This window comes from Caretta caretta, chromosome 20 (genome assembly GCF_965140235.1).
Source record: "Caretta caretta isolate rCarCar2 chromosome 20, rCarCar1.hap1, whole genome shotgun sequence".
Lineage (NCBI taxonomy): Eukaryota > Metazoa > Chordata > Testudines > Cheloniidae > Caretta > Caretta caretta.
Window position 1 is genome coordinate 19,790,302 of NC_134225.1, and position 230,808 is coordinate 20,021,109.

Sequence of the window (230,808 nt, forward strand, 5' to 3'; positions counted from 1 at the left end):
TGGTGAAACACTGGAATGCGTTACCTAGGGAGGTGGTAGAATCTCCTTCCTTGGAGGTTTTTAAGGTCAGGCTTGACAAAGCCCTGGCTGGGATGATTTAACTGGGATTTGGTCCTGCTTCGAGCAGGGGGTTGGACTAGATGACCTTCTGGGGTCCCTTCCAACCCTTATATTCTATGATTCTATGATTCTATGATCTGTGCTGTATAATGTAACCTGCCGTGTGGGTCTAGAGCCCCCTCTCGTGGCCGGTTCTTGTAAGAGGTTTAGGAGTCTGCTAGGGTGTCCAGCCCGGTAGCTCAAGTGTTCCTGGTTCACCTGTTTTGCGGTGAAGGTGCTGGGTTCAAATTCTGCTGTTGGCCTGAGGCACATAGATAGAAGCATCACCACAAAGATCAGGGAGTTAATGGCCTCTGTACGGCTCGAGGGAGATCTAGCGCACAGGAGCTTGATTCTTGGGGTGGGTTTGTCTGTTAGCTTGCTTGCATGCTTGAAGATTATAGTGTGGTCTGTTCTGAGGGCTCTGTGCTGAGTCAACCAGCAGGCTAGGCTAGGCTGAGAGCTTCCTAACGAGGCTCTAGCCTGATGCTATCCCTTGGTCCATGACCCCATTCGGAACCCTTGACAAGGAGGTGGGGCTAACTCTGGGAGAACAGGAGTTTAAAAAGCCAGCTCCTAAGCAAACAAGGGAGTTTTGAGTGGGAGTATGAGAGGCCTTCCTTCCGGGTCCGGTTTTTGAGCAGCGAGCGCCTCGTGACGGGGAGCAAGATGGAGTGAGCTACCCAGGTAAGGAGAGTTTAGCAATGGGGCGGGAGGCCGACAGACTATAAGCTAACTACTAGAAGGGTGCTAGCAAAGCTTCCTCAAAAAGAAATGGGGGTGGGAGTAAGGAGAGAGAGAGAAACCCAACCCACCTAACAAACATATGCTAAACTTCAGCCAATAATGTTCTCCCCTAAAAAACCCACAACCCTGGCAAGAGTAAAAATAATGCAGCCAGAAGTCCAGCCACAAAGCAGTTTATTGCACGGAATACAGCATGGGCCGGTGATGTGTGTGTGCACACGGGACAAGCAGCTCATGGCCCGCAGAGACCCAGTACGGGCTCTTGAGATCTATGTGGCTGAACTGGAGGAGCAAAGGGAGACAGAGAGATACCCAGAGGACACTTTCAGGGGCACAATAGAGTGGTCCCACCCCCAATCTGACAGCTTCTGTTCTGTTATGGAGAATGAAAGTCTCAGGGAAGGAGAACATCAAGCTGGAGCAGAGGGAAACAATTCCATAGTGGGGACCCTCTTCCAGATGAAGTTGTGGTATCCCCTTGCATCAAGGATACCCCTCTGGGGGAAGGGACCCCAGTTACTAGGAAGATCCAGGTAATCGTAATGGGGGATTTGGTAGATAGTTGAGTTTGTGATGGCCAGGAGAACCACGTGGTAAATTGCCTGCTCGGTGCAAAGGTTGCTGACCACATGAGACATCAGTGCTGGTGAAGGTGGTACCAATGACATAGGGAACGGTAGGACAGAGGTCCTGGAGGCCAGATTTAGGCTGCTAGATAAAAGATTAAAGTCAAGGACTTCCCTGGTGCCATTCTCTGAAGTGCTTCTAGGGTTTATTTAGTGGCATTATATTTTCTGTCTTATTATCCATCTCCTTCCGAATGGTTCCTAACGTTGTTAGCTTTTTTGACTAAGATGGGTGAACTAGAGTGCCCGGCATTAAATGAGGATATTGATATAATAGGCATCATGGAAACTTAGTGGAATAGGGTTAATCAATGTGTCCTGGTAAGACCAGGGTACAAAATACACAGGAATGACAGAGTAGGTCATGCCAGTGGGAGAGTGGCACTATATGTGAAAGAAAGCATAGAGTCAAAGAAAGTGGAAATCTTGAATCAACGAAGCTGTACCACAGAATCTCTATAGATAGAAACTCCCTCCTTGAGCAGTAAGAGTATAACAGTAGGGCTATATACTACCCACCACCTGACCAGGATGTTGATGGTGATTGTGAAATGCTCAGGTTGATTAGAGGGGCTGCAAAGGCAGAAAACACAATAACAGTGGGGGATTTCCTCATGTGATTGGCATATGTCACCCCGAAGGCATGAATCCAGATCTTGTACCACCCTGAGTCTTCCCTGCGCCCAGCAGTTTTTCAGCACCGCACCGTTTAGCTGTGCCTCAGTTTCCCTGCTGTCAGTGGTGGTGTGGCCCACAGCTTTCCTAGCTGTGCCAGAATCTCACCACACTCTGCAGTCTTCCCTGCTTTCAGCAAAGGACTGGGCCACAGCTGTGTTAGTGGCTCACCGCTCCCATCAGATTTTGGCCCACAGCATCTCTTAGCTGCGCCACAGACACACTCTGCACTGACTCAGTTTCCCCAGTGAGCGTTCACCCCCTTGAGCACTGAGTCTGGCCATGGCAGGCTTGTACCTGAGCACCCTTGAGATCAACTCTGTTATATCAGTACAGAAAATAACAAACACCAAAAAAAAAACCCACTTCCCAATTTCCGAATCCCAGAACAACCTTTAGGGCCCACAATGATCCAGGCTACAGGCAAAGAGATGGGGTCCAGCATTCCAACATCTGGTTGCTGGCTAGCCCCTGATCCAGCACATCACTAGGCCTTCCTCCTCCTGGGTCCCATGGGCCTGCTTTGACCCTCTTCTGCTGTTCGTGCTGCCTGCATTTGTCCTGATCAACAAGTTTCTATTGTTCCAGGTCAGCCTCCTCACTCTGACACATGGCCTTGCGTTCTAGCCATCTCTCCTCCCCTAGCAGCCTCTGGCTAAACAAGACCTCTGCATTCTCCAGCTTCATTAGCCAGAGGTTCCATCTTCCATAGATACAAAGTTCTGGCTTCTTCGTTCTCCCAGCCGATGGATCCCAGAATGGCTCTTTGCTTCTGTTCAAGTTTCCCAAAACTCACGGTTTTATCCCCAGAGTCAGGATGACCTTCCTGTTGCCTTCCCATCTCCCTGATGCTTTGATGGTGTGACCACTGTTGTGATTCCACAATGCTTAATTTACATTGGAGACAGGTAGGTAGCTGCCTTTCCTCCTGTCCGGGAGAAAACCTGTGTATCTCTATGTTTGGGCACAGACTTGAAAGCCTAATATCCATATGTATCCATAATTTGTCACATGAGAGTTAATACAGACATTTCACTGTCATATTAATCACCAGCATATCACCAGCTTTCATAAAAGACTGCCCTCGATACACTTTTATAGTACAATAATAGTGTATCTGACTCAATTGCTTATTATTCAGGGTTCAGACCCCCAATTGTCCCCCTGGGGTGTTTGGACTTTGATTGTCACAAAGGTCCTTCAGCAAAGACTCTTAAGCAAACTAAGCAGTCACGGGATAAGAGGGAAGATCCTCTCACGGATCAGTGACTGGTTAAAAGATGGGAAACAAAGGGAAGGAATAAATGGTCACTTTTCACAGTGGAGAGAGGGAAATAGTGGGCCAGGGCGCAGTACTGGGACCTGTGGTCTTCAGCATATTCATAAATGATCTGGAAAAAGGGGGTGAACAGTGAGGTGGCAAAATTTGCAGATGGCACAAAATTACTCAAGCTAGGTAAGCCCAAAGCTGATTGTGAAGTGTTACAAAGGGATCTCATTGACTGGGCAAGAAAATGGCAGATTAAATTCAGCCTTGATAAGTTAAAAGTGATGCATGTTGGAAAATGAAATCCCAACTATATATAAAATGATGGGGTCTAAATTAGCTGTTACCGTTTAAGAACGAGATCTTGGTATCATCAGGGATAGTTGACTGAAAAAATCTGAAATCTGCTTTATGTGTAGCCTCACTCAAAAAAGCAAACAGACTGTTAGGGACCATGAGGAAAGGGATAGAAAATGTCATAAAGCCACAATACAAATGATAGAGATTTCTAAAATCATTACTGGTGTGGAGAGAGTGAATAGGGAAGTGGCATTCACCCCACCACATAACACAAGAACTAAGGCTCAGCTGATGGAATTATTAGGCAGAAGGTTTAAACCAAAACAAGGAAGTACTCCTTCACACCACACACGGGCAGCCTGTGGAACTTGTTGCCAGGGGATGTTGTGAAGGCCAAAAGTCTAAATGGGTTCAGAAAAGAATGAGATACGTTTGTGGAGGACAGGTCCATCACTGGCTATTAGCCAAGATGGTCAGGGATTGAGCCCCATGCTCTGGGTGTCCCTAAACCTCCGACTGCCAGAAGCTGGGGCTGGATGACAGGAGATGGATCACTCCTAAATGCCCTGTTTCTGTTCATTCCCTCTGAAGCATCTGGCACTGGCCACTGTTGGAAGACAGGATTCTGGGCTAGATGGACCATTGGGCTGACCCAGTATAGCCATTCTTATATCATTATGATCCCCCTACCCTTTTGATCCTAAACATAATTCAATGGGCTTATTTATGGGAAGGGTTAAAGAGGGAGAGGAGTTTTTTTAGATGGTGTGACAGAGTTAAATTAAACCTTAACTAGGTCTCTTGTCAACTGTCTGTAATGGGCCACTCTCTTACCACTTCAGAAGTTATTTTTCCTCCCTTGGTATCCTGCTGTTAATTGATTTCACTCGTTAGACTGACCTCACACTTGGTAAAGCAGCCCCACATCCTTTCATGTATTTATACCTGCTCCTGTATTTTCACTGCATGCATCTGATGAAGTGGGTTTTAGCTCACAAAAGCTTATGCCCAAATACATTTGTTAGCCTCTAAAGTGCTACAAGGACTCCTCGTCGGTTTTGCTGATACAGACTAACACTCTGAAAGTGTACAGTGCTCACTTTATATTTATTTTTGATTACAACTATTTGCACTGTAAAAGAACAACAGAAATAGTATTTTTCAATTCACCTAATACAAGTACTGTCGTGCAATCTGTTTACCATGAAAGTTGAATTTACAAATGTAGAATTATGTAGAAAAAAACTGCATTCAAAAATAAAAACCATGTAAAATTTTAGAGCCTGCAAGTCCTACTTCTTGTTATGCCAATCACTCAGACAAACAAGTTTGTTTACATTTGCAGGAGATAAAACTACCCAGTTCTTGCTTACAATGTCACCTGACAGTGAGAACAGGCGTTCTCATGGCACAGTTGTAGCTGGAATCGCAAGATATTTATGTGCCAGATGCACTAATGATTCATATGTCCTTTCATGCTTCAACTACCATTCCAGGGGACATGCGTCCATGTTGATGATGGGTTCTGCTTGATAAGATTCCAAAGCAGAGCGGACCGACACATGGTCATTTTCATAATCTGAGTCAGATGCCACCAGCAGAAGGTTGATTTTCTTTTTTGGTGGTTCGGGTTCTGTAGTTTCTGCACTGGAGTGTTGCTCTTTTAAGACTTCTGAAAGCATGCTCCACACCTCGTCCCTCTCAGATTTTGGAAGGCACTTCAGATTCTTAAACGTTGGGTGGAGTGCTGCAGCTATCTTTAGAAATCTCACATAGAATCATAGAATATCAGGGATGGAAGGGACCTCAGGAAGTCATCTGGTCCAACCCCCTGCTCAAAGCAGGACCAATCCCCAAGTTTTGCCCCAGATCCTAAATGGCCCCCTCAAGGATTGAACTCACAACCCTGGGTTTAGCAGGCCAATACTCAAACCACTGAGCTATCCCTCTCCCCAATTGGTACATTGGTACCTTCTTTGCGTTTTGTGAAATCTGCAGTGAAAGTGTTCTTAAAATGAACAACATGTGCTGGGGATATCACCCGAGACTGCTATAACATGAATGATATGGCAGAATGCGGGTAAAACAGAGCAGGAGGCGTACAATTCTCACCCAAGGAGTTCCGTCACAAATGTATTTAACGCATTATTTTTTTAACGAGCGTCATCAGCATGAAAGCATGTCCTCTGGAATGATGGCCAAAGCAGGGTGGGGTGGGGCCTATAAATAGGGGCATAAGCAGCATGGGGTGGGGTCTTGGGGGAAGGGGTGGAGTGGGGGCGGAGCCAGAGGGAACACCCTCCGGCAGATTAAAAACTCAGCGTCTATAACATTTCCACATTTTCAAAACGAAAGTTTATTTTTTTTTAGTTCCAAGCAACGTCTCATTTTGAAATGTTCATGAATTCATGAGAGAAAATGTAAAATTTATTTTTAAAAGGTCAACATTGGAACGAAACGCTCCTAAATTATCAAAGCAAACTGTTCTGATTGACTCAATGGCTCAATATTTTTCAGCTTATCCCAAGAATCTTCGAGATTTTGACTTTTCAACTTGATTCAAGATCGAGATGTGGAAAAGATTTCAAAATCTCAAACCCTTGCAGGACAGTTTCCCACCCAGCTCTAGCTCTGATCCCACTGGCTTTCAGCTCAGCACTGCTTTATTTCCATAACAAACGAGAGGAGTGTTGTCAAAGTGAGAAAGCTAAGATACTAGTCTTCATTTTAACCCCTTTCCTATCCCCACCCTACCTATCATCTCTTATATGTATCAACATATCACATCCACACCAAGTCCCTCCTCTTTCCAGAAATGATGGCAAAGTCTTAAATGTTCATTTAAACTTTTCCCCCCACAAGCATCTTTGAGCATTCTCCAAGCATTTTCTCCTTCCAAGCCTTCCTTAAAATGCTTCTCTGCTGGGACACTCATAAAAAGCTTGATGGGGTAAGGCTACAGATTTGAGATTTTCACTGTTTTTCATGCTAATCAGTATCATTTTATTGTTTCCTTGTGTTCCCCTCACTAGACAGCTGTTTATTTTATCACCTGCTGTCTTTTGTCTTGGTCTGTAAGCTCTTTGGAGCAGGGACTCTCTCCTTGTTATATGTTTGTACAGCACCAGCAAAATGTTGGGGGCCTCCCAATGCTATTGCAAGACACCTAATAATCATGAAATAATTAAACGGGGTTAGGCAGAGGTGTTGGGCTGTAGTAGGAGGTGCCCTCTCCTATGACTCAGCTGGAAGTCAAGGCTCCAGTGTGGCGTGAGGAGGGTGTGGTGAAGATGCAGCTTTGAGACATAAAATTGCAGCGCCGAGCAACTGTGGTTATGAAAAAGCCCCTGCTATTTTCGCAAGTTGTGATGAAGTATTCATGTTCACAGTTCAGCTGGCTCCAGCAGCGTCTATCCCAGGGCCTCAAAAGTTCTTTACTGGCATGTCTGGACTGAGCCTCAGAACCCCACCAGAAAGCCCCACCCCTCCCTTGGGAAATCTAATGGGAATACAACCCGGGGGTCCTGATTCCCAGCTTGCCACTGCTCTAACCACTAGACCAAACCTCCTCCTAGAACCAGGATAGAACCCAGGGGTCCTGGCTCCCAGCTCTAACTGCTAGACCACCCGAATCCATCCCAGAGCTGGACCTAGAACCCAGGCGTCCTAGCTCCCAGGTCCACCCCTTTCCATTGTCTTAGAATTCAGGGGTTCTCAAACTTCATTGCACTGCGACCCCCTTCGGACAACAAAAATTACTACATGACCCCTAGGGCGGGGGTGGGGGGGAGCCAAAGCCTGAGCCCCACCACCCCAGGCAGGCGCAGGGGGGCTCAAACAGAATCCCCAGGGCTTCAGCCCCAGGCAGGGGGGGCCTGTAACCGGAGCCCCGCCACCCCGGGCTGGGGCTGAGGCTTCGGCCCCAAGCGGTGGGGCTCAGGCTGCAGCAAATCTAAGCCAGCCCCGGCCCCCCATTAGAACAGGGTCACGCCCCACAGCCTCTCTGCCCCCTGTTGCTGCCACACCCCACCCCAGAGGGGCCCACAAGGTAAAGGCCCCAGAGCATCCTGGGAATTGTAGTTCCAGACAATGAGCTCCAGGAAGGGGAAGCCCTCTCTGGCTAGGCATCATGGGAAATATAGGGTTTCCCCCCTCGGGCTGATGGGAAATGTAGTTTCTAGCGCTAGGCATCATAGGAAATGGAGTTCCAGCCCAAGGCAGCATGGGAAACGCTGCCATTGGTGCGTTTCCCTGTCAGCCTCAAGGCCTGAGGGCGGGGATAACGGACGTCGCGCTTGTATTGGTTGACCTTCCCGGCAGGGGGCGGGTGCAAGTGACGAGCTGGGCGATGATTAGCGGCGAGGCGGGGTCGCGGCGCGCCGATTGGCGGACCCGGAGGCAGGCGGGGGGCGGAGTCTGAGCGGACGGGACGGGACGGGACGAGGCGGGGCGGCCAGCCGGTGCCCAGGGATGTTCGGCCGGAGGCGGCGGGGGCCCGGGGCCTCGCGGGGGCTGGGGCGGCTCCTCCCGCTGCTGCTGCTGCTGCTGCTCCTGCTCGGGGGCGCCGCGGGCCGGATCCACCGCCTGGTGCTGACGGTGAGCGCGGCCGGGGGAGACCGGACCCGACCCTCCCCCTCCCCGCCCAGGGATCAGACCGGACCGGACCGGACCGGACCCGACCCCCTCCCAGGGATCAGACCGAACCCTCCCCTCCCCTCCCCAGGGATCAGACCAGACCCGACCCTCCCCCTCCCCCTCCCCGCCCAGGGATCAGACCGGACCGGACCGGACCCGACCCCCTCCCAGGGATCAGACCGGACCGGACCCGACCCCCTCCCAGGGATCAGACCCGACCCTCCCCTTCCCCCTCCCCCTCCCCTCCCAGGGATCAGACCGGACCCGACCCTCCCCCTCCCCGCCCAGGGATCAGACCGGACCCGACCCTCCCCTTCCCCCTCCCCCTCCCCTCCCAGGGATCAGACCGGACCCGACCCTCCCCCTCCCCGCCCAGGGATCAGACCGGACCGGACCGGACCCGACCCCCTCCCAGGGATCAGACCGGACCCTCCCCTCCCCCCCCCCCCAGGGATCAGACCCGACCCGACCCCCTCCCCCTCCCAGGGATCAGACCCGACCCGACCCGACCCCCTCCCCCTCCCAGGGATCAGACCGGACCGGACCCGACCCCCTCCCAGGGATCAGACCGGACCCTCCCCTCCCCTCTCCTCCCCCCCCCCAGGGATCGGACCGGACCCTCCCCTTCCCCCTCCCCCTCCCCGCCCAGGGATCAGACCGGACCGGACCGGACCCGACCCCCTCCCAGGGATCAGACCGGACCCTCCCCTCCCCTCCCCCCCCACAGGGATCAGACCCGACCCCCTCCCAGGGATCAGACCGGACCCTCCCCTCCCCCTCCCCCTCCCAGGGATCAGACCGGACCCTCCCCTCCCCCTCCCCCTCCCCCTCCCAGGGATCAGACCGGACCCTCCCCTCCCCCTCCCCCTCCCAGGGATCAGACCGGACCGGACCGGACCCTCCCCCCCCCTCCCAGGGATCAGACCGGACCCTCCCCCCCCCTCCCAGGGATCAGACCCGACCCGACCCCCCCCCCCCTCCCAGGGATCAGACCCGACCCGACCCTCCCCCCTCCCCCGTGCCGGGGACCGGACCCGTCCCGACCCCCCCCCGGATTGAACCGACCCGGACCCTCCCCCTAGGTACCGGCACCGTCTTCTCCCACCCCTTGGGAAAGGACCGGCCTGAAATCCCTGGGACTGGACTGGGCTGACACCCCCCTCCCCCACGGATTGGTCCCACCCCCCCACCCGGGATGAGACCAGCCCCTGAGCTGGGAACCCCTTCCCCTGGGACGGGACAGGACTGGACCCCCCCTCGGATGGGGATCATAATCCCAGGATGGGACTTCCTGACCCTCAGGACTTGACCAACCCTATCCAATCCTGGGAAGGGACCGGCCTACCTTGGCTTTGGGGACTGCCCACAACCCACACCTGGCATGGGACTGACACCCCCCCCCTCAGGCTTTGAGCTGCCAGCTTCCCTTCTCCCCTCCCCCCCACTCTGAGGCCTCCCCTGCATGATTTCCCCCCCCCCCCCCCCCCCCCCCCCCCCGCTTGCTGGGACTTGAATTACCCTTGGGAACACCCCCGGGAATCTCCCTGAGTCCTTCCTCTCTCCCTGACTTCCCTCACCTTCTCCCCAGCACCTCATGATCCCCCCCCAGCCTCCATCTCTCCCCTCCCTGTCTCAGTTACACCTTCCCCATCGTCCACCTCGGCCCTTCCACAAACCCTCTCCCCTCCGCCACTCCTCCCCATGGCGCCTGGCCCTGACCAACTTCCCAGACCACCTCCTCCCTTGGTGACCCCTCACGCAGCAGCCCCTGGACTTCCAGGTGGAAATGCTCTGAGAACGCAGTGGTGGGGGAGTGGGGGTCTGGGTAACTGGGGGGGGCCTGATGTGGACAAGGTCATTGGTGTTTGGGGGATCCCCAGATGGGGTCTGGGGGGAGTCTGGAGCGGATCTGAGTTTGCAAGGTGTTGAGACAATGTCACATGGATACATGGGCTGCGGTTTGGGCAGCCCAATGTTTCCGGGGTGTGGAAGCCCAGAGGAGGAACAGGGGGGTTGGACCCTCAGGCATGGGCGGCTGAGAAGGGTGTCAGCCAGACTTCCAAGCTTTCTGTTTTATTTCAGTACGTTTATTTAGCAACTGAAATGCAAATAACACCGGGACACTAGATAACACAATTAAATGATCAGATGAACTCGTTGGCTACATGGGGGGTTGCTTTGTTTCCACATGTTCTGCTGGATGAAGACAGCGCCCTGCTCTCACCTTGTGTCCCACCCCTGGTCACCCTCCCTCATTCTACTCACCCAACACCTTATCCCCCCCCCCCGCCCATTTCCCCCAACCTGTTCTTCTCCCTCCTCTCCTCTAACACATCCCAGTCTGATCTCCTTGGGGCAGGAGATCTATTATTTTAATTACAAACGGGCCAGAGCTCCGGTCTAATGTTTGTGTGCGCTTGGAGGGGGTGCTGACGTCTGGGATTTGCTTTGCCTGCTTAACAGAGATTGGAGCTGGCTATGGATTCAGGTGTGAGCTTCCCTACGGGCTGGGAGGAGCGCTCAGTTCTCAGGCTTTGATTTAGGTGGCATCACAGCTGACTCCCTTCTCCGGGAGAAAAACATGGCTCAGATCCTGGGCTCAGTACCGCTCTGAGCCTGTCTGGTGCTGAGCAATGAACTCATCTTCTTTAAGCAGCTGTGTCTACGGGAGCAGCCCGTCGCTGTAGTATGTGGGCTGGGTTAGATTTGGTGCAGTCCCGTCCCTATGGGTCACCCTATTGCCACATCCCAGGTGACTCCGTGTGACGAAATGGCGCTTGGCTGATGCAGACACGTGATCTGGATCCAAAACCCTCTAATCTCGCTCCTGCTCCAGCCTCTACCCCCCTGCGCCTCCGAAGTCACTTCCTCTTTTGAAGGGGAAGCAATTCTGATGCCTCTGCAGCTCTGGCAGTGAGATTAATCTAGCTCGCCAAGGGTGGAAGAGGCGTTCTGGGCCCCACCTCTCTGGCTGGCTGCACCAGAGTGACTTTAAAGGGCACCTTGAGGTGCTGCCCTCTGGCTGGAGGCTGCTGCGTGGGGCTGTCCCTTGTTTCCCATCCCTGACCCCTGGAGCCTTGGGAGTGGCGTGGAGCCCTGCCTTGTGTTCTGTTGCTGTTGTAAGCCAGTCTAATGGGCATGGTGGTGTGATGGCTTCCTGCCTCGTCTATTTCAGGGCGAGAAGAGGGCTGACATCCATTTGAACACCTTTGGCTTCTACGCGAATGGCTCCCTGGAGGTGAACGTGAGCCGGCTGCATCTTGGCCTTGGCAGCGCCAAGCAGGAGAAGCCATGGGTAAGCGCAGCGGCTCTTCCCAGGAGGATTGCAGTCACATAATAGTTCATGGTGCATGCCAGGAAGCGAACCCCCCCTCTCCCCGCCCGTGATTCCCAAGGGGACAGCAGGTGTGGGTGTGAATGGCGCTGCCCCAGGGCGGTTCACACCTGTGGGGCGCTCCTGCAATGAATCTAGCATTCTCTCCGCTGGGAGCAGAGATGGCTGGGTTGAGCTAAACTTTAGGTCTGAGACACCTGCTGTCCTGGGTTCAAATCAGGCAGAGGAAGAATGGCCCAGGTCCCTGGCCTACAACTGGGAGATCAGTTCTGTGCTCTGCCACCAACTTCCTATGTGACCTTGGGCAAGTCACTTAGATGGAGAATAGAGGCCCATTGAGATACTTTAAAAAAAAAAAAAAAGATGTTAACAGCACTTGGAAGGTTAAATACATGAAATATTGTGGGGTTGTGTGTGTGTGTGTGTAGGTCATTTAAGTACCTAAGATGGATCAGATTCCTGGCGCTAGCCTATACCCTCAGCCAGGCCAGCTGGGGGAGTGTTTTGTATGGGGGGGGATAGAGACAACCACCTGAATAAGAGCCCGAGTTACCTCTGCGACTGCGGTGAAGACATACCCTAGAAGCAGCCAGCAGGGCTCCCCCTCCAAAGGGCTGTCCATAAAATTCATAATGCATTAGGGGCTGGGTGGGTCCTTAATTTGGCGGGTTTCAGTGTTCCAAGGGGTGGGTGGGTCTGAACACATTTTTTGAGGATGGTCAAGTAACTTATGGACTTCCCCCAACACTCAGTCCATCTGGTAAGAAATCCAAGTAGCCGGATACCTTCGGGCCTCCTGGAGTTGATCAGTGAGCTGGTCTGGAGGGCCGTAACTGTGTATCATGGGGCATCTTGATGCCCTGTATGGGAGACATCATGGCTGGCTGCCTCTTGGCAGAGTTTCTGTGCCCTGCCCCACCCGAGCCTTCCCCATCTGCGAAAGGCTTAGGGATTTGCCCCTTGCTAATGCAGAGAAGGGCTTGGTTATAACAGATGAATCCTTTCTCTTTCCAGGTCGGCTTCAGCTTGTCCAGGACGAGGATTCGCGAGGCCCTTTCCTACCCAGTGAGTTGCCATTCTCTGTGTGTGCATGCAGACTCTTCTGAGTTTGTTTGGGAAACGCTGGTGTTTCTGGAGGGGGAGTCCTGCTCAATGGGTGATGTGTTGTTCTTGAGTGACCCCTTCTGGCTGATCCCCTGAGCAGCGGTAGCTGGCTTCACCGCATGGAACCCAGATGGGTTCTCCAGGGCTAGGCTGTTGCAAAGGAATCCGGAAGGGGGAATGTCCGGAATCTGCCATCAGTTACCTCTGGGAGCCACTGGAAAGACTGGCTGTAGGGGAAGTGAATGTGAATCAGTCCCTTGGAGAGGCAGCAGGGTCTAGTGGGTAGAGCTCTGGACTGGAAGTTGATAGGACCTCAGTTCTATTCCCAGCTGTGCCACTGACCTGTTGAGTGTCACATCCCCTCCCTCCCTCCCTGTCTTTTGGCTATTTAGATTGTAAACACTCTGAGGCAGGGACTGTCTCTTACTACGTACAGCATCTTACACAGCAGGGCCCTGATTTGGGGCCTACTGTAAATCCAGATGGTGGTAATTAGTTAGCTTGTACATGTTTTTTTTTTTTTTGTCTGATCTGATGCGGGGCAGTTTTCCTCTCTGCAGGGGAAGGAATCTCATAACTGCACCTTGGAACAAAATGGAGCGGAGTCACGAATCCTCTTCCTCATCGACGTCAACCAGAAAAGGCAAGTGAAATTCTGTCTGCGCTTATGTATATTTCATTGGATTCCTCATCCGGCCTCCCGCTAAATCGACTGGAGCCGTTAACGGCAAGTTAGCCTAGTTCCTAGACTCTTCCGGGTCCAGGGATCAGAGCAGCCCCTAGCAAATATGCAGACAGCTCATGTCACCATCGCTGCCTGCAACCACCCCTGATATCAGGTGGTGTGTGAAAGAGGACTAGGATTAGACAGGGAATAAATAAGGAGATGTGATGGTGGTGTATAAATTAATGAGTGAATGGTAGACAGAAGATCAGTCAGGTGCTCCTACGTATCCTCTTGTTACAGGAGGTTACACAGTGAAATGGAAAAGGCAGCAGAAAAATTAAACTGCTACTTTTACTCTGAGCACTAGACCCTCCCAGCTGGGAGTAGAACCCAGGAGTCCTAGCTCCCAGTTATAACCACACTAGACCCCACGTCCCTCTCCCAGTGCTAGGAACAGAACCCAGGTGTCCTGGCTCCCAGTGACCTGAAACAGGAGGCATCCTTTAGTAGGGTGTGTTGGGAGAGCGACCCTTTGCATTACTGATCCCGCCCCCTCTCTCCACGTCCCTTCCGACTCTGGGGGGGTGAACCCATCTCCATTGTGTCACGCCCCCTGTACTGACGCTTGGTTCTGTCCTTTCAGGGTCCAAGTGCGGAAGCTGGGAGAGCAGAAGAAGCTGCAGATTTATTCCGGTCTGATCCCCGAGGTGCAGAATGAGGGCTCAGATCCGAAACCAGCCAACGATAGCAAGGCCCAGGCTGCTGCCAGTAAAGGTGAGGGAGATTGGAGGCGGCCTAGACACCCAGGTCTTGCTGTCTCCTGCTTGCTCGGCGTGAAGCAGCCTTCTCCATGCTGCTCAAGAAGGGGCTAGTTTTCTCCCTAATGAGAGCGCTGCAGTTAATTGCTTAACATGGCAGGTGCATCTGATCCCGCTAGCATTGCCCCATGCACTCAATATGTAACTCTGTGTGCTTCGGGGGTACCTTTGTTCCAAGGATCTCAAAGCACTTGGGGGAACATGGCCAGATTACAGATGTAGCGGGACCCCAGTGCTTGAAATGCAGCCATCTTTGGGGTGGAATGTGGCAGCTATGTAATAGACACCCAGCACTAGTACTTGTGTTTAGGATAGGAAGTTGAGGCTACTACGGCAGCTAATGCCAAGGAGGCAGGTCATCGTTGTCGGAGTTGGCCCAACGGACGGCTGGAGTTAATGTCAAGTATCCCGTAGTATGTACTGTATAATCATATTAGTCCTGTCCCAGCCACAGCTGCGATTGAGGCCCTATTGTGTTGGGTGCTGCATAGATACATAGTAAGAGACGGTCCCTGTCTTGGAGAGCTCCGTCTAAACAGACATGGGAAGGCTTTTCCCCAGGGTATAGATGGGGAAACTGAGGCACAGAGCTGGAGTGACTTGCCCAAGGTTGTGCAGAGCCAGCGATTGAACCCAGATCTCCTCCGTCACGGTGCAGTGCCGTAACCACAGCCGATCCCTCCTGTCTGGCGCTGGCTTGGAAGGGAGTGTGCCATCCGCTTGTTCGTTGGAGGTCTCTCCTCCGCGTAGTAACCCATCCTGACTCTGCTGAGCTTGTGGGATTGAACAGCTGCACAGCAAATGGGGCAAGCCAGCAAGGAGTCTGCCTGGTGCAGGGTGGCTTTTTGGGGAGCAGCTGATGCAAGGGCCTGAGAGGAGGTGGGGGGCAGGAGTGGCTCCCAGCCTGAGCCACGCCAGCAGGAGCTGGCGTTAACGCCATCTAGTTCTTGACAAAGGGGCGTGTTCGTTCTTCCAGGCACAGAAACACAGCAGGAAGTGCCTGGTAAAGGGCCCAATGCGGGAAGCCCCCAGAAGAAGACAGAGGGCGAAGCCAAGCAGGTACATGCCCTTCAGAGACTGAGCCTAGGGAGGTTCCCAGGCAGTTGTGCCAGGTCACCAGACTTCTGCTGGCACCTGCTGCCTCCCGATTCCAGCGCCATTCTCTCAGCAGAGCCCAGGGTGCCAACTGCCCGTTGTGGGACAGAGAGGCTGGGGAGAGGGGCAGGCTTTGGGGAATCGGGCTGGATGGGAAGCGGGGAGCGATAGAGTCCTGGTCGTTGCTTGCAGCAGTATGACAAGCAGCCCTCGCCCACGGACCAGCAGCTGGGAACTGTAGCACGGCTGAGCCGCCGGCGTGGTGGTAAGCCAGGCTCCAGGCGATCCCTAGGCAGAGTAAGCCCCACTCTTTCCTCCTCTCCCACGGGCGGCAGGGGACTCTCCAGCTCTGTGCACGTTGCTCCTTACTGGCCTTTCTTGTGCAGCAGGATTCCAGCCACAGAGTGGAAGATCTGGTCCTGGCTCTAGGGAACGTGAACGACTCCTACAACTTCAGCGTAAGTGTCGCCCAGCTGGATGGAGGAAGGGCCCTCCTGGAACAAGCCAACAATTTGTGTTCTTCCCCTGTGTTTTTCCCCCCCACCCCCAAGCTCAGACCTGTGGGCCCATCCGGCCTGGCATCTCCCCACCCTCACTTCCAAGGCAGGTCAGCCTGGCCCAACTATCCTGGTATCTGCTTCCCTGTAGCCTGTTCCCCTCTCCTCCCTGACACATCAGATCAAATAAGTGGCCTGGTCCAATGGCATCCCACCTCCTGCTGTGTGGGATGAGCCCCTTTGGTCAGTCTAGTCTGGTATCCCTGATCATTGCTGAATGGGGCTGGACCCAGCTGTCTCGCTACAAGGCCTGTCCTGGCCAGTGAGGGCTGCACACTGCTCCTTAGAACTGCTGCTGGGTTGACTTGCTCCCCGCCCTTCCTGGGCCAGAACGGGCTGCAGCCCAGGGAGGGAGGGGCAGAGCCCCTGGAGTCTTGACGTGTCTGTAATGGGAACTCCACTGAGCAGGGGGGATCCTCGGCCTGTCTCCTGCAACGAGTCAGGCTGGATACTTCCGATCAGAGCCCTGACCGGTAACTCGGGTCTCTCCCCCTCTGTCTTTGCAGTTCCACGTAGTGATCGGCTCGGAGGCGGAAGGTCTGTACAACCTTAACTTTCACAACTGCCACAACAGAGCCCCGGCAAACCAGATGCCTTACGACATCACCGTGAGTGTGCATTCGGGGGATGGTAGCCCCTGCCCCCCCCCTCCGTGGAGGCACTCGAGTTCTGATCCTCTGCTACAGACTTCCCCTCTCTGCCTCCGGGCGGATTAGAAAGCAGAGTAAAGCTCTGGGACTGGGACTCAGGAGACCTGGGTCCTATTCCCTGAGTGAGCCACTCCCCCCCCCCCCCCCGTGCCTCAGTTTCCCCATCTGTAAAATGGGGATAATGACACTGACCTCTGCGAAGTGCTTTGAGATCTGTGGCTAGAAAGTGCTATATGAGCTAGATATTTGTATTGCTGTAGTGGCTAGGAGCCCCAGTCCCGGCCCAGGACCCTCCTGTGCTCGGCAATGTACAGACACAGAACGCAAAGCCAGTCCCTGCCCCAAAGACCTGACCACCTAAGTAGAAGCCCAGGCTGCTCAGATTCCCTACACTGAGCCCCAAACGCTTTTCCTGCTGCCATCAACAGGATGAATGGGCCATGAGGGGTCCTTACTGGGCTGTGGAGTACAAGTGCCTGGGATTTGAACCCAGGTCTTCAGTGTTCCAATTCAGGGCTTTATCCGCCAGGCACGGCAAGTCTAGAGCAAACTGCGGGCACGCCACGCATTTCCAAAGCCACAGCACGCGGCGGGGTTTGTCATACATCCTTGGTCTGTGTTTGTTGCTCCCAGTCCCATCTAGCCTCCCGTTGCGCCCCTGCTATGGGAGATCAGACCAGCTAGCCCCTCTGGTCTGGTATCTCCCCCTGCATGTTGGATCAGATCAGTAGTCCATCACTGGGTTTCCCCCCACCACTCCAGAGTGGTTTCCCCCACCACTCCAGACCAAAGCAAGGGGCCCCTCTCGCCTGGTGCTCCCCTGCCACCCTGGATCAGACCTCCTGGCGGTGGCATCTCCCCCAGCCATAGCTCCCACTCTGCACCGACTCCGTCTCTGCTTTGCAGGTGATGATCCGAGAGAAGAACCCGGACGGATACCTGTCGGCTGCCGAGATCCCCCTCATCAAACTCTACCTGGTCATGTCCGCCTGCTTCCTGGCCGCGGCCACCGTGTGGGTCTACTTCCTCTGCCAGCACAAGTGAGCCCCGCCCCTCTGGTCGACTGTGTCCACACTGCTTTCCCCGGGCAGGCAGCCTTCCTCTCTGTTGTACCCCACCCTGCCCTGCCACGGAGCCGCCATGGGCACCCACCTGATTGTGTCTCTCTACCTGCAGGTTCAGCGTGTTCAAAATCCACTGGCTTATGGCCGCCTTAGCGTATACCAAGGCCCTTTCTCTCCTCTTTCACAGTGTAAGTAGACAGCTACGCCAATGCAGGTGGGCCCAGGGACAAAGGGCTTGAGAGACCTGGGCGCGAGCCATTGGCCTGCTGGCTGATTTCAGGCAAGCTGCTCCTCTGTGCCTCAGTTTCCCCATCTATGAAATAGGAATGATGCTGCCAACCCTCCTTTGTAAAGTGCTTTGAGACCCATAGATGAAAAGCAATCTGTGAGCTAGGTGTTTGTAGTATGGTTGCTCTTACGAACCCCAGTCATGGACCACGACCCCATTGTGCTAGGTATGGGACACCACAGAAAGCCGGTAGAGCCTGGTGTTATTGGACAGCAGCCATACCTGGGTTCACTGCAGTCGGGCTCCCGCTGACCCCCATGAGCCTCGGCCTCAGCCTAGTTGGGGTGTCTCTATCTAAGAGGTGACATGTGCCCAGGGCCTGCTGGCTCAGGGGATTGGGTAGAGGAAGACGCTAGCCTGTAAGGTGTTAGCCTGAATCCAGCACCCCTCAAAAAGCTTCGGGGCAAACTGAACATGATGGCCTGCCTGGTCCCAGGGTCCTCTCTGCTCTCAGCGCGCTGGCCGGGACAGTGTCCCCCTCCCTCCCTCTAAGCCTGTGTCACCCCTGCTAAGAATCTCTGACCCTTCTCAGGGAAGGGCTGGTCTATCCCCAAGAAGACAATGGTGTCTCTCTGGCATGCGGGGCTGAGACCCGTTGGACTCCTCTTGTGCACTGGCTGCCCGACAGCTGTCTCGCGATGGCTGTTACCCGGCCGGGACACGGAGGTGAATGGCTCTGAGTCCCCTCAGCTTTGCCACCAGCTCCCTAACAAGCAGATGGCCTTTGGGTGGCTGTGGTGGGTGCTCTCCCAGCCTGTCTAGCCTGAATCGGGAGGCTCCAACTGAGACCCCGTTCTCTGTCCTCTCTCTCAGATCAACTACTATTTCATTAACACCGAGGGTCACCCGATCGAGAGCTTAGCCGTCATGTACTTCGTGACCCACCTGTAAGTTCAGAGCGTCCGGTTACGGGGCCTACGCAGAGGGGACATCGATAGCCCAGCATCACGGCTGGCTCCAGGGGTGGGGGCCCTGGGGGAGCCACTGGATAATGGGGGAGCTTGCAAGTATTGTAGTCCCAGTTTCTCCCACCAGGGGGCACTGGCTGGGGGTGGTGCTTGCCACCACTGGGAGGGTTGCTGGGGAGGTCTCGCTACCACAGTCTGCCCAGCATGAGGGGCCCTGGAGGGTGTCGTAGGACACTGACTGCGTGGAGCTGATAATTGCAGGGGATGGTGTAGGAGGGCTGGCTGTGGGCAGAGCTTTTAGCCACTCCAATCCCAGCCTCTCCCAGTAGGGGGCGCTGTATACAGCAGGGCAGGAGCGCTGCCTGTGGGGGAAGCTCCTGGATACTGCAGTTCCAGCCTCTTCCAGCAGGGGGCGCTGTGAGGAGCAGGGGCAGTTGCGCGGGGGAGGGGGGCGTGTCCCGGTTTCTTCAGTCCCACAGCCCCTCTGTGGCTCGCCCTGGGCCCGCCCTGCCTCCCAGAACAGGGCGCCCGCCTGAGTTGCCTCTGGGTCCCTTGCAGGCTGAAGGGCGCCCTGCTCTTCATCACCATCGCGCTGATTGGGACAGGCTGGGCCTTCATCAAGTACATCCTGTCGGACAAAGAGAAGAAGCTCTTTGTGATCGTCATCCCCTTGCAGGTGAGGGGCGCGACGGCTGGGGGGGAGGGAGCTGCCACTTCTGTGGGCGGCTGCCTCCTCGCCATTCCACCTTAAAAGCCAGAGCTGTGCTGGGTGGGGACATGGGGCTGGAGTCGGGGTGGGGTCGCTTACGTCCACCCTGAGGTGCCCTCTCTCCACCTCCTAGGGACACCATAGCCGGATCTGTCCGGGCTCATTTTGGACTCCCGGTGCTGAAAGCGAACGATTTGGGGAAGCGATTCCCTCGGTGAAGCCCCGTTGGCTCATGGACAGAGCCCTGGGATGGACCTTGGGGGACGTGGGGTCTGCTCCCCGCTCTGCCCCTTGTCAGCTGGGTGACTTCAGCCAAGTTGCCTCCCCACCCCCCCTTTGTGCCTCAGTTTCCCCATGTGCGAGATAGGGATGATGGTACTGCCCTTCCTTGTGGAAGCGCTTGGAGATCTTCAGATGAAAAGGGCTAAATAAGAGCCAGGTGGTAGCACCCTGCGCTGCCCTGGCGTTTTGGCAAGCGGGGGGAAGATACAGGGCCCACGCTGGGGTGGCAGGTGTTTGGGCAGCGACGGCTAGTGCCCGCCTGCAGGATGCCCGTCTGGGGCTGCGAAGTCCCTTCACCACCCGCCTTTCCCATTGCGCAGGTGCTGGCAAATGTCGCTTACATTATCATCGAGTCCTCGGAGGAGGGCAGCAGTGACTACGCCTCCTGGAAGCAGATCCTCTTCCTGGTGGACCTGCTCTGCTGCGGGGCCATCCTCTTCCCCGTGGTGTGGTAAGAGCCGGGGGGGGGGGGGGTTCTGCCCCGGAGCCCATCTCAGCAGGGCTACTGCCTTGGGTTGGGAACCTGCCAGGTCTCGCAAGCTAAGCTGGGTCAATGCTTGGACGGGAAATGGAGGAAAACTGCAGGGTGGGGGGTCTGTAGGGGGCTCTCTCCCAAGTCAGCTGTGACCCTGATGCTGCTGTACTGCAGGATGAGGGGGTTAGTAGGGGGTGATCTCCCCTTGGAGTCAGTGCTGACCCCACGGTGCTATGGGGGACTGTCATGGGAGGTATTGTCATGTCCGTCTCTCTGGGGTCATGGTGGTGCCAATCACTCTCCACCCCCCATACGTCCCCATGGGAAGTGTCCGGTGCAGAGGGGCATCCCGGCTTTGTGCACTAACCTGGGCGCCCGACACAGAGCTGGGGGACCATTGAAGGCTTCGTGGGGTGGGGTGAAGGGTGCAAATCTTCCCACAATCCCATGGGAGTCATTGCTTTGGCTTGGCCACGTCCCCACGGAGGTGATCTCTGCATCCTGCCCCTGTGAGCCATGGGCCCAGCAGGCTCGTCTGCTCCAGGCCGGTGGAGTTGCCCCTGGGAAAGGCAACTCCAGAGCCGAGGGCGGGAACCGCTGAGCATCTGTTGGTCCATCCACAGGTCCATCCGCCACCTCCAGGAGGCCTCCAGCACAGATGGCAAAGGTGAGTCCATCTCGGCTTCCTCCGGAGAAACCCAGCTGCTCCCTCTACCCCCTCGCTCTGGGGGGGACTCTGTCCCCCTCCGTCCCCCCGATGTGGAACCTGCTTCCAGTGCCGTTTGACAAACTCCCCTTGTTTTATTTCCAGCTGCCACAAACCTGGCGAAACTGAAGCTTTTCAGACATTACTACGTCATGGTAGGTGCCCACAGCCCTGGCTCCTCTCTCAGGGACACTGGCAGCATGAGCACTGTGTGCATGACGGGACCGGGACCCTGCCGTGGCCTCAGTCGCTCTCTCTCTCCCCCTCTTCCAGGTCGTGTGTTACATTTACTTCTCCCGCGTCATTGCCATCCTGCTCAAATTCACCGTCCCCTTCCAGTGGCAGTGGCTCTATGAGGTGAGGCTGAGGAGGGGGGGTGGGGTGGGAGGCAGGATTCCTGGGTTCTATTCCTAGCAGTGTCACTGATCCATTCTAAGATCCTTATTGGCAAGACGGGGGACATCTCCCGCCCTCCCAGCTGGGCTCTGGATGTGAGTGGTGGCGAAGTGCTTTGAGATCCATTGGTGAGGTGCTGTATTGTAAAGACGTGTATTATAGGCCGAGTTTTCTTGCCTCTGGACTGAAAGCGGCGACTGGGGATCTGCAATGCAGGTGCCTCTGACTGGTCCCCAGCCTTTGCTTACCCTGCAACCCACCCAGCTGGGACTGTGAGCTGGTGCTAAGTAGACGTCTGCTGGGCCAGTAGTTGGCTAGGAGACCACCAAGGAGAGCCCAGCTGCTTCGGGAGATGCTGTGAGCTGCAGCACTCTTCCCACTGGCTACTGCAGCCGGCTGGTGCTAGGGGGCGCTATGCTGCACTCGCTCAGATTTCATGTAAATCCAAGGGTCTGAGATAGCTGCAGACGTTTCAACAGCCCCCCTTTCCCAGGTCAGTTTTCTTCCCAAATTCCAGGGTGGGCAATACACATTCAGGCCTCGTTGTTGTTTTTTCCCTATCACTCATTGTGTGATTCTTCCCTTCCCGTCCTAAACTGTTGCTGTGTGCTGTTGTGTCCCACCCCAGAGCCAGCTGCATCAACAGCAGCTGCACTGATCTTGGACTCCAATCGCTAGGCCTAAGGACCCTTCTTTCCTTCCTTGCAGCTCCTGGTCGAAGTATCCACCTTGGTTTTCTTCATCCTAACGGGATACAAGTTCCGCCCGGCTTCGAACAACCCTTATCTACAGCTGCCCCAAGAGGACGAGGAAGAGGGGGAGGAACTGCAGATGAATCAGGTGTAAGCAGCTGGATCTCTGGGTGGGGTGGGGAAGTCGGGCTCATTCCCAGTGCTACTGGGGCTGGTGTAGACTGTGAGCAGGGAAACTCACCCATCTTGTCTCTCTAACATCCTGGGACCAACAGGGCCACACCCAGTTTGCATACATGGAATAGCTATTTGGGCCTGAGTTATGCTCATTCAGTTTCCCACCTGTGTGTGAACCTGATGAGTAGGCTTGGCAGAATTCGGTGTTTATGGTTTTTTATCATTTTGATGGATAATATCAATATTTATTTTAAAATATTCCCCCCCTCATTTTTATCATTTTTCAATTTTCACAAGGAAACTAGAAGAGGATCCGGATAGGGGGCAGACAATAATTAGCTAATGACAGTGGCCATTGAAATTGTCCGTTAAAGTTTTAAACACCAATTGGCAGTGTTCCATGGCAAAATGTACCAAGTAAATAGCCTTCGATCAAACACTGAGGTCTCAAGTTGCATTTTTCTTACTTTGCCTCTCAGTTATCAATGGAAATATTTGTGTGTGTGTGTGGATGTTGGGTGAGATCCACCTTCCACATTTACCAGTAAAAATCAAATCTTTCCAAGCTCACTGGTGGAGGTCAGACTGGATCAGTGGTTTTCAACTCTTTTTCTGGCAACCCATTTGAAGAAAATTGTTGTTGCCCGTGACGCAACAGAGCTGGGAATGAGGTGTTCAGGGTGTGGGAGGGGGCTCTGGGCTGGGGCAGGGAGTTGGGGTGCAGGAGAGGGTCAGGGCTGTGGGGGCAGGCTCTGGTGCGGGGCTGGGGATGAAGGGTTTGGGGTGCCAAAGGGGCTCCGGGTTTCGTGGGAGGCTCAGGGCTGGGGCAGGGGATTGGGGCATGGGCTTACTTCCGGTGGCTCCCAGTCCGTGGCACAGCTTGGGTGCAGAGGCAGGCTTCCCGTGCTGCACCCCAGAAGTGGCCAGCAGGTCCGGCTCCTAGGCGGAGGTACGCAAGTGGCGCTGCATGGCTCTCGCCGACAGGCACCACCCCCCCATACTCCCATTGGCCGGGAACTGGCCAATGGGTCCGTTCCCGGCCAATGGGAGTGCGGAGCCGGTGCTTGGGGCAGGGACAGCGCACGGAGCCCTGTGGTCCCCCTCCCTACAAGCCGGACCTGCTGCTGGCCGCTTCTGGGGCGCAGCGTGGTGTCAGAACAGGTAGGGACTACTGGCTTTTACTGGCCGGCTGCCAGGGTCCCTGGGAGCTGAGCAAGGTGACCCAGTGCCTTGCATTCCGCAACCCAAACTTTGAAAACCACTGGACTAGATCTCGAGGGTCCCGTCTGACCTTCAAGTCTGAGTCCTCTTGCTCCTGCTCCACAGCACCCTCTGTTGCTTGTCCGGGGAAGTTCCAGGTGTTAGGTGTAGCGGGTGTTACTGCTTTCCATAAGGGAGGGAACTTATCCCTGCAGTTCCAGGAGCTGCAGGACCCTTGCTAGGGCTGTAGAGGAAGCACCCAGATCTGATCCATCCCATCTGAGTCTGGGGTCGTCTGTCTCGCTTTCTCTCTGCAGGGTCACAGAAGCCGGCGTCCATGAGGGTCTCTCCAAGCTGAAGAAGAGCAGGGTTGCCCGTGAGGCAGTGTGAGGCCTATCCACGCAGACTGTTGCTAGCGCTCGGACCCTGGGGAGGCCGCCGGGTCCCACCCTGTGGCCTGGCCGAAGACTCCCAAGCGGGACAGAGAAATCTGGGGGTTTGTGTTGAATTCCTGCCTCTCTGCTCCCCTGCCCCACCTTGTGGCAGTGCTGAGAACTGCATGGTCCCGTGCAATTCCAGCCGCTGTTCCCAGAACCAGGCCTGTTCTCCAGACTGCAAGAAGATCAGACGAACTCTGGATGGCTGGGGGCTGCTGTCTCTTGTACGGGGCTGGGGGGGGGACTTTGGCCAAGCTCTGCTCTTCTCCTGCAAGAGCGGTTTCCAGACCCGCTTCCTGATCCGTGCATCCCTGCTGCTGGCTTAGATGCATCCTCCACCAGCAGCCCCCACCCTCACCAGCTCTCCCACCCCCTTCTCCTTCACTCCTTTGACTAGCTGGGGCCAAGCAGCAAAGGTGGAGCTGGCCTTAAGCACCAACATCTGGCTGGGGTCAAAGAGGTCCTGTACCACTGGGGTGAGGCGATAGATGGTTCCAGGGCGGAGGAGAAGTAGTGGCTATCTTCAGCTGTGGCCAAGAGCTCCCCAGCCCCACTGCATGCTGGTGATGCTGAGCAATAGGCCAGGATCTAGACAACAACTGAGCAGTGACTTACGCTTGTCGGGATCTTGGCTTACGCTCGTCGGGATCTCCGTGTGGTACCCGGTTAGCTGTGGGCCATGGTTTTCACTCGAGCATTGGTGGTCCCTCCTTCCTGGGAGAAGCAGGTTTTCAGGGGCATGCTGCTCCTGGCTTCTTGCTAGATCCTGTCGGGTGGTAGGTTCAGGTGTGATTCTCGCACCAGCTGGGCCTGCAGGGCTTGCGTCTTGGTCGCCTCTCTGTGACTCCAGCGTGCTCGCCTGCCGCATCTGTCTGCTCTGCCCGTCTCCCCGGGAGCTGAGATTGGAGCTGGCTTCCTTCCTGCTCAGACCCCAGCGCTAGATCCTGCCCTTGGTTACCTGTGCAGCTAGGTGGAAACGGGGGTTCCACCCTTAAAGGGAATGAGCAGGGGAGAACCCAGCTTCATTTAGCTCCCAGCCTGCCCCTGTGAGCTGGGGCAACCAACCTCCTCCTCCCGTGGAACAAACCTCTTTATCCCCAGACACAGAGTAGGTGGGACCCGCTCATGCACAAGGCCTGTACCCCTGCTGGGATTGGCCCAGCACCCCTGAAACAGCAGGCCCTTAGCTGCTGTGCACCAGGCCAAAGGCAGGAGCAGGAGCTAACAGTGTGAGGCCACGGAGGAGTTTGGGACCCGGCCCCTGCTTGTGACACTACTGGAGTTCAGGCCAGGGTAGAACAGCCAGCGTCCTGATCCTCAACGCAGGCTCTGTCTGCATTTATGCAACCTGCTCGGTGGCTGCAATGGGGGGGGGAGGGGGCCTCCCCACAAGGGAGATCCTACTGCCAGGGTGCCACCGCCCTCTCTCTGGCTGCCTCTGTTCTCTACCGAATAACTCTGCCCTTGGCTGTGATGCCCTTGTAAGTGCGGGCTCAACACCTCTCCTCCCCCCCCCCCCCCCGATTTAAATTCCTCATTATTTCTGGGAACTGTGATTATCACACTCCTAATCCCTGGGTGGATCCCCATTGTCTCAGCAGGGTTGGGTCAATATGCCCACGTGGTAAGGAGTTCCTTGGCTTAATTGTAACTTTCTGCACAGCCTGGCGCGGGAGGTCTCTGGCTTTGTCTTAGGGGAGTGGGCTCTGTGTATAGAGGGCAAAGCCCTGCATTCCATGCTGGTGTATAAATGGCCGTTTCCGTATCTTGGCTCTGGCTTATTCATTTGGGTAAAACAGCTGCTCTAAGATTGAGGCTTTTCGAGCATGGCGCGCGTGACGGTGGGGGCCTGCCCGGTGCGAAGTGTCATGACTTGATCCTAAAGCAGTGTTCATCCCAACGCACGTGGTATCCAGTTCTGAGCTGGGCTCTAGGGCGGAAGGACCTGATCCTGATCCATCAGCCCTGGGGCCTGCGGGGGCATGAGGGCTGAAGGCTCAGCCCCTGCCTCTATTGCAGAGGCATGGATCAGCGTTCACGTCACGCTCCCCGTCAGTACCCGGCTCCGGCCGGAGCAGCTCCTGATCCAACCAGCGGATCAACTTCGGTGAAGAATCCTGGGCATGCGGCATGTTGCGTCTGTGCTAGGAAGAAGATTGCCCTGCTAACGCTGGAAGCTATTTGACTGACATGGGCAGGCCTTAGGTCGGGCGGGCAAACGTTTTGGCCTGAGGGCCACATCGGGTTTCCAAAATTGTATGGAGGGCCGGTTAGGGGAGGCTGTGCCTCCCCAAACAGCCAGGCACGGCTTGGCCCCCAGCCCCTATCCATCCCCACCCCCTGCTTCTCACCCTGATGGGCCCCCAGGACTTCTGCCCCATCCAACCTGCCCTGTTCCCTGACTGCCCCACCCCCGATCCCCCACCTGCTTGCCTCCTGCTGCCCCCTCCAACCCCCCCCTCCCTCCTGACTACCCCCCCTGGCCTCTGACCGCCCCGACCGCTATCCACACCCCCAGCCCTGACCACCCTGCAAACTCCCCTGCGCTCTATCCGACCCCCCCTGCCCCCTTACTGCGTTGCCTGGAGCACCGGTGGCTGGTGATGCTACCGTCACTCGCCGTGCAGCACGGAGCACCAGGTCAGACCAGGGCTCGCAGCCTGCCCGCCCCGAGCACTAAGCCGGTGGTGCAGTGAGCTGAGGCTGCGGAGGAGGGGCCGGGGGCTAGCATACTGGGACAGGAGCTCAGGGGCCGGGCAGGAGGGTCCCACAGGCAGGATGTGGCCCCCCCCCTCTGCCTTAGGTGATGCTTGTTTGGATGCAGTGGTGCTGGACCAGAGAACACAAGGCTGCCGCTGGGGTGCAATGGAAGCAATTGATTATACAGGGGGCCTGTAGCCCTGCAGGATCAGCACGGTCTAGGACGTCCAGCGTCCACCCCAGCACAGCCCCCATTGCGGGTTACGGCCCTGAGGCCTCCAATCCTGGAGCTGGGTTAGTGCTCAGGCTCTCAGCTCTGCCCCCTCCCCTTGATCTAGGCCAGGGGGCTTCCACCAGGTTCCACGTTTGCCGTGTCAATTCCATCGGCTAAGATGGAGTTCCTGGCTTCGTGGCTGTTGCTCCAGGCAAGGAGCCAGGTTCAATGCGGGGAGTGGAGGGTGGCTGTTGGGGGCAGGGATCGTGCTCTCCTCATGGGGGTAGAGCCCCAAGCACAAGAGGGCTTCTCCAGGCAACCATGATATTGCAGGGGTTTGGGCACAGCTGCCCTGATCCTGCCTCTGCCACAGCCTTCCTGCATGACCATAGGCACCTCACTTAGCCCTTCTGTGCCACTTAACCCCTACTGCCCCAAGCGGGGGGGGGGGGGGGAGACTAAATACACTTGCAGTTGTGAGGGGCTCAGCTACTACTGTAATGGGGGCTGTAAGTACCATGGATGGGGGGGGATAACTTATGGGGCAGCTGTAGGGCCCCAGCTGTCCTGCCTCTGCCCTTCCCTCTGCGGACTAAGAAGTGAGAGTTCCCATGCCCCTGCCGGGCAGCTGCCATTTTCCAACGACTTAAAAATTGACCCCAGCCACCAGGCTCCAGCACCTCTGTTTATTGAGGGACTCCCGCACCCCGGCAGGTTGATCGGATGGGCTGCCCGGGCCCTGAACAGCTGCTGGGGGAGTCATTGCACGCCCTACAAGTCATGCTCCCAGCACTACTGCAGGTGCTGGGCAGGGGGCAGCGGCCCACCCCCAGCAGGAGATTGAGGAGAGGGGGAGATCAGGAAACTGGCCTTTGGAGGGTGCAGGGCCGTGAGGAAGAGGCTGCAGACTAAACGCTCACCCCCTCTTGGGAGCTGTTGCGGCCCCCAGGGCGTGCCTAAGAGATGCCAGCTAAATTGCTTTGCTGCCCCCAGCCGGGCCACTCAACCCACTTGAACCCAGGGCCAGGAGCTGCATCGAACCCTCGTTGAGAGTCTGCCAAGTCTGGTTGCGCTAGTTCCCTCCCAGCCTGCCGGCAAACACGGTGCCCCTAACTCCAGCCAGTGCCGTAGTCATCCCCTCCCTGGATGAGCCACCCCGGCCATCTTCCTGCAGGCCTCCCCGGTAGTGTCAGGGGGACACAGCCTGATGCCCCATGGCTCCCTTCACCCAGGGCTACAAGCCGTGGCACACACCTGCTGGGCTACCTCCTCGTGGAGGATGTCTATCACCCCCCCCCCGGTGGAAGCACAGCTGGGTCCACCCTCACAAGCGGGGGGGGGGGGGGGGTGTGTGTGTGACAACTTAATACATCCAGGGATCTAGCCCCAGCTGTGGAAGGGGAGTGGTGCCTAGTGGTTAGAGCATTGGGACAGGCACCCGGACTCCTGGGTTCAATCCCTGACTCTGGAAACGCCTGGGTTCTGTCCCCAGCTCTGGGAAGAGGTTGGGATGGGACTCCTGGGTCCTATCCCCAGCTGTGGGAAGGGGATGGGACTCCTGGGTCCTATCCCCAGCCCTGGGAGGGGAGTGGGGGCCGGAACTCCTGGGTCCTAGGCCCAGCAAGGCCTCCTTCCTCTACTTTCTGAAAGTTTTTTTTTTTTTAAATCCTTTTAACACCCCAAATTTACTTTAAAAAAAAAAAAAAGATACAAAAGAATCAGCTGGCTAAAAAGAGGGCAAAGCGGGGGGTGTTGCTAGCCCCCTCCTGGATTCATGCTCCTAAACGTCCTGCCCCTCCCCCCGGCTCCCCCCATCACCCACCGTGCTGACGCCTCCCCCTCGGTCCAAGGGTTTGTGCTTGTACAGTGGCTGTCCACACTGGAAGCTACAGAGCATGGGAGCGGGGTGGGATCTATAGCTGGAGCTGTCTGTGTTGTCCAGGGAGGAGGAGGAAGGGGACTGGTGCCTTCGTCTCAAGGAGACTTGTTATAGGACACGTCCCTCCTCTTCCTCCACTGCAGCATCTTGAGGAGGCTGAGGCTGGCTTTGAAGAGCCGGTCATGCTGGAAGATCATCTGGTGGAAGGTGTTCAGAGGCAGGTTCCCGGTGGGGTCGGCGTGTTTCAGGGTGGTCATGGGCGTGTAGAGGCTGTTGGTCTGATAGCGAAAAGGCGGCTTCTCTGCCATGATCACCTTGGCCGTATGCTGGGGAGAGCGGAGGAAGGGCCTGCCCGTTAGACGCTCGACCGAACACGCCCTGGGCTTAACCTGCACGGGGCAGATCCCCAGTTGGTATGAAAATCAGCCACAGCTCCACTGGGGTCAATGGGCCACGTCCCCAGCTGGTATTTGTACAGCACCTAACACAGTGGGGTCCTGGGCCACGGCTGGGGCACCCTAGGCTCTACCGTAATACACCTAATAACGTACAGCACCTAACACAGTGGGGTCCTGGGCCACGGCTGGGGCGCCCTAGGCTCTACCGTAATACACCTAATAACGTACAGCACCTAACACAGTGGGGTCCTGGGCCACGGCTGGGGCGCCCTAGGCTCTACCGTAATACACCTAATAACGTACAGCACCTAACACAGTGGGGTCCTGGGCCACGGCTGGGGCGCCCTAGGCTCTACCGTAACACACCTAATACAATGGGGACCTGGGCCAGGGCTGGGGCTCCCAGGCACAACGATAATATAAATAATCATGGCTCCATTGGACTCAATGGGCCAGATCTGGGGTAAATCAGCACCACTCTGATTAGCACTTATCGTTGGTCTTGGTAGCACCTTCGAGCCCCACTACACTGGCTACTGTATGTTATTTCTTCGGTGTATTATGGTACTGCCTAGGTGATTAGAGTGGGGGGGCTGGGAGCCAGGACTCCTGGGTTCTGTTCCCAGCTTGGGGAGGAGAGTGGGGCCTGATGGTTAGAGCAGGGGAGGCTGTGAGTCAGCACTCCTGGGTTCTATCCCTGGCTCTGGGAGGGGAGTGGGGCCTGGTGGTTAGAGCAGGGGGGGCTGGGAGCCAGGACTCCTGGGTTCAATCCCAGCTCTGCAAGTCCCTTCCCTTTTCCATGCCTCAGTTTCCCCCCTCTGTAAAACAGGGATAGCTGTGCCGAGCTCAACAAAAATGCTTTTTATCTATTGATCTCAAAGAGCTGAGCAGTAACATACTTGCTTCACCACTGGTCGCCCTGCCCTTACACAGACTCACACCCCACCCCACCCCACCCCACGTGGCAGATGGCTGGGACAGAGGCTGAGTAGCAACTGAAGGTTTAGCCCAGAGCTGATCTGACGGCCCCGGCTGTTCCCGGTGCCACCACTAGATTTGGGGGTGCTGAGAACCTCTGGCAAGCAGGCCCCTAGGATCTAACTCCCCACCTGTCCTCCCTGGGTCCCCAGTGCCAGTGTGGTTACAGCCGAGTACTATAGGGCTAGGAAGGGGGTAGCGGGTCAGCGTGGGAGGGTGGGGAGATGGCTCCCTACCTCAGCCACCTCGTCTGGCGACTGCCCCAGCACTGTGAAGACTTCCTTGGAATAGGCCATGTAGAAGCCTTGGAATATGTCCAGTGTCTCCTGGTCAACGGCGGACAGGTCCATGCAGGCGGCTTCTTCGTAGAGTTTCCTTTCGAACTCGGTCACCACCGGCCCGGGTTCGATCAGGCTGATGCTGGGGAGGAGCAGGAGACAGTAACACATCACAGCTCATGTACCCAGCCAGGGCCTGGCTCCGGGCCCGTTAGGGCACACGCAGATAGGAGCTGGCATGCAGGGGCAGAGCACTGGGTTGTACAGGTTGGTGCAGCACCTCCTTAGGCCAGTGGGCCCTCTAGTCCAGCACCCCACCTGCTGCCCTTCCCATATCAGACCACCCACCCCTCCCTCCTTCCAGCCCTTTCTCCCTCTACCCACCCACTGCTCCACCCAACCATCCATCCTCCACCCACTGCTCCATCCATCCCTCCTTCCTCCCTCTACCCACCCACTGCTCCATCCATCCCTCCTTCCTCCCTTTACCCACCCACTGCTCCATCCATCCCTCCTTCCAGCCCTTCCTCCCTCTACCCACCCACTGCTCCACCCAACCATCCATCCTCCACCCACTGCTCCATCCATCCCTCCTTCCTCCCTCTACCCACCCACTGCTCCATCCATCCCTTTCTCCCTCTACCCACCCACTGCTCCATCCAACCATCCATCCTCCACCCTCCCACCTTCCCCTCTATACTCACCCACTGCTCCCTGCCTCCCGCCACCCGCTTACCTCCATCCCTTCCTCCCACCAACTCTGGAGTCCCACCTCCCGGCATTGCCATCTCAGATGGCTGGGCCATATAATCCAATATCCTTATTCCTGGTGCACCCAGCCTAAGATCCCAGCACTGCAGTCGATACCTCCCCTTCCGTGCACACATGATGCACTAAGCCAGTGGTCTCCAACCTTTTTATGTCCAAGATCACTTTTTGAATTTAAGGGCAACCCAGGATCTACCCCGCCCCTCCCACAAGGCCCCGCCCCTTCCCCAAAGCCCCCCCCCTCCCCCCCCATCACTTGCTCTCCCCCACCCTCACTCACTTTCACCAGGCTGGGGTAGGGGTTTGGGAGGGGGTGCGGGTTCTGGGCTGGAGCCGAGGGGTTCGCAGTGTGGGAGCGGGCTCTGGGCTGAGCCTAGGGGTGCAGGAGGGGGCTCCAGGCTGGGGCAGAGTGTTGGGATTCGGGGGGGGGGGTCAGGGCTGGGGCAGAGTGTTGGGGTGCAGGCTCTGGGAGCGGGGGTCAGGGCTAGGGTTCATGGCTGGTTCGGGGTACTGGCTCCAGTAGGGGGCTGAGGTCTGGGGCTTAGGGGGCAGGAGGGAATTCAGGGTGCAGGAGGGGGTTCGGGGTGCTGGCTCCAGAAGCACTTACCTCTGGCGGCTTCTGGTCGGCGGTGCAGCTGCTCCCAGAAGGGGCCAAAGCACTCCTGTGGCCCCGGGGAGGGGGAGCGTGGAAGGCACATGGCTACGCACTGCCCCCCTCTGCAAGCATCAGCCCCGCAGCTCCCACTGGCCGCGGCTCCCCGTTCCCAGCCAACGGGAGCTGCGGGGGCGATGCTTGCAGGCAGGAGCAGCGCGCGGAGGGAGACCCCCGCCCCCGGGGCCGCTTCCAGGAGCAGCGTGGGGCCAGGGCAGGCAGGGAGCCTGTCTTAGCAGCAGCCCCACTGTGCCACCGGAGATTGCGATTGACCGGTTGGTGACCGCTGCACTAAGCCAACAGTGCTAGGATGCCCATGGGGCAGAGGGGAGGGAGAGGCCTTCTGGACCCCACCCCTCACAACCTTGGAGGGTCCATCCCCCTTTTCTGAGCACCAGCAAAGTCAGCCCTGGTGGGGGCTGCCCAGTCGGCCTAATCAATGGAGCGACCAGGATCAATGGAGCGACCAGGCACCTCCCGTCCGCTCCCTGCAGCCACCTGCCTGCAACCCCTCTGAGCTTCGGACGGGGGGGACGGCTGGGAATGTCCACTGCCCCCCTGTAGCACTGGGGCTCATCTCCCCTACACAGCCCTGCCCCCCCAGACTTACTTCACACCAAACTTCAGTGCCTGCAGGGCCAAGCTCTCACAGAAACCCTCCACAGCGAACTTGGAGGCGCAGTAGATGTCATTGAAGAGGAGGCCTGGCGAGCAAAGGCGAGAGCGAGTCAGGTCAAGCAGAGAGAGGGGAGTGAGCTGGGCCGGCAAAGGGTGAGGCTCTGCTGTGCCGGGAGGGCCTGCCCAGAACTTGACGAGGGGTCGGCCGCCAGGGAGCGGAGACACCTGCCCGTGGTACTGACCAGAATTGTCCCACCAGCTCCTGGGGCTCCCGCATCCGTCTCCTGTCTTATATCTCGATTGTAAGGTCTTGGAGGCAGAGACCAGCTGCTTGCTCTGCGTTTGTACAGCGCCTAGCGCAGTGGGGCCCTGGGCCATGGCTGGGGCTCCTAGGGGCTACCGTAATACACCTGTGATGCATGGCTAGAAAGGGTTAAACATCCTGCAAAATAAATAACCCTCAAAAGACCTGTGGGGAGATAATGTTTGTGTTTTTGTGTATTTACAGATGTGTGAGTAGGGTGGACAATGTAATCAACAGTCCCTGTCTACGCTGTATTCTGATCATTCAGAGGTCAAAAGAAGATCCTAGCATTTAAATGAATTGTAAACACGGGATATCTCGGTATTCATCTCTCTTTGAACTGTACTGTGAATGGCCTTATGCTAATTCATATAGCTAAGAACCGGTGATGGACCTCCTTCAAAGTCATCGTAATTACCTTTTGTTCCCCAAGGAAATCCCAACTTGTCAAAGAGGACATGACATTGCATAAAAGAGCCTTGGGTCCTGATTCTGTGATCTCAGATCTGCTTAGACTTCATCAGGGGAAGTTTGAGTCACAAGACTGAGGTCCCAGTTATGCTGGTACACCCGGAATATGAGATTTGGACATTGGACTATCGCCTATGAACTCTTTGCCACTACAAAGCTCACCGTCTCTGCTGTGAATCTGCACCTCAATGGCTTGAACTCATGTCTGTCTGTATATTGATCTTTTAACCAGACTCTCTCTCTCTCGTGTCTTAATAAATTTTAGTTTAGTTAATAAGAATCGGCTGAAGCGGGTGTTTGGGTAAGATCAGAAACATGCGTTCACCTGGGAGGTCATGTGTCCGATTCTTCGGGATTGGGAGAACCTTTTCTTTTATAGGATGAAATAAGATTTACAGAAATTTTCATCATATTTGACGTGGGTACCTGGATGGAGGCCGAGGCTGGATCACTTTAAGGGAACTGTGTTCTTTGGACTTCTGAGCAGCCAGTGAGGTAATAAAGAAGCTATTTTAAGCTGGCTTGGTAAGTATTGGAATATCCACCAGCTTTTGGGGGTTTGGCTGCCCCATTCTTCCCAGCTCACCCTAATTGAGTGACCACAGCTGGCTCCCCATTAGGACCCCAGTCACAACACCTAATAAATAACACACAGCACCCAGCACACTGGGGTCGGTGTCTCATGGGGGCGGGAGAGCCCAGGGCTCCGGGTCCCAGCAGGAGAGTGGGGAGGCGGGGTCCCGTGGGGAGGAAGCCCGGGGCTCACTGAGGGGTCCCAGAAGGGGAAAGGGGGGAGGTCAGTGTCCCATGGGGGGGCAGGCTGCGGCTCTGGGTGGTTTCCACACAGCAGGGGCCCCGTCACCTCCAACAGGAGCCTGGACCTGTCCCCCTCCCCCACACCAAATCAGCAAGGTGCAGCCGGTCCCCAGGGGCCACAGCCCTCCCTGCCCCGTCCCCCGGCCTCACCTTGCAGCCCCAGCACGCTGCTCATCACCACGATGTGGCCCCGGCGTTGGCGCTTCATGTCGGGGAAGACTTCGCGCACCAGTCGCACCAGCCCGAAGAAGTTGGTGTCAAAGAGGCTCTTCATGGCAGCGACGCTCTGGCTCTCCACCGGCCCAATCATGCCCAGCCCCGCGTTGTTCACTGCAACGGGGGGAGGACATGCGAGCCCCAGGAACCCCCCAGGGTATGGCAGCTACTGGGGCGAGGGTGAGCGCAGACTGGAAGTGGGGAGCCCCACGGAGACAGGGGGCAGCCGGGATCCTCTTTTCCCCCCGGCTCCGATCACCAAAGGCAGAAGCACAAACGGCCCATCCGGCTCTCTGGCGGGCCCACACCATGGGGCTCCCTATCCTTTCCTTCGGGCGGGGCGACCCCACAGGCCTCATGGCCTGACATCCTAGATGGGCCCATCCAAGGTAGGAAGGCATGGGGGCTGGGGGACGCCAGGCTAGATGGGCCCATGGGTCTGATCTCATATGGCATTTTCTATGCTCTCCCTGAGCAGGGGCTCAGCTCTGCTGGGGAAGGCATCAAGATCCCCACTTTACAGAGCGTCCCCTTCCCTGTTCGGCCGAACCCTCCGCTGGGTCACCACCCAGCAAGGCCAGCCGGGCGCACGTGCGTGAGATCCGGTGTCAACCGCCCCCTTGCCCCACACAGCAACCTTAGTGCCGAAGAGCCCTCGCATTTGTGGCCGGATTTTTAGCGGGGGCAAATGAGCAGGGCGAAGCCACCCAGCTCCTCCAGTTACACCAGCCTCCCCTCCGAGCCTCACACCCCTTTACCAACGCGTGTGCGTGCACAAGGTTTGCCACTGATGCACCCAGGAGTTAGGAGTAGAGACTCAGGGGAGCAAATGCAGCCGCTACCTGTAAGGGGCTGTGTAAGTTACAGGCGAGAAAAACGGGAGTGTCTAAGTGGGCGGGGTCCAAGGCACCCAAGACAAGAAATTCCTTAGACTCCCTCCGCTGGAGGAACCCCCAGCTGCTCCGGCCCCCATTCCCACGGTGGGTCTGTGGGGCCAGGGAGCCACACTGCCTGCAGGGAAGAGCGCAGCGGTCCCCCAACCTCCCCCCACCGGGTGTGTTCCAAGGCAGGCGGCCCACGCAGCCCCGTGCGGCCGGGCCGGCTGTCCTACCCAGCACGTCCACTCTCCGCTGGGGAATGCCCTCCACGCAGCGCCGGATGGATTCCTCGCTGGTCACATCCATCTGGCGGATTTCCAGGGTCTTGTCCAAAGCCGGCCCCGCTTGCTTCTCCAAGGCCTCGCGCTTGTCCAGATTCCTCATGGTGGCGATGACTAGGCAGAGAGATGGGGGGTGGCCAGGAGGGTTCAAACCAGCCAGGAAGCTCAGGGCCCCACTCCTGTGCTAAGCAGGCTCGGGCCTGGCCGGTGCTTGGATGGGAGACTTCCAGGGCAAAGATGGGTGCTGCAGGGTGAGGGGCTCAGTAGGGGGCACAGGAGGGTTGGGGGAGGCTGTCTGTGCAGACTCTGATGCACTAGGGGGAACTGTGCTGCAGAACCAGGGTGGGGGCTCAGTAGGGGGTGCTCTCCCCTCGCAGGCTATGCCAGTGTGGCACCAGTGGGTGCTGTGAGGCAGAATGGTGCCATTTAATGGGGCAGGACCAGAGGTGGCTGCATCTCCGCAGTGGCTGAGCAATCTCTGTATTAACAGCTGCTGTGCCCCACCCCAGAGGCAGCTGCATCTCAGCAGTGGGTGAGCATAAACTGTTACCACACCCCATCCCAACAGTGGCTGCATTTCAAAACTGGCTGAACAATCTCTGTATTAACAGCAGCCACATCCCACCCCAGAGGTGGCTGCATCTCAGTGGTGGGAGAAGTGATTCGGCACATAGGGCTATAAAGCCCCTGGGGATAAAAGGCCATAGAAGTAGTAAGATCATTATCATTTCCCTGCCCTATGCCCCATGTTCCTCTTCTTCTCCAGCTCTTTATAATCCCCATCCCGACCTTCTCACCTCGGAATCTCTTCAGCTCATCTTTAGCCAGCCGGACGGCCAGAGCCAGCCCTATCCCGGAGGAGCAGCCAGTCAGCAGCACGGTCCTGCAGGACATCCCTCTGTCTGTCTGTCTGTTACAAACAGGCAAGAGAAGTCAGGTTCAAAGAGGGTTGAGGGAGTGGAGTCTAGTGGCTAGAGTGGGAAGGTTGCAAGTCAGGACCCCTGGGTTCTAGCTGCAGCTCTGGGAAGGGAGCAGAGCACCTAGAGGGGAGGGCGGCATCAAGACTCCTGGGTTCTAACCCCAGCTCTGGCGGGGAGAGTGGGGCTTAATGGGGGCTGGGGGTGTTAGGCATGAGGCACAGAATCATAGAATATCAGGGTTGGAAGAGACCTCAGGAGGTCATCTAGTCCAACCCCCTGCCCAAAGCAGGGCCAATCCCCAATTTTTCCCAGATCCCTAAAGGGCCCCCTCAAGGATTGAGCTCGCAACCCTGGGTTTAACAGGCCAACGCTCAAACCACTGAGCTCTCCCTCCCCCCACTGATCTACTCGGTTGGGCCAGTCCCATCTCCTGCTTCACTGATCTGGTTGCCCTCTGCATGACACCCCCCGATCCCGGTCTCTTTCTAGGAGAGGATTTCCACCAGGTGAAGTAGCACCAGCCTCAGCCCATCCCCCTCCCGCGGGAGCACATGTGGTTCTATTCTGGAACCACCTCAGCCTCTTATCCCCGGGGCCGGCTCCGCCCGTCAAACGGAGGCCGACGTGAGCGACCGGGCGCAGGGCAGCAAAGAGCCCAACCCCCGCGCGCCGTAACCAACCACCCTCACCCCTGGTGTAGACGCAGCCAGGCGGGACGCCCCCGTCGTCCGGGGCCGGGGCCGTTCTCATGCTGCCAGGAACCCGCTGCTGCCCGGAGGCTGCGTCTACACTCCAGGGCCCCGGCACCCGCGCCGTGCGGCCGCGTCAGCACGCTTGGGAACGGGGGCGGGGGGGGAATCAGGGCTTGCTGGTGACCCAGCTCTGCCAGGAATCCACAGCACGGGGGGCAGACGAGGGCAGTGGTTCTATTTCCCGGCTCGGCCTCTGGGCGAGCTTGGGCAAGGCACAGCTGCTCTGTGCCTCTTTTCCCCCTCCCCTCCTTGGTCTATTTAGGCTGGGAGCTCATTGGAGCACGGGACTGGCTCTCACCCGGCACGACGGGCCCCCCGTCCCGATCGCAGATGGGGTCTCCAGGGGATACCACAACACCCCCAATAACTCGATAAGTTGGCAAACATCAGGTTTCGTCAGCGGAGCCGTTTGACGGGCCAGACACGACAGAGGGCCCCGAGCCAAGGCAGTCGGCAATTAATAATGACCAGGCAACAGCTCCTCATGGCAACTCCTGCCCTGGATCTCAGTTATTCAAGCCGGACCCGGGCCTTGGGTCTCTCCCCTGACCCAGTTCAGACTCAGCAAGGCTGCTCTCCGGTCGGCCGCAGCACCGGGTGGGGAATTATAACCAAACAAAGGACGGAAGCTGGGCTATTATTGATCTAAGCTTTGATTTCTTTGTGGACGAAAGGCCCATCCTGCTGATCTCACCCGGCTGAGACTTCCGTCACAATTGGGTAGCACAGGGAAGCACCCAAGCGGGCAAAGGGGCCAGGGGACGATTAACGAGGGGGTTGTGCCTGGAAGGAGGAGATCCTTCTCCAGATTTATTCTTGTTCAATTACGCTCTGTTATAAACTGCATTTATATTGACTGAGGATATAAAAGCTCTTTAAAAGGGAGCCCGAAGTCCACAGCCGACTGCTGAGCAGGTGGGATATGCACAAAACAAGCCCAGTCGCTCATAGAATGAAAGGCCCTTTAAATGCAACACTTCTAGGACTGTAATTTTGTACTTTGGGGCACCTACAAGCCAGAGCTGAGATTGGGGTCCCCCGTCACACCAGGCGCTGCACAGATTAAGAGACGGTCCCTGCCCCAAAAAATCTAAAGTGACAGGCCGACAAAGGAGAACTGGGCTCAGTTTCCAGCTCTGCCCCTCGCAGCCCTGAGGCAAGTTACGGCCTCAGTTTCCCGGCCTGCAAAATGGGGACAATAATAATTCCTTATACCCAGCCTTCCTCTGTGTATACTGTAAAATCTCCAGGGCTGGGACTGTCTCTCACTATATGTCTGTGCAGCATCTGGCATGATGGGGGTCTGTGTAGTGCCCGGCACGATGGGGTGGGCCCTGATCATGGCTGGGGCTCTGTGCAAGGCCACGACCTACGTGTTTCTGTAATATCAACACTGATGAAATGCAGAGGGCCGTGTCAGTGTTTCACCCAGGCCTGCGGGTCAGAGAAGACACAGAACCCAGGTGGGTCACCCCAGAACCCAGCGAGTACCAAGGGTCGGTACAAACTTTAACTGACCACAGGTACGGTCCAGAATTATGGGCCATGTGAGTCGGGGGGACCCCGGGGCTGTGGGAGTCTGATCCAGGAGGGAGAAAGGAGGGGAGATGGTCAGCGCTCCCTGGAAATTCGCGGTTACTGCTCAAAATGGCACCAGCCTCAGAGCTCTGTGTCCGTCCCTGGCTCTCTGGGAAAGCAGCAGACACAGAGGCTGTAGCCAGCCTGACTAATCTTGGCTTATTCTGGTGCTAGACCCTGCAGGATCAGGCTATATATAGAAGATGGGGCTCCGCTCTCCACAGGAAGATCTCCGCCGGGCTCCCCACCCTGGAAGGTGGTTCTCAGGCAGCTCCCCAGAGAGCCACTCTGGACTGTACTTCCGATGGACACCCCCAAAACACCTTGTCACTGCTGCAGGCCCAGTTCCCAACATCCCCGTTGCACTTTGCACCCGACTGCCAGCCCCACCCACTGCACCCGCCTCCCAGGGGTCCTTAGTTCCCAGATCTTGCTCCCCAGTGCACCCCTGCTCTCAGAACCACATGGCACCCCGATCTTTCCTGCCCCCCACCCAGCTTTTCCCCTTCATCAATGCACCCCCGCTCCCCTTAGCTCTCAGCTCTTCCCCGTGCACCCCTGGGTCCGCCTGGGCTCCGATCCGCATTGCACCCCTACCTTTCTTACCCCCCCCCCCATGCACCCCAATCTCCCAGCCCCACAGGATCAGGGGAAGGCTGAGCACAAGGCGAAGCCCCGCTTTATCCCCCTCCCGCCCGAGACGGGGGCGGGGGGAGCCCCTTGCTGCAGGATTCAGCTGCCCTTGGAGCCGCGAGCTGGGCGCCCAGCCCCCCGCCTACCTGCACCGCTGCGCGCCGGATCGATCCCCGGCTCAGCCAGTCCCCGCCTTGCAGCGGCTCCAGCTACGGCTCCTTCACCCGACCAGCCGAGGGAAACGCCCCGCCAGCCCGCAGCACGCCGGGGCTTGTAGTCCCTGCAGGCCGGCCTCCCCCAGCCCTGCCCAGCGCCCCCCATGCCCCGCCCTTCCGCCTGTCGCGCCCCGGCGGCACCCTCCGGTATCCCCGCCCCCCTCCAAGGTAACTCGGGGTGCAGGGGGGCTTTGTTATTGTGGGGCTGGAGCGTGCAGGGGGGCTTGTTATGGGGGGCTGGAGCGTGCAGGGGGGCTTTGTTATTGTGGGGCTGGAGCGTGCAGTGGGGCTTTGTGATTGTGGGGCTGGAGCGTGCAGTGGGGCTTGTTATTGTGGGGCTGGAGCGTGCAGTGGGGCTTGTGATTGGGGGCTGGAGCGTGCAGTGGGGCTTGTTATGGGGGGCTGGAGTGTGCAGTGGGGCTTTGTTATTGTGGGGCTGGAGCGTGCAGGGGGGCTTGTGATTGGGGGCTGGAGCGTGCACTGGGGCTTTGTTATTGTGGGGCTGGAGCGTGCAGGGGGGCTTGTGATTGGGGGCTGGAGCGTGCAGTGGGGCTTGTGATTGTGGGGCTGGAGTGTGCAGTGGGGCTTTGTTATTGTGGGGCTGGAGCGTGCAGGGGGGCTTGTGATTGGGGGCTGGAGCGTGCACTGGGGCTTTGTTATTGTGGGGCTGGAGCGTGCAGGGGGGCTTGTGATTGGGGGCTGGAGCGTGCAGGGGGGCTTTGTGATTGGGGGCTGGAGCGTGCAGTGGGGCTTTGTGATTGTACTGTGGCTCACGACAGCCGAGTTGCTGCTGTCCTTGATTTCTTTTTATATGCGCACTTTATTTTGAAGTCGCCAAACTTTGAAGCATGTGGCTAAGGTGTTTTTTGAGGTTTGGGCCATTTTGTTGTGCACTTCCAAACAACTGTACCCTAGGGCTGAGCCGCCGTCAGTTTATGCCTCTTGAATAAATTGCACAGCGTTAGCATGCCAACGTGCTCCCGTACTGGCCATGCCCAGCTCAGATATTTCCAAACACAACTTGCTGGGTCTCACTGTGTCGTGTGAGCCCCTCCCCGCCCTCCGTGTTCTGACCCCGAAAATGCTTTTGAGATTCAAAGTTCAATGATAAATTCTTTAAAATGATAAAGGGGGACCCTGCAGAACTACTCACTGCAGTATGTCACCAACACTTAAATCAGCTTCTGGACCACATGACTGGAGGATAGCGAAGGTGATGCCAATTTTTAAAAAAGGCTCCAGAGGCGATCCTGGCAATTACAAGCTGGTAAACCTGACTTCAGTACCAGCAAATTGACTGAAACTAAGGTAAAGTACAGAATTGTCGGACACACAGATGAACACGATTTGTTGGGGAAAAGTCAACACGGCTTCTGTAAAGGGAAATCATGCCTCACCAATCTACTAGAATTCTTTGGGGGCTCAATAAACATGTGGACAAGAGTGATCCAGTGGATATACTGTATGTAGACTTTCAGAAAGACTTTGACAAGGTCCCTTGTCACAGGCTCTTAAGCGAAGTAAGCCGTCATGGGATAAAAGGGAAAGTGCTCCCACGAACTGGTTAGAAGATAGGAAACAAAGGGTCGGAATAACTGGTCTTTTTCAGAATGGGGAGAGATAAATAGTGATGTTTCCCAGGGATCTGTACTGGTGCCTGAGCTGTTCAACGTATTAATAAATGATCTGGGGAAAGCTGTAAATAGCAAGGTGGCAAAGTCTGCAGATGATAACTACCTTGAGCAATTTTGTAAACCCAAAACTGACTGCGAAGAGTTACAAAGGGATCTCACTAAACTAGGTGACTGGGCAAGAAAATGGCAGATGAAATTCAGTGTTGATAAATGCAAAGTAATGCACATTGGAAAATATAATCCCAGCTGTCCATACAAAACGGTGGGATCCAAATTACCTGTCACCACTCAGGAAAGAGATCTTGGAGTCATTGTGGAGAGTTCTCTGAAAAGATCCGTTCAATGTGCAGCGGCCGTCAAAAAAGTGAACAGCCTGGTAGGAACCATTAGGAAAGGGATAGATAATAAGGCAGAATGATCACAATGCCACTATATAAATCCATGGTACGCCCACATCACGAATACTGTGTGCAGTTCTGGTCGCCCCAACTCAAAAAAGATGTATTTGAAATGGAAAAGGTGCAGAGAAGGGCAACACAAATGATTAGGGGTGTGGAGCAGCGTCCATAGGAGGAGAGATTAAAAAATCTGGGACTGCTCAGTTTAAAAAAAGAGATAACTAAGGGGGGGATAAACTGGAGGTTTCTAAAATCCGGACTGATGCGGAGTAAGTGACTTAGGAAGAGTTATTTACCCCTTCACCTAACACAAGAACTAGGGCTCACCCAATGATATTACTAGGCCTCAGGCTTAAAACAAACAAAAGGAAGTATTTCTTCGCACAGCACACAGTCAACCTCTGGAACTTGTTGCCAGGGGCAGTTACAAAGGCCAAAACTATATCTGGGTTCAAAAACGAATTAGATACGTTCATGGAGGTTAGGTCCATCAATGGCTATTGACCAAGACAGTCAGGGACCAAGATGCTCTGGATGTCCCTAAACCTCTGACTGCCAGATGCTGGAACTGGGCAACAGAGGATGGATCACCTGATGATTGGAAGCATCTGGCATTGGCCACTGTCAGAAGACAGGACACTGGGCTAGGTGGACCATTGGTCTGACCCAGTATGGCCGTTCTTATGGTCTTAGTAACAATTTCCCTGCTCACTGCAGTTCTGGGATTTGGCTGGAGCAAGGCCCAGAAGCAGCCCAGTGAGAAGCTGCCCACATGGGGGCTTTGTACCCCACAATTGCTGGAAACCCTGGGCTGGGCCCCTGATTCCCTGCTCTGGCTGAGATCCATTCACCACTGGCATCAGGGACAGGGGCAGAGGTGGGTTTACACCATTTTTGCCCCTTCCTGCTTAGCTGCCTTGAGGCAACTCTAACCTACACACTGAACAGCCACCGGGGCTTCCTGCAGTGATGTGGAGCACAAGTGCGGCCAGAGCCAAGGGGGCATGGCTAGCGCACCACTAACTAATCTGGACCGCTGTTTGGCTAGTTTTTCATGCTGGCCATGCCCACTCCAGCTTGACCACATCCCCTGTGTCAGGAGCTTCAAGGGGTTAGCAGCTCAAGCAATGCCCTGTGCTAGGAGAGATCTCTCAGCTCTGTGGTCCCTTTACTTTGCAACAGCAGCATCAAAGGGGCTGTAGGGCAAGTGAGAATCAAGCCCCTGGATCATGGAAGGCTTTAAACAAACCCGCCACTTGCTGAGATGTGCCAGTTCCGAGCAAAAGCCAACCCGAATGCTCAGCAAAACAGCACGGGAGGGTCCTTTGCCTTTTACCCTAGAGATTGCTTGGGGTTGTTTGATTGCAGGTGGAGCCCAGATGTGCCGAGGCTGGGTCCGTGCTCAGGAATCTTAGCCAAAATGTTCCCCCTTCGTCTTCCTGCTGCGTAAGAAGGGGTGGGCACAGGGGGAAGCTTGGTAATGAAATAATGCCGATTTCTGATATGGTGCTTTTCATCACTGGAACTCAAACACTTCACACTCTTTAATGGGTTTATCCTCGACCCCCTGTGAGGCAGTGCTGTTATCCCTGTTGTTCAGTGGGGGAACTGAGGCACGGAGAGGCCATGTGACTTGCCCAGGGTCAGAAGAGGACAGAGTAGGGAATTAAACCCAAGGCTCCCACATCCTAGGTCAATGCTTTAACCGCTAGACCATCATCCTTCCTTGTTTATACATAGACACTGACTGGAGTAGCTCCTCCTGGATACTCAATTCCAGACCAGAAATCACTTTATTCTGCAAGTATTAGGGTGCTTCTAATGCAGAGTCATTCTGGAATAAAGTCACCTTTATTCCAGGCTATTTTAAATTATTTGTTTGATCACAGCACCCAGGACCGCACCGTGCCAGGCGCTGTACAACCACAGAATGAAAAGACAGCTCCTGCCCCAAAGATCTTACCATCTAGAGCATCCACATGGCGCATTAAGTTTCCCTAGGGTTATAGAGGGCTTGGAGTCAATCTAAAGCAGCCCATGAAATAAATCTCCCCTTATGGGTGCTGACAGCTGTTTCCCTGCTGCCGCAAAACTTTATTCACATTCGTGGGATAAAACAGGTACAAACCCAGACAGATGCCTCAGGATAGCTCCCTGAGGAGGCACAAAGTTTCTGGATTGAGGATTCAGAGGGGGTGGGCATTGTAACAGGTGCTGTACAAAGGAGTATTCAGTTCAGTTCAGGGACGGTTGAAGTGTGCCACGGTGTAAAGAAATGACAGAGGCCTTGGGTATCTCAGAGGTGGGAACGACCCACACAAGCTACGGTTCCGTGCTCTGTCCTCTGTGTCCAGAGAGCTTGGATCAGTAGAAATCGCAGAGCAGGGGGTATTACAAGGATAATAGAGGGTTATGGAAAACAGCAGTGTCATGAGTTGTGTGTACGTCCGCTGCTGCCCTCTACTGGATGGAATTTGAACTGCATAACTGTGTGTCATAAGCCCATGCTACGAGCAGCTGTAGGAGATTCTCCTGCAGATCCAGAGGCAGGGGACTGCATGCAGGAGGATGTGAGTCCTACCCCTGCTGCTGTGAAATGTATAGAGGTTCTGCCATGACTCCAATTAACATTATAGATGGGGGCATGGGGGACAAGGGAGACCTCCCCACAGAAAGGGTGACAGCTAGTGACGTTCCTGGGTCCTCCTCTTCTCGGCCTATGAAGGGCAGCCGTTTGTCATCATGTGCTGGGCAAACTCCTCCAGCCCCTTGCAGAGGGCACGGAAATGTCCCTGTTGGCATTCCATGGGGTTTGGCCACAGCTCAACCCAGGAACCGCTCCCGAGCAAGTAAGCCATCCTGGGAAAGAGAGCAGGAGGAAACATTACCACAGCCCTTCGCGGGTGAGGGGGTGACCCCGCATGTCCAGCGTACAGCCTGGCAGAGATCACAGGGCATTAAGGGGAACCACCTCCCATTGTTAGTATGGGAGCACTTGGCTCAGGGCCCCGCTGTTGCTGGGAGCGGGACAGAGCAGGAACTGAGGCACAGAGATGAAGTGACTTACCCAAGATCACATGGGGTCAGTGGCAGAGCTGGGAATTGAACCCACTTCTCTTGAGTCCCAGCCTAGTGCATTAACCACCAGCCCACTCTTCCCCCCCTTCCTCATAATCCTCCTGCCTCTCCAGGAGCCTGCTGGAGACTCACTCAGTCTTCAGATCCCACAGGTCACTGCTGAGGCCCCAGATCAAGTAGCTCCTGTTCTCCAGCAGGTTCAGGGTCGCCTTGCAAGCCACTGGGCTGATAAATCGACGGGTCTTCCCCTGGATGCCTTGCTCTGTCCCTTTAAAAAAAAAAAGCCAGCGATGGCCTATGAGCGTGGGGAGCAGAATGATCGCTGATGGCAGATCAGCGAACAGGAGCCAGACCCACTGCAGAAGAGTCTGATCTCAGTTAAACAGGTACCAATCCAGAGTGACTCTCGATTTCAAAGGGGTCTCTTTTAGTTTGACATGTGCTCAGAATCTGTCTCCCTGGGGTCGCTCTGGATTGACATTTGGAGGATAGGTCCATCCATGACTGTTAGCCAAGATGGTCAGGGATGCAACCCCATGCACTGGGTGTCTCAAGCCTCTGACTGCCAGAAGCTGGGAGTGGACAACAGGGGATGGATCACTCAATGATTCATTCCCTCTGAAGCACCTGGCATTGGCCACCGTCAGAAGATAGGATATTGGGCTAGATGGACCATTGGTCTGACCCAGTATGGCCCAGTTCTTAGGACATCGGGGCAGGTGAGTTCAAAATCCCTGTCAATAGAGTCACTCCTGATTTTTGCTGGTGTAAATGAGATCAGAATCTGGATTCCTCTGTCTTGTTGGAAAAGGGCTCCCATGGTCACAAAACATGGAATCACAGTCCTTTAAATAGGGGGCGTTTATTAAAGGAAACAATCAGAGACTCTAACAAACTGGCTTCCACAGAGCTTGACACGCAACTTTGTATCTCATGTTTACCAGGGACCACATGCTGTCTGGGCCTCTTCATTGCGCAGCGACAGTGAGTGACTGAAATATATACTGCAAGTAAACATGTGGCGGGTTTGATATTTAGGCTGGGCTTCTCAAAGGAGTTAAAGGGATTTAGGAGTCCAAATCACACTGACTTGAGTGTCTATCTCCTCCAGTCATCTTTGAAAACATGCAGCTGAATGGGATGAAAGCAGCAGCCAGTTCAGGGCCGGCATCACAAAGGGGCCTGGCTGCCTCTCAAGCAGGGGTAATGCTAATCAATGTTTTTTTAACAGGACAATTTTCCATTGCAAAATACCAGTTTGTTGAAATCAGGAAGAACGTGTCGATTCGGACAAAACTTTGTTTAAAAAAACGTTGAAAGGAGTGTGCTGATTCAGCCAAAATCCTCCACTTTGGGACTGGAATACTGAGGGTTTTTTTGGTTCGAAAATTATTTTATTTTCTACTAGAACCGTCGGGAAAGTCGAGATCAGAACGGAAGCGTTTGGTTTGATCGCAAAGGAGCGTTGCTGCTGACCCGAATCAAAATTTGGTTGAGCAGGAAGTTTCGGTTTTTGGCTGTGTTCTGATCTAGAACGAAGACAACGTTTGGAAGTGTCGGCCTCTCCCGCGGAGCCCCTGGCAGGCTCAGGGAGCGGTTAGGAGACTACCAAGGTCGAAGCTGACAGCTAAAAGCCACCGGGAGGGATGCGGGGGCAGCTGGAGCATTGATCAGTCTGGAGCGTTTTCTAGCTGCGCACCTCAGTGTGACGGGCTCTCGGGGACGGGCAAGGCCGTTTTTCACAACGTCTCTGATGACACCAATGGGCATGGGCAGAGCTGGGGGGGGGGAAACACAGGGCTGGAATAGCAGGCGGGCTGTGGGGTAGGATTAAGGCGCATCAGCAGAGCTAGGGAGAGGGAAGCCCAGGTGTGGCATGGCCGGTACCGGGTTTACAATGATGCTGTGGCGTTGGGCTCACGCTCAGAGGGGGCCCTGGCCCCGGACCATGGCCCCGCCCCCTGTGGCTCCACCCATGGCTTGCGCCTCTCCTCCCCCTCCCCCCAGTGCAAGTGGTGGGCGGGGCCTTGGAAGGAAGAGACTGAGCAGGGGCAGGGCCTCAGGGCAGAGCATGGGAGGGGTCTCGGTGGGAAGGGGCTGAGCAGGGGCGGAGCGGGGGACAGGGCCAAGGTCTGGGTGCCGGGGCCCACAAAAGATTAATCCAGCCCTGGGCATAGCAGGGGGTCTAAGGGACATGACTGAAGGTGAAAGGGGAGCCCCGGGGGCTGTGGGTCAGGATGGAGTGGCACCGGCAGAGCTGGGGGGGGAAGGGGGAAGCCCAGGGCTGGGCCAGCAGGGGGCTGTGGGTCGCTGTGGGTCAGGATGGAGGGGCACTGGCAGACCTGGAAGGGGGGAACCCCAGGGCTGGGCTAGCAGGGGGCTGTGGGTCAGGATGGAGGGGCACCGGCAGAGCTGGGGGGGGGGAAGGGGGAAGCCCAGGGCTGAGCCAGCAGGGGGCTGTGGGTCGCTGTGGGTCAGGATGGAGGGGCACTGGCAGAGCTGGGAGGGGGGAAGCCCAGGACTGGGTCAGCAGGGGGCTGTGGGTCGGGACTGTGGGGCATCAGCTGCGTGGACTGACTTCATGAGCCCTCCTGAACTGTGCGGTTCTCAGCTGGTGCCATGTACTCCATCGTTTTCAAGGAGCACTAAATTCACCTCCCCAGATGTAGAGAAATAAAACGCAGGTTAAAAGCTCCTGAGCGGGGGACGGCGGATGAGAGAGGAGCAGCATTGCACCCTGTGATGAGGACAGCCAGCACGCAGGGTGAGACGCGGACAGACATTCACCGCAAGGGCCGTTACCTTCCTTAACGACCTGCACGATCCTCATAGTGAAGTAATTGTACATCCCGTTCTGCTCCACCTTCACCAGCTGAGCTTTATAGACTGGGGGAGAAGATGGCAGTCAGAGATCTGTTAAAGCCCGAAGGCACCATCGTGACCGTCTAGGTGGATCTACAGAATACAGGCCAGATACCACGGTGATGGGGGTGTCTGCAGGGGACTGGACTTGATGACCCAGAGGGTCCCTTCCAGATCTGTGTCTTATGGGACAAGAACCTGTACAGAATAGAATCAAATCCCACCCACTGGGGCAAAGGGGCAACACCAGTTGTCATCTAGAATCCCACTTGCTCAGCGCTTGGCTGCTTCCTTGATCAGTGAGGGCATGGGATGTAGGGTCCTAAATCAATGGGTCTCAGGCACTAAAGGGGAACCTGCAGGTGGGGGTGGGAATGGGCTTGATCCAGGTTGTCTTGCTGTGTAAAAGGCCTGGGGGAAGATACATGATGAATTCAGACTCTTCCCCACCCCCCCACCAGAGGGCTCTGTGTTTGCCCAGAGAGCGGATCTCCCAGGCATGGCTGTCCTCAGTCTAACTGGGAACGGGGAGTGGGTTTTATTCAGACTGTTTAAAACTTGGTGGGTTTTAAATATTTAACTCAAATGGCTGAGCAACAGGTGGGGAAAAAACACTTGTTAAAAAAGTTCAGCCATTCATTTCAGATAAATCATTGTACCTAGGTCTTATCATCATTAGATCTCAAATTAGGTCAGTATCATTATCCCCATTTTATAGTTGGGAAAACTGAGGCACTGAAGGGATATGACCTGCCCAAGGTCACCCAGCAGGCCAGAGGCAGGAACAGATCCCAGCTCTGCTGAGTCCCAGCCCAGAGCCCCCATCTCTGTATCAGCCAAGGAATGTGGTGGAGTCCACATGTACCCTGTTACATGGCCTGCTGCCACTACGCTCATTGCAATTATCTCTGCCCAGATCAGGAGTTCATTGCCTCTGGGATCACTGGTAGATCTCGCCCCACCACCCCCCAGCTTTGGCCCTCCCTTGGACAACAGCTGATCAGGAGAAATAGGGCCAGAACACAGGGCCTGTCTTACCATAATCCACCCCAGCCTCACACGCGGCTTCGATGCGGACAGAGATGTCAGCAGGGGGTTGTTTAAATTTCTTGATCAGGCTGCATTTCTCTGGGGACAGAAGCAGACGATCCTAGTGAAGTAGCAGGTTTACAGCCCCTTTCACACCAGGCTTTCGCTGCCCTTTACGGACATGAATGAATTCAGCTTCAGAGCCCCTTTGGGTGATGGGTGGGCGTCACCCTCATTGCACAGACAAGGAAGCTGTGGCATAAACAGGGCAATGAGTTTGCCCTAGGTCACATGATGAATCAATGGCAGAGGTGGGAATAGAATCCAGGAGTCCTGACGCCCAGCCCTCCACTGCTCTGACCACTAGTCCCCGCTCGCTTCCCAGAGCGGGGAATAGAACCCCGGAATCCTGACGCCCAGGCCTGTGCCCCCTCCCTGTGGGAAGGTCCCAGAGGCAGCCGGAGATCAGGGCCTGGCCAAGGGGAAGAGGTCACTTTGCATGTTATCTGTACGAAGGTGGGAGCTGGAAGCGTCCACAGATTCTCCCCACCAGAGAATCAGGGAGGGAGAGTTCTAGGAGCGCAATCTGGACCCAGAACCATTAAATCCCCCAAGCTCGCCCCACGCTGAGGGCTGCTGATCCCAGAGCTGCCACGGGCCAGCACCCGGCAGGATAGTGCATTGGTGCTGCATCCCCCGTGCTCTCACTGGCCCAAGCCCACTAGGTCAGTTGTGGTTCCAACCTGTAGCATAGAAGCCAGTGAAGGGACAGGGCAGAGAAATTTCCCCCTCCCTTTGGTCTCCCTTTACCTTCCATGCAACGGCAGGCGTCTTCCTCACACAGCACCTTCAGCAAGCCGCTGTCTTGGGTTGGATGGTAAAATTTTGTGCAGCGGTTTTCTGAGAGAGAGAGAAAAGGTTTGTTACTAAGTGTATAATGGTAACACCTAGAGTTTGAGTTCACACCATGCACAGATGCACAATGGGAGACAGACCCCCGTGCTGGGACACGGACACTCACACAGTGAGAGCAGGGCTGCCTCGTGCCAGATGCTGTACCAACAGCGAGAGACGGTCCCTGCCCCGAAGCACTACGGGTAAAGGACGGGTTATTCTGTCCAGAAAATCTGGCTTTGATTCCCTGGGGAATCTCTTTGTGTACTTGAGGATTTTATCCAGCTGCCCATCACTGTAGTATCTGGGCATCTTCCATGTAAAATCACTAGCGAAGTCCTTTGTGAACTTAATGGAGACTCTGGCTTGTCTCCCTTTTTAGAGCTAAAACTCAGCTGGGGAAGGGGTTTGATTTTATTTTTGAGATTTTATTTCTGTTGCCCATCCTGTACTGCCCCCTCCTGGCCTAGTGTGGCACTGCAAGCACCTTCTGCTTCAGTTTCCCTTTAGAACTCCACACAAAATGTACACGTCCAAATTCCCCTGCCGGGGTTCTTCTCTATGAAACACAAATAAAATTGAATTCAAGGCTTTTCCCTTAGGGTCAGGGGGGTTGCACAGCCACCTGCCTTTATGGGGCCTCTGTTTCTCCTGGCACTCCTCACCTTTAGGAGGGCTTCTCTCTATCAGTACCCCCTACTAATGATGGGCTTTTATCATGCCCAGGTGCTCGTTAGTCAATTAACTACCCAGGTGGGCTCATTCCCCTTAAATTAGCTCCTCAGAGGTCTGGATGCTCTGGTTTAAAGAGGCCAGCAAACTGGTGATCATTTCCTTTGGGGGGGGCAGAAGGGGACGGAAGTGTTATTCTTATGGTAGAAAGGCTGTTTCCAGAAAGGAAACTGAGTCATAGAGTGACAAGGTCAAAAGCAGAGCTGGGGAATCAAATCCAGATTTCCTGCCTCACAGGCTAGTGCCCCAGGCACTGCCCTGGTTTGCCTCCCTGAAGAGCTAGTGGGGTGATAAGGCTCAAGCCTGTCCTGACTGGGTGGCACACTGCACCAGGGTTCTGTCTGACTGTTCGCTGGGGCCAGCGTGCTTTGCTGGGCGCTAACGAGATGAGCGAGTGATGAATGCTCTAACCCAGGGAGTAGTACTCGTACACCATCACGGCGGCCGGCTGGATCAGACCCACTTCGAAGTGCTGGTGAGCTTTAAATTTCAGACAGTCTGTCTCTTTGCTGGACACCTAGCGAGGAAGAGAAAGGCCCTTAGGAGCTGCAATGGCATGGTCATTGCAGGCAGGAGAGAGTGCCAATAGCGTGGCAAAGGGCCCGATTCCCAGTTACTCCACTCTGCACTTGGGACAGGGGGCACAAGGGGGTGGCAGGGGCTTTAAACCCCATCCCCCTTTGTGCTCCCCATATTGCGTGACTGTGCAGGGCCCCAGTGTAAATTAGAGCCGCTTCAGGGCTGCTCTACAGTGTGTTCTGGCCAGGTGCCTGATCTGCCCCTTACACTGGGAACTGGGAGCAGGGTGGATGCTGGATCCTTATGCAGTTTGGGGAGATCCCCTTCCCCAAATTAGAAAACATTAGTGGGAACATTGCCCCCCATCTCCAATCAGGGACTTCTGGGAGCCACCCAAATAGAAATATTGGTCACACTTTGGAATCGAACCTTACTCTGAAGGGCTAATGCATGATGAATGGAGGCTATCCCCATGTCAGCCAGAAGCAGGATGTGCCACAGACGACTATCAGCGGAAGGAGTTATAGGCCATGTCTACACAGCAGTTGGGAGGTGTCATCCCCAGCTTGGCAGACGCACACGTGAGCTCGTGCCTGAAAACAGAAGCATGGCTGCAGCCTCACGAGTCACAGCAGCTCAGGCTGGTTGCCCAACTCTAGTCTGGTCTGAGAGCTCGGCTGGCTAGCTGCTGCAGCCATGCCACTATCTTTAGTGCACGAGCCTGAGCTGGGAATCACACCTTCTGCTCCAGTGTAGACGTACCCAGAGATGGGTTAAGCAACCTACTGATCTGCTGGGCTCCAGAACAATTGATTGGCCATTTATTAGTAGCTCTGAAGCATTTATTAATCCATTATCAGTGGGACCTTAATATTAAGTGTGACAAAGAGAGAGAGAGAGAGAAGGTGGGGAAAGAAAGAAAGAGAAAGAAGGGGGGGGATGGCCAAGCCGTACCTTGTCTAGATAGAGGATGAGGGAACCTCTCTCAGACAGATCCGTGTCCAGTTCAAACTTGGAGATGTATTTGTCCACACGGTTCGTGAGCTGGGCATGGAAATCAAACTGATCAGCCAGTAGAATCCACAAGCTGGACGGTGCCCACTTGGGCCCCCAACTCTTCCAAAGCTTTGGGGGTGCCCAGCTTTGCCCCTCCTGACTTCACACCCCCTTCTCCACCCCCTACTGTCTGCCTCTTGCTCTCCGCTCTGATCCCATGAACAAGGCTTGGCCCACTGACATTCCCAGGGTCTCAGTCCTCTTGTGACACCTGGACAGGGCATCGACCGTGTGAGTTCCGCGCTCCTCACCCTCTCCGGATGTGGTTTAGCCCTGCCTGGGAGGGACCCCGCATTAGGAATGAGAGGGGAGCACCATCTCCATGGCCCATCTGACACAGGGGCTGCCAACGAGGGGGCTGGTTCGTGCCAATGACACAGTGATTTTCCTGTCCCACTAGGAACTGGGCTGAGAACCCACCACACAGCCACCAGCTGAGAACACCTACCGCTGCCCCAGTCTGTGACCGAGAATGACCAAGAGGTGAAAGGCACCAAGCCCCTGAGTCATGACCCAACAAGCATCAGGAGGTTGTGATGCCCTCCCCAGATTGCTAAATTTGTGTGTGTGTGATCCTGGCATGGAAGAGGTTAAAACCCCTGCCCGAACCACCACTCTTAGGTTGGTCCCAGGGGAGCAGCCAACTCCCCACGCGTTGAGGGGGTGGGGCTCACCTTATCCAAGTCGTCCATGTCTGGGGAGAAGCCGGTGGGCATGGAGACGTCTAGGATGGTCATGGTGGAGTCCACCGTTCCCAGGAACCTGGAGGATGCAGAGAGGATTTGGCTAGGAAAACACCCGCCAGGCAACAAAGCGGATCCTCTCTGGAGGCCACCGGCACTGACCAGTGGACGCTGGCTGGACGAAGCCACTGGGGAGGCTGCTAGCCCAGCCAACTGCCTCCACGGCCCTTCCTGGTTGCAGCGGGAGAGGGGACACGTGGATCCCAAGTAGCACCAATTCAGGTATCAATGGCTGCCGGACAGACCTCGGTGGGGAAAGCAGATCCTGGAGGCCACCCCCTCAAAAAATAACCCCTTGGGGGGCTGTGGAGGGGTGTACTAGCCCTTTAGGGGGCAGTCTGGAGCTTGTACCCAAAACAGCCGGGGTGCAGCCAAGGAGATCTGCCAGCCTTGGGGTGGGCACTATAGCCAGGAAAAGAAAGCCGAACGGGGTGGGGGGAAAGGATGGGACTGGAAATCATGCATGTTGTAGGCCCCAGATTCCAGATCCTCCAAGGTATTTAGGTGCCTAATTCCTATTGGTTATTATTGTTACAGGGACAGTAACCACTAGACCAGAGGTTCTCAAACTTCATTGCATTGCGACTGCCTTCTGACAAGAAAAATTACTACACGACCCCAGGAGGGGGGACTGAAGCCTGAGTCTGCCTGAGCCCCACCGCCCAGCATAGGGGGCCAAAGCCTGAACCCCACCACCCAGGGCAGGGGTCCAAAGCAGACGCCTGAGGGCTTCAGCCCCAGGCAGGGGGCCTGTAAACTAAGCCCCATCACCCAGCATGGAGGGTCAAAGCCTGAGCCCCACTGCTCAGGGCTTTAGCCCCAGGCCTCAGCACGTCTAATGCCAGCCCTGGCAACCCCATTAAAATGCGGTCGTGACCCACCGTTTGAGAGCCGCTGCACTAAATGGAGACATGGACACACACCTCAAGCCAGGATCTGACACACTCTCCACCATTCTAGGGTGGGGGGCGGCTGTGGGGGGGGGTGATGGCTGCCGGGGATGACTCACCGCATGCAGATCTGGATGAACACAGAGGCCAGGGCTCCTTCTGGCTTCTTGGCTGCAAAGACCCATCAACACAGCAGGGAGGTCACATTCCTGTCTCATCAGTGGTGCCCCCCCACACCACCAGACCCATTTAAAAATGGTTCCGGAGAGGAAACGCACCAGGATCATCCCAAATTTATTCCCAGGGGAGGACTCCCCCCTCCTCAGGGATTCCCCCACCCCACTTACAGACACAGTCACACAAGATGGGCACCAAACTATCCCAGCCTGTTGTACACTGGTCCTTATCCTGCTCCCATCACCCAGTCGCTCATCTAAGCGACATGATTCTCATCTGTCCTGTGTGGTTACTTGTCTCTCTTTCAGTGCCTCTTTGTCCTCGTGTCTCCTTTGGGAAGTGCTTGGGACCTGACAGTTAAAGGTACATTGGTGTTTACCTCTCAGTGGTTTCAATAGGAGCTAGGTGCCTAAAGACCTTTAAATATCTGTCCCTTTGAGATCCACTGATGAAAAGCGCTAGATCAGAGCTCCGGGCTATTGCTCTTTCCGCACAGGACTTCTCCTCTCTCTCCAAAGTATTTCTCTGGGCCCCATCGCCATACTATCTGAGCACCTCACAGTCTGCCCTCGTTGTGGGGGAGGGAAGTCCCATTTTCCCCCCATTTCCAGATAGGGAAACTGAGGCACAGAGAGACTAAATGACCGGCCCAAGGTCAGACAGGAATCTGTGGCAGAGCAGAATTGAACACAGGTCCTTGACTAGGCTCCTTCCTTTGTATGCAGCTCTATCACATCCTCTCAGTTCCTCCCTTCTCATAAACCGCCCTAATCTTTTCAATCTCTGATACAGTTTTCCAGGGAAGTGTCAATTGTGACTAGTTTGTCTGCCAAGTGCAAGTTGCTTCCGTCATGGGAAGAAAAAGGATCTTGTGGTTACTGGTATGCAAATCAGGAGCCCTAGGTTTTAGTCCCAGCTCTGGCAGAGGGGTGCGGTCTAATGGTTAGAGCAGGGGGACTAGGAATCAGAACTCCTAGGTTCTATCCTTGGAGGGGAATGGGGGTCTAGTGGCCCAGGTGGAGAATAGGAGCCAGGGTTCTATACCCAACAGTGCTGCTGAGTGACCTGTGCCTTAGTTTCCCCATCTCTAAGCGGCTAACACGTTCCCCACCACACTGGGACCTAATTAGGTTCTGAGATCAAAGCCTGTTGAAGAAGCAATTTTTCTTTTAGTGGGGAAATTCATCCACACCCCAACCTCAATGCTTTTTTTGCCTCTGTTTTCACTAACAAGGTCAGCTCCCAGACTGCTACGCTGGGCATCACAAAATGGGGAAGAGATGGCCAGCCCTCTGTGGAGATAGAGGTGGTTAGGGACTATTTAGAAAAGCTGGACGTGCACAAGTCCATGGGGCCGGACGAGTTGCATCCGAGAGTGCTGAAGGAATTGGCGGCTGTGATTGCAGAGCCATTGGCCATTATCTTTGAAAACTCGTGGCGAACCGGGGAAGTCCCGGATGACTGGAAAAAGGCTAATGTAGTGCCAATCTTTAAAAAAGGGAAGAAGGAGGATCCTGGGAACTACAGGCCAGTCAGCCTCACTTCAGTCCCTGGAAAAATCATGGAGCAGGTCCTCAAAGAATCAATCCTGAAGCACTTGCATGAGAGGAAAGTGATCAGGAACAGCCAGCATGGATTCACCAAGGGAAGGTCATGTCTGACTAATCTAATTGCCTTCTATGATGAGATTACTGGTTCTGTGGATGAAGGGAAAGCAGTGGATGTATTGTTTCTTGACTTTAGCAAAGCTTTTGACACGGTCTCCCACAGTATTCTTGTCAGCAAGTTAAGGAAGTATGGGCTGGATGAATGCACTACAAGGTGGGTAAAAAGCTGGCTAGATTGTCGGGCTCAACGGGTAGTGATCAATGGCTCCATATCTAGTTGGCAGCCGGTATCAAGTGGAGTACCCCAAGGGTCGGTCCTGGGGCCGGTTTTGTTCAATATCTTCATAAATGATCTGGAGGATGGTGTGGATTGCACTCTCAGCAAATTTGCGGATGATACTAAACTGGGAGGAGTGGTAGATACGCTGGAGGGGAGGGATAGGATACAGAAAGACCTAGACAAATTGGAGGATTGGGCCAAAAGAAATCTGATGAGGTTCAATAAGGATAAGTGCAGGGTCCTGCACTTAGGACGGAAGAACCCAATGCTCAGCTACAGACTAGGGACCGAATGGCTAGGCAGCAGTTCTGCGGAAAAGGACCTAGGGGTGACAGTGGACGAGAAGCTGGATATGAGTCAGCAGTGTGCCCTTGTTGCCAAGAAGGCCAATGGCATTTTGGGATGTATAAGTAGGGGCATAGCGAGCAGATCGAGGGACGTGATCGTTCCCCTCTATTCGACATTGGTGAGGCCTCATCTGGAGTACTGTGTCCAGTTTTGGGCCCCACACTTCAAGAAGGATGTGGATAAATTGGAGAGAGTCCAGCGAAGGGCAACAAAAATGATTAGGGGACTGGAACACATGAGTTATGAGGAGAGGCTGAGGGAGCTGGGATTGTTTAGCCTGCAGAAGAGAAGAATGAGGGGGGATTTGATAGCTGCTTTCAACTACCTGAAAGGGGGTTCCAAAGAGGATGGCTCTAGACTGTTCTCAATGGTAGCAGATGACAGAACGAGGAGTAATGGTCTCAAGTTGCAGTGGGGGAGGTTTAGATTGGATATTAGGAAAAACTTTTTCACTAAGAGGGTGGTGAAACACTGGAATGCGTTACCTAGGGAGGTGGTGGAATCTCTTTCCTTAGGTTTCAGAGGAACAGCCGTGTTAGTCTGTATTCGCAAAAAGAAAAGGAGTACTTGTGGCACCTTAGAAGTGCCTTCACCTTCACCTGATGAAGTGAGCTGTAGCTCACTTCATGCTCAAATAAATTGATTAGTCTCTAAGGTGCCACAAGTACTCCTTTTCTTTCTCCTTCCTTAGAGGTTTTTAAGGTCAGGCTTGACAAAGCCCTGGCTGGGATGATGTAACTGGGAATTGGTCCTGCTTTGAGCAGGGGGTTGGACTAGATGACCTTCAGGGGTCCCTTCCAACCCTGATATTCTATGATTCTATGAGCCACGGGAGCAGTTGCTGGGAGAACCCCTTGCTCAAATGCTGACCGTGCACCCCTGCTCCAAGCAAGCCCCAAGCAAGCAGCTGGAGCCCGGTTCTGAAACAGCCTGAGCCCCAAATAAAGCCCAGATCTTCCCCCGCAGTGACTCTGAAGATGGAGACAGAAGCAAATCAACAAGGTCTTTCCCTACAGGGGAGCTTGTGATGCAGTCTGATTGAACCGATGAACGATAATGCCATGGTTACACAATTGCAACAAGTCTTGTACAAAGCGTGTCATATGAGGTGTCAATGGAAAAGTGATGCTTTGCTAAGTAGGACTGTCCTGTTCATATGCATGTATCATCTGTGTACCTAAAGTTACGACTATTGGCCAGGGACTTCTATTTTACACATGTGCTGTATTCCTGGGTAACACCCACCAGATAAGATTTACATCAAGGCTAGACAGCTGTGTGGTGATGGCCCATTAAGGACACTTCACCCTAACAATGGGCCACAGGCAATGGCTGCCCCTGTGAATTATCGAACTTCCCAAGGAGGGGTGATCATTGTCCATGTGACCCAGACTCCATCTCAGGCCAGTCACTTTGCACAAACAGGTTTCAGAGTAGCAGCCGTGTTAGTCTGTATTTTCCACTGAATGCATCCGATGAAGTGAGCTGCAGCTCATGAAAGCTTATGCTCAAATAAATTGGTTAGTCTCTAAGGTGCCACAAGTCCTCCTGTTCTTTTTGCACAAACAGAGACAACATGTCCCTAGGCACATGGCAGAGGAGATAGAAGACCCCTGAGACAGCTTCATTTTGCCACTTTCCTTCCCTGATTCTCTGGCCTGTGGATTTACAGTTAGAAGGAGCATTTTGAGCTATATGGATTACGGACCTTCGAATCTTTTGGAAGTTCCCAGAGAGACTTTACAAGCCAGCCATCTATTGCATCGTTGCTACAGGACTTTGCAATTATTTGTATGTATATTATCTTTTCTTCTTTTCTTTTCTTATTAAACCTTTAGTTTTAGTTACTACAGGATTGGCATCAAGATGATTATTGGGTAAAATCTGAGTTACAGATTGACCTGGCTAAGTGGCTGATTTCTTGGGATTAGAAGGACCCTACAGTTTGATTAAATTGGTTTTCAGTAACCACTCATCATAAAGTTGAGTGGCTTTTCTTACTGGCTTGCTATAATCTTGTGACAGAATAACCACCAGTGGGGGGTGAGTCTGCTCTAGTTTTTCACCAGTTTATCCTGAGTTTGGCATTCTCAGCTGTGACCCACTGAGGCCTGGTGACAGGGCTCTGTTCCTCAGCCAGCTTAGAAAAGGGGTAAGCTGCATGGAGGTTAACCCTTTCTCACCAGGGTATAGATAGCCATCTTGCGGCCTTGCACCCCTCAAACCAGTCCCCTCTCCCCTGATCAGGAATCCCAGGTCTTTACCATCAGGTGCCCTTTGCACAGAGACGCTAAAGTCAAACTTCTTGCAGGCTGCTGCCCCCTCCGTCAGGGGAGCGTAATAAACCGTCATCACCTGGGAAAGAAAGCGGCGATGAAGGGACGGATATTGACCAGGCTGCTCCGGCCCAGGGGTCTATGGGGAGGAGTCTCGGGCAAATCCAGGCTGTCGCAGGATTCCTAGGGCCAGATAGAAATGGCCAGACCGGAGAGAAGCTCGGGTTGGCGGAGAGAGAGACGGAACAAGGGATGCGGCCTCCCCAAAGCATGTCATTGCCCGGCAGCCCTGCTCAGATCCATCCAGCAGGGGGCAGCACTGAGATTGGGGGGCAGTTGCTGCCCCCTCAGATCCAGGAGGATCCCCGCCAGCTGGCGAAATGGGCTTTCAGAGCCACACGCTGTACATCCAGGAGCCCCCTAGGCCGACGGGCGGGTTCTCAGCAGCCCATACGTACCGACAGTGTCCCTTTGCCGTGTCCCTTGGCAGAGACAGTGAAGCCGTCGGTCAGCTTGGTCTGTGGGGATGGGAGCGGGTAGGTTAGCGACCATGTTGTCCGAGACACAAGTGGTTTGTTCCCCGAGTAAGGCTGGGTTTCCCCAGTTTCTGCAGGGGGAAGGCACTGCCCCCTGCCCATGGCACCCCCTCACCCTAGGGCCACCCCCCAGCCCTGCCTCCTCACACGTGGCCAATTTCCCACCCTCCGCGTGGTCTCTCTCCACAGTGACCGTGCCATCCCCTTGCCGTTCCACCGACCCCTCATGCCTGCTCCTCCCTGCTCGGCAACAGGAACTCCTGCTGCCATTCACCCTCATCCCACCCTCACCCATGCGGGGCGTTCAGCCCGGTCCCCCCTCTCCAAGCCCCTGGGACTTACCCGCTCCGTCCTGGCCACCATGGCATTGTCCCGGTTGATCCTCCAGAGCAGGGGCCTGCTCCGACCCGGCAGGTTAATGGAAACGTCCAGGGCCGTGTCCTTGGTTTCCGACACATCCATCTGGTACTGGGCCAGAGCCTGGAAGACCATGATCGTGGCCTGTCGCGAGGAAGGGGCAAATGGGTTAATGCACAAGGACCCAGAGGGACGCCCAGCAAACCCCGCAGCAAGACCCCTGCGGATGGGGTGCAGGGTGGCTGGAAATGCAGTGGCGGCTCTAGGGAGACCAGTGGAAGCTATGGCTTTGGGGAGGTGGGGCCCCGAGGAGGCGGATGGGGGTGGCGGTGATTTGCGCTAAAAAAGGGCTCATCAGTAAAAGAGAGAACATTTTACGCCACGGCCACGAAGGAGAACTGTGCTACTCCTTGGAGCGGCGACCAAGAGCAGGGAGGGGAGTTTTCCTCTGCGTGCGAAACGCTGCAACGCCGGGGGCGCTGGAATGTGGGGGGCAGGGGGCCATGGCCCCATCATTTTTCAGGCAAGCCACAGTGCGGAGGGGGCAGAGAGGAGTGAGCGGGGTGCGGGGTCTTTGGGGTGAAGAGACAGCGCAGGGGCGGGGCATCAGGGTAAGGGGCAGCATGGGGGTGGGGCATCGGGGGAAGGGGCGGCGCAGGGGGGAGGCTGCGCCTAGTTCTGGTGTGTGCAACAAAGGACGTGGGAATATTGGAACGGGTAGAAAAGAGCCATGAACATGATTCGAGGGGCTGGAGAAAATGCCTTTAGTGAGACACAGAAGGAGCTGAATCAGCTTCTCAGAGAGATCAAGAGGTGACTTGATGACAGTGTGTAAAGCACCTTTGTGGGGTGGGGGAGCCCCGGGTTCTAAAGGGTGCTTTGATCTAGTGGAGGAACGCAGAACAAGAACGAACAATAAGGCCAGACAGGACCATTAGACCATCTAGTCTGACCTGCTGGATTTCACAGGCCAGGGAACGTCACCCAGTTATCCTGGCATTGAGCCCTACCACTTTGTTAGGCTGAAGAAGGCCTTCCTAGAAGATGCTTTAGTCATTCTCTGTGCTCTGCGACATGTTCCGTGGACTGCCTGCTTTTGTCAGTGGGCTGCCATCATTAGGGACCAGAGTGAACACATACTTCTGGTGAGCCACAGCAAAAAAGGAGCAAATAATACTCCATCACCAGCATTAGCTCCTGAGGGTTCAAACACCCCAGTGGGATAGCCAGGGGTCAGCTCCTTTCTGCCACAGCCATGTCAGGCAGTCTGCAGACTCAGGCAGGCAGTGCACGCTTGGCTGGTAGCTTCCACAAAAGGCTAGAAGCTGAGATTCCGTGGCACAATTCTGTGGCCCCGGGGCAGATTCTGGGGCTTCATGGGATCTGCTGGGCCCTGCTTGCGCATTGTGGGGTGAGGCCTGACCCAAGATGCAGGTGGTTCAGACGCAGCCCATCTCGATCTCACCGGACCAACCCACGTGTTCACTGAGCTGCTGCCAAGTTTTTAACAAGAGGCTGCCCCTCAGTCTGTGATTAACCCAGGGCGGCTGGGCTGCACTTCCCCCTTGGAACAAAGAACCGTCTGTCTCCCATGCAGAACACAGGGCTGATAGCAACCTGCCTTGGCAAGGGAGTGTGGGAGAGGCCTTCCTGGGAACTGGGAGGGATACAGATAGTGCTGGAGGCTGGCAAGGAATGGGGGTGGGAGACGAAGGCTTTGGAAAGGGGATAATCCTGTGGCGGGGCATAACCCCTCCTTGAGGAAGGCAAGGCTCTGGAAGGGGCAATATTGGGGGGCATATTCCCCTTGGGGGGCAAAGGCTCTGGAAGGGGGTAATTCTGGGGTAACATATCTCCTCGTGGGGACTGGGGGTGGGGGGATCCCAAAGGAGATGTATTCCCTCCTAGGAGCAGCGGTGGCAAAGAGTCTGAGGGGCGTAATCCTGGGGGGCGGGGGACAGGAGGAGGGGGTGTATCCTACTCCTGGGAGCTGGCAGGGGGAAAGAGGGGGAAGGCCTAAGCCCCAGCAGCAGAGCAATGGCCCACACCTCACGGCCATCTGGCCATGGGGTTTTAGCAAGAAGCTCCCCAGAGCCCCTTCCCATCACCTGTGACATTGGCAGCTTGCCTAGAGCCAGAGGGACACACTGAGCACCCACAGGCTGGGCTTTGGGGAGGGAAATGCTTTACAAAGGCGGGGGGGGGGGAAGGGGGGATCACTGTGCTTTTCCGAGGGGGAAAGTGAGGCCCAGAGAAGGAAAGGGGCGTATCCAAGGTTGCAGAGTAACACAGTGGAAGAGCTGGGAAAGATCCCAGGCCCCCTGCTCTAACAATAGAGCCCACTCCCCTCCCAGAGCTGGGAAGGGAACCCAGGAATCCTGGCTCCCAGTCCTATGCCCTATCTGCAGGGCCAGGTCACCCCACTACATAAGCCTCCCTAGGGTGTGGCATAGTCTCCCATGGGACAAATAGAAGCCCCATGCCAGGAGACGTCCCCAGAGATGGGATGATGCCCTGGACCCGGCAATATGCTGCAGTCAGCGGCTGGGCTAATTCAGCAGAGCCAGCTGCCAGATGGATCCTCACCTGCCATTTCTCATGTCACACGTGGGCCCGCCTCGGGTCTGGGTCAGGGATCCGCAGTGGTGATATTTACCTGGGTTGAGCCGTAGCCTCCTCCATAATACCGCTGCTCCGTCAGCCACCGGACAATGGGACCTGTCAGCTCCAACCTCTTCTGCTTCAGCAAGGCCAGCAGGGCGTAAGAGGTGGATTCGATGGAGTAGAGACGGGACTGGGGGTCGGCCCAGTGCGTTCCTCCTGCGGAGCAGCGAGGGACCCGCCCCGTCACATACACAGCTGGCAGCTAGCACAGAATAGCCTGGTGCGTCTGGGAGCGGGAAGGGGTATCGGGCTGGGTGGGCCCGTTGGCCTGATTTTGGGGGCAGGGAGGCAGGATACCAGGTTGGATGGGCCCATTGGTGTGATCATAGAATCACAGAATATCAGGGTTTGGAAGGGACCGCAGGAGGTCATCTAGTCCAACCCCCTGCTCAAAGCAGGATCAATCCCAAACTAAATCATCCCGGTGGTGTAGTTATGGGGGGGGAGACACAAGGCAAGGTGGGGCTATTGGTCTCATCTGAGGTGAATAGGCACCGACTCCGTGGGTGCTCCAGGGCTTTTCCATGGGAAAAAGAAGTGGGTGCTCAGCCTTCACCAGCCACAGCTGTTCGGCGGCACCCCCGATCAGCTGATCGGAAGCGCTGCCAAACAGCTGTTTGGTGGCTGAGGGAGGGCAGCAAGCAGCAAGCAGCAGGTGGGCGGGTGCCTTGGGGAGGGGGCAGAGCATGGGTTGGAAGTGGGAGAGTGAGGGTGGGGCCTCGGGGGAAGGGTAGGGTGGGGGCAGGGCCATGGGGCAGAGCGGGGGTGGAGCACCCTGGGGAAAAAAAATACTCAGCGCCTAGGCTGAGATAGCAGGAGATACCAGGGTAGCCGGGCCCATAGCTCTGACCCAATGCAGTGCTAGGGGAGATCTCAGCCCAGCTGGGCCTGTGGGTCTGATCTACACAGCAAAGGAGAGGTGGGATACGAGGCTAGTCAGCCCAATGGCTTGCCTGTCTCAGCGTCTCTCCTGCTGCCCGCCTGAGACGCAGACGTGGATTCTGGAGCCAGAGACTCACTCACCCGTGGAAAGCGCCATGAGCCTGTCTCCTGCTCCAGCGTGGCCCAGCAGCGCCAGTGCGTAGGACGTGATGGCCACGGAGTAGGGTTTCTTCAGGTCTTTCATGCGCCTCGCCAAGTAATCTCCAGCCTTCGTGATGCTTCTGCCCAAGCTCTGAAAAGGCACCGAGACCCCAGAGCCCGCATTACAGCCCAGAAGGGAGAGAGCGTCGACTAGGGAAACCGAGGCACGGAGAGGGGAAGGCATATTTTCCAAGGTTAAAAGGCGAATCAGCAGAAGAACCAGGAATAGAACCCAGGAGTCCTAGCTCCCAGCCCCCCGTTCTGACAACTAGACCCCCACTCTCCTCCCAGATCATGGGATAGAACCAGGGGTCTTGACTCACAGACCCCCTACTCCAACTACCAGGCCCCACAGATCCTGACTCCCAGCCCCTTGTCCTGACTACTAGACCCCCACTCTCCTCCCAGAACATCCTGGGATAGAACCCAGGAGTCCTGTTGCCCCATCTCTTCCCACCCCAGAGCTGGGAATAGAACCCAGGAGTCCTGACACCCAGTCCCCTAGTCGCTAGCCCCCACTCCTACATTCTTGTCCCTAGATGAAAAAACACCACGTGCTAAACTCGGTGGCCTCGCATGCTGCCTGCATGACTCACCTCCACATACGGCTTACAGGCGTCTCTGGCCTCCACCATCGCAATGACAACGAAGGCCGTCAGAGAAGCATCCGGCTCCGAACCCTGGTACCCTCCCTAGCGAGAGAAGAGCCAGAGGAAAGGCTGGGTTTCTGGAAGGCTCCGCATCCCGCGCCCTGTGTGCCCCGTTCCCAGGCGCTGCCCGAACTCGGAACCCGGATCCCGATCTCCCAAGCCGCTGCTCCATCATGGAGCAAAGCGACACCAGCTCCAGATCCAGCCCCCCCAGGGTGAGCAGCTCACCACCATCTCCCCGTGGATCACGGGGGCATCCTCCTGGAACGCCCCGTCAGGCTTCTGCGTCTGCAGGATCAGCCACTTCACAGCCCCGCACAGCACCTCGGGGTTGATAGCGATCAGTTCGTCGGCCAAGGCAAAGACCTTCACCACGTAGGCTGTCAGCCTGCCGGGGAGGAAAGGCTTGGGGTGAGCAGGGGAGGAGCAGCCAGCCGCCCCGACCCCATATTAATGTGGGTCACACTTTAAATAAAGGGTACCTTCGTAACGGGTTAATACGCCACGGAGATGAGTTGCATGCCATGTCGATTGCTATCAGCCGTGTATAAAAGCCGGAGACTCTAATCATCTCTCAACCAGTTATTGCAACAGTTCTTAACCGTTTGTTAATCAGTTAAACAGTGTCCATAAGCTGTCTTATGGTTGAACCTAGAGGTCCCCATCTGAGATCACACCCTACCCCCACCTCACTGTCATGCTGGGCACTGCCCGGGATCCCAACCAAGACGGGTCCCTCCCACCCACATCATAATGGGCACACTGCACAACCCCCCAACTGAGATGGGGTGCGCCATTGTGCCAGGCACTGCACAGACCCCGACCGAGATAGGGGTCTGCGTTGTTTCAGGTGGTGCCCAGACACTGACTGAGATCAGGGTCCCGTTGCGCCAGGCGCTGCACAGACCCAGAGCCAGAGGCAGTCCCTGCTCCAAAGGGCTCACAATCGAAAGGAAAGGCCATTAACCCCATTTTACTGACGGGGAACCTGCGGGCCAGATCGACAAAGGGCCATGCCCAAGGTCCCACATGGAGTTGTCAACAGAAGAGGAAGAATTGAACCCAGGTCTTCTGGGTCCCATGCCAGGGAGACTTTAGTGGAGAGTCTCTGAAGTCAGATGTGTGTTAGGACAACAGCTCAGCCCCAGTTCCCACCACGTTTCTGCCCCCCGCGCCCCATGCTTTACCAGGTGCTCGCTGGTCTGTTTGTGAAGGCTGCATAGGAGTTATCTGCTTTCCGATAAGCCAGCTGCTGGGTGTACCCTGAAATCAAGCGATCAGAGATGGGGCCTGAGCTGCAGAAGTTAAAATCTGGATTCCCAGTTTGAGGTGCTCAGCCCAGCTGTAACACGCTCTGCTCCCGCAGCTGGGAATGGAACCCAGGAGTTCTGAGGCCCACCCCTAGTCCCCATTTCGACTCCCGGTCCCCACTGATACCACTAGACCTCTCTGTAGCTCTTCCATCTCATGAGTTCCCGGGACTCCTTGCTAGCCAACGAAAGTACAGATTGCCACAGCATCTCCACCCCCCCAGGCATGAGGACCTAGCCACAAGTACCCACATTCCCATCCCCTTTGGGTTAGATTCTGCGTCGCAGTCTCCCTGACACTGAGCAATGCTGCTACAAGGCGACTGATGCTGGTGCAGTGCATGACGTAAGCAGCACAGGCCAGGATGAGCCTGTTGCCTCAGTGCTTCCCAGATACTGCCGGCTGCCTATTTGCTTCGGGGCAGACTTTACAGAACTGGGGCTTGATTTCCACTTACCTGTGGGCCCCCTCTAGCAGCATGACGAGGTCATAACAGGGAGTGTAACAGACCCCTGAGACTCCCCTTGTGAAGGGGTGATCCCAGCTGGAGTGCAGGGTCTTGCTCCCAGCTGGTTCCCAGCCTCCCGGTGGAGGGGGCAGATTGTTGGCGTGGCCAGAGCATGCTGCAATATAGTTCATCCCTGATTCCCATACCAGAGTAAATCAGAGCAGCCCCAAGGCTGCTGTTGCTCACACCAGGGGCCAGGAAAGGCCCTGTACAGTCCTAGAATAGGGAGAGCACCAAAGGGGCTTAAAGCCCTGCCCACTCGGTCCCTGCCCCAAGCATGGGAATTGGGAATCAGGTCCCTGCTTTTAATCCACCAGGTTCCTCAAGGGACTGGGACCCAGCTCCTTTACAGACCCCGGGCTCCTAGCCAGCTCCGCTCTACTCAGACAATTCAGCCAGGGTGGCTCAGTGCCTGGGGGCAGGACAGGGCATTCAGAGCAGCAGGAGCCCCGAGCTATTGCTCTTTGCCCGGCCCAACTCCTCCCCCCGACCCAGAGAGAGATTCACCCCGAGTGATGAACTTGATGGCCTCCGCCCTGCGTTCCACGCCGAGCCTCTCCCATTGCTGGCTGCTGTCCAGGTAGTGGGTGGCGATGACAGCGGGGGTCATGCCGATCATGTTCTGTTCCCCGCAGCCTGCCGGGACCTGGATCAGGTGCTTCAAGTTGGCACCGTCAATGGAGTTCTCCACCGTGTCGCCCACGATGTCCCCTGGGCAGGCCGGTCGGAGAGGGTGAGAGGTGGGCAGAGCCCCCCCCACTCCCTGCTACCCAGTCCTCACCCACCCAGCCCAGCCCCTTCCCTCCTTTGCCCTGGTGGGCATCAAGCCCCACACCCACCCCTCAAAGCCAGCCCCCTTCTCAGCCGCTTCCCCCCTATGCCCCTAGTCCTGCCCACTCCTCCCATTACCCCCCAACACCAAGCCCAGGTCCCTCCCCACCTTGTTGGGCACTGTCCCCTCCAACCAGGGGTGCCAGATCAGGGGGTGCCATGGCCCCACCACTTTTTACCCGCCGTAAGGGTGAGCGATGGGGAGGGGACAGAGAGGAGAGAGTGGGGAGTGGGGTCTTGGGGAAGGGGCAGGGCCTCAGGGAAGGAGCAGCATGGGAGGCGGGCCCATGGTTCAGATGCCAGTGCCCCTCACACTTTTAGGGAGCCTCTTAGGGTTGCCAACTTTCTAATCACACAAAACTGAATACCCTAGCCCCGCCCCTTCCCAGAGGCCCCGCCCCTTCTTGAGGCCCTGCCCCCGTTCAACTACATTCCCCCTCCCTTGGTGGCTCGCTCTCCCCCACCCTCACTCACTTTCACTGGGTTGGGGCAGGGGGTTGGGGTGCAGGAGGGGGTGAGGGCTCTAAGTGAGGGTGCGGGCTCCAGGGTGGGGCTAGTAATGAGGGTTCAGGGTGCGGGGGGGAGCTCTGGGTTGGGGCAGGGAGTTGGGGTGTAGTAGGGGGTGAGGGCTCCTGCTGGGGGTGCGGGCTCTGGGGTGGGTTTGGGGTGCAGGAGGAGGCTCCAGGCTGGGGGTGGGGCCAAGGGACTTGGAATGTAGGAGGGGGCTGTGGGTTGAGGCAGGGGGTTGGAGTGTGGGAGGGGGTATGGGCTCTGGGCTGGAGCTGCGGTCTCTGGTGTGGGGCCGGGGATGAGGGGCTTGGGGTGCCGGAGGGGGCTCCAGGTTTGGGGGGGCTCAGGGCTGGGGCAGGGGGGTTGAAGCTTGGGGTTGGGGGGTGGGCTTACCTCGGGCGGCTCCCAGTCAGCGGCACAGCAGGGCTAAGGCAGGCTCCCTGCCTGTCCTGACACCACGCTGCACACGCCCTGGAAACAGCCAGCCGGTCCGGCACATAGATGGGAGGTCAGGAGGCTCCACCCGTGGTTCCTGGCCAATGGGAGTGTGCAGCCGGTGCTCAGGGTGGGGGCAGCGTGCAGAGCCCCATGGCCATCCCCCACCTAGGAGCCGGACCTGCTGGCCACTTCCAGGGTGCAATGCGGAGCCAGGACTGGTAGGGACTAGCCTGCCTTAGGCCCGCAGCACTGCTGACCGGACTTTTAACGGTCCCATCGGCAGTGCCGACCGGAGCCACCAGGGACCCTTTTCGACTGGGCGTTCCGGTCGAAAACCAGACACCTGGTCACTCTAGAGCATCTGCCAGTGCTCCCTCCAACCGCTCCTGGACTAATGAAACTGTCTGGCCTTGTAAAATGCCTGATGAAAGCTAGGGACTGTTCTCTCTCTAGCCATGCAGTGGGGGATTCGAGGGTTGATCAGAAACAGCTTAAGTGCCCACTGCCGGGCGAAAAAGCCCTCGATCCTGGTGCTAACGGGTTAAAACGTGGTGGATGGGGACCTCTTGCTGCCATCTTCCCTCCCCACTAGCAGCTCTCTCCCATTCCCATCTCTGCCTACTTCCCCTCCACCCCCAGGCCTTACCCTTCACGCTGATGAAGGTCACCGGCTCGGTGTTGGGGACCACATTACTCATGTCCACAGGCGCGATTGTCTCCAGCTGCTCCCCAGAGGCTGCAAGAAACACATGGGTCACAGAGGGAAGCACCCCCGGAACATAACAGTGCTGGCGTGGTGAGCGATTTTGACCAGAGCTCTTCTGGTCAGTTACCCAGAGCCCTGCAGTGTCCAAAGAAGGCCCCCAATTTAGGGCATTTTAGGAACAGAGGTTTATCTTCCAGTGTGCAATTTTGGGGCCTCCCACATTGCCATGAAACATACATGCTGCTGGGGCTGGGGGTGGCAGGGGACTGGTTATGGGGGGAACCTTCAGAAACATTTCACCTCCTTAAACTGCTCTCATTTGATTTGTTCTTTGCCCCTACCACCCCTCATGCTAGCTGGGCTAGATCCCCAGAGGCACACTTGAGCTAAAGGATTAACTCCATTAGCTGGCTGCAATGGTAGGCTGTTATCAGCTGCAGCCCAGCCACTAACAGCAGTCATATCCCACTCAGCACAGCACGGTGCCTTGTGACTCTGGGGAGTAGGTGGAACCATAAAGCCACCAGCTCCTCCTGACACATTTGATAAGCAACCAAAGCTCCGGAGGGGGAGATTTCAAAGCAGAGCCTCAGAGGCAACGCCCCAGCAGGCCCTACCTGAGCCGCGGGCAGCCGGATCCAGCAGGACACTCTTGATGTTCTTAAAGATTTTCATGCCCTCAGGCTGCAGGAGAGAAAAGCCAGACAGGGGCCAAACTGCTCATTGAGGGGGAGCACACGGGGCGAGGTCTCTGCCTCACCCACCCCCTGATTATCCTTATACCAACCCCCAGCACTGGGAACTACAGACCAATCGCAGAGAACTGACGCTGCAGGCTGGTGGGCATCTCCTAGCCACTCTCCCACACTGGCATCAGCTAGTAGGACCCCCAAGTTGATCCCCTACTGAGCCGCAGGAGCACAATACCCCTCCTCCCCCTAGTACCAGGGACAATTCCAAGGGGCAAGCACCCCCAGCTGAGCCAGCCACATTGTTCATTACAGTGCAACTGCCCCAGCACCATCCCCTACTGAGTTACCCCCACTTCTTCCTTGGAGGTCTCTCAGCTAAATTCTGAACAGGCCCATCCATGCTTAGCTTAAAAACAGCAGCACTAGCCAGTCAGATGATGCCGTGACTTGTAGCCATCTGTCTCTGACACTTACCACCACCCTGAGCTTCTTCTTCACGCCATCTGCAATGGGGAGCCCATGGATGGCCGCTGTCACCTCGATCTCCACCTCCCCCAGCTCAAGGGGGATGATCACGTAGGAGATGGCTCGAGAGGCTCCGGCTTGGATCACCAGCTCCTGCCGGAACTGGCTGTCGCGCCTGCTGGAGCTGCAGATCTTCTCGTTGTACATCAGTGCCACCCGGATCTGCGAGCCACAAGCCAAGCAACCTCGTCAGCAGCCACGCTGGGGGAAGCATCCTGTGGGTCCAGCTGGCACCGCTCCAGGAACCACCTAAGCCCTCAAAGTAAGGCTAAGCGCCTAGGCCTTGTGAGAACCAGAATCCAAAAACCCAGATCCAAATACCTCCACGTTCTAGGGAAGTTCTGATCCAGATCCAAACTGCATGTCTGGCTCCGGTCTCCATTATAGGTCAGAACCAGAAGCCTGGATCCAAATACTCCACAAGCTATGGAAAAGTTCTGATCCAGATTAAAACGATGTGTCTGGCTCCAATCTCCACTGTGGATCAGAACCAGGACACTCCAGAACTGTGGTAGGTAGAGGAGCGTTCTGATCCACACTGCCAACTTGGTGGCTGGGGTCTCACCTCTAAGTGTCTTACGCTCCAGGCCCCCATTGTGTTCTTCACCCCAGTCTACCCCGCCACCCTCTGGTGCACCTGGCATTGGCCACTGTTGGAAAACAGGACACTGGGCGAGACAGACCTTTGATCGGACCTACTGTGGCCGTTCTTATGTTCACCTCAGTATGTCACTGATCACCTCAGTCCAGGCAGTGATATTCTCCACAACAAATCTCCTTTTCATCCATAGCCAATTAACCATTCACCCTCCTCATGTAAAAACCTTGACTCGCTTCACAAGTGTATGTTAATTAACCCTCCCTCCCGGAGGTGAGTAAATATAATTAGCCCCGTTTTATAGAGAGGGAAACTGAGTCAGAGAGAGAAAAAGCAAGCTATTCACAGTGAGAACCTAGCTGCCCTAATTCCCAGCACCAACCACTAGATCACACTCCATCCCACCTTTAGCAACAGAACCCAGAAGTCCTGGGTTCCTCTTTGCTAATGGCTACACTGCTCTCACTTCTTCAAGGTAGGAATAGATCCCAGGAGTCCTGACTCCCATCCTTCCCTGCTCTAACCACTAGACACCACTCCCATTGCCTTCCTTTACCAACAGGCATCTTCCACCCATCCACCAGGGCAGGGCTGATCTCTACTCGCCTGGAGAGCCCGGGGTGCGTAGTTGTACAGCACGGCCCGGATGGCCACCTGCTCGTTCCGCACCACGGAGTAGGGCAGCCGGAGATCAACGAAGAACTGCTTCATCACCGTTATTTCATAAGGCTCGGCCACGCAGATCCCTGCAATGGGAAGGGAGTCCAGTCAAAGCCCACCCCTCCTTGGATCAGATCACTCGGCAGCGGGCACCTTCCACAGCCTCCTCTACACGTATCCGTGTACGCAGCCTCCGGTACGAAACTGCAGAAAAACCTGAGTGTCTCTGGATTAAGTTTAGAAGTGTGTGCAACAAGAGTGATGTAGTGGTGGGAGTCTGCTATAGACCACCGGACCAGGGGGATGAGGTAGATGAGGCTTTCTTCCGGCAGCTCACGGAAGCTACCAGATCGCATGCCCTGATTCTCATGGGTGACTTTAATTTTCCTGATATCTGCTGGGAGAGCAATACAGCGGTGCATAGACAATCCAGGAAGTTTTTGGAAAGCGTAGGGGACAATTTCCTGGCGCAAGTGCTAGAGGAGCCAACTAGGGGGGGCGCTTTTCTTGACCTGCTGCTCACAAACCGGGTAGAATTAGTGGGGGAAGCAAAAGTGGATGGGAATCTGGGAGGCAGTGACCATGAGTTGGTTGAGTTCAGGATCCTGACACAGGGAAGAAAGGTAAGCAGTACGATACGGACCCTGGACTTCAGGAAAGCAGACTTCGACTCCCTCAGGGAACGGATGGCCAGGATCCCCTGGGGGACTAACTTGAAGGGGAAAGGAGTCCAGGAGAGCTGGCTGTATTTCAAGGAATCCCTGTTGAGGTTACAGGGACAAACCATCCCGATGAGTCGAAAGAATAGTAAATATGGCAGGCGACCAGCTTGGCTTAATGGTGAAATCTTAGCGGATCTTAAACATAAAAAAGAAGCTTACAAGAAGTGGAAGGTTGGACATATGACCAGGGAAGAGTATAAAAATATTGCTCGGGCATGTAGGAATGTTATCAGGAGGGCCAAATCGCACCTGGAGCTGCAGCTAGCCAGAGATGTCAAGAGTAACAAGAAGGGTTTCTTCAGGTATGTTGGCAACAAGAAGAAAGCCAAGGAATGTGTGGGCCCCTTACTGAATGAGGGAGGCAAACTAGTGACAGAGGATGTGGAAAAAGCTAATGTACTCAATGCTTTTTTTGCCTCTGTTTTCACGAACAAGGTCAGCTCCCAGACTGCTGCGCTGGGCATCACAAAATGGGGAAGAGATGGTCAGCCCTCTGTGGAGATAGAGGTGGTTAGGGACTATTTAGAAAAGCTGGACGTGCACAAGTCCATGGGGCCGGACGAGTTGCATCCGAGAGTGCTGAAGGAATTGGCGGCTGTGATTGCAGAGCTATTGGCCATTATCTTTGAAAACTCGTGGCGAACGGGGGAAGTCCCGGATGACTGGAAAAAGGCTAATGTAGTGCCAATCTTTAAAAAAGGGAAGAAGGAGGATCCTGGGAACTACAGGCCAGTCAGCCTCACTTCAGTCCCTGGAAAAATCATGGAGCAGGTCCTCAAAGAATCAATCCTGAAGCACTTGCATGAGGGGAAAGTGATCAGGAACAGCCAGCATGGATTCACCAAGGGAAGGTCATGCCTGACTAATCTAATCGCCTTTTATGATGAGATTACTGGTTCTGTGGATGAAGGGAAAGCAGTGGATGTATTGTTTCTTGACTTTAGCAAAGCTTTTGACACGGTCTCCCACAGTATTCTTGTCAGCAAGTTAAGGAAGTATGGGCTGGATGAATGCACTACAAGGTGGGTAGAAAGCTGGCTAGATTGTCGGGCTCAACGGGTAGTGATCAATGGCTCCATATCGAGTTGGCAGCCGGTATCAAGTGGAGTACCCCAAGGGTCGGTCCTGGGGCCGGTTTTGTTCAATATCTTCATAAATGATCTGGAGGATGGTGTGGATTGCACTCTCAGCAAATTTGCGGATGATACTAAACTGGGAGGAGTGGTAGATACGCTGGAGGGGAGGGATAGGATACAGAAAGACCTAGACAAATTGGAGGATTGGGCCAAAAGAAATCTGATGAGGTTCAATAAGGATAAGTGCAGGGTCCTGCACTTAGGACGGAAGAACCCAATGCTCAGCTACAGACTAGGGACCGAATGGCTAGGCAGCAGTTCTGCGGAAAAGGACCTAGGGGTGACAGTGGACGAGAAACTGGATATGAGTCAGCAGTGTACCCTTGTTGCCAAGAAGGCCAATGGCATTTTGGGATGTATAAGTAGGGGCATAGCGAGCAGATCGAGGGACGTGATCGTTCCCCTCTATTCGACATTGGTGAGGCCTCATCTGGAGTACTGTGTCCAGTTTTGGGCCCCACACTTCAAGATGGATGTGGATAAATTGGAGAGAGTCCAGCGAAGGGCAACAAAAATGATTAGGGGTCTGGAACACATGAGTTATGAGGAGAGGCTGAGGGAGCTGGGATTGTTTAGTCTGCAGAAGAGAAGAATGAGGGGGGATTTGATAGCTGCTTTCAACTACCTGAAAGGGGGTTCCAAAGAGGATGGCTCTGTGACGAAGTGGGACTGTTCTTAATGTTTCCTCTGAATAGTGTGGGGGTGCCTCAGTTTCCCCTAGGCAGTTCTTAAGTATCTAGGTGGTGGGGTAAGGGTGTATGATCATTGCAGTGCCCTAGAGGGCATGTGTGTGCAGGAGTCTGGACACAGAGAATGGCCGACACCCTGTTTCCTGGCAACTGATGGCCTGGGCCCTTCCCCCCTGCAAGGTGAGAGCTGAAGGGTTGGAGAACAAAGGAATCAGGTGACCTCCTGGCCCGGGAAAGGAACAAAGCCCAGAGGAGGAGGGGCTGGAGGGGTTTTTCAGTTTGGGGCTGGCTGGGACATGGAGTGAAGTGCAGACGTGGTTGTCTGGCTCACTGCCCCCCAGAATGGACCCAGCTGAGGGGTCCCGTTCTCTGCACCTGCAAGCTCTGTTTTAGACCATGTTCCTGTCGTCTAATAAACCTTCTGTTTTACTGGCTGGCTGAGAGTCACGTCTGACTGCGAAGTTGGGGTGCAGGACCCTCTGGCTTCCCCAGGAGCACCGCCTGAGCGGACTCGCTGTGGGAAGCGCACGGAGAGGCAGAGGATGCTGAATGCTCCGAGATCAGATCCAGGAAGGTGGAAGCTGTGTGAGCTGTGTGTCCTGAAGACAGGCTGCTCACAGAAAGGCGACTACCCCAGAGTCCTGACTGACTTCATGGGGAGCAGTTCCAGAGCATCGCCCAGGAACTCCGTGACAGGCTCTAGACTGTTCTCAATGGTAGCAGATGACAGAACGAGGAGTAATGGTCTCAAGTTGCAGTGGGGGAGGTTTAGGTTGGATATTAGGAAAAACTTTTTCACTAAGAGGGTGGTGAAACACTGGAATGCGTTACCTAGGGAGGTGGTAGAATCTCCTTCCTTAGAGGTTTTTAAGGTCAGGCTTGACAAAGCCCTGGCTGGGATGATTTAACTGGGAATTGGTCCTGCTTTGAGCAGGGGGTTGGACTAGATGACCTTCTGGGGTCCCTTCCAACCCTGATATTCTATGATTCTATGATTCTATCACCCGCAGCGAGGGTCCGGGAGTGCTGCGTATATGAGGATCACACCACGGAAGTGCACCCACCTCTGGGGTGGAATAGGGCTGCCCTCCCCCCTCTGGGGGTGTGCATAACATTGCCATCTAGTGGGTAGGTCCAAAGAGGAGATGCTACTGGTTTGAGCCCTGCAAGTGTTGGGTCCAGGTCGGCTTAGGTTGGAAAACATCCTGACCCTCCCAGGGTGGGCTCGGGTCGGCTCCCCTCCACGCCCCACGCGAGCCAGCCACCCCCGCCCTCCCTGGGCTGGACGCACACACACAGTGCAGCAGGGCACGGCGGCCGGCAGGAACAGCTCATAGCTGCCGCCACACCAACCCCCTGGGCAGGAGGCAATGGTGCTGAGTGGGGCTTGGGCTGGAAAACCACTCAACCCGCTCGGGTTGCATGGGATTGGCTCCCTTCGGGTCTGGGTTGGGCCTAAAATTTAGGCCTGACCAGCCCGCAGCTTCTCCTACCAAGAAAGGGAATTTCTGTTTGCTCCCGGGGCAGCATCCTGTCTTTGCAGTGGCAAGTTCTAGTCCCGGCTCCCCAACCATCTGGCCTCATAGGAAAGGGAATCAGGGTGTTATAAATCACAAGATGCTCCAAAAATCTTAACTTGGTTAATCCACAGGATTAACTCTGTTTCAGAGAGAGGGAAACTGAGGCACAGAACAAGGTAGTTGTGATGTGCAGGAGGCGGATGGCATGTCAGTGTCGGAGCTGGGAATAAAAGCCAGGAGTCATAGAATATCAGGGTTGGCAGGGACGTCAGGAGGTCATCTAGTCCAACCCCCTGCTCAAAGTAGGACCAATCCCCAATTTTTGCCCCAGATCCCTAAATGGCCCCCTCAAGGATTGAACTCACAACCCTGGGTTTAGCAGGCCAATAGCTCAAACCACTGAGCTAGCCCTCCCCCCTGAGGCCTGAGGCCCAGTCTGCTGTAACCACTAGCCCTCACTCCCCTCCCAGAGCTGGGGACAGGATCCCGCTGTCTTGGCTCCCAACCCGCTCTAGCCACTACTCCCTCCCAAAGCCAGGAGACCTGACTCCCAGTCCCGTGCTTTAACCACACGCCTGTCCTTCTCCGCTTGGCTAAGGTGGACACACGGCTCCCAGTCTTACCCCTTGTCCTGGAGAGGCTCACGGCCAGCACCTCCCAGGTGGTGATGGAGTCCTCCAGGTACACCGGCACGGTTCTGGAAGCCAGCCTAGAGGAGACGGGAGCAGAACTGATCAGGTTGGGGGACCCTTCTGGCTGCAGAGACAAGACCGCCCCTCCCGGGTCTGAGTGCGAGTGGAGGCAGGGCATGGGGAAGGCCAAGCAGGGAGGGACTAGACTGGGAGAGGAAAGGGGCGTGGCCAGACTGGGAGAGGAAAGGGGCGGGGCCAGAGAACACCCATGCTCTGGGTATCGGGTGCCCCTGCAAAGCCCCGGAGGGGGCAACATGGAATATGGGAAGCCCAGCCTGCACCAGGATGAATCTGCCCCTCAGTGTTTCTCCTTCGCCCTCGAGCGGTGTGACCCGTACCCGTCCGACTCGGCCTCCTGCGGCAGCAGCTCCATTTGCCAGAGCCAGCTCTCGGCAAACTGGCTCCTGGAGACGATGTCCTCGTCCGCCAGGTACTCCCCATCCTCTGCGACTTCAGCCACAGGCTCCTGGCTCCTCCTGGGGGCCATCACAGGAACGGATGCCGCTGAGGGGGAGCGAAACAGGGAGTCAGCCCAGCCCTGAGCCAGAGCGAGCCCAGTGATGGGTGGGAATTCCTGGGTTTCCCTGGAAGCTACGGGGCCCGCATGCCTGGTGTGTTACAGCCAGGCTAACGTAATAGGCCCGACTGGGGGTTTGAACCCTGGACCAGCGGTGCTAAAAATGTGAGCTTTTACCCCTGGCGCTAATATACTGTGGCAAGGAGTCCCTTAGGCTGCTGTTTGAGCCCATTAGCTGGCGGACACAACAGACTCAAACTTCTTACGAGATCCCAGCTCTCCTAGTGCAGGCGACACTAATCACTGTTGCAACCCATATCCCCTAGTGCAGACGGAGTCTTACCTAACACGTGCTTTGAGAACAGGAACTTCCTGTGGACCTGGAGGGGCCTGTTGAAGATGTGCTTGCAGCAGTCGAGAAAGGCTTGGATGCACTCGCCGCCCTCCAGGATGTACTTGGCTCGTCGGTCGCAAGAGTAGCCCATGGGGTTCTCTTGCATGCCGTCCTGGCAGCACTTCCGCAGGCGCTGGCTTGGATACTGCCTCGCTGCGGGAAAGCAGGGCCCCCTCAGCGCGCGGCCTGGGCGCGAGAGAGGGAGAGGGTGCGTGCGAGAGCAGCAGCGTGAAGGGGGCACATGCAAAGGGCGTGCAAGGGCGTGCAAGCAGAGGGCACGAGAGTGCCTGCAAGCAGAGGGCGTGCGAGTCCGTGCAAGCTGAGGGCACGAGAGTGCATGCCCGGGCGAGGCCGTGCAGAGGGGCACCTACCTTTGGCAGCTTTTCTCCCTGAGATCAGGGGCGAGCGCCGAAGCCGAGCGGGCTGGGAGCAGCGGGACTCTGGCAAGAGAGAGTAACACACGTCAGTGTCGTGGGGATGTGGCATTAGTCCGGCTCAGGGGAGAAACGCTGTGGCTCTTTCCTGGTCTTGGTTTCACGGTTCTCCCACCTCTGGTAGCACAGTGCTGGGGCATTGGGGTCAGCGCTGATTCAGAGGGAAGAGCGCCTCCTACTGATACTCCACCCTGCTCCCTGCAACCCAGCACCCCCTAGAGAGGGGTTCTCGACCTTTTCCTTCCTGAGCCCCTCCCGACACGCTATAAAAACTCCACGGCCCCCCTGTGCCACAAGAACTGGTTTTCTGCATATAAAAGCCAGGGCTGGCGTTAGGGGGTAGGAAGCAGGGCAGTTGCCCAGGGCCCCATGCCACAGGGGCCCCCACGAAACTACATTGCTTAGGCTTCAGCTTCAGCCCCGGGTGGCGGGACTTGGGGCCCCGGGCTTCAGTCCCATGCAGTGAGGCGTTGGCTTTCTGTCCTGGACCCCAGCAAGTCTAACTCTGGCCCTACTTGGCGGCCCCCCTGAAACCTTGTTGAGAACCACTGCCCTAAAAGACCAGGCTGGGTTGTACCGCCGGGGGAAAGGGGGGACTTAATAAAGGGACTTCTGGGGCTGTATTCGCTCTGTTCCCACGCGGTATGAGCAGCGGGCTCGATCCCATGCTGCCCTGCACTGGAGAGCCCTGTGGCACGACCGGGTCACCTGCCCGCTGGGGCGTCTCAATGCCAACGTTGGTCTGAAGCAGCAGCCCAGCGTCCGCAAACACCCCGACGTGGTCCTTGCCGCTGCCGGGCGTGCAGCCGATGTCACTCTTCTCCACTGCGTCCCAGATCTGGAGAGACAAGAGGGGACACGATGCCATTCCCTGCTCTGCCCCAGACTCCCTGGGTGACCTTGGGTAAGTCACTTAGCCTCTCTGGGCCTCAGTTTCCCCATCTGTACCATGGGGATAACAGATTATGAGACGCTCAGGTCCTACAGTAATTATGGCCCTGTAAGTGTAAGGGGTTGTCCCCTTACTAACATTCAGTGGAGGTGTTTTGGTTGGTTAGCTCCCACTACCAAAAAGGGAGAGGCCAATGCTCCAGGTCAGCCTGATTGACAGGGCAGGCAGGATAATCAGGGAGTCAGGAGGCCAGGGTGGGTTCCCTCCTCCATGTGAGCTGGAATTGTCTGGGTCAGTCAGAGTGGGGCCGAGCTAAGGAGAAAGCAGGGGCCCAAGCTGAGCTGGGGAGCAGAGCTGGGCCAGATCCAGAGCGATCCAGAGCAGGGCTGCAGCCCCAGAGCCAGAGACACAGGCCAGGGAGAGCAGACCCTGGGAGCAGAGCTGCACCAACCAGAGCCAGACGGGCCAGAGAAGCAGCCCAGGGAGCTGGAGGCAGAGCAGAAGCAGCAGCCCAGCAGAGACTGAGTGGTGGGGCTGGAGCTGGAGCAGTCCGGAGCTGGGTGCGGTGAGCAGCTGGGGGGAGTGAGGGGGACCCTGGGCAGCAGGCCCAGTGCAGGGAGATGTCCCCAGCCAAGGGGCCCTGCAGGGCAGACGTGGAGGGGGATCGTAACCCCGACGGGGCAGGGGCGACGCTGGGAAGAAGAGTCCTGCCACTTAGAGCCTGAGAGCGTGTGGCCACCGCCAGAGCAAGTGTCCAACCCACAGCATCCCTGCAGCACAGCCAGGGCCTGAGAAGGGGCCTGGGACCTACAAGGAGCAGACTGTGAACTGCCCTGACATCCCAGAGACCCTGTTTGTAACGTTCCCTGCCACAGAGCAGGGTGATGAGTTTTCCTTTAACCGTTTCCATTTTTCCTTATTCCTTTTTAAACTAATTGCTGACTAAATAAATTGTATTTGCTTTAAATTGTATGCAGTGATCAGTGAAGTGTCCAGCACAGAGAGAGCACCCCGGAGTGGGGACACCCTAGCCCCTGTCCTGGATGACCACAGCAAGGTTGGGGGTCGAGCCCCCCCAGGAATCCTGGGCCCAGCCTTGTTGGGGTGACGAGGACTCTGCCAGACAGGAGAGTGGAAGGGGAGTCCTTGAGGGCAGGGAGACCTCTGGATAAAGGAAGTGGGAGCGAGGACTCAGATCTTTCCGCGAGCCCATTTCACTGGGGTAGTGTAGAAGCCAGAAAAGTTCCTCACAATAGCGGGACCATTCCCCTCCGCTTTCATAAGTACCTAGGGTAGATTCATAGAGGTTCAGATCAGAAGGGACGAGCCAGAAGAGTACCCAAAAGTTACCTACTACAGGACAGGCCCAACAAAGAAAATAACAGAACGCCACTAGCCATCACCTTCAGCCTCCAGCTAAAACCTCTCCAACGCATCATCAAGGATCTACAACCTATCCTGAAGGATGACCCATCACTCTCACAGATCTTGGGAGATAGGCCAGTCCTTGCCTACAGACAGCCCCCCAACCTGAAGCAAATACTCACCAGCAACCACACACCACACAACAGAACCACTAACCCAGGAACCTATCCTTGCAACAAAGCTCGTTGCCAATTGTGTCCACATATCTATTCAGGGGACGCCATCATAGGACCTAATCACATCAGCCACACTATCAGAGGCTCGTTCACCTGCGCATCTACCAATGTGATCTATGCCATCAACTGCCAGCAATGCCCCTCTGCCATGTACATTGGCCAAACCAGACAGTCTCTACGCAAAAGAATAAATGGACACAAATCAGACGTCAAGAATTGTAACAGTCAAAAACCAGTCGGAGAACACTTCAATCTCTCTGGTCACTCGATTACAGACCTAAAAGTGGCAATTCTTCAACAAAAAGCCTTCAAAAACAGACTCCAACGAGAGACTGCGGAATTGGAATTAATTTGCAAACTGGATACAATTAACTGAGGCTTGAACAGAGCCTGAGAGTGGATGCGTCATTACACAAAGTAAAACTATTTCCCCTTGTTTATTTCCCCTCCGACTGTTCTTGTCAACTGCTGGAAATGGCCCACCTTGATTATCACTTCCAAAGGCTCCCCCCACCCCCACCCCCCCTGCTGGTCATAGCTCACCTTTCCTGATCACTCTTGATACAGGCTGTATGGTAACACCCATTGTTTCATGTTCTCCGTGTATATAAAATCTCCCCACTGTATTTTCCTCTGTATGCATCTGATGAAGTGAGCTGTAGCCCACGAAAGCTTATGCACTAATAAATTGGTTAGTCTCTAAGGTGCCACAAGTCCTCCTTTTCTTTTTGCGGATACAGACTAACACGGCTGCTACTCTGAAACTAGTCAGACCTTGAACCCCACAAGCAGACTGGCAGCAGTAAGATTCAACCCCTCCCAAAGAAACCAGCGCTTTAATGCAGCACCGGAGCCCACCAGGCCTGGGCATGCCTGTAGGTCGAGAACACATGGTGGAGCAGCTCCAAGTCCAGACAGCAGGGGGCAGCAATGCTCACGCGCACACACACAAAGCCAGCTCACAACCTTCCTTTAGGCCTCCCCCCAGTCCGTTCAATTTGATCCTCCCGTGGATGAAACCGGGCAGTCGTCCTCCCTCAGACCCATCATGGGGGTAGTGGGGAATCGAGCTTCACAGGTCATGCCAGCCCTAAAATCCTCCTGCAGTCAACACCCTCTCCCTGATGGGCATCCGTGTCAGAGCTGGGAATGGAACCCAGGACTCCTACCTCCCAGCCCAGCCCCCAATCTTGCCCCGCTCTAACCACTAGGCACCACTTCCCACCCAGAGCCAGGAATAGAACCCCCCAGTCCCCTAAAACCACTAAACCCCATTCCCCTCTATGAGCTTGGGAAAGACCCCAAGGGTCCTGACTCCTAGCCTCCACAGCTCTCACCCACCAGGCCCCACTCCCTTCCCAGAGCCAGGAACAGAACCCAGGAGTCCTGACTCCCAGGCCCTCTGCTCTAACCACTAGACCCCACTCCCCTCCATCACCAGAGGTATAGAGACCTCAGCCTCTCATATAGCCCATCCCCCACTGCAGGCAGTACTCTGGCCTCCTCCAGGGGTGGACACACAGGTCCCCGGTTCGGTCCCCATGCCCAACCACCCCCTGCTGGTACGCTCACCTTGGCTTGGGAGAATTTATATTTCCTGTTTAACACATAAACAGCTTTATCCACAGCCACGAGCCCGACCCTGGCGCCGGGATCTCCCTTCACTCGGAGATTCATCTTCCCACCCGGCGCCTGGACATCGTTGTCTTGCTCCGTCGCACCTGTTACCTTCAGCTTTCATGGAGACGAGAGGAAAGAATGAATCAGCCACGTGAGGGTGACTGCTGAATGGGGAGACCTCCCCATGGCCATGGGGCTCCCAGGGTATGGAATCCCCACACTGCCCCTGGGATTTGAACCCCACTCCTTGGGCTGTAGAAACACAGGCATCACCCACTGGAGCTAAAGAAGCGCTACCCTAGCAGTTAGAAGTGGAGGAGACTTGAGCCAATCCCTTTCTCAGGCAGCATTGAATGGGAACTTTTCAATGAAATGGTTTTCCATCAAAAAACAATCCTAATCTGTCAAAGGCAAACCATCTCTTGGGCAAGGGGCGCGTCCTTTCTGCGGAGAAAGATTCTCAGGTAGCGTGTAATTTCTGCTCAAAATGAGACAGCGAGAGAGAGAGAGAGACCCCAAAAGAGCTAATAAAGTTCAAATCACTGCTCTGCCCAAGTTGGCGGAGGGGCTTGAAATGGGTCTCCCATATACCAGGGGAGTGCCCTAACCATTGGGTAGACATCTTTTGCTCTCCTCCAGTGAAGATTTAGTTATCTACATGAAATGGAACAGAGCTGAGACCAGCCCAGTGGGATATGGGACCCTCAGGTTCACATCCCTCTTTCAGAGCAGAGACTTGGACCCATGCCCCCCCCCCCCCCCAGCCCAGGTGAGCGCCCTGGATACCAGGGTGGGGGTGGTCTTGCTCTGATCTTTTTTGTGAAAGACTGCAAGATCTCTGGTTTGTTCCTGAGCAGAACGGGAACCTTTTTGACAGTTCTGCTCCTGTCACCAGGGAGAGCTGTGCCTGAGGAAACACAGAGGGCCTGATTCTCCTTTTGCCTCCATGGGGTGTAAATCAGGAGTCACTCCACTGAAGCCAGTAGAGTTATACCCTGGTGTAAGCGTGAGGCGAGAATGTCCCTATCTATCTTATGTTTAATCAGCGAGTAAGGACTGAGTCAGATCTACCCTGGGAATAGCTCACCATTTCTCCCGCTGGGAACCTGCTCTCCTCTCTCAACCAGAATCCAGCAGGTTATTTAAATATATTGACGTAAGTACCAGAGAGAAGATCAACCCACCGTTCCCATACAGGAGTCCTGGATGTCCAACCAGATCGAGTCTGCCACGATCTCCTTCTGCCCTACGTGGTAGTAAGCCACGATTCGGAAAGAAGGGATGAGGTCTGGGGTGATGGGCAGGAACATGGTCACCAGAGTTTGTCCCGCTTGCCTGGCCTGCCTTCCAGCCTGGATGATCTTCCCTTTGTTCAGGATCTGATGGGGAAGCAGAAGGCATTCACTGTCACTGGATGAGTCTCCATGATACCGTTAGCACAAAATCACATACAGCCAGGAAGGAAACCCCGGAGTCCTAGACTCCACTCCCCGCCCAGTCCTGGGACTAGACCCCAGGAGTCCAGACTGCCAGCCCCCTGTCACCTCCTCCTCCCCTGCTGCGCACACAGAGATGCTGCCTCTTACCAGGTAGGTGAAATAGTGGATCTGCCCCTGAATGCCAGCGTCACTGTTCCGCAAGCTGAAGCTCACAGGCAGGGCGTTCCCCGGCTGGAGCTGAGTGGCCGGTACCGAAATGTGCAGGTAGTTCCTCGAGCCCCCTTGCGACCTGTAGGCTACCATGGCCCAGACTGCCGAGCTCTGATGCTCCTGCCGGAGGTTGGCAACCACAGTTTCCACCTGCGGGACAATGGGGGACGGTCAACAGACTTTCTTCGTCAGAGACAGCTAAGGACCAGGTCTAAAAGGGGCCAGCTCCTGACACGGCTGGAGTCAATGGCAGAATTCCCACTGACTTACATGGGGCCAGCACTAGATAGTTGGGATCTTGCCGGCCCGATGTGGATTTAAGCCATCTTTGTGGTCCCTGCATCTTGGGCCCGGACCCCAGTTTCAGTTTAGAGCAGCCTTAGGCCTGCTTTGACCTACCCTCTGCTCCCAACAACCCCTATGGGCCACCACAAGCAGAGACTAGCCAGAGCGCAGCAGCCGTGGCATCTCCCTTCTCCAGCGTGCCCCTGGCACTGGGGTCTAGAGGGGAGAAGGCAGGGCTATGTCAGTCAGGAAGGCCCATTGCTCTGCGGGTGGGTCTTAGGTGGGATGAGCAATAGAGAATCAGACCCAGTTGCCTCCTTCCTTTGACATTGGCCGGAGCCCAGGACCTGTAGGGGCCTAGATCAGACCTCTCCCCAATCTGGTCCACTTCCATCATCAACAGAACGGGTAGGGAACCAGCACCAGGACCCAAGGAGCATCCTGCCCCAAGTGACCTGACATGCACCTTCACTGAGAATTGAGATGCATCTGCTGGAGTGTTGATCGCCAGCTGCACTGTCCCGTCAGCCTGTGTCAAACCGCTGGCACCTGTCCCGCTGCGCACGGGGACCTGGGAGGCGGGGGACCCGTCTGCGTTCACCACGGAGACCTGGGCAGCAGATGACAGGAGAGAGGATGGATGTGAACTTAGTGACGGTTGACGGTGCCCGGTAGGTCTCGTTGGAGCCTGATGTTCTCCACATACTCCCAGCCCAGGCATGTAACCTGCAGGTCAGCATCCTCCCCTGTGCTGGATCTGGTCAGTTACAAAGCCTGGCTCTCGGCAGGCCCCTGATGCTGGGAGCAAGACGGTTGTTTGTCCTGGTTGTACCTATGACAACAACGCTGCTCAAATAACCCTGCACACCCTCCACTTAAGGGGAGCTCAGTCAATCCTGGGCCTCTATGCTGAGCCATGCCCAGTGGGGCCAGCCTGCACTAGTGGTGGTTGCAATGCAGACACCAGTCTCTTTTTGCCTGCTCCAATGACCACTTCCAGGTAGGATTTCTTGTGAACCACTAAAGAGAGGCTCTCACACTGTACACCCTTAGAAAGCGAATCATCCCTGCTCTCCAATGGCATGCAGATCTGTGTGCTAGCCATATCAGGCTGTAAGATAACACTATGAAGGTTATATGTCGGCAATGCCACAGGCTGGACGTACCACCAGGTTAAAGGGCAGCCCGGGTTTGAAGTACGTAGCAGATCTGGAGAAGAGGATTTTGTAGGGAGAGGTCACAATGTGGATCCCGGATTTCTCAGCCTCCACCATGTCACTCCCTTGGGGATTAAAAAAAAAAAAGAAGAAGAAGTGTGGTCTTGAGATGATGGCTGGACTGGGACTCAGGGGATCTGGGTTCAAGGCCTGGCTTTGTCACCAACTCCTGTGTGTGACCTTGAGCAAGTTATTCATCGCTCTGGGTCTCAGCTCACCATACATCAAATGGGGATAGTGATCGTTCCTCTGTCTGTTTAGACTGTGAGCTATCCAGGGCGGGAACTGTGTGTCTGGGCAGCGACCGGCACCAGGGGCCTGATCTCAGCAGGGGCAGAGACTGTCTCTCCCTGTGTGTCTGGGCAGCGACCGGCACCGGGGACCCTGATCTCAGCAGGGGCAGAGACTGTCTCTCCCTGTGTGTCCGGGCAGCGACCGGCACCGGGGGCCTGATCTCAGCGGGGGCAGAGACTGTCTCTCCCTGTGTGTCTGGGCAGCGACCGGCACCGGGGGCCTGATCTCAGCGGGGGCAGAGACTGTCTCTCCCTGTGTGTCTGGGCAGCGACCGGCACTAGGGACCCTGATCTCAGCTGGGGCAGAGACTGTCTCTCCCTGTGTGTCTGGGCAGCGACCGGCACCAGGGACCCTGATCTCAGCTGGGGCAGAGACCGCCTCTCCCTGTGTGTCCGGGCAGCGACCGGCACCGGGGGCCTGATCTCAGCGGGGGCAGAGACTGTCTCTCCCTGTGTGTCCGGGCAGCGACCGGCACCGGGGGCCTGATCTCAGCTGGGGCAGAGACTGTCTCTCCCTGTGTGTCTGGGCAGCGACCGGCACCGGGGGCCTGATCTCAGCTGGGGTTCTGCTGTAATACAGAGAACAGGAACTCTGAGGTTTGAAACACAACAGCGATGAAGATGAGCCCATGTTTTGCTGCTTTTAGGATACAAAGCAAAACCCAGCCCTGTGCTTCCCCTATCCCCAGTAACAGAGGCACTGGAAAGATCAGAAGGCCACAGCCGTGTGCCAAGCCTGCTGGGGTTAGCCATGCATCACTTAAGCTCTGCTCTGGTCTGAAAACCCAGCAACCAGCCAAGGGAACCACTCCGTTACCTGTGTCCGTCAGCACTGTCACTGTCACATAGATTGAGTGACCGAGAAGCTCGCTGGGTCTGGGGAACCTGCTACGCAACATTTCTTTGGTTAGCTTAGCACAGCCTTTGCCATCCTTGATCTGAAATTGACAGGAAAATAACGTTTCCATCACCTGGCCCTTTTCTTTCCTTCTTTCAGTTTTACCATCTCCATCTAGTTATGGGCTGTACCACTGCTAGGATATTTTTGTTCTTAATATACTTTAAAATACTCCTTATTGTTCTTAGCTCTGCCAGCCATGGATTTTTCCCAGCTGTCTTTAGCTTCCCTTATCAATTTTCTATCCTTCAAAACTTCTAATTTATATTAATTGCTACCTATTTCCCCTTTTCCCCCATTTGCTATACGTTGCCGGAGACAGGATATTTGCTGTATTTGGATATGGATCGAAACTCTACCTTTGGCTCCTGCTCTTATCTCGGACTCTGAAAGCAGAGCAGATATCCCCAAAAGCACCCTGCTCCACTACAGCCCCATCAGTGTATCGTAGCCAGAAAGCTACGTTCAGGGGCAGGGTTCTCACCGGGACTTTGTTGAGTGAGTTCACGATGCTCTTTTTCTCATTATCCACCATCACTCCAAAGAGCGCATAGGCTTGGCCTTGAACTGGCTTCCCATATAGGAACCTGCGTGGAAAACAGACCGTGGCAGGAAGAGAAAATACTCAGCATTACTCCTATTTAATGGATAGAAGAAATTGAGGCACAGAGGGGCTGGTGAGCATCAGGACACAAAGCCTGAACCATTTGAGTGAAAGAAGTAAATCCACTCGCTGGTAGCGATAGTAGGCTGTTATCCACTTATGTGGAGTAGCCCCCAGGGAGAGACACAGCAGGTAACCAACGGACTCCAGCACTGAGGCCATTAACAGGAGAAATAAGTGGACTACAAAGGAGCAGCAGGTGTCTGGAGACTAGGGTGACCAGATGTCCCGATTTATAGGGACAGTCTCGATTTTGGGATCTTTTTCTTATATAGGCTCCTATTACCCCCCACCCCATCCCGATTTTTCACATTTGCTGTCTGGTCACCCTACTGGAGACACAGATGAGTGCAGATTAGAATAGGTCAGGATGTGAGCCGACCGTTAGCCCAGGAGATTATATACTTCATGCGCAAGCCCCAGAAGTCTGCCCCGCAGCTCTGAATCACAGCAGAAACGCCAGAGAGAAAGAGGGGGACCCACTTGGCTGTAATGTCGATGCTAAGCTCATTCTGGTCAACAAGGAAGAACTTCTGGGAAGGCTCCAGGGTCACTTCGAAACTAGGCAGCACTGCAAAAGATCGGAGACACCAAAACAGTCACCCGAGGGCCCGGGGCCATCTGGCTGGAGGTCACAACCCCCACGGGGTCCTAGGTGTCCAAGATACACAGTGGGAGAGGGAGAGACTCTCCCAGGAAGCAGCTGATGGCCATAAGCTATGGAGAGATGGATCAACGAAGGGAATCGGAAGGTTGGGATTGATTCGGACACCTCAGGTGCTGGGTCTCTCGGGATGCTCTCCCCATAGGTAGCTGACCCTCAGAAAGGCACCACTAAGAGGTGCTTCCTCTAGGACTGTGGTCCTCTGCTGCTACGTCAGGCTTTTTCCCAGCATGCTCTTCTCTTTCAGTGAGAGGCGAGCCTGACAGGGGGGCTAATTTAACCTCTAGCTGCTGCAGCTGGTCTGCAGCTCCTGGCATGTCCCTATTCTCTCTCTTATTCCTGAAGAGGTGGCTGATGGGGCTTAAAAACCACCTAGAAGGTGTGAAGGATTGAGGCCTTACACAGCCTGCAGCTCACCCCAAAACTCAGGCAATCTTCGGGCTCCTGTCCCTGCTCACCCTGTAGGACTGGACCACAACACCCCCTCTGCTCAGTGCCCTAAGAGGTTCCACTGTCACACGGACCCTCATCGAAAAGGGCCTCCCCAAAGTTCTTCCCACTGTGCCCGGGAGGTGGGAGTGGAAGGGATAGAAATTCTTCCTGGATCCCGAAACCAGCCAGCCATTCAGCTGCGATAAGGAAACACCCTCCTGTTAGGGGCAGGGCAGGTACCGTATTCCTTGACTTCAAACTCGGCGGTGAAGGCCTCCTGAGAGGCATGCTCGTACTTGGAGACAATCTTCCACACTCCGCTGCTGCAAGACACAAGCCCAGACCATGCGGTGGGGAGCAGGATCTATCTAGCTCAGTCAGGCTGGTGTGGTATGCTAGTGGAGCTAAAGCACTGGGCTGGGACTCAGGAGATTGGCATTCTGTTTTCTATTCTGGGAGGGGAATGGGGTACAGTGGTGAGAGCAGGGGGCTGGGAGTCAGGGCTCCTTCATTATGTTTTCAGCTCTGGCAGAGGAGTGTGGTTGAGTGGGTTAGAGCAGGGGGGCTGGGAGCTAGGATGCCTGGGTTCTATCCCGGTTTGGGGAGGGGAGTGGGGTCTAGTGGTTAGAGAGGTGGGGGCTGGAAATCAGTACAGCTGGGTTCTAGTCCCAGCTCTGGGAGAGGAGTGGGGTCCAGGGTGTTAGAGCAGTGGGGGCTTTGGGTCCCACACCCAGCCCTGCCACAGACACCATGTGTGACCTTGGACAAGTTCCCGAGGGACAGATTTTCCAGCAGAGCTCAAGCTCAGCTCCCATTTAGGCACAACTTGTCCTGGGCTCTTTTGATACAAATCTGGCCATACTAGGAGCAGATGAGTACTAAGCGCTTGAAAAATCTGAACCTTAAATCTCTCTGAGCCTCAGTTTTCCCATCTGCAAAATGGGAATACTAATATTTTGACACCTCCCTGGGGTGTTGTGAGACTATCATAATGCAGTCAGGTATCCTAGGGATGGGGGAAGCTGACAAGTAAATAGATAGAGGCATGCTTTCATTAACTGGAACCTGCAACATTAAAAAAAACAAACCCTTTGGAAACAGAAGTAAAAAATGGGTGATTATTGTACAGAAAATATGGTGGCAAAGTGCAACAAAAACACATTGGAACGCGGATGTGCGGAAGCCACTCCCACTTAGTGTCTAAGCCACGCCCACTCTGTGTGGTACTCTGTCCCCTTCTAGTGGTGGTGAGGGCTCATGCAGAGATTGAGGTGCCTGCTACAGCCTTGGCTAAGAAAGCTGGTCCTTGTAGCTCAGGAAGTATACGAAGATCCTATTATAACCACCTTCCCCCGACTGTTACAGCTTACTTCACGATATCAGGGATCTTGTAGCTCCTGGAGATGATGCCACCTTGGTCCATCGAGGACACCATGTTCTTCTCTACAATAATCCCATCCGGATTCTGAAACCAAGCACCAGAAAGAATCAGTCTGAAACCACCGTGCAAGGCGCTGTACATTATTTATTAGGTGTATTACTGTAGTGCCTAGGAGCCCCAGTCACGGACCAGGCCAACTCACCAGCCAGCTACATCCAGGAAGCTCCCTCCAGCCCGGGTATTTCGGTCCCTTTTCCCAGGGACACATTTACGTTTCATCCACAGTTCAATGCCAACCAGAACAGGTACCTGTCCTCTCCCACTGCTCCTACAGCAGCTACCCTCAGCCTGGTTTTTCACCTCACTGGGATGCAGCGAGCCCGGTTCTGGGTCCCTTCTCTGATCCAGGGTCTCCTGTTGCAGCCCAGAGTCCTCCCTCTCAACTGAGCTACTTGCTGGCTTCTATTGGACCAGAAGACCGACAAGCTATCACCAGATCCAGAGCCTCAGGGGCTGGGCATCAGCTGGGAGACAGCTGGTTAGTCACAGGCAGGACTGGATCTAACGCCCCTTAAAGGGCCTGCCACCCGTGACAAGCAGTTAGCGCAACCTCCTGGCCTCTAGGCTTGCTAGTCCATGAAAGGAAGTGAAGCAGAGAGATCCGCAGAGGAGGAAAGCTGGGTAAATAGAAAACATCTTACCATGAGCTCCACAGATACCACCTTGAAGATGGGGTCCAACATGTGACCCACAGTGAAAAGCCGGTACCTCACTACCGAAAGAGAAAGATGGGGCAGTCAGTCGGCACAGGCAGGGGCAATTGGGGCAATAATGGGACCTAGCCCAGGAACTAGCATCGACATCTATTCGATGTTAAGGCTAGAAGGGACCAACTGTCATTGCCTAGTCCAGAGTTTCACAACACGACCCCCACCCCATTACATTTACCATTGCTCAGTTGTGACGAAGTGGGACTGTTCTTAATGTTTCCTCTGAATAGTGTGGGGGTGCCTCAGTTTCCCTTATGCAGTTCTTAAGTATCTAGGGGGTAGGGTAAGGGTGTATGATCACTGCAGAGCCCTAGAGGGCAGCGGTGTGCAGGGGTCTGGACACAGAGAATGGCCGACACCCTGTTTCCTGGCCACGGATGGCCTGGCCCTTCCCCCCTGCAAGGTGAGAGCTAAAGGGTTGGAGAACAAAGGGATCAGGTGACCTCCTGGCCCAGTTAAGGGACAAAGCGCAGAAGAGGAGGGGCTGGATGGAGTTTCAGTTTGGGGCTGGCTGGAGACATGGAGTGAAGGGCAGACGTGGTTGTCTGGCTCACTGCCCCCCAAAATGGACCCAGCTGAGGGGTCCGGTTCTCTGCACTTACAGGCTCTGTTTAGACCATGTTCCTGGCATCTAATAAACCTTTGTTTTACTGGCTGGCTGAGAGTCCCGTCTGATTGCGGAGTTGGGGGGCAGGACCCTCTGGCTTCCCCAGGACCCCGCCTGAGCGGACTCGCTGGGGGAAGCGCACGGGGGGGCAGAGGATGCTGAATGCTCCGAGGTCAGACCCAGGAAGGTGGAAGCTGTGTGAGCTTTGTGCCCTGAAGACAGGCTGCTCACAGGAAGGCGACTGCCCCAGAGTCCTGACCAGCTTCGTAGGGAGCAGTTCCAGAGCATCGACATCTATTCGATGTTAAGGCTAGAAGGGACCCCTGTCATTGCCTAGTCCAGAGTTTCACAACACGACCCCCACCCCTTCACATTTACCATTGCTCAGTGCTAACGCTGCGGAGCCCGTGCAACTGGGTGTTTTTCGAGAGGTTGACAGAGAACACTTGACCTGGACAGGGAAGGGGGCGCGGGGACTGGAGGACCCGGAGTCCCTCGGCTCCAGATTGTTAGAACCTTTTCAGCACCAGCAGCTGCTGGCCGGGCGCCCAGCTACGAAGGCAGCACCAGAAGCAGCACAGAAGTAAGGGTGGCCTGGTACGGTATCGCCCCACTTACTTCTGTGCCACCTTCAGGGGTGGGCAGCCGGAGAGCGACGGCTGCAATATTCCCCTCCCCCTCCAGCTCGCTCTTCCCCCCGGCAGTGTCCTGCGTTTGGGAACTTGCAGTATGGTAATCCGATCTGAGGACATCAAGAGATGGAGAATCTACCACTTCCAATGGTTAAAAAACGTGGGTGCCTTAGTCTGACAAAACCATCTTAAACGCGTTGATTTGGCGCTACAATTCTAAGGGCCGATTTCTGTCTTCGTTCACATGCTACGTGCTGTTACGGGAGTCCTCTCTAAATGAGAGATGTCTGTATATATGAATATGGTTAGTTCATAGACAAGACGACTCTCCAGAATATGTAGCATAGTTCCTCTGGCTTCTTGTTGTGCATTGAAAGTGGCTTTTTGTGCTACATTCTTCACCCACGCCGCCTCACTGAATTCAGCCCCACTAAAAAGGAGGCCCTTGCGGAGGGATTTGGGGAGGAGTAGTAACCCAGTAAAGGGAGGTGCTCAGAATTAGCAGCCACTTCTGAAAATGTTAACCCATGTGTTTAGACGCTGACACAAAAGGTAGAAGCAAAGCCCCAGCCAGGGACTGACCTGTAGACCCAGGTGTGTAGATGGTCTTATCTGTCTGGATGAAGATGTAGCCGCTGTGGAGTGAAAGCAGAACCACCTTCTCTAAGGTGAACAGGCTGCTCTTGGCTTCGATGTAGACATATTGCTTCTTCTGGGCATCCTTTGGCAGTAGCTGAGCAGGAACCTGGAGCATCGTTATATCATGGGAGAAGATCTTTCATTACGACCCTAACTCTCAGATTTTAAAGCCATTGGTAGAACTGGGAAGTCACTGCTGTACTCAATGACTTATACCAGTGCCCTTACAGAGACTCCATCTCTCCGCACCTGGGTTGCCTTTGGCTTGGACTACCTTGAGCAGTCTGAGCCATGAGCCAATCTGTCCTTCCCCTCACCTAAGTCACTTAGGTGCTTTGGAAAAGGTTCCCCCCAGTATTAAGGGGGAAAGGCTTGGTATGCCATGACCTGTCCCTCAAACCATCCAGTTCTCTTCTGATTTACCATCTTATAAGACAGAGGTCAGGGTTTCCCGCCCAGATAAGCATAGCCTCCCACTAGCCCCACCTTTATTTTGGCAGAATTCATCATGCCGTTCCCAGGGTTCAGGCTGACTGTGGTCGAAACCAAGGCACTCTTCCTCTGTGGGAAGTCATACACGGTGATCCTCGCCTCGATCGGGCTACTGTGGCCATGAGCTTCCACAATGACCATCTCTTCGCTGTCCACGCGCAGGACACTTGGAGTGATCAGCGTGCATCTGGTAAGGGAAGAGATGAGATGGTAGAGCAGAGTCAGCCAAACTCCAGCACCTTGCACCTGGCTTGGGCTACCTTGAGCAGTGATCTTTGCCGCCATCAGAAGGTAAGCAGCTGGAGCCTGGTGGTTGGGGAGCAGCCAAGACCCTGACCCCAGACCCTGCCAGGTGGGTAAACTGAGGCACAAAATGCTCATGTGACTCACCCACAACAGGGTAGTAATAGAATTAGGAGTGGTAGAGCCCAGGAGTCTTGACTCCTGGTCTTTGTGCTCTAAATTCTGGAAAATATTCCCTCGCTGTTCTGAGAATTGGGCTAGGAGCTAGGACTTCTGGGTTCTCTGCTCTAAACGCTGGACAATATTCCCTCCCTGTTCTGAGAATAGAACTCAGGAGTCCTGACCCCTAGTTCCCTGTTTCAACCAATAAACATCACACATATATGGACATAGCTTCCCACACGCAGAAGCAGAACAGAGAAGACCTTTGTCTCCTGCCTTGATTATGCAAATAAATCAGACAACTTGCACCTCTTGTGTTTTTATAATTTTTTTTGGCCTATATGTTTTGCTTTTCTTTCTCATTCTTTGTGTCTCTATTTTTATGTCTAGCCTGTTTTTCAGAGCTTCTTTTAATTATATTCACAGGCAAGAAAGGGGCTGCAATGTATCTTCTTTCTTTTTTTCCAGTGGGAGAAGCCCTCGTCACAGTGGAGCAATCTGCAAGTTCAGATTATTTAATAGGTATATTACAGTGGTACATAGGAGCTGCCTCCCTTCATTGTGCTAGGTGCTGTATGAACAAAAAACAAAAAGTCCCTGCCCCAAAGATCGTACAGTCTGATTATTTATTGTGTGTATCACAGGAGCACCTAGAGGCCCTGATCAAAAATGGAAGGTATCAGGTTGTAGGTTCTGTACACCTGTACGACAAAGAGACAGTCCCTGCCCCGGAGAGCAATCTGAGCCTGGGAGAGGGACGGGTCAGAGTTGGAAAGTTAAGCACATGAGTGTTTGCAGGATCAGGAACTGAGTATTAGGGATGTTTACCTTGGCTTCAGCTTTGACTTTGAATTTCTTGTCAATTTCAGGGGTAAATTTGGGGCAGCTGGTGCCCTAACCCAGCCCGGTGACTCAAAACTCTGGCCACCTTCTTTCCCCCTTGCAAACATTCAGTGCTTAGAACTGTCCCATTGCAACAGCCCTGTTGTGGGGCGGCCTCCTCCCACGCATCCCCTCATGGCCTCAAGCCAGTCCAGCAGGCAGCCCCCTGCCTCAGTTTCCCGCTTTCGAGGGGCTTCTGCAAAAACTCACAAGCCCTTTCACAGCCCATTCCAGGTTTGGGTTTATTCAATGAACAAATATTTCAAAATAAAGTTTGCCAGTCCTTCCTCAAGTGCATCCATGCGCACCTCTTTATCAGGTCACCCCCAGACTTTTCCTGCCTGTTGTCCCACTCTCCACGTCCCAGCTGGCTGCACTGGAGTCTAGTCACCCTACAGCCTCTGTGCTAGTCTCTGCAGTCAATGATTTTAGTTTAGTATCCATTTATTGTGTGATGTTATCATTAATCAATGTGTTATATTACATATATTCATTGTATGTTCACCGGAGTTGATTTGTAGGATTATAAAAGTATAAGATTGATCAGTATTTAGGGGAACGAAGTAGTAGACATGAGTAAGACAAGCTGAAACTCAAGAACCTGTAGACTGAGGCCTGCAAAACTTTAGCTTAGCTATTTTAGACATTGGAGACAAGAAATGATGGCGCAAGACCATGACCGAGAAATAACGCGAAAACTTACGGGAAAGAGGTACCAACTGGTAATATTCCAAAAGTATAAGGTCTTAAATTTAAATAATAAAATGCTGTAACAACAGATAGTGTCTCTAACACGTGCCTTAACCGCAAGATAAAGATGGTACGCCAACGTTAATGAGAACCTACATGGCCTATAGAATTCGGGGTCCCTTGTGTTTCCAGGAGACACAGATAAATAAGAAAGAGTGGGTTGGGGGTGCCCAGAGCAGGAAAATTGAGCTTCCTGTGGGAAACTCCCACAGGAACCAATCCTGTATCGATCAACCCATGAGCGGGCCAACAGACTAACACCATCTAGGAGCATGTGGGTATGTCGGTAGGTATAAGTGGTCCATGGTACTTATCTCTAGGAATTGTATATGCTGTGACATTTATCACTTTGCTGGTGATTTTAATAAAACTACTAAAAGGCAGCACTCTGCTGCAGTTTCCACGGTATGCATCCGATGAAGTGAGCTGTAGCTCACGAAAGCTCATGCTCAAATAAATTGGTTAGTCTCGAAGGTGCCACAAGTCCTCCTTTTCTTTTTGCGAATACAGACTAACACGGCTGTTACTCTGAAACCTACTAAAAGGCAGACGCTCTTGTAATTGTCGGTGTTTCATGTGTTCCTATGAACTCTAGATCCAGAACAAACAGAGATAACTCTCTGTTGAACTTTTTTCAGAGTAACAGCCGTGTTAGTCTGTATTTGCAAAAAGAAAAGGAGGACTTGTGGCGCCTTAGAAACTAACCAATTTATTTGAGCATGAGCTTTCGTGAGCTACAGCTCACTTCATCGGATATGAAGTGAGCTGTAGCTCATGAAAGCTTAGGCTCAAATAAATTGGTTAGTCTCTAAGGTGCCACAAGTCCTCCTTTTCTCTATTGAACTTGAGACTGTAGCTGACAGAGCTGATCCCACTGAAATAGGATTAACATTACATAGAATAAAAGGCCCCATTTCCCTAGAAATTTCCCGCTCTGCACATTCCTGCTGCTCTCAGCTCTTTAGAGGGAAATCAGCTGACCCCTGCTCAGCTGAGCCACCTTAGCAATTAGGGTTGGTTGGCCCCAGGCCTGTAGCCCTTCACAGGCCAGCCACCCACAAGCCTGATACCACATGCAGAGTCAAAACTGAGAGCATGTGGCCAGTGTTGCCAACTCTCATGAGTTTACTGCAAGTCTCGCAAGATTTGGTGTTTGCCTTGAAGCTCCAGCTTCCCGGAGGGCTGCGACTGTGTGAGGATCTCGGTTTTCGTTGACATCAAATGCAAGTTTCTAGCACTGCTGATCGGGGACGAAAGCTTGAAAACATGGCCTGAGCATGACTCTAAAAGGCTCAGAAACCCAAAGATAAATAAGAACCCCCAGTTTGTTGTTTTTATAAAAATCTTGCGAGTGTCCAGCCAATCCCAGGATTTTGGGGGCCTGACTTGTCTTTTGAAGGCTTTTTAGCAGCGACTAGTCATTTGGGGCCCTTGAGTTTTCAGCACCTTTATAAGGGATCTTGGGATTTAGAGCACCCACCCTTCTGAAAATCAGGCCTCCAAAGCGCATCAAGTTGGGCGCTTAAAAACTGCAGCCCACCCCAACTCCCTATTGCGAATCTTGGCCAGGGTCTCTTCAGGGAAATGCCCCATTCCCACACATACACTTTGATCTCCACTGATCGTTGCTTTAGAATCCCGGGGTTACTTACAGCGGCTGGCTGTGAGACACGGCTGATAAGCTGAATGCAAACACAGCCAGCAGGTAGACAGCAGATCCTCCCATGGCACCAGAAGACGCCACTTCTCCCAGAAACATCTGCTTTTTGTTCGGATGCCTCTTCTGTTGCGAGCTAACCCCTGGGCAGTGGTCAATATATAATTGCAGAAGCTCCCGGATCCCCAGCACTGACTTGATCTCAATACAGGGGGGTTAGCGTCCCTGCCGCTCAGTCAGGAAGCAGAAGAGGCTACTTTAAGAGGATGATCTTAGTGAATTTCATGCTGGGGGAAGGTAATAGACCAATGGATTGATGGTCTCTATTTATAGCCGGGGTACAGGACGTCTCTTGGCAAAGTGCCTCCATCCCTAATCTAGGAGGTAAGGCCCTCTATTGGCAGGATGGGCAATTTCAGCTCTGTGGTCTATTCCGCTGCCTACTTGTGCCTGTGGTTTGGTAACGTGTGCGCGTTTTATCTAGGTATTGCACAGAGAACTCTCCCCCCCCCCCCAACATTTCAGGTGGCTAAAGCAGGACGCCGCGCCACTCGGGTTTTTGGCCCACTCGCCCTCTTTGGACGGAGGCGGATGGGCCAAATGTGAGTGGTGTTGCAGCCTAGCACCGGGGCTCACAATGCCACTCACGTTTGGCTCGCCCGCCCCTCCGTAGGTGGCGTCGTGGGGCGGGCAGGCCAAACCTGAGCAGCACTGCAAACCCATGCACCAGGTCGCCGTGCCACAGAGTTTGGGGCCCCCCTCAAACTGGGGGCCCAAGGCAAATGGCCCCTTTAGACCCTCCCCTCTGGGCAACCAAGAATGCAGGAAATGTTCACTCCACCAGGAGAGGGGGTTTGGGGGGGTGTCAAAGTAGGACCGTCCCATGAACCGGAGCGCTGCTGGGAGATCTGGAACACCCGCCCCCCCCCCCCACTTCCGGAATGACTTTCAGACACGTGGAGGGGAAATTAACCTTTTTAACGATATTCAGCCGAACAACAACTCCCTGAACAACCTGCACATGCTGCCAGTTCCCTGGCAATGCAGTGAAGGGGAGGGAGCAGAGTCAAGGCTTAGAGACGCTGGGACAGAGGCAGGGTGGGATGATTGTGCTCACTGTACAATCCACAGAGAACATACCTGCCAAGATAAACCCATCTGTGCCCAGGGGGCAGAGTGGGATTAAGTGGGTAGAACTGGCCTGTGGTCTATTGCTAGCTGAGGGAGGGTAGGGTTATCTAATGGTTAGAGAAGGGAACTGGGGGTCAGGACTCCTGGGTTCTACTTCTAGCTTAAAGAGGGGGCTGTGATCTATGGGTTTAAGAAGAGGATTGAGTGGTCAGGGCTCTGGGTTCTACTCCTCGCTATGGGAGTATGGTTTAATGGTTAGAGAAGAAGGGGGTGGGGCAGGGCACCTGGTTCTGCTCCTGCCATGGGCTTGCTGTGTGATATTAGCCAAGATGCTCAGAACCAAAATAGGAAAAGCAGCCTTTAATTCTGAATGCCTCTGTTTTTGGGGGTGCCCAGTGTGAGCTATGAAGGCCTGGGTTTCACAGGGGCTCAGGATCCACAGAGCCCATTCTCAGCACGGCCTGGGACACAGCGATCCTACCGGGGAACCTGAGAAACAGCCAACCCTGGGGAAAGGAAGCTGGCCTCGGATGCCTGGTATCTGGTTATTAGTTTGCTAATAAAGTCAACTTCCAGGAAGAGAGTGAAATTGGCTGTGTATAATGTGTTTGGAACAGGCTGGGGGTGCCATCTGCTCATAGGTTCCCAGAATCCTCCTCACCAAAGTGCTGAACCTCAGATTTGGAGAAATCTCTGAATACATTTGAGAGTAAAAATTCCTCTATTTCCCATCAATCCTGGGTAAACAGTGAAGAAATCAAGGATTGTGAGGCTTTGACAGGAACTGGCAATGCCAGAACTGACGTGGATTCAGGAATGGGAGGGTATCTGGGGGAGAGTGGGGGAAGTGCCTTGTACCTTCCAGTGTAGCAACATGTTGGAATTTCCTTGTAATCTCTGTAGATGTGAGGTGTGGGGCGTGCCAGCCTCTTAGGAAACCCCAGGAAAAGAAAACTCAGCAGTTGCTCGTCAAAGAGCAACAAAACAAAGACTCTCCTGTATCTTAAATGGGTAGGGGGTGGGGTAGGTTAGAGCAAAAAGGCAGCGCACCAGGACTCCTGGGTTCTGTTCCAGCTCTGGCAAGGGAGTTCGGTCTAGTGATTAGCGCGGTGTGTATACTGGTATTCAGGACTCCAGAGTTCAACGCCAGCACAGGGAGGAGAGTGGGGTCTAGTGTTTAGCGTGGTGTGTATACTGGTACTCAGGACTCCTGGGTTCTTGTCCTAGCTTGGGGAGGAAAGTGGGGTTTAGTGGCTAGAATAGTGAAATGAGAGTCAGGACTCCTGGGTTCTAATCCTGGCTCTTGATTTGGAGTGTTTCCTCATTTACTTTTCACTCACATAGCAAGGAAGACACTTTGCATGTTCAGTGCCCTTTACAAACACTGTCACTGCCCTGGGAGGAAGACAGGGGAGTAAGCAGGCTCCAACGTTCCTACCAATAGGTATTAAGCCACTAGCCACACAAAGACAGGATCAGGGGAACTCCTGGCTGTCAATTCCCTTCTCAATCCATTGCACTCTTTCAAATAAGGATGTAATACACTGGCATTGCGGGTGTGGTCATGTCACTCTAAGGTGGCTGACCCTCAGAACCAGGACAATCGCTTGCTCATTACTCATTGCTAAGGTTAGACCAAGTAGCAGGAGATGTTGTGTTTGGCTCTCAGGCCCCCTGCTGTAATCCCACCAGGTGGAGGGCGCTCTCTACCTTACAGGGCTGGATCCAAACCATGGAGGCTAAATACAGTGCAGGGAGAATCTTGCAACATTACTTCCCTGAAGCACTCTCAAGACACGCACAAGAATGTGTGTGTTTCCTAGCTGATGCAGCTAAGACAGCAGGTAAACTGTAAGGCCGTCCAGCTGCTAGCAAACTGGCACGCAAATAATCTGATCTGAAAATAATGGGGCATGCCATTAAACACAGTGGTATGGCATGCCAATAAACCACTATGAAAAAAAATTAGTATGCAAATCAGCAGCATGCAGCGATGCTAATGGGGTTCTTCCAGCTTTCCTGTGAGCACAGTAATAGCAGCTTCTAGCCCCTGGTACTAAGGCACTGCCTTTCACTGAAAATCCCCATAGGTTTCCCCGTCTCATGTTCCCCCTTGTTTGCAAATTGCATCAGGAACCTGTTGCCCAATAAATCCTTCCTCGGTCGAGTGTTGAACCCAGCTCTTTAGCCAGCCGAGATCACAGTCCACCCATGTGTTTGTTCAATAACATGCGCAGGTTGTCTGTAGACTGGAGGGTCAGGGCCATGTTCATCTGAATCTATCTAATATGAAATGATTCAGTGTGAAAGGTGGAATTTTCCAGAAGCCTGTGTCTGAAATTCAGCAAGTGTGCCTAGAAGCATGCGGTCCCTGGATATTTCCCACAGCAGCGCCAAGGTGGCTCGTTAATCCTGCAAATCGCACATCTTGGACACACTGCATTTCTTTCACGTTCTTTCTGTAGCAACTTGTGGCAAATTTGGGTGACCAGATGTCCCGATAAAATTGGGACTGTCCCGTTATTTATTTGTTTGTCCCGCGTCCTGACCGATGTACGGTCGGGACGCCATTTGTTCTGATATTTTGCTTCAGTGGCACGCCGGCTTTTTTATTTTTTTTTTCCTTGGGGCAGCAAAAAACCGAGAGCCGGCCCTGGTGAGCCTGTGGCTGCCCCCCCGCATGTGTCCTCATATTTTCTTCTTGTCATTTGATCACCCTATGGCAAATGGTATAAAGTGCAGATCTTAAACTGCAATTCGTGGGGGCCGCCTCAGGCTAAAGTTACTGTTCTGATGTTTATTTCTGTTTTCCACGTCGCGCTGTTTGGCTTTCGTGTTTTCACGTTTCACTTTTCATCATCGCGCCGATCTCACTGAGAGCATTGTTTTGATGTGTTGTAGAGCAGCGATTTAGTACGCACTTGAGTGCAGGCTTTACGAAATGGGGCCCAGAAATAGCTTTTGGGAAATGACTGGACTCCTCCTCCTACCTAATCCCCTGACTTCCAATTACATTTTTCAGGAGTTCCCTTCCTGAACTTTCAGAAGTATGCGCTGAAGTGAACCAAATACTTTATTTCATAAGTTGAAATACACCCCTTGAATTCTGCTTGCAGCTCTGGTCGCCCCATCTCAAAACAGGTGTATTAGAAGTGGAATAGGTACAGAGAAGGGCAACAAAAATGATGAAGGGATTAAGCTTCCATATGAGAAGAGATTAAAAAGCCCGGGGCTCTTCATCTTGGGAAAGAGATGACTAAGGAGGGATATGACAGAGGTGTATAGAATCAGGACTGGCGCGGAGAAAGTGACTAAGGAAGTGTTATTGACCCCTTCACGTAACACAAGAACCAGGGGGTCACCCCATGAAATTAATGGGCAGCAGGTGTAAAACAACTAAAAGGAAGTCCTGCACACATCATGCAGTCAACCTGTGGAACTCATTGGCAGGGGATGTTGTGAAGGCCAAAACTATAACGGGGTTCAAAAAGAGAACTAGATAAGTTCATGGAGGATAGATCCATCAATGGCTATTAGCCAAGATGGTCAGGGATGCAACCCCATGCTGTGGGGGTCCTTAAGCCTCTGACTGCCAGATGCTGGGACTGGCCGACAGGGGATGGATTATGTGATAATTGCCCTGTTTTGTTCATTCCCTTTGAAACACCTGGCGTTGGCCACTGTCGGAAGACAGGATACTGGGCTAGGACCATTGGTCTGACCCAGTATGGCCGTTCTTATGTTCTTATCTTAATAATCCTCTTTCCACTGCTGGGAAGTCATCGTTAGGACAGAAAGGGCAAGATGAACCCTTTCATTGCAGGGCCACTGATCCCCCACCAGTCCTAGAATAGTCAGAGAATTATTGTATAGTACAGCCTGGCAGAGTGGATACGGTCCAGCCTTTGTCTGTCTTCCTTATTCAGATTGTAAACAGTCTCTCATCATGAATCTGTGCAGCACCTGGTACAATGGGGCCCTGATCTCAGCTGGGGCAGGGGCTGTCCCTCACTAAGTTTCTGTGCAACGCCTGGCACAACGGAGCACTGATCTCAGCTGGGGCATCTAGGCACTGCTGTGATACAAATAATAACAAATATTCATTCATGACGGCACAAAATCTACTTGCCCATTGATAGTGGGACAACTAATGACATTTTACCCACCTGTTAAAATAAATTTGCAAGGCTGGTGTGTGGATTATGGATTAGATATTGTATACTCACCCCCAAATCAAGACCGGATACCTTTCTCGAAGGTATATGCTTTAGTCAGTCACCGGTTATTGGGCTCAGTACAGGGGTAACTGTGTGAAATACAATAGCCTGTGCTTTGCAGGAGGTCAGTCTCGATGATCAAATGGTCTCTTGAAAATCTGTGCGTTTTGGACTAGATTTTGCCTCTGTCAGTGTCATTCCACTGACGGGAGTCGGGGTAAATGGCTTGACATCAGCTGAGGATCTGTTCCCATTCAGTACTCAATACTCATTCAATACAGTAACTCCACCGAGACCAGCCTGTGATCTGACCCTGAGTGTATAAATTAACCCTTTGTGGAAGACACTGCATCTTGCTGAGTGTAGGTACAGCGCCTAGGACAGTGGGCCCCTGATCTCAGCTGGAGTTACCATAATACCAGGCCACGAACACAACTTGCTCCCCTGTCAGCCTGATGGAAAAATTAAAATCTTGCTTGTAAAAAAAGGGTGAGGCTGATTATTACAGCAGATTCAAGTCTTACGCATTGGGCTCACACCCGGATTTGGGGCCAGGGCCTCGGCTGCTGCAAACCAGCATTGCTCTAACGAAGTCAATAGAAGTAGGGTTGTTTACACCAGCTGAGGATGTGGCCGTCTGGCTTTAAATGTAGCTAATAATGGCAGCATCTGCCCAGCTCTGTATTTATTATTCATATAGCATTAGCACTTCGAGGGCCCAGCATGCTAGGCGCTGGTCATACATAGCAAGGGGCAGTGGCTCTGTTCCAGAGGTTCATCATCCAGAGGCAATGCGAGAGGTCACACCGCAGGTCAGGGGCAAAGCCTGGAAGAGAATTCAGATCTCCTGGGTCCCAGGCGACTGCCTTAGCCATGACACCATGTTGCTTTTACTTTCACCGCTCCCATTCCACTGAGCCCTCCTTGGTCCCGCTAGCCATATGGCATTGTTACCGCTCAGACTTGTGACACCCGTTGTTAGGTAAGCCCAGTCGGCTGCTTAGCCGTAAGTACATATGTTGCAACTGGATGTCTTTGGATATTGTCCAGACTGAAGCCCTGTCCAAATACCACTGCCAGGAAAAGAAACCTGTTACTGGAAGCCAGCTGATAAGGTGCCTTCCCCCATTAACCCTTCCCTGGTTTGCAGTGCTTTGCTTTTACCCAGAGGAAGGGAAAAACAGACTCTGAGATGAGTGATCTCAGTGGGGCTAGGCGGGTTCATACCAGTGGAGGATCCGGCCCAGAGATCTGAAGGTCTGGTTCATCAAGGAGGTTAACCTCTAAAAGGCCAGGTACTGGATTACAGGGTTATTGCAGGCGAAAAGCAATAGGTTAACCCGGTGCCTGTGCAAATTGCTGTTTCGAGCTTCAAAGCAACCAAAGGGATTTTGATACCCATCCGCCATTAAAATGTGTCTGAATCCTCTCCATGGCTTTGAAGATGCTAACCAGGATGTATTTTTCAGGGGCACAGGAAATGCCACACCAGATCAGATCATAGGGTCATCGCCAAGCATGGCTATTACCAGACATTTCAGAGCCAGGTGCAAGAAACTCTACTGTGGACAATTATAGCCTGCCCAGGGGGACATTACCTCTCATGTGGCAATGAGTTCTGGAGGCTAATTCCACATTATTATTTCCTTTGATCAGTTTTATGTTACCTGGCAGTAGCACCCAAAGGCCTTCTTTGTGCTACGTGCTGTGCAAACATACAAAGCAGGTGTAGATGATGGGTGGTTGAACATGCTGGTGCCCTCTCTTTATTAGCACTCCCACCATTGCTATCAGCAGCGTAGATTCCCTAATAGAGTGTAGAGGAGTCCTCGCCTAAGAGACAGTTTCTGCCCCAAAGGTTTTACAATCCAAGTGAGTGGGATAGACAGAGAGATCCACCCTTCTGGGGCTCCCTTGAGGACTGGGACCGCTTTCCCTACTGAAACATCCCAGGACTTGCCCAAGGTAAAAGAGGGTCAAAAGGGAGATCCAGGAAGAGAATCCAGGAGTCCTGATTCTCAGCTTGCCCCCTCGTTGTAACCCAGTGGATCCCACTCCCCTCCCAGAGCCAGGAATATAACCCAAGCGTCCTGACTCCCAGCCCCGAGTGCTTTAACACATTTGAACCTATTCCTCATTCACAGCTGGGAGCAGAACCCAGGAGTCCTGACTTCCAGCCCCAATTCTCCATGCTAGGCCTGAACTGTGGTATTGATCAGCGCCCCACCATTCTGATCTGTGGCTAGCACCTTGGCATGGAGTAAACACAAGCCCAGCCTCAGGTCCCTAATTCCAACTCCAGCCCTTGGAAAGACAACTAAACCCTTGTGTCAAGGGAGTGAAGAAAACATCTTTTGTTCTGAACTTTTCCCGTTTCCTGGGCTCCTCCTGGTCACTGACTAACCCGCCCAGCTGTTTGCACAAGGGCTCATCTTACAGGCAACTCTGAGGATAAATAGCCCAGGAGGAGCTACTTCTCCTCACCCTCCTGTCCTCACCATGGGGGGCTCTGCTCTCTACCTGGTGGCTGTGTTTGCTTTCTACTTCCCGGCTGTTTCTCACAGCCAACTGTAAGTACCCCCGCGCTTCTGCCACGGTGATGAGGATATTAACCAGGATTTGTTAAATGGCTCCCAATGGAAACAAAGCTCAATTTTCCTCTCTTCTCTGCTACTGTGTTTGGAGTGGGAACAGGCTGCAGAAATTCTCTTCCTCACCTGGTCCAAGCCTCTTCTTCCTCGCTCAGTTCCAAGGCTAATTTTGGGGTTTGGAAGACGGAATTTTTTTTAAAAGAATAAACTGAATTTTGAACTCACTTGATCTAAATGAACCAGGTGTAGACAGGGAGTAATTTCATTGAAAACAATGGGGTTGCACCCCCCTGAAATGCACTGAAATCAGTGGGGTTGTCTTTCCCTTGGCTTCAGTGGCCTTTGGATTAGGCCCTAAAAGAAACCAGAATCAGGTTCTACAGGGCCATATTTTGAACTCCTTGCTCAGTTTCTACATCCACAAGACACCCAGTGGGAATAAATTCTATTTTCAGTGTGTACTGGTGCAAATCTGGAGTAACTCCACAGACTTCAACGGGTAGTTAGTTACACTGGAGTAACTCCACTGGCTAAGGGAATTGCTTATGGTGCATGAGGCAGACCAGAACCCAGTTCACTTCCAAGGGGCTGGTGGGCTTCCGAAGCACAGTGGTCCACCGCTTGGGCGCTGCACTGGGAGTCAGGACTCCTGGGTTCTATTTCCAGCTGTTGGAGGGAATGTGCCTCAGGGGCCAGAAGATGGGAATGGGAGTCAGAGCTCCTTGGTTCTACCTGATGCTCTCACAGGGGGGATATCGAGGAGATGCCTGGGTTCTAGGAGGGGGATAATGTCTAGTGGTTAGAGCCGGGGTGTGTGACTTGGAGTCAAAACTGCTGGGTTCTATTCCCAGCTGAGTCACTGACTGGCTGTGTGACCTTAAGGAAGTCCCTTCCCTTTTCTGTGCCGGCCTCTCCCTCCTCTGTGAAAGGGGAATCACGACACTGTAAAGTGCTACGAGATCTATGCCTGGCAAGTACTTTGAGTTTGACCCCGGGGCTAAGCTTCTATTGTCCATCTGACTGACTGGCTGCCTGGCATGGTTACTGCCTCCCGGCCTGTTCATGTCTGTGCTGGGGTGGCCCGATGAACAGCCCCGAGCCAGACCAATAGCCCATGTGCTTGGCTCTAAAGCTGGGAAGGGATCTTGGTGCAAGGGGGTGGCAGCGATAAAAGGGAGGAGGCAGGAACAGGTAGTTTGATTTGATTTGGTGCCGCCCCCTGTGGCCAGGCCAAACGATGGACGTGACACTGAGCGGGAGAAGGAAGGAAACTCTGAGGGATGTCTCCCTTCAGAACTGCAGGGAGGGAGCTGCTTAAAGGTTCATCCTACCTCAGGGGCCTGCTGAGTCAGTGAGAAGCCAGCAGCTGCATGAGAGATGCTTTGATCTGTCAGGATGACCAAACTCACATACGAAGCCTGTGTTGGGTCCCCACCCTCCCCATGGGGCGGGAGGGGCTGCCGTCCGGACGCCAGACTTCGGGGTGATAGACAGATGTCCGGATGGGGGTTTGGGTTTTGCAGGGTGACCCCACTGGGAATGCACCACGGTGGGCTGCAGGCCAGATGTGCAGACCTCGTTGCAGCTTTCCCCAAAGTGTTCCAGAGATTTATGAAACCGGTTTCTGAGCCTGGGCCAACTTTCAGGAAAGGAGGAGGGGGGGTTCCCCCAGGAGGGAGAGAGGAGATTTGGTAGCCACCATGCAGTGCTCACTCCAGGTCTCAACCCTGACCTGTGTCTCTAGGATTTCTAGAAGGAACATCAGGGGCCTACCTGGTCCATTTTGACCGCGTTCTGGTGCATGGCTGGTACCAAACGGACGCCCTGCTTAGATGCTCCTGGTATTGCCTGAGGAAGCGATGAGCAGTAAACGTGGCCCATGCTCGACGACTCCCCAGCGCAGCGTTCTCCTCTCTAGGAAGGGTCATAGAATCATAGAATCTCAGGGTTGGAAGGGACCTCAGGAGGGTCTAGTCCAACCCCCTACTCCAAGCAGGACCGATCCCCAATTAAATCAAGCCTGACCTTAAAAACTTCTAAGGAAGGAGATTCCACCACCTCCCTAGGTAACGCATTCCAGTGCTTCACCACCCTCCTAGTGAAAGAGTTTTTCCTAATATCCAACCTAAATGTCCCCCACTGCAACTTGAGACCATTACTCCTTGTTCTGTCATCTGCTACCACTGAGAACAGTCTAGAGCCATCCTCTTTGGAACCCCCTTTCAGGTAGTTGAAAACAGCTATCAAATCCCCCCTCATTCTTCTGTTCTGTAGACTAAACATCCCCAGTTCCCTCAGCTTCTCCTCATAAGTCATGTGTTCCAGACCCCTAATCATTTTTGTTGCCCTCCGCTGGACTCTTTCCAATTTTTCCACATCCTTCTTGTAGTGTGGGGCCCAAAACTGGACACAGTACTCCAGATGAGGCCTCACCAATGTCGAATAGAGGGGAACGATCACTTTCCTCGATCTGCTGGCCATGCCCCTACTTATACATCCCAAAATGCCATTGGCTTTCTTGGCAACAAGGGCACACTGTTGACTCATATCCAGCTTCTCGTCCACTGTAATCCCTAGGTCCTTTTCTGCAGAACTGCTGCCGAGCCATTCGGTCCCTAGTCTGTAGCAGTGCATGGTATTCTTCCCTCCTAAGTGCAGGACTCTGCACTTATCCTTATTGAACCTCATCAGATTTCTTTTGGCCCAATCCTCCAATTTGTCTAGGGCCCTCTGTATCCTATCCCTGCCCTCCAGCGTATCTACCACTCCTCCCAGTTTAGTGTCATCTGCAAACTTGCTGAGGGTGCAATCCACGCCATCCTCTAGATCATTTATGAAGATATTGAACAAAACCGGCCCCAGGACCGACCCTTGGGGACTCCACTTGATACCGGCTGCCAACTAGACATGGAGCCATTGATCAATACCCGTTGAGCCCGACAATCTAGCCAGCTTTCTATCCACCTTATAGTCCATTCATCCAGCCCATACTTCCTTAACTTGCTGGCAAGAATACTGTGGGAGACCATGTCAAAAGCTTTGCTAAAGTCAAGGAACAACACGTCCACTGCTTTCCCTTCATCCACAGAACCAGTTATCTCGTCATAGAAGGCAATTAGATTAGTCAGGCATGACTTGCCCTTGGTGAATCCATGCTGACTGTTCCTGATCACTTTCCTCTCCTCTAAGTGCTTCAGAAGTGATTCCTTGAGGACCTGATCCATGATTTTTCCAGGGACTGAGGTGAGGCTGACTGGCCTGTAGTTCCCAGGATCCTCCTCCTTCCCTTTTTTAAAGATGGGCACGACATTAGCCTTTTTCTAGTCATCTGGGACCTCCCCCGATTGCCATGAGTTTTCAAAGATAATGGCCAATGGCTCTGCAGTCACATCCGCCAACTCCAACACATCCGCCATGCTCCAACACAGCATCGGTCTCTCCCAGGGGCACTGGAGTCAGCACGAGCTTAGATGGGAGAGCTCCTTCTACCGAGCCCCCACCCCTCTTCCTGCAGCACAGCGCCCCCTAGCACCGCACTGGGGCATTGGGGTCAGCAGGGACTGCCAGCGGAGAGCGCCCCCTGCTGAGCCCCCCCACAGTGCCAGATTAAAAAATTCTGGGGCCCTGTGTGCACTATGGAAATGGTGGGTGAGTGTGTGACGGGGGGGGGAGGGGTTGGGTCCTACCCCTAGGGGGTGGGAGGACCTAGGAGGGTATTGGAGAGTGAGGCCGCCCCCCAGTCACCCCACATGGTGGCTCCTGTCCCATGGGGCTGGCCTGGCTCCCTGCTCCAGCCCATTGGCTGTCACCATAGTGCACTGGCAGGGGTGGGGCCTCTGTTCCTATCCTAGTCCTGGCACCATCGGCTTGCCCACCTGAAAGTGGACTGTGATGGGCCAAAACAAATAATCTGACAGGCTTTGTTCCCTCCCCTCTCCCCCACCGGGTGGACAGGCACCCCCAGAGATGGGGGCCCAGTGTAAGAGCACTGAATACACGTGGGTTAAACCGGTCCTGCCCCCACCAGCACAGCACTAGCCTCCAACTGGGGCAGCAGGATCAGCATAGAGTTGGAAGAGAGCACCCCCTGCCGAGCCACCACCTTGCTCGTTGCAATGCAGCACCCCCAGCACCATGCCGGGGCATTGGGGTCAGCACTGACTTACAGGGAAGAGCATCCCCGACTGTATCAGTGTACAGCTGGGCACCCCATTTCAGAAAAGTGACAACAGCAATGTCTTTTATGACAGGATTAGGCCGGGGGACACATCCACTCACAGCAATTTTCCGTAGGGACAGGAGCACATCATGTCCTGAACTTTTCGCCTACGTGTGTGTGCGTATGATCTTTATCTGGTATGAAAAACTCAAGTCCAATCGTCTGTCACCCTTCCTACCGGAGTGACACACAGACAACTTGGCTGACATTTAGCAAAGCTTTTTATTTCCCCCCAGGCCTACTTCCTTGTGAATTCACAACACCGTGGGTGATGTAATCAGTCAGTTATTTCACCTGGAAGACGGTAACCCTGATTTAACTCCATTGCCTGAGGGGGGATTTTCCAGACAGCCTAGGTGATTTAGGGGCAAAGTCAACTGGACTCGGAAGGGCTTGTTTCCATGAAGAGTTAGTTCACAACAAACCGAAGTGTAAATCTACCCCACACTAGCCCACTGCACACTAACTGTCTGTGTGGACACTGTTAATGTGTACTAACAGTTCCTTAGTGCACTTTGTCTTCGTGCACCTTGGGCCCCGAATACTGTGGCCCTGCTGCAATTTTTAGGCACCAGCTCGATCAGAGCTAGCACCTGTATGCCCGGGTCTACATTTAACATTTACGTCAACCAAGCTACATTGCCCAGGGCTTTAAGCAGCAGTGTAGTTAAGCCAACCTAACTGCCGGTATAGATGGGGCTCGGTTGATGGAGGAATGGATGGTGCATTATCTACAGCGAGTAGAGCCTGTAGTGTAGACAAGCCCTATGTCTACCCAAATTGGGAGTCACGCCTCCCAGTGGCTGTGTAGACATACCTCTAGGGGCAGGAGCTGTCTCTTAGTCTGTGTTTCTTACTATGCATCAGTCGCTGCTGGGATTTTGAGATGCTGCTGTAAAGCAAATAATAAATTATAAACCGTGGTAACAAGCCTGGTATAAAACCTCCTTCGGGATGTGGGAATCACAACCAGTGGGGTTTTAAATACTGACTGAATTAATCACATCGACCTTTTTGCCATTCACAGCTACTCCCTGATCACGCCCAATGTCCTGCGGGTGGAGAGTGAAGAGAAGGTCGTGGTGGAAGCCCATGGCCTCAATGCCCCAATCACGGTTACAGTCACCGTGCATGACTTCCCGCATAAGAAACACGTCTTATACCAGGTCCGAACCGACCTCAACCCTGTGAATGGGATGATGGGCACAGCCATAATAAAGGTGGGTAAAACCCCAGGCTCAGGTCACCCAGTGAAACAAAGGGTATAATTTTCAACAGTGTCCCACTCATTTTAGGAGCCTCCAGTATTTTGGTTCCCCAACTCTGCAATACCGAGGCGTTCAGACCCCGTCCAGGTTGGATGTCGTTCCAGAAGAGACACTCTAGCCCAGCACGAAGTTATGAGTTTGAAATGCTGGGTCAAAGTCTATGGCCTTTGTTATACATAGGGCCCTATCAAATTCACAGTTGTGAAAAACGCATCATAGACCATGAAATCAGACCTCCTCTGTGAAATCTAGCTATTGGAGGGGAGGAGAAGGGGCAGGGCTGGGGGGTGTCCCAGCCGGGGGCTCCTACCATGCCCCTGGCTCCAGCTGTTAGTCCCTTCAGGGCTGGGGAGGGACATGACTTACTGTTACCCTGCACAGCTGCTTTCTGGGGGAGAACAGACCCATGTCTGTCCTGTCCCTCCCCAGCCCCGCTGAGAGGAGCAGCTAGGAGCCCCTGGCTGGGGCGCTCCCAGAAGCACGGGGGAGATCAGACCCACCTCCACCTCTGGGAACCTCCTGCGGCTGCAGGAAGCTGAGGGCAGTGCAGAAATGAGGGTGGCAAACCTATGACCCCCCTACAACAGGTTTGTGACCCCCCTCCCCATGAATCCCTTTTGGGTCAGGATCCTCCCAGTTACAACACCCTGAAATTTCAGATGTAAACATCCCAGAACATGAAATTGACTAATTTTCAAATCCTAGGTCCATGAAATTGACCAGAATGGACTATGAATTTGGTTGGGCCCTAGTTATACAGAAGGTCAGACAAGCTAGCTGATCATGTTGGTCCCTTCTGGCCGTAACATCTACGAATCTATTAGTGATGGGGGACGTATAGCTAACTAGTCAGATAAGCACTGTGGGGGTCTCTTGTTGGGGACCTAAAAACTGAGGTGCCCCTAGGGTGACCAGATGTCCTGTTTTTATAGAGAAAGTCCTGATATTTGGGGCTTTTTCTTATATAGGCTCCTATTACCCCCCACCCTCTGTCCCGATTTTTCATACTTGCTGTCTGGTGACCTAGGTGCTCCAAATTAGGAGGTAGAAGAAAAAGTTGAGAGGAAGGATGGTCGAGTGGTTAGGGTGCTAGCCTAGGACTCAGCAGACCTGGGTTTGATTTCTAGCTGTGTCACAGACTCTCTCTGAGTTCTTGGGTAAGTCACTTAGTTGCTCTGTGCCTCAGTTTTCCCATCTGTGAAATATTGATAATAGCGCTTCTTTCTTTTGCTGGGGGGCAGGAGGGGACATGCTGTGAGGTAATAATATACTGGGTAATAATATACTGACACGGTAATAGGGGCCATATAATAACTTAAATAGATAAACTGAATCACAGTGAGATCTAACAGCAAACCACACTGGACAGATTTTAATTCCGTTGCTTAATGCATGGCTGGGAGATACTCAGGTATTGCAGTGGTGGGGGCGGTACAAGAACCTGTATTGAACAAAACATGCAAATGACATGATTTTGTTTATTTTTTGGCATTTTCCATTGCAAATTAAAAAAAAAAGACGACAATGAAATGGTTAAAGTCACAAGAGTTTGGTGAATACCTTGGTCTTAATTCCTGTTGACACGTCAAAGCCAATTATTTGTGTCTCAGTTGACTTGGGAGCTACTTCGTTCAATGCACCGAGGTTGTGTGGTCAGGTACATAACCATACGCACTAGGGCTCGTGTTTGCACTGCCTGGGAAACTTGCTCAGAGCTTGCCAAATCCTGTCCCTAATCTGCGCTGGGCACAGCATCATTTCTGGGTGGGGTTCCCTGGTGGAGCAGGATTCTCGTTTTGACTTGATCCAGAGTCCTGGCCAGGAATGGAGAGTTGAGGGACAGAGGGAAGGTCTCTAAGATGTTACAGTTTTAGGGGAGGACAGTAGGAATAGTCGGGAGCACATCAGTGCAGTAGAACTGACTTCAGCAGGGCACCCATGGGATGCTCTTTGGTTCACAGACATTCCATATAACAGGAGGTGATGGGACAATGGGTACAGGGCTGTCCAAATGGTCTGGCCTGACTCACTGGTGGTGACCTACGCTGACTCTGTGTCATCCTGGGAATCCCCCTCCACCTGGGGCATTCCCCAATGAGGAGACCCACCATCTTCTGGCAGCTGTGTAAGCTGCTGGAGGAACTGCATGTAGAGCAGGTTAGTAAAAGGCCATGATTTCTTATGGATTCTTTCCATGTATAACCTAAGCATCGTTAACACTGCAAAGGTCTTTTGCGTAGAGCATCCCTTGTGGTGGTGAGTAAAAGCAGGAAGAACTTATCCATGCTCTTCTTCTCATGCAGGTTCCCACCAAAGAGATAAAGAAAGATTCCAGACAAAACCAGTATGTTGTGGTCCAGGCTAAGTTCCCTCAGCAAACCCTGGAGAAAGTGGTTCTGGTCCATTTCCACAGTGGATACATCTTTATCCAGACGGATAAAACCATCTATACACCTGGGTCTACAGGTACTGCCTTCCCCTGGTTTCTACTAATGGGAAGGGGTGGGAGCTGCTGATGTCATGCCATATCTGCAGCAGGGCTGCAGGGTCCATCCTGTGCATATGGTTTTTCTTGTTTGGTTGAAGATGGAGGACAGTTGGAGAAGAGACTCTGCCACCACCAATTTGTAATATTTCACCCTTCACCATCGTCCTAACTGGGATGTCCCATTGAGTGTTAGATACCGAAAGACTGGGTGGGCCATGGGATTGAGAATGGGCGATGGAACTTTTCAAATCCCAGTGACTGGTTCAGCTCCATCTTGTACTGAGATACATGCCCCCATCTGACAGCCGTCCAAAGCCTGTGTGAAATACGGGCTGCTAATCCCAGCTCATTCAGAGCAGGACAGGTCCCTGCAATGACAAAGCCCTCCCACCTGGTACTTAGGGACAGGGGAGAAAAGCAAGACAACGCCCTAAAGAAAAAAGCCATGGAGATCTCCGACTTTAGAAAGAGGCTATTGTGAAACAACCCCTGATGGGGGCTGATGGCTCAGATCCTCCATGGAGTTAGGCACCGAACTCCCGTTGGTTTCAATCGGACTTAGACACCTAAGTAGTTTTGAGGATCTGGGCCAAGGTGTTTATCAGTTAACAACGTCCCTCTCTTCTCTCTTTATTTTCTCAGTCCTCTACCGGATCTTCACTGTGGGTCACAAACTAGAACCAGTGACCAAAACAGTGATCGTGGAGTTTGAGGTGAGGTCGCTGTTCTGAGTGAGCCCGTGGGGGGATAGGTGGGTTTAGCCACTTGTCTGGGTAACGTGCAGCAATTTAATGTGTCTGAGGAGGCTGCATACAACCCCTGCCTGTAGCAGCAACATGGTACACCTGGGAGAAAATCAAATGATTGTCTGAGGTCCCTCCTTGCAAACCTCTGGCATGCAAATTCTCCTCCAGTCATGAGGGAGGTTACGAAGTTTGCAGGGGCAGCAGCCAGGCAGCTCTCGCGGGAAGTCCCGTGGTTCTGCAGTGGTGTTAACCCTTGAGGAAAGTTGCATGGAGTTCTTCGGGAAGAGCCAAGCAGGTGATTGTTTGGGAAGGCTGAAGACAAGGAGCCACTGCAAGGAGCCCTTTGAAGGACGTGTAAAGTGGTGGCAGGAACAGGGATTAGAGCTCCAGGCTTTAGTCCTCTTAAGGCCTTTTCCACTGGGCTTTATGATCCATAAAATAAAGTAACTCAGCTGCAAAGCCCTGGGCAATAATTCCCAGGGGGTTCCCTCACCTCAGCCAGCTGGGAGGGGAGAAAACACGCCTGTCCCTTCAGTTCCTCTTTGACTCAGTTTCCCCTTTCTTTGACACTCTGCCCTGAGCAGCAGCATAACCAGCTGGGGCCTTGAGCAGCTGTGGTTGGCAGAGTGACCCAGCCCTTTGGGCAGCTCCAAGGTTTGCAGAAAGCTCAGGGTTAAGCCTGGCATCTGCAAGATTCTGCCGTGGAGGCTCTTCAGTCTTCCGAGCTGCTTCCTTGAGTTCTTTGGTGGCCTCGCTGAGCTATCTCAGAAGGTCAGGAGAGATTTGTCGGTTTTTCCAGGGTCTCTGGCTTGTTAAGAAATTCAAACCAAACAGTGCAAGCCAGACTGTTTGCTATTGTTGGAAGTATGGAGAACAGTCCACTGGCCCAGGAATGTAAATGTGGCAGATGATGCTGTTAAGAGCAATTGACAGCATTTTTCTCCCTAAACTCTTAACTTGTTTACTTTTCAGACCCCTGAGTCCATTATTGTCAAGCAGATTCCCATCTCCGCCCCCTTGAAATCAGGCATCTTCTCCCTGAACCACAACTTGCCGGAGATTGTCAGGTAGATTGCCCTGATGTTACTATGCCTGGACAGAGCAGAGCTTTGCAGGAGTTGGGCAGAGAAGCAGAAGAGATGATGTGGAGCTAGTTACTGTGTGTGGCCCATCAGCTAGATCATCTCCTACAGGCATTTCCAAGTGATGTGGAGAAAACAAACTCTCCTGCCACATACCCAGTCTTGGCATAATTTGATTTGTATTTCTTATCGTTTCGATGGATAATCATGTTTATTTGTAAGCCTTTTTTTTCAGTTTCTATCACTTGAAATGCTCAGTTGTGCAAAATTAAATTATGGGTTTTTATCGTCCCCCATTCTGAGTTTTAGCAATTTAAATTTCACAGGTGGGGGAAAACATGGGGGCCAGACCACGGTGGTGCGGTCTGATAATAATTATTTAATGACAGTAGACACTGAGATTCAAAAAAGCGAAAGCTTTATAGCCATTAAAACACAAATTGTCAACATCAGATGTCCAAATACGCCAAGTATAAAGCCTTAAATCATGCTGTGTTTTTCTTGTTTTGCCTATCTGTAAATTTCGATATTATCGATGGAAATGTGTTTTTGTTGGTATGTGTGTGCACAGTGAAATCAATGACACGTATCGATAAAAAAGTCAACACAGTCACCAGAGTGAAGCTGCACTGACTTCCTTGCCATTACTCCTGATTTATTCCAGAGTATGTGAAGGCAGGATCAGGCCCTATTGGCCTGTTTTTCAAAAGTGCTGAGCACCCAACCTCCCATTCAGTGGGATTTATGAATGTTCAACTACTCTGAAAATTATGTCAGTGAGCTGGTGAGTGAGGGGCCTGATTTTGGTATGGATCGGAGTTTCCTTAAATTTGGGGGTGTTTGGATTTAGGGTTTTGGTTCATGCAGACTGTAGAAACAAGTGCTGGCCACAAAGTTTAGATCGAAACTTCCCAAACCTTGCTAGGCAAAGGTTGAGGGGATTGTGGATCAAATGTTTTGTTCCAAGTACCCACCTCTAGTTCTGGTTCATGCAATCCTCAAGGTGAAGAAAAAAATGCCTTGTATGAGATTCCCTGTGGTTCCCTCAAGACGGCTTGAGTTCCACGTATATCTCAGATTTAGCTTATGGGGCCGATAAAATTACCGGAGAAACAAGTGAGCCAGGTGGGCCTTGCGAAATGTGCATGTTAAGTGCATTCAGTGTTCCCTCTTATTTCCTTCCTCCAGTCTGGGAACCTGGAAGATCACGGCCAAGTATGAAGACTCCCCTCAGCAGACCTTCAGTGCGCAATTTGATGTTAAGGAGTACGGTAAGAATCCAGCACCCACTGGGCCCAGGCTCAGGGAGTGGGTCTGTCTCTACTCTCCTGACACCATCTTGGAGCAGACTCTCCATTCGGCTAGGCTTTGCTGGCAACCCACCCTCTCCTACAAGCTCAACGTTCTCCTCTTCCCCTCTCGTTTCTCCAGTGTTGCCGAGTTTTGAAGTCATATTGGAGCCGTCTGAGAAGTTTTTATACATCGATGGCAATGAAGACTTCAGGGTTTCTATCACTGCGAGGTGGGTGGAAGGGATCAGCCGACTGGGGTAACAAAGATAGGTTTTAGTGCAGAAAGAAACCTAAGTCTTGCATCACTTTGGGAATGTTTTCCACTAAATGTTTTTTTTCCCCATGAAGAGTCTCCATTTTCCATGGGAAATTCTGATTTCTTTTTTCATCCAAAAACCCAATGTTCAAAAATGGAGAAAAAAAAATTGGCTGAAAACCTTGTGATTCAGAAATGCTGGCGCCGTGCCTCATGGGGCTTGCCATTCAGGTGCTTCATTCTTCCGTTCTTCACCATGGGTTGGGCTTGCTAGCTGGCCGTAAACTCCCATGATGCACCATAGCCATGATGGTCCACTTCTCCTTACCATGGTGGATCATGGGAGATATAGACCGACCAAGGAGCTGGGCCTATAGAGGAGAATGGTGGCATAGGGCCATAATATTCAGCGATAGGTTCCTTGTGGCTTCTCTTACCCATCCTTATCTCCTCCAGGTATCTATATGGGAAAAAACTAGATGGCACTGCTTTTGTCCTCTTTGGGGTGAAGATGGATGATGAGAAGAAGAGTATCCCGCAGTCTCTCAAGAGAATCTCGGTAATTCGTGTTCTTGGCTGGAGGGCGGGGGGAGGGATTCACGCCTCCTGGGAAACTCTGTTTGTGAGGTCATGAAACTCTCTCTCCCTTTCTAGATAGAAGACGGAGATGGGGAAGCAATACTGACGAGACAGATGCTGCAGGCTCGGTTTGCCAATCTGCATCAACTGGTTGACCATTCGCTCTACATCTCTGTCACCGTTTTGACAGAATCTGGTGAGCATCAGCAATAAGTGCAAAGCCAAGTGCTTTATTCACGGGGTGTTCCAAAGTAGTGCCGAGTGCAGTTCGAGGTGTTGATTTAGATGTATAAAGCCCTATCTACTTAGGGTTCTGCAGATCTTAAAGGCTGTAGGCCAGATTCTTATCTCATTTGCTCTGGGGTAAAACTGGTGTGATGGGTTGCTCCCCCCTCCGGGGTGCCACCTGATGTATTGGGGTACCACTGAGCCCGGCTTTTCCACCAGCCTGGGCTCCCTTACACTGTCCTGATGAGCCAGGCCCTCTCAAGTCTCCAACAGCACACACACAGGAAGGGACATGCCCAGCTGCAGGAAGACAGACACTGAAATCAGCTGCATAGGAAGGCTTCAGCTAAGGAATTTCCCAGCACTCACGTGCACACCCCTTCTGGCATGTAAACCCAAAATTGTACTGTCTTGCACTGCACAGACAACTGTACAGCGTAAGCTCATGAAATTTGCCCCCTCTCTCAGCATGGAGGACGATATGCACAGCTTTTTGCTCCCCAGTTATGAATTCCACAAACTGGTTTTAGAGAAAACAAAAACAAGTTTATTAACTACAAAAGATTTTAAGTGGCTATAAGGGGTAGGAAACAGATCAAAACAGATTACCCAGCAAACAAAACAAAAACGCAATATAAGCTCAGATACTAAAGAAACTGGTTACAAGCACTAATTTCTCACCCTAAATGTTGTTTTAGGCAGATTGCAGAGTTTGCTTGCAGCTTAAAACTCCAGGTATTTCTTTTACAGGCTAGACACCCTCCGTCTAGCCTGGTCAGTCCTTTCTTCCCAGATCAGTCTTAGATGTTTACAGCAGTCATCTGGGGCGAAGCTTCAGTGAAGAACCGACCCTGATTATCGCACTTCCCTGCCTTAAATAGGTTTTACATATGGTGGGAATCCTTTGTCTTCCAGTGTGATTCCCACCCCCGGACAGTGGAAAAGGACAAATTTTATTATGGAGTCTAGTATCAGGTGACTTAATCACATGGCACTGCAGCCATAACTCACACAAAGGAAGTCCATTTGCAGCATCCTAGGAAGATGGGAGATTACCCTCTTCAAAGTCCTATTGTTCTCCCTAGCAGTCTATTGACTTGTATCCAGCTAGCCAGCCAGACTGTTTGCATTTTGCCTGGTGGGTGTTCTCCGGGTGCAAACACTTTTGTAGTACAGATGTAGGGTCAATATTCCTAACTTAAGATACAAAAATGATATGTGCATACAAATGGGATAATCATATTCAGTAAATCATAACCGTTCCAATGATATCTCACAAGTCCCATCTTGCATAAAACACATCTTAGTTATGCTATAATCATATAATAACAATATTTCTCTGAAGAATATGGGGTGTAATGTCACACCTGGAATAACTCCAGATTTACACCAGCGAAAGTAGCTTGAAACTCTTGCACCTTTGTTTTCTCCGCATTGCACCTTTCCATTTCTAAGAGTTCTGGGTCAGCTCTTAGGGATAGTCTGGGCATACTTACTCCTGCCTCAGTGCATGGGATGGACTAGATGACTCCTTGAGGTCCCTTCCAGCTCTACATAGCTCTGGTCTCTTAACTTTCCCTGCAGAGGGAGCAGCCATTCTGTTCCGAGCAGCTGTAGCTTGTTACAGATGAAACTAGTAGCTGAAAGCCTGTGCCGTTGCACGGGTGTGGCAATTGGGCCAAGTAATCCAAACAACCAATGAAATTACTGCATGCAAATTAGTTGTAGAGTAAAGGTGGTGATTGGTTGGTTGAGTTGTGTCTGATATCACAATGGTCTAGGACTCTTGGCATGCCACATGCCTTACTGGAGTTGTACACCAGGTTTGTACCTTCAGAATGGCTGGGGACTTAAAAATTGGCTGGTAACAGACTGCAAATCCCAGTGATAATTGAACCTGGTGATATTGTAACTAAGAAGAGCCCTTCTCTTGCCTATATAGCTGCTTCCATCATTTCACACAGACACAACAGACGTCCTAGGCTTCAGAGTGGTACAACCTCAGAGTGACAGTCCTGGAATCTTATTATATAGATAGATACACAAACACTGTGCTCAACGGCCTGCAGTAATGCCAACCCCAAACATGCAAAAATCACAAGTCAGTCCCCCCGCTCCCAAAATCATGAGATCATATTAAAAATCATGAGTTTTTTTTTAAAAAATAGTAAACTTTGGTTGCTTTTTCTTTCCCTCCTGGCTTTTGAGGCGTTAGTTCGCACTTGGGACATGCTTTCAAGCTTTTTTCTGCAACCAGGAGGGTTAGAAACGTATTTCTTCTTTTAAATGACAGCTGAGATTCTCATGCCATATGGTGATTCTAGCAGCTGAGGCTGGAAGACAAGGAATTAAAACAGGAGACTCATGATAAAATCACAAGAATCAGCGGCACTGAATCAACATCTGACCATGGCCTATTCCTTGTGTTTTACCCTGGACCTTAAGGACAAAATTTGTATTCCCTAGCTCAGTTTTAATTGACCCATGGCTTCTCTCTGCAGGCAGCGACATGGTGGAAGCGGAGAACACCGGAATTAAAATTGTGACATCTCCCTATCAGATCCACTTCACAAAAACACCCAAGTACTTCAAGCCGGGGATGCCCTTTGAACTCATGGTAATATCTCTTCTTCTAGATCATGCCCACTGTTGCCTGAGGTGTATAAAGAGGAGAGAACTATGGGTACTAGGGTTGTGAGGGTGGTATCAGAACTTAGAATAGAACAGAAACAAAGGGCCACATTCCAATCTCAGTTACACCAACCTAATTCCAGTGTGACTCCACTAAATGCAATGGAATCACTCTAGATTTACACTGGCCTAACAAGAGCAGAGTCTGGCCCAAAAGCTGACAGCAAAGACAAGGTGTGAAATGGCACCTAGCTACAAGTCTGGCCCAAAACGTGCCCTGGGGTCACTCGTGTACTGGCACAGGTGAGGAGTTCCAAAGAGGGGGGGCATTTGCAGAAATAGGGGTCAGAGGGACCATTGTGGATAGGAGGATGTGGGGGAATTTCAAAATTGGCACTGACAGAATGATTCTTCTCCCAGCGAGTTAGGCTGCATTACAGGGGGAGAAATATTATGCTCCTAAAATTCTGAAGCAATCAGCATCAGTCCTCTTGTCCACAGAGAATATGGTTTTACGGTCCCACACTCCTCTGGGGCTGAAGAGTTTGTGAAGGGAATTTAGTATTTTTCTGTCAGCAGGCACTTAAGACTATACATTAGCAGAGAACTGAAGCAATTATCTTTGGCCGCAGACCAAAGGTGCACAAACGAGTAATTGATGACCACAGTAATGAGCAGGTTAAGTCCATTTCTAATCTGGATATTTGCTTTACATACAGTGGTGAATGGGATAAACAGAAAAAAGAGTCAAAGGGCTGAACCTTAAGATCCATGCAAGTAGCTGTCCGTTTTTCTTCTGTGCATGGGGGTAATTGAATTGCACCGGCTCTCTGAATGCTTAGGGCTAACGTGGGTGCTCACATTTTATACAGTGTAGAAATCTGGGGCTGGAAAGATCTTAGGTCCAGAGGTGCTGAGTTTCTGATTTCCCAGGGGGTGCTCGACCCCTGCTCCATCCCACACCTCGTCCCCACTCCACTCCTTCCCCCAAGACCCACCCCGCATCTTCCTGCCCCCACTCTGCCCTGCCTTCTCCTCCCCCTGCCCCCCAGCACCTCCTGCCCACTACTGAACTGATCCTCGGCAGGCGGGAGGTGCTGGGAGGGAGGGGGAGGAGCTGATCGGTGGGGCCAGCAAGTGTGAAAAATCGGTAAGGGGGTGGGGAGTACTAGAGGCCTATATAAGACAAAACCCCAAATATTGGGACTGTCCCTATAAAATCAGGACATCTGGTCACCCTAGGCTATGTTTGTAGCAACAGCATAATAGATTTAAGCCTTTAAAGTATCTTGGCTTTTGCAAGGCCATTGATCTCTGCAGTCTTCAGGGTTTTCAGAACCAGGGCCAGTCAACACTCAAAGGGTACGTCTCGACTGCAGTCACGGGGTGGGACTGGAGCTCTAGGTGACGTCGCTGAACTAGCTTCCATCACCCTGTGACTGTGTAACACCGATGACCAGGGTCTGTCGGGGGTCAGGATCGAACCTGGGGCCTCCGGAGCTAAATGCATGAGCCGCTACTGAGTGAGCTAAAAGCCACATGGCACTTAGCTAAGGCTGTAGTAGACTCATTAATCTCTAAGTGGTCTAGGTGCCACTAGAGGGGGACAGAGCACCACAGCCAGCAGGCATGGTGTGCATACAACTGCAGCCTAGACATGCCCTAAGTCAGAGTGTGAAAACTTTAATTAACCTCAGAGTTGAAGATATTTGTAAATAACTGGACACGACAGATGTTAGCGCAACAAATATGTCTCCCTGCTCCCTTAGTTAAAGAGCATCCATAGATTCAAGAAATATTTGGAAGTCTTGACTAACTGGCCTGACTCCTCCAATGAACTCTACTCCCATCCACTTCCTCTGTGTTAATTGCCACTTGAGAAATAAATGGCTATCTCCAATCTTGGTTCAGAAGCCTTTTGCCTCATTCGCTCAGAAAGCAGAATATTTGTTGGCAGTGATCGTGTTTTGGTTCGATTGGCAGTTGCCTTATTTGCCTGGGGCCAAAACAAGAAAAGACTAGCATGAAATTAATTTCCTCTCTGGCCTACATGAATTAATTTATTCTTAATTTTTGCATATTGTTTTGTTGGGGTGTTATAAAAGTGTAAACTGAATTTAGGAGAAGGGTTGAAGTTGTGGTTTTTATATTTTTTTATGTTTGTACTTTTTAAAATGTGTATGCATTTTGTGGTGTGATACAGCGGATCATTAAGGCCCCATTCCTGAAAGTTATTTAGCTACTTAATTCCCATTGAAATCCACAGAAGTTAGGCACCTAAATACCTTTGAAGCTATGGACCTGAGATGCCGTACATGCGATTTGATTTGAAGTTAGGATGCGGGGAGCGCTGCACCCCTTACTCGACGCATCCCTTTTTGATTGTGCCCCTCAGGTCTACGTCACAAACCCCGATGGCTCCCCAGCCCCTCGTGTCCAAGTACAGGCCGAAGGATTCCAGTCGGCTGGGTCAACCCAGGGTGATGGAACTGCCAAGCTGATTATAAACATGCCTGGGAATAAGCAGCAGGTTCCCATCACGGTGAGTAACCTTCTACCACTGAGGCTGGGCTAAGTACTATATGTACTATATGCACCCAGAGGGAAATGCGCTGTTGGTGGCATTCACTCCCCTCTCATGCACTGAGCAGGAGGATAACTGAACTCTGTGCATTCCATCTGCGCCTGGGGTCAGTTTCCTGTATGCCATTGGGGTTTGGAGATGCTCCAATCACCATGTAACCAGTGCTCTATTGTGGGGCCAGAAGAGATCCCAGAAAACATTGACATGGGCATAAAGAGGTCCCGATTAGTCCCCTTGCCACCCACCATGCAGCAAAGGAGGCCTGTAGACAGCTCATGGCTCCTTAGTGTGAAGGCCCTGTGAGGTGACACCAGGCTCAAGCTATAAAGCCCGAGAGAACACTGGAGCTATCTTTGTCCAGCCACTTCAGGAGAGAGTCCTTCTTCATATTCATCTTGCAAGGGGCAAGACAGTTTCCTCTGTTCAGAGACATGTTCTCTTACAGTCCAGAAATCTGGAGTCCCAGCAGGACTGTGCTGAAGAGACGGGCCAATTAAAAGTGGCATTTGGCGTTTATCTGAGGTGTCATGCCTAGAATGGCTGTTAGCAGCAGAATCCACCAACAATGGCGTCTCAGGGGAGCTTCCTTTGCTATTGCTCACAGCGTGACCCAGCGTGAGGGGCTACAGACCCTAAGCTCACTCCCAGATTCAACTGAGATTTTATCTCCACCTCCCCTGCAGGTAAAAACTGCCCATCCCAACCTCCCAGCAAACCGCCAGGCTTCTAAGTCCATGGTGGCTGAAGCCTATCAGTCCCAAGCAGCGTCTGAAAACTATCTCCATCTGGCGGTGACGGCTTCTGAGCTCAAACCGGGAGACAACTTACCTGTGAATTTCCACCTGAAGAGCAAAAATCCAGATGTTCTGAAGAAGGTCCAATATTTCACCTACATAGTAAGTGCTGTGTCCCTGGGTACTGGGATCTCCTAGAACTTAGGCATCATCTGAGTTTCCACCTGTCCTTTAATATTCCCACTGCATGTAAGGAGAACCTGTAGCAGAAAATTCTTCCCAGTCAGGCAGTATATTGATTGTGTGTGTAGCAGAGTGTGGCAGGGCCCCCTTGGCTTCTGCTAGATTCACAAAGTCACTCTGAGACCCTGGGTTTAGTAACCACTGGTGCACTTTATTCTCAGGCTTGTTCCCACCACTGTTTCACCTTGTACAAGTAACCCTTCCCCGTCTGCAGGCAGGAGGGAGGGAGGGGAAGCTACTTCCCTGCTTTCATTCCCTCCCTTTTTCCTTTTCTCCTGCTCTCCCCTGGCTTCCTTCTCCTGAGGCTTTTATGCAGCCAAAGGCTAATTAGGTAGCAGCTGTCTCCGCCTCTCCATTTAGGGCCAGGTTACCTCCAGCCCGCTCTAATTTGTTCCCCTAACAAGAAGCGGGCGTGACAGAGGGCTGAAGCTGCAACCCTTTGCCCAGCACCCTGTCACAGTGTGAATGAAATAAAGTCAGTCATGGGGACAACCCGTTATCCACTTCTGGTTACTGACTCCGGGCCCTGTGATAATCAATAAAGCCGACTTCCTCCAGGAGCTGGAGATAGAACCCAGGAGTCCTAACAACCACCCCTCTGCACTCGCTACTAAACCATACTTCCTCTTGGACCTGCAGATGGAACCAGGAGTCCTGACTCCTCCCCATGTACTCACTAGAGCATATTTCCTCTTAAAGCTGGGGATGGAACCCAGGAGTCCCAGGTATCAGTTCCCTGCTCTAAACACTAGATTTCATGGCTACTTTTTCAACACAGAGTAGTAGGTCCCCTCTGTTGCTTTTAGAGCTGGACAAACCAAATAATAAAGTTGCCATATAGCATGGATATGAAGTGTAGTTGGTGAGTGGGACGGGGGAAAGGAGGGTGGTCTCTGTTGGTGAAACAAACAATATTCAGATTTGGGAATCAGATTTGGTGAATATTAGCACCACTGCCTCTAGAGCCTGTTCCTGCAACACATGGATTTTAGCTTATTTTCCTCTCTCCGCTCAAATGTAAATGCCCATTTGAAAAGTTGCAAGTGACCGTCTCTTAGTAGTAGAAAACAGGTGGATGGGAGGATTCATGGAATCTTAATGACCCATTGTGTTAACCCTTGTGTCCTTTAACAATCTACATCTCATGTTTCCCTGTTAGATCCTGAATAAAGGGAAGATCAGTCATGTAGGGAGACAGGCCAGGCAGGAGGGACAAAATCTGGTGACCATGTCCCTGCCCATCACTCCAGACCTCATCCCTTCATTCCGCATCGTGGCTTACTACCAAGTAGGAAATTCGGAGATTGTAGCAGACTCGGTCTGGCTGGACATCAAGGACACTTGCATGGGAACGGTAGGTTGATATTCAAGTTGGCCTTCCACATGTTAATTCCTATGAAGATGTCATTACAAGGGAGTTTTTCCTAGCCTGAAAGTGCTGACTGACTCTCAAAAGGGACTCTCAAAATGGCACCGTGGGGCTTCTCATTGACTGTCTCCCAGCAAATTCTAGATCAGATTTGATCAGTTTACATGCACAAATAAGTTCCCCAGCCCCCACAAGCCAATGCTGTCAACCCACTCTAGGATCTGGGAGTCAAGCTATGGTTCCTTCTAGCTCAGCAATAAAGACTCCGTGGATTGAAGTGGATGGAGCTGTACTGACTTGCGCCAGCTGAGTATCTGGCTTTGTATCTGCACCATAATTAGCCATTTTGCTGATGATGTGGCAGTCAGAATTGAGTCCAGCTCCGTCTCCCAGGGCTGGACTGGTTCTTCAGCAGATGTGACTCCAAATACCTATAGGGGACCTGACAATAATGTAACTACAATGCTACGCTGCTGTAACTCCAGTTAATTACTCCTGATTTACACCAGTGTGAGATAAGAATCAGGCCCACGGAGCAGATCTATTACAGTTCAAACTTACTTGTAAATTTCTCAGGGCTGCCTGAGGGACAAAGTCACCTTTCCATCATGGCTGGAACAAAGGGACTGCATGGACATTGGGTCCAATTCTGCTCTCAGTTTACACCAGCATGAATATGGAGTAACAGCACTGAAATCAGTGGAGCTACTCCAGATTTACACAGCTGCCCCTGAGATCAGAACCTGGCTTTTGGATGCTCAAGGAACATGAAGTCTTACCTCCTTTTCTCCTATGTTTCGCAAAGGACGGGTTCTTAGCTGCTCTCTCTGCTTTAAATCAAAACCTCTCCCTTCACTGTCTTTCATACAGCTTGTGGTGAAAGGAGCCACCAACGAAGACAGGAGAATCCATGAGCCGGGAACTCCAATGAAACTCAAGCTGGAAGGAGACCACAGAGCTTATGTCGGCCTGGTGGCCGTGGACAAAGGAGTCTACGTTCTGAACAAAAAACACAAAATTACACAATCTAAGGTGGGGCATGAAAGACGATGGTCGTAACTTGTAATGTTTTATAGTGGGAAATGCAGCTCGGCTCTTATCCTTGCTTGACGCTTCAAGATGGCGAAAAGCGAAGTGAGCCTTTTGTTTGCAGACCTGCCGCTTGGGGTTTGAGCTCCACTGTACTTTAAGTGAGCTGGGCCGGGCCAGGTGAGTACTTGGATGGGAGGAAACCCAGTGAAACCCAGGGTACTGCAGGGAGTGCTGTTCTGGACACACTAAAGGACACCCTCCCTTTGGACAGTGTTGACCCAGATGGTGCTGGGCTTTAGGGAACTGTGTGGGTGTTGCAGTAGGGGGCGCTCTCCCCTCAGAGGTAGTTCTCACCCCAGTGCTCATAGTGGTGTTGTACATCAGGGAGTGGGGGTGTGCTCAGTAGGGGGCGCTCTCCCCCCCCCAGTCAGAGCTGAACCCAATGTCCCCGTGCGGCGCTAGGGGGCGCTGTGCTGCACTGAGTGGAGCGGGGGCTCAGCAGGGGGCGCTCTCCCCCCCCCGCAGTCAGTGCTGAACCCAATGTCCCCGTGCAACATTCGTGGTTGCTGTGCTGCAGGGAAAAAAGTGTGACTGAAAAGAGGGAGCGCTTTCTTCTGAGTCAGCACTGATCCCCGGGCCCTATCAAGGTTTTAGGGGACGCAATGATACTGAAAGTGCCATTTCTCAGCTGACATATCGAACGGAGGTTCTGGTCATTGAATGTCCTGTGACTCTTTCCACAAGGGTCAGGGCCCGGGTGTGCTGGCTGAATTCTAACTTGGGTATTTGATTTCTCTCTGCCTAACATCCTCTGCTGTCTGGGTTCAACTGGCTGCATAATTCTCTCTTTCTCCTCCTAAAATCGGTTGTGTTGCTGGGGCAGAATGGCTGTTGTGCTCCATCCTAGAGGCGGACGCATTTCCGTGGAGATTGAGTTGCAATAAATCCTTTACTTACGTCTCAGATTTTGCTTTCATTTACACTGCTGCAAACACAGAGCAAGTCAAAGGAAGTCAGTAGAGTTACTCCAGATTGCGCGATTGTACCTGAGACCAGAATCCGGCTCACAGCCTGTATAATGCTTTGGGATCATGCTGGATGGCACCATATAAATGGGAAGTGTCATTGTTAACAATAATCTCTCAACCATTGGATTTGCGCCTCACAGATCTGGGACTCTGTGGAGAAGAGTGACATTGGCTGTACGGCTGGCAGTGGAAAGAACAATCTGGGGGTATTTACGGATGCTGGACTGGCCCTGGAGACGAGCAATAGGATTTCCACAGCCCAGAGAACAGGTATCACTCTATAGAGCTGGACGGTTGCCATGAGCAATGGAGGAAGGGAGGAAAGAATCAGCAAAGCAAGGCACAGTAACCTACGGCATGAGCCGGGGGTAGGGACATCAGTCTAGCAGGGCAAATCTCACTGGAACGGCCTAGGAATGGAAATGCTGGGGTTACCAGGGGGGATGAGAATAAGGTCCTGAATTCCCACTGGCCCCCCACCTATTAAAAGAGGGATTAATTTTAAGAATGGGGTGGTTCTGAGGTGGGGATTCAAAGACCTTCTCTGCTAGTCCACTGGGTTTCTCCCTCTTCCAAAGTATCTTTCTCCCCCCTGGCCAGGAAGGGACAGGCAGATGACTGGTGCTTCTCTCTGCTTTCTCTGCCCCAGGCTGCAAGCTTTTGGGGGCAGCACAGGAGGAGGGAGGGAGGGAGGGAGGAATGAAGTCTGCTTCACTCTCCTCTCCTTCTGGTTGCCCTGGCTGGCTGAGCATCTGCCCATCAGCTCTTCTGTGGCTCCCAGCCAGACAGGAAAGAGCAATATGTTAAGTGCCAAACTGGCTTTTCTGGTTTTCTGATTTGCCCCTAAATCAACGGGGTTCCGCTCATTGAGGCCTAGACCATTCTCAGAAATTTGGGAACTGACCGGATGCGGTGTTCAAATGTTACCATGTTACATCCAGACAGAGAAATGGCATCAAGTTGAGTGGAGGGCCTCACTCGATGGGTGGGTTTTTATTTTGTGTTTCTCACTTCCTTCTGCAGATCCAGAGTGTCCCCAGCCAGCAAAACGCCGGCGTCGCTCCGTTCAGCTCATTGAGTATAAGGCAATCAAAAGTAGGTACTAATCAGGGGGTTTGCTATCCTTGATCAAAGCAAGCATGCAAATCAGGAATGTGATTCCCTTACATGACCAGTTTCACCCTGCTACAGCCTCCTGCCAGCTGCATTTCTTGTAACAGGAGACGGGGGAGTCAGGATAGACTTCCATATGAGGAGAGATTGGAACTGATAAATTTATAGAGGGGATGCGATAGAGGTGTAGAAAATAATGAATGGTAAATTGCTCTTTGGGGCACAGACCGTCTCTCTGTTCTGTGTTGGTACAGCACCCAACACAGTGGGGTTTTGGTCCATGACTGTGGACCCAAAGTGCTACTGCAATTCAAATAACAACAAGAGGTACATTGTTAAATTACCCATTTAAACACAAGGAGACACTCAACCCAACTGAATGGTTTCTTATTACGAATTTATAAAGGGAACTATTTTCATACACAATGCATAATTAACCCACAGTACTCACCATCACAGGATTGTACTGAGGCCAAGAGCCTAGCAGGATTCAAAAAAAAAAAAAAGGATGAGCCATTTACATGGAAAAGGAAGAGATGTTCACCATTCCATAGGATAGGATTTTTAAAGAAGAGCTATACATCCTCATGCTTCAGGGCATGAGCCAACCTCTAACTGGGGTCAGGAAGAAACTTCTCTGTGGGCAGGTTATTCCACTATGGGGTTTCTTGCACCTTTCTCTGAAGCTGCTGGTGCTAGTGACTGTTAGAGACAAGATACTGGATTAGACAGAGCAGAATGCTAGTTCCTATGTTCCTTCTTTGGCCATGTCTAGTAGTAAATTAATGAGAGAGAGAGAGAGAGAGAGAGAGAGAGAGAGAGAGGACTAGAAGAAGCTTGGTAGGAATGACCTTCTGGCGTTTACATTTCAGCGGCAGAGTACCATGATCGGAAGCTGAAGAAATGCTGCGAAGACGGGATGTACGAGAACCCCATGGGGCACACCTGCGAGAAGCGAGTTGGGTACATCCTGGATACGGATGAATGCAAGAAGACCTTCCTTGACTGCTGCAATCATATCAAGACCATACGGGACAAGATGCAACGGGAGCTCCACCTGGAACTTGCAAGAAGCAAGTACTAGGGTTTCAATGTCACTCAGAGGAGCAAGGCTGGGGGAATGGTTAGAGAAATAAGACCACGCCACATGAACCAACCCTGCCCATGTTCATAGATCCCCCAGGTAGGAGATGAACATGAATGCAGTGGCAGCAATCCTGTTAGTGTTGTACCATGTTGATATGGGGACCCAGATGAGTCAGGGTAATAACCTCTTCACAGGTCGCTGCTGAGGTTTAACCTTTGTTTCTAAAGCACAGTCCTCTACCATTTGAGCCAAAGGGGTAACTCCCCTAGCTAGGAATAGTAGTAGGCTCTTGCCTTTTGCAGAATATCCACTAGAGGGCGCACATGTAGCACTGAGCCAGTGGCTTATATCAGTGTTATAGGAGCCCAGAAAAGGCTAGCTCATGGGGAAACAGCAAGGCAGGCACGGAGAGGAGAAGCCAAACTCCAATTCATGCTTTTCTGGGCTGGCTGCATCTAAACTTGGCAACATAGGTCAAATCACGGATGCTTTCAGGCCATTTATAGAGCAGGCCAACCCCCGAATCCTTTCAAGTTTGCCCCATCCCAATCAAGATCCCAGCAGAGCCAGATGGTCTGTGATTTGATTTTCCAGGTGACTTGGATGAAGATTTCATGTCTGACGAAGATATCACCTCAAGGAGCCAGTTTCCAGAGAGCTGGCTGTGGCAAGTAGAGCAGCTGACTGAGCGACCAAATGAACTGGGGTAAGAGCATGTGGCCGTACCACTCCCATTCATCAAAGGGCCACATTCAGAATTGGTATGGTATAGCTCCCACTGAAGTCAGTATCTCTCCACCAAGAAGATCCCCAGTGGAGCCGGCTGAAGAATTTGTCATGATTTAGAGCCAGCATTCAGGAGCTGATCCATATTCATAGAATCACTTCTACATTTTAAAAGCGAGAAGGGCCCTTAGATCATCTAGTCTCACCTTCTCTATAACAGAGACCAGAGAATTTCATTCAATTTCTCCAGTTTTGAGCCCATATTTAGGTACCTAAAAGAACTGGCCCGACTTTCAGAGGCACTGAGCAGCCAGTGGTATCCCCAGGCTTCAGCCCTAATGAAAAACCAGGCTGCTGATTTAGGTGCTAGAATATGGATGTAGGTGTCTGGCTGTATAGCGTTAGCCTTTTCTCCTGTTCAGGAACTGATCCTCATTTCTGTTTGTTATTCAGCGTGTGTTATTAGGTTGCTGAGTCACATGATATTGACGGTGCTTTCTAATTGGATGGCAGAACTTTTTTGGGGGGGGTTAAATTGGTAAATGAAGTGCTGGGCCAGGTCCCTCTCCACTGGAATGGAATACAATTCCCCTCCTTGGATTAGACCGGGACACTAGAATTAATATCCCTACCCCTGAGAGCTTTAAAACAGGTTGTGTCCTCTGGCTAGTGCAGAACGTGGACCGCCGAGTTCCTCCCCAAAGATGGCTCTATAGTTCAGTGGGTGGGTGAAGGCTTTACCATGGACCTCAGTCCTAAGATAGGAGGATCTACACCTTTAGTTGGGGAATGTCCATGAGTCCTCGCTCCATCCTTCTGTAAAAGACTCTGTCTTTCTCTTTCCATGTAGAATTTCTTCCAGGACAGTTCCTATTTTCCTGAAGGATTCCATCACCACCTGGGAAGTCCTGGCTGTGAGCCTTTCAGAGACCAAAGGTGAGGAACACCACGAGCTCTCCAGAGAACAGGCAGAAAAGCTAATGGGGAAAAGACCCCAGGCCACAATGGGCCTCGGAAACATCGCAGTCAGATGGAACAATCGAGGAGTCAGCAGACACATTTCAGGACTAAAGTATAAGCCCCCCTGTCACTGACCCTGGGTCTTTCTCCATTGCAGGGCTCTGTGTGGCTGACCCCTATGAGATAACAGTAATGAAAGATTTTTTCATCGACCTCCGGCTGCCCTACTCTGTAGTGAGGAATGAGCAAGTGGAAATCCGAGCTATTCTCTACAACTATCGGGACCGAACAATTAAGGTAAGCTCACTGCCTCATGGGGCTCTGCAATTGACCTGAGGTGTCAAGTCTTTGACAGACAGCCAAACCAACACAAAATGGTGGAAGGCTTCTCCTTCTAGGGCCTGATCCCTTTGGGGCTGGACACCCTTGTCTCCCATTGACCTTGTTGGGTGCTCAGCACCTTGCAGGATCAGGGCTATGGAATCCACCCAGTTAAGACCATAAGAGCGGCCATACTGGGTCAGACCAATGGTCCATCTAGCCCAGTATCCTGTCTTCTGACAGAGACCAATGCCAGGTGCTTCAGAGGGAATGAACAGAATAAGTAATCATCAAGTGATCCATCCCCTGTTGCTATTCCCAGGTTCTAGCAAGATTGCATGATATAGAGGGAGATAAAAAAATACCCTTCTGGCTGCCACTTTTCTCTGCCTGGGCCTCAAATCTGTGAGTAGGTACCAGGTTTGGAGCTTTCTGTTGACTCACACCGGTAGCCAGACCAGGTGGGTCTCATTACTTCCACTCAGGAACACCACAGACTGAGGTCCTCTCTGAGGCAGGACAGGACTGGGAGGGGGGCAGTCCTGAAGGGCCTTTCAGGAAGGAGGTCAGGATACAGTCATATGCTTTATAAGTACAGTCCTGTCTGTTGTTTATTAAGATTAAAGGCAAACTCCAGTCAGAGGGTATGTTTTGGATCAGTGCCCTACAGTGTCATGATGTGCAGACTGCCTGCTCACGAATCTCTGTTCTCTTCTCAGGTCCGGCTAGAGCTGCTGTACAACCCAGTTTTCTGCAGCGCATCCACTTCCAAGGCTAAATACCGGCAGATCCTTGACATCAAAGCCAAGTCCTCCCTGGCCGTGCCATTAGTGATTGTCCCGTTGCAGCTGGGATCTCACGACATTGAGGTCAAGGCAGCGGTGTGGGGCAGTTTTGTGTCTGATGGTGTGAAGAAGAAACTGAAGGTTGTGGTAGGTATCAGGTGATGGGGATGTGATGTCTGCTGGAGGGCAAGAGGCTGGAGGCCAGATTGGCTGGCTTCTAGAATCCGTGCTGTTAATTTAACCTGTTAAATTAACACCCTGCATCTCTATCCTCATCCCACTTCCTCCCCTCCTCTGTGGCAAATACAGCAGGGCTGGGGCTGGCCTGGTTATCTTGCACTCGATCCTCTGAGTCTTCACGTAAAAGACCTAGGTTCAGTTCCTCAGGCCCAGGGTCTTGCTCCTTGGACCAGCGGGTGCTGGAATCAATGCAGATTCAGTGCACCCAGGGAAAACCTCATCTCACTCAGCAGAGAGAGCCAAGCAAAGGAGCAGCATTGGTGGGTTGTGAAGGGTGTCCCATTGGCCTGCCCCAGGAGAGGAAGATCCTCCACTGAAGATCAGGGAGTAGAAAAGTCTTTCAGGGAGGTCACAGAGCAACGATGGCACAAATTGAGCTTCTCACTTCCTCGCCCTGCCCGACTCTGTTGGCCAGGTTCATAAGAACATAAGAACGGCCATACTGGGTCAGACCAAAGGTCCATCTAGCCCAGTATCCCGTCTTCCGACAGTGGCTATTGCTAGATGCCCCAGAGGGAATGAACAAAACAGATAATCATCAAGCTATCCATTCCCTGTCACTCATTCCCAGCTTCTGGCAAAAAATTCCTCCCGTTCATCTGTGCTGGAATCAGTGGTATTATGCTAAGGATGAATTTGGCCTAGGGACTTCTTGGATGCATCCTAATGAGGATCCAGAACAAAAGGGGAGGCTGCCTGAAGTTGAGGTCAGATTCCAGACTTATTGGGTCGGAGCCTGATCTCAGTTTCACTTGACCGCTGACTTCCAGTGGAGCCACTGCTGATTCACGCTGATCAAAAGATCAGCAAGTTGCTCACCTTTTCCTACTGCTCTTCATTGTCTCTGAACGCTACTGTGCTTACTATGCTCTTGTCATTCCTGTCTAGCCTGAAGGGATGAGGATGACCAAAACAATTAAATCTGTCGTATTGGATCCATCTGAGAAAGGAGTAGGTGAGTAGCCGCACTGCTTTGCCTTTACTTGGGGCCTTTCATCCTGAAGGTCTCAAAGAATTCCACAGTCTATATCTAAGTGAGGCCATCTCTGTTTTTGGAGCCCTTGTATCTAACCCAAACATATAATCGAATCTGCAGCAAACTTCCCTGAAAAATTCTACTGTGGCTTTCGATTGTCCGTGGGAGATTTCAGAGGGATTGGTTTCATATTGGCTGAGATGGAGGTCAAAATCAGGCTCATCACGGAAGACTGGAATCAGCAATATGCAGAGCAATTCAGCTGCCACTGAAAAGCAGCCTCCTCTGCCTGCCCCGTATTCACAGCTTCCTGATTCCCATCTCAGCTGCCCCCTCCCTCCCTTTGCCCTAGCACATCAGTGGATTGTGCAGGGTTCTCTGAATGTTGTAGAGTATTACTCAAGAACCGGCAGCAAAGCTCAGCCAGCTGGACGGATGGCATTTCACTGTCTCTTCTCCTCGTCCTTCCTTTTCAGGGGGAGTCCAGGAAGAGAGGGTGAAAGCGGCAGAGATAGAGGACATTGTTCCAGACACAGAATCGGAGACCAAAGTCAGCATCCAAGGCAAGGGCCTCTGATCTGAAAGAGTTTTATGATTTAGAAACAGAGTGAAGGGAGCAATGAATTCCTTTCTGGTAGCCACACTCACAGGAGGTAGACCGATTACCCACCTGGTTCTGTTACAACTGTCTATGTGCACTATCGAGCATTAATGGTCAAGATACATCAAAGTCACTGTCGGCGTGTGGCTAAGCAAGGTGCTCATAGGAGAGACAGGTGCACAGAAATAAGGAGCACCCAGAGAGTAGCCTATGTCTTTGGACAGGATGGCCTAGTGGTTTGAGCCCTAGCTTAGTATTTGGGAAGCCTGAGTTCAAGACCTTGCTCCTCCACAGACGTCCCTGGTGACTTTGGCAGCTTCCTTAGCCTATCTGAGCTTCAGCTCCCCAGCTGTAAAATGTGGATAATAGCCCTTCCTTTGCCCCCATTTAGCTCAACCAGCAAGGGCTGTTGCTTTCAGAATAGGAGTGTCCAGGTTCTATCCCCACCGCTGGCAGGGCTGGAGTGAAGTAGCCTGGGAGGGATTGGTGAGAAATGCTCAGAGTAGTGCGGGGAACTTTGTCAGCACACAGGACCCAGATCAATTGTTGCTGGGTTAGGATCTGACCTTCATGGGCTTTGGGTGTGCTCAACCCATGGATTGAGCTCTCAATCCGCCACTGCCCGCAGAGAGGTCTGTCTGTCTCTCTGTCCCCACCAACACCTGCTCTCTGTGCTTGAATTCATGCCACGTTATTTCCTTGGCCAGGAAACCCCGTGACAATCATTGTTGAAAACTCCATCGACGGGGCCAACCTGAAGCACCTCATTGTGACGCCGTCTGGCTGCGGGGAACAGAACATGATCGGCATGACCCCCCCCGTCATCGCCACCATCTACCTGGACAGCAGCGAACAGTGGGAAAAGATCGGAGTGGAACGCAGGGCAGAAGCCATCAAGTTGATCATGCAAGGTAAGTACTTCTCATGCCAGACAGCAAATCCCTCTTCAGGCTCGCGTTAGGGACACCGGCCCCGAGGTCCCTCTAGCCCAGTAGGAAAGTGGCCAGTACCAAGCGCTTCAGAAACCTCATGTTAAGCACATTGGGCAATAGATAGAGAGTCCAGGGATCAGGCAGCTAGCCTGGCACACAGGAGACACCAGTTCAGTTCTCTGCTCTGCCACAGACTTCTGGGGTGATGTTGGGCAAGTCACCTAATCTCTCTGTCACTCCATTTCCGCCTCTGCAAAGGGGGAGTGTTGCAGTGCCCTGCTGCACAAGGGGGTTGTGAGGATAGACGGCAGGAACTCCGCAAACTCCCACCGGCACCCGGATTGTGGCCCTGCCCCCGCTCTGCCCTTCCCCATGAAGCCCTGCCCCTGCTCTGCCCCACCCACACTCCTCCCTGAGGCCCCATCCCACTAGGCCTCTTCCCCCCGAAGCCTTGCCCTTGCTCCATCGCTTCCGGCCCCCGTTCTGCTACTCACTCCTCTCTGTCCCCTCCTCCCCGTCACTCACCAAGAATGCAGGAAAAAAGTGGGAGGGGCCATGCCCCCCTGGTGCCTCTGGTAGTTACATTGCAGATTGTGAGGCACCCTGGTACTATGGGAATGGGGCCAGATAGGCACCTAAAATAGAGAGAGAATCTGCCTTCCACTTTAGGTCTCCTACTCCCTTTAGAGGTTGGTTTAAGACCTGAAGCATGAAGTTTAATATCCCTCCACCAGTCGACATTGGCATGAGTCATTATAGCTCTGAATAGACCTTCCTATGCAGACAAACGCCCAACTCCGTTTTCAGTCCTGCTGGGCTTTTGGCCTCCAGTTCATTGCTGGACTATGGCTGTTATGCGGGGGATGGGATGGTCGTGGGGTGGAGGCCATTCACCCACATTCAAATCCGTTTCAGGTTGGCACTTGGTAGCGAGGAAGGATAGAGAAACTCATGACCATTGAGAGAACTTGGTAGATTTCAACAGGTGTCCCTTTCACTACACCACAGTCCCCTTGTGGCCCCCTTGTGGGCTGCCTAAATTAGGTGTGGAGTCTGAACTACAAACATCCCATCCCTTAAGCTTTTACAATATGGGGAAACTGAGGCAGACAGTGACTTGCACAACATCAAGTCACGCAGTGAGTGACAGAACTGAGAACTGAACCCAGGAGTCCTGACTCACAGCACCTTGCTCCAAACACTAACCCACCCTCCCCTCCCGGAGCATGGTATAGAAGCCAGACATCCTGCCTCCCAGATCCCCATATACCGTAATCACTTGGCCCCACTCCCACGCTGGAGGGAGGATTCATGCGGGTGAGGAATGGGGCAGTGCCCATGCCAACTGGCTTCACCACCAGACATCTTTCTGCCTTTGCTTCCCTTGAGTTGCTGTGCTGTGTCCCTCCTGAGAGACGCCTGCAGAAAAAGGGGGAGCCACACAACTCAGACGCAGCAGCAGGGGTCACAGCTCTGACTTCGTTTGCCTTATACATGTAAAGTCCTCATTAGAAGCTCGCCAGACATTGCATAGCTCCTTCGTACGCTCTCTGTTTCAGGTTACACGCAGCAGATGGTTTACAAAAAACCCGACTTCTCATACGCCGCTTTCAAAAACCGGCCAGCAAGCACTTGGTGAGGACAGTGGGTTTTCTAATGCACCTTCTTGATCAGCGTTAGCCTGACCCTACACATGCAATATGTGAGCCAGAGCAAGTCAGTCTCCAGCCCAAAACCAGAGGGCAAAGGTTAACACACACAACAGGGAAAAAGTACCCAAACCAACTCCCACAGATGGCAATGGAAAGACTCCCAAAGATGAGATAGGCACCTGGCAGGATTTACAAAAGCACCTAAGCAGAGTAGGGGCTTAATTCCCTTTGAAAGTCAATCAGAGTTCAGTGCCTAACTCACTTAGGCACTTCTGTAAATCCCGCTGGGTGCCTATTTTCATCTTTAGGTGCCTAAATGCCTTGTTAATGTGGCCCCTAGTGATTTCAGTGACAGTTCAGTGTGGGCAAGCGGACGGCCTGAGGGATTGGTGATGAATAAGGCGAAGATTTAGTCACGGGTATTTTTAGTAAAAGTCATGGACAGGCCACAGGCAATAAACAAAAATTCACGGCCCGTGACCTGTCCATGACTTTTACTAAAAATACCCCATCAGGGTGTCATACCCCTGACTAATTCTTAGCTGCTCCTAGGACGCCGCTGCTCTGGGGGTCTCCGAGGTACTGCTTCTCCGGGGGTCCCTGGGGCACCATTGTTCTGGGGGATCCCTGGGGGATGGCAGCTGGCTCCTGCTCCAGCGGTGGGGACTGACTGCATCCGGCCACCCACTGTTCTGAGGCCCCTGGGGACTGCTCTCCAACAACCTCCAGGGCTGCCCCCAGGCTGCAGCTGCAGCCGCTGCTCAGACTGCCCCCAGGGTGGCCCCTGCTGCTGCTCGGGCAGTCCCCGGGACTAGCCACACCAGCCGCTGCAGCTGTGGAATTCATGGAAAGTCACGGAATCCGCGACCTCCGTGACAGATTCCCAGCCTTAGTAATGAACTCCAGGTCCTTTCACTTTTAGCTGGTTACTTTGTAGCTGGCTCAGAGTAACCATTACCATCTTGACGGCTGTTCACTGGGTTGTGTGAAGTTGAGTTTGATGACGCTCCAGTCCAGTTCCCAGTGTCCAGCTGTCCACAGCAGGCCCCCAACCCCACAATCCTGGTCATACCACTGCAGGCAGCAAGAGCTCGGCACATCTCAAGCAGAGCCAGCCGTAATAGGGAGCAGTGTCTGGATGCGCTTTCCCGGACAAGCAGTGACATTTTCCCGAGCTCCATGCTCACTCAGGTTACCATAAACTGACCCACATGAACCTCCCTCCATTTACTGCTGTGAAACGTCTCAACTCATACCTGACTGCAGATGGTCCAGCTTCCACACTGAGGGCAATTCTGGGAAGGCAGGAGTGACCGTGATGTGATTGATTCTGCCCTCAGGCTGACGGCGTACGTGGCAAAGGTCTTTGCTATGGCTAAGAAACTGGTGCCCATTGAAAACCAAGTTATCTGCGGGGCGGTGAAATGGCTGATCCTGGAAAAGCAGAAACCAGATGGGGTCTTCCAAGAAGATGCCCCCGTAATCCACGGAGAGATGGTTGTACGTGTTTTCTTTGACTTTTACACACCAATCACTACCCACCTCAATCATCACAGCAACTTGTTGGTTCATAATTCAAAGGGAGATCTTACTGGGCTGCATCTCAAAGTCTGTGCTCACGTGGACTGATCTCTCTCTCTCTTTCCCTCTCATCAGTGGAACAACCCAGTGCAGTTACCTGGGCAGCAGTGAATGGAGATTTAGGCCAATGAGCCAGATTGTATCTATTTAGTCCTTAGTGGACTTCATGGAGTCTTTGGCACTTCTCCCTTTTTGGGTGGTAAACATTCTGCTGGGGGTAGATCATTTTTGGTTTTGTTATTATTCAGGGTTTAGGAGTGGAAGGGGGGGTCATTGTTGGAGCTAGGGGTGTCACGTTTGGGATTTATGGGTGCCAGGGTTTAGGGCGTGTCAGTGTTAGGGTTTATTAGGTAAAAGGGGGTGTCGGTGTCAGACTTTTAGGGGTGTCAGTGTCAGGATTTAGGGGTCTCAGTGTTAGGGTTTAGGGTAGAAGGGGTTGTCAGTGTCGAGGTTTGGGTGTTTCAGTGTCAGGGTTTAAGGTGTAGAAGGGGGTGTCGGTGTCAGGATTTAGGGGGCATCAGTGGTGAGGTTTAGGGGTCTCAGTGTCAGGGTTTAGCAGAGGTGCTGGAACTAGGGGTGTGCGGGGTGCGGCAACACCCCCTGGCTTGAAGTGGTTTCCATTATATACAGGGTTACAGTTGGGTTCAATGGCTCTCAGTACCCCCACTACAAAAATTGTTCCAGCACCCCTAGCTATCAGTGGGTTTAGGGCTAACAGTGTCTGAGTTTAAGGGTCTCTGTGTTAGGGGTCTCAGTGTTAGGGTTTACGGTAGAAGGGGGTGTCCATGTCTGGGTTTAGGGGGTGTCCGTGTCAGGGTTTATTAGATAGAAGGGAGTGAGATTAGTGATGTGAGTGTTCTCATGGTGGAAGGACATCTCCAAAGGAGATAGTTTTGCAGCGTTTACTAAAGACGCTTAGGCTCTGGCCTGGCCTGATCTCCCCTGGGCATTGGTTCCCCAGCCTCTCAACTGAGAATGCCTTGTCCTCACCTCTCATGCGCTTTGTCCCGGGCTTAGTGATTTGCATTGCCCCAGAGGAGCGCAGCTGTCTTGGTGATTCACAGGCCAAAGTTTGGTCTTTGATGTCGCTGGGGCTTGACCCATTAACTGCACAGGAAGCTGCCTGGGGCGGGACCTGAGCACTGGCCTGGTGAGCTAAATTCTCTCACGCTGGTTTAATACGAAGCATCTCTATTGACTTGGATGGAGTTCCTCCACATTGACAAAGGAGTAACTGCCATCAGAAAATGGCCCATTGCACGACAGGTGTTCATTAGCCAAAGGGAGGTTCAGCGATAGGTCTGGCCATGACTGAGAGTCCATTCTTGGGAAGCTTTCTAGGAAGCATGTGTTCTGCTATAATTTCCTATGCTGTGGGCTTGGGATTAATTCTTTCTTTTCATGGTACTCGGGGGACTTTCTTATCCCAAACCTGTCCTTTGCTCCCCTTTAGGGAGGGTACAAGGGTGCTGAGCCTGATGTCTCTTTAACGGCTTTCGTGCTGATTGCATTGGAAGAGGCAAAGGACATTTGCAAGGATCAAGTCAATGTGAGTATCTCTGCACTGTAGATTTACTTCAACGTTCATACCCAGGTTTTCCCATCTTTCAATCCCCTATGGCATGTGGAATTTGCTGGGGAAGGAGCTAGTAAATCTGTATTTATTCATGCCATATATAAGCAAATAAAAAAAATGGTTTCCTCTAAGCTTATAGAAACAAAGTTTATAGGTCCGGACCATTCTAGGAAGTTAGTGAAAAATGAATCGACATACGGAATACCAGAAACATTTTACTTCAAACATTCGATTTTCCCTTTTGTCTTTAACAACAAAAACAGCACCCTCGCCAAAGCCCAGCACCCTGGGCGGTCACCTGGATTGCCTGCCCCTAAATCTGGCCCTGGTCTGTGGTATCAGACCGAAGCTGCAAGAGAGGAGGATGAGATGACGTGGTGGGCCCGTAAAAAGTGGGGATGAAGAGAATCATAGGTGCGGACACTGTGGGTGCTCTGGGGCTCAAGCACCCATGGAAAAAAACCAGGGGGTGCTCTCCACCCAGCAGCCACAGTGATTCTGCCCTGGCTGGCTGTCGATCAGCTGTTTGACAGGTCCCTGGGGCGGGCCACTGATCAGCAAGCGGTTGGCGGGAGGCGCTTGGGGGAGGGGACAGAGAAGAGAGAGCAGCGAGCTGACGAGGGGCGGGAACTTTGAGGAAGGGGGTGGAGCGGGGGCAGGAAGAGGTGGATAAATCATGCATGCGAATCATGCATCAAAGTAGTGAAATGGGCGACAAATACAATAAAAAATAAGGTATACAAAAATTTAACAAATAGAGGGGGGGATGCCAAAGATGCTCTGGGGCGCCATTTGGGCTAGGGCCGGCCCTGCCACAGACTTTGGTCTCACTCCTGATGACACTCTGCATGTGGTCCAGAAATGTCCCTTTTCGCTGCCCTCACATATCTCACTTCCACGCCTTTCTGCCTCTTCTGTCTTTCACCAGCACAAAATTCACTCTGAAATTTAATAAAGCTGGAAGCCACACAAATTCGTAATGTCTTAATGTAACCCAGACACCTCCTGGGTGTGGTGTTCTGTCCCATCTAGTGATGCTGAGGCCACTTAGAGAGAGATTAATGAGTCTGCTCTAGGGCCTTTCGGGCTTTTCATAGAATCATAGAATATCAGGGTTGGAAGGGACCCCTGAAGTTCATCTAGTCCAACCCCCTGCTTGAAGCAGGACCAATTCCCAGTTAAATCATCCCAGCCAGGGCTTTGTCAAGCCTGACCTTAAAAACCTCCAAGGAAGGAGATTCTACCACCTCCCTAGGTAACATATTCCAGTGTTTCACCACCCTCTTAGTGAAAAAGTTTTTCCTAATATCCAATCTATACCTCCCCCACTGCAACTTGAGACCATTACTCCTCGTTCTGTCATCTGCTACCATTGAGAACAGTCTAGAGCCATCCTCTTTGGAACCCCCTTTCAGGTAGTTGAAAGCAGCTATCAAATCCCCCCTCATTCTTCTCTTCTGCAGGCTAAACATCCCCAGTTACTTCAGCCTCTCCTCATAAGTCATGTGTTCTAGACCCCTAATCATTTTTGTTGCCCTTCGCTGGACTCTCTCCAATTTATCCACATCCTTCTTGAAGTGTGGGGCCCAAAACTGGACACAGTACTCCAGATGAGGCCTCACCAATGTCGAATAGAGGGGAACGATCACGTCCCTCGATCTGCTCGCTATGCCCCTACTTATACATCCCAAAATGCCATTGGCCTTCTTGGCAACAAGGGCACACTGCTGACTCATATCCAGCTTCTCGTCCACTGTCACCCCTAGGTCCTTTTCCGCAGAACTGCTGCCGAGCCATTCGGTCCCTAGTCTGTAGCAGTGCATTGGGTTCTTCCATCCTAAGTGCAGGACCCTGCACTTATCCTTATTGAACCTCATCAGATTTCTTTTGGCCCAATCCTCCAATTTGTCTAGGTCCTTCTGTATCCTATCCCTCCCCTCCAGCGTATCTACCACTCCTCCCAGTTTAGTATCATCCGCAAATTTGCTGAGAGTGCAATCCACACCATCCTCCAGATCATTTATGAAGATATTGAACAAAACCGGCCCCAGGACCGACCCTTGGGGCACTCCACTTGATACCGGCTGCCAACTAGACATGGAGCCATTGATCACTACCCGTTGAGCCCGACAATCTAGCCAGCTTTCTACCCACCTTATAGTGCATTCATCCAGCCCATACTTCCTTAACTTGCTGACAAGAATACTGTGGGAGACCGTGTCAAAAGCTTTGCTAAAGTCAAGAAACAATACATCCACTGCTTTCCCTTCATCCACAGAACCAGTAATCTCATCAAAAAAGGCGATTAGATTAGTCAGGCATGACCTTCCCTTGGTGAATCCATGCTGGCTGTTCCTGATCACTTTCCTCTCATGCAAGTGCTTCAGGATTGATTCTTTGAGGACCTGCTCCATGATTTTTCCAGGGACTGAGGTGAGGCTGACTGGCCTGTAGTTCCCTGGATCCTACTTCTTCCCTTTTTTAAAGATTGGCACTACATTAGCCTTTTTCCAGTCATCCGGGACTTCCCCCGTTCGCCACGTGTTTTCAAAGATAATGGCCAATGGCTCTGCAATCACAGCCGCCAATTCCTTCAGCACTCTCGGATGCAACTCATCCGGCCCCATGGACTTGTGCACATCCAGCTTTTCTAAATAGTCCCTAACCACCTCTTTCTCCACAGAGGGCTGGCCATCTCTTCCCCATTTTGTGATGCCCAGCGCAGCAGTCTGGGAGCTGACCTTGTTAGTGAAAACAGAGGCAAAAAAAGCATTGAGTACATTAGCTTTTTCCACATCCTCTGTCACTAGGTTGCCTCCCTCATTCAGTAAGGGGCCCACACTTTCCTTGGCTTTCTTCTTGTTGCCAACATACCTGAAAAAACCCTTCTTGTTACTCTTGACATCTCTTGCTAGCTGCAGCTCCAGGTGCGATTTGGCCCTCCTGATTTCATTCCTACATGCCCGAGCAATATTTTTATACTCTTCCCTGGTCATATGTCCACTTCCACTTCTTGTAAGCTTCTTTTTTATGTTTAAGATCCGCTAGGATTTCACCATTAAGCCAAGCTGGTTGCCTGCCATATTTACTATTCTTTCGACTCATTGGGATGGTTTGTCCCTGTAACCTCAACAGGGATTCCTTGAAATACAGCCAGCTCTCCTGGACTCCTGGACTTTAGTTCATGCAGTAGAGGCTCATGCATTTAGCTCCACAGGTCTCAGGTTCGATCCTACCCGCCGACGACCAGGTTCTGTTAATGTTACATTGACACCACCCAAAACCTCAGCCTAACTCACGAGTTTGATTTTCTTTCGTTTTCTTTGTCACCTCCTAGAGTTTGGAAGGCAGCATCATCAAAGCCGCTGACTACTTAGCCCAAGGGTACCAGTCTCTAACCAGACCTTACACTGTGGCTCTTGCGTCCTATGCCTTAGCGATGGTGGGGAAACTGAACACCGAGAAGGCACTCATGAAAGTTTCGAAAGGTAAATCAGGGCATCTTATCAACTACTGGAAAGATGTGGCCAAGTCAGGATGGGGTTCAGGGAAGAGAAGCAAAGGAGGTTGGAGAGGGACTAATTTATGAGGAATGAATAACAGGCATAGATTTGTTCCTTTTGACCAGATTTGAGATTGATCGGGCTGGGTGTAAATCCAGAGTAACTCTCCTGGGTTGAGTGGACTTACTCCAGATTTATACTTATGTGTCTGAGATCTGGATGTGGCAGAAACATATGGTATTACTTGACCTCAGGAGGAATCTGAGAGCCCTGTATATATATCTAAAGGATGTAAACCCCAAAGAAAAAGAGAGAGAAAAGGGTGGGTCAAGAGGATGTAACTGAGCAAAGGGGAATTTCAGAGGATATAGAATAATATTATCCGCAAGGAAAATTGAGTTTGCCCCATTGTTTGGGAAAGTTAAAACAGGGCAGGACAAAGCTGTTGTCTATATATATCAATGTTATGTTGAAAGGTGCCAGGTGGGTCTTTGATCCCAAAACATTCACACACCTTGGTGTCACAGGGCGCAGACTCACCCGGCAGCGCCTCCTTCTGGTCCTCTTGGGGAATTAGCATCCAGCCTCTGGAGCGCCCTCTTCAGGCTCGTGTCTCGCCGCCCCTGGCCCCCGTGTCCCTCCCGGACCCCAGTGCCCTTGTCTTGGGTGCCTCCCTGGCAGTACCCCCACAGTTTTGGGTCTCCCCCTCCCAGGGGAACCCCCACCCACTATCCCCACCTTGCCTAAGTCTTAGGCTACTGCCAGTCACCAACTAGCCCCCGCTCCCTGGGGCAGACTGCAGTATAAGCCAGTCATCACAGGCGACGGGGTTTGGACCTGCTGCCTCTGCCTACCCGTGGCTGCCCCTGCAACCCCCTTGCCTAATAGGCCTTCCCAGGCCTGCAGCCTGGGGCTTTCCTAGTCCCAAGCTCCCCGGCTCCCTTGGCCTTCCCCAGCCCTGCTCCCACTCTAGGTACTTTCTCAGCCCTTGCAGCCAGGTTCCCTCCAAGCTAGAGAGAATCTCTCCTGGAACTTCTGGCTCAAAGCCTTCATAGAGCCAGCTGGGCCCTGATTGGGGCATGGGCCCCAGCTGCCGCCACTTCCCCCGGTCAGCCAGGGTTTTACTTCCTTCCCCAGCCTCAGCCCTCTGCAGGACTTTTCCAACCCCTTCAGGGCTGGAGCGGGTGCTCACCCCGCTACACTTGGCCATGTTTACAGTACAGGGACTACAGTGGCACAGTTATGGTGCTGCTGCTATGCTGGCATCACCCCATATTGTGGACACAGACTGCACCGATGGAAGGGGTTTTCCACCTCTGTAGGAACTCCACCACCATGATCAATGATTGCGAGCTGAATGGAAGTATTTTTCCATTGACTTAGCTGTGTCTACACTAGGGGCTAGTTTGGCATAGCTATAGCGCTCCGGAAGGGTGTGTGTGTGTAGATTTTTCACATGCCCTGAGTGACTCAGCTATGACAAACAAAGTTTTAAGTGTAGACCAGGCCCTTGTTCAAGTTAATGGATGTGCCAGGCACTCTTTCAGACTCAGCGGAAGGAGCAATCAAGACTCTTTCTGTAGTAGACACCGCTAAAAACAATGTAGCACAGCAAGGTCAAGAGCTAAGCCATGTGGGCTGAGGGGTTTCCCTGATCACAAACACAGGAGCTAGTATGTTCGTTTTGCACCCTGTGCGTTAGAGGCAGAAACAGGCTGAAAGCCTGGAGAAGTATTATGAAAGGAAGCAGAGAGACATTGCTTGTTGGGCCTAGAACTCACTTCAGAGGCGGACTTGGGGATTTCTCAGCAAGGAGGTTGCCTGCTGTTGGTTTCTCTTATGCTCTTATTTCTCTCTCTGCATTTTCGTAAGCAATCAGGTTTAAAGCAGAGAAGGTATCTGAGGCCTATGATCAATTCCTCATTGTAATTGAAACAATCCTCTAAGACCCCAAATATTGGGTAGCCGCTCAGCTCGAAAGGGGCAACAATCGGTTTGACTTACCAATCATCCGTGCAGAAAGTTGGGGAAGGAGTCAGGCGATGGTATGGCCCAGTCAGATCTGCTCAGAATGAGTGGATGTCCTGGGGAAGAGTCCTTTAGCGCGCCTTCTTTGCTGCTGCCTAGAGGGAAATCGCTGGGAAGAGCGGAACGCCCGCACCTTCAACATTGAGGGCACCTCGTACGCCTTGCTGGCCTTGCTGAAAATGAAGAAGTATGAGTTGACCGGTCCCATAGTCAAATGGCTGAGAGAGCAGAACTACTACGGAGGGGGATATGGATCTACCCAAGTGAGTATGATCCTTGTAGCCCAGGGTATCCTTCCAAGACTGTGTTTTGTGGGAAGGTCTCCCCTCGGAAAAGATGGGATTCCGATCACTTGAGTCATTGTAGAAAGCCCTGGAGAATGACCGGTAGAGAACAATCCTGCATTGCCTGGGAGATGGGCAACGTGACCTGTCAGGTCGTTGCCATTGTTAACCTAAGGCAGAGACCAGCATAGGAGCATGACTGAATCTTCTCACTTGAGGCTCCATCCTGCCAAGGTGATGGGTGCAAGCATGCTTCACTTTAAAACAGCGAGTTGTCCCCGGGGAGTCAATGGGCCTTCTCTTCTCATGGGCAGAAGCGCATGGGCGTCTGGACTCATTCTAGCATTTGTTTGGTTTTTGGCCGTTGGTCTGGAGACAGGGTACTAGGCGTGTAGGACCAACGGTCTGAGTCCAAAGCCAGGGTGGATCATGACTAATCTGAATCGATTTGGGTTTAATTCATCTCTAAGTAGAACTGTAAGGTTATGGGTTTTTGGATTCTTTTTTTTAAACTGTGCTTACACAAGCCACTGGAGAGGATAAAAACCCTACTGCTAGTGGTAGCTAAATAAAGATGGATTGTCCTCAGATATCGCTCCCTTCCCTGGAATACGGGGGCCACTAGGAACTATAGGGTCTGTCTGTGTCCAGCAGCCTCAGTAGAGAAGCCCCTTTACATTCCTTGCTACTGAGTCTTGTCTTTTCTCTACCTAAAAGGATGCTACAAGCTCTGCTGGGAGTGGTCTGTATTTTTGGAGTCACGGGCAGCGTGTTCTATCCCTAACGCTGTGCTGTGTGTGCCATACATGTCTCTATATATGTAACCCACACACCTCCTGAGTGTGGTGTTCGGTCCCCTCCAGTGGCACCGAGATCACTTAGAGAGAGAGATTAATGTGTCTTCTACAGCCTTAGTTAAGGGCCACATGGCTTTTAGCTCATGCAGTAGAGGCTCATGCATTTAGCAAGAGGTTCCACGTTTGAGTCCCTGACAAGCCCCCACTTGTAATACCGATAGACCCCGGTCGTCGGTGGGCAGGATCGAACTTGGGATCTCTGGAGCTAAATGCATGAGCCTCTCCTACATGAGCTAAAAGCCACATGGGGCTTAGCTAAGGCTGTACAGCACACTCATTAATCTCTCTCGCTAAGTGGTCTCGGTGCCACCAGGAGGTGCGTGGGGTACATACACATAGAAGGAGCCACTGTCTTGTTATGCTCTGTCCAGGTGACAATTGGCCCCTGTTAATAGCTAGGGGAGATGGGAAACTAATTGACCATGCACGATTTACTTATTGACCATGGGTTCTATTCCTGGCTTGGCCACGTGCTTCCTGGGTGACCCTGGGAAAGCTACTTCCCTGCCCTGTGCCTCCGTTTCCCCATCTCTAAAATGGGGTTAAAGATATTGTACTGTTTTGTAAAGTGCTTGGAGATCTACTGATGAAGCATACTACAGAGGAGCCAGGTAATATTATTATATAACCCTTTGCCTGCGTGACACCCAGTGGAACCCTGGTGTTTTCTTTCATTGTATTTTTGGTTCCTCTTCATTAAAAAGTCTCTTTAGAAGCTGTCAGATGTCCAGCACAATAGGACAATAAGGTGTAACCCTCTTGTCTTCCTCCTGGTGTTCTAGGCTACCATCATGGTGTTCCAGGCTCTTGCGCAGTACCAGATAGACATTCCGCAGCACAAAGACCTGAATTTGGACGTTTCTATTCTCCTGCCACGCCGTGCTAGTCCGATAAAGTACAGAATCTTACATCAGAATGCTCTGGTGGCCAGAACAGCAGAGGTATCATGCTTCTCTGTGTGATTAGTAGAGACCATTGATCATAGCGAAAGGGGATTTGACTAGAATCTCCTATCCAAACCCTTTTGAGAGTGGGAGGGGGATTCAGATTCCTGGCACCAGCTCCAAATGCATCCACACTTTTGACTCAGATTTTTAAGACCAGAAGGGACCATTATGATCATCTCGTCTGACCTTCAGCAGGTCAGAGGCCGGAGAACCTCACTTACTAATTTCTACATCAAGCTCATAACTTCTAGCTGAGCTGTGAGATGTCTCTTAGATAGATATCCAGCCTTGACTGAAAGACTTCAAGTGATGGAGAATCCACCATATCCCGTCAGGCTCTAGGGTCTAGGCAGTCAGGCCTGGTGGTTGGAGCTGGCTGTAGAGTTGGGACTGGGCCAAGGGCAATGCTGAAATCAGGGTCTGGGGACAGGCCGTGGGTCAGAGGAAGGTCCCTGGATGTCTAGTGGTGTTATGCAGAGTAACTCGCAGCTCTGATGGGGACAGTAAAATACTTGTGCCTGGGGGTTATCTGGCCCAGGGCCTGACCAGGGATTGTCACTGCAGGCTCTGTTGGAGGGGTGAGTCACCGCAGCTGAGTGAGCAGCCCTGGGCTGGCTGGGGTTTGCCTCACACATCCCGAGGTAAATTGTTCCAGGGTTAGTGACCTGGACTGTGTGGTTTTGAGCTGAATCCAGAAGTAGGAGGGGATGGGTTGCTTTAGGCTTGGCTCTGGAGAAGCAATACGTCTGGAGATCAAAGAGTTACTGCCTGGTAAGTAACCTTTTTTCTCCTTCATGCTAATGCCTCTGCAGAGTCCCCCCAGCCCCTCTGGGCGAGTGGCTGTCAATCTCACCAGCTTCATTTTCTTCATTAGTTTCATTTGCCTTGTCTTTAAATCATGATAATAATAATGAACTACAAAAGAAAATTAACCTTGGATCAACTTTACAGACCAAATGGAATGAAGACTTCACTGTGAAGGCAGAAGGAACTGGACAAGGGACCTTAACCGTAATGACGATTTATAACGCAAAAGTACGGGAGGATGAATCTCAATGTAAGAAGTTTGACCTGAGGGTATCGGTCGAAGAAGCCCGGGGTGGTAAGTAACCGCCCATCTTTTCTCTTCTGAAGTTTGCTGTCAATCCTCAGATCTGGACAAATTTGGCTCAGTTACACCAGTTTAACTCCATGGACAGCAGCGGATTTACACCAACCAACCACCATCTCTTTGATTACTAAGCCATGTTAGTGCACCTAAAAAACAAAAGAGGGTTATTCTGGCATGAAATTTACACTGAGATATTAATTTCTTTTCTCTTCTGCAATGTTTCTAGTTAAGAAGCCGGAAGGAGCAATGCGTTCAATCTATATTAAAATCTGCATCAGGTGAGAACAATGCCCTTTAACGATAGATGATAAATAGATGGATAGATGCAGTGGGTAGATGGACAGATGCAGGGGGTAGATGGACAGATGCAGGGGGTAGCTGGAGAATCCTGGGCTATGAATTTTTCTATGGAATTGCCAAAAAAGTTATGATAAAGCAACTGGAGCTGGTGGAGCGATCGCAAAATCAATGTTCAAGTGATGAATTCTGATCAAAAGGGTATTTTCTCTTCCCCTCGTTAGGTTCCTCGGAGTGGTTGATGCCACAATGTCCATCATCGATGTCTCCATGCTCACTGGCTTCTCACCAGACGTGGAGGATCTTAAGAGAGTACGTCAGTGTAATCTGAGAAGAGGGAACGTAATAAACAATGCAGTGGTTTGGCTGGGGCTTTCAGATAAAAAATCCAAGGCACCAGGTGAATAGTCAGGCTCCAGGGTTAAACCTGGAGGGAGACCAGATGGCTCTAAGGATTGGTAACAGCTTTAGGAAACCGCAACCAGTTCTCTCCATATTGAGGATGGAATGTCATCTCCCTTGGGCAGTTTTTGGGGGCCTTTTTGGGACTCAGCTCAGTTTCCTTGGGGATGGGTGTTCACATCTCTGTAACCAGCACCACAACTGGTGGGCCCTTTGTTGGCATTCATAGAGGAGATGCCAGGGGATGAATAGGCTATGAGCCTAACGTCCAAATTCACACACACAATCAGGGACCGGGGCAAGTTTTGCAAGTTGAGCCGGCTGCTTTGAAAATCTGGCAATACAAATCTAGGTCAGTTCAATCCTGCTTTATTGGATAGCAGATTGAGGGGCTGCTGTCATTTGACTGTGCATGCCAGAGCAGACTGCATTTGATACAGTCTCTTGTACAGTGGGGCCAGAATTTAAAAAAAATGGCTTCCCTTTAGACCCTCTGACCTACACGGTGAGGAGTTATTTGGGCCAGGAGAACCGTGGATATAGAAAAAGAGGCTGCACAAAAAAGCCAGGCCCCGAAGGAGTCACTGCAGTGAATTGCTGCCCTGGTATAAAATGAGGGTGGATTATTAGGCAAACAAACCCAGGGATGTTTCCAGCATTGGTGTTCTCCTCCTGCAGCTGCATAAAATCAGCCAGAATGCCAAACCAGAACCATAGTGTGCCCAGAGTTGCTGCTTGGTTTGTACTGAGCATGCTCAGTAACATCTACTTACACTGCTGCCCCCAGTGGCACTGCTCCACCCCCCTCCACCCCCTCCCCCCCATCTGCAGGTCTGGGTCATCTCTGGCTGCGTACGCAGTGCTTCATGTGTGCCAGGGCTGAGCCCCGGCACCTCTGGGCCTGGCAGTTCGTAGCCCCGGCACCTCTGGGCTTGCTGCGTCAGTATGAAAGTAAAAAATAAATGAATAAATTGCTTGAGCCCCGGCACCTCTTTCATTACAAATGTAGGCACTGTGCATACGGACACTGTGGTCACCGAACCTGGGACCTTTATCATGGAAAGCTCAACTTTTTCAGCGAGAGTACCAGCTCCGTTAGCTGTGGATAGAGTTGCCAACTTTCTAATCACACAAAACCGAAGACCCTTGCCCCGCCCCGTCCCTGAGGCCCCGCCCCGCCTCGTCCCTTCTCCAACATATCGCCCCCTGCTCACTCCATCCCCCGTCCCTCTGTCGCTCACTCTCCCACACCCTCACTCACTTTCACCGGGCTGGGGCAGGTGGTTGTGGTGCAGGAGGGGGCAAGGGCTCCGGCTGGGGATGTGGGCTCTAGGGTGGGGCCGGGGATGAGGGTTTTGAGGTGCAGGAGTGGGTCCGGGCTGGGGCCAAGGGGATTGGAGTGTGGGAGCGGGCTCAGGGCTGGGGCAAGGGGTTGGGGTGCACGAGGAGGTTCATGGTGCGGGCTCCAGCCAGGCAGCACTTACCTCAGATGGCTCCTGGAAGCAGTGACATGTCCCTCCGGCTCCTAGGCAGAGGGGCCAGGGGGCTCTGCGCACTGCCTGCAGCCGCAGGCACCGCCCCTGCAGCTCCCATTGGCCGCGGTTCCTGGCCAATGGGAGCTGCGGAGCTGGTGATCGGGGCAGGGTCAGTGCGCTGAGCCCTTGTGGCCGCTCCGGCGCCTAAGAGTCGAACATGCCGGCCGCTTCCGGGAGCTGTGCGGAGCCAGAACAGGCAGGAAGCCTGCCTTATCCCCATTGTGCTGCTGACCGGAGCTGCCAGGGTCCCTTTTCGACCAGGTGTTCTGCTTGAAAATCAGATACCTGACAACCCTAGCTGTTGAGTAAGTAGCAGGCTAGTATCTTCCATGCAGATCCTCTCATAGGAGACGTGATCACAAGCATGACACCACTGAGTCACGTAGTGAGATGATGGATTTTTTTCACCCAGCTGCAGGACTTTCACAGAGACGGTGCCTTACCCACAATGCCTTTTGCTTTTCCTTCTTCACATTTAGCTTTCCCAAGGGGTCGACAGATACATTTCCAAGTTTGAAATCGACAAAGCCCCATCCGACAGAGGCAACCTCATGATCTACCTGGACAAGGTAAAGACTCGACAAGGGGCTTCTCTGATCCTGTGTTCATTTCATGGGCCCCTGCTGAGCCAAACTGCATTCCCAGATACACCCTGGCATCCCCGCAGACGTCAGCAAGTTGACAAACTGCAACCCCTGGCCGAATTTGACTCACTGGCCCAGATTCAGGCTTTCCACTAGGAACAACTGAATGGTCCAGATCCTCAGCTGGTATATGTGGATGTAGGTCCATTGACTTCAGTGGGAAATACAGCATCTGACATTAAGGTTGAATTTGCTTCTCTGTGTCATTCACTTCTTCTTTCCTTGCTCCTTTCACTTCTCTAGTTCTTCTTTCCTCCACCTACCTCACTTTCTCTTTGCCCTCTTCTTTCCCCAACATCTCCCTTTCTTTTATTCTTTTTCATTCTCTCTTTTCCATCCAGCCACCCTTCGGCCTAAGCAATCCTGTTATTTCCCCCCCACCCAGGTTTCGCACAGAGAGGATGAATGCCTGCAGTTTAAAGCTCACCAGTTTTTCGAAGTTGGTCTCATTCAGCCGGCATCCGTCACAGTCTACGACTATTACACCATAGGTAACAGATCGCAGCTCTCCTCACCATTAAAGGCACCATGGCTTCAAATTCTGCTCTGGGTTACATTGGTGTCTTTACTTCTTGCAGTCTCTTGCTGAAATACTTGGTTATCATTATCCCCATGTAACAGAGGGGATGCACTGAGATGTTAAGAGATTTGCCCTCAGGTAAGCCCTAGACAGTTAGTAGCACAGCTGGGAGCAGATTGCCAATTCAGAGCTCTAAGTACAGCTTCCGCATACACAGTCCCCTCCCACCACTGGAAATAGAACCCAGGCGTCCTGAATCCCAATCTCCTGCTCTACACTAGCTCACACTCCCGTCTCTACTTTCCCAGATTACTGTCAGGAGTCTGATTTGTCGTGCATGCCCCAAGTTTCACCTCACTTAAAAATGACTTGCTTACAAAATCAGACATAAAAATACAAAAGTGTCCCAGCCACACTAGTACTGACAAATTGCTGACTTTCTCATTTTTTACCATATAATCAATATAAATCAATTGGAATAGAGATATTGGACTTACAATTCAGTGTGAGACCTGAGCCTGTTTTCGCTTGTGAGCCTTGTCATTCGGCGGCTGGAGAGCGGCAGCTGCTGGCCAGGTTCCCAGCTCTCAAGGCAACGCCGCCACCAGCAGCAGCGCAGAAGTTAGGGTGGCATGATCTGATTTTGCTACCCTTACTTGTGCGCTGCCCTTCCGTGCTGAGCGGCCAGAGAGCGGCGGCTGCTGGCTGGGGAGTTCCTGTTCTTTGTGGTGAATGAGGACGATTTTTTCAATCCTGCTCCCACCCTGCCCCACAGTCTCTACTCCCACTCCCACCCGCTCCTGCATTGTTTGTTGAATTTTTATCCCGCTCCCGCTATTAGGGCAGCGGGACCTGTGGGATCCCAGTCCTGCTGCAGGGCTCTAGAGCCTGTTGTAAAACTAGGCAAATATCTAGATAAGTGAACATACCCCCTGGGGTACTGCTAGGGTATGTGTCGCCCTGGTTGAGAACTCCTGGATTAGAACTCAGGGGTTTCAGACTCATAGACTTTAAGGCCAGACGGGACCATCTTGATCATCTAGTCTGACTTCCTGCCCACCTCCCAGTTCCTCCTGTTCTAACATTACCTCAAGCTGGAAATATATGGTCACACTCATCACCTTAACACACCCATGCAAAGGTAGGCAAAATAATAAGGGGAACCTCTGACTACAGGCAATAATGATCCTACTGGCCCTCTCCCCGCATTTTACCTCCAGAGGTGGATTTGCTGCTAGCATGATTATGAGGGTGTCTCCAACAAGCACCAGCCCATCATTTCAAGTTGATGGTTTCCTATAGCGCAGAAAGTTGTTCCCACAGATTGCTGCTCCCTTCCCCAGGGTCACCCAGTGGGACTGCTCCTTTCAGGGTTGTCTCCCAGGTGCTGTAAATCATGGCTGTTGTTCTGCGGGAGGGGTAGTAATCCGTGTCTCTGATCTTTCTCTAGATGACCGGTGCACTAAGTTCTACCACCCGTCTAAGCAGAGCGGGCTCTTCAATAAGCTCTGTCACGGGGAAGTCTGCCGGTGTGCAGAAGGTAAGGAGAGTCCTGTCTCTGCTTACATCTCTGGTGGGGGCTCCCCTGTCAGCTTTACCAGCAAACATGCAGTCCCAGGGCCCCCCAGCATCAGCCCCTCAGTCGCTCATCAGGGCTTCTCCTTCCCTATGGGCTCTGGATGATTCTCACATGTGATACAGGCTCACGGCAGCCACAGGCAGGAAGGTCACTGGGTTTGTCCCCCAGCCTGGAGCTCTGACTCTTGGCCAGCTGTGTCCCTGCTACAGCACCACCACATACAGGAATGGTGGGACCAGGGTCGGGATGAGGGCGCCCTCAGTGGAAATATGTGGGGGATGCACCCCCACATAAAGTCATGCACGCCTGGGGAAGGCAGGCAAGAGAGGAACCAGAAGGGACTGCAGGGCCTGGGATTGGGCCAGGGAGTGGAACCCAGAGGGGCTGGAATGGGCCTTGGAGGAGGTAGGAATCCCCGGGACCCACCTTCCCAGCCTGAAACCTGCCCCTCACCACGCAGAGTCTCAATATCTTTCTTCACTCCGTCTCCTATCCCTGCTCTCCTGCATTCGCAAAGGGTTTCCACCCTCCCTGACCACCTACCCTCACCTGTGGTCCCTCACTCCCTTTTCCAATGGCAACCCCACCTGCCAATCACATGGAGAGCTGGCAGCAGGACGTAGAAGCAGAATTTCTCTTGTCGGCTGGATGACCGGGAGGGAGCAGGTTTTGGAGAAGTCAGTTCCTCCTCTCTGCCCATCAGGGCCCTGGGGGCTGGGCTAAGCCAGCTGATCCGTGGAGTGGGGCTGCACACACTGAAGCAGGGCAGTCTGGGATGCAGGGGTTGCTGGGTTTCCAGCCATTCCGATGGGGATGCTCCTCCCTGGTTATGAAACTTCCGTGGAAACATACCAGCTGTTTCAATGGTTGGAATCCGGCCTGGGGGGTAGTGACATGAAGTCAGGCACTTCTTTAAAATATGTGGGTCCTCTCATTCCAGGATGCCCACAGCTGGCACCCCTCAGCCCCCTGCTGTCAGTTTCAGCACAGAGGCCAAGTATTGGATGAGCCATGAAGGCTCCACTCCCTGCTGACTCTTAGGAAGGGATCCTCTAGAAGAGGGTGGAGACCCACTGGTGGGGCCCTTGTTCAGTGGGGAACTTGCTGTAGCCCTGCAGTCTGCCAGGCATACAGAGAGGTATTCAGTCTCCAGATCTCTCCTTCCCATCACCTTTGATTCCCCATCTGCAGCTCCACTAAGTCCCGAGACAAGGCTCCTCCTGGCACTGACCCAGGTAGATATCCACCAGTGCAGAGAGGGAAGATAGCTGTGATTGCCAGGCCTATTTATGGTCCTTGGTTATTTCATATATCCAGAAAGAGTTCCTCTGGGCAACATCTACTGATTCCTTTGCAGAACTGTCTGAGTCTGTCGGCTCAGGATCGCCTCATTTAGACCCTGCAACCTACCTCTCCATCCCTTGTTTCTTCTTTTACTGTGCCCCATAACACAGGTGCTGACTTTTATTTTTCCTGGTGGGTGCTCCACCCCCACTCCGCCCCTTCCCCTAAGACCCCACCCTAGCTCTGCCACTTCCTGTCCCCGCTCTGCCCCTTCCCCCAAGATCCCCTGCCCGCTGTTCTCTGCCGAATGCCTCCTGCCAGCCGCCAAACAGCTGATCTGCAGCCCCGCCAAATGGCTGTGGCTGATGGGTGCTGAGCACCTGCTATTTTTGTTCCATGGGTGCTTGAGCCCCGGAGCACCCACGGCGTTGGCGCCTATGCCCCATAACGTGATGGGTGGTTGGCTTCATGGCCACTCCCTTGTCGGAGGAGGTGGGCCTGTCACTGTCTGGACTAGCATGGCTCACCCAGGATTCAAATAGGTGGGCATCTGTGGGTCACTAATAGCAGAGCTGAAACTATGGTCTCCCTTGGTGATTCTCTACCCCATCCTCCTTCCCCATAGAAAACTGCTTCATGCAGCAGAAGATAGAGGGTCCCATCACATTGAACAAACGAATGGAGGAAGCCTGCGAACCTGGAGTGGATTATGGTAAATCTGTGATTTGGATCTGCTGAGTCTTTTTCCATGAGGAGAGCGCAGAGACAGGGTTCGGAATTCGGTTTGGATTGTAAAGTTTGCCCTTGAGGTTGAATCAGGGGTAAGGTCAGAAGACAGAAACCTGTTAAGGTTTCTGAGGCAGAAACCTGATAAGATTTTGGGGCCTTAAACTCCCAGAAATGAACAAGATCAGATGACTGTTTAAGATTCAATCTAACCCTAAGTATTTATCTGCCCCCCCACTTCCCTAGTATCTGAGCACTTCACAATCTTTAACGTGTTCATCCTCACAACCTCCTGTGAGGCAGGGCAGTGCTATTATCCCCATTGTACAAAAGGGGAAACTGAGGCACGGAACGACTAAGTGACTTGCCCAAGGTCACGCAGCAAGTCTGTGGTGGAGCAGAGAAATGAACCCCGGTTTCCAGCTATCGCCCACACCATGGGACCATCTTTCTCACAGCCAGTTTGGGGAGTCAGTTACACACTGAATTCTTGACAGAAAAGTACTGCAGACCTTCAACTGGTGTTTTGTATGTCTTCCTTTTTTTAAAGTGTATAAAACCAAGCTTGTTAGAATTGAAGAAGTGGGCGGTTCTGACTATTACATCATGGAAATTTTGGAAATCATTAAAGCAGGTAAGAGCTCCCCTTCTAAAATCAGGGTGCAATTTCTTTGAATGGCCTTTGGGATAAAGGCCTGCATAATTGCTGTTTCAGAGTAGCAGCCGTGTTAGTCTGTATTCGCAAAAAGAAAAGGAGTACTAGTGGCACCTTAGAGACTAACCAATTCATAAGAGCTAATTCTCTTCTCCAGAGGAAGTGCTAAAGCAAGGCTAATCTACTCTCATGCTCCAGGGCATTAACCTATAGCCACATGGGGACAACAAGAAAGAATTTGCTCAACCCACCGAGGCAGCCTTGCCATGAAAAGGCAGACAAAATAACAGGGGGGAACCTCTCACTGTGTTCAGCCTGGCGCAATTGGCCAGTCTCATTATGGGCTTTTTCAACCTTCTTCTGAAGCAATTGGCATTGGCCATTGTGGGAGTCAAGACCCCAGACTTGGTGGCCCTTTGGCCCAAGCTGCTATAGGGGAGGTGGAGTCTCTCTTCCTCAATGCTGACTTTTATAAATCGATATAAAGACAAAGTAAGCAGGGATCTAACTGAGCTCAAAGCGGCTTCACTCACTGGGAGCTGATATGACTGTTCTAATTATTTGTATTACCTGAGATTAGGGGCCCCTTGTGCTAAGCACTGGACATACCCAGATACAACCCCTGCCTTGACGAGGTTACAGTCTAAATCGACACTGGGTGGATTTATTAGCCCCATTTCACAGGTGGGGAATTGAGTCACAGGGAGATCGAGTGACTTGTTCAAGGTCACACAAGGAGTCTGTGGCAGAAACAGGAGCTGAGGCCTGAACTCTTCAGGCCAGCCCGGTGCCGCAACCACAAGATGGTCCTTCCTGTCTCTAATGACTGCTGGAGATTCAGTGATTGGTTATCACAGCAGTCGCACTGGGGCTGAATTTGTACTGAAATCTCAAGAGAACGCCTAGGAGTCACCTCTTCTCTGTTCCTTTCATCTTCATCCCTCTCCACCCTGTACTATCTCCTCGTCACTCTGCTCTTATGTGTGAGATCTTTTTTCACTTTTCCCCGTCCCCCCAGGGACTGATGAAAATCCACAAGGAAAAACTCGCCCATTCATCAGCCACATAAAATGCAGGGAGTCTCTGAGGCTGGAGCGTAACAAAGACTACTTGATCTGGGGACTCAGCACCGACTTGTGGCCCAGGAAAGCTGAGTAAGTAGCCTCCTGTGGTTACCCTGCGTTAGTCACTTTCAAGCCGACACGCCCTTAATTAATTACCCTATCAATTTTAAGTACCTATCAGGCCACCATTACTGTACTTTCTGAGAGCCTCACAATATTGAATGTATTTATTCTCACTATGGGAGGCAGGGCAGCGTTATTACCCTCATTTAATGGATGGGTAAACTGAGGCACGGATAGCCTAAGGTCCAGGTCCTCAAAGGTATTGAGGCACCTAACTCCCACTGACTGGCCTTCGGTGACCTCTCCAAAGTACCCAAAGGAAGTTTCTGGAGTTGCTGGGAATTTAATCCAAGTTCGCCTCGTCGTCTAACCCTGGACCACCATTCCCCGCAGGGGCTACCCAACTATTTCACCAGCACAAATCACATTCACAGTGCAATTTCAAGGTCCCTGCATCCAGCCACAGTTGTTCCCAAATCACTTACGTTTAAACTTGGTGGAAATATATTTAATTAGGGTAGAAACTGCACCTAACCATGAGCTTCACCAACAAAGATGCAGCTCACAGAGGCTAAAAGTTCCATCCTCATGCTATATATATATGGAGCATTGCATGCTGGGATCTGTAGTCTCTCTGTAGTCTGAGTGTAAGCTGGCTGTTTGGGGAGGCTGGCCCCCGGCCCCGCCCATTCTCCACCCATCCCTCCCGCTGGAGCCCCAAGCCCACCACCGCGGCTGCCAGCCCCAGACCTGGGCTGCTCTAGCCAGCCAGCCTGAGCGCCCACAGCCCTGAAGTGTTGGGCACCATGGCCCCAGGACCCCCTGCCCAGGAGCGCCATGTGCTGCGGCCCCTGAGCCCCCAGCCTCAGAGCGCCATACGCTGCGGCCCCCCGTGCCTCAAGCACCACCAGCCCTGGAGCGCCAGGGAGCCCCAGTGCTGCGGGGCCCCTGCACTGGGGGCGCCCATCTGCCTCAAGTCCCGAGCCACAGGCCAGCCTGCACTTGCCTCAGCCCCCTTGGGGAAGAGGAGCAGCCTGCATGGGCTGTGGCCAGGGGGAAGCAACGGGAAGCAGGAGGGGGCTCAGGGCAGAGCATGAGTGGGGCCACGCCTGGCTGTTTGGAGGGACTCAGCCTCCCCTGGCCCGCCATACGCGCTACCTATGCCCTTAGGCAAACCTGGCTGCCCTTGAGGAACTGAGCCAACAAATTGGACACATTCTGTGCTTCACTGCTCACCCTTCTGCCTGTCTGTCCCAGGCTATCCTACATCATTGGCAAGGACACCTGGATCGAGAAGTGGCCCAACGAGGATGAATGCCAGGAGCCGGATTTCCAGAACGTCTGCCAGGAATTCCTTGAGTTCTCTGAAGCCATGACCATGTTTGGCTGCCCAACCTAAACTTGGACCCAGCTTTCCCAGCGGCCCCAATGGGACAGTGTGAGCTGAGACGGAGTGTTACACTCAGGTGGAGACATCTCCACTCAGAGTCCCAATGCTGCTGACTCTCGCCACTAGCCCTGTCCTCTTGGGGGTTTCGCTCTCTTCTCTTCTTGTTGTTTCTATATATATAAACGGCTGATTTCTTACCCTGGTCTGCTGTGTGACTTTTTACCAATCTTTACATAGTCTGCAAAATAGCTTTATAAGTAACCAGCTACTAGGATCATGGGTGCATGAGAAAGACCTTAAATTAGATTAGGATGGACAAGCATGAATGGGTGGTTAGATACGCATGGATGGATATTTGGGAGCGAGTCTTCTCTACCTCTGTGTGCCTAGAGTGACCACACAACACGTTTTTGCTGGGACAGTCCCTTTTTTCAGCCCTGTGCCGGCTGGCACCATGGAGGTACACAGACGCTCTCCACCAAAATCCACAGCGCCACCAGATGCCGCTGCTGAACAGAATTCTGCCCAGATACCACTGGGATGGATATCAAATAAATTCTTGGAGTTACAACAAGAATGAAACAACTTCACAGCTATGAAACTCCACTAAGAGAGAAGGATTATACACATTTCCCAGGTGGGTAAACTGAGGCACAGAATGCTCATGTGACTCACCCATAACAGGACAGTGATAGAATTAGGAGTGGAGGAGTGGTAGAATCTTTGTGCTCTAAATGCTGGACAATATTCCCTCGCTGTTCTGAGTATAGAACCCAGGAATCCTGACCCCTAGTTCCCTGTTTCAATCAACAGACATCCCACGTACATGGACATAGCTTCCCACACTCAGGAGCGGAACCCAGAAGACCTTTGTCTCCTGCCTTGATTATGCAAATAAATCAGACAACTTGCACCTCTTGTGTTTTTATAATTTTTTTTGGCCTATATGTTTTGCTTTTCTTTCTCATTCTTTGTGTCTGTATTTTTATGACTAGCCTGTTTGTCAGAGCTGTTTTAGTTATGTTCACAGGCAAGAAAGGGGCTGCAAGGTATCTTCTTCTTTTTTTGCAATGGGAGAAGCCAGTGTCACATTGCAGCAATCTGCAAGTTCAGATTATTTAATAGGTATATTACAGTGGTACATAGGAGCTGCCTCCCTTCATTGTGCTAGGTGCTGTATGAACAAAAAACAAAAAGTCCCTGCCCCAAAGATCGTACAGTCTGATTATTTATTGTGTGTATCACAGAAGCACCTAGAGGCCCCGATCAAAAATGGGAAGTATCTGGTTGTAGGTGCTGTACACCTGTACAACAAAGAGACAGTCCCTGCCCCGGAGAGCAATGTGAACCTGGGGGAGGGACGGGTCAGAGTTGGAAAGTTAAGCACATGAGCGTTTGCAGGATCAGGGCCTGAGTATTAGGGATGTTTACCTTGGCTTCAGCTTTGGCTTTGAATTTCTTGTCAATTTCAGGGGTAAATTTGGGGCAGCTGGTGCGGTAACCCAGCCCCCTGACTCAAAACTCTGGCCACCTTCTTTCCCCCTTGCAAACATTCGGTGCTTAGAACTGTCCCATTGCAACAGCCCTGTTGTGGGGCGGCCTCCTCCCACGCATCCCCTCATGGCCTCAAGCCAGTCCAGCAGGCAGCCCCCTGCCTCAGTTTCCCGCTTTCGAGGGGCTTCTGCAATAACTCACAAGCCCTTTCACAGTCTATTTCAGGTTTGGGTTTATTCAATGAACAAATATTTCAAAATAAAGTTTGCCAGTCCTTCCTCAAGTGCATCCATGCGCACCTCTTTATCAGGTCACCCCCAGACTTTTCCTGCCTGTTGTCCCACTCTCCACGTCCCAGCTGGCTGCACTGGAGTCTAGTCACCCTACAGCCTCTGTGCTAGTCTCTGCAGTCAATGATTTTAGTTTAGTATCCATTTATTGTGTGATGTTATCATTAATCAATGTGTTATATTACATATATTCATTGTATGTTCACCGGAGTTGATTTGTAGGATTATAAAAGTATAAGATTGATCAGTATTTAGGGAACTGCGTAGTAGACATGAGTAAGACAAGCTGAAACGCAAGAACCTGTAGACTGAGGCCTGCAAAACTTTAGCTTAGCTATTTTAGGCATTGGAGAGAAGAAATGATGGCGCAAGGCCATGACTGAGAAATAACCCAAAAACTTATGGGAAAGAGGTACCAACTGGTAATATTCCGAAGGTATAAGGTCTTAAATTTAAATAATAAAATGCTGTAACAACAGATAGTGTCTCTAACATGTGCCTTAACCGCAAGATAAAGATGGTACGCCAACGTTAATGAGAACCTACATGGCCTATAGAATTCAGGGTCCTGTTTGGTTTGGCCTGTTGTATTGTTCTCTGGTTCATTATACACGGTTTATTAAATTATGTGCGGGTATCAGACCCAGTGATCAGTGATTTTAAGGACACTGTGGCAATCCAAGATGGAGTCTGAAAACTGTGGCAATCCAAGATGGAGTCTGTACACTGTCAGCCTGGTCTGGATAAAACTGGACTGAACGGGTTTTTCCCGCCACTGGGCGACCGCCAAGGTTCCATCACCTCAGACTGTTTCCCGCCTTTCTGCGGATCGTACCATGTTTCCCCGCCATAGAGTCTGTGAAAGACCTGGGATCACGGGCTGATGGGACAGTCCACCATAGCGACCGGGTGCGGGGTTTCGGGTCTCCGGGGCACTCGTGCATCAGCGAAGAACACCCTTCGTGCCCGGGGCGAAAGGAAAAGAAGACGACACATTATCATCTTACCGCTCCTGCGCCCGGGGAACGTCGCCATCCCGAGGGTCCCTGGCCCGCGTCTTCTGTCCTCCTGCCGGAACCACGCCCGTATCGATCAATCCACGAGGGGGCCAACCGACTCTAACACCATCTTGGAGGATGGGGGTATGTCGGTAGGTATGACTGGTCCATGGTACTTCTCTCTAGGAATTGTACATGCTGTGACATTTATCACTTTGCTGGTAACGTTAACCAAACTGCTAAAAGGTAGACGCTCTTGTATTTTCGGTGTTATTTACCTGTGGTTTAAACGTGTTCCTATGAACTCTAGATCCAGGACAATCAGAGATAACTCTCTGTTGAACTTGAGACTGTAGCCGACAGAGCTGATCCCACTGAAGTAGGATTAACCGTACATAGAATAAAACGCTCCACTTCCCTAGAAATTCCCCTCTCTCCACATTCCTGCTGCTCTCAGCTCTTTACTGGGAAACAAGCTGACCCCTGCTCAGGTGAGCCCCCTTAGTAATTAGGGTTGGCTTGCCCCAGGCCTCTAGCCCTTCACAGGCCAGCTAGCCACCGGGATAGTGTATAAGCCAGGAAAGTAACCTCGCAACAGCGGGACCATTCCCCCGCTAACACATACACTATGATCTCCACTGATCATTGCGACACCACTGATAAGCTGAATGCAAACACGCTCAGCAGGTAGACAGCAGATCCTCCCATGGCACCAGAAGACGCCACTTCTCCCAGAAACATCTGCTTTTTGTTCGGATGCCTCTTCTGTTGCGAGCTAACCTCTGGGCAGTGGTCAATATATAATTGCAGAAGCTCCCGGATCCCCAGCACTGACTTGATCTCAATACAGGGGGGCTAGCGTCCCTGCCGCTCAGTCAGGAAGCAGAAGAGGCTCCTTTAAGAAGATGATCTTAGTGAATTTCATGGTGGGGGAAGGTAATAGACCAATGGATTGATGGTCTCTATTTATAGCAGGGGTACAGGACGTCTCTTGGCAAAGTGCCTCCGTCCCTAATCTAGGAGATAAGGCCCTCTATTGGCAGGATGGGCAATTTCAGCTCTCTGGTCTATTCCACTGCCTACTTGTGCCTGTGGTTTGGTAACGTGTGCGCGTTTTATCTAGGTATTGCACAGAGAACTCTCCCCCCCCCCAACATTTCAGGTGGCTAAAGCAGGACGCCGCGCCACTCGGGTTTTTGGCCCACTCGCCCTCTTTGGACGGAGGCAGATGGGTCAAATGTGAGTGGTGTTGCAGCCTAGCACCGGGGCTCACAATGCCACTCACGTTTGGCTCGCCCGCTCCTCCGTAGGTGGCGTCGTGGGGCGGGCAGGCCAAACCTGAGCAGCACTGCAAACCCATGCACCAGGTCGCCGTGCCACAGAGTTTGGGGGCCCCCTCAAACTGGGGGCCCAAGGCAAATGGCCCCTTTAGACCCTCCCCTCTGGGCGATCAAGAATGCAGGAAATGTTCACTCCACCAGGAGAGGGGACTTGGGGGGGTGTCAAAGTAGGACCGTCCCATGAACCCCAGGGCTGTTGGGAGGTCTGGAACAGCCGCCCCTCCCCCGCCCCCCCCATTCCAGAATGACTTTCAGACACTTGGAGGGGAAATTAACCTTTTTAACAACATTCAGCCAAACAACAACCCCTTGAACAACCTGCACATGCTGCCAGTTCCCTGGCAATGCAGTGAAGGGGAGGGAGCAGAGTCAAGGCTTAGAGACGCTGGGACAGAGGCAGGGTGGGATGACTGTGCTCACTGTATAATCCACAGAGAACATACCTGCCAAGATAAACCCGTCTGTGCCCTAAGGTCTTGTTTACCTTTTACATCAAGGAAGAACCAGGAAGGGGAAGAAAGATGATCTTGTGGTTAAGACACAAAACTAAGGAGTCAGGACTCCTGGGTTCTATTTCCAGCTCTGGAGGCAGAGTGGGATTAAGTGGGTAGAACTGGCCTGTGGTCTATTGCTAGCTGAGGGAGGGTAGGGTTATCTAATGGTTAGAGAAGGGAACTGGGGGTCAGGACTCCTGGGTTCTACTTCTAGCTTAAAGAGGGGGCTGTGATCTATGGGTTTAAGAAGAGGATTGAGTGGTCAGGGCTCTGGGTTCTACTCCTCGCTATGGGAGTATGGTTTAATGGTTAGAGAAGAAGGGGGTGGGGCAGGGCACCTGGTTCTGCTCCTGCCATGGGCTTGCTGTGTGATATTAGCCAAGGTGCTCAGAACCAAAATAGGAAAAGCAGCCTTTAATTCTGAATGCCTCTGTTTTTGGGGGTGCCCAGTGTGAGCTATGAGTTTCACAGGGGCTCAGGATCTACAGAGCCCTTTGTCAGCACGGCCTGGGACACAGCGATCCTACCGGGGTACCTGAGAAATAGTCAACCCTGGGGAAAGGAAGCTGGCCTCGGCTGCCTGGTATCTGGTTATTAGTTTGCTAATAAAGTCAACTTCCAGGAAGAGAGTGAAATTGGCTGTGTGTAATGTGTTTGGAAGAGGCTGGGGGTGCCATCTGCTCACAGGTTCGCAGAATACTGTGTGATAAATGAAGAGGGGTGGGGGTAGCTCCCTTTTATGAACAGCCAGTAGCTATAAAATCCCTCTTTGTAGCTGTTCTCTAATTGCTTTACCTGTAAAGCGTTAAAAAGTCTCACTGCTATGCATAGGTAAAAGGAAGTGAGTGGGCGCCTGGCCAAAAGAGCCAATGGGAAGGATAGAACTTTTTAAAATTGGAACAACTCCCCTTTTGTCTGTTCTGTTGTTGTTCTCTCAGGGAGAGGCAGACAGGGCTGAGCTATGCTGTAAGAAGCTTGGGCCAGGTATGAAAAATTATTAGTATCATACCTAGAAACTACTCATTTAAAACCCCAGATATGTAAGTAGATCAGGAAATGTCTAGGGAGACACAATTAGGTTTATCCTTTTTATTTCTTTATGGCTTGTGGATTCCTCTGTGCTAACCCTGGTGCTTTTGTTTTGCTTGTAACCTTTAAGCTGGACCTCAAGAAAGCTATTCTTGGTGCTTAATCCTTGTAGTTGCTCTTTTAAAATCTAGCAACAGCCTGAGTTCCCAGATGTATTTTCTCCCTTTTTAAAAAGATAAAATGTACCTTTTTAAAGAACAGAACTGAATTTTTGTGTCTTAAGAGGTTTGTGCACATGTTGTTTAATTAACAAGGGCAATAGCTGATTTTTTTTTCTTTCTCCACTCTTCCCCGGGCTGGGGGTGAAAGGGTTTGAGGGTACCCCACAAGAAGGAATTCCCAAGTGCGCCTTCCTGGGCTCTCAAAAGGGTTCTGCACTTGGGTGGTGGCAGCATCTACCAATCCAAGGTCAGAGAAAACCTGTAACCTTGGAAGTTTAATACAAGCCTGGAGTGGCCAGTATTAATTTTTAGAATCCTTGCAGAGCCCGGCCTTCTGCTGGGACTCAGAAATGCTGGGTCCTATCCCCAGCACTGGGAGGAGAGTGGGGTCTAATGGTTAGAATGGTTTATATACTGGGACTCAGAACTCCTGGGTTGTATCCCCAGCACTGAGAGGAGAGTGCAGCGTAGTGTAGTGGTTAGAATACTGTGTGTACTGGGACTCAGGACACCTGGGTTCTATCCCCAGGACTGGGAGGAGATTTGCATCTGATGGAGTGGGTTATACCCCACAAAAGCTTATGCCCAAATAAATTTGTTTGTCTCTAAAGTGCCACAAGGACTCCTAGTTGTTTTTGCTGATACAGACTAACACCGCTACCCCTCTGAAAGCTAATGGGGTTCTTCCAGCTTTACTCTGAGCACAGTAATAGCAGCTTCTAGCCCCTGGTACTAAGGCACTGCCTTTCACTGAAAATCCCCATAGGTTTCCCCTTCTCATGTTCCCCCTTGTTTGCAAATTGCAGCAGGAACCTGTTGCCCAATAAATCCTTCCTCAGTTGAGTGTTGAACCCAGCTCTTTATCCAGCCGAGATCACAGTCCACCCATGTGTTTGTTCAATAACATGCGCAGGTTGTCTGTAGACTGGAGGGTCAGGGCCATGTTCATCGGAATCTGTCTAATATTAAATTATTCAATGTGAAAGGTGAAATTTCCAGAAGCTTGTGTCTGAAATTCAGCAAGTGTGCCTAGAAGCATGCAGTCCCTGGATATTTCCCAGAGCAGCTCCAAGGTGGCTCGTTAATCCTGCAAATCGCACATATTGGACACACTGCATTTCTTTTACGTTCTTTCTGTAGCAACTTGTGGCAAATAGTATAAAGTGCAGATCTTAAACTGCAGTTCCTGGGGGCTGCCTCAGGCTAAAGTTACTGATTTGACGTTTATTTCTGTTTTCCATGTCACACTGTTTGGCTTTTGTGTTTTCACGTTTCACTTTTCATCGTTGTTCCGATTTCACTGAGAGCATTGTTTTGATGTGTTGTAGAGCAGCAATTTAGTGTGCACTTGAGTGCAGGCTTTACGAAACGGGGCCCAGAAATAGTTATTGGGAAATTCTGGACGACTACTCCTACCTAATCCCCTGACATCCAATTACATTTTTCAGGAGTTCCCTTCCTGAACTTTCAGAAGTATGGGCTGAAGTGAACCAAATATTTTATTTCATAAGTTGAAATACACCCCTTGAATTCTGCTTGCAGCTCTGGTCGCCCCATCTCAAAACAGGTGTATTAGAAATGGAATAGCTACAGAGAAGGGCAACAAAAATGATGAAGGGATTAAGCTTCCATATGAGAAGAGATTAAAAAGGCTGGGGCTCTTCATCTTGGGAAAGAGATGACTAAGGAGGGATACGACAGAGGTGTATAGAATTAGGACTGGTGCGGAGAAAGTGACTAAGGAAGTGTTATCGACCCCTTCACCTAACACAAGAACCAGGGGGTCACCCCATGAAATTAATAGGCAGCAGGTGTAAAACAACTAAAAGGAAGTCCTGCACACATCATGCAGTCAACCTGTGGAACTCATTGGCAGGGGATGTTGTGAAGGCCAAAACTATAACGGGGTTCAAAAAGAGAACTAGGTAAGTTCATGGAGGATAGATCCATCAATGGCTATTAGCCAAGATGGTCAAGGATGCAACCCCATGTTGTGGGTCTCCCTAAGCCTCTGACTGCCAGATGCTGGGACTGGATGACAGGGGATGGATCATGTGATAATTGCCCTATTTTGTTCATTCCCTTTGAAACACCTGGCGTTGGCCACTGCCGCAAGACAGGATACTGGGCTAGGACCATTGGTCTGACCCAGTATGGCCGTTCTTATGTTCTTATCTTAATAATCCTCTTTCCACTGCTGGGAAGTCATCGTTAGGACAGAAAGGGCAAGATGAACCCTTTCATTGCAGGGCCACTGATCCTCCACCAGTCCTAGAATAGTCAGAGAATTATTGTATTTGCCAGGCAGAGTGGACACGGTCCAGCCTTTGTCTGTCTTCCTTATTCAGATTGTAAACAGTCTCTCATCATGAATCTGTGCAGCACCTGGTACAATGGGGCCCTGATCTCAGCTGGGGCAGGGGCTGTCCCTCACTAAGTTTCTGTGCAACGCCTGGCACAACGGAGCACTGATCTCAGCTGGGGCATCTAGGCACTGCTGTGATACAAATAATAACAAATATTCATTCATGACGGCACAAAATCTACTTGCCCTTTGATAATGGGACAACTAATGACATTTTACCCACCTGTTAAAATAAATTTGCAAGGCTGGTGTGTGGATTATGGATTAGATATTGTATACTCACCCCCAAATCAAGACCAGATATCTTTCTGGAAGGTATATGCTTTAGTCAGTCACCGGTTATCGGGCTCAATACAGGAGTAACTGTGTGAAATACAATAGCCTGTGCTTTGCAGGAGGTCAGTCTCGATGATCAAATGGTCTCTTGAAAATCTGTGCGTTTTGGACTAGATTTTGCCTCTGTCAGTGTAAATCAGTGTCATTCCACTGACGGGAGTCAGGGCAAACGGCTTGACATCAGCTGAGGGTCTGTTCCCATTCAGTACTCAATACTCATTCAATACAGTAAGTCCACTGAGACCAGCCTGTGATCTGACCCTGAGTGTATAAATTAACCCTTTATGGAAGACACTGCATCTTGCTGAGTGTAGGTACAGCGCATAGGACAGTGGGCCCCCGATCTCAGCTGGAGAAACCATAATACCAGGCCATGAACACAACTTGCTCCCCTGTCAGCCTGATGGAAAAATTAAAATCTTGCTTGTAAAACAAAGGGTGAGGCTGATTATTACAGCAGATTCAAGTCTTACGCGTTGGGCTCACACCCGGATTTGGGGCCAGCGCCTCGGCTGCTGCAAACCAGCATTGCTCTAACGAAGTCAATAGAAGTAGGGTCGTTTACGCCAGCTGAGGATGTGGCCGTCTGGCTTTAAATGTAGCTAATAATGGCAGCATCTGCCCAGCTCTGTATTTATTATTCATATAGCATTAGCACTTCGAGGGCCCAGCATGCTAGGCGCCGGTCATACATAGCAAGGGGCAGTGGCTCTGTCCCAGAGGTTCATCATCCAGAGGCAATGCGAGAGGTCACACCGCAGGTCAGGGGCAGAGCCTGGAAGAGAATTCAGATCTCCTGGGTCCCAGGCGACTGCCTTAGCCATGACACCATGTTGCTTTTACTTTCACCGCTCCCATTCCACTGAGCCCTCCTTGGTCCCGCTAGCCATATGGCATTGTTACCGCTCAGACTTGTGACACCCGTTGTTAGGTAAGCCCAGTCGGCTGCTTAGCCGTAAGTACATATGTTGCAACTGGATGTCTTTGGATATTGTCCAGACTGAAGCCCTGTCCAAATACCACTGCCAGGAAAAGAAACCTGTTACTGGAAGCCAGCTGATAAGGTGCCTTCCCCCATTAACCCTTCCCTGGTTTGCAGTGGTTTGCTTTTACCCAGAGGAAGGGAAAAACAGACTCTGAGGTGAGTGATCTCAGTGGGGCTAGGGGGGTTCATACCAGTGGAGGATCCGGCCCAGAGATCTGAAGGTCTGGTTCATCAAGGAGGTTAACCTCTAAAAGGCCAGGTACTGGATTACAGGGTTATTGCAGGCGAAAAGCAATAGGTTAACCCGGTGCCTGTGCAAATTGCTGTTTCGAGCTTCAAAGCAACCAAAGGGATTTTGATACCCATCCGCCATTAAAATGTGTCTGAATCCTCTCCATGGCTTTGAAGATGCTAACCAGGATGTATTTTTCAGGGGCACAGGAAATGCCACACCAGATCAGATCATAGGGTCATCGCCAAGCATGGCTATTACCAGACATTTCAGAGCCAGGTGCAAGAAACTCTACTGTGGACAATTATAGCCTGCCCAGGGGGGACATTACCTCTCACGTGGCAATGAGTTCTGGAGGCTAATTCCACATTATTATTTCCTTTGATCAGTTTTATGTTACCTGGCAGTAGCACCCAAAGGCCTTCTTTGTGCTACGTGCTGTGCAAACATACAAAGCAGGTGTAGATGATGAGTGGTCGAACATGCCGGTGCCCTGTCTTTATTAGCACTCCCACCATTGCTATCAGCAGCGTAGATTCCCTAATCGAGTGTAGAGGAGTCCTGGCCTAAGAGACAGTTTCTGCCCCAAAGGTTTTACAATCCAAGCGAGTGGGATAGACCCTTCTGGGGCTCCCTTGAGGACTGGGACCGCTTTCCCTACTGAAACATCCCAGGACTTGCCCAAGGTAAAAGAGGGTCAAAAGGGAGATCCAGGAAGAGAATCCAGGAGTCCTGATTCTCAGCCTGCCCCCTCCTTGTAACCCAGTAGATCCCACTCCCCTCCCAGAGCCAGGAATATAATCCAAGCGTCCTGACTCCCAGCCCCGACTGCTTTAACACACTTGAACCTATTCCTCATTCACAGCTGGTAGCAGAACCCAGGAGTCCTGACTTCCAGCCCCAATTCTCCATGCTAGGCCTGAACTGTGGTATTGATCAGCGCCCCACCATTCTGATCTGTGGCTAGCACCTTGGCATGGAGTAAACACAAGCCCAGCCTCAGGTCCCTAATTCCAACTCCAGTCCTTGGAAAGACAACTAAACCCTTGTGTCAAGGGAGTGAAGAAAACATCTTTTGTTCTGAACTTTTCCCGTTTCCTGGGCTCCTCCTGGTCACTGACTAACCCGCCCAGCTGTTTGCACAAGGGCTCATCTTACAGGCAACTCTGAGGATAAATAGCCCAGGAGGAGCTACTTCTCCTCACCCTCCTGTCCTCACCATGGGGGGCTCTGCTCTCTACCTGGTGGCCGTGTTTGCTTTCTACTTCCTGGCTGTTTCTCACAGCCAACTGTAAGTACCCCCGCGCTTCTGCCACAGTGATGAGGATATTAACCAGGGTTTGTTAAATGGCTCCCAATGGAAACAAAGCTCAATTTTCCTCTCTTCTCTGCTACTGTGTGTGGAGTGGGAACAGGCTGCAGAAATTCTCTTCCTCACCTGGTCCAAGCCTCTTCTCCCTCGCTCAGTTCCAAGGCTAATTTTGGGATTCGGAAGACGGAATTTTTAAAAAAGTATAAACTGGATTTTGAGCCTCACTTGATCTAAGTGAATCAGGTATAGACAAGGAGTAATTCCATTGAAAACAATGGGGTTGCACCCCCCTGAAATGCACTGAAATCAGTGGGGTTGTCTTTCCCTTGGCTCCAGTGGGCTTTGGATCAGGCCCTAAAAGAAACCAGAGTCAGCTTCTACAGGGCCATATTTTGAACTCCTTGCTCAGTTTCTACATCCACAAGACACCCAGTGGGAATAAATTCTATTTTCAGTGTGTACTGGTGCAAATCTGGAGTAACTCCACAGACTTCAACGGGTAGTTAGTTACACTGGAGTAACTCCACTGGCTAAGGGAATTGCTTATGGTGCATGAGGCAGACCAGAACCCAGTTCACTTCCAAGGGGCTGGTGGGCTTCCGAAGCACAGTGGTCCACCGCTTGGGCGCTGCACTGGTAGTCAGGACTCCTGGGTTCTATTTCCAGCTGTTGGAGGGAATGTGCCTCAGGGGCCAGAAGATGGGAATGGGAGTCGGAGCTCCTTGGTTCTACCTGATACTCTCACAGGGGGGATATCGAGGAGATGCCTGGGTTCTAGGAGGGGGATGATGCCTAGTGGTTAGAGCCGGGGGGTGTGACTTGGAGTCAAAACTGCTGGGTTCTATTCCCAGCTGAGTCACTGACTGGCTGTGTGACCTTAAGGAAGTCCCTCCCCTTTTCTGTGCCGGCCTCTCCCTCCTCTGTGAAAGGGGGATCACGACACTGACCTACCTCTGTAAAGTGCTGCGAGATCTATGCCTGGCAAGTACTTTGAGTGTGAGCCCGGGGCTAAGCTTCTGTTGTCCATCTGAGTGACTGGCTGCCTGGCATGGTTACTGCCTCCCGGCCTGTTCATGTCTGTGCTGGGGTGGCCAGATGACCAGCCAAGAGTGAGACCAATAGCCCATGTGGTGGCTCCTGTTCCGTGGGGCTGGCCTGACTCCCTGCTCCGGCCCATTGGCTCTCACCATAGCACACCAGTCGGGGGGGGGGGGGGGGGGGGGCTCTGTTCTCATCCTCGTCCTGGTGTCATTGGCTCACCTGCCCCAAGCTGGACTGTGATGGGCCAAATAAAATAATCTGGCAGGTTTTCTTCATTCCCTCCCCACCCCTGTGTTGACAGGCACCCCCTGAGATGGGGGCCCAGTGCAAGAGCACTGAATACACGTGGGTTAAACCGGTCCTGCCCCCACCAGCACAGCACTAGCCTCCAACTGGGGCAGCAGGATCAGCATAGAGTTGGAAGAAAGCACCCCCTGCCGAGCCACCACCTTGCTCGTTGCAATGCAGCACCCCAAGCACCATGCCGGGGCATTGGGGTCAGCACTGACTTACAGGGAAGAGCATCCCCGACTGTATCGGTGTACAGCTGGGCACCCCATTTCAGAAAAGTGACAACAGCAATGTCTTTTATGACAGGATTAGGCCGGGGGACACATCCACTCACAGCAGTTTTCCGTAGGGACAGGAGCACATCATGTCCTGAACTTTTCGCCTACATGTGTGTGCGTATGATCTTTATCTGGTATGAAAAACTCAAGTCCAATCACCTGTCACCCTTCCTACCGGAGTGACACACAGACAACTTGGCTGACATTTAGCAAAGCTTTTTATTTCCCCCCAGGCCTACTTCCTTGTGAATTCACAACACCGTGGGTGATGTAATCAGTCAGTTATTTCACCTGGAAGACGGCAACCCTGATTTAACTCCATTGCCTGAGGGGGGATTTTCCAGACAGCCTAGGTGATTTAGGGGCAAAGTCAACTGGACTTGGAAGGGCTTGTCTCCATGAAGAGTTAGTTCACAGCAAACCGAAGTGTAAATCTACCCCACACTAGCCCCCTGCACACTAACTGTCTGTGTGGACACTGTTAATGTGTACTAACAGTTCCTTAGTGCACTTTGTCTTCGTGCATCTTGGGCCCCGAATACTGTGGCCCTGCTGCAATTTTTAGACACCAGCTCAATCAGAGCTAACAGCTGTATGCCTGGGTCTACATTTAACATTTACGTCAACCTAGCTACATTGCCCAGGGCTTTAAGCAGCAGTGTAGTTAAGCCAGCCTAACTGCCGGTGTAGATGGGGCTCAGTTGATGGAGGAATGGATGGTGCATTATCTACAGGGAGTAGAGCCTGTAGTGTAGACAAGCCCTAAGTCTACCCAAATTGGGAGTCATGCCTCTCAGTGGCTGTGTAGATATACCTCTAGGGGCAGGAGCTGTCTCTTACTCTGTGTTTTTTACTATGCGTCAGTCGCTGTTGGGATTTTGAGATGCTGCTGTAAAGCAAATAATAAATTATAAACCGTGGAAACAAGCCTGGTATAAAACCTCCTTCGGGTTGTGGGAATCGCAACCAGTGGGTTTTAAATACTGACTGAATTAATCACATCGACCTTTTTGCCATTCACAGCTACTCCCTGATCACGCCCAATGTCCTGCGGGTGGAGAGTGAAGAGAAGGTTGTGGTGGAAGCCCATGGCCTCAATGCCCCAATCACGGTTACAGTCACTGTGCACGACTTCCCGCATAAGAAATACATCTTATACCAGGTCCTAACCAACCTCAACCCTGTGAATGGGATGATGGGCACAGCCATAATAAAGGTGGGTAAAACCCCAGGCTCCGGTCATCCAGTGAAACAAAGGGTATAATTTTCAACAGTGTCCCACTCATTTTAGGAGCCTCCAGTATTTTGGTTCCCCAACTCTGCAATACCGAGACGTTCAGACCCCGTCCAGGTTGGATGTCATTCCAGAAGAGACACTCTAGCCCAGCACGAAGTTATGAGTTTGAAATGCTGGGTCAAAGTCTATGGCCTGTGTTATACATAGGGCCCTATCAAATTCACAGTCGTGAAAAACGCATCATAGACCATGAAATCAGACCTCCTCTGTGAAATCTAGCTATTGGAGGGGAGGAGAAGGGGCAGGGCTGGGGGGTGTCCCAGCTGGGGGCTCCTACCATGCCCCTGGCTCCAGCTGTTAGTCCCATCAGGGCTGGGGAGGGACATGACTTACTGTTACCCGGCACAGCTGCTCTCTGGGGGAGAACAGACCCATGTCTGTCCTGTCCCTTCCCAGCCCCGCCAAAACGAGCAGCTAGGAGCCCCTGGCTGGGGCGCTCCCAGAAGCACAGGGGAGATCAGACCCACCTCCACCTCTGGGAACCTCCTGCGGCTGCAGGAAGCTGAGGGCAGTGCAGAAGTGAGGGTGGCAAACCTATGACCCCCCTGCAACAGGTTTGTGACCCCCCCCCCATGAATCCATTTTGGGTCAGGATACTCCCAGTTACAACACCCTGAAATTTCAGATGTAAACATCCCAGAACATGAAATTGACTAATTTTCAAATCCTAGGTCCATGAAAGTGACCAGAATAGACTATGAATTTGGTTGGGCCCTAGTTATACAGGAGGTCAAACGAGCTAGCTGATCATGTTAAACATCTATGAATCTATTTGTGATGGGGGACGTATAGCTAACCAGTTAGATAAGTACAGTGGGGGTCTCTTGTTGGGGACCTAAAAACTGAGGTGCCCCTAGGGTGATCAGATGTCCTGTTTTTATAGAGAAAGTCCTGATATTTGGGGCTTTTTCTTATATAGGCTCCTATTACCCCCCACCCTCTGTCCCGATTTTTCATACTTGCTGTCTGGTGACCCTAGGTGCTCCAAATTAGGAGGTAGAAGAAAAAGTTGAGAGGAAGGATGGTCGAGTGGTTAGGGTGCTAGCCTAGGACTCAGAAGACCTGAGTTTGATTTCTAGCTGTGTCACAGACTCTCTCTGAGTCCTTGGGTAAGTCACTTAGTTGCTCTGTGCCTCAGTTTTCCCATCTGTGAAATATTGATAATAGCGCTTCTTTCTTTTGCTGGGGAGCAGGAGGGGACATGCTGTGAGGGTAAACGCATTGCACTTGGGTAATAATATACTGACACGGTAATAGGGGCCATATAATAACTTAAATAGATAAACTGAATCACAGTGAGATCTAACAGCAAACCACACTGGACAGATATTAATTCCGTTGCTTAATGCATGGCTGGGAGATACTCAGGTATTGCAGTGGTGGGGGCGGTACAAGAACCTGTATTGAACAAAACATGCAAATGACATGATTTTGTTTATTTTTTGGCATTTTCCATTGCAAATTAAAAAAAAAAGACGACAATGAAATGGTTAAAGTCACAAGAGTTTGGTGAATACCTTGGTCTTAATTCCTGTTGACACGTCAAAGCCAATTATTTGTGTCTCAGTTGACTTGGGAGCTACTTCGTTCAATGCACCGAGGTTGTGTGGTCAGGTACATAACTATACGCACTAGGGCTCGTGTTTGCACTGCCTGGGAAACTTGCTCAGAGCTTGCCAAATCCTGTCCCTAATCTGCGCTGGGCACAGCATCATTTCTGGGTGGGGTTCCCTGGTGGAGCAGGATTCTCGTTTTGACTTGATCCAGAGTCCTGGCCAGGAATGGAGAGTTGAGGGACAGAGGGAAGGTCTCTAAGATGTTACAGTTTTAGGGGAGGACAGTAGGAATAGTCGGGAGCACATCAGTGCAGTAGAACTGACTTCAGCAGGGCACCCATGGGATGCTCTTTGGTTCACAGACATTCCATATAACAGGAGGTGATGGGACAATGGGTACAGGGCTGTCCAAATGGTCTGGCCTGACTCACTGGTGGTGACCTACGCTGACTCTGTGTCATCCTGGGAATCCCCCTCCACCTGGGGCATTCCCCAATGAGGAGACCCACCATCTTCTGGCAGCTGTGTAAGCTGCTGGAGGAACTGCATGTAGAGCAGGTTAGTAAAAGGCCATGATTTCTTATGGATTCTTTCCATGTATAACCTAAGCATCGTTAACACTGCAAAGGTCTTTTGCGTAGAGCATCCCTTGTGGTGGTGAGTAAAAGCAGGAAGAACTTATCCATGCTCTTCTTCTCATGCAGGTTCCCACCAAAGAGAGAAAGAAAGATTCCAGACAAAACCAGTATGTTGTGGTCCAAGCTAAGTTTCCTCGGCAAACCCTGGAGAAAGTGGTTCTGGTCCATTTCCACAGTGGATACATCTTTATCCAGACGGATAAAACCATCTATACACCTGGGTCTACAGGTACTGCCTTCCCCTGGTTTCTTCTAATGGGAAGGGGTGGGAGCTGCTGATGTCATGCCATATCTACAGCAGCGCTGCGGGGTCCATCCTGTGCATATGGCTTTGCTTGTTGTCTGGCTGAAGATGGAGGACAGTTGGAGCAGAGACTTTGCCACCACCAATTTGCAATATTTCACCCTTCACCATCGTCCCAGTTGGGATGTCCCATTGAGTGTTAGATACCGAAAGACTGGGTAGGCCATGGGATTGAGAATGGGCGATGGAACTTTTCAAATCCCAGTGACTGGTTCAGCTCCATCTTGTACTGAGATACATGCCCCCATCTGACAGCCGTCCAAAGCCTGTGTGAAATACGGGCTGCTAATCCCAGCTCATTCAGAGCAGGACAGGTCCCTGCAATGACAAAGCCCTCCCACCTGGTACTTAGGGACAGGGGAGAAAAGCAAGACAACGCCCTAAAGAAAAAAGCCATGGAGATCTCCGACTTTAGAAAGAGGCTATTGTGAAACAACCCCTGATGGGGGCTGATGGCTCAGATCCTCCATGGAGTTAGGCACTGAACTCCCGTTGTTTTCAATCAGACTTAGACACCTAAGTAGCTTTAAGGATCTGGGCCAAGGTGTTTATCAGTTAACAATGTCCCTCTCTTCTCTCTTTATTTTCTCAGTCCTCTGTCGGATCTTCACCGTGGGTCACAGACTAGAACCAGTGACCAAAACAGTGATCGTGGAGTTTGAGGTGAGGTCGCTGTTCTGAGTGAGCCCGTGGGGGGATAGGTGGGTTTAGCCACTTGTCTGGGTAACGTGCAGCAATTTAATGTGTCTGAGGAGGCTGCATACAACCCCTGCATGTAGCAGCAACATGGTACGGCCGGGAGAAAATCAAATGATTGTCTGAGGTCCCTCCTTGCAAACCTCTGGCGTGCAAATTCTCCTCCAGTCATGAGGGAGGTTACGAAGTTTGCAGGGGCAGCAGCCAGGCAGCTCTCGCGGGAAGTCCCGTGGTTCTGCAGTGGTGTTAACCCTTGAGGAAAGTTGCATGGAGTTCTTCGGGAAGAGCCAAGCAGGTGATTGTCTGGGAAGGCTGAAGACAAGGAGCCACTGCAAAGAGCCCTTTGAAGGACGTGTAAAGTGGTGGCAGGAACAGGGATTAGAGCTACAGGCGTTCGTCCTCTTAAGGCCTTTTCCACTGGGCTTTATGATCCATAAAATAAAGTAACTCAGCTGCAAAGCCCTGGGCAATAATTTCCAGGGGGTTCCCTCACCTCAGCCAGCTGGGAGGGGAGAAAACACGCCTGTCCCTTCAGTTCCTCTTTGACTCAGTTTCCCCTTTCTTTGACACTCTGCCCTGAGCAGCAGCATAACCAGCTGGGGCCTTGAGATGGGGAGCAGCTGTGGTTGGCAGAGTGACCCAGCCCTTTGGGCAGCTCCAAGGTTTGCAGAAAGCTCAGGGTTAAGCCTGGCATCTGCAAGATTCTGCCGTGGAGGCTCTTCAGTCTTCCCAGCTGCTTCCTTGAGTTCTTTGGTGGCCTCGCTGAGCTATCTCAGAAGGTCAGGAGAGATTTGTCGGTTTTTCCAGGGTCTCTGGCTTGTTAAGAAATTCAAACCAATCAGTGGAATGCAGATTGTTACATGCTATTGTTGGAAGTATGGAGAACCGTCCACTGGCCCAGGAATGTAAATGTGGCAGATGATGCTGTTAAGAGCAACTGAGAGCATTTTTCTCCCTAAACTCTTAACTTGTTTACTTTTCAGACCCCTGACTCCATTATTGTCAAGCAGATTCTCATCTCCGCCCCCTTGAAATCAGGCATCTTGTCCCTGAACCACAACTTGCCGGAGATTGTCAGGTAGATTGCCCTGATGTTACTATGCCTGGACAGAGCAGAGCTTTGCAGGAGTTGGGCAGAGAAGCAGAAGAGATGATGTGGAGCTAGTTACTGTGTGTGGCCCATCAGCTAGATCATCTCCTACAGGCATTTCCAAGTGATGTGGAGAAAACAAAGTCTCCTGCCACATACCCAGTCTTGGCATAATTTGATTTGTATTTCTTATCGTTTCGATGGATAATCATGTTTATTTGTAAGCCTTTTTTTTTCAGTTTCGATCACTTGAAATGCTCAGTTGTGCAAAATTAAATTATGGGTTTTTATCGTCCCCCATTCTGAGTTTTAGCAATTTAAATTTCACAGGTGGGGGAAAACATGGGGGCCAGACCACGGTGGTGCGGTCTGATAATAATTATTTAATGACAGTAGACACTGAGATTCAAAAAAGTGAAAGCTTTATAGCCATTAAAACACAAATTGTCAACATCAGATGTCCAAATACGCCAAGTATAAAGCCTTAAATCATGCTGTGTTTTTCTTGCTTTGCCTATCTGTAAATTTCGATATTATCGATGGAAATGTGTTTTTGTTGGTATGCGTGTGCACAGTGAAATCAATGACACGTATCGATAAAAAAGTCAACACAGTCACCAAAATGAAGCTGCACTGACTTCCTTGCCATTACTCCTGATTTATTCCAGAGTATGTGCAGGCAGGGTGAGGCCCTATTGGCCTGTTTTTCAAAAGTGCTGAGCACCCAACCTCCCATTCAGTGGGATTTATGAATGTTCAACTACTCTGAAAATTATGTCAGTGAGCTGGTGAGTGAGGGGCCTGATTTTGGTATGGATCGGAGTTTCCTTAAGTTTGGGGGTGTTTGGATTTAGGGTTTTGGTTCATGCAGACTGTAGAAACAAGTGCTGGCCACAAAGTTTAGATCGAAACTTCCCAAATCTTGCTCGGCAAAGGTTGAGGGGATTGTGGATCAAACGTTTTTTTCCAAGTACCTACCTCTAGTTCTGGTTCATGCAATCCTCAAGGTGCAGAAAAAAATGCCTTGTATGAGATTCCCTGTGGTTCCCTCAAGACGGCTTGAGTTCCACGTATGTCTCAGATTTAGCTTATGGGGCCGATAAAATTACCGGAGAAACAAGTGAGCCAGGTGGGCCTTGCGAAATGTGTGTGTTAAGTGCATTCAGTGTTCCCTCTTATTTCCTTCCTCCAGTCTGGGAACCTGGAAGATCACGGCCAGGTATGAAGACTCCCCTCAGCAGACCTTCAGTGCGCAATTTGATGTTAAGGAGTACGGTAAGAATCCAGCACCCACTGGGCCCAGGCTCAGGGAGTGGGTCTGTCTCTACTCTCCTGACACCATCTTGGAGCAGACTCTCCATTCGGCTAGGCTTTGCTGGCAACCCACCTTCTCTTACAAGCTCAACATTCTCCTCTTCCCCTCTCGTTTCTCCAGTGCTGCCGAGTTTCGAAGTCATATTGGAGCCGGCTGAGAAGTTTTTATACATCGATGGCAATGAAGACTTCAGGGTTTCTATCACTGCGAGGTGGGTGGAAGGGATCAGCCGACTGGGGTAACAAAGATAGGTTTTAGTGCAGAAAGAAACCTAAGTCTTGCATCACTTTGGGAATGTTTTCCACTCAATGTTTTTTTTTTTCCCATGAAGAGTCTCCATTTTCCATGGGAAATTCTAATTTCTTTTTTATCCAAAAACCCAATGTTCAAAAATGGAGAAAAAAAAATTGGCTGAAAACCTTGTGATTCAGAAATGCTGGCGCCGTGCCTCATGGGGCTTGCCATTCGGATGCTTCATTTTTCCGTTCTTCACCATGGGCTGGGCTTGCTAGCTGGACTTAAACTCCCATGATGCACCATAGCCATGATGGTCCACTTCTCCTTACCATGGTGGATCATGGGAGATATAGACCGACCAAGGAGCTGGGCCTATGGAGGAGAATGGTGGCATAGGGCCATAATATTCAGCGATAGGTTTCCTTGTGGCTTCTCTTACCCATCCTTATCTCCTCCAGGTATCTATATGGGAAAAAACTAGATGGCACTGCCTTTGTCCTCTTTGGAGTGAAGATGGATGATGAGAAGAGGAGTATCCCGCAGTCTCTCAAGAGAATCTCGGTAATTCGTGTTCTTGGCTGGAGGGCGGGGGGAGGGATTCACGCCTCCTGGGAAACTCTGTGGGTGAGGTCATGAAACTCTCTCTCCCTTTCTAGATAGAAGACGGAGACGGGGAAGCAACACTGACGAGACAGATGCTGCAGGCTCGGTTTGCCAACCTGCATGAACTGGTTGGCCATTCGCTCTACATCTCTGTCACCGTTTTGACAGAATCTGGTGAGCATCAGCAATAAGTGCAAAGCCAAGTGCTTTATTCACGGGGTGTTCCAAAGTGGTGCCGAGTGCAGTTCGAGGTGTTGATTTAGATGTATAAAGCCCTATCTACTTAGGGTTCTGCAGATCTTAAAGGCTGTAGGCCAGATTCTTATCTCATTCGCTCTGGGGTAAAACTGGTGTGATGGGTTGCTCCCCCCTCCGGGGTGCCACCTGATGTATTGGGGTACCACTGAGCCTGGCTTTTCCACCAGCCTGGGCTCCCTTACACTGTCCTGATGAGCCAGGCCCTCTCAAGTCTCCTCCAGCACACACACAGGAAGAGACATGCCCAGCTACAGGAAGACAGACACTGAAATCAGCTATTGCCCCCTCTCTCAGCGTGGAGGACGATATGCACAGCTTTTTGCTCCCCAGTTATGAATTCCACAAACCGGTTTTAGAGAAAACAAAAACAAGTTTATTAACTACAAAAGATTTTAAGTGGCTATAAGGGGTAGGAAACAGATCAAAACAGGTTTCAGAGGAACAGCCGTGTTAGTCTGTATTCGCAAAAAGAAAAGGAGTACTTGTGGCACCTTAGAGACTAACCAATTTATTTGAGCATGAGCTTTCGTGAGCTACAGCTCACTTCATCAGATCTGATGAAGTGAGCTGTAGCTCACGAAAGCTCATGCTCAAATAAATTGGTTAGTCTCTAAGGTGCCACAAGTACTCCTTTTCTTTTTAGATCAAAACAGATTACCCAGCAAACAAAACAAAAACGCAATATAAGCTCAGATACTAAAGAAACTGGTTACAAGCACTAATTTCTCACCCTAAATGTTGTTTTAGGCAGATTGCAGAGTTTCTTGAAGGCAAGCTGCTCTTGCTTGCAGCTTAAAACTCCAGGTATTTCTTTTACAGGCTAGACACCCTCCGTCTAGCCTGGTCAGTCCTTTCTTCCCAGATCAGTCTTAGATGTTTACAGCAGTCATCTTGAGCGAAGCTTCAGTGAAGAACCGACCCTGATTATCGCACTTCCCTGCCTTAAATAGGTTTTACATATGGTGGGAATCCTTTGTCTTCCAGTGTGATTCCCACCCCCGGACAGTGGAAAAGGACAAATTTTATAATGGAGTCTAGTATCAGGTGACTTAATCACATGACCCTTCAGCCATAACTCACACAAAGGAAGTCCATTTGCAGCATCCCAGGAAGATGGGAGATTACATGCAAAAATCACAAGTCAGTCCCCCCGCTCCCAAAATCACGAAATCACATTAAAAATCATGAGTATTTTTTTTTAAATAGTAAACTTTGGTTGCTTTTTCTTTCTCTCCTGGCTTTTGAGGCGTTAGATCACACTTGGGACATGCTTTAAAACTTTTCTCTGCAACCAGGAGGGTTAGAAACGTATTTCTTCTTTTAAATGACAGCTGAGATTCTCATGCCACATGGTGATTCTAGCAGCTGGGTCTTGAAGACAAGGAATTAAAACAGGAGACTCATGATAAAATCAGAAGAATCAGTGGCACTGAATCAACATCTGACCATGGCCTATTCCTTGTGTTTTACTCTGGACCTTAAGGACAAAATTTGTATTCCCTAGCTCAGTTTTAATTGACCCATGGCTTCTCTCTGCAGGCAGCGACATGGTGGAAGCGGAGAACACCAGAATTAAAATTGTGACATCTCCCTATCAGATCCACTTCACAAAAACACCCAAGTACTTCAAGCCGAGGATGCCCTTTGAACTCATGGTAATATCTCTTCTTCTAGATCATGCCCACTGTTGCCTAAGGTGTATAAAGAGGAGAGAACTATGGGTACTAGGGTGGTGAGGGTGGTATAAGAACTTAGAATAGAACAGAAACAAAGGGCCACATTCCAATCTCAGTTACACCAACCTAATTCCAGTGTGATTCCACTAAATGCAATGGAATCACTCTAGATTTACACTGGCCTAATAAGAGCAGAGTCTGGCCCAAAAGCTGACAGCAAAGACAAGGTGTGAAATGGCACCTAGCTACAGGTCTGGCCCAAAACGTGCCCTGGGGTCACTTGTGTACTGGCACAGGTGAGGAGTTCCAAAGAGGGGGGGCATTTGCAGAAATAGGGGTCAGAGGGACCATTGTGGATAGGAGGATGTGGGGGAATTTCAAAATTGGCACTGACAGAATGATTCTTCTCCCAGCGAGTTAGGCTGCATTACAGGGGGAGAAATATTATGCTCCTAAAATTCTGAAGCAATCAGCATCAGTCCTCTTGTCCACAGAGAATATGGTTTTATGGTCCCACACTCCTCTGGGGCTGAAGAGTTTGTGAAGGGAATTTAGTATTTTTCTGTCAGCAGGCACTTAAGACTATACATTAGCAGAGAACTGAAGCAATTATCTTTGGCTGCAGACCAAAGGTGCACAAACGAGTAATTGATGACCACAGTAATGAGCAGGTTAAGTCCATTTCTAATCTGGATATTTGCTTTACATACAGTGGTGAATGGAATAAACAGAAAAAAGAGTCAAAGGGCTGAACCTTAAGATCCATGCAAGTAGCTGTCCGTTTTCCTTGTGTGCATGGGGGTAATTGAATTGCACCAGATCTCTGAATGCTTAGGGCTAACGTGGGTGCTCACATTTTATACAGTGTAGAAATCTGGGCCTGGAAAGATCTTAGGTCCAGAGGTGCTGAGTTTCTGATTTCCCAGGGGGTGCTCGACCCCTGCTCCATTCCAGACCTCGCCCCTACTCCACTCCTTCTCCCAAGACCCACCCTGCATCTTTCTGCCCCCACTCTGTCCTGCCTTCTCCTCCCCCTGCCCCCCAGCACCTCCTGCCCACTGCTGAACTGATCCTCGGCAGGCGGGAGGTGCTGGGAGGGAGGGGGAGGAGCTGATCGGTGGGGCCTGTCGGTGGGTGCTGAGCACCCACTTTTTTTCCCCCCATGGGTGCTTCAGGCATGGAGCACCCACAGAGTGAGCGCCAATGCTTAGGTCATTAGAGGTAGAGCAAAATACATTCTTGAGGAGAATGCTTGATCTTCTCAACTAAACCCCAGCTGATTTACGTAGGACAGAGGTGGGTGAGTGTTCTATTGCAGCCAAAGCCCAATATGTAAGTGTTGGTTTCAGAGTAGGAATGAATTTACTTTGGCTACCAAGGTTATGTTAGTGTGACCAGACAGCAAGTGTGAAAAATCGAGACGGGGGTGGGGGTAATAGGGGCCTATATAAGACAAAACCCCAAATATTGGGACTGTCCCTATAAAATCAGGACATCTGGTCACCCTAGGCTATGTTTGTAGCAACAGCGTAATAGATTTAAGCCTTTAAAGTATCTTGGCTTTTGCAAGGCCATTGATCTCTGCAGTCTTCAGGGTTTTCAGAACCAGGGCCAGTCAACACTCAAAGGGTATGTCTCGACTGCAGTCACGGGGTGGGACTGGAGCTCTAGGTGACGTCGCTGAACTAGCTTCCATCACCCTGTGACTGTGTAACACCGATGACCAGGGTCTGTTGGGGGCCAGGATCGAACCTGGGGCCTCCGGAGCTAAATGCATGAGCCACTACTGCGTGAGCTAAAAGCCACATGGCACTTAGCTAAGGCTGTAGTAGACTCATTAATCTCTAAGTGGTCTAGGTGCCACTAGAGGGGGACAGAGCACCACAGCCAGCAGGCATGGTGTGCATACAACTGCAGCCTAGACATGCCCTAAGTCAGAGTGTGAAAACTTTAATTAACCTCAGAGTTGAAGATATTTGTAAATAACTGGACACGACAGATGTTAACGCAACAAATATGTCTCCCTGCTCCCTTAGTTAAAGAGCATCCATAGATTCAAGAAATATTTGGAAGTCTTGACTAACTGGCCTGACTCCTCCAATGAACTCTACTCCCATCCAGTTCCTCTGTGTTAATTGCCACTTGAGAAATAAATGGCTATCTCCAATCTTGGCTCAGAAGCCTTTTGCCTCATTCGCTCAGAAAGCAGAATATTTGTTGGCAGTGATCGTGTTTTGGTTCGATTGGCAGTTGCCTTATTTGCCTGGGGCCAAAACAAGAAAAGACTAGCATGAAATTAATTTCCTCTCTGGCCTACATGAATTAATTTATTCTTAATTTTTGTATATTGTTTTGTTGGGTGTTATAAAATTTAGGAGAAGGGTTGAAGTTGTGGTTTTTATATTTTTTTATGTTTGTACTTTTTAAAATGTGTATGCATTTTGTGGTGTGATACAGCAGATCATTAAGGCCCCATTCCTGAAAGTTATTTAGGTGCTTAATTCCCATTGAAATCCACGGAAGTTAGGCACCTAAATACCTTTGAAGCTATGGACCTGAGATGCCGTACATGCGATTTGATTTGAAGTTAGGATGCAGGGAGCGCTGCACCCCTTACTCGACGCATCCCTTTTTGATTGTGCCCCTCAGATCTACGTCACAAACCCCGATGGCTCCCCAGCCCCTCGTGTACAAGTACAGGCCAAAGGATTCCAGTCGACTGGGTTGACCCAGAGAGATGGAACTGCCAAGCTGGTTATAAACATGCCTGGGAATAAGCAGCAGGTTCCCATCACGGTGAGTAACCTTCTACCACTGAGGCTGGGCTAAGTACTATATGCACCCAGAGGGAAATGCCCTGTTGGTGGCATTCACTCCCCTCTCATGCACTGAGCAAGAGGATAACTGAACTCTGTGCATTCCATCTGCGCCTGGGGTCAGTTTCCTGTATGCCATTGGGGTTTGGAGATGCTCCAATCACCATGTAACCAGTGCTCTATTGTGGGGCCAGAAGAGATCCCAGAAAACATTGACATGGGCATAAAGAGGTCCCGATTAGTCCCCTTGCCACCCACCATGCAGCAAAGGAGGCCTGTAGACAGCTCATGGCTCCTTAGTGCGAAAAGCCTGTGAGGTGACACCAGGCTCAAGCTATAAAGCCCGAGAGAACACTGGAGCTATCTGTGTCCAGCCACTTCAGGAGAGAGTCCTTCTTCATATTCATCTTGCAAGGGGCAAGACAGTTTCCTCTGTTCAGAGACATGTTCTCTTACAGTCCAGAAATCTGGAGTCCCAGCAGGACTGTGCTGAAGCGACGAGCCAATTAAAAGTGGCATTTAGCGTTTCTCTGAGGTGTCATGCCTAGAATGGCTGTTAGCAGCAGAATCCACCAACAATGGTGTCTCAGGGGAGCTTCCTTTGCTATTGCTCACAGCGTGACCCAGCGTGAGAAGCTACAGACCCTAAGCTCACTCCCAGATTCAACTGAGATTTTATCTCCACCTCCCCTGCAGGTAAAAACTGCCCATCCCAACCTCCCAGCAAACCGCCAGGCTTCTAAGTCCATGGTGGCTGAAGCCTATCAGTCCCAAGCAGAGTCTCAAAACTATCTCCATCTGGCGGTGACGGCTTCTGAGCTCAAACCGGGAGACAACTTACCTGTGAATTTCCACCTGAAGAGCAAAAATCCAGATGTTCTGAAGCAGGTCCACTATTTCACCTACATAGTAAGTGCTGTGTCCCTGGGTACTGGGATCTCCTGGAACTTAGGCATCATCTGAGTTTCCACCTGTCCTTTAATATTCCCACTGCATGTAAGGAGAACCTGTAGCAGAGAATTCTTCCCAGTCAGGCAGTATATTGATTGTGTGTGTAGCAGAGTGTGGCAGGGGCCCCTTGTCTTCTGCTAGATTCACAAAGTCACTCTGAGACCCTGGGTTTAGTAACCACTGGTGCACTTTATTCTCAGGCTTGTTGCCACCACCGTTTCACCTTGTATAAGTAACTCTTCATCGTCTGCAGGAGGGAGGGGAAGCTACTTCCCTGCTTTCATTCCCTGCCTTTTTCCTTTTCTCCTGCTCTCCCCTGGCTTCCTTCCCCTGAGGCTTTTATGTAGCCACAGGCTAATTAGGTAGCAGCTATCTCCGCCTCTCCATTTAGGGCCAGGTTACCTTCAGCCCGCTCTAATTTGTTCCCCTAACGAGAAGCGGGCGTGACAGAGGGCTGAAGCTGCAACCCTTTGCCCAGCACCCTGTCACAGTATGAATGAAATAAAGTCAGTCATGGGGACAATCCCTTATCCACTTCTGGTTACTGACTCCGGGCCCTGTGATAATCAATAAAGCCAACTTCCTCCAGGAGCTGGAGATAGAACCCAGGAGTCCTAACAACCACCCCTCTGCACTCGCTACTAAACCATACTTCCTCTTGGACCTGCAGATGGAACCAGGAGTCCTGACTCCTCCCCATGTACTCACTAGAGCATATTTCCTCTTAAAGCTGGGGATGGAACCCAGGAGTCCCAGGTATCAGTTCCCTGCTCTAAACACTAGATTTCACGGCTACTTTTTCAACGCAGAGTAGTAGGTCCACTCTGTTGCTTTTAGAGCTGGACAAACCAAATAATAAAGTTGCCATGTAGCATGGATATGAAGTGTAGTTGGTGAATGGGATGGGGGAAAGGAGGGGTGGTCTCTGTTGGTGAAACAAACAATATTCAGATTTGGGAATCAGATTTGGTGAATATTAGCACCACTGCCTCTAGAGCCTGTTCCTGCAACACATGGATTTTAGCTTATTTTCCTCTCTCCGCTCAGATGTAAATGCCCATTTGAAAAGTTGCAAGTGACCGTCTCTTAGTAGTAGAAAACAGGAGGATGGGAAGATTCATGGAATCTGAATGACCCATTGTGTTAACCCTTGTTTCCTTTAACAATCTATGTCTCATGTTTCCCTGTTAGATCCTGAATAAAGGGAAGATCAGTCATGTAGGGAGACAGGCCAGGCAGGAGGATCAAAATCCGGTGACCATGTCCCTGCCCATCACTCCAGACCTCATCCCTTCATTCCGCATCGTGGCTTACTACCAAGTAGGAAATTCGGAGATTGTAGCAGACTCGGTCTGGCTGGACATCAAGGACACTTGCATGGGAACGGTAGGTTGATATTCAAGTTGGCCTTCCACATGTTAATTCCTATGAAGATGTCATTACGAGGGAGTTTTTCCTAGCCTGAAAGTGCTGACTGACTCTCAAAAGGGACTCTCAAAATGGCACCGTGGGGCTTCTCATTGACTGTCTCCCAGCAAATTCTAGATCAGATTTGACCAGTTTACATGCACAAATAAGTTCCCCAGCCCCCACAAGCCAATGCTGTCAACCCACACTAGGATCTGGGAGTCAAGCTATGGTTCCTTCTAGCTCAGCAATAAAGACTCTGTGGATTGAAGTGGATGGAGCTGTACTGACTTGCGCCAGCTGAGTATCTGGCTTTGTATCTGTACCATAATTAGCCATTTTGCTGATGATGTGGCAGTCAGAATTGATTCCAGCTCCCAGGGCCAGACTGGTTCTTCAGCAGATGTGACTCCAAATACCTATAGGGGACCTGACTATAATGTAACTACAATGCTATGCTGCTGTAACTCCAGTTAATTGCTCCTGATTTACACCAGTGTGAGATCAGAATCGGGCCCACGGAGCAGATCTATTACAGTTCAAACTTACTTGTAAATTTCTCAGGGCTGCCTGAGGGACAAAGTCACCTTTCCATCATGGCTGGAACAAAGGGACTGCATGGACATTGGGTCCAATTCTGCTCTCAGTTTACACCAGCATGAATATGGAGTAACAGCACTGAAATCAGTGGAGCTACTCCAGATTTACACAGCTTCCCCTGAGATCAGAACCTGGCTTTTGGATGCTCAAGGAACATGAAGTCTTACCTCCTTTTCTCCTATGTTTCGCAAAGGACGGGTTCTTAGCTGCTCTCTCTGCTTTAAATCAAAACCTCTCCCTTCACTGTCTTTCATACAGCTTGTGGTGAAAGGAGCCACCAACGAAGACAGGAGAATCCATGAGCCGAGAACTCCAATGAAACTCAAGCTGGAAGGAGACCACAGAGCTTATGTCGGCCTGGTGGCCGTGGACAAAGGAGTCTACGTTCTGAACAAAAAACACAAAATTACACAATCTAAGGTGGGGCATGAAAGACGATGGTCGTAACTTGTAATGTTTTATAGTGGGAAATGCAGCTCGGCTCTTATCCTTGCTTGACGCTCCAAGATGGCGAAAAGTGAAGGAAGCCTTTTGTTTGCAGACCTGCCGCTTGGGGTTTGAGCTCCACTGTACTTTAAGTGAGCTGGGCCGGGCCAGGTAAGTACTTGGATGGGAGGAAACCCAGTGAAACCCAGGGTACTGCAGGGAGTGCTGTTCTGGACACACTAAAGGACACCCTCCCTTTGGACAGTGTTGACCCAGATGGTGCTGGGCTTTAGGGAACTGTGTGGGTGTTGCAGTAGGGGGCGCTCTCCCCTCAGAGGTAGTTCTCACCCCAGTGCTCATAGTGGTGTTGTACATCAGGGAGTGGGGGTGTGCTCAGTAGGGGGCGCTCTCCCCCCCCCAGTCAGAGCTGAACCCAATGTCCCCGTGCGGCGCTAGGGGGAGCTGTGCTGCATTGAGTGGAGGGGGGCTCAGCCTGGGGCGCTGTCCCCTCCCAGTCAGTGCTGAATCCAATGTCCCCGTGCAACATTCATGGTTGCTGTGCTGCAGGGAAAAAAGTGTGACTGAAAAGAGGGAGCGCTTTCTTCTGAGTCAGCACTGATCCCCGGGCCCTATCAAGGTTTTAGGGGACAGAAAGGTACTGAAAGTGCCATTTCTCAGCTGACATATCGAACGGAGGTTCTGGTCATTGAATGTCCTGTGACCCTTTCCACAAGGGTCAGGGCCTGGGTGCGCTGGCTGAATTCTAACTTGGGTATTTGATTTCTCTCTGCCTAACATCCTCTGCTGTCTGGGTTCAACTGGCTGCATAATTCTCTCTTTCTCCTCCTAAAATCGGTTGTGTTGCTGGGGCAGAATGGCTGTTGTGCTCCATCCCAGAGGTGGACGCATTTCTGTGGGGATTGAGTTGCAATAAATCCTTTACTTACGTCTCAGATTTTGCTTTCATTTACACTGCTACAAACACAGAGCAAGTCAAAGGAAGTCAGTAGAGTTACTCCAGATTGCGCGATTGTACCTGAGACCAGAATCCGGCTCACAGCCTGTATAATGCTTTGGGATCATGCTGGATGGCACCATATAAATGGGAAGTGTCATTGTTAACAATAATCTCTCAACCATTGGATTTGCGCCTCACAGATCTGGGACTCTGTGGAGAAGAGTGACATTGGCTGTACGGCTGGCAGTGGAAAGAACAATCTGGGGGTATTTATGGATGCTGGACTGGCCCTGGAGATGAGCAATAGGATTTCCACAGCCCAGAGAACAGGTATCACTCTATAGAGCTGGACGGTCGCCATGAGCAATGGAGGAAGGGAGGAAAGAATCAGGAAAGCAAGGCACAGTAACCTACGGCATGAGCCGGGGGTAGGGACATCAGTCTAGCAGGGCAAATCCCACTGGAACGGCCTTGGAATGGAAATGCTGGGGTTACCAGGGGGGATGAGAATAAGGTCCTGAATTCCCACTGGCCCCCCACCTATTAAAAGAGGGATTAATTTTAAGAATGGGGTGGTTCTGAGGTGGGGATTCAAAGACCTTCTCTGCTAGTCCACTGGGTTTCTCCCTCTTCCAAGGTATCTTTCTCCCCCCTGGCCAGGAAGGGACGGGCAGATGGCTGGTGCTTCTCTCTAAAAAGAAAAGGAGTACTTGTGGCACCTTAGAGACTAACCAATTTGTTTGAGCATGAGCTTTCATGAGCTACAGCTCACTTCATCGGATGCATACCGTAGAAACTGCAGCAGATATTATATACACACAGAGTTCATGAAACAATACCTCCTCCCACCCCACTGTCCTGCTGGTAATAGCTTATCTAAAGTGATCATCAAGTTGGGCCATTTCCAGCACAAATCCAGGTTTTCTCACCCTCCACCCCCCTACACAAAACTCTCTCTCCTGCTGGTAATAGCCCATCCAAAGTGACAACTCTCTTCACAATGTGCATGATAATCAAGGTGGGCCATTTCCTGCACAAATCCAGGTTCTCTCACCCCCTCACCCCCCTCCAAAAACCACACACACAAACTCACTCTCCTGCTGGTAATAGCTCATCCAAAGTGACCACTCTCCCTACAATGTGCATGGTAATCAAGGTGGGCCATATCCAGCAGAAATCCAGGCTCTCTCACCCCTCGCCCCCTTCCCCCCCCCCCCCCCCGGGGCACACACACACACAAACTCACTCTCCTGCTGGCAATAGTTCATCCAAACTGACCACTCTCCAAGTTTAAATCCAAGTTTAACCAGAACGTCTGGGGGGGGGGGGGTAGGAAAAAACAAGGGGAAATAGGCTACCTTGCATAATGACTTAGCCACTCCCAGTCTCTATTTAAGCCTAAATTAATAGTATCCAATTTGCAAATGAATTCCAATTCAGCAGTTTCTCGCTGGAGTCTGGATTTGAAGTTTTTTTGTTTTAAGATAGCGACCTTCATGTCTGTGATTGCGTGACCAGAGAGATTGAAGTGTTCTCCGACTGGTTTATGAATGTTATAATTCTTGACATCTGATTTGTGTCCATTTATTCTTTTACGTAGAGACTGTCCAGTTTGACCAATGTAAATGGCAGAGGGGCATTGCTGGCACATGATGGCATATATCACATTGGTGGATGTGCAGGTGAACGAGCCTCTGATAGTGTGGCTGATGTTATTAGGCCCTGTGATGGTGTCCCCTGAATAGATATGTGGGCACAGTTTGCAACGGGCTTTGTTGCAAGGATAAGTTCCTGGGTTAGTGGTTCTGTTGTGTGGTATGTGGTTGTTGGTGAGTATTTGCTTCAGGTTGCGGGGCTGTCTGTAGGCAAGGACTGGCCTGTCTCCCAAGATTTGTGAGAGTGTTGGGTCATCCTTCAGAATAGGTTGTAGATCCTTAATAATGCGTTGGAGGGGTTTTAGTTGGGGGCTGAAGGTGACGGCTAGTGGCGTTCTGTTATTTTCTTTGTTAGGCCTGTCCTGTAGTAGATAACTTCTGGGAACTCTTCTGGCTCTATCAATCTGTTTCTTCACTTCCGCAGGTGGGTATTGTAGTTGTAAGAAAGCTTGACAGAGATCTTGTAGGTGTTTGTCTCTGTCTGAGGGGTTGGAGCAAATGCAGTTGTATCGCAGAGCTTGGCTGTAGACGATGGATCGTGTGGTGTGGTCAGGGTGAAAGCTGGAGGCATGCAGGTAGGAATAGCGGTCAGTAGGTTTCCGGTATAGGGTGGTGTTTATGTGACCATTGTTTATTAGCACTGTAGTGTCCAGGAAGTGGATCTCTTGTGTGGACTGGACCAGGCTGAGGTTGATGGTGGGATGGAAGTTGTTGAAATAATGGTGGAATTCCTCAAGGGCTTCTTTTCCATGGGTCCAGATGATGAAGATGTCATCAATATAGCGCAAGTAGAGTAGGGGCTTTAGGGGACGAGAGCTGAGGAAGTGTTGTTCTAAATCAGCCATAAAAATGTTGGCATACTGTGGGGCAATGCGGGTACCCATAGCAGTGCCGCTGATCTGAAGGTATACATTGTCCCCAAATGTAAAATAGTTATGAGTAAGGACAAAGTCACAAAGTTCAGCCACCAGGTTAGCCGTGACATTATCGGGGATAGTGTTCTTGACGGCTTGTAGTCCATCTTTGTGTGGAATGTTGGTGTAGAGGGCTTCTACATCCATAGTGGCCAGGATGGTGTTATCAGGAAGATCACCGATGGATTGAAGTTTCCTCAGGAAGTCAGTGGTGTCTCGAAGGTAGCTGGGAGTGCTGGTAGCGTAGGGCCTGAGGAGGGAGTCTACATAGCCAGACAATCCTGCTGTCAGGGTGCCAATGCCTGAGATGATGGGGCGCCCAGGATTTCCACGTTTATGGATCTTGGGTAATAGATAGAATATCCCAGGTCGGGTTTCCAGGGGTGTGTCTGTGCGGATTTGATCTTGTGCTTTTTCAGGAAGTTTCTTGAGCAAATGCTGTAGTTGCTTTTGGTAACTCTCAGTGGGATCATAGGGTAATGGCTTGTAGAAAGTCGTGTTGGAGAGCTGCCGAGCAGCCTGTTGTTCATATTCCGACCTATTCATGATGACAACAGCAACTCCTTTGTCAGCCTTTTTAATTATGATGTCAGAGTTGTTTCTGAGGCTGTGGATGGCATTGCGTTCCGCATGGCTGAGGTTATGGGGCAAGTGATGCTGCTTTTCCACAATTTCAGCCCGTGCACGTCGGCGGAAGCACTCTATGTAGAAGTCCAGTCTGCTGTTTCGACCTTCAGGAGGAGTCCACCTAGAATCCTTCTTTTTGTAGTGTTGGTAGGAGGCCTCTGTGGATTAGTATGTTGTTCAGAGGTATTTTGGAAATATTCCTTGAGTCGGAGACGTCGAAAATAGGATTCTAGGTCACCACAGAACTGTATCATGTTCGTGGGGGTGGAGGGGCAGAAGGAGAGGCCCTGAGATAGGACAGCTGCTTCTGCTGGGCTGAGAGTATAGTTGGATAGGTTAACAATATTGCTAGGTGGGTTGAGGGAACCATTGCTGTGGCCCCTTGTAGCATGTAGTAGTTTAGAAAGTTTAGTGTCCTTTTTCTTTTGTAGAGAAGCAAAGTGTGCGTTGTAAATGGCTTGTCTAGTTTTAGTAAAATCCAGCCACGAGGAAGTTTGTGTGGAAGGTTGGTTTTTTATGAGAGTATCTATTTTTGAGAGCTCATTCTTAATCTTTCCCTGTTTGCTGTAGAGGATGTTGATCAGGTGATTCCGCAGTTTCTTTGAGAGCGTGTGGCACAAGCTGTCAGCATAGTCTGTGTGGTATGTAGATTGTAATGGATTTTTTACCTTCAGTCCTTTTGGTACGATGTCCATCTGTTTGCATTTGGAAAGGAAGATGCTCTCTGCTCTCTCTGCCCCAGGCTGCAAGCTTTTGGGGGCAGCACATGAGGAGGGAGGGAGGAATGAAGCCTGCTTCACTCTCCTCTCCTTCTGGTTGCCCTGGCTGGCTGAGCATCTGCCCAACAGCTCTTCTGTGGCTCCCAGCCAGACAGGAAGGAGCAATATGTTAAGTGCCAAACTGGCTTTTCTGGTTTTCTGATTTGCCCCTAAATCAACGGGGTTCCGCTCATTGAGGCCTAGACCATTCTCAGAAATTTGGGAACTGACCGGATTCGGTGTTCAAATGTTACCATGTTACAACCAGACAGAGAAATGGCATCAAGTTGAGTGGAGGGCCTCACTCGATGGGTGGGTTTTTATTTTGTGTTTCTCACTTCCTTCTGCAGATCCAGAGTGTCCCCAGCCAGCAAAACGCCGGCGTCGCTCCGTTCAGCTCATTGAGTATAAGGCAATCAAAAGTAGGTACTAATCAAGGGGTTTGCTATCCTTGATCAAAGCAAGCATGCAAATCAGGAATGTGATTCCCTTACATGACCAGTTTCACCCTGCTACAGCCTCCTGCCAGCTGCATTTCCTGTAACAGGAGACGGGGGAGTTTGGACAGACTTCCATATGAGGAGAGATTGGAACTGATAAATTTATAGAGGGGATGCGATAGAGGTGTAGAAAATAATGAATGGTAAATTGCTCTTTGGGGCACGGACCGTCTCTCTGTTCTGTGTTGGTACAGCACCCAACACAGTGGGGTTTTGGGCCATGACTGTGGACCCAAAGTGCTACTACAATTCAAATAACAACAACAGGTACATTGTTAATTACCCATTTAAACACAAGGAGACACTCAACACAACTGAATGGTTTCTTATTACGAATTTATAAAAGGAACTATTTTCATACACAATGCATAATTAACCCACAGTACTCACCATCACAGGATTGTACTGAGGCCAAGAGCCTAGCAGGATTCAAAAAAAGGATGAGCCATTTACATGGAAAAGGAAGAGATGTTCACCATTCCATAGGATAGGATTTTTAAAGAAGAGCTATACATCCTCATGCTTCAGGGCATGAGCCAACTTCTAACTGGGGTCAGGAAGAAACTTCTCCATGGGCAGGTTATTCCACTATGGGGTTTCTTGCACCTCTCTCTGAAGCTGTTGGTGCTAGTGACTGTTAGAGACAAGATACTGGATTAGACAGAGCAGAATGCTAGTTCCTATGTTCCTTCTTTGGCCAAGTCTAGTAGTAAATTAATGAGAGAGAGAGAGAGAGAGAGAGAGAGAGAGCGGACTAGAAGAAGCTTGGTAGGAATGACCTTCTGGCTTTTACATTTCAGCGGCAGATTACTACGATCGGAAGCTGAAGAAATGCTGCGAAGACGGGATGTACGAGAACCCCATGGGGCACACCTGTGAGAAGCGGGTTGAGTACATCCTGGATACGGATGAATGCAAGAAGACCTTTCTCGACTGCTGCAATTATATCAAGACCATACGGGACAAGATGCAACGGGAGCTCCACCTGGAACTTGCAAGAAGCAAGTACTAGGGTTTCAATGTTACTCAGAGGAGCAAGGCTGGGTGAACGGTTAGAGAAATAAGACCACGCCACATGAACCAACCCTGCGCATGTTCACAGATCCCCCAGGTAGGAGATGAACATGAATGCAGTGGAAGCAATCCTGTTAGTGTTGCACCATGTTGATATGGGGACCCAGATGAGTCAGGGTAATAACCTCTTCACAGGTCGCCGCCGAGGTTTAACCTTTGTTTCTAAAGCACAGTCCTCTACCACTTGAGCTAAAGGGGTAACTCCCCTAGCTAAGAATAGTAGTAGGCTCTTACCCTTTGCAGAATATCCACTAGAGGGCACACATGTAGCACTGAGCCAGTGGCTTATACCAGTGTTATAGGAGCCCAGAAAAGGCTAGCTCATGGGGAAACAGCAAGGCAGGCATGGAGAGGAGAAGAAGCCAAACTCCAGTTCATGCTTTTCTGGGCTGGCTGCATCTAAACTTGGCAACATAGGTCAAATCACGGATGCTTTCAGGCCATTTATAGAGCAGGCCAACCCCCGAATCCTTTCAGGTTTGCCCCATCCCAATCAAGATCCCAGCAGAGCCAGATGGTCTGTGATTTGATTTTCCAGGTGACTTGGATGAAGATTTCATGTCTGACGAAGATATCACCTCAAGGAGCCAGTTTCCAGAGAGCTGGCTGTGGCAAGTGGAGCAGCTGATTGAGCGACCAAATGAACTGGGGTAAGAGCATGTGGCCGTACCACTCCCATTCATCAAAGGGCCACATTCAGACGTGGTATGGTATAGCTCCCACTGAAGTCAGTATCTTTCCACCAACAAGATCCCCAGTGGAGCCGGCTGAAGAATTTCATAGTATCATAGAATATCAGGGTTGGAAGGGACCTCAGGAGGTCATCTAGTCCAACCCCCTGCTCAAAAGCAGGACCAATCCCCAATTAAATCATCCCATCCCGGGCTTTGTCAAGCCTGACCTTAAAAACTTCTAAGGAAGGAGATTCCACCACCTCCCTAGGCAACGCACTCCAGTGTTTCACCACCCTCCTCGTGAAAAAGTTTTTCCTAATATCCAACCTAAACCACCCCCACTGCAACTTGAGACCATTACTCCTTGTCCTGTCCTCTTCTACCACTGAGAATAGTCTAGAACCATCCTCTCAGGTAGTTGAAAGCAGCTATCAAATCCCCCCTCATTCTTCTCTTCTGCAGACTAAACAATCCCAGTTCCCTCAGCCTCTCCTCATAAGTCATGTGTTCCAGACCCCTAATCATTTTTGTTGCCCTTCGCTGGACTCTTTCCAATTTATCCACATCCTTCTTGTAGTGTGGGGCCCAAAACTGGACACAGTCCTCCAGATGAGGCCTCACCAATGTCGAATAGAGGGGGATGATCACGTCCCTCGATCTGCTCGCTATGCCCCTACTTATACATCCCAAAATGCCATTGGCTTTCTTGGCAACAAGGGCACACTGCTGACTCACATCCAGCTTCTCGTCCACTGTCACCCCAGGTCCTTTTCCGCAGAACTGCTGCCTAGCCATTTGGACCCTAGTCTGTAGCTGTGCATTGGGTTCTTCCGTCCTAAGTGCTGGACCCTGCACTTATCCTAATTGAACCTCATCAGATTTCTTTTGGTCCAATCCTCCAATTTGACTAGGTCCCTCTGTATCCTATCCCTGCCCTCCAGCGTATCTACCACTCCTCCCAGTTTGGTATCATCCGCAAATTTGCTGAGAGTGCAATCCACACGATCCTCCAGATCATTTATGAAGATATTGAACAAAACCGGCCCCAGGACCAACCCCTGGGGCACTCCACTTGACACCGGCTGCCAACTAGACATGGAGCCATTGATCACTACCCGTTGAGCCCAACAATCTAGCCAGCTTTCTACCCACCTTATAGCGCATTCATCCAGCCCATACTTCTTTAACTTGCTGACAAGAATACTGTGGGAGACCGTGTCAAAAGCTTTGCTAAAGTCAAGAAACAATACATCCACTGCTTTCCCTTCATCCACAGAACCAGTAATCTCATCATAGAAGGCGATTAGATTAGTCAGGCATGACCTTCCCTTGGTGAATCCATGCTGACTGTTCCTGATCACTTTCCTCTCATGTAAGTGCTTCAGGATTGATTCTTTGAGGACCTGCTCCATGATTTTTCCGGGGACTGAAGTGAGGCTGACTGGCCTGTAGTTCCCAGGATCCTCCTTCTTCCCTTTTTTAAAGATTGGCACTACATTAGCCTTTTTCCAGTCATCCGGGACTTCCCCCGTTCGCCACGAGTTTTCAAAGATAATGGCCAATGGCTCTGCAATCACAGCCGCTAGTTCCTTTAGCACTCTCGGATGCAACTCGTCCGGCCCCATGGACTTGTGCACGTCCAGCTTTTCTAAATAGTCCCTAACCACCTCTTTCTCCACAGAGGGCTGGCCATCTATTCCCCATGTTGTGATGCCCAGCGCAGCAGTCTGGGAGCTGTCCTTGTTAGTGAAGACAGAGGCAAAAAAAGCATTGAGTACATTAGCTTTTTCCACATCCTCTGTCACTAGGTTGCCTCCCTCATTCAGAAAGGGGCCCGCACTTTCCTTGGCTTTCTTCTTGTTGCCAACATACCTGAAGAAACTCTTCTTGTTACTCTTAACATCTCTCGCTAGCTGCAGCTCCAGGTGCGATTTGGCCCTCCTGATTTCATTCCTACATGCCCGAGCAATATTTTTATACTCTTCCCTGGTCATATGTCCAACCTTCCACTTCTTGTAAGCTTCTTTTTTATGTTTAAGGTCCGCTAGGATTTCACCATTAAGCCAAGCTGGTCGTCTGCCATATTTACTATTCTTTCGACACATCGGGATGGTTTGTCCCTGTAACCTCAACAGGGATTCCTTGAAATACAGCCAGCTCTCCTGGACTCCTTTCCCCTTCATGTTAGTCCCCCAGGGGATCCTACCCATCTGTTCCCTGAGAGAGTCGAAGTCTGCTTTCCTGAAGTCCAGGGTCTGTATTCTGCTGCTTACCTTTCTTCCCTGTGTCAGGATCCTGAACTCAACCAACTCATGGCAATTTGTCATGATTTAGGGCCAGCATTCAGGAGCTGATCCATATTCATAGAATCACTCCTACATTTTAAAGCGAGAAGGGCCCTTAGATCACCTAGTCTCACCTTCTGTATAACAGAGACCAGAGAATTTCATTCAGTTTCTCCAGTTTTGAGCCCACATTTAGGCTCAGTTTTGAGCCCACTAAAAGAACTGGCCCAACTTCCAGAGGCACTGAGCAGCCAGTGGTATCCCCTGGCTTCAGCCCTAATGAAAAACCAGGCTGCTGATTAAGGTGCTAGAATATGGATGTAGGTGTCTGGCTGTATAGCGTTAGCCTTTTCTCCTGTTTGGGAACTGTTCCTCATTCTGTTTGTTATTCAGCGTGTGTTATTAGGTTGCTGAGTCACATGATATTGACGGTGCTTTCTAATTGGATGGGAGAACTTTTTTTTTTTGGGTTAAATTGATAAATGAAGTGCTGGGCCAGGCCCCTCTCCACTGGAATGAAATACAATTCACCTCCTTGGATTAGACCGGGACACTAGAATTAATATCCCTACCCTTGAGAGCTTTAAAACAGGTTGTGTCCTGTGGCTGGTGCACAACGTGGACCGCTGAGTTCCTCCCCAAAGATGGCTCTATAGTTCAGTGGGTGGGTGAAGGCTTTACCATGGACCTCAATCCTAAGATAGGAGGATCTACACCTTTAGTTGGGGAATGTCCATGACTCCTAGCTCCATCCTTCTGTAAAAGACTGTCTTTCTCTTTCCATGTAGAATTTCTTCCAAGACGGTGCCTATTTTCCTGAAGGATTCCATCACCACCTGGGAAGTCCTGGCTGTGAGCCTTTCAGAGTCCAAAGGTGAGGAACACCACGAACTATCCAGAGAACAGGCAGAAAAGCCAATGGGGAAAAGACCCCAGGCCACAATGGGCCTTGGACACGTCACAGTCACATGGAACAATTGAGGAGACAGCAGACACATTTCAGGACTAAAGAATAAGCCCCCCTGTCTCTGACCCTGGGTCTTTCCCCATTGCAGGGCTCTGTGTGGCTGACCCCTATGAGATAACAGTAATGAAAGATTTTTTCATTGACCTCCGGCTGCCCTACTCTGTAGTGAGGAATGAGCAGGTGGAAATCCGGGCTATTCTCTACAACTATCGGGACCGAACAATTAAGGTAAGCTCACTGCCTCATGGGGCTCTGCAATTGACCTGAGGTGTCAAGTCTTTGACAGACAGCCAAACCAACATAAAATGGTGGAAGGCTTCTCCTTCTAGGGCCTGATCCCTTTGGGGCTGGACACCCTTGTCTCCCATTGACCTTGTTGGGTGCTCAGCACCTTGCAGGATCAGGGCTATGGAATCCACCCAGTTAAGACCATAAGAGCGGCCATACTGGGTCAGACCAATGGTCCATCTAGCCCAGTATCCTGTCTTCTGACAGCGACCAATGCCAGGTGCTTCAGAAGGAATGAACAGAATAAGTAATCATCAAGTGATCCATCCCCTGTTGCTATTCCCAGGTTCTAGCAAGATTGCATGATATAGAGGGAGATAAAAAAATACCCTTCTGGCTGCCACTCTTCTCTGCCTGGGCCTCAAATCTGTGAGTAGGTACCAGGTTTGGAGCTTTCTGTTGACTCACACCGGTAGCCAGACCAGGTGGGTCTCATTACTTTCACTTAGGAACACCACAGACTGAGGTCCTCTCTGAGGCAGGACAGGACTGGGAGGGGGGCAGTCCTGAAGGGCCTCTCAGGAAGGAGGTCAGGATACAGTCATATGCTTTATAAGTACAGTCCTGTCTGTTGTTTATTAAGATTAAAGGCAAACTCCAGTCAGAGGGTATGTTTTGGATCAGTGCCCTACAGTGTCATGATGTGCAGACTGCCTGCTCACGAATCTCTGTTCTCTTCTCAGGTCCGGCTAGAGCTGCTGTATAACCCAGTTGTCTGCAGCGCATCCACTTCCAAGGCTAAATACCGGCAGATCCTTGACATCAAAGCCAAGTCCTCCCTGGCCGTGCCATTAGTGATTGTCCCATTGCAGCTGGGATCTCACGACATTGAGGTCAAGGCAGCGGTGTGGGGCAGTTTTGTGTCTGATGGTGTGAAGAAGAAACTGAAGGTTGTGGTAGGTATCAGGTGATGGGGATGTGATGTCTGCTGGAGGGCAAGAGGCTGGAGGCCAGATTGGCTGGCTTCTAGAATCAGTGCTGTTAATTTAACCTGTTAAATTAACACCCTGCATCTCTATCCTCATCCCACTTCCTCCCCTCCTCTGTGGCAAATACAGCAGGGCTGGGGCTGGCCTGGTTATCTTGCACTCGATCCTCTGAGTCTTCACGTAAAAGACCTAGGTTCAGTTCCTCAGGCCCAGGGTCTTGCTCCTTGGACCAGCAGGTGCTGGAATCAATGCAGATTCAGTGCACCCAGGGAGAACCTCATCTCACTCAGCAGAGAGAGCCAAGCAAAGGAGCAGCATTGGTGGGTTGTGAAGGGTGTCCCATTGGCCTGCCCCAGGAGACCACTGCTAGGCTGGGTGAGAGGAAGATCCTCCACTGAAGATCAGGGAGTAGAAAAGTCCTTCAGGGAGGACACAGAGCAACGATGGCACAAATTGAGCTTCTCACTTCCTCGCCCTGCCCGACTCCGTTGGCCAGGTTCATAAGAACATAAGAACGGCCATACTGGGTCAGACCAAAGGTCCATCTAGCCCAGTATCCCGTCTTCCGACAGTGGCTATTGCTAGATGCCCCAGAGGGAATGAACAAAACAGATAATCATCAAGCTATCCATTCCCTGTCACTCATTCCCAGCTTCTGGCAAAAAATTCCTGCCGTTCATCTGTGCTGGAATCAGTGGTATTACGCTAAGGATGAATTTGGCCTAGGGACTTCTTGGATGCATCCTAATGAGGATCCAGAACAAAAGGGGAGGCTGCCTGAAGTTGAGGTCAGATTCCAGACTTATTGGGTCGGAGCCTGATCTCAGTTTCACTTGACCGCTGACTTCCAGTGGAGCCACTGCTGATTCACGCTGATCACAAGATCAGCAAGTCGCTCACCTTTTCCTACTGCTCTTCATTGTCTCTGAACGCTACTGTGCTTCCTATGCTCTTGTCATTCCTGTCTAGCCTGAAGGGATGAGGATGACCAAAACAATTACATCTGTCGTATTGGATCCATCTGCGAAAGGAGTAGGTGAGTAGCCGCACTGCTTTGCCTTTACGTGAGGCCTTTCATCCTGAAGGTCTCAAAGAATTCCACAGTCTATATCTAAGTAAGGCCATCTCTGTTTTTTGGAGTCCTTGTATCTAACCCAAACCCTTAATTGAATCTGCAGCAAACGTCCCTGAAAAATTCTATCCTGGCTTTCGATTGTCCGTGGGAGATTTCAGAGGGATTGGTTTCATGTTGGCTGAGATGGAGGTCAAAATCAGGCTCATCTCGGAAGACGGGAATCAGCAATATGCAGAGCAATTCAGCTGCCACTGAAAAGCAGCCACCTCTGCCTGCCCCGTATTCACAGTTTCCTGATTCCCATCTCAGCTGCCCCCTCCCTCCCTTTGCCCTAGCACATCAGTGGATTGTGCAGGGTTCTCTGAGCGTTGTAGAGTATTACTCAAGAACCGGCAGCAAAGCTCAGCCAGCTGGACGGATGGCATTTCACTGTCTCTTCTCCTTGTCCTTCCTTTTCAGGGGGAGTCCAGGAAGTGAGGGTGAAAGCGGCAGATATAGATGACATTGTTCCAGACACAGAATCGGAGACCAAAGTCAGAATCCAAGGCAAGGGCCTCTGATCTGGAAGTGTTTTATGCTTTAGAAACAGAGCGAAGGGAGCAATGAATTCTTCTCTGGTAGCCACACTCGCAGGAGGTAGACCGATTACCCACTTGGTTCTGTTACAACTGTCTACGTGCACTATCGAGCATTAATGGTCAAGATACATCAAAGTCACTGTCGGCGTGTGGCTAAGCAAGGTGCTCATAGGAGAGACAGGTGCACAGAAATAAGGAGCACCCAGAGAGTAGCCTATGTCTTTGGACAGGATGGCCTAGTGGTTTGAGCCCTAGCTTAGTATTTGGGAAGCCTGAGTTCAAGACCTTGCTCTTCCACAGACGTCCCTGGTGACTTTGGGCAGCTCCCTTAGCCTGTCTGAGCTTCAGCTCCCCAGCTGTAAAATGTGGATAATAGCCCTTCCTTTGCCCCCATTTAGCTCAACCAGCAAGGGCTGTTGCTTTCAGAATAGGAGTGTCCAGGTTCTATCCCCACCGCTGGCAGGGCTGGAGTGAAATAGCCTAGGAGGGATTGGTGAGAAATGCTCAGAGTAGTGCGGGGTACCTTGTCAGCACACAGGACCCAGATCAATTGTTGCTGGGTTAGGATCTGACCTTCATGGGTTTTGGGTGTGCTCAGCCCATGGATTGAGCTCTCAATCCGCCACTGCCCGCAGAGAGGTCTGTCTGTCTCTCTGTCCCCACCAGCACCTGCTCTCTGTGCTTGAATTCATGCCACGTTATTTCCTGGCCAGGAAACCCCGTGACAACCATTGTCGAAAACTCCATCGACGGGGCCAACCTGAAGCACCTCATTGTGACGCCGTCTGGCTGCGGGGAACAGAACATGATCGGCATGACCTCCCCCGTCATCGCCACCATCTACCTGGACAGCACCGAGCAGTGGGAAAAGATCGGAGTGGAACGCAGGGCAGAAGCCATCAAGTTGATCATGCATGGTAAGTACTTCTTATGCCAGACAGCAAATCCCTCTTCAGGCTCGCGTTAGGGACACAGGAACTGCCGCACAGGACCGGCCCTGAGGTCCCTCTAGCCCAGTAGCCTGTCTCGGAAAGTGGCCAGTACCAAGCGCTTCAGAAACCTCATGTTAAGCACATTGGGCAATAGATAGAGAGTCCAGGGATCAGGCAGCTAGCCTGGCACACAGGAGACACCAGTTCAGTTCCCTGCTCTGCCACAGACTTCTGGGGTTATGTTGGGCAAGTCACCTAATCTCTCTGTCACTCCATTTCCGCCTCTGCAAAGGGGGAGTGTTGCAGTGCCCTGCTGCACAAGGGGGTTGTGAGGATAGACGGCAGGAACTCCGCAAACTCCCACCGGCACCCGGATTGTGGCCCTGCCCCCGCTCTGCCCTTCCCCACGAAGCCCTGCCCCTGCTCTGCCCCACCCACACTCCTCCCCGAGGCCCCATCCCACTAGGCCTCTTCCCCCTGAAGCCTTGCCCTTGCTCCATCGCTTCCGGCCCCCGTTCTGCTACTCACTCCTCTCTGTCCCCTCCTCCCCGTCACTCACCAAGAATGCAGGAAAAAAGTGGGAGGGGCCATGCCCCCCTGGTGCCTCTGGTAGTTACATTGCAGATTGTGAGGCACCCTGGTACTATGGGAATGGGGCCAGATAGGCACCTAAAATAGAGAGAGAATCTGCCTTCCACTTTAGGTCTCCTACTCCCTTTAGAGGTTGGTTTGAGACCTGAAGCATGAAGTTTAATATCCCTCCACCAGTCTACATTGGCATGAGTCATTATAGCTCTGAATAGACCTTCCTATGCAGACAAACGCCCAACCCCGTTTTCAGTCCTGCTGGGCTTTTGGCCTCCAGTTCATTGCTGGACTATGGGTGTTATGCGGGGGATGGGATGGTCGTGGGGTGGAGGCCATTCACCCACATTCAAATCCGTTTCAGGTTGGCACTTGGTAGCGAGGAAGGATAGAGAAACTCATGACCATTGAGAGAACTTGGTAGGTTTCAACAGGTGTCCCTTTCACTACACCACAGTCCCCTTGTGGCCCCCTTGTGGGCTGCCTAAATTAGGTGTGGAGTCTGAACTACAAACATCCCATCCCTTAAGCTTTTACAATATGGGGAAACTGAGGCAGAAAGTGACTTGCACAACATCACGTCACGCAGTGAGTGACAGAACTGAGAACTGAACCCAGGAGTCCTGACTCACAGCACCTTGCTCCAAAAACTAACCCACCCTCCCCTCCTGGAGCCTGGTATAGAACCCAGGCATCCTGCCTCCCAGATCCCCATATACCGTAATCACTTGGCCCCACTCCCACGCTGGAGGGAGGATTCATGCGGGTGAGGAATGGGGCAGTGCCCATGCCAACTGGCTTCACCACCAGACATCTTTCTGCCTTTGCTTCCCTTGAGTTGCTGTGCTGTGTCCCTCCTGAGAGACGCCTGCAGAAAAAGGGGGAGCCACACAACTCAGACGCAGCAGCAGGGGTCACAGCTCTGACTTCGTTTGCCTTACGCATGTAAAGTCCTCATTAGAAGCTCGCCAGACATTGCATAGCTCCTTCGTACGCTCTCTGTTTTAGGTTACACGCAGCAGATGGTTTACAAAAAACCCGACTTCTCATACGCCGCTTTCAAAAACCGGCCAGCAAGCACTTGGTGAGGACAGTGGGTTTTCTAATGCACCTTCTTGATCAGCGTTAGCCTGACCCTACACATGCAATATGTGAGCCAGAGCAAGTCAGTCTCCCGCCCAAAACCAGAGGGCAAAGGTTAACACACACAACAGGGAAAAAGTACCCAAACCAACTCCCACAGATGGCAATGGAAAGACTCCCAAAGATGAGCTAGGCACCTGGCAGGATTTACAAAAGCACCTAAGCAGAGTAGGGGCTTAATTCCCTTTGAAAGTCAATCAGAGTTCAGTGCCTAACTCACTTAGGCACTTCTGTAAATCCCGCTGGGTGCCTATTTTCATCTTTAGGTGCCTAAATGCCTTGTTAATGTGGCCCCTAGTGATTTCAGTGACAGTTCAGTGTGGGCAAGCGGACGGCCTGAGGGATTGGTGATGAATAAGGCGAAGATTTAGTCACGGGTATTTTTAGTAAAAGTCATGGACAAGCCACAGGCAATAAACAAAAATTCACGGCCCGTGACCTGTCCATGACTTTTACTAAAAATACCCCTTCAGGGTGTCACACCCCTAATTCTTAGCTGCTCCTAGTACGCCGCTGCTCTGGAGGTCTCCGAGGTACTGCGTCTCCGGGGGTCCTTGGGGCACCATTGCTCTGCGGGATCTCTGGGGGATGGCAGCTGGCTCCTGCTCCGGCAGTGGGGGCTGACTGCATCCGGCCACCCACCGTTCTGAGGCCCCTGGGGACTGCTCTCCAACAACCTCCAGGGCTGCCCCCAGGCTGCAGCTGCAGCCGCTGCTCAGACTGCCCCCAGGGTGGCCCCTGCTGCTGCTCGGGCAGTCCCCGGGACTAGCCACACCAGCCGCTGCAGCTGTGGAATTCATGGAAAGTCACGGAATCCGCGAACTCCGTGACAGATTCCCAGCCTTAGTAATGAACTACAGGTCCTTTCACTTTTAGCTGGTTACTTTGTAGCTGGCTCAGAGTAACCATTACCATCTTGACGGCTGTTCACTGGGTTGTGTGAAGTTGAGTTTGATGACGCTCCAGTCCAGTTCCCAGTGTCCAGCTGTCCACAGCGGGCCCCCATCCCCACCATCCTGGTCATACCACTGCAGGCGGCGAGAGCTCGGCACATCTCAAGCAGAGCCAGCCGTAATAGGGAGCAGTGTCTGGATGCGCTTTCCCGGACAAGCAGTGACATTTTCCCGAGCTCCATGCTCACTCAGGTTACCATAAACTGACCCACATGAACCTCCCTCCATTTACTGCTGTGAAACGTCTCAACTCATACCTGAGTGCAGACGGTCCAGCTTCCACACTGAGGGCAATTCTGGGAAGGCAGGAGTGACCGTGATGTGATTGATTCTGCCCTCAGGCTGACGGCGTACGTGGCAAAGGTCTTTGCCATGGCTAAAAAACTGGTGTCCATTGAAAACCAAGTTATCTGTGGGGCGGTGAAATGGCTGATCCTGGAAAAGCAGAAACCAGATGGGGTCTTCCAAGAAGATGCCCCCGTAATCCACGGAGAAATGGTTGTACATGTTTCCTTTGACTTTTACACATCAATCACTACCCACCTCAATCATCACAGCAACTTGTTGGTTCATAAGTCAAAGGGAGCTTTTACTGGGCTACATCTCAAAGTCTGTGCTCACACAGACTGATCTCTCTCTCTCTCTCTCCCTCCCATCAGTGGAAAAACCCAGTGCAGTTACCTGGGCAGCAGTGAATGGAGATTTAGGCCAATGAGCCAGATTGTATCTATTTAGTCCTTAGTGGACTTCATGGAGTCTTTGGCACTTCTCCCTTTTTGGGGGTAAACATTCTGCTGGGGGTAGATCATTTTTGTTTTTGTTATTATTCAAGGTTTAGGAGTGGAAGGGAGGGTCATTGTTGGAGCTAGGGGTGTCACATTTGGGATTTATGGGTGCCAGGGTTTAGGGCGTATCAGTGTTAGGGTTTATTAGTTAAAAGGGGGTGTCGGTGTCAGGCTTTTAGGGGTGTCAGTGTCAGGATTTAGGGGTCTCAGTGTTAGGGTTTAGGGTAGAAGGGGTTGTCAGTGTCGAGGTTTGGGGGTTTCAGTGTCAGGGTTTAAGGTATAGAAGGGGGTGTCGGTGTCAGGATTTAGGGGGCATCAGTGGTGAGGTTTAGGGGTCTCAGTGTCAGGGTTTAGTAGAGGTTCTAGAACTCGGGGTGTGCGGGGTGCGGCAACACCCCTTGGCTTGAAGTGGTTTCCATTATATACAGGGTTACAGTTGGGTTCAATGGCTCTCAGCACCCCCACTACAAAAATTGTTCCAGCACCCCTAGCTATCAGTGGGTTTAGGGCTAACAGTGTCTGGGTTTAAGGGGTCTCTGTGTTAGGGGTCTCAGTGTTAGGGTTTACGGTAGAAGGGGGTGTCCATGTCTGGGTTTAGGGGGTGTCCGTGTCAGGGTTTATTCGATAGAAGGGGGTGAGATTAGTGATGTGAGTGTTCTCATGGTGGAAGGACATCTCCAAAGGAGATAGTTTTCAGCGTTTACTAAAGACGCTTAGGCTCTGGCCTGGCCTGATCTCCCCTGGGCATCGGTTCCCCAGCCTCTCAACTGAGAATGCCTTGTCCTCACCTCTCATGCGCTTTGTCCCGGGCTTAGTGATTTGCATTGCCCCAGAGGAGCGCAGCTGTCTTGGTGATTCACAGGCCAAAGTTTGGTCTTTGATGTCGCTGGGGTTTGATCCATTAACTGCACAGGAAGCTGCCTGGGGCGGGACCTGAGCACTGGCCTGGTGAGCTAAATTCTCTCACGCTGGTTTAATACGAAGCATCTCTATTGACTTGGATGGAGTTCCTCCACATTGGCAAAGGAGTAACTGCCATCAGAACCTGGCCCATTGCACGACAGGTGTTCATTAGCCAAAGGGAGGTTCAGCGATAGGTCTGGCCATGACTGAGAGTCCATTCTTGGGTAGCTTTCTAGGAAGCATGTGTTCTGCTATAATTTCCTATGCTGAGGGCCTGGGATTAATTCTTTCTTTCCATGGTACTCGGGGGACTTTCTTATCCCAAGCCTGTCCTTTGCTCCTCTTTAGAGAGGGTACAAGGGTGCTGAGCCTGATGTCTCTTTAACGGCTTTTGTGCTGATTGCATTGGAAGAGGCCAAGGACATCTGCAAGGATCAAGTCAATGTGAGTATCTCCGCACTGTAGATTCACTTCAACGTTCATACCCAGGTTTTCCCATCTTTCCATCCCCTATGAACCACACCCCATGGCATGTGGAATTTGCTGGGGAAGGAGCTAGTAAATCTGTATTTATTCATGCCATATATAAGCAAATTTAAAAAATGGTTTCTTCTAAGCTTATAGAAACAAAGTTTATAGATCCAGACCATTCTAGGAAGTTAGTGAAAAATGAATCGACATCCGGAATACCAGAAACATTTTACTTCAAACATTCGATTTTCCCTTTTGTCTTTAACAACAAAAACAGCACCCTCGCCCAAGCCCAGCACCCCGGGCGGTCACCTGGATTGCCTGCCCCTAAATCTGGCCCTGGTCTGTGATATCAGACCAAAGCTGCAAGAGAGGAGGATGAGATGACGTGGTGGGCCCGTACAAAGAGGGGATGAAGAGAATCATAGGTGCGGATGCTGTGGGTGCTCTGGGGCTCAAGCACCCACGGAAAAAAACCAGGGGGTGCTCAGCACCCACCAGCCACAGTGATTCTGCCCTGGCTGGCTGTCGATCAGCTGTTTGACAGGTCCCTGGGGCTGGCCACTGATCAGCAAGCGGCTGGCGGGAGGCGCTTAGGGGAGGGGACAGAGAAGAGGGAGCCGCGAGCTGGCAGGGGGTGAGGACTTTGAGGGAGGCGGTGGAGCGGGGGCAGGAAGAGGCAGAGCAAGGGTGGGGCCTCAGGGGAGGGGGCGGAGCAGGGATAGGAAGAGGTGGATAAATCATGCATGCGAATCGTGCATCAAAGTTGTGAAATGGGCGACAAATACAATAAAAAATAAGGTATTCAAAAATTTAACAAATGGGGGGGGGGATGCCAAAGACGCTCTGGGGCGCCATTTGGGCTAGGGCCGGCCCTGCCACAGACTTTGGTCTCACTCCTGATGACATTCTGCATGTGGTCCAGAAATGTCCCCTTTCGCTGCCCTCACATATCTCACTTCCATGCCTTCCTGCCTCTTCTGTCTTTCACCAGCACAAAATTCACTCTGAAATTTAATAAAGCTGGAAGCCACACGAATTCGTAATGTCTTAATGTAACCCAGACACCTCCTGGGTGTGGTGTTCCGTCCTATCTAGTGACACTGAGGCCACTTAGAGAGAGATTAATGAGTCTGCTCTAGAGCCTTTCGGGCTTTTAGTTCATGCAGTAGAGGCTCATGCATTTAGCTCCGCAGGTCTCAGGTTCGATCCTACCCGCCGACGACCAGGTTCTGTTAATGTTACATTAACACCACCCGAAACCTCAGCCTAACTCACGAGTTTGATTTTCTTTTGTTTTCTTTGTCACCTCCTAGAGTTTGGAAGGCAGCATCAGCAAAGCCACTGACTACTTAGCCCAAAGGTACCAGTCTCTAACCAGACCTTACACTGTGGCTCTTGCATCCTATGCCTTAGCGATGGTGGGGAAACTGAACACCGAGAAGGCACTCATGAAAGTTTCGAAAGGTAAATCAAGGCATCTTATCAACTACTGGAAAGATGTGGCCAAGACAGGATGGGGTTCAGGGAAGAGAAGCAAAGGAGGTTGGAGAGGGACTAATTTATGAGGAATGAATAACAGGCATAGATTTGTTCCTTTTGACCATATTTGAGATTGATCGGGCTGGGTGTAAATCCAGAGTAACTCTCCTGGGTTGAGTGGACTTACTCCAGATTTATACTTATGTGTCTGAGATCTGGATGTGGCAGAAACATATGGTATTACTTGACCTCAGGAGGAATCTGAGAGCCCTGTATATATATCTAAAGGATGTAAACCCCAAAGAGAAAGAGAGAGAACAGGGTGGGTCAAGAGGATGTAACTGAGCAAAGGGGAATTTCAGAGGATATAGAATAATATTACCCGCAAGGAAAATTGAGTTTGCCCCATTGTTTGGGAAAGTTAAAACAGGGCAGGACAAAGCTGTTGTCTATATATATCAATGTTATGTTGAAAGGTGCCAGGTGGGTCTTTGATCCCAAAACATTCACAGACCTTGGTGTCGCAGGGCGCAGACTCACCCGGCAGCGCCTCCTGCTGGTCCTCTTGGGGAATTAGCATCCAACCTCTGGAGCGCCCTCTTCAGGCCGGTGTCTCGCCGCCCCTGGCCCCCGTGTCCCTCCCGGACCCCAGTGCCCTTGTCTTGGGTGCTGCCCCCTGGCAGTACCCCCACAGTTCTGGGTCTCCCCCTCCCAGGGGAACCCCTACCCACTATCCCCACCTTGCCTAAGTCTTAGGCTACTGCCAGTCACCAGCTAGCCCCCGCTCCCTGGGGCAGACTGCAGTATAAGCCAGTCATCACAGGAGACGGGGTTTGGACCTGCTGCCTCTGCCTACCCGTGGCTGCCCCTGCAACCCCCTTAACTAATAGGTCTTCCCAGGCCTGCAGCCTGGGGCTTTCCTAGTCCCAAGCTCCCCGGCTCCCTTGGCCTTCCCCAGCCCTGCTCCCACTCTAGGTACTTTCTCAGCCCTTGCAGCCAGGTTCCCTCCAAGCTAGAGAGAATCTCTCCTGGATCTTCTGGCTCAAAGCCTTCATAGAGCCAGCTGGGCCCTGATTGGGGCATGGGCCCCAGCTGCCGCCACTTCCCCTGGTCAGCCAGGGTTTTACTTCCTTCCCCAGCCCCAGCCCTCTGCAGGACTTTTCCAACCCCTTCAGAGCTGGAGCGGGTGCTCACCCCGCTACACTTGGCCATGTTTACAGTACAGGGACTATAGTGGCACAGTTATGGTGCTGCCACTATGCTGGTATCACCCCATATTGTGGACGCAGACTGCACCGATGGAAGGGGTTTTCCACCTCTGTAGGAACTCCACCACCATGATCAACGATTGCGAGCTGAATGGAAGTATTTTTCCATTGACTTAGCTGTGTCTACACTAGGGGCTAGTTTGGCATAGCTATAGCGCTCCGGAAGGGTGTGTGTGTGTAGATTTTTCACATGCCCTGAGTGACTCAGCTATGACAAACAAAGTTTTAAGTGTAGACCAGGCCCTTGTTCAAGTTAATGGATGTGCCAGGCACTCTTTCAGACTCAGCGGAAGGAGCAATCAAGACTCTTTCTGTAGTAAACACGGCTAAAAACAATGTAACACAGCAAGGTCAAGAGCTAAGCCATGTGGGCTGAGGGGTTTCCCTGATTACAAATGCAGGGGCTAGTATGTTCATTTTGCACCCTGTGCGTTAGAGGCAGAAACAGGCTGAAAGCCTGGAGAAGTATTATGAAAGGAAGCAGAGAGACATTGCTTGTTGGGCCTAGAACTCACTTCAGAGGCGGACTTTGGGATTTCTCAGCAAGGAGGTTGCCTGCTGTTGGTTTCTCTTATGCTCTCTTATTTCTCTCTCTGCATTTTCGTAAGCAATCAGGTTTAAAGCAGAGAAGGTATCTGAGGCCTATGATCAATTCCTCATTGTAATTGAAACAATCCTCTAAGACCCCAAATATTGGGTAGCTGCTCAGCTTGAAAGGGGCAACAATCGGTTTGACTTACCAATCATCCGTGCAGAAAGTTGGGGGAAGGAGTCAGGCGATGGTATGACCCAGTCAGATCTGCTCAGAATGAGTGGATGTCCTGGGGAAGAGTCCTTTAGCGCGCCTTCTTTGCTGCTGCCTAGAGGGAAATCGCTGGGAAGAGCCAAACGCCTGCACCTTCAACATTGAGGGCACCTCGTACGCCTTGCTGGCCTTGCTGAAAATGAAGAAGTATGAGTTGACCGGTCCCATAGTCAAATGGCTGAGAGAGCAGAACTACTACGGAGGGGGATATGGATCTACCCAAGTGAGTATGATCCTTATAGCCCAGGGTATCCTTCCAAGACTGTGTTTTGTGGGAAGGTCTCCCCTCGGAAAAGATGGGATTCCGATCACTTGAGTCATTGTAGAAAGCCCTGGAGAATGACCAGTAGAGACCAATCCTGCATTGCCTGGGAGATGGGCAACGTGACCTATCAGGTCGTTGCCATTGTTAACCTAAGGCAGAGACCAGCATAGGAGCATGACTGAATCTTCTCACTTGAGGCTCCATCCTGCCAAGGTGATGGGTGCAAGCATGCTTCACTTTAAGACAGCGAGTTGTCCCCGGGGAGTCAATGGGCCTTCTCTTCTCATGGGCAGAAGCGCATGGGCGTCTGGACTCATTCTAGCATTTGTTTGTTTTTTGGCCGTTGGTCTGGAGACAGGGTACCAGGCGTGTAGGACCAACGGTCTGAGTCCATATGACAAAGCCAGGGTGGATCATGACTAATTTGAATTGATTTGGGTTTAATCCATCTCTAAGTAGAACTGTAAGGTTATGGGTTTTTGGATTCTTTTTTTTAAACTGTGCTTACACAAGCCACTGGAGAGGATAAAAACCCTACTGCTAGTGGCAGCTAAATAAAGATGGATTGTCCTCAGATATTGCTCCCTTCCCTGGAGTACGGGGGCCACTAGGAGCTATAGGGTCTGTCTGTGTCCAGCAGCCTCAGTAGAGAAGCCCCTTTACATTCCTTGCTACTGAGTCTTGTCTTTTCTCTACCTAAAAGGATGCTACAAGCTCTGCTGGGAGTGGTCTGTATTTTTGGAGTCACGGGCAGCGTGTTCTATCCCTAACGCTGTGCTGTGTGTGCCATACATGTCTCTATATATGTAACCCACACACCTCCTGAGTGTGATGTTCGGTCCCCTCCAGTGGCACCGAGATCACTTAGAGAGAGAGATTAATGTGTCTTCTACAGCCTTAGTTAAGGGCCACATGGCTTTTAGCTCATGCAGTAGAGGCTCATGCATTTAGCAAGAGGTTCCACGTCTGAGTCCCTGACAAGCCCCCACTTGTAATACCGATAGACCCCGGTCGTCAGTGGGCGGGATCGAACTTGGGATCTCTGGAGCTAAATGCATGAGCCTCTCCTACATGAGCTAAAAGCCACATGGGGCTTAGCTAAGGCTGTACAGCACACTCATTAATCTCTCTCGCTAAGTGGTCTCGGTGCCACCAGGAGGTGTCTGGGTTACATACACATAGAAGGAGCCACTATCTTGTTGTGCTCTGTCCAGGTGACAATTGGCCCCTGTTAATAGCTAGGGGAGATGGGAAACTAATTGACCATGCACGATTTACTTATTGACCATGGGTTCTATTCCTGGCTTGGCCACGTGCTTCCTGGGAGACCCTGGGAAAGCTACTTCCCTGCCCTGTGCCTCCGTTTCCCCATCTGTAAAATGGAGTTAAAGATATTGTACTGTTTTGTAAAGTGCTTGGAGATCTACTGATGAAACATATTACAGAGGTGCCAGGTAATATTATTATATAACCCTTTGCCTGCGTGACACCCAGTGGAACCCTGGTGTTTTCTTTCATTGTATTTTTGGTTCCTCTTCATTAAGAAGTCTCTTTAGAAGCTGTCAGATGTCCAGCACAATAGGACAATAAGGTATAACCCTTTTGTCTTCCTCCTGGTGTTCTAGGCTACCATCATGGTGTTCCAGGCTCTTGCGCAGTACCAGATAGACATTCCGCAGCACAAAGACCTGAATTTGGACGTTTCTATTCTCCTGCGGCACCATGCTAGTCCGATAAAGTACAGAATCTTAAATCACAACGCTCTGGTGGCCAGAACAGCAGAGGTATCATGCTTCTCTGTGTGATTAGTAGAGACCACTGATCATAGCGAAAGGGGATTTGACTAGAATCTCCTATCCAAACCCTTTGGGGAATGGGAGAGGGATTCAGATTCCTGGCACCAGCTCCAAATGCATCCACACTTTTGACTCAGATTTTTAAGACCAGAAGGGACCATTATGATCATCTCGTATGACCTTCAGCAGGTCAGAGGCCGGAGAACCTCACTTACTAATTTCTGCATCAAGCCCATAACTTCTAGCTGAGCTGTGAGATGTCTCTTAGATAGATATCCAGCCTTGACTGAAAGACTTCAAGTGATGGAGAATCCACCACATCCTGTCAGGCTCTAGGGTTTAGGCAGTGAGGCCTGGTGGTTGGAGCTGGCTGTAGAGTTGGGACTGGGCCAAGGGCAATGCTGAAATCAGGGTCTGGGGACAGGCCGTGGGTCAGAATCCACAGACAAGCTAAGTCAGGATTGAAGTCAGAGTCCGGATGCAGGCCAACGGTCAAAGCCAGGTTGGAGTCAGTCCGAGGGCCTGGGGGGGTCAGGAGGTGGATGCAGGCTGGAGCGGGTCTGTAACAGGGCTGGAATAAGGTCCGAGCAGGGCACAGATGAGGCTGAAGTGGGCAGGAACAAGGCTCGGGCATGGCTGGGGCAGGAACAGGAACTGGATCAAGGGCAGGCCAGAAGCCTGGGACATCTGTAATACTGCAAGGCCGGAGGAAGGTCCCTGGCCAACTAGTGGTGTTATGCAGAGTAACTCCCAGCTCTGATGGGGACAGTAAAATACTTGTGCCTGGGGGTTAGCTGGCCCAGGGCCTGACCAGGGATTGTCACTGCAGGCTCTGTTGGAGGGGTGAGTCACCGGAGCTGAGTGAGCAGCCCTGGGCTGGGGTTGCCTCACACATCCCAAGGTAAATTGTTCCAGGGTTAGTGACCTGGACTGTGTGGTTTTGAACTGAATCCAGAAGTAGGAGGGGATGGGTTGCTTTAGGCTTGGCATCTGGAGATCAAAGAGTTACTGCCTGGTAAGTAACCTTTTTTCTCCTTCATGCTAATGCCTCTGCAGAGTCCCCCCAGCCCCTCTGGGCGAGTGGCTGTCAATCTCACCAGCTTCATTTTCTTCATTAGCTTCATTTGCCCTGTCTTTAAATCATCATAATAATAATGAACTATAAAAGAAAATTAACCTTGGATCATCTTTACAGACCAAATGGAATGAGGACTTCACTGTGAAGGCAGAAGGAACTGGACAAGCAACCTTAACCGTAATGATAATTTATAACGCAAAGCTACGGGAGAAAGAAACTCAGTGTAAGAAGTTTGACCTGAGGGTATCGGTCGAAGAAGCCCGGGGTGGTAAGTAACTGCCCGTCTTTTCTCTTCTGAAGCTTGCTGTCAATCCTCAGATCTGGACAAATTTGGCTCAGTTACACCAGTTTAACTCCATGGGCAGCAGCGGATTTACACCAACCAACCACCATCTCTGCAATCACATTCTTAACTTTGGAAAGTATTTTTGTGAAGCTCCTTCAAACTCTCCCAGTTCCCAAGTCCTACAAAATTATACCCATAGGGCAGACACTAAATTATTACAGCTACCATATGTTCTAGGTTGCAACTAATGCAGGGTCATTCCAGATAAGGGAGGAGATGCTGCCTTCTCTCATTATGGCACTTGTTAGCAGCAGAGTTGGAGCATCGGATGTGGATGGGAACACAGGCCAGCTGCTCTGGATATTGTCTCCCTCTGAAGTAGAGATGAGCCCATGGCAGGGAGTCTGGTTAGAGTCCCAGACTTCCAGTGAACACATTTCCAGACAGCATGGGGGTGAAATCAGCATGGGACAGAAGGCAGGATCTTCAGCACCCAAAACACAAGCCTCTGCGGCTTGGTCTAAAGGAGCAATTTCCTTGAGCTGGGAGTAGCTGATTGTTAGAGTTGCTAGGGCTGGCCAGTAGAGGGAGCCATGACCACACATCAGGCCAGCATATGATAGATGGATCCAGGATTTTGGCACCTCTTGTTACAGAAACAGGAGCCAGCAGTACATTGTTCTGAACTTTCCCACCTGTCCAAGTTCACACCCACGGGTTCTCTCTGTTTCGGTCTCCTCTTTCTGCTAACTCTAGACCATATTTTGTTTGTGCCACCCAGCTGGGAGAGGCTTTTTAGTTTGCGTTCCCGGGATGGGAAGAGTTATTTATGGATTGCTGGAAGGGAGGGGAGGTTTATTGAGGGATTTTTCACACCTACTGTAGGACCTGTTTGATTACTAAGCCATGTTAGTGCACCTAAAAAACAAAAGAGGGTTATTCTGGCATGAAATTTACACTGAGATATTAATTTCTTTTCTCTTCTGCAATGTTTCTAGTTAAGAAGCCGGAAGGAGCAATGCGTTCAGTCTATATTAAAATCTGCATCAGGTGAGAACAATGCCCTTTAACGAGAGATGATAAATAGATGGATAGATGCAGTGGGTAGATGGACAGATGCAGGGGGTAGCTGGAGAATCCTGGGCTATGAATTTTTCTATGGAATTGCCAAAAAAGTTATGATAAAGCAACAGGAGCTGGTGGAGCGATCGCAAAATCAATGTTCAAGTGATGAATTCTGATCAAAAGGGTATTTTCTCTTCCCCTCGTTAGGTTCCTCAGTGTGGTTGATGCCACAATGTCCATCATCGATGTCTCCATGCTCACTGGCTTCTCACCAGACGTGGAGGATCTTAAGAGAGTATGTCAGTGTAATCTGAGAACAGGGAACGTAATAAACAATGCAGTGGTTTGGCTGGGGCTTTCAGATAAAAAATCCAAGGCACCAGGTGAATAGTCAGGCTCCAGGGTTAAACCTGGAGGGAGACCAGATGGCTCTAAGGATTGGTAACAGCTTTAGGAAACCGCAACCAGTTCTCTCCATCTTGAGGATGGAATGTCATCTCCCTTGGGCAGTTTTTGGGGGCCTTTTTGGGACTCAGCTCAGTTTCCTTGGGGATGGGTGTTCACATCTCTGTAACCAGCACCACAATTGGTGGGCCCTTTGTTGGCATTCATAGAGGAGATGCCAGGGGATGAATAGGCTATGAGCCTAACGTCCAAATTCACACACACAATCAGGGACCGGGGCAAGTTTTGCAAGTTGCGCCGGCTGCTTTGAAAATCTGGCAATACAAATCTAGGTCAGTTCAATCCTGCTTTATTGGATAGCAGATTGAGGGGCTGCTGTCATTTGACTGTGCATGCCAGAGCAGACTGCATTTGATACAGTCTCTGGTACAGTGGGGCCAGAATTTTAAAAAAATGGCTTCCCTTTAGACCCTCTGACCAACACGGTGAGGAGTTATTTGGGCCGGGAGAACCGTGGATATAGAAAAAGAGGCTGCACAAAAAAGCCAGGCCCCGAAGGAGTCACTGCAGTGAATTGCTGCCCTGGTATAAAATGAGGGTGGATTATTAGGCAAACAAACCCAGGGATGTTTCCAGCATTGGTGTTCTCCTCCTGCAGCTGCATAAAATCAGCCAGAATGCCAAACCAGAACCATAGTGTGCCCAGAGTTGCTGCTTGGCTTGTACTGAGCATGCTCAGTAACATCTACTGACACTGCTGCCCCCAGTGGCACTGCTCCACCCCCCTCCCCCCCCTCCCCCCCATCTGCAGGTCTGGGTCATCTCTGGCTGTGTACGCAGTGCTTCATGTGTGCCAGGGCTGAGCCCCGGCACCTCTGGGCCTGGCAGTTCGTAGCCCCGGCACCTCTGGGCTTGCTGCGTCAGTATGAAAGTAAAAAAGAAATAAATAAATTGCTTGAGCCCCGGCACCTCTTTCATTACAAATGTAGGCACTGTGCATACGGACACTGTGGTCACCGAACCTGGGACCTTTATCATGGAAAGCTCAACTTTTTCAGCGAGAGTACCAGCTCCGTTAGCTGTGGATAGAGTTGCCAACTTTCTAATCACACAAAACCGAAGACCCTTGCCCCGTCCCGTCCCTGAGGCCCCCCCCGCCTCATCCCTTCTCCAACATATCGCCCCCTGCTCATTCCATCCCACCTCCCTCTGTCGCTCACTTTCCCACACCCTCACTCACTTTCACCGGGCTGGGGCAGGTGGTTGTGGTGCAGGAGGGGGCAAGGGCTCCGGCTGGGGATGTGGGCTCTAGGGTGGGGCCGGGGATGAGGGTTTTGAGGTGCAGGAGTGGGTCCGGGCTGGGGCCAAGGGGTTTGGAATGTGGGAGCGGGCTCAGGGCTGGGGCAAGGGGTTGGGGTGCACGAGGAGGTTCATGCTGCGGGCTCCAGCCAGGCAGCACTTACCTCAGACGGCTCCTGGAAGCAGTGACATGTCCCTCCAGCTCCTAGGCAGAGGGGCCAGGGGGCTCTGCGCACTGCCTGCAGCCGCAGGCACCGCCCCTGCAGCTCCCATTGGCCACTGTTCCTGGCCAATGGGAGCTGTGGAGCTGGCGCTCGGGGTGGGGTTAGTGTGCTGAGCCCTTGTGGCCGCTCCTGCGCCTAAGAGTCGAACATGCCGGCCGCTTCCGGGAGCTGTGCGGAGCCAAGACAGGCAGGAAGCCTGCCTTATCCCCATTGTGCTGCTGACCGGAGCTGCCAGGGTCCCTTTTCGACCAGGTGTTCTTCCTGAAAACCAGATGCCTGACAACCCTAGCTGTTGAGTAAGTAGCAGGCTAGTATCCTCCATGCAGATCCTCTCATGGGAGACGTGATCACAAGCATGACACCACTGAGTCACGTAGTGAGATGATGGATTTTTTTTCACTCAGCTGCAGGACTTTCACAGAGACGGTGCCTTACCCACAATGCCTCTTGTTTTTCCTTCTTCACATTTAGCTTTCCCAAGGGGTCGACAGATACATTTCCAAGTTTGAAATCGACAAAGCCCTGTCCGACAGAGGCAACCTCATGATCTACCTGGACAAGGTAAAGACTCGACAAGGAGCTTCTCTGATTCTGTGTTCATTTCATGGGCCCCTGCTGAGCCAAACTGCATTCCCAGATACACCCTGGCATCCCCGCAGACGTCAGCAAGTTGACAAACTGCAACCCCTGGCTGAATTTGACTCACTGGCCCAGATTCAGGCTTTCCACTAGGAACAACTGAATGGTCCAGATCCTCAGCTGGTGTACGTGGATGTAGGTCCATTGACTTCAGTGGGAAATACAGCATCTGACATTAAGGTTGAATTTGCTTCTCTGTGTCATTCACTTCTTCTTTCCTTGCTCCTTTCACTTCTCTAGTTCTTCTTTCCTCCATCTGCCTCACTTTCTCTTTGCCCTCTTCTTTCCCCAACATCTCCCTTTCTTTTATTCTTTTTCATTCTCTCTTTTCCATCCAGCCACCCTTCGGCCTAAGCAATCCTGTTATTTCCCCCCCACCCAGGTTTCGCACAGAGAGGATGAATGCCTGCAGTTTAAAGCTCACCAGTTTTTCGAAGTTGGTCTCATTCAGCCGGCATCCGTCACAGTCTACGACTATTACAACATAGGTAACAGATCGCAGCTCTCCTCACCATTAAAGGCACCATGGCTTCAAATTCTGCTCTGGGTTACATTGGTGTCATTACTTCTTGCAGTCTCTTGCTGAAATACTTGGTTATCATTATCCCCGTGTAACAGAGGGGATGCACTGAGATGTTAAGAGATTTGCCCTCAGGTAAGCCCTAGACAGCTAGTAGCACAGCTGGGAGCAGATTGCCAATTCAGAGCTCTAAGTACAGCTTCCGCATACACAGTCCCCTCCCACCACTGGAAATAGAACCCAGGCGTCCTGAATCCCAATCTCCTGCTCTACACTAGCTCACACTCCCGTCTCTACTTTCCCAGATTATGGTACCCCTTTCAGGAGTCTGATTTGTCATGCATGCCCCAAGTTTCACCTTACTTAAAAATGACTTGCTTACAAAATCAGACATAAAAATACAAAAAATACATTTCAGTGTGAGACCTGAGCCTGTTTTCGCTTGTGAGCCTTGTCATTCGGCGGCTGGAGAGCGGCAGCTGCTGGCCAGGTTCCCAGCTCTCAAGGCAACGCCGCCGCCAGCAGCAGCGCAGAAGTTAGGGTGGCATGATCTGATTTTGCTACCCTTACTTGTGCGCTGCCCTTCCGTGCTGAGCGGCCAGAGAGCGGCGGCTGCTGGCCGGGGAGTTCCTGTTCTTTGTGGTAAATAAGGACGATTTTTTCAATCCTGCTCCCACCCCGCCCCACAGTCTCTACTCCCACTCCCACCCGCTCCTGCATTGTTTGTTGAATTTTTATCCCACTCCCGCTATTACGGCAGTGGGACCTGAGGGATCCCAGTCCTGCTGCAGGGCTCTAGAGCCTGTTGTAAAACTAGGCAAATATCTAGATAAGTGAACATACCCCCTGGGGTACTGCTAGGGTATGTGTCGCCCTGGTTGAGAACTCCTGGATTAGAACTCAGGGGTTTCAGACTCATAGACTTTAAGGCCAGAGGGGACCATCTTGATCATCTAGTCTGACTTCCTGCCCACCTCCCAGTTCCTCCTGTTCTAACATTACCTCATGCTGGAAATATGTGGTCACACTCATCACCTTAACGCACCCATGCAAAGGTAGGCAAAATAATAAGGGGAACCTCTGACTACAGGTAATAATGATCCTACTGGCCCTCTCCCCGCATTTTACCTCCAGAGGTGGATTTGCTGCTAGCATGATTAAGAGGGTGTATCCAACAAGCACCAGCCCATCATTTCAAGCTGATGGTTTCCTATAGCTAAGAAAGTTGTTCCCACAGACTGCTGCTCCCTTCCCCAGGGTCACCCAGTGGGACTTCCGCTTGAGTAAGGGCTTCAGGGTTGTCTCCCAGGTGCTGTAAATCATGGCCGTTGTTCTGCAGGAAGGGTAGTAATCCGTGTCTCTGATCTTTCTCTAGATGACCGGTGCACCAAGTTCTACCGCCCATCTAAGCAGAGCGGGCTCTTCAATAAGCTCTGTCACGGGGAAGTCTGCCGGTGTGCAGAAAGTAAGGAGAATTCTGTCTCTGCTTACATCTCTGGTGGGGGCTCCCCTGTCAGCTTTACCAGCAAACATGCAGTCCCAGGGCCCCCCAGCATCAGCCCCTCAGTCGCTCATCAGGGCTTCTCCTTCCCTATGGGCTCTGGATGATTCTCACATATGATACAGGCTCACGGCAGCCACAGGCAGGATGGTCCCTGGGTTTGTCCCCCAGCCTGGAGTTCTGACTCTTGGCCAGCTGTGTCCCTGCTACAGCACCACCACATACAGGAATGGTGGGACCAGGGTCGGGATGAGGGCGCCCTCAGTGGAAATATGTGGGGGATGCACCCCCACATAAAGTCATGCACGCCTGGGGAAGGCAGGCAAGAGAGGAACCAGAAGGGACTGCAGGGCCTGGGATTGGGCCAGGGAGCGGAACCCTGAGGGGCTGGAATCGGCCATGGAGGAGGTAGGAACCCCCGGGACCCACCTTCCCAGTCTGAAGCCTACCCCTCACCACGCAGAGTCTCAATATCTTCCTTCACTCCGTCTCCTATCCCTCCTCCCCTGCATTCGCAAAGGGTTTCCACTCTCCCTGACCACCTACCCTCACCCTCACAAATGACCAGGGATGAGTATAAAGATATTGCTCGGGCTTGCAGGAGTGAAATCGGGAAGGCCAAATCACACCTGGAGTTGCAGCTAGCAAGAGATGTTAAGAGTAACAAGGGGTTTCTTCAGGTATGTTAGCAACAAGAAGAAAGTCAAGGAAAGTGTGGGCCCCTTTCTGAATGAGGGAGGCAACCTAGTGACAGAGGATGTGGAAAAAGCTAATGTACTCAATGCTTTTTTTGCCTCTGTCTTCACGAACAAGGTCAGCTCCCAGACTGGGCAGCACAGCATGGGGAGAAGGTGACCAGCCCTCTGTGGAGAAAGAATTGGTTCGGGACTATTTAGAAAAGCTGGACGAGCACAAGTCCATGGGGCCGGATGCGTTGCATCCGAGAGTGCTAAAGGAGTTGGCGGATGTGATTGCAGAGCCATTGGCCATTATCCCTGAAAACTCATGGCGATCGGGGGAGGTCCCAGATGACTGGAAAAAGGCTAATGTAGTGCCCATCTTTAAAAAAGGGAAGAAGGAGGATCCTGGGAACTACAGGCCAGTCAGCCTCACCTCAGTCCCTGGAAAAATCATGGAGCAGGTCCTCAAGGAATCAATTCTGAAGCACTTAGAGGAGAGGAAAGTGATCAGGAACAGTCAGCATGGATTCACCAAGGGCAAGTCATGCCTGACTAATCTAATTGCCTTCTATGACAAGATAACTGGTTCTGTGGATGAAGGGAAAGCAGTGGATGTGTTGTTCCTTGACTTTAGCAAAGCTTTTGACACGGTCTCCCACAGTATTCTTGCCAGCAAGTTAAAGAAGTATGGGCTGGATGAATGGACTATAAGGTGGATAGAAAGCTGGCTAGATTGTCGGGCTAAACGGGTAGTGATCAATGGCTCCATTTCTAGTTGGCAGCCGGTATCAAGTGGAGTGCCCCAGGGGTCGGTCCTGGGCTGGTTTTGTTCAATATCTTCATAAATGATCTGGAGGATGGTGTGGATTGCATCCTCAGCAAGTTTGCAGATGACACTAAACTGGGAGGAGTGGTAGATACACTGGAGGGTAGGGATAGGATACAGAGGGACCTAGACAAATTGGAGGATTGGGCCAAAAGAAATCTGATGAGGTTCAACAAGGACAAGTGCAGAGTCCTGCACTTAAGATGGAAGAATTCAATGCACCGCTACAGACGAGGGACCCAATGGCTCGGCAGCAGTTCTGCAGAAAAGGACCTAGGGGTTACAGTGGACGAGAAGCTGGATATGAGTCAACAGTGTGCCCTTGTTGCCAAGAAGGCCAATGGCATTTTGGGATGTATAAGTAGGGGCATTGCCAGCAGATCGAGGGATGTGTTCGTTCCCCTCTATTCGACATTGGTGAGGCCTCATCTGGAGTCCTGTGTCCAGTTTTGGGCCCCACACTACAAGAAGGATTTGGAAAAATTGGAAAGAGTCCAGCGGAGGGCAACAAAAATGATTAGGGGACTGTAACACATGACTTATGAGGAGAGGCTGAAGTAACTGGGGATGTTTAGTCTTCAGAAGAGAAGAATGAGGGGGGATTTGATAGCTGCTTTCAACTACCTGAAAGGGGGTTCCAAAGAGGATGGCTCTAGACTGTTCTCAGTGGTAGCAAATGACAGAACAAGGAGTAATGGTCTCAAGTTGCAGTGTGGGTGGAGATTTAGGTTGGATATTAGGAAAAACTTTTTCACTAGGAGGGTGGTGAAACACTGGAATGCGTTACCTAGGGAGGTGGTGAAATCTCCTTCCCTAGAAGTTTTTAAGGTCAGGCTTGACAAAGCCCTGGCTGGGATGATTTAGTCGGGGATTGGTCCTGCTTTGAGCAGGGGGACCTCCTGAGGTCCCTTTCAACCCTGATATTCTATGATTCTATGATTCTGTGATTCTCCAATGGCAACCCCACCTGCCAATCACATGGAGAGCTGGCAGCAGGACATAGAAGCAGAATTTCTCTTGTCGGCTGGATGACCGGGAGGGAGCGGGTATTGGAGAAGTCAGTTCCTCCTCTCTGCCCATCAGGGCCCTGGGGGCTGGGCTAAGCCAGCTGATCCGTGGAGTGGGGCTGCACACATTGAAGCAGGGCAGTCTGGGATGCAGGAGTTGCTGGGTTTCCAGCCATTCCGATGGGGATGCTCCTCCCTGGTTATGAAACTTCCGTGGAAACATACCAGCTGTTTCAGTGGTTGGAATCCGGCCTGGGGGGTAGTGACATGAAGTCAGGCACTTCTTTAAAATATGTGGGTCCTCTCATTCCAGGATGCCCACAGCTGGCACCCCTCAGCCCCCTGCTGTCAGTTTCAGCACAGAGGCCAAGTATTGGATGAGCCATGAAGGCTCCACTCCCCGCTGACTCTTGGGAAGGGATCCTCTAGAAGAGGGTGGAGACCCATTCGTGGGGCCCTTGTTCAGTGGGGAACTTGCTGTAGCCCTGCAGTCTGCCAGGCATACAGAGAGGTATTCAGTCTCCAGATCTGTCGTTCCCATCACCTTTGATTTCCCATCTGCAGCTCCACTAAGTCCCGAGACAAGGCTCCTCCTGGCACTGACCCAGGTAGATATCCACCAGTGCAGAGAGGGAAGATAGCTGAGATTGCCAGGCCTATTTATGGTCCTTGGTTATTTCATATATCCAGAAAGAGTTCCTCTGGGCAACATCTACTGATTCCTTTGCAGAGCTGTCTGAGTCTGTCGGCTCAGGATCGCCTCATTTAGACTCTGCAACCTACCTCTCCATCCCTTGTTTCTTCTTTTACTGTGCCCCATAACACAGGTGCTGACTTTTATTTTTCCTGGTGGGTGCTCCACCCCCACTCTGCCCCTTCCCCTGAGACCCCCCATTCGGTCTGCCACTTTTTGCCCCGGCTCTGTCCCCTTCCCCGAGGCCCCCTGCCCGCTGCTCTCCGCCGAATGCCTCCTGCCAGCCGCCAAACAGCTGATCTGCAGCCCCGCCAAATGGCTGTGGCTGATGGGTGCTGAGCACCTGCTATTTTTGTTCCATGGGTGCTTGAGACCCGGAGCACCCACGGCACTGGCGCCTGTGCCCCATAACGTGATGGGTGGTTGGCTTCATGGCCACTCCCTTGTCGGAGGAGGTGGGCCTGTCACTGTCTGGACTAGCATGGCTCACCCAGGATTCAAATAGGTGGGCACCTGTGGGTCACTAATAGCAGAGCTGAAACTATGGTCTCCTTTGGTGATTCTCTACCCCATCCTCCTTCCCCATAGAAAACTGCTTCATGCAGCAGAAGATAGAGGGTCCCATCACCCTGAACAAACGAATGGAGGAAGTCTGCGAACCTGGAGTGGATTATGGTAAATCTGTGATTTGGATCTGCTGAGTCTTTTTCCATGAGGAGAGCGCAGAGACAGGGTTCGGAATTCGGTTTGGATTGTAAAGTTTGCCCTGGAGGTTGAATCAGGGGTAAGGTCAGAAGGCAGAAACCTGTTAAGGTTTCTGAGGCAGAAACCTGATGAGATTTTGGGGCCTTAAACTCCCAGAAATGAACAAGATCAGATGACTGTTTAAGATTCAATCTAACCCTAAGTATTTATCTGCCCCCCACTTCCCTAGTATCTGAGCACTTCACAATCTTTAACGTGTTCATCCTCACAACCTCCTGTGAGGCAGGGCAGTGCTATTATCCCCATTGTACAAAAGGGGAAACTGAGGCACGGAACGACTAAGTGACTTGCCCAAGGTCACGCAGCAAGTCTGTGGTGGAGCAGAGAAATGAACCCCGGTCTCCAGCTATCGCCCACACCATGGGACCATCTTTCTCACAGCCAGTTTGGGGAGTCAGTTACACACTGAATTCTTGACAGAAAAGTACTGCAGACCTTCAACTGGTGTTTTGTATGTCTTCCTTTTTTAAAGTGTATAAAACCAAGCTTGTTAGAACTGAAGAAGTGGGCGGTTCTGACTACTACATCATGGAAATTTTGGAAATCATTAAAGCAGGTAAGAGCTCCCCTTCTAAAATCAGGGTGCAATTTCTTTGAATGGCCTTTGGGATAAAGGCCTGCATAATTGCTGTTTCAGAGTAGCAGCCGTGTTAGTCTGTATTCGCAAAAAGAAAAGGAGTACTAGTGGCACCTTAGAGACTAACCAATTCATAAGAGCTATTTCTCTTCTCCAGAGGAAGTGCTAAAGCAAGGCTAATCTACTCTCATGCTCCAGGGCATTAACCTGTAGCCACATGGGGACAAGAAAGAATTTGCTCAACCCACTGAGGCAGCCATGCCATGAAAAGGCAGACAAAATAACAGGGGGGAACCTCTCACTGTGTTCAGCCTGGCGCAATTGGCCAGTCTCATTATGGGCTTTTTCAACCTTCTTCTGAAGCAATTGGCATTGGCCATTGTGGGAGTCAAGACCCCAGACTTGGTGGCCCTTTGGCCCAAGCTGCTATAGGGGAGGTGGAGTCTCTCTTCCTCAATGCTGACTTTTATAAATCGATATAAAGACAAAGTAAGCAGGGATCTAACTGAGCTCAAAGCGGCTTCACTCACTGGGAGCTGATATGACTGTTCTAATTATTTGTATTACCTGAGATTAGGGGCCCCTTGTGCTAAGCACTGGACATACCCAGATACAACCCCTGCCTTGACGAGGTTACAGTCTAAATCGACACTGGGTGGATTTATTAGCCCCATTTCACAGGTGGGGAATTGAGTCACAGGGAGATCGAGTGACTTGTTCAAGGTCACACAAGGAGTCTGTGGCAGAAACAGGAGCTGAGGCCTGAACTCTTCAGGCCAGCCCGGTGCCGCAACCACAAGATGGTCCTTCCTGTCTCTAATGACTGCTGGAGATTCAGTGATTGGTTATCACAGCAGTCGCACTGGGGCTGAATTTGTACTGAAATCTCAAGAGAACGCCTAGGAGTCACCTCTTCTCTGTTCCTTTCGTCTTCATCCCTCTCCACCCTGTACTATCTCCTCGTCACTCTGCTCTTATGTGTGAGATCTTTTTTCACTTTTCCCCGTCCCCCCAGGGACTGATGAAAATCCACAAGGAAAAACTCGCCCATTCATCAGCCACATAAAATGCAGGGAGTCTCTGAGGCTGGAGCGTAACAAAGACTACTTGATCTGGGGACTCAGCACCGACTTGTGGCCCAGGAAAGCTGAGTAAGTAGCCTCCTGTGGTTACCCTGCGTTAGTCACTTTCAAGCCGACACGCCCTTAATTAATTACCCTATCAATTTTAAGTACCTATCAGGCCACCATTACTGTACTTTCTGAGAGCCTCACAATATTGAATGTATTTATTCTCACTATGGGAGGCAGGGCAGCGTTATTACCCTCATTTAATGGATGGGTAAACTGAGGCACGGATAGCCTAAGGTCCAGGTCCTCAAAGGTATTGAGGCACCTAACTCCCACTGACTGGCCTTCGGTGACCTCTCCAAAGTACCCAAAGGAAGTTTCTGGAGTTGCTGGGAATTTAATCCAAGTTCGCCTCGTCGTCTAACCCTGGACCACCATTCCCCGCAGGGGCTACCCAACTATTTCACCAGCACAAATCACATTCACAGTGCAATTTCAAGGTCCCTGCATCCAGCCACAGTTGTTCCCAAATCACTTACGTTTAAACTTGGTGGAAATATATTTAATTAGGGTAGAAACTGCACCTAACCATGAGCTTCACCAACAAAGATGCAGCTCACAGAGGCTAAAAGTTCCATCCTCATGCTATATATATATGGAGCATTGCATGCTGGGATCTGTAGTCTCTCTGTAGTCTGAGTGTAAGCTGGCTGTTTGGGGAGGCTGGCCCCCGGCCCCGCCCATTCTCCACCCATCCCTCCCGCTGGAGCCCCAAGCCCACCACCGCGGCTGCCAGCCCCAGACCTGGGCTGCTCTAGCCAGCCAGCCTGAGCGCCCACAGCCCTGAAGTGTTGGGCACCATGGCCCCAGGACCCCCTGCCCAGGAGCGCCATGTGCTGCGGCCCCTGAGCCCCCAGCCTCAGAGCGCCATACGCTGCGGCCCCCCGTGCCTCAAGCACCACCAGCCCTGGAGCGCCAGGGAGCCCCAGTGCTGCGGGGCCCCTGCACTGGGGGCGCCCATCTGCCTCAAGTCCCGAGCCACAGGCCAGCCTGCACTTGCCTCAGCCCCCTTGGGGAAGAGGAGCAGCCTGCATGGGCTGTGGCCAGGGGGAAGCAACGGGAAGCAGGAGGGGGCTCAGGGCAGAGCATGAGTGGGGCCACGCCTGGCTGTTTGGAGGGACTCAGCCTCCCCTGGCCCGCCATACGCGCTACCTATGCCCTTAGGCAAACCTGGCTGCCCTTGAGGAACTGAGCCAACAAATTGGACACATTCTGTGCTTCACTGCTCACCCTTCTGCCTGTCTGTCCCAGGCTATCCTACATCATTGGCAAGGACACCTGGATCGAGAAGTGGCCCAACGAGGATGAATGCCAGGAGCCGGATTTCCAGAACGTCTGCCAGGAATTCCTTGAGTTCTCTGAAGCCATGACCATGTTTGGCTGCCCAACCTAAACTTGGACCCAGCTTTCCCAGCGGCCCCAATGGGACAGTGTGAGCTGAGACGGAGTGTTACACTCAGGTGGAGACATCTCCACTCAGAGTCCCAATGCTGCTGACTCTCGCCACTAGCCCTGTCCTCTTGGGGGTTTCGCTCTCTTCTCTTCTTGTTGTTTCTATATATATAAACGGCTGATTTCTTACCCTGGTCTGCTGTGTGACTTTTTACCAATCTTTACATAGTCTGCAAAATAGCTTTATAAGTAACCAGCTACTAGGATCATGGGTGCATGAGAAAGACCTTAAATTAGATTAGGATGGACAAGCATGAATGGGTGGTTAGATACGCATGGATGGATATTTGGGAGCGAGTCTTCTCTACCTCTGTGTGCCTAGAGTGACCACACAACACGTTTTTGCTGGGACAGTCCCTTTTTTCAGCCCTGTGCCGGCTGGCACCATGGAGGTACACAGACGCTCTCCACCAAAATCCACAGCGCCACCAGATGCCGCTGCTGAACAGAATTCTGCCCAGATACCACTGGGATGGATATCAAATAAATTCTTGGAGTTACAACAAGAATGAAACAACTTCACAGCTATGAAACTCCACTAAGAGAGAAGGATTATACACATTTCCCAGGTGGGTAAACTGAGGCACAGAATGCTCATGTGACTCACCCATAACAGGACAGTGATAGAATTAGGAGTGGAGGAGTGGTAGAATCTTTGTGCTCTAAATGCTGGACAATATTCCCTCGCTGTTCTGAGTATAGAACCCAGGAATCCTGACCCCTAGTTCCCTGTTTCAATCAACAGACATCCCACGTACATGGACATAGCTTCCCACACTCAGGAGCGGAACCCAGAAGACCTTTGTCTCCTGCCTTGATTATGCAAATAAATCAGACAACTTGCACCTCTTGTGTTTTTATAATTTTTTTTGGCCTATATGTTTTGCTTTTCTTTCTCATTCTTTGTGTCTGTATTTTTATGACTAGCCTGTTTGTCAGAGCTGTTTTAGTTATGTTCACAGGCAAGAAAGGGGCTGCAAGGTATCTTCTTCTTTTTTTGCAATGGGAGAAGCCAGTGTCACATTGCAGCAATCTGCAAGTTCAGATTATTTAATAGGTATATTACAGTGGTACATAGGAGCTGCCTCCCTTCATTGTGCTAGGTGCTGTATGAACAAAAAACAAAAAGTCCCTGCCCCAAAGATCGTACAGTCTGATTATTTATTGTGTGTATCACAGAAGCACCTAGAGGCCCCGATCAAAAATGGGAAGTATCTGGTTGTAGGTGCTGTACACCTGTACAACAAAGAGACAGTCCCTGCCCCGGAGAGCAATGTGAACCTGGGGGAGGGACGGGTCAGAGTTGGAAAGTTAAGCACATGAGCGTTTGCAGGATCAGGGCCTGAGTATTAGGGATGTTTACCTTGGCTTCAGCTTTGGCTTTGAATTTCTTGTCAATTTCAGGGGTAAATTTGGGGCAGCTGGTGCGGTAACCCAGCCCCCTGACTCAAAACTCTGGCCACCTTCTTTCCCCCTTGCAAACATTCGGTGCTTAGAACTGTCCCATTGCAACAGCCCTGTTGTGGGGCGGCCTCCTCCCACGCATCCCCTCATGGCCTCAAGCCAGTCCAGCAGGCAGCCCCCTGCCTCAGTTTCCCGCTTTCGAGGGGCTTCTGCAATAACTCACAAGCCCTTTCACAGTCTATTTCAGGTTTGGGTTTATTCAATGAACAAATATTTCAAAATAAAGTTTGCCAGTCCTTCCTCAAGTGCATCCATGCGCACCTCTTTATCAGGTCACCCCCAGACTTTTCCTGCCTGTTGTCCCACTCTCCACGTCCCAGCTGGCTGCACTGGAGTCTAGTCACCCTACAGCCTCTGTGCTAGTCTCTGCAGTCAATGATTTTAGTTTAGTATCCATTTATTGTGTGATGTTATCATTAATCAATGTGTTATATTACATATATTCATTGTATGTTCACCGGAGTTGATTTGTAGGATTATAAAAGTATAAGATTGATCAGTATTTAGGGAACTGCGTAGTAGACATGAGTAAGACAAGCTGAAACGCAAGAACCTGTAGACTGAGGCCTGCAAAACTTTAGCTTAGCTATTTTAGGCATTGGAGAGAAGAAATGATGGCGCAAGGCCATGACTGAGAAATAACCCAAAAACTTATGGGAAAGAGGTACCAACTGGTAATATTCCGAAGGTATAAGGTCTTAAATTTAAATAATAAAATGCTGTAACAACAGATAGTGTCTCTAACATGTGCCTTAACCGCAAGATAAAGATGGTACGCCAACGTTAATGAGAACCTACATGGCCTATAGAATTCAGGGTCCTGTTTGGTTTGGCCTGTTGTATTGTTCTCTGGTTCATTATACACGGTTTATTAAATTATGTGCGGGTATCAGACCCAGTGATCAGTGATTTTAAGGACACTGTGGCAATCCAAGATGGAGTCTGAAAACTGTGGCAATCCAAGATGGAGTCTGTACACTGTCAGCCTGGTCTGGATAAAACTGGACTGAACGGGTTTTTCCCGCCACTGGGCGACCGCCAAGGTTCCATCACCTCAGACTGTTTCCCGCCTTTCTGCGGATCGTACCATGTTTCCCCGCCATAGAGTCTGTGAAAGACCTGGGATCACGGGCTGATGGGACAGTCCACCATAGCGACCGGGTGCGGGGTTTCGGGTCTCCGGGGCACTCGTGCATCAGCGAAGAACACCCTTCGTGCCCGGGGCGAAAGGAAAAGAAGACGACACATTATCATCTTACCGCTCCTGCGCCCGGGGAACGTCGCCATCCCGAGGGTCCCTGGCCCGCGTCTTCTGTCCTCCTGCCGGAACCACGCCCGTATCGATCAATCCACGAGGGGGCCAACCGACTCTAACACCATCTTGGAGGATGGGGGTATGTCGGTAGGTATGACTGGTCCATGGTACTTCTCTCTAGGAATTGTACATGCTGTGACATTTATCACTTTGCTGGTAACGTTAACCAAACTGCTAAAAGGTAGACGCTCTTGTATTTTCGGTGTTATTTACCTGTGGTTTAAACGTGTTCCTATGAACTCTAGATCCAGGACAATCAGAGATAACTCTCTGTTGAACTTGAGACTGTAGCCGACAGAGCTGATCCCACTGAAGTAGGATTAACCGTACATAGAATAAAACGCTCCACTTCCCTAGAAATTCCCCTCTCTCCACATTCCTGCTGCTCTCAGCTCTTTACTGGGAAACAAGCTGACCCCTGCTCAGGTGAGCCCCCTTAGTAATTAGGGTTGGCTTGCCCCAGGCCTCTAGCCCTTCACAGGCCAGCTAGCCACCGGGATAGTGTATAAGCCAGGAAAGTAACCTCGCAACAGCGGGACCATTCCCCCGCTAACACATACACTATGATCTCCACTGATCATTGCGACACCACTGATAAGCTGAATGCAAACACGCTCAGCAGGTAGACAGCAGATCCTCCCATGGCACCAGAAGACGCCACTTCTCCCAGAAACATCTGCTTTTTGTTCGGATGCCTCTTCTGTTGCGAGCTAACCTCTGGGCAGTGGTCAATATATAATTGCAGAAGCTCCCGGATCCCCAGCACTGACTTGATCTCAATACAGGGGGGCTAGCGTCCCTGCCGCTCAGTCAGGAAGCAGAAGAGGCTCCTTTAAGAAGATGATCTTAGTGAATTTCATGGTGGGGGAAGGTAATAGACCAATGGATTGATGGTCTCTATTTATAGCAGGGGTACAGGACGTCTCTTGGCAAAGTGCCTCCGTCCCTAATCTAGGAGATAAGGCCCTCTATTGGCAGGATGGGCAATTTCAGCTCTCTGGTCTATTCCACTGCCTACTTGTGCCTGTGGTTTGGTAACGTGTGCGCGTTTTATCTAGGTATTGCACAGAGAACTCTCCCCCCCCCCAACATTTCAGGTGGCTAAAGCAGGACGCCGCGCCACTCGGGTTTTTGGCCCACTCGCCCTCTTTGGACGGAGGCGGATGGGCCAAATGTGAGTGGTGTTGCAGCCTAGCACCGGGGCTCACAATGCCACTCACGTTTGGCTCGCCCGCCCCTCCGTAGGTGGCGTCGTGGGGCGGGCAGGCCAAACCTGAGCAGCACTGCAAACCTATGCACCAGGTCGCCGTGCCACAGAGTTTGGGGGCCCCCTCAAACTGGGGGCCCAAGGCAAATGGCCCCTTTAGACCCTCCCCTCTGGGCGATCAAGAATGCAGGAAATGTTCACTCCACCAGGAGAGGGGACTTGGGGGGGTGTCAAAGTAGGACTGTCCCATGAACCCCAGGGCTGTTGGGAGGTCTGGAACAGCCGCCCCTCCCCCGCCCCCCCCATTCCAGAATGACTTTCAGACACTTGGAGGGGAAATTAACCTTTTTAACGACATTCAGCCAAACAACAACCCCTTGAACAACCTGCACATGCTGCCAGTTCCCTGGCAATGCAGTGAAGGGGAGGGAGCAGAGTCAAGGCTTAGAGACGCTGGGACAGAGGCAGGGTGGGATGATTGTGCTCACTGTATAATCCACAGAGAACATACCTGCCAAGATAAACCCGTCTGTGCCCTAAGGTCTTGTTTACCTTTTACATCAAGGAAGAACCAGGAAGGGGAAGAAAGATGATCTTGTGGTTAAGACACAAAACTAAGGAGTCAGGACTCCTGGGTTCTATTTCCAGCTCTGGAGGCAGAGTGGGATTAAGTGGGTAGAACTGGCCTGTGGTCTATTGCTAGCTGAGGGAGGGTAGGGTTATCTAATGGTTAGAGAAGGGAACTGGGGGTCAGGACTCCTGGGTTCTACTTCTAGCTTAAAGAGGGGGCTGTGATCTATGGGTTTAAGAAGAGGATTGAGTGGTCAGGGCTCTGGGTTCTACTCCTCGCTATGGGAGTATGGTTTAATGGTTAGAGAAGAAGGGGGTGGGGCAGGGCACCTGGTTCTGCTCCTGCCATGGGCTTGCTGTGTGATATTAGCCAAGATGCTCAGAACCAAAATAGGAAAAGCAGCCTTTAATTCTGAATGCCTCTGTTTTTGGGGGTGCCCAGTGTGAGCTATGAGTTTCACAGGGGCTCAGGATCTACAGAGCCCTTTGTCAGCACGGCCTGGGACACAGCGATCCTACCGGGGAACCTGAGAAACAGCCAACCCTGGGGAAAGGAAGCTGGCCTCGGCTGCCTGGTATCTGGTTATTAGTTTGCTAATAAAGTCAACTTCCTGGAAGAGAGTGAAATTGGCTGTGTGTAATGTGTTTGGAAGAGGCTGGGGGTGCCATCTGCTCACAGGTTCGCAGAATACTATGTGATAAATGAAGAGGGGTGGGGGTAGCTCCCTTTTATGAACAGCCAGTAGCTATAAAATCCCTCTTAGTAGCTGTTCTCTAATTGCTTTACCTGTAAAGCGTTAAAAAGTCTCACTGCTATGCATAGGTAAAAGGAAGTGAGTGGGCGCCTGGCCAAAAGAGCCAATGGGAAGGCTAGAACTTTTTAAAATTGGAACAACTCCCCTTTTGTCTGTTCTGTTGTTGTTCTCTCAGGGAGAGGCAGACAGGGCTGAGCTATGCTGAAAGAAGCTTGGGCCAGGTATGAAAAATTATTAGTATCATACCTAGAAACTACTCATTTAAAACCCCAGATATGTAAGTAGATCAGGAAATGTCTAGGGAGACACAATTAGGTTTATCCTTTTTATTTCTTTATGGCTTGTGGATTCCTCTGTGCTAACCCTGGTGCTTTTGTTTTGCTTGTAACCTTTAAGCTGGACCTCAAGAAAGCTATTCTTGGTGCTTAATCCTTGTAGTTGCTCTTTTAAAATCTAGCAACAGCCTGAGTTCCCAGATGTATTTTCTCCCTTTTTAAAAAGATAAAATTTACCTTTTTTAAGAACAGAACTGAATTTTTGTGTCTTAAGAGGTTTGTGCACATGTTGTTTAATTAACAAGGGCAATAGCTGATTTTTTTTTTCTTTCTCCACTCTTCCCCGGGCTGGGGGTGAAAGGGTTTGAGGGTACCCCACAAGAAGGAATTCCCAAGTGTGCCTTCCTGGGCTCTCAAAAGGGTTTTGCACTTGGGTGGTGGCAGCATCTACCAATCCAAGGTCAGAGAAAACCTGTAACCTTGGAAGTTTAATACAAGCCTGGAGTGGCCAGTATTAATTTTTAGAATCCTTGCAGAGCCCGGCCTTCTGCTGGGACTCAGAAATGCTGGGTCCTATCCCCAGCACTGGGAGGAGAGTGGGGTCTAATGGTTAGAATGGTTTATATACTGGGACTCAGAACTCCTGGGTTGTATCCCCAGCACTGAGAGGAGAGTGCAGCGTAGTGTAGTGGTTAGAGTACTGTGTGTACTGGGACTCAGGACACCTGGGTTCTATCCCCAGGACTGGGAGGAGATTTGCATCTGATGGAGTGGGTTATACCCCACAAAAGCTTATGCCCAAATAAATTTGTTTGTCTCTAAAGTGCCACAAGGACTCCTAGTTGTTTTTGCTGATACAGACTAACACCGCTACCCCTCTGAAAGCTAATGGGGTTCTTCCAGCTTTACTCTGAGCACAGTAATAGCAGCTTCTAGCCCCTGGTACTAAGGCACTGCCTTTCACTGAAAATCCCCATAGGTTTCCCCTTCTCATGTTCCCCCTTGTTTGCAAATTGCAGCAGGAACCTGTTGCCCAATAAATCCTTCCTCAGTTGAGTGTTGAACCCAGCTCTTTATCCAGCCGAGATCACAGTCCACCCATGTGTTTGTTCAATAACATGTGCAGGTTGTCTGTAGACTGGAGGGTCAGGGCCATGTTCATCGGAATCTGTCTAATATTAAATTATTCAATGTGAAAGGTGAAATTTCCAGAAGCTTGTGTCTGAAATTCAGCAAGTGTGCCTAGAAGCATGCAGTCCCTGGATATTTCCCAGAGCAGCTCCAAGGTGGCTCGTTAATCCTGCAAATCGCACATATTGGACACACTGCATTTCTTTTACGTTCTTTCTGTAGCAACTTGTGGCAAATAGTATAAAGTGCAGATCTTAAACTGCAGTTCCTGGGGGCTGCCTCAGGCTAAAGTTACTGATTTGACATTTATTTCTGTTTTCCATGTCACACTGTTTGGCTTTTGTGTTTTCACGTTTCACTTTTCATCGTTGTTCCGATTTCACTGAGAGCATTGTTTTGATGTGTTGTAGAGCAGCAATTTAGTGTGCACTTGAGTGCAGGCTTTACGAAACGGGGCCCAGAAATAGTTATTGGGAAATTCTGGACGACTACTCCTACCTAATCCCCTGACATCCAATTACATTTTTCAGGAGTTCCCTTCCTGAACTTTCAGAAGTATGGGCTGAAGTGAACCAAATATTTTATTTCATAAGTTGAAATACACCCCTTGAATTCTGCTTGCAGCTCTGGTCGCCCCATCTCAAAACAGGTGTATTAGAAATGGAATAGCTACAGAGAAGGGCAACAAAAATGATGAAGGGATTAAGCTTCCATATGAGAAGAGATTAAAAAGGCTGGGGCTCTTCATCTTGGGAAAGAGATGACTAAGGAGGGATACGACAGAGGTGTATAGAATTAGGACTGGTGCGGAGAAAGTGACTAAGGAAGTGTTATCGACCCCTTCACCTAACACAAGAACCAGGGGGTCACCCCATGAAATTAATAGGCAGCAGGTGTAAAACAACTAAAAGGAAGTCCTGCACACATCATGCAGTCAACCTGTGGAACTCATTGGC

The 230,808-nt window shown here is 51.7% G+C and overlaps 5 protein-coding genes and 1 long non-coding RNA gene across 6 annotated transcripts; 4 read left to right on the top strand and 2 right to left on the bottom strand.

Moving 5' to 3' along the window:
• Positions 1 to 8,145: 8,145 nt before the first annotated feature.
• Positions 8,146 to 25,674, top strand: GPR108 (G protein-coupled receptor 108). Its single transcript, XM_048831805.2, has 18 exons — positions 8,146 to 8,310; positions 11,525 to 11,644; positions 12,698 to 12,748; positions 13,333 to 13,430; positions 14,098 to 14,228; positions 15,249 to 15,331; positions 15,754 to 15,825; positions 16,431 to 16,532; positions 17,481 to 17,614; positions 17,751 to 17,826; positions 18,741 to 18,814; positions 19,394 to 19,511; positions 20,147 to 20,277; positions 20,925 to 20,968; positions 21,113 to 21,162; positions 21,281 to 21,364; positions 22,112 to 22,245; positions 23,790 to 25,674. Exons 1-18 carry the CDS (start codon positions 8,185 to 8,187, stop codon positions 23,860 to 23,862), a joined length of 1,701 nt encoding a protein of 566 aa, XP_048687762.2. The 5' UTR covers positions 8,146 to 8,184; the 3' UTR covers positions 23,863 to 25,674.
• Positions 25,675 to 27,495: 1,821 nt separating this feature from the next.
• LOC125627516 (retinol dehydrogenase 8) lies at positions 27,496 to 39,498 on the bottom strand. The gene is made up of 7 exons (XM_048831683.2): positions 39,390 to 39,498; positions 36,158 to 36,270; positions 35,313 to 35,474; positions 34,136 to 34,315; positions 32,387 to 32,480; positions 30,315 to 30,498; positions 27,496 to 29,028 (listed from the first exon to the last, which is right to left on the bottom strand). The coding sequence occupies exons 2-7, from the start codon at positions 36,252 to 36,254 to the stop codon at positions 28,798 to 28,800; spliced, it is 948 nt and encodes a 315-aa protein (XP_048687640.1). The 5' UTR covers positions 36,255 to 36,270; positions 39,390 to 39,498; the 3' UTR covers positions 27,496 to 28,797.
• A 4,046-nt stretch (positions 39,499 to 43,544) lies between these two features.
• On the bottom strand, positions 43,545 to 94,860 carry LOC125627517 (complement C3). Its single transcript, XM_048831684.2, has 41 exons — positions 94,580 to 94,860; positions 90,885 to 91,077; positions 90,342 to 90,504; positions 88,452 to 88,522; positions 87,740 to 87,834; positions 86,610 to 86,692; positions 85,757 to 85,844; positions 85,094 to 85,196; positions 84,529 to 84,649; positions 83,368 to 83,483; positions 82,668 to 82,811; positions 81,854 to 82,066; positions 81,452 to 81,646; positions 80,220 to 80,381; positions 76,863 to 76,992; positions 76,092 to 76,160; positions 75,670 to 75,873; positions 75,148 to 75,313; positions 74,741 to 74,826; positions 69,997 to 70,136; positions 68,742 to 68,954; positions 68,193 to 68,259; positions 67,516 to 67,605; positions 65,598 to 65,801; positions 64,459 to 64,534; positions 63,500 to 63,659; positions 63,218 to 63,313; positions 62,562 to 62,712; positions 61,531 to 61,694; positions 58,860 to 59,018; positions 58,440 to 58,499; positions 57,970 to 58,060; positions 53,413 to 53,464; positions 52,335 to 52,422; positions 51,559 to 51,648; positions 50,497 to 50,602; positions 49,270 to 49,359; positions 48,469 to 48,558; positions 47,371 to 47,454; positions 44,701 to 44,836; positions 43,545 to 44,349 (listed from the first exon to the last, which is right to left on the bottom strand). Exons 1-41 carry the CDS (start codon positions 94,684 to 94,686, stop codon positions 44,208 to 44,210), a joined length of 5,058 nt encoding a protein of 1,685 aa, XP_048687641.2. The 5' UTR covers positions 94,687 to 94,860; the 3' UTR covers positions 43,545 to 44,207.
• On the top strand, positions 48,546 to 54,858 carry LOC125627518 (uncharacterized). Its single transcript, XR_007354045.2, has 3 exons — positions 48,546 to 50,560; positions 52,061 to 52,625; positions 52,941 to 54,858. It is a non-coding gene; the product is annotated as an uncharacterized LOC125627518 (long non-coding RNA).
• Positions 94,861 to 102,381: 7,521 nt separating the features above from the next.
• Positions 102,382 to 155,938, top strand: LOC125629907 (A.superbus venom factor 1-like). Its single transcript, XM_075121536.1, has 40 exons — positions 102,382 to 102,502; positions 107,770 to 107,962; positions 110,314 to 110,476; positions 111,141 to 111,211; positions 112,217 to 112,311; positions 113,515 to 113,597; positions 113,758 to 113,848; positions 114,331 to 114,433; positions 114,529 to 114,649; positions 117,183 to 117,298; positions 119,708 to 119,854; positions 120,580 to 120,792; positions 122,033 to 122,227; positions 123,113 to 123,274; positions 124,443 to 124,572; positions 125,326 to 125,397; positions 126,288 to 126,488; positions 127,097 to 127,208; positions 128,079 to 128,164; positions 128,346 to 128,485; positions 129,229 to 129,441; positions 130,423 to 130,489; positions 130,987 to 131,073; positions 131,819 to 132,022; positions 133,603 to 133,678; positions 135,036 to 135,195; positions 136,730 to 136,825; positions 140,190 to 140,340; positions 142,483 to 142,646; positions 144,307 to 144,465; positions 145,423 to 145,573; positions 145,809 to 145,860; positions 146,104 to 146,191; positions 148,296 to 148,385; positions 148,846 to 148,951; positions 150,431 to 150,520; positions 152,469 to 152,555; positions 153,120 to 153,203; positions 154,243 to 154,378; positions 155,609 to 155,938. The coding sequence occupies exons 1-40, from the start codon at positions 102,432 to 102,434 to the stop codon at positions 155,748 to 155,750; spliced, it is 4,968 nt and encodes a 1,655-aa protein (XP_074977637.1). The 5' UTR covers positions 102,382 to 102,431; the 3' UTR covers positions 155,751 to 155,938.
• A 10,807-nt stretch (positions 155,939 to 166,745) lies between these two features.
• On the top strand, positions 166,746 to 223,264 carry LOC125627805 (complement C3-like). The gene is made up of 40 exons (XM_075121786.1): positions 166,746 to 166,816; positions 169,471 to 169,663; positions 172,005 to 172,167; positions 172,835 to 172,905; positions 173,922 to 174,016; positions 175,221 to 175,303; positions 175,464 to 175,554; positions 176,039 to 176,141; positions 176,237 to 176,357; positions 177,981 to 178,096; positions 180,767 to 180,913; positions 181,630 to 181,842; positions 183,076 to 183,270; positions 184,150 to 184,311; positions 185,476 to 185,605; positions 189,580 to 189,651; positions 190,530 to 190,730; positions 191,342 to 191,453; positions 194,551 to 194,636; positions 194,818 to 194,957; positions 195,701 to 195,913; positions 196,916 to 196,982; positions 197,481 to 197,567; positions 198,313 to 198,516; positions 200,125 to 200,200; positions 201,554 to 201,713; positions 203,249 to 203,344; positions 204,688 to 204,838; positions 206,986 to 207,149; positions 208,817 to 208,975; positions 210,183 to 210,333; positions 211,350 to 211,401; positions 211,624 to 211,711; positions 213,816 to 213,905; positions 214,366 to 214,471; positions 215,879 to 215,968; positions 219,800 to 219,886; positions 220,449 to 220,532; positions 221,569 to 221,704; positions 222,935 to 223,264. The coding sequence occupies exons 1-40, from the start codon at positions 166,746 to 166,748 to the stop codon at positions 223,074 to 223,076; spliced, it is 4,968 nt and encodes a 1,655-aa protein (XP_074977887.1). The 3' UTR covers positions 223,077 to 223,264.
• Positions 223,265 to 230,808: the final 7,544 nt, after the last annotated feature.

Coding starts and splice junctions, on each gene's coding strand:
- GPR108 (XM_048831805.2), top strand. CDS start 8,185: ATGTTCGGCCGGAGGCGGCGGGGGCCCGGGGCCTCGCGGGGGCTGGGG. Junction 12,749..13,332: donor GCGAGGCCCTTTCCTACCCA/GTGAGTTGCCAT, acceptor GATGCGGGGCAG/TTTTCCTCTCTGCAGGGGAA. Junction 17,615..17,750: donor TACTTCCTCTGCCAGCACAA/GTGAGCCCCGCC, acceptor CTCTACCTGCAG/GTTCAGCGTGTTCAAAATCC.
- LOC125627516 (XM_048831683.2), bottom strand. CDS start 36,254: ATGTCCTGCAGGACCGTGCTGCTGACTGGCTGCTCCTCCGGGATAGGG. Junction 35,475..36,157: donor TGAGCTGAAGAGATTCCGAG/GTGAGAAGGTCG, acceptor CTCTCTGCCTAG/TCATCGCCACCATGAGGAAT. Junction 32,481..34,135: donor CAGCGTGCTGGGGCTGCAAG/GTGAGGCCGGGG, acceptor TTTGCTCGCCAG/GCCTCCTCTTCAATGACATC.
- LOC125627517 (XM_048831684.2), bottom strand. CDS start 94,686: ATGTTTCTGGGAGAAGTGGCGTCTTCTGGTGCCATGGGAGGATCTGCT. Junction 91,078..94,579: donor GTGTCTCACAGCCAGCCGCT/GTAAGTAACCCC, acceptor TTCCCTTACCAG/ATGCACGCTGATCACTCCAA. Junction 52,423..53,412: donor TTCATCCAGATCTGCATGCG/GTGAGTCATCCC, acceptor TGCATCCTCCAG/GTTCCTGGGAACGGTGGACT.
- LOC125629907 (XM_075121536.1), top strand. CDS start 102,432: ATGGGGGGCTCTGCTCTCTACCTGGTGGCTGTGTTTGCTTTCTACTTC. Junction 129,442..130,422: donor AGAAGAAACTGAAGGTTGTG/GTAGGTATCAGG, acceptor ATTCCTGTCTAG/CCTGAAGGGATGAGGATGAC. Junction 132,023..133,602: donor CATCAAGTTGATCATGCAAG/GTAAGTACTTCT, acceptor TCTCTGTTTCAG/GTTACACGCAGCAGATGGTT.
- LOC125627805 (XM_075121786.1), top strand. CDS start 166,746: ATGGGGGGCTCTGCTCTCTACCTGGTGGCCGTGTTTGCTTTCTACTTC. Junction 176,358..177,980: donor CACCGTTTTGACAGAATCTG/GTGAGCATCAGC, acceptor TTCTCTCTGCAG/GCAGCGACATGGTGGAAGCG. Junction 214,472..215,878: donor CTACGACTATTACAACATAG/GTAACAGATCGC, acceptor ATCTTTCTCTAG/ATGACCGGTGCACCAAGTTC.